This window comes from Oncorhynchus nerka, linkage group LG4 (genome assembly GCF_034236695.1).
Source record: "Oncorhynchus nerka isolate Pitt River linkage group LG4, Oner_Uvic_2.0, whole genome shotgun sequence".
In the NCBI taxonomy this organism is placed as follows: Eukaryota; Metazoa; Chordata; class Actinopteri; order Salmoniformes; family Salmonidae; genus Oncorhynchus; species Oncorhynchus nerka.
The window spans coordinates 16,501,394-16,785,708 of NC_088399.1; the positions used below are offsets into that span (position 1 = coordinate 16,501,394).

The following is a 284,315-nucleotide window of genomic DNA, read 5'->3' on the forward strand; positions in this document are numbered from 1 at the left end:
CAGGAACATGGGGAGACTCAATGAGGAGAAGCTGTATAGCCTCACTGTGATTTCATGAAACCTGCAGATTAACAGGAACAGTGCTGTGGGAATGGAGCAGCCGTGCAGTGCTCTAGCGTCCATGGGATCAGAGAGGAGTTGAGTGGGGATACCTAATTCAGGAACTAGGGTAGCGTCCATAAAACTCTCATCTGCCCCATAGTCAATGAGCACCGGAGAGATTTAGACTGGTATCACAAAAAAAGGAGTGCGGTTGATGGGATTTAGATGATTCCCAGTCTGGCTCACCAGAGTATGTGTACCTACTACAGAAATAGGTCTCAACTGGGCAGGTGGCTATATAATGTCCCGCAGCCCCACAGTACAGACAACTGTTGGAACTTAGGCTAAGTTGCATAGGTTCTGGAGTATCTAACTCACCCTTCGCCGATGACTCTCGGACTTCCAGATTCCTTCAAAGGTGAGCGAGCTACTGTGGATGAACGAGTGTAACCTAGGCCAGACCTCTCGCTCCTGCGTTCCCTTAGACGTCCATCAATTCTAAAGGTGAGGGCGATGATGGAATCGAGGTCCACCAGTAATTCCAGAACAGTTAGCTCATCTTTTACCACCTCAGATAATCCGTGAAGAAAAGTATCGAAATGTGCAAAAGTCAACAGCGTAGTCTGCCACACTACGGGAGTCTTGACGTAATTCAAGAAGTTTTCGGGCCGCCTCTCTCCCAGATACCAAAGAAACGAACACCTTCGGTGTTCACCATTTCACACCATTTCCCTCATTAAAATGCAAATCAATTTATAACATTTTTGACATGCGTTTTTCTGGATTTTTTTGTTGTTATTCTGTCTCTCACTGTTCAAATAAACCTACCATTAAAATTATAGACGGATCATTTCTTTGTCAGTGGGCAAACATACAAAATCAGTAGGGGATCAAATACTTTCTCCCCTCACTGTATATTGTTTGCAAACGTTAAACACAGTTTAATAAGTTATTAATTCAATCAAAAACAGTAAAAGGTTAAAACGTTTGATAAAACAGCTTTTAGAACATTAGAATAATAAGGAATGGATATAAATATGTTGTACTAACAGGGAGTGTCTGAATTTCCATAGAGAAGGTTTTATTTTGTTATTATGTTACATGGTGCACAGTGGCTGAATAACAGATCCAGCTTGATTATTTCACAGAAGACCAGCTTCACTGCACTGTCACTGGAGAATTCAGAAGAACAATCTCAAGATCTTGGGCTTGAAGACCTGCGTCTTGCTGCCGTCCATGTTCTCGACCAGCCCTCCAGGTCCTCCAGGTCCTCCAGGGCTCTATCCATCTTGTCCTTGGGGACTTCCACACCCATGATCTTTGGTATCAACAGCTGAAACACAAAGACAGCCTTTTGTCATGTACAACCCAAATGTGTTGGATTCAGAAACATGATATTATGTCATGAAAAATGAGAAGGCATGAGATCAGACAACCTCCTCTCTCAAAATTTAACATAACAAGTTACTTGGACACTGAGATACAAAACAGCTCTGTATCAAACGCTTATAACATGCTTGTTGCAATGCAGAAGAAGAGTGGGATGTCAATTTTCTAACCTGTGAAAATCGAAGAGCCACATTCAATCACACCTGCTTTGGCAATGTGTACGCTGCAGTCTAACCACTGCATTTATCTGTTTAAAATAATACCATTATAATTTAACTAGGCAAGTCAGTTAAGAACAAAGACTTTTTTTTACAATGAACGCAGCCAAATCCGGATGACGCTGGGCCAATTGTGCGCCGCCCTTCGGGACTCCCAAACCCAGCCGGATGTGATGCAGCCTGGATTTGAACTAGGGCCTGCAGTGACACCTCTTGCACTGAGATGCAGTGCCTTAGACCTCTGTGCCACTCGGGAGCTATTACCTGAATCAACTTGGTGCATGACTATTTGACCACAGGAAAAAGGTATGCTTAAGCTACTGAGTCAATATTGCTATCTGGGTTTACTGAATGAAGTCCAAAGTTCTTCAAAGTACAATGTGAAAACAACTCTACATTCGATCTTGTAGTAGCGTCACCTACCCTGAGACAATACATCTTGGAGCCATGCATACGTATTCCCATGTGCTGCCAGGACAGTTCTTCATTGACACGGGTGAGCTTCTGCAGGTCGGCTGGATTCCCGTGGTCTGCGGTCTTGTGCTTCTATGCCAGGTACTTCATAATGGCAATGCTGCAAAGGTAATTGAACTGATCAACTGTCACTGAAACTCTTGGCCTGGCCACTGTGTTGCAATTGTTACTAAAAATCAGAATGGGGATTTGTTTAGTTACTCTAGGCATCACAAAGGATTTGTTAAGTAGTCTTATTACATTGCCTCATCAAATAAGTAGAGATGATTGATCTCTCAACTGAACTCAATGTTTTCATTCCCACATTTCAGCCGAACAGAAGTCTCCATCTCGGATTGCAGGAGCTTTCCTCATCATGTTGATCTTTCTGAAATCTTCTCCATACTGCTCTCCTGCAATGTAGTGAATCACAATACCAACATTGTCCAGTTTTGCTCCCAATGGTTAGGCCTACATCTCTGAAAACACAACTGGGGTGCAAGTCAAGGGAGTGCCTACTGCTGCTCTACAGACTACCTGCATGCAGTGGAGAATAGTAGCCTACCCTACCTGACTTGAACGTCCACCTGATGTTGTCAGTTGGAAGTTCAAGGAATGACACCTACTTCTGTAAATAACTTTTGTATTCATTAAGCTTTAGATAACCTTTCATTATGTGCACCCATAGGATTAGGCTCACCAGTATGGTAGGCTAAAACAATACTTATAGCATCCAGGCGAATTAGGATGCCGTTTTAATGCATTGTAAGACTTACCCTTTATAATGTCTTTATAATCAATTTTATGCAAAGAACTAAATGTGTCCAGACTCCAAATAAAACATTTAAAAGTGGAAAGAATTGTGTAGCCTACGCCAAAAGAACAGCCTCTAAAAGAAAGGTTTAGTCTCTCAACGATCGCATTTTTTGTGTGCAAAATCAACAATTCCCAGTGTATTATGCAGGGGCTTGCAAATCTTACCAATCGCACTATTTCTGCATAAAACAGTCAATCCATCAAAATATTATCACATAAAACTGATCTATCACCGCAGTACAAAAAGAGGACTGTCAATTTCAACCATTCACCTCACATTAAACACATAATATGGTTCAATCAAGCCACACATCAACCAATTTTCTCCATCAACTTTATAAACAATACCTACCTTCCATAAGTGAAACAGTTTTGAAATCAAAAGGAATGTTGTTCTCCTTGAAAAGGTCTAAATACATTTCTAAAGCCATCTTTAATACAAAGCAATTAAGAAAATAGTCTTCATGGTCGCTCTCCCAACTGATTCCTTGAATTTGTTGACTGTTCTACCCATAAACCACATACCACGCCCGTCCCTGGTGTGTGAGAAGAATTCCCGACCCTTCTCCCTAGAACACTCCCTGAACTCGCATGCAAACCAATGATTCATATACCAGTCAAAGGTTTGGAGACACCTACTCATTCCCAGGTTTTTCTTTTTTTGTACTATTTTCTACATTTACATTACATTTAAGTCATTTAGCAGACGCTCTTATCCAGAGCGACTTACAAATTGGTGCTTTCACCTTATGACATCCAGTGGAACAGCCACTTTACAATAGTGCATCTAGGTCTTTTAAGGGGGGTGAGAAGGATTACTTTATCCTATCCTAGGTATTCCTTAAAGAGGTGGGGTTTCAGGTGTCTCCGGAAGGTGGTGATTGACTCCGCTGTCCTGGCGTCGTGAGGGAGTTTGTTCCACCATTGGGGGGCCAGAGCAGCGAACAGTTTTGACTGGGCTGAGCGGGAACTGTACTTCCTCAGTGGTAGGGAGGCGAGCAGGCCAGAGGTGGATGAACGCAGTGCCCTTGTTTGGGTGTAGGGCCTGATCAGAGCCTGGAGGTACTGAGGTGCCGTTCCCCTCACAGCTCCGTAGGCAAGCACCATGGTCTTGTAGCGGATGCGAGCTTCAACTGGAAGCCAGTGGAGAGAGCGGAGGAGCGGGGTGACGTGAGAGAACTTGGGAAGGTTGAACACCAGACGGGCTGCGGCGTTCTGGATGAGTTGTAGGGGTTTAATGGCACAGGCAGGGAGCCCAGCCAACAGCGAGTTGCAGTAATCCAGACGGGAGATGACAAGTGCCTGGATTAGGACCTGCGCCGCTTCCTGAGGCAGGGTCGTACTCTGCGGATGTTGTAGAGCATGAACCTACAGGAACGGGCCACCACCTTGATGTTATTTGAGAACGACAGGGTGTTGTCCAGGATCACGCCAAGGTTCTTAGCGCTCTGGGACGAGGACACAATGGAGTTGTCAACCGTGATGGCGAGATCATGGAACGGGCAGTCCTTCCCCGGGAGGAAGAGCAGCTCCGTCTTGCCGAGGTTCAGCTTGAGGTGATGATCCGTCATCCACACTGATATGTCTGCCAGACATGCAGAGATGCGATTCGCCACCTGGTCGTCAGAAGGGGGAAAGGAGAAGATTAATTGTGTGTCGTCTGCATAGCAATGATAGGAGAGACCATGTGAGGTTATGACAGAGCCAAGTGACTTGGTGTATAGCGAGAATAGGAGAGGGCCTAGAACAGAGCCCTGGGGACACCAGTGGTGAGAGCACGTGGTGAGGAGACGGATTCTCGCCACGCCACCTGGTAGGAGCGACCTGTCAGGTAGGACGCAATCAAGCGTGGGCCGCGCCGGAGATGCCCAACTCGGAGAGGGTGGAGAGGAGGATCTGATGGTTCACAGTATCGAAGGCAGCCGATAGGTCTAGAAGGATGAGAGCAGAGGAGAGAGAGTTAGCTTTAGCAGTGCGGAGCGCCTCCGTGATACAGAGAAGAGCAGTCTCAGTTGAATGACTAGTCTTGAAACCTGACTGATTTGGATCAAGAAGGTCATTCTGAGAGAGATAGCGGGAGAGCTGGCCAAGGACGGCACGTTCAAGAGTTTTGGAGAGAAAAGAAAGAAGGGATACTGGTCTGTAGTTGTTGACATCGGAGGGATCGAGTGTAGGTTTTTTCAGAAGGGGTGCAACTCTCGCTCTCTTGAAGACGGGAGGGACGTAGCCAGCGGTCAGGGATGAGTTGATGAGCGAGGTGAGGTAAGGGAGAAGGTCACCGGAGATGGTCTGGAGAAGAGAGGAGGGGATAGGGTCAAGCGGGCAGGTTGTTGGGCGGCCGGCCGTCACAAGACGCGAGATGTCATCTGGAGAGAGAGGGGAGAAAGAGGTCAGAGCACAGGGTAGGGCAGTGTGAGCAGAACCAGCTGTGTCGTTTGACTTAGCAAACGAGGATCGGATGTCGTCGACTTTCTTTTCAAAATGGTTGACGAAGTCATCTGCAGAGAGGGAGGAGGGGGAGGGGGAGGAGGATTCAAGAGGGAGGAGAAGGTGGCAAAGAGCTTCCTAGGGTTAGAGGCAGATGCTTGGAATTTAGAGTGGTAGAAAGTGGCTTTAGCAGCAGAGACAGAGGAGGAAAATGTAGAGAGGAGGGAGTGAAAGGATGCCAGGTCCGCAGGGAGGCGAGTTTTCCTCCATTTCCGCTCGGCTGCCCGGAGCCCTGTTCTGTGAGCTCGCAATGAGTCGTCGAGCCACGGAGCGGGAGGGGAGGACCGAGCCGGCCTGGAGGATAGGGGACATAGAGAGTCAAAGGATGCAGAAAGGGAGGAGAGGAGGGTTGAGGAGGCAATCTACTAATTGTAGAATAGTAGTGAAGACATCAAAACTATGAAATAACAGATATGGAATAATGTAGTAACCAAAAAAGTGTTAAACAAATCAAAATATATTTGAGATTCTTAAAAGTAGCCACCCTTTGCCTTGATGACAACTTTGTACACTCTTGGCATTCTCTCAACCAGCTTCATGAGGTAGTCACCTGGAATGCATTTCAATTAACAGGTGTGCCTTGATAAAAGTTCATTTGTGGAATTTCTTTCCTTCTTAATGTGTTTGAGCCAATCAGTTGTGTTGTGACAAGGTAGGGGTGGTGTACAGAAAATAGCACTATTTGGTAAAAGACGAAGTCCATATTATGGCAAGAACAGCTTAAGTAAGCAAAGAAAAACAACAGTCCATCATTACTTTAAGACATGAAGGTCAGTCAATGCGTAAAATTTCAAAACCATCAAGCGCTATGATGAAACTGGCTCTCATGATGACTGCCACAGGAAGGTTAAGACCTAGCGTTACCTCTGCTGCAGAGGATAAATTCATTTGAGTTACCAGCCTCAGAAATTGCAGCCCAAATAAATGCTTCACAGAGTTCAAGTAACAGACACATCTCAACATCAACTGTTCAGAGGAGATTGCGTGAATCAGGCCTTCATGGTCAAATTGCTGCAAATAAACCCCTACTAAAGGACACCAATAATAATAAGAGACTTGCTTGGGCCAAGAAACACAAGCAATGCACATTGGACAGGTGGCAATCTGTCCTTTTTTCTGATGAGTTCAAATTTGAGATTTTTGGTTCCCACCACTGTGTCTTTGTGAGACGCAGAGTTGGTGAACGGATGATCTCTGCATGTGTGTTTCCCACCGTGAAGCAAGGAAGAGGAGGTGTGATGGTGTGGAGGTGCTTTGCTGGTGACACTGTCAGTGATTTATTTAGAATTCAAGGCACACTTAACCAGCATGGCTACCACAGCATTCTGCCGCGATATGCCATCCCATCTGGTTTGCGCTTATTGGGAATTATCATTTGTTTTTCATGACCCAACACACTTCCAGGAAGTGTAAGCGCTACTTGACCAAGAAGGAGAGTGATGGAGTGCTGCATCAAATGACCTGGCCTCCACAATCAACCGACCTCAACCCAATTGAGCCACTGGTTTGGGATGAGTTGGACCGCAGAGTGAATGAAAAGCAGCCAACAAGTGCTCAGTATATGTGGGAACTCCTTCAAGACTGTTGGAAAAGCATTCCAGGTGAATGCTGAGTGTGCAAAGCTGTCATCAAGGCTAAGGTTGGCAATTTTGAAAAATGCTAAATCTAAAATATATTTTGATTTGTTTAACACTTTTTTGGTTACTACATGATTCCATGTGTTATATCATAGTTTTGATGTCTTCACTATTATTCTACAATGTAGAAAATAGTAAAAATAAAGAAAAACCTTTGTATGAGTAGGTGTGTCCAAACGTTTTACTTGTACTGTGTATACTAGATAAGTAGTTCTCAAATGGTTTTGCCTCGGGACCCATATTGAACCAGGTTGTCTCATTTGCGATCCAATATTTGCATCGCGAAAAACAATAAGCAAAATACAATCTTGAAAATAATCTATAACGCTAATTACATGACAAAGGAACAACATTCCCACCTCTTTCATAAGAAGTTTGGAACCACCAAGACTCTTCCTAGAGTTGGCCGCCTGGCCAAGAAGGGCCTTGGTCAGGGAGGTGACCAAGAACCCAATGGTCATTTTGACAGAGCTCCAGAGTTCCTCTGTGGAGACAGGAGAACCTTCCAGAAGGACAACCATCTCTGCAGCACCAATCAGGCCTTTATGGTAGAGTGGCCAGCCCGCTTGAAGTTTGCCAAAAAGGCACCTAAAGGACTCTGACCATGAGAAACAAGATTCTCTGGTCTGATTAAACCAAGATTCTCTGGCCTGAATGCCAAGTGTCATATCTGGAGGAAACCTGGCACCATCCCTACGTTGAAGCATGGTGGTGGTAGCATCATGCTGTGGGGATGTTTTTCAGCCGCAGGGACTGGGAGACTAGTTTTTATCGAGGGAAAGACGAACGGAGCAAAGTCTAGATCCTTGATGAAAACCTGATCCAGAGAGCTCAGGACCTCAGATTGGGGCAAAGGTTCACCTTCCAACAGGACAACGACCCTAAGCACATAGCCAAGAAAATGCAGGAGTGGCTTCAGGACAAGTTCTGAATGTCCTTGAGTGGCCCAGCCAGAGCCCAGACTTGAACCCAAACAAACATCCCTGGAGAGACCTGAAAATAGCTGTGCAGCGACACTCTCCATCCAACCTGACAGAGCTTGAGAGGATCTGCAGAGAACAATAGGAGAAACTCCCCAAATACAGGTGTGTCATGCTTGTTGAGTCATACCCAAGAAGACTCAAGCCTGTAATCGCTGCCAAGAGTGCTTAAACAAAGTACTGAGTAAAGGGTCTGAATACTTATGTAAATGTGATATTTCAGTTAAAAAAAAATTATACAGTTGTCAAAAATTCTAAACTTTGTATCTTTTTGTTTTGTCATTATGTGGTAGTGTAGATTTATGAGGGGGAGGACGAATCAATTTTAGAATAAGGCTGTAACAACAAAATGTGGAAAAAGTGAAGGGGTCTGAATACTTTCCGAATGCACTGTAGTTACAACAATGGTTAAAATAAATTACAACGATTTGGTTACCCATTTACTTGTGCTTGCCAATGTCATACAGTCTGGCTGCTTGTTGGCTACATCTGCTGGCCAAATAGGGGAGCAACAGCCTAACAGCCCACACACCTGAAAGCATATTATCGTCAGGCAAGCTTTATCAAGCTGGCTCTGCTACACTACAGCAAGTGATGTGACGATTGATACTGGAGCTCCGATTCAGATTTCAAAGCGCTATTGATCTAACACAATGTACCAATTTGAAGCTTTGTTTGATCACGTGGTTTTAACCAATCAGCTTCCAGGATTAGACCAACCCATTGTATAAATGGCAATTATAAACTGGGTGGTTCGAGCCCTGAATGCTGATTGGCTGACAGCCGTGGTATATCAGACCGTATACCATGGGTATGACAAATCAAGTATTTTTACTGCTCTAATTACGTTGGTAACTAGTTTATAATAGCAATAAGGCACATTGCGTCGTGCTTGAGAACAACCCTTAGCTGTGGTAAATTGGCCATGTACCACACCCCCTCAGGCCTTATTGCTAAATATACCAAGGCTAAGGGCTGTATCCAGGCACTCCGCATTGTGTCGTGCATAAGAACAAACCTTAGCTGTGGTATATTGGCCATATACTGTTGTGTATTAATGTGACATACATGACGTCACCACGTCATTAAAGGAATGGAGGGTTTGATACTCCGACAGTGATGGAGTAAAGACATCTTGAAGTTTACCTCTGAGTCTGGTTGATTCAATTCAGTATCACATCCAAACTTAGCACAATTCATAATTATAGGATTGAACATATACCATGATTCAAATAATCAAAGCTTGATAAGTTGGTTATTTGAATCAGTTGTGTAGGCCTAGGGCAAAAAACAAAATGTGCACCCAGTCTCAGGACTGAGTTTAGGAAACACTGTTCTAGAGTGTGGAGTATTTAAGTGATAATGCCCTCGAAGCCGGTGTTTGGAGGAAATATTGGCACAGGTGTTGTTAGGCCCGAGATGAAGTTGAGGTCAGACAAACTGTGCCGATATATCCTCCAAACACCGGCTTCGAGGGCATTATCAGTTTTATACAACGGGTTACCAACATATTCAAATAATGATTGACATATTTTCATGAAAAATATATTTTAATGAATTCATTCATAGTATTTCATCCTTCCACAAGATAAAGTCCCGGCACAAATCTAGGGTTGCTACTCAAACTGGCTGGTCGTTCGTTCTATCGGTTCAGTTGCTAGAGACGTGACATACTGGCTGGCAATGTTCGTATCCCTTACTTGCTAGCTACCCAACTATGGGTAATTTACAGTCACGTCAAACAGTGCAACCAGAATAACAGCAAATTAGCTGCATTTGCGTTTGTTTAAGCTGTTTTCTAGTGACATTTATTTTGACACATCCATAACAATGAGCTAATGATGCACGATTTCGCACGTAGAAAATGTGCTCTCTTGTCAGGACACTGTTGTTCAGAGGAGCTAACCAACAACACAGCTAACACAATGACTTCAAGCTGAAGCTGGAAAGACAGCAAACTAGCTGCACTTTGTTTCTTTGACCTGTTTTCTATTGATAGATCTTTGTATATATCAATTGAAATGATTCTGATTCATGATTTCGACTAGCTGAGAAAAGCTGCCTGCCTGTTTGCTCATCCCGACTACCGACATGTTCATTACTATGGGACAGCTGGAGATTAGATTTGAATATTGAAACAATGTTGCAAATGTCAGAGAGACAGACAGCAACGTTTATACATATTTCAGCTGTTGAAAACGTAATGATAGTCTAAAAGAAATGTGAGATAATGTCTAGATGCTTTTTATCATGGAGATCAAGTTCATGGCTGGCTGGGCTGATGAGACAGTGGATTGCGCAGTCAGATGGAACAGAGTAAATAGGCATTTTAACGTCATAGATTTAGCCAGTGACAACTTGCAGAATAGACACCGGGTGGAATGCATTTTTAACCAATCAGCATTCAAGATTAGACCCACTCGTTGTATAAAACCTGTTAGTTCATATGCCTTGCAACCGTGATACACAGGCCTAAAGGCAGAGACAATAAGAAGAAGGCACAGAATAAATTCAACCACACCTTTGTTTCATCACAAAACCATCACAAAAGTCAGAAGTTTACATTGTTAGGTTCTTATTTTTCAGAGGAAATAACCCACGGACACTAGAGAAGCTTTAACCAAGTTTAATCATTCCCAAAGGTTCTGTACAGCTGTAATCAGACAGCAAAACATTTCAGACATCACAGTTATATACATCCTACTTAAAAGACACTCCCTCTCTCCATCCTTAGTTTATGCCCAAGAGAAAGAAGGTAACCAGATACTAACCCTGATTACTCCCTTAAGGGGAACTGACCTCACCCCTCACCTCCTGACCTCAACCCCTCCTTCACCTAATCCACAGCTCTCCTCTCCTCCATCAAACACATTCCAAAGCCTTCTGGGTTGTTACAGACTCTTTCTATTCAAGGCTTCGTCTCTATCATTTATTTCATATGTCAATGTTCAAAGTTTAGCCGATTCCAACAAGGCCAACAGTCAGTGTCCAGAATTCAGTTACTTTATAGGCCTGCAGTCAGTGTCCAGATTTCAGTTACTTTATAGGCCAGCAGTCAGTGTCCAGATTTCAGTTACTTTATAGGCCTGCAGTCAGTGTCCAGATTTCAGTTACTTTATAGGCCAACAGTCAGTTTCCAGATTTCAGTTACTTTATAGGCCTGCAGCCAGTTTCCAGATTTCAGTTACTTTATAGGCCAGCAGTCAGTTTCCAGATTTCAGTTACTTTATAGGCCTGCAGCCAGTTTCCAGATTTCAGTTACTTTATAGGCCAGCAGTCAGTGTCCATGTGCTGCCATCCTGTTAAAAGGTAACAGATTATTTTATTACAATGGTTAAATTGGATTTTCATTGTGTTCAATGGTGTTATTTGCCCCCTAGTGGCGCTTTCTGGTACTTAGAAAGACAACGCAAACGGGAAGTTCAGAATTTGTTTTGCACGCATAGAAGCAGCTACAAACAACGCTACGGTGCAGGTCTTTCAATGTAGTTATTTCTTGTCACGCTTCAGCCTTGGAAAAATATTTGTTTGTAAATTCGATTCAAGCATTTAGCTAATGATAATAATCTTGTTATTGATAGAGTTTCTTACATATCAATGTTGGTTGCATTTACTCACAAATTGCAATGCCTTTTGTGTATGTCGTTAGCTGTATTACTTTGCTCATGCGTCATGCAAACGAATTGTAAAATATACAATACTGTAGTTTTGTTACTGTTTCTAGTGTAATATGCTTTGTTATTCTACATAGATGGTTATACATTATTAGAGTAATGAAAGGAGCAATTACCATATGGTTAACAATTAGCTATATGGTTTGGCATCATGCCAGATGCATGGTACCTTAGCGCGTGCTTTGTATTTATGCAACTTCAAATGTTTAATGTACAGCTACAGTATGTCGGTGTGAATTGAACACTAAAGTATATTCTTTTCTGTATTTTGCAGTTTCACAACATAAACGTTTTCAATATATTCATTCAAGAAAAGTCACGCCTTGGGAGTTTTATTGAAGACTTAGTTGTTAGCTATCTGTCTAGTTTTGCATGGGAACGCAACTCAAGGGCAGAATAGTCCAGATTTCAGTTACTTTATAGGCCAGCAGTCAGTGTCCAGATTTCAGTTACTTTATAGGCCAGCGGTCAGTTTCCAGATTCCAGTTACTTTATAGGCCAGCGGTCAGTTTCCAGATTTCAGTTACTTTATAGGCCAGCAGTCAGTTTCCAGATTTCAGTTACTTTATAGGCCAGCAGTCAGTGTCCAGAACTGTTACTATTCAATTTAACCCATATTAACTTAAATTAGGACTATTCTGTTTATTCATGGATACAGGGATACTCTTGAATGGGATATCAAAAGTGTATGTACAGGTTATCCCCAATAAGACCTTAAGTGGGATATGAGCTACTATCCGGAATACTGTGCACGTGTAAATGTGGTCAGTGTGAGTTGCTATGGCTGCGTTTACACAGGCAGCCCAAATCTGATCGAAAAAAAACGGAATTGGGCTGCCCATAGTAATGACCATCAAGAAGAGGTATATCATTGGTAAAGATATTTTTGTAGCTGTTAAGTTGTATGTTTTTTTTGTTCTCCAGGGGAAATGTGTTTAGACAGGCAGCCCAATTCTGATATTGTTTTCATTAATTGTTCTTTTGACCAATCAGATCAGCTCTGAAAAAGATTGATAAAATCATTTCACATCAGGTCAAAAGACCAATTAGTGGGCAAAAATATCAGAATTGGTCTGCCTGTGTAAATGCAGCCTAACATCCCCTCCCACCATGCCAGTGATAAAGCAAAAGGGAAGGGGACTCTTGTGTGGTCTACTAAATAACAGTTGTGGTCTACTACATATGGAAAAACAAAGCAAATTGTTAAAAACAAAAAGATTAAGGTAATCAACACAAAATACCTTGGGTTTACAATTATCGTAATGTATTTCTTTTTTTATTATTTTACATTAGGCTTATTCTCCAATCTTCATGTCATTAATTACAATTGAAATGCTTTATTAGCACCCTTAAGAGTTTGACATTTGACATGAGATGGTCCCAATACTAAGGCCATGTTGGTTGCTTCAGATAAATACCTTGTTATAAAGGGCCTTGATCTAGCCAATTCTTCAATCATAATCTCAGTACAGTTAACCAGATAATTATGCTACAGTTTGTGTACATCTGTGATGCAACATTTTGTATCAAATGTGAATAAAATCCAGTATTGGAAGAAGGCATGATCAACATGGCGGTAGATGCTAGCCATTGCAGCACATGTGACTGCGTGGTCTTATATCCTCACCATGTAGGCACAGGTTATATTACTACAATTTAATCTAATTCCCTCCGCACTTAAGCTACAGTAGCCTACTTTAAATAGTTTTTTTTCTCTCAATTTGTCCAGTTTTACCCATAACAGAATAGGTCCAACTATTACCCCCCACTGTTGGCCATAATAAAAAAAATTGCAGGAATAATGGTTAAAGATCACAGAAGGTAGGTTGCACTATAATTGGGGAGGATGGTCTTGTGGTAATGGCTGGTGCGGAATTAGTGGAATGGTATCAAATACATCAAACACATGGTTTCCATGTGTTTGACGCCATTACATTTGCTCCGTTCCAGACATTATTATGAGCTGTCCTCCCCTCAGCAGCCTCCTGTGCAACAGATCTAGGTTCAGATGGCTCTATCCCCAATTCTAGAGGGAGTCGGCCCCTTTAACAGTGGTGAGGCGCAACTTCTACCAAGCCTTGTCCCACACTATGTGCTGAAATCAACTCTTCTATTGTTGTAATGCCACACTTTAATCAGAGATTTGACTTGTACCTGAGCAACTAGTCGTGGCTAAATATTTAGAGTATGACACAAATATTAATTTTCACAATTTACATAAACTCCAGAATGTTATGAAGAGTGACCAGATGAATTGCAATTAATTGCAAAGTCCCTCTTTGCCATGCAAATGAACTGAATACCCAAAAAACATGTCCACTGGATTTCAGCCCTGCCACAAAAGGACCAGCTGACATGTCAGTGATTCTCTCGTTAACACAGGTGTGAGTGTTGACGAGGACAAGGCTGGAGATCACTCTGTCATACTGATTGAGTTCGAATAACAGACTGGAAGCTTCAAAAGGAGGGTGGTGCTTGGAATCATTGTTCTTCCTCTGTCAACAATGGTTACCTGCAAGGAAACACATGCCGTCATCCTTGCTTTGCACAAAAAGGGCTTCACAGGCAAGGATATTGCTACCAGTAAGATTGCACCTAAATCAACCATTTATCGGATCATCGAGAGCGGTTCAATTGTTGTGAAGAAGGCTTCAGGGCGCCCAAGAAAGTCCAGCAAGCGCCAGGACCATCTCCTAATGTTGATTCAGCTGCGGGATCGGGGCACCACCAGTACAGAGATTGCTCAGGAATGGCAGCAGGCAGGTGTGAGTGCATCTGCACACACAGTGAAGCGAAGACTTTGAGGATGGCCTGGTGTCAAGAAAAAAAAAGCTTGTCCGGAGAAGACAAGGTGAGCGCTACCATCAGTCCTGTGTCATGCCAACAGTAAAGCATCCTGAGACCCTTCATGTGTGGGGTTGCTTCTCAGCCAAGGGAGTGGGCTCACTCACAATTTTGCCTAAAAACACAGCCATGAATAAAGAATGGTACCAACACATCCTCCGAGAGCAACTTCTCCCAACCATCCAGGAACAGTTTGGTGACGAACAATGCCTTTTCCAGCATGATGGAGCACCTTGCCATAAGGCAAAAGTGATAACTAAGTGGCTCGGGGAACAAAACAACAATACTTTAGGTCCATGGCCAGGAAACTCCCCAGACTTTAATCCCATTTAGAACTTGTGGTCAATCCTCAAGAGGCAGGTGGACAAACAAACACCCAAATTCAGACAAACTCCAAGCATTGATTATGCAATGGGCTGCCAATGGGCTGGCCCAGAAGTTAATTGACAGCATGCCAGGGCAGATTGCAGAGGTCTTGAAAAAGAAGGGTCAACACTGCAAATATTGACTCTTTGCATCAACTTCATGTAATTGTCAATAAAAGCCTTTGACACTTATGAAATGCTTGTAACTATACTTCAGTATTCCATAGAAACATCTGACAAAAATATCTAAACACACTAAAGCAGAAAACTTGTGGAAATTAACATTTGTGTCATTCTCAAAACTTTTGGCCACGACTGTGTGTATAAAATATCTGGCCTATGACACAGCTTGACCAACGAAGTGCCAGGGTAATACAACACCAGCAAATAAAACGAGTGAAATTGCAGGTATGCATACGGATAAAATAATTAAACATGCTTAGTGGTCTACTTCGCAGATTCACAAAGAGTGAATAACAGTCTATTACTGCAATACATTAACTGTTAAATAGTCATATATTTACACACATTTATTTTAATACATACATAAAATGACTATTGAGCTACCTTTTCTCTGGGAAACTAAGACTGTATCCATAAAGATATTTGAAAGAGGCTTTGATTGTACAGAGAACATGAAACATGGTAGACTGTCCGTTCATTCACATATAAAACCGTCATGTTATGAAAGTGTGCTGACTGGTAGAGAACCTTTGCATCCAGATGTTCTATGTGCAGTGGTAGCCTGAATCAGCAACCTAGAACTCAGTTATGCCATGATAGTTCTGCAGTGGTTTTCTTCATAGGTTCCGACCACCTTGCTCCTTCACTTGTTTCTCTGTGGCCAGATACCACTTCTTCACCTTGGTGTTTTCCATCACATCGTAAAAGGCCTCCAGGTCCTCCATGGATCGGAGGACTCCATACACCGCCTTCAGAAAGAAAGTCATTATTTACACCGCTGATAACCTATCAAATAATTAAGTCAAGAGTTGGGTGTCTTGAAAAACTCTTAAAATAAAATGTATTTTTATTACTAAATTGAGGTCCCTTGTCAACATGTGTATTCAATTTAACATGTCAATGTAAATTGTACCCAACTGAAATGGAATTTCCTTTCAAACTGTCACAACAACCCAACAAATCTTACCAGATCAGCGAGGTTGGGTTTGTCACCACCCATGAATTTCCTCTTCCTCCCAATAGCTGTTATCCACTCATTCACAGCCATGTACAAATCTTCCCTTACATCGTCCTGTAACTTGTACCTATGTGGGGGCAGGAACAGAGGAGAAGACCAGGCACAAACTCACATTGACCAGCATACTGAAGAGAAAAATTGAAAACATTCCATATAAAATCTAGTAATTTGCAACGATTGACAGCAATCTGAAACTCACCAGATTTTCAGGACCTTGGAGGCCCAGAACATATAGAAGGCCCCTCCATACTTGGCAAAAGGAACAGAATCAAAGTTGCCCTCACGCACTATGTGGTCATAGGTGGCTAAGGCCTCAGCGGGAGTCCTGTACACATTAGGCTTTATCCGGTTCACTAGCCAGTCATCAGCCCACTGACGCCATCGTACCTCCTCCCTGGAAAAAAGAACAGAGATTTGCCCAGTCCAAAAACTACCTCTAGCTAGCCCATACCCCCTATGAAGTTATGTAGATCTGAAAGAACTGGAATCAATTTGGAGGGTAGCTCCACCCTGTGAAATGTGACATTTTTCAGCTATATTGCTTATACCCATCACTTTACAGATGTACTCTAGCACATGTAGAAAATATTGAACAAATCACAACAATCAAATTATTAGATCAATACAACATAGAGCTAACTTACTTTCTGGCATTTTTAGATGTGTACACCTCAGTGATCTTAATCTCATTCAACATCACCCAGTATTTGTTAGTGTACTCCAGAACTTCATTCCCCCAGGCATTGGTAGACGGGAGTCTCGGAAAGTACTTTACAACCTCTGACATCGTTCTTTCTCTGCAAAGTAAAAGAGAACAGAGGTATAGAAATAAGTGATATTGTAGGGTTGAAATGCAATAGGTCATTCTGCTTTTTATTTAATTACATTATTTACTTACTTGTCAATCATGCACGTCTTCATTGCACTGATAATGACAGATGAGTTGTTCAGTTGCTGTTTGACAAGCAATTAGAGAAAGATGGTTTTATTAAACAAAAGGTGAAAAAAAATTGTACTTGCTTGAAACACTTTTTCTTCAAGTTTGAGATCTACTCTGCTTACCACAATTTCTTTCCCCTCCACCATAAGAATGGGCACCGTTTGGTACTCCGATGACCATTTGATCTCCGTGTGCATGACAGGGTTGACTTCCACAACCTTATATGGAAAACCATAGTAGTCGAGGAATGCCCGCACTTTGCTGCAGTATGGACAGGTCTTGTACTGGTATAAGGTAAACGTTAAGTCTGTGGCAAACGTCAGGTCAGAGCCGTGGTTTGTGGGGATGCTATATTGGAGATTGGGGAGCTGTGGGTAAATATACGATTGCATACAGTGTTTATCCCAATATCATTATTTCTGATCCGTTGCAGCAAAACATGAGACATACTTTCAAAGGTACAGTGCAACTACATCAAGTTTTGTGGACATCCATGGAAAAGCTGTAGACCGTTAGAGAGAGAGAGCGACAGATACATCGTAATAAAGAATGCATGAGCCACAATGAATGAGGTTAAACAATGAATTACGTGACATTGAAGAGTTAAAAGTACGAAGCATAAATGGTTGAAATCCTTACATTGGGCAATTCATCCTCTGCAAAATGCTGTTGAAATGAGAATTGTATGGTTTGATACAAGCCGACTCCCCCTCCGAACAAAAAAGCGAACCCAAAGACGCGCCTGTTGGTTGCGCGCAGGGGAAGAGTGGAGATGAGTTTGGATCCAAACGTGGTGCCGCCTGTGCCATATGCCCTGGCACTGCACCTCGACGGGAAATTAGATAGTGCAACTGCTAGGCTGATTTTGGCTATCGGAACCCGCAAAACATCCCAGCCAGTGCGCCAAAAACTGTTGTAACTTGAGGCTGACATTTTGGTTTACACAACCTGCTCCCACAATGCATCTGGTCTGACCAAAAACAGCGAAAACTTCCGTGTTCGTACACACGTGGTTAGGATGTTATATCACCGGCCACATTTCATACCGCCTGCAATGTAGTCATGCTGCGCAACTTATTATGTGTTTCCTGCCATGTTAAACTCTACTTGCGTTTGAAGAAATCTGATACACATCTGATTGGTCCCAGACCACAAATGTAGGTGTAGTGTTTGACAGGGACGGCTAAATAAGATTTTACATTCTGCGCAAGGGGACTAGCCTACAATATAGGCAGTTTGGAACGCAACCACCATTATTGCGCTACAAATGTCAGAAGAACATTGTTTCAGATAATGCAACAACTTAAATTTGTCATCTACAAGTCATTAAAATGTTCTGGTAATGACAGCCATTTTTTTATTTTTTACATCAGATGAATAACCTTATCAAGAGACATTAGGGCAGCCTATTGGTTAGAGCGTTGTGCCAGTAACGGAAAGGTTGCGAGATCGAAACCCCGAGCTGACAAGGTAAAAATATGTCGTTCTGCCCCTGAACAAGGCAGTTAACCCACTGCTCCTAGGCCGTCACTGTAAATAATAATTTTCTTAACTGACTTGCCTAGTCAAAAACAACGTTTAAACAAGGTTAATACATCCACACACAGGGCCAGCACAAAAATGTGCATCAACCAAGGGGTACTTTTATATCATTGACATCTCAAACAGCCTGGTTTTCCTCCTCAATTGAATTGCACCCTATGGCCGGGATTCAATCCGATCAGCAGTAAATCTGCGTTAAAGCACGCTGGTCATGTAAAGGTAATTTCAGATTGAGCCAACATATGCAACGTTTACCTTGAATGCAGTCTCCCTGAATGTGGTAACATTACCTTTAAAAGTTTCATAGCCAACCATGCACAATCTGATTTAATCCAGGCCCAGTCTACTATAGACAAAGACAAAGGAGAAACACAATATAACCACTCCAACTTTATTTTTTATTAATCTGAGATGAAGGGAATAAAATCTAGAATTGATGGTGCTATTGAAAGAAAATCAAACTGTGTGAGAATTATGCACATTTTGACCGTAGGTTTCACTTGACACCTCTGTAATATATATTGTTATGGGCATGATATAACAGATATGAAGTCATAAAATCTGACTGTAGTTTATGAAAAATAAGTTGACAGTCATGATTAGCTGGGAATTGACTACCTTACCTATAGAGGAGTTTGTGTCAGATGACATGACTGTTAATGAGATATTTAGGCCTATATTTTATAGGCCTAATATTAATATCACTATTATTATGAAGAGGCATATCTCTTCTGGAGACTTAGAACAGAGATGTCAAATAAGTGTTACCTACATTTCTTCAGATGCTCTACAATTTACAACTGATTAGTGACATTTAAAAAAAAAACTTATGTAATATGTTCATTTAGTGCTAAAGAGCTGATGCTGCAGCCTAAAAGACCTACATAAATCAACCCATCCTCCCTTTGGTGCTATGTAACTCTGCCCATTGATTGAATATTAGAGATTCCAACATCAGTAAACTTACTACGAAGTGAGGTTTCTAACAGTATAATATATTTTCATTTTCTATAGGCCTTGCCCATTCTGGCCTCCCATTTGAAAATAAGCTCCCACCATAATTGTGAAAGAATAGTATAAATATAGTTGAACCAGGCATACAAATACAGAATCACATAAAAAAGGCTTTTAAGACAATGTACATGAAAAGGTGAATTCATTAATTTGATATCTAATGGTTCAGAAGGAAAAGTCCATGACTGAACATGTTGGGCCTTCATGTGAAATGTAATAATTATAATACCACTAGTCAGGGGCGCAACTTTGGTTTTCAAAGCACAATGTTTTCAAATAAAAAATCCAAAAGTTATCCAGTCAGTTAAACACTCTAAAAAGCCTACCCGACCGTTTGGAGGCGTCCGCATGGTCCTAAAGCACAGTTGCCTCGTTTGGTATCACATTCCAATGACAAAACTGGGGGTGTGAAAGTTGCGTCCCTGCCACTAGTGATCAATCAATGAACAGTCTGGTTTGGAAAGTTGTATTTTTTCTAATGACATTTAGATCGACTGACATCAAGTTTTGGACGGGGAAATGAGTGTACAGTTCTGACCAAACCAATGGATATTATCGCTTTTAAGATATATTCAAAAGGGAAGATTGTCAAAGTTGGACGTGTGAGGACAGATACTTGGTGCATGCTGTGTGTTTCCATATCATGGCATTGGTTTCTTGAATTAATGTTGCGCGAACATGCTAGTGTCTGGAGACCAAGTGTACCACTACATCACTTGACTACCTTTGTATCCAAACCATGTGCAAATGTTAGGCCAAATATGTTTTACATGGCAACTAACTCTATTGAAATAAGTAACAGGTTTTCCTAAATGTGTTAAATCAAAATATATGAAATTAGACTTTGTAGTTGAGGACATTGTATCCATATACTCCATACTGTTCAGAAATCAAATTCTAATGCAAATATGACCCATGAGATTAATTACAATTTACACATGACAGACAAAATCAAATCATGTTTTTTCAAATCCACCTTCAAACGTTCCTTAAAATGTAAGAACATGGGCATATTTTTAGATTCCAAAAACCCTAACAGTAGTCCTCCCTGGTTTGTTTCTCATTTGGCTTCTTCACAGGTTATATATAGGTCACTGCCAAAATAAAGGAAACACCAACATTTGTCTTAAAGGCCCAGTGCACTCTAAAACATGATTGACCTGTATTATACACATATTTCCACACTATGAGGTTGGAATAATACTGTGAAATTGTGAAAATAATGCCCATTAAGAGCTGTTTGAAAAGAACACCAGTTTTGGTGGGATGGAGTTTTGGCCTTCCATGGTAACATCACCATGCAGTAAATGAGTTAAAGAAATTAGAAATAGTTCAAGAAATGATTTTATATTCAAATAAAAACAGCTGCATTGGAGAAATCCCAAAATCTGGTGTTTTGTTGATTGTGGTGGAAAACTCAGTCTCAGGCGCCGCTCCAGAATCTCCCATAAGTGTTCAATTGGGTTGAGATCTGGTGACCGAGACAGCTATGGCATATGGCTTACATTGTTTTCATGCCCATCAAACCATTGTGACCACTCATGTGTGTGTGTGTGTGTGGCTGGGGGCATTGTCATCCTGGAAGAGTCCACTCCCATCAGGATATAAATTATTCACCATAGGTTGAAGGTGATCACTCAGAATGGCTGTGTATATATTTTTGCCGTTTACCTTTCCCTCTAAAGGGTTGAGAGGACCTAAGCCATGTCAGGAAAATGCACCCCACACCATAAGAGCCATCAAAACTCTAATTTACTCAAGTGCTTTCTTTATTTTGGCAGTTACCTGTATGTAAAGAATTGGGAACCAAGCCTAGATGTACAGATTAAATCATAGGAGTGTTTATAATCATATAGCATAAAAACAGACAGACCAAAAACAAAGATGGGACTGACAACTCCAAATATCTACAACGAAAAACTAAATAAAGTCCTTCACCATGCCACAGGATCTAGGAAGACTTCTGCCGGGGTCATCGTCATGGTTACAGTCCACGGTTACGCTCTCAATCAGTATGGGATGTAGAGGCCTCCACAGACATAGCAACTTCACTGCGCAATAACAACTGTCCACAGATCAGTGCTGCATGGGATAAAACTAACCACCTTCCACATCTCATGGCGTCATCCATTTAGAATTTCTGTGTCAGAAATCGCTGAGAGGACCAAGGAATCTTGGAAGGATCATGATGGGCATAATGGAGCTCTCTGATGACGCTGTGTTGGAAACTCAGCTTATATAATGGAGGGCCTCTCACTAGACCCAATAGAACAGACTAAGGGGAGAGAAAGACAATAATAACCTCCGTTTTGTTTACAAAGAGGCAAACATCTCCCCAGTGTTTTGAACCTTATTATAAACACATGCACGCACATACGTCCTTTCATACACACTCATACACACGCACTCTAGCATGCTCACACTCAGACAAGGACAAGCACGCACACAAAAAAGCAAAACAAACCAATAAGAGAACACAAATCCATTATACAAATGATGCTTATCATGTGCAACACAAATAAAACACACCAACTCCGTGCACCATATCTCAACCTCCTAATAGTGTCGCATAACAAGGTTCTGTCCAGAAAGGCTGGCCGAGAGGCAAAAAACTGTTGCTCTGCTCTACAGTAAATCGATGCACACAACTGACCCTTGTGGTGAGAAGATAGTAAACAATGGTTCCTATGAAGTTGCCTTTTTGTTTGTATAGCGGTGTTGCTCCCCTGACGTCGACCTCTGCTGATCGTTGTCTACCTCGCCGTTTCCATTGGGTCTTCTTTGAAATTCTCACACTGCTCCATCACTTTCCTGAAACAGAAGAAGGGAGGCATCAGAATGTATTTAATTCACCCGGTTTGGGCTCCATTCTAATTCAAGTCAATAGATAAATTAAGGGGAGGGGGATTAGGGCAGTCCTCAATTTATTAACTACATTTCAATTCATTGGACTTTGGGACTGAAGAAACTTCTGGTGGCATGTCTTGTGGTGTATCCATGGGTGTCTAAGCTGTGTGCTAGTCGCTTAGACAGCTCAGTGCATTCAACATGTCAATACCTCTCACAAATGCAAGTAGTGCTGAAGTCAATCTCTCCTCTACTTTGAGCCAGGAGAGATTAACATGCATATTATTAATGTTTGCTCTCTGTGTACATCCAAGGGCCAGCCGTGCTGCCCTGTTCTGAGCCAATTTTCCTAAGTCCCTCTGTGGCACCTGACCACAAGGCTGAACAGTAGTCCAGGTGCAACAAAACTAGGGCCCGTAGGACCTGCCTTGTTGATAGTGTTGTTAAGGCAGAGCAGCGCTTCATTAGGTTTTTACCATGGCAGTTTACAATCCAAGGTTACCCCAAGCAGTTCAGTCACCTCAATTTCCACATGATTTATTGCAAGATTTAGTTGATGTTCACGGTCTAGTAAATGATTTGTCCCACATACAATGCTTTTAGTTTTTGAAATATTTAGGACTAAATTATTCCTTGCCCCGCATACTGAAATGAACTACAGCTCTTTGTTAAGTGTTGCAGTCATTTCAGTTGCTGTAGTAGCTGACGTGTATAGTGCCGAGTCATCCACACACATAGACGCATGTGGTTAGTAAAGATTGAAAAAAGGGGCATAGACAGCTGCCCTGGGGATTCCTGATTCTACCTGGATTATGTTAGAGGCTTCCATTAAAGAACACCCTCTGTGTTCTGTTAGACAAGTAACTCTTTATCCACAATATAGCAGGGAGTGTAAAGTCCTAACACATACGTTTTTCCACCAGCAGACTACGATCGATAATGTCAAAAGCTGCACTTAAGTCTAACAAAACAGCCCCCAATCTTTTTATCATAAATTTCTCACAGCCAATCATCAGTCATTTGTGTAAGTGCTGTACTTGTTGAATGTCCTTCCCTATAAGCATGCCAAAAAAGTCTGTCAATTTGTTTACTGTAAAATAGCATTGTATCTGGTCAAACACAATTTCCCCCAAAACTTTACTAAGGGTTGGTAACAGGCTGATTGGTCATCTATTTGAGCCAATAAAGGGGGCTTTACTATTCTTATGTAGCGGAGTGACATTTGCTTCCCTCCAGGCCTGATAGCACATACTTTCCAGTAGGCTTAAATTGAAGCCATGGCAAATAGTGGCAATATCATCAGCTATTATCCTCAGAAATGTTCAATCCAAGTTATCAGACCACCCTTTCACCTCTTCCACACTCACTTTATGGAATTTAAAATGACAATTCTTGTCTTTCATAATTTGGTTACATATACTTGGATGTTTGTTGCTGGCATGTCATGCCTAAATTTGCTAATCTTGCCAATGAAAAAAAACATTAAAGTAGTTGGCAATATCAGTTGGTGTTGTAATGAATGAAGCATCTGAATCAATGAATGACAGAGCTGAGTATGCCTTTTTTCCCAAAATTGAATTGAAGGTGCTCCAAAGCTTTATTTACTATCATTCTTTTTCATTTATCTTTGTTTCATAGAGTAGTTTCTTCTTTTTATTCAGTTTAGTGACATGATTTCTCAATTTGCAGAACGTTTGTCAATCGGTTGTGCAGCCAGACTTATTTGCTATTCCCTTTGCCTCATCCCTCTCAACCATACATTTAAAAAGAAATCTACACCAATCCAAGGAATTTAACCGTTTTAACAGTCATCTTCTTAATGGGTGCGTGCTTATTAGTAACTGGGATAAGCAATTTCATAAATGTGTCAAGTGCAATGTCTGTTTGCTCCTCATTAAACACCACAGACCAACAAATATTCTTTCCATCAACAATATAGGAATCACTACAAAAATTATTGTATGACCTCTTATACACTATATTAGGCCCAGCCTTTGGAACTTCCTAGATATGGCCACTATATTGTGATCACTACATCCGATGGATCTGGATACTGCTTTCAAGCATATTTCTGCATCATTAGTAAAGAAGTGATCAATTACATGATGATTTCATTCCTATGCTGTTTGTAACTACCCTGGTAGGTTGACTGATAACCTTAACCAGGTTGCAGGCACTGGTTACAGTTTGAAGCTTTTTCTTGAGTGGGCAGCTTGATGAAAGCCAGTCAATATCTAAATCACATACCGCTCTGTTGACATCACATACATTCAAGCATTTCACAAGTTATCCAGAAACTGACTGTTAGCACTTGGTGGTCTATAGCAGCTTCCCACAAGAATGGGCTTTAGGTGAGGCAGATGAACCTGTAATCATATTACTTCAACAGTATTTAACATGAGATCCTCTATAATCTTTACAGGAATGTGGTTCTGAATATAAAACAGCAACACCTCCACCACTGGCATTTCTGTATTTTCTACAAATGTTATAACCTTGTATTGCTACCACTGTATTAAAGGTATTGTCTAAGTGAGTTTCAGATAGATAGTCAGAATATGAATGTCATCTGTTACTAGCAAAGTTATTAATTTCATGAACCTTGTTCCTTAAGCTGCATAAGTTAACGTGGGCTATTTTGAGCACTTTTTTGGGATGATTGCTTATTTTCATTGCTTTACTGATCAGTTCAAAGGTTGGGTGGGTTAATAGGTCAGGTCATACCGTGCCATGTCCTTGGTCTCTTCGTGTGATGTCTGGAGCTCCAGCACCTTCTCCAAGAGAACGATCCCTCCTTCCTTGACCAGCAGAGGGCAGTACTTACTCGCTGAGGGATGAGAGGAAGAAAATAAGTGAGAATCATTTTTTACTAGAAAGCAGAGAGCTTTCCCTGATGAGCAACAAAGTGTGGGTAGTGGGGAGTATTCCCTTGAAAAACGATTACTCCAAAAGTGAATCCACAATTATGCTATAAATAATGCAACAATAAACATAAAATAAGTAACTGACCTCGGAAGTCTCTCAAATTGATACAATGTGGCAAAGACTGATCCCAACTATGACATCAATAAGCGAGTTTACCTGGCAACTTGCTGGTGTCTAAAGTGGGATTTGTCTTTGTATTGATACTCACGGTAGACTGACACCAGGTTGAAGAGTGCCCACGTGGCCCAATGCTGACTGACTGGGGCGATGCTCTGGGGCAGCAGGCGCAGGATAGGCTCAAAGGATCTGAAAAGAAAAAGGGGAGGGAGTGTCAATTCAGAAAATATGAGTTAATTCAAGTGTTCATTCAGAAAACATATACATGAAAAGTTAAATGCATTTGCATGTCTAAAAGGTTGCTTTACAAGTTCAGCTATATTTAAATCTTTCCCTGACAATCTACTTAAATCATTTTGTGATGATATATCCAATTGTAGTTGGGATCATTTGTAACTGTCTCCAGAGACTCATCTCCATTGAGGTCTCTGTTTACCTGTAGTTGATATTCCGGCGGGAGGTGACATCCCAGCTCTGGATAGCAGCCATCATCTTGTCCATGACCGTGTCCCTCAGCGGCTCCTCCATTCCCCATGCCTCTGGCCCATCAAACACGATGTGGGACAGCACCCCACACGCGTTATAGGACACCTCGATCCCATCCGCCTTGCTGTCGAGCAGGTCACTGTCACCACAGAACAGTCAGGAAAGCAGAATCCAGCTTTATTTATCCAGGTTAGTCTCAATTAAATAAAATCTCTATTGCAAGAGAGATCTGGGACCGTATGTATCAAGCATCTCAGAGTAGGAGTGCTGATCTAGGATCAGGTTCCCCCCTGTCCATGTAATCGTATTCACTGTGATCCAAAAGGCAAAATAGATCCTAAAATCAGCACTCCTACTCTGAGACGCTTGATACAAAAGGCCCCTGGTCCAAGATGGCAGTAGGATCAGTCAATACTGCATTTAACCATTCAATACAGACAATGTACATTCTCTTGCCTGAAGACAGAGATGAACTGTGGGGTGAGGAGTTGTGGCCGCAGAGCCCTCACTTCTGCCACATTACCCAGCAGCCCCAGCATGTTACGGTGGAGCTCCTGCTTGTCTGGAAACTCCTGAGAGGCAGTGGAGGACAAAAGGTGATACACAAGCAAGGCACTGCATGATGGGAGAAGGAATTGTATTTATTTAATTTCAGATGGAGTACATTGATTGTATGTTTTAACAAATCACTTGGTGGTTATGAAAAGGTGAGATGCCCTAGCTAACCTTCAGGCAGTCCAGGAAGAGGCTCATGCCCCTACAGTTGAGGAACATCTGACAGTTGTCTGGAGTCTCGTCAGTGATGTTCCACAGTGCGCTCCAGGAGAACTCCATTACCTGGTCACACTGTAGAAAGAGAAACAAAATTAAGTTGGCATATGTTTTTATCCAAAGTGATCTCTAGGTAGACTCATCAGTCAGTGCCATTCCAGACAGTACACTTGAATTGGCTTAACACATGCAATGTTTTCTTAAGGTTTGTATGTCAAAATACTATTAGGTCTGGAATGAGCTAAGAGCTATGCCTCATGACAATATGATTGTGATGTGGCTCAATCCAGTTCAGGTTCTGCGAGGTCATTTCAGACGAGATGTAGGAAAGAGTCTGCACTTGTGGAATGGTAGGGGTGTTAAAGAAAGAAACAAAACATGACTCACCATCCTGTCCTGTAGCTTTTTCTGTATTAGATTCAACATTGTCTGAAGAAAAAAAAGAAATAACCCAAGAGATAACTTCACAAAACACATCAATGACCTGTGTGTGTGTGTGTGTGTACGAATGCGCCAGGGTTTCCGTTAGCCGGTAATAGTAAGCTTTTGGCAGATATATATATATTTTTTAAATCAATAAAAATTGCCACTGGCCAATTGTCCAGGAGAAGAAAAAATCGCATTGCGAAATGCTGCTTTTTGGCCTCTTCAATGATGGAAATACCAGTCAATGTAGTGGAATTAGATTGCCGTATGTGTGCAGTATACTCATTATGCATCCTATTTATCACACAGATACAGAGCCTTTGAGCAGAAAATCTGTCAAACAGCGCGAGAGCTGCTGCTACAGCATCTCAAACAGCAAACATAGGCAACGGAAAGTAGGCTTAATCTGCGCTTCACACACATCACTTTGCAATGAGCCAAAGGCACAAGCCTAGTCATATTAGCAACCCATGCTAGTGGTTGCATATTAGAGCTCTTCTCTTTCTAAATTTCAAACGGACATTTTCATCTTTGTCACATGAACCCGTGTTTCACCGCTAATTGCATCATGGAACAAACATTCGCACGTAGCCTACTGCCTTATGCACATTGCTGCGTTTAGAATGTGAAGAATTAATAGTTAATCAACATTTTAAGCTAAACATTCTGATCTGGTGCATCAGACTTTTATGTAGCCTAGGCCTACTGGTTGTATGAATTTGGGATCTATCTTCCCGTCCCAGACTTTGTTTGGAATAGGCTATTTCTTTCTCGGTAAACTAGCCAATAGAATAGGTCAACTTTTCTGCTATAGGGGATAGCAGAATGACATAGGCTAGTGATTTTTCTGTTCGTTACTCATCTTGTCGGCTGAGGAAAAGTACACGTGGACAGTTAATCTAACATACTCAAAGTGCATATCAGAATTCGGTAAGAAGGACCGCACATCGATGTATCCTCAACTTGCATGTTCTGTGAATATGAATTACCATAATATAAATGTGATTTCTGTCATTCTGAGCACTGTGGGTGGCCGACTTAATCAGGTTACACACCCAACGCATATGGGTCCGGTAAATTAAAATGCTGCCAGTCAATGTCCGGCGCCACATTTTCCTTACAGAAACCCTGGAATGTGTGTAAGTGACAAGTGTACCAATTTGTATATAAGGTTATGGCTATCAATGTGAGTCTTCCCCATCTTGACAAAGCCCATCTTGTGTGCAATGTACAAGTGTGTGTTCGTTCGATTGTTTACCTATATCAAACAAAATAGCAGTCTCTCCTACCTTGACGAAGCCCATCTTGCCCACAGCTTCCTTGTGATGGTTGTCCACTTGGCAGACCAGGGCATTGCAGAGGTGCACAGCGATGCGCTGGATGGACTCGTCCTGCCGGGCCGGCTCCAGGATCTTCAGCAGCAGCAGGTTGACCCGGCCGTACTGGAACTCCAGCTCCTCGGGGATGCTGAAGTTACACAGTGTCAGGCAGCAGTTCCTCTGAACCTGGGGGGAGAAAGGGGGAGGTGAGAGACGAGGGGGGAGAGGAAATGTGAGTGAGGAATATGGTTTAAACAAGGGAAGAGGAAAGGGAGAATGTGAGTGAGGAATATGGTTTAAACTAGGGGTGTGCCGATCTGGCCATAATCGTATTCGAAAATTGACAGTTGATAGATCAGATGATACACTTGATCTGAAAAAAGCTTGTAAAATGCCTAAATAGAGATGAGTAATGTTTTAAATGCCAAAATAGAAGTTACAAATGTAGCTTACAGTCTCCCTTCACTTATATAGATCAAGAAAGCTGCAGATCAGGAGCAGCAGATGTGCGCGTGTTCTCAACTTGCAGCGGCGAGACGAGTTGTCACCAAGAACGAGCATCATGTTTTTTTTCCTAAAGTCACTCTACTTGTAAGACATTATACATATTGATAGCTTGCTAGCAAAGGTCCTCACCATTTGATTTAGTAGCAGACTAGCAGCAGGCAATACTCACCTAAATGTTGCGGATACAATAAAAAAAATTCTCCCCAATTTTGTGGTATCCAATTGTTAGTTGCAGTCTTGTCCCATTGCTGCAACTACCGTACGGGACTCGGGAGAGGCGAAGGTCAAGAGCCGTGTGTCCTCTGAAACACAACCCAGCCAAGTCGCACTGCTTCTTGACACCATGCCCGACACCATAACCCGGAAGCCAGCCACACTAATGTGTCAGAGGAAACACTGTACACCTGGCGATCGTGTCAGCGTGCACTGCGCCCGGCCCGATAGAGATGGCAGCTTGGCCATCCTTAGGAAACTGTGCAGTATCTATTTTTTTTATGTATTATTTCTTACATTGTTAGCCCATTGTAAACCTTAAGTGTTATTACATACAGCCGGGAAGAACTATTGGATATCAGAGAGATGTCAACATACCAGCACAACCAGCACTACGACCAAGAATACGACTTTCCCAACGCGGATCCTTTGTCTGTACCTCCCAGGGCATTTGAACTGATTCCAGAAGCCGACCCAAAACAATGCCGTTGGAGGAGAGGGGGCCGGAGCGGTCTTCTAGTGAGGCTTCGGATGCAAGCACACCACCCACCTCTTCAGAGTATATTACTCACTAATGCCCAGTCCCTAGTTAACCATGTTGACGAAATTAGGGCATGAGTTGCTTTCCAAAGAGTAACATACTCAGTTTCACGGAACATGGCTAGCTGGGGACATGCTGTCAGCAAAACAAAATAGATGATCGTGGACTTCAGGAAACAGCAGAGGGAGCACCCCTTTCAACCACTCCACAAATGTCTTGTTAACCAAATGTAGTTTTGGCAAGTCAGTTAGGACATCTACTTTGTGCCTGACAAGTCATTTTTCCAAAAATTGTTTACAGACAGATTTTTGTTTTCACTTATAATTCACTAATTCATTGACATCATGGGAAATTCAAAAGAAATCAGCCAAGACCTCATAAAAAAATATTGTAGACCTCCACAAGTCTGGTTCATCTTTGGGAGCAAACAATAGTTTGTAGAGAGTATAAACACCATGGGACCACGCAGCCGTCATACCGCTCAGGAAGGAGACACATTCTGTCTCCTCGAGATGAACGTACTTTGGTGTGAAAAGTGCAAATCAATCCCAGAACAGCAGCAAAGGACCATGTGAAGATGCTGGAGGAAACAGATACAAAAGTATCTATATCCACAGTAAAACGAGTCCTATATTGACATAACCTGAAAGGCCGCTCAGCAAGGAAGAAGCCACTGCTCCAAAACCGCCATAAACATACTAGACTACGGGTTGCAAGTGCACATGGGGACAAAGATCATACTTTTTGGAGAAATGTTCTCTGGTCTGATGAAACAAAAATATAATTGTTTGGCCATAATGACTATTGTTATGTTTGGAGGAAAAAAGGGGGAGGCTTGCAAGCCGAAGAACACCATCCCAACCGTGAAGCACAGAGGTGGCAGTATCATGTTGTGGGGGTGCTTTGCTGCAGGAGGGAACGGTGCACTTCACAAAATAGATGGCATCATGAGGCAGGAAAACTATGTAGATATATTGAAGCAACATCTCAAGGCATCAGTCAGGAAATTAAAGCTTGGTCGCTAATGGGTCTTCCAAATGGACAATGACCCCAAGCATACTTCCAAAGTTGTGGCAAAATGGCTTAAAGACAACAAAGTCAAGGTATTGGAGTGACCATCACAAACCCTGACCTCAATCCTATAGAAAAATTGTGGGCAGAACTGAAAAAGCGTGTGCGAGCAAGGAGGCCTACAAACCTGACTCAGTTACAACAGCTCTGTCAGGAGGAATGGGACAAGATTCACCCAACTTTTTGTGGGCTACCCAAGACAAGACGTTGGACCCAAGTTAAACAATTTAAAGGCAATGCTACCAAATACTAATTAAGTGTATGTAAACTTCTGACCCACTGGGAATGTGATGAAAGAAATAAAAGCTGAAATAAATAATTCTCTGTACTATTATTCTGACATTTCACATTCTTAAAATAAAGTGGTGATCCTAACTGACCTAAAACAGGGATTTTTTTACTAGGATTAAATGTCAGGAATTGTACAAAACAGTTTAAATGTATTTGGATAAGGTATATGTAAACTTCCGACTTCAACTGTATATTTGTAAATAACAGCTAGTACACGATATCTAAGGAAGTCTCAAGGTTTTGCTCGCCTGAAGTAGAGTATCTCATGATAAGCTGTAGACTACACTATCTACCTAAAGAGTTTATCTGTATTTTTTGTAGCCGTCGACATACCACCACAGACTGATGCTGGCACTAAGACCGCACTCAATGAGCTGTATTCCACCATAAGCAAACAGGAAAACACTCACCCAGAAGCGGCGCTCCTAGTGGCCAGGAACTTTAATGCAGGGAAACTTAAATCCGTCTTTCCAAATTTCTATCAGCATGTTATATGTGCAACCAGAGGGGGAAAAAAACTCCTGACCACCTTTAAGCCCCACACAAAGATACATACAAAGCTCTCCATAGCCTTCCTTTTGGCAAATCTGACCATAATGCTATCCTCCTGATTCCTGCTTACAAGCAAAAATTAAAACAGGAAGCACTAGTGACTCGATCAATAAAAAAGTGGTCAGATGAAGCAGATGTAAGCTACAGGACTGTTTTGCTAACACAGACTGGAATATGTTCTGGGATTCCTCAGATGGTATTGAGGAGTACATCACATCAGTCATTGACTTCATCAATAAGTGCATCGATGACGTCGTCCCCACAGTGACCGTACGTACATACCCCAACCAGAAGCCATGGATTACAGGCAACATCTGCACTGAGCTAAAGGCTAGAGCTGCCGCTTTCAATGAGTGGGACTATAACCCGGATGCTTATAAGAAGTCCCACTATGCCCTCAGATGAACCATCAACAGGCAAACCGTCAATACAGGACTAAGATTGAATCGTACTACACCGGCTCTGATGCTCGTCGGATGTTGGAGGGCTTTCAAACTATTACCGACTACAAAGAGAAGCACAGCGGTGAGTGACGAGTCCCAGTGACACGAGTCTACCAGAATAGCTAAACTACTTCTATGCTCGCTTCGAGGCAAATAACACTGAAATATGCATGATCACTCTCTCCGCAGCCGATGTGAGTAAGACCTTTAAACAGGTCAACATTCACAAGGCCGCAGGGCCAGACGGATTACCAGGACATGTACTGTGAGCATGCGCTGACCAACTGGCAAGTGTCTTCACTGACATTTTCAACCTCTCCCTGTCCGAGTCCGTAATACCAACATGTTTAAAGCAGACCACCATAGTGCCTGTGCCCAAGAACACTATGGTAACCTGCCTAAATGACTACTGACCCGTAGCACTCACGTCTGTAGCCATGAAGTGCTGTGAAAGGCTGGTCATGGCTCACATCAACACCATTATCCCAGAAACCCTAGACCCACTCCAATTTGCATACCACTAACAGATCCATAGATGATGCAATCTCTATTGCACTCCACACTGCCCTTTCCCATCTGGACAAAAATGAATATCTATGTGAAAATGCTATTCATTGACTACAGCTCAGCGTTCCAAAACCATAGAGTTCTCAAAGCTCATTAATAAGCTAAGGACCCTAGGACTAAAACACATCCCTCTGCAACTGAATCCTGGACTTCCTGACGGGCCACCCCCAGGTGGTAAGGGTAGGCAACTACACATCCGCCACGCTGATCCTCAACACGGAGGCCCATCAGGGGTGTGTGCTCAGTCCCCTCCTGTACTGGCTGTTCACTCATGACTGCATGGCCAGGCACGACTCCAACACCATCATTAAGTTTTCCGATGACGCAACAGTGGTAGGCCTGATCACTGAAAATGACGAGACAGCCTATAGGGAGGAGGTCAGAGACCTGGCCAGGTGGTGCCAGAATAACAACCAATCTCTCAACGTAACCAAGACTAAGGAGATTATTGTGGACTACAGGAAAAAGACAGAGCACGCCCCCATTCTCATCGACGGGGCTGTAGTGGAGCAGGTTGAGAGCTTCAAGTTCCTTGGAGTCCACATCACCAGCAAACTATCATGGTCCAAGCACACCAAGACAGTCGTTTAGAGGGCACGACAAAACCTATTCCCTCTCAGGAGACTGGAAAGATTTCAGTCCTCAGATCCTCAAAAGGTTCTACAGCTGCACCATCGAGAACATCCTGGCTGGTTGCATCACTGCCTGGTATGGCAACTGCTCAGTCTCTAACCGCAAGGCAATACAGAGGGTAGTGCGTTCGACCAAGTACATCACTGGGGCCAAGCTTCCTGCCATCCAGGACCTCTATACCAGGCGGTGTCAGAGGAAGACCCTAAAAATTGTCAAAGACTCCAGCCACCCTAGTCCTAGACTATTCTCTCTGCAACCGCATGGCAAGCGGTACCGAAGCGCCAAGTCTAGGTCCAAGAGGCTTCTAAACAGCTTCTACCCCCAAGCCATAAGACTGAACATCAAATCAAATGGCTACCCAGACTATTTGCATTGTCGTCGTCCCCCCCCCCTCTACGCTGCTGCTACTCTCTGTTATTCTCAATGCATAGTCACTTTAATAACTCTACCTAGATGTACATATTACCTCAATTACCTCGACTAACCAGTGCCCCCCGCTCATCGACTCTGTACCGGTACTGCTGCTCTTTAATTACTTGCTACTTTTATTTATATTTCAAATATATTTTTAGCTGCATTGTTGGTTAGGGGCTCGTAAGTAAGCATTTCACTGTAAGGTCTTCCTTCACCTGTTGTATTTGGCTAATAAAATTTGTGACTAATAAAATTTGATTTGGTGGTGCAGTGCCTGAGACCACTGTGCCACGCGGGAGGCGCATGGCAGCTGAAAATAACGTATTTTCCAATCACAGATAACAAAAAAAATACTCTGATCATAACCGTATCCAGAAAATTCCCCAAATCCTTTTTACAATACTCCTTTTGCCCGAGTACTCTGCACACCCCTATGATTAAACTCCTTCAGACTAATTTATACCAATCCAGTCCTTTTAAATTTGGGAAGGGAATTAACTTTGCAGTTTCACTCAGGGGAGAGGCTCGACTTTACCGTGACCTCCTGGTACTGCTCCATGCCGTTGAGCACCACCTGGATGACCTGCCGGCGTAGCCTCATGCTCTGGTCGCTGCGGTACTCAGTGTTGGTCAGGTAGAAGAGGGCCGCGCTGCCCGTCACCTGGACGCTCTTTTCGTACTTATGACACTTCAGTGCAGCAATCACCAGCTGGGGGGGGGGTCACAACAAGACAGCCAGGGGATAAACTGATAATGAACCCCTGAGAGGTAACTCTGTCAAATAGATGAAAGTACAGCTAGATGTTTTTCAAACTTTATTGGTGTCAGAAGTGGGATCCTACAGTATTAAAATGAAAGTGACTTAACTAAAGTAACTTTCCACTTTGATGTCAATCACCCTTTCTAAAGCATTCAAGGTTACATTCTCGAACACTTTCATTTAAATCAAAAAGGTCCCTAACCTGCAGTGCCCGCAGTAGCTGGCTACAGTGCTGTATCCTGGCGATGTCAAACAGCTGGTTGATTGCACGGTGGGCCAACTCCGGGCGGAACTCTGTGTAGGCCTCGATGGCATTCAGGACCTGGTCTTCATTCTTGGAGCCTGTGACCTAAACAGGGACACAATAGAAGTGAAGCATTAAGCACCACGACAACCAACACATACACACAGACACACACACGAGAGACATGAAAGCTACTGGGCGTGCAGGTTTTTGGTCTAACCCTATAATAACACAAGCCCAAGGACTTAATTAGTTGATTCATTTGATGTTCGTGATGGGCTGGGGCAAAAGCCTGCATGGCCAGTAGCTCTCCAGGACGGGAGTTGGAAACCCCTGGTCTAATTTCACCTTGTACGCAGGGATGTGCGTCACATTACAAAGAGTGGTGTTATAGAGCCCCAGAAACTGCAGAGGTCTCTTCAGCTCCTGGAAAGGGTAGATGCTGCTCTTGCAGGGCTCAATGCTGAAAGAAAGACAGAGAGAGAAAGAGAACACATGAGTCTGTAATATTTACATAACATGGGATACGTACACATATTTTTAGAAAGAGAGATTACATCAACCAGTCCTACTATTTACATTGTTTAGCAAGCAAGTCAGAACGTATATCATACACAAAGGCTCACCTTGGACGTCCCATGGCCTCCTCGAGGTGTGGGACTGTGCAGTTGTCCAACATGATGTGGCCTGAGATGTCCAACGACACCAGATTGACCAGGCCCTGCACGATGGCCGTCAGGATCTTACGGGTCATTTTGAACTTGGAGGTGCGCTCTCGGGAGATATCCAGGTGCCTTGGGAACACAAAGAGAGAAGGGTACAGACCATTTTACAAGCCTACTGCACAAAGAGTGATGTTTATTTAATTTAGAGAATTCAAGTTGACAAGTTGAGTTATTAACTGAGTTATTAACAGATCAACAGTTCTTGATCAATTATTGCACAAAACGGTACATCTGTAATTATCACCTAGGCATGGTCTACTGGACTGAAAACAATTACACACACAGTATCGGGTAGCATATCTTTAACTCTCAAGTTCCTAAATAAAGCAAATTCTGATGGTTATTCCAGAAACAAGGGCCTCGAAAGAGAAACCAGTTTACTTTAACCAGTTACTGTACCAAGATTATACCCTGCACCTCACAGCTCACCTGAGGTGTCCCAGCTCCACCACTGTGTTGACCAGCTCCTCAGACAGGTCCACGTTGTAGAGCACCAGCGAGGCCAGCCTCTCCTTCCACTGGGCCAGGAAGGCAGCCCTGGGCAGCTGCACCCCGGACAGGTCCAGAGAGGTGAGGGCTGGCAGGGGCTTGAGCAGGGCCTCGGGGTCCACCTCCTCAGGCAGACCCCCCAGGTTGAGCAGCCGCAGCCGGTTGAAGCCCTGGAAGCTGAAGTCTGTGTCCAGCGCCTGTCTGGAGGCAGGCCGCTGCTGCTCCTCTTCCTCCTCGTCGTCCTCATTGCACGCCAGCGGGGCGCCACCCTTGCGGTAGAAGATGTGGCTGCAGCCGAACAGGCTGAGGGAGACTAGGGTCTGGCGGAAGCTGGCCAGAGTCTTTAGGCTGCGTGCTGATAGGCTGTTGCAGTAGGTGAGGTGAAGCTCTATCAAGTCCTGGGTGAATTGTCAGTTCAAATCAAACATGTTGAATGTCAGTTTCATTGTTTAGCCTATGTGGTACTGACCTTGTATTTAGCGGATATTCTTGTGTGTTTTTTTTATCTGACCTAGTATTGAGTCTGTGCTCTTAAGTGATGCTATTCTGGACTTTCTATTTCTTAACCTTTGATACTGAACATTGCTGAGGAAGAGCTTGCTAATCAGCATTTCACTGCACTGTTTACACCTGCTGTATGCTGTGCACGTGACAAATAAACTCTGATTTGTTTCCCCGAATTGGTCATGCAGAAAGGCAAGTGATCCGTTTGGTAACACTTTACCTAAAGGTATAATACTTTAACATATAATAACATATAATAACTGTATCTTGGTACAGATACCATGCCACTTATTGTAAGCATTTATGTGCCTTTATAATGCCATATAATTCAGCAATAAGGCCCAATGGGGTGTGGTATATGGCCAATATACCACAGCCAAGAGCTGTTCTTACAGATGACACCACGAGAAGTGATAGGACACAGGCCTTAGCAATGGTATATTGGCCATATATTACAAACACCGGAGGTGCATTATTGCTATTATAAACTGGATACCAACATAAAAATAAATGTTTTCTAATACAGATGATATATGGTCTGATATACTATGGCTTTCAGTCAATCAGCATTCAGGGCTCGAACCACCCAGTTTATAATAAGGCTTATAATGTTATCTATGTAGCAACATTAACTGACTCAAAATGGCTGTTTAGTCAGGATCATTCATATGAGATGAAATGAAAGCCTGTTTATGGGAGAGTATTAAAGGAGGAATGTAAGAGCCCTCTATCTCCTCCCCCAGGGCCAGTGTGCAGGACTAGATGGAACACATCCACAGACACACTGAACCGCTTCAATACTGGTGAAGGGCCAATTGACCTTTTAGAAGTACCTGTGAGTATGTGTGTGTGCAAGTGAGACACACACACAGCATTTAGCCTAGGCAGTGTGTGTGTGCCTGCCTTCTAAAAATGTTTTAAGTGAATAGCCCATATATGGCTTGAATACATGGCCATAACCCCTACTACTATATCCCCCTCCAAGATCTGAAAGCCGCGGTTTGGTTTCATAATAATAATTCTTATTGGCGGAAATACTACTATGCAGAAGAATGGGGGCAGTTTGAAATACTACTATGCAGAAGAATGGGGGCAGTTTGAAATACTACTATGCAGAAGAATGGGGGCAGTTTGAAATACTACTATGCAGAAGAATGGGGGTAGTTTGAAATACTACTATGCAGAAGAATGGGGGCAGTTTGAAATACTACTATGCCTATACAGAAGAATGGGGGCAGTTTGAAATACTACTATGCCTATACAGAAGACTGGGGGCAGTTTGAAATACTACTATGCCTATACAGAAGACTGGGGGTAGTTTGAAATACTACTATACCTATACAGAAGACTGGGGGCAGTTTGAAATACTACTATGCCTATATACAGAAGAATGGGGGCAGTTTGAAATACTACTATGCCTATACAGAAGAATGGGGGCAGTTTGAAATACTACTATGCCTATACAGAAGACTGGGGGCAGTTTGAAATACTACTATGCCTATACAGAAGAATGGGGGCAGTTTGAAAAATTTACAGTGCCTTCTGAAAGTATTCAGACCCCTTGACCTTTTCCACAGTTTGTTAAGTTACATCCTTATTCTAAAATGGGTTAAATAAATACAAATTCTCTCAGCAACCTACACACAATACCCCATAATGACAAAGCAAAAATAGGTTCAGAAATGTTGCCTAATTTATCAAAATATTATTAAAAACAGAAGTACCTTATTTACATAACTATTCAGACACTTTGCTATGAAACTCAAAATTGAGCTCAGGTGCATCCTGTTTCTATTGATCATCCTTAAGATGTTTCTACAACTTGATTGGAGTCCACCTGTGGTAAATTCAATTGATTGGACATGATTTGGAAAGGCACACACCTGTCTATATAAGGTCCCACAGTTGATAGCGCATGTTAAAGCTTGAACCAAGCCGTGAGGTCAAAGGAATTATCCGTAGAGCTCCCAGACAGGATTGTGTCGAGGCACAGATCTGGGGAAGGGTACCAAAATATTTCTGCAGCATTGAAGGTCCCCAAGAATACAGTGGCCTCCATCATTCTTAAATGGAATAAGTTTGGAACCACCAAAACTCTTCCTAAAGTTGTCCGCCCGGCCAAACTGAGCAATTGGGGGAGAAGGGCCTTGGTCAGGGACCAAGAACCCAATGGTAACTCTGATATAGGTCTAGAGATCCTCTGCGGAGATGGGAGAACCTTCCAGAAGGACACTCCATCTCTGCAGCACTCCACCAATCAGGCCTTTATGGTAGAGGGGCCAGACGGAAGCCACTCCTCAGTAAAAAGGCACACGACAGCTCGCTTGGAGTTTGCCAAAAGGCACCTAAAGAATCTCAGACCAGATTTTCTGGTCTGATGAAACCAAGATTGAACTCATTGGACTGAATGCCAAGCGTCACTTCTAGAGAAACTTGGCACCATCCCTATGGTGAAGCAGGGCAGCACCATGCTGTGGGGATGTTTTTCAGCAGCAGGGACTGGGAAACTAGTCAGGATTGAGAGAAAGTTGAACAGAGCAAAGTACAGAGAGATCCTTGATGAAAACCTGATCCAGAGCGCTCAGGACTTCAGACTGGGGCAAAGGTTCACCTTCCAACAGGACAATGACCCTAAGCACACAACCAAGACACTGCAGGAGAGGCTTCGGGACAAGTCTCTAAATGTCCTTGAGTGGCCCAGCCAGAGTCCGGACTTGACCCCGACCAAAAATCTCTGGAGAGACCTGAAAAGAGCTGTGCAGCGACACTCCCCATCCAACCTGACAGAGCTTGAGAGGATCTGCAGAGAAGAATGGGAGAAACTCCCCAAATACAGGTGTGCCAGGCTTGTACCATTATACCCACCTGCCAAAGGTGCTTCAAGTACTGAGTAAAGGGGTCTGAATACTTATGTAATGTGATATTTCCATTTTTTTATATTTAATGAATTAGCAAAAATGTCTAAAACTGTTTTTGCTTTGTCATTATGGGGTATTGTGTATAGATTGATGAAGAAAAAAACTATTTAATACATTTTAGAATAAGGCTTTAACTTAACAAAATGTGGAAAAAGTCAAGCAGTCTGAATACTTTCCTAAGGCACTGATTGGAGCTAAGTTATGTGATGCATTCCTCTGGTGGGGTATACGAGGCAGACACCTGTGGTATCAATGATTAATTCTGGCCATACAATAGTGACACGAACAAGCATGAGGCGGTTTGTGACCCAAGATCTTTCCCTTGCCCATCCCCTCATAGTTAACTTCTGCAGTGGAAACTCACTAGTCCATTAGTCTATGTTAACACCTATTGCTGAACTACCCAATAAAGTCCACATTGTCAAGGAATTAGCCTACAGGGTTGTTGTTGTCCTTTATCAAGGTCTTCCTGGCCATTACAGAGGATGAATAGGCCTTCACATCAAACTGTATTACTATGTATACTGAAGTTAAAAAAATAATTCAACATGTAAAGTGTTGGGCCCATGTTTCATGAGCTGAAATAAAAGATAGCATAAATGATCCATACGCACAAAAAGCTTATTTCTCTCAAATTGTGCACAAATTTGTTAACATCCCTGTTAATGAGGATTTATCCTTTGCCAAGATAATCCATCCACCTGACAGGTGTGGCATATGAAGAAGCTGATTAAACCACATGGTCATTACATAGGTGCACCTTGTGCCGGGGGGGGGGGGCAATAAAGGCCACTCTAAAATGTGCAGTTTTGTCACACAACACAATGGCACAGATGTCTCATGTTGCTGGAGAGTGCAATTCACATGCTGACTGCAGGAATGTCCACCAGAGCTGTTGCCAGAGAATTTAATGTTCACTTCTATACCATAAGCTGCCTTCAACGTAGTTGCAAAATGCATCCTACAGGTATGATTTCTGTATTTTGAAAGATATATACCTTAAACTTGATTTCTGACAAATACAACATTTTGGGACGGTCAACAATGGACTAATGAAACATACTAAAAAATAGTTTTCCTTTATTTACACTTTTTTGTGTCAGTGCATCTGGATGTGGTATTGGTCCTGATTTGAAAGGAGGTATTGTCCTGAATAGAGAGGAGGTATAATCATGGCTTATATCTATAGAGGTTAGCTTGGGCCTAAGGTGCTTGGAGAAACCATTCCAACGCCTTCCATGTTGTTTGTGGGACTTTATGTCCTCCAGAAGAAAAAACTGCCGGCCCACCTATTTCTTGCAGGAAAAACACAAGCAAGAAGGCAGCAGGGGCACTCATGAGACTTCAAGTGATGGTGAAAACATTAATAAATCCCATCAGTGCCCCAGCTGCCTTTTCTGCCTGTGTTTTTGCTGTATGGCATTTTAGGGCACTCAGTCTACCTATAGCTTGGTCTCGGATCTGTTTGTACTGTATAGCCAACTTATATGGTCCATGTGGGCTATACCATAGATATTGTATTAAATTACTAGAGGGGCTGGGTCATAAACCCTCAATGTTCCAGAAGGTTCAAGTCCATTTTAGTATTCTAATTCCTAATTCTATGGGCTATACAGCACAAAGAGATCTGGGATCAGACCATCTCCACTATGTCCCACCTGTTTCCCAATGGCCTCCAGGTCCCTGTCCCGCACAAGGTCCTCCCTCAGCTGCACCCTGGTGAGCCTGGTGCTGCGCGGGTCCGAGAACAGCTGGAAGAAGCCGTCCTGCGGCTCAAAGTTACTGTCCGAATGTACCAGCTCCATGTATCTGTGAAGATGGTAACATAAAAAAGCAGAGAAATCACCATTTAAGACATAAGATCAAATTGATCATTTGTCAGAACAAACTATGGTTGGCATTTTCATTTCAATTTGATTTTTTTGCAAGATCCAAATCCAAGCTCACAGCTAATAAAGTGATTGATCACAAAATCACCCCTCACACCTCATAAAACAATAGCAACATAATGTGAAACATGAGGTAAACCAACAAGAAAACCATTGTGTGAAAAATGGTGTTTAAACTACCCTGGTTACTTATTTACAAGCCACATGCTTAATTGACCATTAGGATTAGGACCTGTCCCAAATCCCAATTATACATACGTGTTGACCAGCTTGTCACAGATCTCACTGGGCAGGAAGACATCTGAGCGCAGGCAGAGCTTGTTCCCGTCTCCCAGGTAGCACATGGTCCTCCTCAGGTTCCTCAGGCAGAAGGCCGTGGACAGCGCCATGAGGCTGTCGGGGTTGTCCCCTGCTTTGGCCGCCATGTCGGATGCTGCTTCTCCCTTCCCCTCTGTTTGACAACAGGGCAAATCGGGTGGCCTCAGGAAGTGGGTGCTGGGATGCTCTCAAAGGGTAGGCATCGGGATACACGAGGTGGTCGCAGAAGAGGCAGAGTGCTCAAAACCTCCCTAATTTAGGGTTTAGGCATACAAGAAGCTGCTGGAGACAAAGTTATTATCATGAGTCATTAGTCTACTTGACATTGCTTTGATACACATCTACAATTATACTTCATATTTAGGGAAATGGCAATAGTATAATATGTCATAGCAGTTTGTCAGCTACGTGGCCAAACTAACTGCATTTAGGACTATAAGTCAAAATGGCAAAACATGTAATGACAGGTTTCACCTCCATGACATGAATTTGATGTCAATCAATTAGCAAAGAATGTTTGCGGAAGCAAGCTTAAATATTTATGTAACTAGTTTAGCGGCTTCTGAAACATTAGTTAGCTATTTGATTTAATGAATTAGTTAGCTAACTTGCTACTAACGTTAAACACAACGACACATTGATAAAGTACAAATGATTGTCAACTAGCCGCTAACTGTTGTTTTTGAGATAGCTAATTAGCTAGCCACGTTAGGTAGCTAGCTGAGTTATTACGAATTACAGATGCACTTTTTAGTGGTTAACTATAGGTAGCTAGATCAAAGGTGTAAAGTAGTAATGTATATTTACAGGGGAACTGTATGTATCATATATGTTAAGTGTAACCTGCAACCATGACAAATAGTTATTGTGCTAACTAACTACTGTAGCTACATCAAATCCATTGCTAGCTAGCTAAGCTAACGCTAGCACGTAGTTACTGTAGCTAGCCTGCTGGCGAATATATGTTTGGTGATCTAGCTAGCTATATACACGATTTGTCAACACTGCTCATTTGCACGGTTTATCGAACACTATCATACCTTAGCTTTGCACACGGATAGTTCATTGGTTGATTGAATTAATTTATATTTTTTGAATCATTTACGTTCTCTTCTGTTTTTCGTGTTGGCCCGTGTCAACAAAACAACCTCCCTTTCCGGTTCATGTGTTGCAATTAATTGCTTCATGGGAACGGGAAGGTAATGAGAAACACAATTCTCCTTGCATTTTATGAAAGTAGCTAGCTATATGTTGGTGCATGGTCATTGTTAGTAAAATCCTCTCAACATTTGGGATAGGGAGGGTATCTATCTAACTGGTGAGTATAATGAACTTGTAACCAGATCTGGCATTGAACACAAAATAAGTGCACGCACTGCACATAGGTAGTGCAAAACGCAATTCTAATTATTATTTACATAAAATAATGCAAAGTAGTAAAATGACATGAAAATTATTATGCATACATTTGTTGACGGGGCATAACTAAACAAATATATAGCAGAGATCATCCAACACTGGAAAGGTGATATGCTCGTGAAGTTTACAGTGTGAGTACAATCAGAAATAGCATTTAAGTCCAACTATGATTATTTTTACATATGTAATTGGAGCATATGAATAAGCCACATAGTAATTTGAGTAGTTTTTACTAAATGTTGTATGTTTCCCCATCGGACTATTTTTCTTGTGGCACACAGGTCTAGCTTTTGGATTCTTCCAACATGTCGAGCTCGTACCGAAGCAGGTGAGGTGTACATTTCATTTATGAATGGACAGTGGGCCATAATAACAAATTCGAGGAAATGTCATGTACGTTTTGTGTTTTTTGGCAATCTCTTGTGGTGCGTTCTCTGTAGCTAATTGTTCGTGTATTATGTGGTAGACTCCAAAAGCTCTGTAGGCTCACTTTAGCCAACTGGTTAGCTAACGTTAGCTAGCTACATAGCTAACGTTAGCCCGTTGTCTCGACGAAATGGGAAGACATCTGGTATCAATATCGATGAAAGTGCTCGCTTCTGTATTGTACTACATTGCAGACAATATTACCCCCCATACCCTGCTTGAATGAAATAATTGTTTCATATCTAGCTAACTATCTACTGTATGGGGATAAGATTATTTTTTGCTCAAGCGTAGACACAACTATCATGTTTGTCTATTTCAGTGACTGTAACTATTAATAGTTAGAATTCAATTTAAACTGAAGGAACCCAAAGGGGCCATTTATTTCGAGGTTTTCAATGAACTAGGTAGTGGCTAACGTTAAACTGTTGAGGAAGGACTGGGCTAAGAGAATGCAGAACTTGTACTACCTAATTCCTCAAATGCAATTATGCAACTTAGGTTACGAACATACCCACATTCTCCACTGATCAAGTTATCACGACAAACTGAGACCACTTTAGACTAGAGACAGTCAAACCTGTGTGTTGTATTCAACTTAATGTCAGCTATTGATAATCCACAAGACAAGGAGAAATACAGAATAGCCTAATCAAGGTACAATGTTGGTATGTTGCATTACATTTGACCTATACAATGCAAATGCTGACAGGACATCCCTTTCAACCCTTGTAAGACAGGGGCAGTTCAAGCAGGACACACTAATTTACTTGATTTAAATCTATTTAGGGGCCTGCTATTTGTGGCTAAATAAAACTGTTCATATGCCTACTATGGTAACCTATTTTCTGTGATGGCTGAAATGTTGTCAAACTTGGCTATTAATTATTAAAGCTTTCCTTGTTTTTAGGCTACTATTCACTTTTGCTTTTGGACTTTCTTGTTCCAGGAAAATAATGGATCCAATTTTATGATAATAGATCCAATGTTATGAAGGGTAGCCCACTTTAGGGTTTAATTGTAACAGCAAAGCAATTTTACCTAGTATTGAAGTTAGTGATCTGAGGTCAGGACTGGTGTCTCGTGAGGGCTGTTGCTTGATAATAAACAAATGAACTGTATTTCCCGTTGAATAGCGCCCAGCAACTTTGCTGATTGTCGCAGTTTTGGAGGGAGCCATGACAAACAGGATGTAGCTGTCCAGGAAAAAGATAAATAGCTATTACAGGAGAAAGGCATACTAGATTGATATCATAACTCTTGCTTTGGTTCTCTTCAGTAGGTTAGAACAAAATCAGAACATCACAGATATAGCTAACTCTCTGATGTTGTATAGCCAACTCTGTCAGTTCTGCATGCACCTCTTTCTAAAAGCTAACACTGAGCATTCAGCTTTAGCCAAAGCCCTGCTGTATAGCCTAAGCACTGCTGTATAGCCTAAGCACTGCTGTATAGCCAAAGCCCTGCTGTATAGCCAAAGCCCTGCTGTATAGCCTAAGCACTGCTGTATAGCCTAAGCACTGCTGTATAGCCTATGCACTGCTGTATAGCCTAAGCACTGCTGTATAGCCTAAGCCTTTAATACTTTTGGGATAAATCACAACAATCAATCAACCCCAATCTATTTTGATTTCCTCTGGGAAAATCAATGCTTATTTTCCTTTTAGTGATAATGTAGCCTAACCACCACACCAATGGGTACTGTGATTTGGCTCGATTGTCAGCTGATCATGACAGGAGGACACACGTATAAACTAGTGGTGGTACTGTATATTTAATGAGTACTTCAAGTGTTACAAACCATTAAAGTGGCATTCTGCCAAAGTCCCTCCATTTAATATGCTTTTTTGTACCATAAGAACAGTTGGAGCAGGTTGTGTTGGTAAATCTGCATTTCAAAGACTGTTACCTGAGCAGCTGTCTGAGGTGGAAGTTGGACAAATCAATTATGTTGTACTGGGGGTTTATGGCTATTGGTACCAAGTTAGTGGGGAGGGGCAATTGGTCAGAATCTCCTCCTTTTCTGGCCACATTAATGGCCACATGAACGACTCCCCAGGGAATGTATAAGGTAAACACATGAAACTGTGCAGCCCTATGTAGATTGCATCTATCCTTCTTCTCATAGATAAATAGTCATGAGTCTACCCACCTACAACATCCTCTCCTGTTTTCGGTCTGCTACATGTGCATAATCTGAACGAGGCATTATGGGACTGTGTCCCTCCTTATTCTTCATGGGAGGCATTAAGCCATGTCTGTATATTTTAAGATTTACATGAATGCAGCACACAGTATGCTTCTTACACCACAGCCTATATTGATGTTATTTTTCCCTTTCTTGTACAATTAAAGGATCCAGGAATTCAAGGTGGCCTTGATTGAAGAGAAGCTAGACTTGAATGCACTCCGGGAACTTTGCTTCAGCGGTGAGAAAAAACTTTACTTTCATTTCTAGAATGTAATTTTTTCACGTGTTTTTACTTAGTATGTTATTATGTCTCCTTATTTCACTTTATCTTGTCCTGTATTCATCTTTTTTTGTCATTCCCCCTTCTCTCCTCCACCCTCCTATCTCTCTCTCAGGTATCCCATTTGAAGGAGGCATCCGTGCACTTTGCTGGAAAGTGAGTTGCTCCACCCCTTTTAATAGACATCTACAGTATGTAGTATTAGTTTCAGCCTGTTTTTCTAATCTTATCTGTGAGTGATTGGGATTCTTATTTCGGGTGACTTGCTTCCATGTTTCCAGGTCCTTCTAAACTACCTGCCTCTGGACCAGACGATGTGGGATTCCTTTCTCAAAAAGCAGAGGTAAAATGTCTCCAGTACTGTTGGACATCAATTATTTATCAACAAGAGGAGATGTATTGAAATGGTCAGAGTAAGAAATGTGTGCACTTGCAACACCGGTTTGAAATAGGGCTGTGCGATATGGCCCAAAACTCATATTTCCATTTTTTTTTCAAACTTATGGAGGATTCACTAAATACAGTGTTCAGGCCCCTTCCCTTTTTCCACATTTTGTTACGTTACAGCCTTATTCTTAAATGGATTAAATAAATACAAATCCTCACCAGTCTATACAATATACCCCATAATGACAAAGCGAAAACCCTTTTTTTAAATGAAAAACTTTTTTGCCAATTTATAAAAAATTGAACAGAAATACATTATTTACATAAGTGTTCATACTCTTTGCTATGAGACTTGAAATTGAGCTCAGGTGCATCCTGTTTCCATTGATCATCCTTGAGATGTTTTTACAACTTGATTGGAGTCAACCTGTGGTAAATTCAATTGATTGGACATATTTTGGAAAGGCACACACCTGTCTATATAAGGTCCCACAGTTGACCGTGCATGTCAGAGCAAAAACCAAGCCATGAGATTGAAGGAAATGTCCGGAGATCTCTGAGACAGGATTGTATCCAGGCACAGATCTGGGTAAGGGTACCAAGAAGGTCCCTAAGAACACAGCATTAAAGCGAACTGAGTAATCGGGGGAGAAGGGCTTTGGTCAGGGAGATGACCAAGAACCCGATGGTCACTCTGACAGAGCATCAGAGTTCCTCTGTGAAGATGGGAGAACCTTCCAGAAAGACAACCATCTCTGCAGCACTACACCAATTAGGCCTTTATGGTAGAGTGGCCAGACGGAAGCCACTCCTCAGTTAAAAGTAAACCAAGATTGAACTCTTTGGCCTGAATGCAAAGTGTCACGTCTGGAGGAAACTTGGCACCATCGCTACGGTGAAGCATGGGGGTGGCAGCATCATGCTGTCTGGATGTTTTTCAGCGGCAGGGACTGGGAGACTAGTCGGGATCGAGGGAAAGATAAATAGAGCAAAGTACAGAGAGATCCTTGATGAAAACCTGCTCCAGAGCACTCAGGACCTCAAATTGGGGTCAAAGGTTCACCTTCCAACAGGACAACAACCCTAAGCACACTGCCAAGACAATGTAGGAGTGGCTTTGGGACACATCTCTGAATGTCCTTGAGTAGCCCAGAGCCCGGACTTGAACCCGATCGAACATCTCTGGAGAGACCGGAAAATACTTGTGCACCAACACTCCCCATCCAACCTGACAGAGCTTGAGAGGATCTGCAGAGAAGAATGGGACAAACTCCCCAAATACAGGTGTGCCAAGCTTTTGGTGTCGTACAAATCAAATCAAATTTTATTGGTCACATACACATGGTTAGCAGATGTTAATGCGAGTGTAGCGAAATGCTTGTGCTTCTAGTTCCGACCGTGCAGTAATATCTAACAAGTAATCTAACAATTTCATAACAACTACCTCATACACACAAGTGTAAAGGAATGAATAAGAATATCTACATATACATATATGGATGAGAGATTGCCGTGCGGCATAGGCAAGGTGCTGTAGATGGTATAGAGTACAGTATATACATATGAGATGTGTAGGGTATGTAAACATTATATAAAGTGACTAGTGATACATTTATTACATCCAATTTTTTATTATTAAAGTGGCTAGAGATTTGAGTAAGTATGTTGGCAGCAGCCGCTCTATGTTAGTGATGGCTGTTTAACAGTCTGATGGCCTTGAGATAGAAGCTGTTTTTCAGTCTCTCGGTCCCAGCTTTGATGCACCTGTACTGACCTTGCCTTCTGGATGATAGCGGGGTGAACAGGCAGTGGCTCGGGTGGTTGTTGTCCTTGATGATCTTTTTGGCCTTCCTGTGACATTGGGTGGTGTAGGTGTCCTGGAGGGCAGGTAGTTGGACCCCAGTGATGCTTTGTGCAGACCTCCCTACCCTCTGGAGAGCCTTACGGTTGTGGGCGGTGCAGTTGCCGTACCAGGCGGTGATACAGCCCGACAGGATGCTCTCGATTGTGCATCTGTAAAAGTTTTGTGTTTTCGCTGACAAGCCAGATTTCTTTACCCTCCTGAGGTTGAAGAGGCGCTGTTGTGCCTTCTTCATCACACTGTGTGTGGGTGGACCATTTCAGTTTGTCCGTGATGTGTATGCCGAGGAACTTAACTTTCCACCTTCTCCACTACTGTCCCGTCGATGTGGATAGGGGGCTGCTCCTCTGCTGTTTCCTGAAGTCCACGATCATCTCCTTTGTTTTGTTGACACTGATTGTGAGGTTATTTTCCTGACACCACACTCTGAGGGCCCTCACCTCCTTCCTATAGGCCTTCTCGTTGTTATTGGTAATCAAGCCTACCACTGTTGTGTTGTCTGCAAACTTGATGATTGAGTTGGAGGCGTGCATGGCCACACAGTCATGGGTGAACAGGGAGTACAGGAGAGGGCTGAGAACGCACCCTTGTGGGGCCCCAGCGTTCAGGATCAGCGGGGTGAAGATGTTGTGGCGGCGGCCCGTCAAAGTCCAGGACCCAGTTGCACCGGGCGGGGTCGAGACCCAGGGTCTCAAGCTTCATGATGAGTTTGGAGGGTACCCAAGAAGACTTGAGGCTGTAATCGCCGGCATAGGTGCTTCAACAAAGTACTGAGTAAATGGGTCTGAATACTTATGTAAATGTCATATTTCTGCTTTTTTAATTTGTTATAAATTTGCAACAATACTAAAAAACGGTGTTTGCTTTGTCATCATTGTATCGTGTGTAGATTTGAGGGGGGGGGGAAACAATTTAGTCCATTTTAGAATAAGGCTGTAATGTAACAAAATGTGGAAAAAGTCAAGGGGTCTGAATATTTTCTGAATGTATCTCAATTTACTTTTTTTCTCATAAGCTTTGTTGTACAATTTAAGGTCAAATACACTGCATTTAAAACAGTCAGAAATAATCTAATGAATTCAGAGCTTGGTAAATTATACCTACCATATTACTTCCACAAACATAAGACCCACTAATCATTACATTATTTTATCAAAATAGTTGTACTTGCTTTTTTTTTTTTTTTTTGCAATAATCACTGATTTGGGTTTCAGGTCTGTCTATAAAACTGCCCTTTTTGTTACAAATGTAACCAGAACTATCATGGTTCTGGTTACCATAATGAACAGTCGCTAATAATGCAGCAGGCGTTTTAGAAAATGAACACAGGTCTTATAAACTATCTCTCAAGCACAAGCCCACGTAATAGTGAGTAGCCAGCTAATACTTATATTTCAAATTTATTCAACTTGGATCTAGGTATAATTAAACAAGCTCTGAATTCCAGCTAACCAGGCAAAACAGTTGAATAGTTATTAACACAACCTTCTGTCCATCTCAATGTTAGCCTGTCCACTTTGTTCTGATGTTGAAATCAAGTGGCCTTCCTTAATTCTCAGAATGAGAACAAGTTGCCAATTCCTTGTAATTGTTTTATGCTTATTGCACATGTATAAAACACAGACTAAACAGCTAGTATAACAATCTTTATTTGACTAAAATGCTGCTAGCGACACATGGTACCGTAATGCGCACGCTCAACAAACTGAGCATACATTTTCTAGAATGAATGTTCAGTGGTACATCAATTTTAGTAGTTTCTGCTCAAAATTGGAGTAGTTGAAACATAAACGGGTGTGGTTCGAAAGGTAAAATGCTCTTCTATTATAGTAAAATAATGTCTCCATATGTTTCGGTGTCCATATGACCAATTTCTGTTGAACCAAACCTAAAATGCAAATAGCGTGTTGAAAAGGTTTGTCAGAGAGGTGATCTCTCACCTTTGTTGTTGTGAGTGGTAGGGGGAGGGGATGGATGGATGAAAGAGGCAACACGAGAGGTTTCACTCTCGCAAAAATCTATTGCCTGCCTTCCCGCCTTTGGAACGACGACTCCCATTGTTAGGGCGGAGACATGAGCATCCCGTCATTATATACAGATCTCTGGTGTAAATGGGTAGGTGCACAGCACAGAAGGAGCGAACGAGACGGGACCAAAAAGACAAAATGAAAACAAGCGGTCATAAACGCTCATAAAACGAAAAATACTAAACTTGATTCAGGCATTTGGAAAATCGAATTAATTCGATATATCGCCCAGCCCTAGTTTGAATGGTTAAAGGGAAAATGAAACCATCTCTAGATGTAGTGACTTTTGACTCAGTCCTTTGAGGCCTCTCTTATATAGAGCATGAAAACATGAACTGATCAAGACTGAGCCACTTTGTATATCCTTCCATCTCAGCATTTTAATCAATGACAGAATTATACCTTGGTAACTTAACCAATTCTTGGTCAAGTAAATCCCCCCCTGTCTCGCTGGAGTTTACTTTGGGAATCTTTTTTTTAGATTTTACCAAGCATCCCTAGACACCAGCTGATTCATAATGGAACATGGCCTATTAAAATATCACACTAGAACACAACACACCCGGCTCAGGACAGCTATATCGGGTCGGCTCTGGACAGGGGATACGGTGGTGGCGATTCTGCTCTTTCTATTGGCTCCCTCCTTACTCAATTATTGAAATCCTTTGACTGTTTGATTCAGCCTGCCTGGAATGCTTTGAATGGCCCCGTCCCGAAAGAACCCCTAGCCCCTAGTCAATTCAGAATTTGATTGGTATAAGAAATATGGCAGCATGTCCATGATGATGTCATTTTGCTGAGTCTAGTAAATTTCACTAAGTCCAATTGTCGGTCAAATTGAACTCCTGAAATGAAACAATTAGGATTAGCTGACCTCCGATAGTCCCTGACTCTTGCGTTAATCCACGGGCGTCGAGATGCAGTATTCTATTGTATTTAATTTTGTGCCCACAGGGAGGGTTATTCCCAGTTCCTGAAGGAGATGATTATCCAGCCCGGCATCGCTAAGGCCAACCTGGGCCTCTCCAGAGAGGACGTGACCATGGAGGACCACGTGAGTTCCTCCTCTCTCCCCCCCCCCCCCCAAAAAAATAGACCAATTTCCTACTCTGATACACACCGCTGAGTTGTCTCGGCTAATACGTAGGAACTTTCACCGAATTTTCCCACACATTAATTTTAATTCCGTCTTTCTAACTTTCTTTCAATCTCTCAGCCTCTCAACCCCAGCCCAGAGAGCAAGTGGAACAACTACTTCAGAGACAACGAGGTGCTGCTGCAGATTGATAAAGATGTCAGGTAGGTAGCTTGGCAACAAGCTAGGCACTTCTTTAGCTGACTGTGAAGTGAATATCTTCTTGTATTATAAGTAACTCGTCCTCCAGAGCCGGGGCGAGCATTAATGAATAGTCTATTAATGTATTCCAGTAGCCTGTCATGGAATACCATCTCTAAATAGGCAGAAGGTCAGCAGCAGTGGCTTTCTCTCATGGAAGGATGTCTTCTATTCCACAAAGGAACAAAGAGGATTATAACTATTAAGTGCTAACTAACTAATGTATATCTGTAATGGCAGGCGTCTGTACCCAGACATGGCCTTCTTCCAGTGGCCCACAGACTACCCATGCCAGCTGATCCTGGACCCCCAGAATGACTACGAGACCCTCAGGTGCCGTGTGGAACAGACCACCCTCAAGGCCCAGACTGTGGACCGCAACCGCAGCGGGGTCACCAACGTGAGTCTGACCAACAGAGAGGGAGAGAGTGTGTGTATGTGTCCGTTTCATTTGGCAGGTAGCCTAGCAGTTGAGCGTTGGGGCCACTAACCGAAAGGTTACTGGTTCTAATCACCGAGCCGACTAGTTGAAATATCTGTCGACGTGCCCTTGAGCAAGGCACTTTACCCTAGTCGCTCTGGAAAAGAGCGTCAGCTAAATGACTCGAATGCAAAATGTGACAAGGAATACCTGTGTAAGAATGCTGTTCATCGACGACAGCTCAGCCTTCAACACCATTGTGCCCTCTGAGCTCATCACTAAACTCAGGGCCCTGTGTCTGAAACCCGCCCTGTGCAACGGTATCCTAGATTTCCCGACGGGCCGACCCCAGGTGGTGAAGGTAAGCAACAACACCTCTGCTACACTGATCCTCAACACACTGATCCCCTCCTGTACTCACCCACGACTGCGTGACCACGCACGCCTCCAACTGACTCATCAAGTTTGCTGACGACACAACGGTGTTAGACCTGATTACCAACAACGACGAGACAGCCTACAGGGAAGAGGGGATTGCCCTGGCAGAGTGTTGCCAGGAAAATAACCTCCCTCACAGTCAACAAAACGAAGGAGCTGATCCTGGACTACAAGAGACAACAGAGAGAACACACCCCCATCCACATCGACACGCCCCCATCCACATCGGTGCCCCAGTGGAGAGAGTCAAAAGCTTCAAGTTCCTCGGTGTGCACATCACTGAGGACCTGAAATGGTCAGATCACACCGACAGTGAAGAAATTCGGCTTTGCTCCTAAGACCCTCAGGAATTTCTACAGATGCACAATTGAGAGCATCCTGTCAGGCTGTATCACCACCTGGTAGAGCAATTGCACCGTCCGCAACCGCAGGGCTCTCCAGACTGCTGCCCTATGTACATAGTCACTGAACACTGGTCACTTTAATAATGTTTACATACTATTTATACAGTATATCTACTGCTATTCAAAATATTTGATCATTTAAAAAAAATATATTGTGCTTGTTTGCATTGATTAATCGGAACTAGGAACATACGCATTACACTGCAACTGACATAACACCTGCTAAACTGTATATGCATCCAAGAATATTTGATTTGTCAATGTTTCACTCCCATAGGCGGCAGGGTGACCTTGTTTAGGTAACAATAGGGAAAACACTATTCAGTTGGCAGTAGTGCTGACTCTACTACCCTGTGTTATGTTCATTCCCCCACCCTACTCTTCTGCTTTAAGCAATGCGGTCACGATGCACAAGCTGTGGTGAGTATGCAAGGTCTCGGCAAGTTTGGCAAGGGGGATACTACAAAGCAGGATCAATGAGTTGTCCAGCTAACTTGCCTAAATATTCTGAAATATTCTAACTTAAAAAAAAACATTTTTAGAAAGTTGAGTTTGAAATGGGCATGGTGTAATTAACTCAAACAACACAAAACACATCTAAGTTTAGCTTTCTTAATGAATTAGAAAATCAATAGTTATTTCTGGTTGTTTATTGAAGTTGATTCTGCTTTGTAGTATACCCCTCCGATATTGGCTTGATAACCCTATTTGACTTATGGGTGTATTCGGCTTGTGTCCATTTCCATTCTATAACAATTAACTAGAATTTGAATTCCAATCTTTGTGGATTCCCCTTGCCAATGCGTTTCTTCCATGGCGAGAGCTGTCATGCTGCTTTGATAACTGTTGCTTGTGGATAAGCAATATGGTAGAAATGTTGTCCATATTGCTCATACCCATCTAATCTGTTCAGATCTACACAAGCGCCTGCCTCGGGGAGTAGTGGTTGTTTTTGGACTGGGCCTAACCCCCCCCCTCTCTCTCCTACCCATTCTCCCCTCTACACACCATTTCCCCTCTTTACCTCCCCCCTCTTCAGGTGAGCTCCCCGGGCAAGGCCCTCAACCTGTACCCTTCCAACGAGTATGAGGTGCTGCCCAATGGCTGTGAGGCCCACTGGGAGGTGGTGGAGCGCATCCTGTTCATCTACGCTAAGCTCAACCCGGGCATCGCCTACGTGCAGGGCATGAACGAGGTGGTGGGACCCCTCTACTACACCTTCGCTACCGACCCCAACGACAAGTGGAGAGGTGGGTGGAGGTTTCTTGGGAGCAGAGCAGAAGACGCCTCTGTAGTGTAGATGGACTAATAAAGTACTATTCTGTTGTATTAATGGTAAATATCAGCTCTATTTGCTGCTACTTCTCTCTGATAGTCCCATTGCAAATCAAATTTATTTATATAGCCCTTCGTACATCAGCTGATATCTCAAAGTGCTGTACAGAAACTTTGCTGTCCCCAGTCAAGTGGACTGCGGACAGCAAGGAGTCATCATGTCAGGTAGTCCTGAGGCATGGTCCTAGGGCTCAGGTCCTCCGAGAGAGAAAGAGAGAATTAGAGAGAGCATACTTAAATTCACACAGGACACCGGATAGGACAGGAGAAGTACTCCAGATATAACAAACTGACCCTAGCTCGCCGACACATAAACTACTGCAGCATAAATACTGGAGGCTGAGACAGGAGGGGTCAGGAGACACTGTGGCCCCATCCGATGACACCCCCAGACAGGGCCAAACAGGAAGGATATAACCCCACCCACTTTGCCAAAGCACAGCCCCCACACCACTAGAGGGATATCTTCAACCACCAACTTACCATCCTGAGACAAGGCTGAGTATAGCCCACAAAGATCTCTGCCATGGCACAACCCAAGGGTGGGCGCCAAACCAGACAGGAAGATCACATCAGTGACTCAACCCACTCAAGTGACGCACCCCTCCTAGGGACGGCATGAGAGAGCCCCAGTAAGCCAGTGACTCAGCCCCTGTAATAGGGTTAGAGGCAGAGAATCCCAGTGGAAAGAGGGGAACCGGCCAGGCAGAGACGGCAAGGGCGGTTCGTTGCTCCAGAGCCTTTCCGTTCACCTTCACACTCCTGGGCCAGACTACACTCAATCATATGACCCACTGAAGAGATGAGTCATCAGTAAAGACTTAAAAGTTGAGACCGAGTTTGCGTCTCTCACATGGGTAGGCAGACCATTCCATAAAAATGGAGCTCTATAGGAGAAAGCCCTGCCTCCAGCTGTTTGCTTAGAAATTCTAGGGACAATTAGGAGGCCTGCGTCTTGTGACCGTAGCGTACGTGTAGGTATGTACGGCAGGACCAAATCAGAGAGATAGGTAGGAGCAAGCCCATGGAATGCTTTGTAGGTTAGCAGTAAAACCTTGAAATCAGCCCTTGCCTTGACAGGAAGCCAGTGTAGGGAGGCTAGCACTGGAGTAATATGATGACATTTCTTGGTTCTAGTCAGGATTCTAGCAGCCGTATTTAGCACTAACTGAAGTTTATTTAGTGCTTTATCCGGGTAGCAGGAAAGTAGAGCATTGCAGTAGTCTAACCTAGAAGTGACAAAAACATGGATTCATTTTTCTGCATCATTTTTGGACAGAAAGTTTCTGATTTTTGCAATGTTACGTAGATGGAAAAAAGCTGTCCTTGAAACAGTCTTGATATGTTCTTCAAAAGAGAGATCAGGGTCCAGAGTAACGCCGAGGTCCTTCACAGTTTTATTTGAGACGACTGTACAACCATTAAGATTAATTGTCAGATTCAACAGAAGATCTCTTTGTTTCTTGGGACCTAGAACAAGCATCTCTGTTTTGTCCGAGTTTAAAAGTAGAAAGTTTGCAGCCATCCACTTCCTTATGTCTGAAACACATGCTTCTAGCAAGGGCAATTTTTTGGGCTTCACCATGTTTCATTGAAATGTACAGCTGTGTGTCATCCGCATAGCAGTGAAAGTTAACATTATTTTTCCGAATGACATCCCCAAGAGGTAAAATATATAGTGAAAACAATAGTGGTCCTAAAACGGAACCTTGAGGAACACCGAAATGTACAGTTGATTTGTCAGAGGACAAACCATTCACAGAGACAAAATGATATCTTTCCGACAGATAAGATCTAAACCAGGCCAGAACTTGTCTGTATAGACCAATTTGGGTTTCCAATCTCTCCAAAAGAATGTGCTGAAGCATTTCGTATACATTGTTTGTCTTCAGGAAGGCAGTGAGTTGCTGCGCAACAGGCTTTTCTAAAATCTTTTGAGAGGAATGGAAGATTCGATATAGGCCGATCATTTTTTATATTTTCTGGGTCAAGGTTTGGCTTTTTCAGGAGAGGCTTTATTTCTGCCACTTTTATTGAGTTTGGTACACATCCGGTGGATAGAGAGCCGTTTATTATGTTCAACATAGGAGGGCCAAGCACAGGAAGCAGCTCTTTCACTAGTTTAGTTGGAATAGGTTCCAGTATGCAGCTTGAAGTTTTAGAGGCCATGATTATTTTCATCATTGTGTCAAGAGATATAGTACTAAAACACTTGAGTGTCTCTCTTGATCCTAGGTCCTGGCAGAGTTGTGCAGACTCAGGACAACTTAGCTTTGAAGGAATATGCAGATTTACAGAGGAGTCCGTAATTTGCTTTCTAATAATCATGATATTTTCCTCAAAGAAGTTCATGAATTTATTACTGCTGAAGTGAAAGCAGTCCTCTCTTGGGAATGCTGCTTTTTAGTTAGCTTTGCGACAGTATCAACAAGGAATTTCGGATTGTTCTTATTTTCCTCAATTAAGTTGGAAAAATAGGATGATCGAGCAGCAGTAAGGGCTCTTCGGTACTCTCTTTCCAAGGTAGTCGGAAGACTTCCAGTTTGGTGTGGCGCCATTTCCGTTCCAATTTTCTGGAAGCTTGCTTCAGAGCTTGGGTATTTTCTGTATACCGGGGAGCTAGTTTCTTATGAGAAATGTTTTTAGTTTTTTTGGGGTGCAACTGCATCTAGGGTATTGCGCAAGGTTAAATTGAGTTCCTCAGTTAGGTGGTTAACTGATTTTTGTCCTCTGGCATCCTTGGGTAGACAGAGGGAGTCTGGAAGGACATCAAGGAATCTTTGTGTTGTCTGTGAATTTATAGCACGACTTTTGATGTTCCTTGGTTGGGGTCTGAGCAGATTATTTGTTGCAATTGCAAACGTAATAAAATGGTGGTCCGATAGTCCAGGATTATGAGGAAAAACATTAAGATCCACAACATTTATTCAATGGGACAAAACTAGGTCCAGAGTATGACTGTGACAGTGAGTAGGTCCAGAGACATGTTGGACAAAACCCACTGAGTCGATGATGGCTCCGAAAGCCTTTTGGAGTGGGTCTGTGGACTTTTCCATGTGAATATTAGTCACCAAAGATTAGAATATTATCTGCTATGACTACAAGGTCCGATAGGAATTCAGGGAACTCAATGAGGAATGCTGTATATGGCCCAGGAGGTCTGTAAACAGTAGCTATAAAAAGTGATTGAGTAGGCTGCATAGATTTCATGACTAGAAGCTCAAAAGACGAAAACTTCATTTTTTTTATTTTGTAAATTGAAATTTGCTATCGTAAATGTTAGCAACACCTCCGCCTTTGCGTGATGCGCGGGGGATATGGTCACTAGTGTAGCCAGGAGGTGAGGCCTCATTTAACACAGTAAATTCATCAGGCATAAGCCATGTTTCAGTCAGGCCAATCACATCAAGATTATGATCAGTGATTAGTTCATTGACTATAATTGCCTTTGGTATCATGATCTCTTTCAATTATGACAGGAATGGAGGAGGTCTTTATCCTAGTGAGATTGCTAAGGCAAACACCGCCATGTTTAGTTTTGCCCAACCTAGGTCGAGGCACAGACACGGTCTCAATGGGGATTGCACTAGTCTGCATCAGAGTGCTAATGTTCTGTGATGGAATGGGTGTTCTCTGATGGAATGGGTGTTCTGTGATGGAATGGATCAAGCTAACTGATTCAGGACTGCCAGCTAGAGGACAAATGAGGGACCCCCCCTTCTTCCCGATCACTTCTAATTCTCAGATATTTATTGCTTGACCTCTATTTAGAAGTATTTTATCGTCTGTCATATATAGACAGACAGACACAATTGAAACTAGATAGGGCACGATTGACTGATTGATTGACTGGTTTACTATTATTGACCGTCCAACCAATCAGAGCACGCTGAGGCGGACACCTTCTTTTGTTTCACCAACCTGATGTCGGAGAACCGGGACATGTTCATCAAGAGTCTGGACGACTCACAGTGCGGCATCACCTACAAGATGGAGAGCGTCTACTCCATGCTCAAGGAGAAGGACATGGAGCTCTACATTAAACTGGTGAGCGAGGGACTCCTGGGCCCAGTCCCAAAGCCATCCCTATGCCCTTTTCCTGGTCCCTTGTTGACTCGTCTTCACGGCTCTGAAAGGATACAAGTTCATAGGGGTATAGGGGGGGGGTTACACATTTGATCTGTTTACCTATTAATTTTCCCCATGCACCTCCTAATCAAAACCAACACTTGATTTGATGAATTCATTTAGTGGGATAATATTATGATGTTTGTAGTTATTATGGAGGCTAGTTCAATATTTCAACTCCCTTCTCTTTAACAGCAGGAGCAGAACATCAAGCCTCAGTACTTCACCTTCCGCTGGCTGACCCTGCTGCTGTCTCAGGAGTTCCTCCTGCCCGACGTCATCCGCATCTGGGACACGCTCTTTTCCGACCAGGACCGCTTCAACTTCCTCATCCTAGTCTGCTGCGCCATGCTCGTGTGAGTTCCCGTCTGTCCTCCCTAGCCACGAACCACAGCCCTCTGGGCTGGAACACCCCTACCCACAGAATGACCCCAGCCCCAATTCCCCAAGTCTGTTGAATTGAACATGGAGAAGAATGCAATGCAATTCTGGTATTCACTTGAATTTGGATGGAATTGGATAGGATTTGGGTGGACTTGGATACTAGTAAGATATGTGTCTGCATCTTACAATATGATATGCATTGTTTGTTATTTCTGTTCTGATTAGCATGCCTGTCCTGTGTGGTTTCAGACTGATTCGAGATCAGTTGCTGGCAGGCGACTTCACGATCAACATGAGACTGCTGCAGGTAAGACCATCTGAAAGGATCTTTTCAAATACAGTGTGGCCAATGTAGGTAATGTTTTAGGCGACTACGGTGGTTTTACTTGACGTTTTAGCTGATTGTCTCTGGTCTTCTTCAGGACTACCCCATCTCAGATGTCCACACCATCCTGGCCAAGGCCAAGGAGCTTCAGGACGGGTCATAGCCACCCCTACCTCCCTTCTCCCTTCCTTGGTTGGGGAGGGGAGGATGCAACATTAAACTGATAACCCTGGGCACAACAAAGGAGGGAGAGGAAGACACCTGGCGCCAGGTTTGGTACAAGGTTGGTCGGAGAAACCAAACTCGGTACTTAGGCTTGTCATCTCACTCTCACGGCCTGACAGTTTTTCCACTGGGAGGGTGTGTGGCCTCAAGCTATTTATTTTTGCACTGAACACTTGAAAAAAAGTGTACAAATCTGCATATATGAAGCAGAGAAACCACAGTAACGATTACAACAGAAGCATCATTATAAAGTCCGCCAGGGCTAATATCACACTCCCAGGTTTTTTTTTAGGGTGTTTCTTTTTAGTGGGTTGGGAATAACTTTTTTTTTTTACTTTCAAAGTGAAGTTTTTTTTTAATCATTAATATGAAATATAATACTACCATGTAAAGACTAACCATAAAAACAGCAAAAAAAATGTTGCCACAGGGTTTGCTTTAAAGTATAGATTGTTATGACATTGGGCCTCAACGCAAGCATCCTCTCTCTGTTTTCATGACCGTGCTCAGATATTTACTCTAACGCACATGAGATACACGTCTGGACAGTTTATAGCTGGATGTAACCTGATTCCGTGTCTATGGAGTCGCCAATATTAATGTATGTTTGCTGTCAAACCAATGGGATGTGAAACTTGTTTTATACATTTTTTTGGTGTGTCATGTAGCAGAAGCTCTTATCCAGAGCCACTTACAGGTGCAATTAGGGTTAAATGCCTTGCTCAAGGGCACATCGGCAGATTTATCACCTAGTCGGCTTCTGAATTCGAACCAGCGACCTTTCGGTTACTGTCCTAAAGCTCTTAACCACTAGGCTACTTGCTGTCTGACCCACTAACCTGAAATTGATACATTGATGACGATGAGAAGGTTGCTTTTGATGTGAGGGCATTACTAAGCAAACAAATCAATCCAATTAAATTGGGCATTCATTTTTTTATAATATATTTTGACCTATCTCTGGTCGCATTGAGTGGCCAGAATAAACCAGAATACATTAAACATGAATGACGTCTTGTAAATGAAGCATAACACATTTTGCATACTGTAAGATTATTACAGAGAACAAATGATTGATAATAGTAGCTGAATATTTATCATGGATAAATGACTGACATTGAAAGGCTATGATGATAGCATTTATGTATTCACATAATGGAGTTGACAGATAAGAGTTGAAAAATTACGGAGTTGATTACTTAAAATCACTATGATTGAATGTTATAGATTATTATTTTATTTTTTTAAATGCTAACACTTACCACAAAGCTAAGACACCCTTGAAATGTATTTACCTTTTCAAACAGTAGGACCTTCATAATAATGTGATACTAAAGTACACAGATAATGACTTGCTTTGTTTTCATCAATATTGTGAGAATGATACAACAGTTACCTTTTTACTGTTTGCATTTCAGTTTTATTAGCATTCCCTAGAAATTCCAAGTATCACCATCCCTTTCAGTGGCAAGATGGTATCAGTCTATATTCTTTTCTTTTTACATATTTTTCTCCCCAATTCCGTGGTCTCCAATTGTCTTATAGCTGCAACTCCCGTACAGTCTCCGGAGAGGCGAAGGTCGAGAGCCGTGCGTCCTCCGAAACACAACCCAACCAACTGCTTCTTGACACAATGCCCACTTAACCCAGAAGCCATCCACACCAATGTGTTGAAGGAAACACTGTACACCTGGCGACCGTGCACTGCGCTCAGACCGCCAAAGGAGGCGCTAGTGCGCGATGGGACAAGGACATCCCTGGCGGCCAAACCTTCCCCTAACCTGGACGACGCTGGGCCAATTGTGCGCCACCCCATGGGTCTCCCAGGCGACAGAGCCTGGACTCAAACCCAGAATCTCTAGTGGCATAGCTACTGTTGCACTGCGATGCAGTGTCTTAGATCACTGCGCCACTCAGGAGGCTTCAGTCTACATTCTAACACTATTTCAGTAACAAGATGGTATTAGTCTACATTCTAACACTATTTCAGTAGCAAGATGATATTAGTCTACATTCTAACACTATTTCAGTAACAAGATGGTATCTTCCTACTGAAAAATTGCCTAGACAGGAATTGGTACAAATTGACAGTCTGTGACTAGCGATGGTTCAATGTGGCTTTATTGTACTAAAGTGAGGTAGTAAGAGATACTGTGCTGAGTATTTTGACACTGAATGAAATGGGAACACTCCTAGTTCAAACAGCTTGGCTTGGTCGATCAGTGTGTCTATAATCATGTCTTGATCTTAAAGGCCCAGTGCAGTCAAAAACTTGATTTCCCTGCGTTTTATATATATTTCCACACCAAGGTTGGATTCATACTGACATTGTGAAAATTATGATAATGCCCTTTTAGTGTAAGAGCTGTTTGAAAATACTTCCTGAAATGTCAGCTTGTTTTGGTGGGAGGGAGTTTTGGCCTTCCATGGTGACATCACCATGTGGTGAATTGATTAATAAAGATTTCCAAACCTCTCTGCCAATAACAGCTAGTTTTCAGTTCCCCCTCCCTAGTCAGAACACTCCCTGACAGTCTTAGCCAAGTTCTTGCTTGCTTTTTTTGTGACCATTTTCATTTAAAAGAATCACAGTAAGGTACTTAATTGTTACCTAGACATTATTTGTTACTGGTGTGGGGGGAAAAACCCAGCTGCATTGAACCTTTTAATGAATGTATATAAACAGTGACAAATCCCCCATTGAAGGTTCAGTAATGACAAAGAAGGAAAGTCTTGTCTTCCTGTGATTCACAAACGTTTGTTGTCAATGATGAATGGTTTATGGTTCTCATTTTCTCGTTCTTGCTCTATCACAATTTTTTTCCTTTACTTTTTTTCCATTTTTCCATGACTCTTGCCTTTCTCCCACCTCTTCCTCCCCTCCTTGCCCTGTGATTTTGAGGGCTTGTCCAGGATAGGGCTAGCAGCAAGACAGTAGGCCCCGTGCCACAGTCCGCCTGCCAACCGCCATGCACTGCCATTCTCCCTCTTATCATATCGCTCTGTTTCTCATCCAGCAGACATTCAATTTGTGAACCACAAACTATCTGTTTTACAGCTATATTGAGACTTTTAGAAAGCAGCTCACTGCCTCTGGTCTCATCTCTGCCAACCGTTTGACGGTAGACAGCAAATCCTATGTGGCAAAAAGCTACTATAATTGTGGACTTGAGAATCGCAGGGCTAGATAGGGAGAATGCATACTCATCATGAAATATAATCATATATTTTGTAATCCTGCATGTCGATGGCTTTTTCTGTAACATTTATCCTTTATCCTGGCTGAACAGTCTTTTGTCCTTGTCTGTTTGTTATTCGCACCACATTGTCCTTGGTGTCAGATGAATGTTTGTCATGCCACTGCTACACAGGGCAACAATGTAAATTGTCCAGCGTATTGTGCTCTGATTTGACATATCCTCCATTGTCTTAAAAAATCCTTAACGTCTTTGACTATGTGGAAGGACAACATTGCATTGTTGCCAGTGGCGATTATATAAATCTGTATAGTGATTACATCAGGAATTTGACAATGCTTTGTGTAGCCATATTATTCTCTAAGGCTTCTTCTTTGTGTATTTTCAGGCCCTTTTATAATAAATGCCAAGTGTGCAACAAGTACAGTTTTTACTTTACACCCTTTCCCTGTGTTGCTTTCCCTCATTTCTCCCATTCTTCTCTCTCCCTCTTTCTGTCCATCTCTCTCCCTTCCTCCCTTCTGTCCAACTCTCTCTTTTCACTCTCACATTCTCCACCCCCTCAGTGCTGTGGTTTAATGTAGACCACAGAGCCCCAGCATTGTGGGGTTATTAGTAACACATGGGGGTGTTTCCTCCATCCATATTGGTTTTGTAAGGTGAGGTCACCAATGGCTCTGCATCTGAAAAGGGAGCAGAGCACGCTGGCAGAAGAAACATGTGGGGGCGTGACGCAGTGTAAGAGGGGAGAGAATGGGACACAGGCTCTTCGCTGCAGAGCTCTGAAGTCTGTCGACTAGGCCAGGAAGAAACATGTGGGGGCGTGAAGCAGTGTAAGAGGGGAGAGAATGGGACACAGGCTCTTCGCTGCAGAGCTCTGAAGTCTGTAGACTAGGCCAGGAAGAAACATGTGGGGGCGTGACGCAGTGTAAGAGGGGAGAAAATGGGACACAGGCTCTTCGCTGCAGAGCTCTGAAGTCTGTAGACTAGGCCAGGAAGAAACATGTGGGGGTGTGAAGCAGTGTAAGAGGGGAGAGAATGGGACACAGGCTCTTCGCTGCAGAGCTCTGAAGTCTGTCGACTAGGCCAGGAAGAAACATGTGGGGGTGTGAAGCAGTGTAAGAGGGGAGAGAATGGGACACAGGCTCTTCGCTGCAGAGCTCTGAAGTCTGTCGACTAGGCCAGGAAGAAACATGTGGGGGCGTGAAGCAGTGTAAGAGGGGAGAGAATGGGACACAGGCTCTTCGCTGCAGAGCTCTGAAGTCTGTAGACTAGGCCAGGAAGAAACATGTGGGGGTGTGAAGCAGTGTAAGAGGGGAGAGAATGGGACACAGGCTCTTCGCTGCAGAGCTCTGAAGTCTGTAGACTAGGCCAGGAAGAAACATGTGGGGGCGTGAAGCAGTGTAAGAGGGGAGAGAATGGGACACAGGCTCTTCGCTGCAGAGCTCTGAAGTCTGTAGACTAGGCCAGGAAGAAACATGTGGGGGTGTGAAGCAGTGTAAGAGGGGAGAGAATGGGACACAGGCTCTTCGCTGCAGAGCTCTGAAGTCTGTAGACTAGGCCAGGAAGAAACATGTGGGGGCGTGAAGCAGTGTAAGAGGGGAGAGAATGGGACACAGGCTCTTCGCTGCAGAGCTCTCAAGTCTGTAGACTAGGCCAGGAAGAAAAACAATATTTCGAAAAGGATTCAAATATTTATGAGGTTTATATTGGCTACACCCATCACAAAGATGGTGTCGTTGTTTAGCAGACAAGTGGGTTAAGTAAAGCAGAACAAGAGTAGTCCCACCATTTTCAAAGTTGATTTTGATTTCCTTTCGCAAAATAAAATAAAGGCGTGAACTTGGTCCATCTGGTTCTTGGTAATGGACATCATAGTGAATTTGTAGATGACTGACAGGTCAGAGAAAGTTCAGCTTCTCTCTAAAATCCTTTACATGAGAGACGTGCTACCAGTCAAACGGTTTCCGGTGGATAACTATAGAAACAGTATTTTTGTTTACAGTCATGATGATTCTGATTGCTTGACTGACTGGGGACAATATGGTTGCTCCTCTCATCCAACAACCATATTTATCACAGTGCATTGTGGGTAGTTGGTGACCGTGGTGAGTACAGCATGGGGTTGTAGCATGTGTCCACTTGCATGGCACAGCAATGTTTCTGATACAAACTGCTTCCTCTCACCCCTTCTGTTTAATAGCTTGTGAAATAGGAGGGAAAAGAGAAGTGTCATGTTTAGGTCAAGTTTAGATCGATTGTCTGTGCTTTAAGGGCTCTTAACCAAGGGGCCAACTGCATCTTCCCTGGTGAACTTGAGTGATTGGCTGAGTTCCAAAGCTTCTAAATCACTTCCTTTCAATGTAATGTCTCCTCCCTCTCCTTAAAGGAAAATTCCACCCCAAAACTATCTTTTGGTATTTGTTTCATTAGTCCATTTTTGAGAATGTTCCTAAAATGTTTTGCAGGTCAGCAATCAAGTTTTCAAGATGTATAACTTTCAATATACAGAAATACAGCTGGTATGATAAAAAAAAATGCATCACACCGGCTGTATTTTAAAAGTTATATATTTTGAAAACTTGATTGCTGACATGCAAAACGTGTTAGCGCCTTGCCCTAGCTCCGACCTCGTGTTCACAGAGCTGAAAGGACTAAACCATGAATTCCAATTTAATTCACTCAATTCACGTCATAAATTGACCTCAAAACCCTAGTAGGGAGTGCTCTACAAATCTGTAAAGGTGTAGCAGTACTTTTTGTTGTTGCTTTTTTTTCTACTCATCTCATGTGCCTGAACAACAAATGCAAGAAAGAATGATTTGTCTTTTTTGTTTACATTGTGCTGTATTTTTTTGGGGGGGGGGGTTGGGATCCCCATTCGCTTTTGCAGAGGCAGCAGCTATTCATCCTGGGTCCACAAACAAACATGACAAGTAACAAAACACTGATAGACAAGGACAGTCACACAAGGGTGGGATGGTGAGAAAGCGGGTCAGAATGAATGTCTAGCAGATAAATAACTTTTCTCCTAATTAATATATTTGTGTGGCGGAAAACACCCGTCTTTGGTTATTAACATCAATCTTTACTCTCTCTTTCTAATGGTTATCTTATTGCTACTATGTAACATTTGTATTGCTACCATGTTAAATATTAACCATGGGCAGCATTGGTCTAAGGGACGTTGTAAACTGAAGTAGCCTTTTCGAGCTGGGATATGAAGCGTCCACATCTGATAAGTTATTTTTCATGTGTACTCTGCTCTATGTATTTTCATCCTGAAACAGTTGAACTCTATATGAACCATGTGTGCTTGTTCGTATGCATAAGTGTATGCTGCGTGTGTATGCGTGTCTGTCTGTATGACACTCTTGTTTTTTTGCATGACTACATTTTTGTATGGGTATATACAGTATCTTAGTATTGGAGTTCTATACTGGTGTTTACAGTGTTTGCAACTGAACAATAAATATTTCAATGATGGTTTCAATTAAATAATTGTGAGATTCTGTCAATTGTATCGGACATTTTCACTATTGATGTTCTGCTTTTGACCTGTCTTGAAAAAGTATTACTTTAATTTAATTCAATCACGGCTACATTTGTAATGATGATTCAAATACTTAGGCTATTTTGTATAAATATCTGAACCTTGATGATGGGACTATGGTTGAATGATTGGTAAAAATATACAATGACTTCCAGAATTTAGAAATCCTGCCACATAGTGGTACAGCATCACTGGTTATTAAACTTGGTTTGGTACTGAGCTTTCAGCAGCTTGTTTCCATGGAAACCCCTCCCTTACTTGCACCATAGACCACTTGGTGCCCATGATTATTTTTCCTCTGTAACCGATGATAGGTTGTTGTCAACGTTTTATAGTAGGCCCATGTTGAATTTGTCAATCTTACAAAATATCAGTCTTGTGTTTGACTTGGGAAAGCCGAAATAGTAGCGGGTTACGAGGAGTCTTGTCGCATCTGCCAGACCAGGCAATCACGGGAATATTCTGTATATTCTACCTGTCTCTCACACGAGCTAAACACCAAGGGCTTTAAAGAGAGGAATATAACTATTTATAATTTCCGTAAAATAAATGTTAGTTATTTGACAAACATAGGGCCAGTGTGTGGCACAGTATTGTATTTGACTAAATAGACTACATTTTATATACGATACATTTGCACACCAGTCTAGCCTATCATATGATGTTACGAAGGCCCCATACTAGGCTATATGATCACATTAGTTTTTAATGCCGGCTTTGAGTTTTTGGTGACAGCTACACTAGACTACAGCAGGCACCCAATATAGATTATATTCATGTCTGTAATGTAGCTATTTCAGATTGAGGTCAAATCTGCCCTGGCTGGCTGCGCACGCAGAATTCAGCGCGAGTGGGTCGTGAGGTTTGTCCGTATTCCCTCTGTTCTTCATCTCATCGACAACCGGCTGGCGGGGAGCGCGACTGATTATTCTGCCCGACAGGGACTACACCAAGGAACAACACTGGGACAATTTTGAGAATTAATGATTTTATGCTTGCTTCGGGGCTCAGAAATGACAATCCGCTCCGGGGCAGGGTATGCTGCGAAATTGAGGTAAAGCCCAAGACACAGGCATCCCAGCCTCGTCAATAACAGCTCGTGGGTACAGAAGCATTCCAATTTCATTTGCTAACATCGTGCGTTGTGGATGCCAGTGATTTTTCGTTTACTTGTACATGTCGTTTACTTGTACATGTCCACCTTTCTCGTTCTGTATTTAAATGCGTCTGCTTGGCTAAGACAGGACTCGCTTCTCACCATGCTATTTATGGGGTTAGTATTTTTTTCTCAACGGAACAGCCAACACCTCAGAGGCATATGAAGGAGGGATATGACAACGATTCCACACATCCCGAAGGAGTCTGCTCAGAGAAGAATATGAAAAAGCAAGACATTGGAGAGACCATCCATTTTGTGTCAGGAGAATATTTTGATGAAGGAGACACTGGGATAATTATAGAAACGGGAGCCTCTGGATATACATATATCGACATGGGCACCCAGCTCTGAAAATACATGTTGGGCTTATTAATTGTATGATTATAATGACTATAGGCTAATGGTTGGATCATATCCAAAACAAAATCATAAAATGTGATGGCATCTTGTCGGGAAAAATGCAATAGGAAAAGATGACCCAGAAATCGGAATCGCCCTGTCATCCATCTGTGCCTTCAGCATCATGTTATGAGGTGGAGTGGCTGCGAGAGAATATCAATTGAATTGTACATTGATATCGCTGATTTATAGCCCTATGCCGTTTTTTAAATTCATATTTCATAATGTAACTGACTTTTACATATTTCTTTCAAGGCCAACATTGAATTATTGTGTCTATCGGGATCGTATCCATTCCACTTGGTCTCCAAGTGTCAAATGAAATTAATCTAATTGAGAATTTAAAGGGCGCAACCTCGATATAATCAAGAGTTATTTTTCGAACCAAGCAAACATCCCGTTTCACACAGATAGGGGGGCAGGTACCAGTAACAGAAAAGTCGCTGGTTCGAATCCCCGAGGCGACTAGGTGAAACATCTGTCGATGTGCCCTTGAGCAAGGCACGTAACCTTAATTGGTCCTGTAAGTGGCTCTAAATAATAGCGTCAGATACATTACTAAAATGTAAATATAGATACAGCATATAACTGTCATTTGAATATGTGGCCTATCCATGCATGAAGTGAAGGCCGTTTGTTTTTTATTCTAATATTGTCCCACTGTGATCTATTTTTCTATTTTTCTCAATGTTATTTGTCCAAGCTCCGCCACAAATTTCTGGATAAAAAATCGGACTGCGGGTTTATCACCCTGAATAGAAACCATATGTGGCCCACTTGATTTGAAACAAGTGTATTTTCCATTACTGAGGATATTTTTCTTACTCGGCCATTAGTCTAACTTTCAAGTGCGATAAGCTTTTTTAATGCTTACAGTCTGATTTTTAGTGAGTGCCATCAACAGAGGTGGAATTGATGACACATCTGTACACCGCTGTTGTATTCCGAGGATATTGCACTGTACAAGCCACGAGCACTAGGCTACTACAGTCACGGGGAATTCGACACGTTTCAAGTGCGCTGTCAGTGAGTTTTTGGCTGTTTCGCTCGAAATGTGGAGAGTTTTATTGTAGGAGTGCCTCACGACGCGTCGAGATTTGCCAGGAAAAGAAAAGGAAGGGGATATGAATCCAAGAAGAAGATGATGATGATGATGCTGGATACACAGGTAACAAAATACTTATAGTTTGCTTTAAGTTATTTTTGGCAAAGGTGAAGTAATCCGTTTTTTTCCATCTGTTGCTCTAGTTGAAGTTCTAGGCTACCCGGACAGACATTTAAAGAGACAAAGCCTGATCGCTATATATAAGCCCTATTTATTTACTTTCTCACGGTAAATGCAAAAACAGCATTCAGAATAAAAACTAAGATAAACAACCTGCTAGGACGCAGTTGCTAGAATGGTTTGGAATGAATTACCATAATAATGCACTATTCAAATAACTTCCCCAGGCAGGGGATCATCATTGTATGGTCTTTACAAAAGAGATTAGGGCCTGGCACAAGGCCATGTCTTTTGTACATCTGTCATGGCATGCAGAACGAGGGCAGTGCGGGGGACATGGGATGGTGTAGTACACAGCACTGCCCACCCCCCTTCCTCAACATGATGGGTCAGAAAAGCTTGTTATAAAATAGTCTAGAGTACTGTGTATGTGTGAGAGATAGAATGTGTGTGTTCCCCATACTAAATCCTGAAAAACATTTCATCCTGAGATGCTCTAAAATGTTGATGTGGCGTTTTTCTGTGCTTTAGCAGAAATGATCCTGTAAATGGCAGTCACACTATGTTAACAAAGCCAATGAGGGAGGTTATGAGGGTATTAAGGAAGTTATCCTCCACCACATTTCCTCTACACTAAAAAATACAAATCAAATCAAATGTTTTGTCACATACACCAGATATATGCAGTTTTACAGCCATAGTAGTATGACGCCCCTGGAACAAATTAGGGTCAAGTGCCTTTCTCGAGGTCACATCGACAGACTTTTCACCTTGTATTTGAACAAGCCAACTTTCGGTTACTGGCCCAATGCTCTAACCGCTATTTAACTTGGCAAGTCAGTTAAGAACAAATTCTTATTTACAATGATGGCCTACACCGGCCAAACCCGGACAATACTGGGCCAATTGTGTCCAGCCCTATGGGACTCCAAATCACATCCGGTTGTGATACAGCCTGGAATCGAACCAGGGTCTGTAGTGACACCTCTAGCACTGAGATACAGTGCCGTAGACCGGTGTACCACTCGGGAGCCCGTGATATGATGGAATGTCACAAAACATTTACAAGAAGGAATCAATCCAAAGGCAACACGTGTAGGAGACGAGGAGAGGAAGTCACATAAGCGCATTAGACCCAACCTCATCATCCTCTCACACTCCATCCATGTCATATGACCTGTTGGCCACAGAGTAATACTGTTCCATTTCACCTCCTAAGGCATTCAAAATCCATTGAGATTCCGGCCCTGGAGGCTCCATTTGTTGCACGTGTTTTGGGAAGGTCCGAAGTCGTGAGCACTGGGGGGCCGTGGGGGGCCGTCGTTGGTTTGTTTGTTGGTCCGATTCTGGGGGTCGCAGAAGGAGTAGGTTGTTGTGCTGTTCCCTTACTGCAGAGTTCTCCAACTCCAGGCCTGGAGCGGCACTACCACACCAGTTCCACGAGTTTGGTGATATGAAACTATTTACAACATGTACCTACGATGTAGTTGCACTACCAACCTATGTAATTACTTTATTATCAAGTAAATTCAAGGTTTTGGTCCATAATATAAAGTTGAATCCATCTTTTCATAAAATATTTTGTTTGACTGTGATTTTTGTCAGTATATCTGTTTTTTGTTTGTTACTGCTTACTGTTTGAACTCTCCCGGGTGTCTGTCTGTCTCTCTCTCTCTCTCTCTGTGTTTCACCTAGTTACAGTGTATTCCTCTATGACTTATTTATTCATCTTAATGCATTGTACATTGGTCCGATTACCTTGGAGCTCCTCAAATGCATTTTACCCAGATCTTCCTTTCACTATTACCTGGAGGACTTGTATTTAATGGCCACAAGACATTAGCGGGTGCAGCACTGCAACATTGGATAACCAGCCTGGTCTCATAGACTAGATGTAAATGTAAATCCTGTATGTTACGTTTGGTATGGTTACTAAGACAGATGGTTAATTAAGTAGGGTGGTTGTTTGGGTGGGCGTATAAAGCAAACTTCTAGCGATCATAAGGTTGCAAGTTTGAATGTCATCACGGACAACTTTAGCATTTTAGAAACTTTTCAACTACTTAGTGCTTTTTAGCTACTTTGAAACTACTTAACAAGTTAGCTAACCCTTCCCCTAACCCTTTAATCTAACTCCTAAACTTAACACTAAGCTTAACCCTGACCCCTAACCCTTAGCCTAGCTAACGTTAGAATTCATACCATATCGTACGTTTTGCATCAGAATAATACGTAATGCTCTGAGACCAGGCTGGATATTCCCACATCTTGAGGCCTCATTATGGTAAAGTACACCTTTAACTTGTGGTGCTAATGTTAGGCTAACTCAGTGTTGGAACTGGGAAGCAGTTTCAGTTTAGATCTCATTCTCTGGCAGTCTGAATGGGAACAAATGGGCTGGAGAGAGTTGTAGGTGTGAGATTGTGAAGTCTCGCTGGGCTTGAGCTAGAGCCAGGTCAATAAATAACAGATAAGAGGGTAGAGTGACAGATGCTGCGTTGGAATGTATCCGGGAGGGATCGATAGATAGACACTTTGTACATTTTCAGAAACTTCATGTCCTCGATTAGCTACACTTCCAATCTCTGTTTCTCTTTGTTCCTTTAGTCTTTAAAGCTACACTCTGCAAGCCTCCTATGACAACAAAAACATGAATGCAGTAGTAGGTCTTCATTTTTAAGCATGACTCAATAAGACAGCTGTACTAATCTGATTATGAAGCTATTTTGAAGTCATATTTTTCCAAATCAAGGGGTGTAGGCTATTTCATTAGTTAAAATTAGTAGAAATCTTACAGACTGTGGCTCTTTCTGCTTTCCTTCTCTTTCATACGATTTGTCAGCCAGATCAGTCTCATTGTGCGGCCAAGCACACACATTCACCCCAGCCAGATCAGTCTCATTGTGCGGCCAAGCACACCCATTCACCCCAGCCAGATCCGTCTCATTGTGCGGCCAAGCACACCCATTCACCCCAGCCAGATCAGTCTCATTGTGCGGCCAAGCACACCCATTCACCCCAGCCAGATCAGTCTCATTGTGCGGCCAAGCACACCCATTCACCCCAGCCAGATCAGTCTTATTGTGCGGCCAAGCACACCCATTCACCCCAGCCAGATCAGTCTGATTGTGCGGCCAAGCACACCCATTCACCCCAGCCAGATCAGTCTGATTGTGCGGCCAAGCACACCCATTCACCCCAGCCAGATCAGTCTTATTGTGCGGCCAAGCACACCCATTCACCCCAGCCAGATCAGTCTTATTGTGCGGCCAAGCACACCCATTCACCCCAGCCAGATCAGTCTGATTGTGCGGCCAAGCACACCCATTCACCCCAGCCAGATCAGTCTTATTGTGCGGCCAAGCACACCCATTCACCCCAGCCAGATCAGTCTTATTGTGCGGCCAAGCACACCCATTCACCCTAGCCAGATCAGTCTTATTGTGCGGCCAAGCACACCCATTCACCCCAGCCAGATCAGTCTCATTGTGCGGCCTTGCACACCCATTCACCCCAGCCAGATCAGTCTTATTGTGCGGCCAAGCACACCCATTCACCCCAGCCAGATCAGTCTCTCTCTGTGCAACCAAAGTATTGCTGTGTGTGTGCGTGCATGCGTGGATGCATGCTTGTGTGTGCACGCGTGCGTCTGTGTTACAGGAAGCACTGTAGGACCCCCCACTTATAATGTGTTTGTAATTTGACACAGGAACCGGAGATTGACACTGCTGTCTGTGACCCTTAGTAAACTTTTGGTTATGAGACTGAGTGTTCTCGAAAACAGATATATGTGTTTGTATTTGTGAGTGTGTGTGTGCACGCACGTTGCCTAGTACTAGTACGTCTGACTTCAGGAATGGCAGCCTATGTACAGTATAGTGTGAACATAAACTTTAGAGTAGCCCCTATAAAACAAATCACACACTCTGTGTCCTCTGCTGCCCCCTTTGCGAGAGCGTTGCTATGCCAACAGGTTAGACAGCCAAGCCTGTGGACCTAAGCCCCCGTTGGCAGACAGCCCAGCTCGGACCACTGGGGGAAACTGGGGAGTCCTCCAATTCACTGAGACAGAACTGTACTCACTGCCGTTGCACTGCCTTCAAAAATGAGTGCATTGTAGGAGACGACTTGAAAAGGATGGCTGTATGAAATTATTATGCATTCGTGGGGTTTCACAAATATAGTTTTTAGTTTGTAGGCTATGTGACCATCACAACTTAAATAGCTCCTAAGCATAATTTACACAAGTTAACTATCTACATATCTTCTATTGCTTGGGTTAACATGAGGAAGTAGGTGCTTCAGGTTTTGGTGTGAGTTGGACGATACATTGGAACCAGCTGAGATAGAGTTGTGTGACCTGGTATGTCCAGTAGGTGTCTCTGTCACTCCGGTGAATTGTTGCCCGACCCAACTGTTTACAGCTGTGGTTCTCAAACCTCTCCTCTGTGACCCCCAGACGTTTCATATCTTTGTTGTAGCCTTGAACTAGCTCACCCGATTCACATTCAGGGTTGATGATTAGTTGGTAAGTTGACTCAGTTGTGCTAACTCTGGAATAGATTAAATACATGGAACGACTGGGGTTCCCCGAGGAGAGGTTTGAGAACCACTGGTTTACAGTGTGAGCTGGTCTTTTCCAGAGGTTTCTGCTCGCTGTGCTGGTACTTGTATACAGGGACTTCTTTTGAAAGCTCAGGAGAAGAATGTTATAAAAAGGCTGAAAAAAGTTGCACGTGTCCACAAGACATGAAACCTCGGCTTTGTGAAATGAAAGCAGAGGTACATGAGCAATGGGAAAATAATCATCATGAATACGGTTAATGAACTTCACAGCTTTTCACAGTATCATGCTGATTTGGTGAACGTGATATTACGAATTGTCAGTGAGTTCATTCTATTTGTACATTGTGTACATTTATACATTCCTTGCAATGGCCACAGAGAACACATATCCAAACAAATTTCCGAATAAGGATGGGATAACTATCAATTAACCAAACAGTCCAAATAGTACACCCAATATGGCCACCAAACCACACATCACGGAACATAGATTTGAATTGTAAAGTATTTTATACCCATTGTAATTCTATGGCGTCAGCTCCTCTAGGAATAGGGCCTGACAGTCATCCGTGCTTTATGGGAAGTCACATGACACACTGCCCTCATCAATCATCATCAACAACTCCCCCAACCAACCACTACAGGGGATGATGTCACAAAGGGCCAGCCAGCCACCTTCCCATAATCCCCTTCCCCTCTCTCTCATTATAATGAACTCAAGGTCGACGATATGAATATGATCTAATTACCAGCAGTGTAGCTAATGAGCAACCACGAACCATGAGCGACACTTGCGGTTCATTGGCCAATGGCCGCACAAAAATGTTCTGTCCGTTACAATCAACCGTTAACATGGTTTCTCGTAGCTGCGCGTGGTCTACTTGTCGAGACCTTTGTTCATGTTTGAGTTTTTTTGCCTCCATTACGCTCATAGGCAGACAAAGGAGTGCAATCATGAAGAACGTGAGGGCGGGTAAACGCCACTTCCTTTGGCAAGGATACAATACGAGGAGTTGAATGGAGTCTGACCTCTGGTCACCAGCCTAAGGTCACGCTGTCACAATGTGAGGGGACACTAGTTGTTGTTTCTGCCTGGGTGTTAGTGTGTATGACCGCGAGGGGCCGAAGGTGTTGTCCCATCCTCATGTAGGCTAGTAGTGAGAGCTGCTTGAAGCTTAAATGTGTTGTCGTTTTGTAGCCGTCCGTGGAGTTATCGTTGAGAAGCCTGAAACTGCGGAAAGGAAATAATGTTAAAAGTCTAGTTTTAGCCTAGTCAATGTGTTTGATTGGTTTGGTGTGTTTTGATTGGGTGCGTTTGATTGGTTTGGTTTGGCTTGAATGTGTTATACAGAGTAGTTATGTCACTGGTGACATCTATACACTCACAAATACATATTATTATGCACACACCCCTCACTCTCACTGATTAACCTTCAATATCAATCACAGAACAAGCAAACATACACACTCTCTCTCTCTGTTTCTCTCTATCTCTGTCTCTCTATTTCGTCCTTTTTCCGTCTCTCTCTCTCTCTCTCTCTCTCTCTCTCTCTCTCTCTCTCTCGCTTTCTCTCACTCACTGACGAATAGCCCAGAGACACCGGAAGGATTGTAAAACGTTTGACTGCAGACAGTACTTAGTATAATCTCTTTTGTGTTCACACAGCAAAGAACTTGAAGTCGTCAGCCACTCAGCCTTGTTAAAATACTCCAAACCAGAAGGTGGCAGTAGCGTTGTTTGGCAATGCATGTCCTTCTGTGTTGCTTAGTTAACGGTCTAGAACCCAATGTTAGCTTGCTAGCTGCTCTAATGTTGCTATTTTGTGGAAATCCCTTGTTGATACTAACCAGATGGCCACAGCTAACTACCTAGCAAGATGACGAAGAAACAATTTAATTCACTCTCCATAATCCCATACTGCCAGTGCAAGTCCATAGCCAAATGTTTAGCTAGCTGTTCCCATAGGAGAACACTTTTGGGTTCCAGGTAGAGCCCTTTTGGGTTCTATGTAGAACCTTCTGTAGAAATTGTTCTACATGGAACCCAAAAGGGTTCTACTTTGAACTAAAAGGGTTCTACCTGCAACCAAAAATGTTTTTTCTCTAGCTGGAACAAAAATGGTACCCGCTGCGTGCCGACCCGCTAGCGACGAACCTGGCATTTGCAATTGTAGAATCGCAATGCTCGTCAGTGGCCAATAACTTCACTTTGAGCCAATCAGAGAGCAGAAACTCCCACGTGGGGAGGCCAACAGACAACAAAAATAAATGGGGCATTTTCTCTGTAAATACATGATTAAATGTCATGAGCCAGTCATATTTCAAATGAAATGTAGGCTATGGGATTGTAGCTAGCTAAGTGCACAGACACAATGCACACAACACTAAATACTACCTCCAAGCTAGCTAACCACTGTAGCTAATATTGACATTATAATTCAATCACAATGAATTAGTTTGCTGTGCTAGCTAGCGAATATGCTAAAGTTAGCTGGTCGAAGAACCCTTTTTTCTAAGTGTGTAGTCAGTTCTTCATTTGTTGTGACTATACCTGCAGTGCTCGATCCCACTGCTGACACCAACTGTTGTGTTATTAGCTGTATGCATGAGGCAAAGAGATGTGAGTTAAGATAACATGTTTACTGACAAGATAATGTAGCAACAACTATTTGCATTACTATCCAGGATAGTCTATTTTTTTAGTATTGGGATGCATCTCTCTGCACCTCATTCCATTTTCTCACTTCCTTCCTTCTGAAAAGGCCTTATGTAGTGCTGGGTGAGGCTTCTCCCCGCCTCTGTCCCTTGGTTGCTAATTGAATGATAGGCTGCACCTGGTTTACACCCCCCCTCACAGACGGTAGGCAATGCCCAACAGAACACAGGTCATTTGCCACTAACAATATTGTCACGACTGAGGCTCTGTTTGTGTGCCTGTCTGCAGTGCTGTCGCCTTGATTGGCTGTGCATGGTGTTCCCGGACGCCCCAGATGTACAGTGGGACAAAAAAGTATTTAGTCAGCCACCAATTGTGCAAGTTCTCCCACTTAAAAAGATGAGAGAGGCCTGTAATTTTCATCATGGGTACACAAACAGATGGATGACAGACAAAATGAGAACAAAAATCCAGAAGATCACATTGTAGGATTTTTAATGAATTTATTTGCAAATTATGGTGGAAAATAAGTATTTGGTCAATAACAAAAGTTTATCTCAATACTTTGTTATATACCCTTTGTTGGCAATGACAGAGGTCAAACGTTTTCTGTAAGTCTTCACAAGGTTTTCACACACTGTTGCTGGTATTTTGGCCCATTCCTCCATGCATACCTCCTCTAGAGCAGTGATGTTTTGGGGCTGTTGCTGGGCAACACGGACTTTCAACTCCCTCCAAAGATTTTCTATGGGGTTGAGATCTGGAGACTGGCTAGGCCACTCCAGGACCTTGAAATGCTTCTTACGAAGCCACTCCTTCGTTGCCCGGGCGGTGTGTTTGGGATCATTGTCATGCTGAAAGACCCAGCCACATTTCATCTTCAATGCCCTTGCTGATGGTAGGCTTTGTTACTTTGGTCCCAGCTCTCTGCAGGTCCTTCACTAGGTCCCCCCGTGTGGTTGTAGGATTTTTGCTCACCGTTCTTGTGATCATTTTGACCCCACAGGGTGAGATCTTGCGTGGAGCCCCAGATCGAGGGAGATTATCAGTGGTCTTGTATGTCTTCCATTTCCTAATAATTGCTCCCACAGTTGATTTATTCAAACCAAGCTGCTTACCTATTGCAGATTCAGTCTTCCCAGCCTGGTGCAGGTCTACAATTTTGTTTCTGGTGTCCTTTGACTGCTCTTTGGTCTTGGCCATAGTGGAGTTTGGAGTGTAACTGTTTGAGGTTGTGGACAGGTGTCTTTTATACTGATAACAAGTTCAAACAGGTGCCATTAATACAGGTAATGAGTGGAGGACAGAGGAGCCTCTTAAAGAAGAAGTTACAGGCCTGTGAGAGCCAGAAATCTTGCTTGTTTGTAGGTGACCAAATACTTATTTTCCACCATAATTTGCAAATAAATTCATTAAAAATCCTACAATGTGTTTTCTGGATTTTTTTCTTCTCATTTTGTCTGTCATAGTTGAAGTGTACCTATGATGAAAATTACAGGCCTCTCATCTTTTTAAGTGGGAGAACTTGCACTAAATACTTTTTTTGACCCACTGTACCTTGTCTTTATTAGAAAAAAACACATTTAATTCTCTGCTACATCAACAGCATCAGCTGCTGATGCTTTATTCTGGTCTGGTAGAAAGCAGATACTATTAATGCCTTGGAGTATTTATATCTGTGCCTTTCTTCAGTAACTTATAGCGGTGACATAATTTATTTTTCCCTCGTTGCTATAGAAGCGGTGGGCATGTTTTGCTTCAGTGTGATAATGGTGGTAGATCAGACTCTGGACCCCTCTGGTCATGGGGTTGATTGGTTATGCCTGGCTGCACCAATCAAACTGTACAATGCTATAATTGTATATAAAGTTTGTGTGTGTTTTCGACATTGATACATATATTATGTGCAAATTATAGCATTGTACATATGCTTGGATTTAAGGTTGGAGTAGTGAGTGTAACTGGACAAATAAAGACGGATGGAAAGTTTACATGCATTGTTCCCCTCAATAACCCCATAAATGACATCAACCACTATCGCCATGTTTCCCCTCTACCATGCTTCCCTTGCTGAGGCTCAAGGAAGCACAACCTTTATGTCTGTGTACAGCATGGACGGTGTGTGCTGTACAGTACAGGGATAGGGTGTGGAAGCATCCGTCCTGAATTAAGGGTGATGAGAGCCAAATGGAGGAACATTCATGGAGGGGTTGACCAGGTGGGATGACTTGCAGACTATGAAAGGCCAAGGGAGGATGATCATGACATCATACGTCATAAAGGATGTAAAGCACCAACCTCCAACCTCCCACTCAACCTTTTTTCAGAGCTAACATTTCAGCTTCTGGCGCCAGACCCTGTGACTTCTCCTCAATGCGCTTGTAATGAAACCCGACAATGGATCTGTCAGCGGTTAGCTGAGAAAAAGTAAACAGATGGGAGTAAAGGTTGGTGGAACAGGGAGGATATATGCTGTTGATGTCCAAAGCCCACCCTGTTTCACTATGGTACACGAAGTCTCAGAGACAAAGAGCATGTACATTGAGTTATGACACAATAATAGCCACAATTCATCGAAACACGTGTCGCTATAAAGAGAGAGTTTGGTCCTGATAGATGTATCATCTTGCACTGCAAATCAGTGAGACTGTGCCAGACCTGTCCAGAAGTCACTTAGGGCAAGTTCGAGTCAAGTCTTTGAGCACAAACCAGAGTCACGAACCATAGTCAACCAGAGTTGAACCGAGTGGCACAGTCGTCTAAGGCACTGCATCTCAGTGGTAGAGGCATTACTACAGACCCTGGTTTGATTCCAGCCTGTATTACAACCGGCCGTGATTGGGTGTCCCATAGGGCGGCATCACAATTGGCCCAGCTTCCTCCGGGTTAGTGTTTGGCTGGGGTAGGCCGTCATTGTAAATAAGAATTTGTTCTTAACTGACTTGCCTAGTTAAATAAAGGTTAAATAAATAAAGTCTCAAGTCTTTGAGCATGATTCAGAGTAAAGTCTCAAGCATTTGAGGATGAGTCAGACTCAAGTCTCTCAAGGCATCCTATGTCTCTCAAGTCATTGACCATGACTCTGGGACAAGTCTCAAGTCATTGAGCACGACTCTGAGTTGAGTCTCAAGTCATTGAGCCAGAAGTCAAGTCTCAAGTCTTTGAATAAGTCAGTCAAGTCTTGAATCTTAAAGGACGATCATAGTCTCATAATCTGTTGTTGCTGCAAGACACGTCTGTGGGTTGTTGCAGTTTTATGTGTGTCTGTTCTGCCTCTATAACGACCCCCGACCTGACTCCTGACCTTTGGCCTCCCCTGTGCTGGGGTGGCTTGTTAGACTGTTCTGGAGACAGTGGGGATCAGGACATCAGATGGCTGAGAAGCTTCTTGGCTGTGAGTCCATCTCCATCCCTCTGACAGACAGTTGTTTTCCACTCTACCAGTCAGACGCGCCGCTCGTTAATTGTTGAAAGCCTCTCAACGGGGATAAGCTTTTGTGATTCGGCGGCTGGGAGGACCCCCGAGGGGTCTTCCCTGAGACAAAACACATGAATGCGTGTCATATATGCCTAGTCAGACGTGGTAGTATTTATTACATGATGAAGAGTTGACATGAGACATGAAAATGCCTGTAGCTAGAAAGTCAACGTCCCCTTTCTAACAAAACAACTATGTGAATAGCAAAGCTGTAATTACGGGGGCTGCCAATGAGGCCTCAATAAATATCTCTCTGCCTATTGTGTCTTAAGGAGGGGGGGCAGGGAATGGTCACTTTGTTGCCATGGCAGCTGGCCAGTCGCTGCACCTGGCCAGTCAGGGACAGTATGTGAACAAAGGAGGTGGTGTGTGTAGCCTAGCGCTTGTTTTGCCACATCGTCGAATCCCGGTTTAGCTGCTCTTTGACACAGCAACCATTTTCTCCTTCCAGTTGAGTAGACGCAGGTCAAACACACACACCTCTCTGTCTCCTGTCGTCTGTCAGAGAGAGGAAGGAGGCTGCTCCATCCCTACATCTGGGCTTCCCTGGAGGAAGCTGCTATCTCACTGTGATGATGTACTTTTGGATTAAGTTGTGAAGCATATAGCATGCACTTAAATGTGATCCTCTGTGGAGTGTTGACATGATACATGTCTGTATGGATGGGGGAAGATGTGGCCAGCACACTCAGGAAGTGAAATGCAGATAGAAACATATGATGATGGAGATGTGCCTGACCACCATCATCACACCTCCGTAGGTGTAGGTGGAGCCATGTTCTTATTTTCTACCGAAGGGGTATCAGGCAAAGAGCTTGAGATAAATATGGGACCGAGCATATGACCCACAGGAAGTGGAGTTGACTTATCATCCAGTGAACAGACCCCAGATCCTTCACACTTCCTGTCACATGACATGGGATCCCAAAGACTTTGGTCTTCCTAGCCCTTGGTACTTATTTTTACTGTAGATTTCTGTAATATGCCATAATCTTACTTGGGCTTTAGGTTATAGAGGTTTAAAGAACATTCCCTAAACATTTGTTCCGGGTTCTCCTTGATGCTCCGGGATCATTTGCTTTTTGTCCAGTGAGCACTCCCTCCTTGTCAGGCTAAACATGTTCAAGACATGAGAGGTGGCTACCTGCCTGAAAGGTTTTGGAGAATTACCAACATTTTGTAAAGCAGGATGAGACATCTTGGAGGAGTGCCTTGGTGTCTTGGCCCGGCAGTCAGAACTCACACGGGCAAGGCTGGTAGTGCGCATGAGTGCTCGGCTGTCTCCATAACGACGGAAGCTCCGTGGCGTCGGCTGAGTTTGGCTTCTGCATCTTAATATGGGTTCTGCTGCTGCTTCCTAACATACCTGGTGCACAGATTCAGTCTTACCCCCAAGCTCTTGGTTTGTAATTAGTTTGTCTGCGTTCTCATCCATCCTTTGTTTGAGTGCACTTTATTTACTGTCAGTTTATGCATTTCCCCTCCATCTTCTCTCTTTAATCCACCCATTACTGTTTCTGTCCATAAACTCTCTATATATCCAATTAATTCTTTGACCTTTTCACCTCAGCTATCCGTTTAGTTTGCCCTCATCATCATAATTGCTATCTATCCCTTGATCCCCATGCTCCTTGGCACTGACTCTCTGAAGTCAAGCCTTGTTTGCCTTCATACTGCCACCTCACGCTCTGATGAAAGGTGAAATAACACAATCCTGACAACTGGCTTTGCGTCAGACTTGATAGCTATCATCCAGCGAGGGAATTTGACATTTCTTATGTGATAAGAAAGCGCGTCTGGTCTCTGTGTGATACCGCATTCATCTTAATGTCCACATTTCCCCCGAGGTGGGATATCACACTGATAATCATTAGAATTGTCTGGCAGAGGCACATTTTCAAAAGAGCAAAGCATTTAGATGGAGTAAGCCTCCTTTATTACAGTCATGTATCACGTTCCGGTCAGTGGTAAATCTGAGTCATAGCTGGAATAGCACTGTGGAGCTAGTTCCCATCCCGTACATATCCCACTCTGGACGTCCTGGATGCACATCCCAGATCAACCCCCATATTTCGTTCTACCCCGGATGATCCCCCCATATTTCATTCTACCCCGGTCTGTTGTTGTGTCCCAGTTATGCTTTTGTGTAGAATTAACATTCATCACAAACTTACAGAACATTTTTAAGAGCAGGTGAAGTGTACTTAGTGTTGAATTTGCGAGGCATCTTGTCCTGTGTAATTATACTTTAACAGTGACTTCCGAATTCGGTGGCTGATGTGGTGTTTTATGGTTCAGGCCATCAGGTAACCTTACACATGAGAGAGACGCATAGAACAGGAAAAACAGCCGTGTTAGAGTGCTCTTTTTGTGCTATGTGCAGTGGAAAGAGAATGCCGACTGTATATTCCATGCTCATGCATACATTTCCCAATGCAGTGCTCTTAAACTGGTCAGCCATGGCCCTCAGCACTGTAGGCACACACACACACCAACACACATACATGATTTGTCCATTGTGTCGTAGATGTTTATGTTAGATGATCACACACACACAAAGCATCATCACTGACCTTGGCAACAGAGGTCCCTTGGAAAAGAAAGCATGTAGAAGCTTGTTTTCTTCCCTCTCTGGTACTCAATCATTAATAGTCCTCTCTCTCTCTCTCGCCCCTGGCTCATACAAACACACACACACACACACACACACACACACACACACACACACACACACACTCCAGTAACACTCCATAGCCTTCTATCAGCAGCTGTTCAGAGAGGAGAGCGAGGGAGTGGTGAGTACCTGCTCGCTGATTCGCCTCCTACACCCCAGCACTCCTTTAAGGTTTACAATGTGTGAGTGTCTCAAAGTAGTGGACAGGCGTGCTCTAACGTGTAGCAGCATGTCATAAGGATCTTACAGCGACTTTAAGACCAAGGAAAAGACAAGGAGAGAGAGTGGCGGAGGAGAAGGAGACAAGGAGAGAGAGAGACGGAGAAGGAGACCAGGAGAGAGAGAGACGGGAAAGAGAAAGAGACAAGGGGAGAGAGAGAGACAGAGGAGACAAGGAGAGAGAGACGGAGAAGGAGACCAGGAGAGAGGGAGACGGGAAAGAGAAAGAGACAAGGGGAGAGAGAGAGACAGAGGAGACAAGGAGAGAGAGACGGAGAAGGAGACCAGGAGAGAAGGAGACGGGAAAGAGAAAGAGACAAGGAGAGAGAGAGACAGAGGAGACAAGGAGAGATAGAGACGGGAAGGAGAAAGAGACAAGGAGAGAGACGAAGAACGAGAAAAAGACAAGAAGAGAGAGAAAGACGAAGAAGGAGACAAGGAGAGAGAGACGGAGAAGGAGACCAGGAGAGAAGGAGACGGGAAAGAGAAAGAGACAAGGAGAGAGAGAGACAGAGGAGACAAGGAGAGAGAGACGGGAAGGAGAAAGAGACAAGGAGAGAAAAGGGAAAGAGAAAGAGACAAGGAGAGAGAGAAGGGAAGGAGAAAGATACAAGGAGAGAGAGAGAAGGGAAGGAGAAAGAGACAAGGAGAGAGAGACAGGAAAGAGAAAGTCTGAGTAGAAAGAAGAGGTGTCTACTTGGTCTACTTTTGACATTTTTCCCCTTCGTTCATTTTGGAAAACAACAAGTGAGAAAAATAGATAAAGGAAAGTGCAGCAGAAGACTCATAAGGAGAGATCTCTTTGGTTCAGCTTCAGCCTTTGGTTCAGCTTCGCTCTGAGAGCTGGAGGACCACAGCCCCAGCCAGGGGCGCCCTGCCACCCAAGCCCAAGCCAAGACTCTGTCCCTGGGGCCGCATGGGGTCCAAGTCCCCCTTCAGCCTCCACCGAGCCCTGGTCCAGCCCATGATGATGTGCATGCTGGATGTTCCTCTCATACTGGACCACCTGGTAGGTGTCTGGTGTGGAGACTGATAGGGGATCACTGACTGCAGATGTCTGGTGTGGAGACTGAGAGGGGATCACTGACTGTGGGTGTCTGGTGTGGAGACTGATAGGGGATCACTGACTGCAGGTGTCTGGTGTGGAGACTGAGAGGGGATCACTGACTGTAGGTGTCTGGTGTGGAGACTGAGAGGGGATCACTGACTGTAGGTGTCTGGTGTGGAGACTGAGAGGGGATCACTGACTGTGGGTGTCTGGTGTGGAGACTGAGAGGGGATCACTGACTGTAGGTGTCTGGTGTGGAGACTGAGAGGGGATCACTGACTGTAGGTGTCTGGTGTGGAGACTGAGAGGGGATCACTGACTGTAGGTGTCTGGTGTGGAGACTGAGAGGGGATCACTGACTGCAGGTGTCTGGTGTGGAGACTGAGAGGGGATCACTGACTGTAGGTGTCTGGTGTGGAGACTGAGAGGGGATCACTGACTGTAGGTGTCTGGTGTGGAGACTGAGAGGGGATCACTGACTGTGGGTGTCTGGTGTGGAGACTGAGAGGGGATCACTGACTGTAGGTGTCTGGTGTGGAGACTGAGAGCTAGGACAGTGGTAGTGTGGGAATCTGTTGTGACTGCTTACAATATGCTTGTGTAATATGCTACAGTTCACCTTTGAATTGAACGCATATGCAAACTGATATGCACTCTATAGTGTGCACATTATCTGGACAGTGGCGTGAGGATTTTTTACTTATGTACTATTTCTCTGATCCTAGGTCAGTTTCCTGTTATGTGGTAGAATCTGTAAGTTAACACCGGTTGGTGGGTAGGAGGTGGGGAGAGACAGCCTATCAGGTCAGGTCGCTCTTTTAGGCTTTGGTCAGCATGGTTTCGCCATGGGAACAGGTCAGGGTGCCCACTCAGGCAGGTCCTAAGTGAAGTACTTTATTCTTATTGGCCAGGAGAAAGAATGTAGCTGTACAGTTGAAGTCGGAAGTTTACATACACTTAGGTTGGAATCATTAAAACTAGTTTTTCAACCACTCCACAAATTTCTTGTTAACAAACTATAGTTTTGGAAAGTCGGTTAGGACATCTACTTTAAGTAATTGTTCCAACAATTGTTTACAGACAAGTTATTTCACTTATTATTCACGGTATCACAATTCCAGTGGGTCAGAAGTTTACATACACTAAGTTGACTGTGCCTTTAAACAGCTTGGAAAATTCCAGAAAATTATGTCATGGCTTTAGAAGCTTCTGATAGGCTAATTGACATCATTTGAGTCAATTGGAGGTGTACCTGTGGATGTATTTCAAGGCCTACCTTCAAACTCAGTGCCTCTTTGCTTGACATCATGGGAAAATCAAAAGAAATCAGCCAAGACCTCAGAAGAAAAATTGTAGACCTCCACAAGTCTGGTTCATCCTTGGGAGCAATTTCCAAACACCTGAAGGTACCACGTTCATCTGTACAAACAATAGTAGGCAAGTATATACACCATGGGACCACACAGCCGTCATACCGCTCAGGAAGGAGACGCGTTCCGTCTCCTAGAGATGAACGTACTTTGGTGCGAAAAGTGCAAATCAATCCCAGAACAACAGCAAAGGACCTTGTGAAGATGCTGGAGGAAACAGGTACAAAAGTATCTATATCCACAGTAAAACGAGTCCTATATTGACATAACCTGAAAGGCTGCTCAGCAAGGAAGAAACCACTGCTCCAAAACTGCCAAAAAAAAGCCAGACTACGGTTTGCAACTGCACATGGGGACAAAGATCGTACTTTTTAGAGAAATGTCCTCTGGTCTGATGAAACAGAAATAGAACTGTTTGGCCATAATGAACATCGTTATGTTTGGAGGAAAAAGGGGGAGGCTTGCAAGCCGGGGGAACACCATCCAAACCGTGATGTACGGGGGTGCAGCATCATGTTGTGGGGGTGCTTTGCTGCAGGAGGGACTGGTGCACTTCACAAAATGGATTGCATCATGAGGAGGGAAAATGATGTGGATATATTGAAGGAACATATCAAGACATCAGTGAGGAAGATAAAGCTTGGTCGCAAATGGGTCTTCCAAATGGATAATGACCCCATGCATACTTCCAAGTTGTGGCAAAATGGCTTAAGGACAACAAAGTCAAGGTACAAAGCCCTGACCTCAACCCATAGAAAATTTGTGGGCAGAACTGATAAAGCTTGTGTGAGCAAGGAGGCCTACAAACCTGACTCAGTTACACCAGCTCTGTTAGAAGGAATGGGCCACAATTCACCCAACTTATTGTGGGAAGCTTGGGGGAGGCTACCCGAAACGTTTGACCCAGGTCAAACAATTTAAAGGCAATGCTACCAAATACTAATTGAGTGTATGTAAAATTCTGACCCACTGGGAATGTGATGAAATAAATAAAAGCTGAAGTAAATCATTCTCTCTACTATTATTCTGACTTTTCACATTCTTAAAATAAAGTGGTGATCATAATTGACCTAAGACAGGGAATTGTTACTAGGATAAAATGTCAGGAATTGTGAAATACTGAGTTTAATTGTATTTTGCTAAAGTGTATGTAAACTTCAGACTTCAACTGTATTTATGTGTGCACTGACGCTATTATTAACATGGCACAGGGCAACAGCCTTTCATGGAGGCTCATTGATTCAGGATTGAGTAGCATTGTAGCAAGCAAGCAACACAATACAAAACATGATCTACTGTCATTTTGATATAATGATCTACAACCGAAAGTGGCCATTTTACTGTGTAAAACGTGTCACAGTGACAAGTTATTGTCGGAACGTTTGAAGTAGGTTCAGAGGTATCTGGCGTGCGTGTGAATCCATTGCGGTCAACTTCAGACATGTTCTGTGTGTGCTGGTTTGTGTGATGTGTGTTTGTTTTTATTGGTCAGGTCATGTATGATTGATGTAAGGTAGTTCTAGAAAGAGAAGGCACTATTAGTGAGTGACAAAACTAAGTAGCAAAATTAGGATAATTTCCCATCTTTCCACAGACACCAGCCAACCAGCTTTGACTGAATTAGTTTCTCCTTGCCCTGTAAGTGGACCCATCACATTATAAGTCTATGGGTCGTGCCATGTCATGACATGCTTGGACCACCTAATGAGATGTGCCTTTTGTTAAGTCAATCAGTTGTTAAATAAGGTGAAAAGGAGACTGGAGTGCCACTTTAATGGTTTCATGCCATTGTTATTTCTGTATTTTGAAAGTTGCATATCTTGAAAACTTGAGTGCTGTCAAAGTAAGCATTTTGGGACTGGTATTTCTATTTTGACACAAGTTTGGAAAGTCACCAGATCATTTCCCATCTTACTTGGCAAATTTTCCAGTGGTTACTTTTATTTCCTCAGACAACCAGGCTTTTGCCAAAACTCCTCTTCATTTCCCAATTCACAAGCCCACCCGGCCCGGCTATAGTATCAGCCAGGCTCTGTTCCTGGATGTGGTGTACCAGAGATAAGAGGTGGAAATTGGGAGTCTGTATTGTTGTCAGCCCCCTTGGAGTTCTTATCAGCTCCAGTGTCATTACTCTGTAGTCTCTATAATTTCCAGTATCTTCTCTGCTCCACCTTTCTAATGACAACTTATTTACACTTCTCAACCAGGAGGGGGAGAAGGAGAGGGGGAGAGGGGAAGAAGGAGAAGGAGAGGGGGAGAAGGGAGGGGGAGAAGGAGAGGGGGAGAGGGAGAGAGGGAGAAGGAGAGGGAGGAGGAGAGGGGGGGGGGGGGGGAGGAGGAGAGGGGAGGGGGAGGGGGGGAGAAGGAGAGGGGAGGAGGAGGGGGAGAAGGAGGGAGAGCGAAGGAGAGGGGCGAAGGAGAGGGGTAGAAGGAGAGGGGAGGAGGAGGGGAGAGGGGGAGAAGGAGGGAGGCGAAGGAGAGGGGGGCGAAGGAGAGGGGAGAGAGGGAGAAGGAGAAGGAGAGGGGGAGAGGGAGAAGGAGAGGGGGAGAAGGAGAGGGGAGAGGGGGAGAAGGAGGGAGGGCAAAGGAGAGGGGGAGCGAGGGAGAAGGAGAAGGAGAGCGGGAGAAGGGAGGGGGAAGGTCGACCACATCTGTAATGATGACCTCTGCTCTGCTGTACAGTAGGTTGGGGGAGAGAGAATAAGAGAGAGAGAAAAAGAGAGTTCCATGTTTTATCCCCAAGCATTACTTTGTGAGCGTCTTTAAAAGTGTTGCACTTATCATACTATTTTTATGACACTGAATATCCACAGTATCTCATTTTTAAGATGTGAAAGATATTGATGACCTCTGCTGTGTGAGTGAGAGTGAGAGAGTGAGAGAGAGGGTGGGTGGTTCGGTCACCTACAATAGTGGGTAAGGGAACGGTTTATTCCAGTGCATCCTGAATGCTTTGCAGTTCAGAGCTGGTGAACTATGGCTGGTTTCAAATATATTTACCAGTGTAGTAATTATAAAGACGAGGTGAGGTGACACTGGGAGAAATGCTCTTCCATTTCCATCTCCTCCATTACACTCTTAGAAAGAAAAGGTGCTATCTAGAACCTAAAAGGGTTCTTTGGCTGTCCTCATAGGAGAACCCTTTGAATAACCCTTTTTGGTTCCATGTAGAACTCTTCCCACAGATGGCTCTACGTGGAACCCCAACGGGTCCCACCTAGAACCAAAAAGGGTTCTCCTGTGGGGACATCGAAGAACCCTTTCAGAACCCTTTTTTTAAAGAGTTTATAGAAGTGTGCCTGTACTCTTTGGGACGGTTTCCCGGATGAAAATTAAGAATATTTTTAGTCCAGGAATTGGCTTATTCTGTGTAAGCATGCTATTTTCAAATTAATTTCTCTCATCTAGACAGCAAAACATGTTTGATGAGCAAAAAATAAGAGGAAATCTCTGCAGTGCTTCACCCATTGGTGATGACAGAGGTTGATAGCTCCCACACCATTATATAAAGTGCTTGAGAATCATAAAAACTACAGAACAAATGCACCGCAGTAGCACACAAGCTATTTCCGCTACAATAAAAATGTAATAATCTGGGATCACAAAAAAGCCAGTCCAACTAATAAAATGGCATCCTATAATTATTTTCTGAACCTCACCTGCAGGTTACCGTGGATACTGACAAAGCGTCTAATTATAGCCCATAGTAAGCCTCCACAAAGCAACAGGGAAGAGCCTCTATGCCCTGTCATTGGTGTTACATAACGACAAGGAGCCAGGACTGAGTACCACACCAGTGTTACACCATAATCATGACTACTATATCACCCCCCGTTGTTGTGCTACAGGGACTGTTCGCTAACAGTGTGTGAACGACCTTGGGGTCCCATCTCTTTCCCACCCAGTAAATGACAACCATGTCTTCTTTGGTTAGTAGTAGACTCTGTGGCCTACATCTGGGTTTATCTTCCCTTTGCATGTTTTCACTTTTTTTTTTTTTTGCCCAGTAATTCCTGTTGTGTTTGAGTGAAACTCTGCATATGTGGGAAAAGGGCTAGCCAATCGGAGTGCATGTTGTTTTAATTTGACCAGCCTTGTTTGACACACGGCCCGCTAAGGGATGGATGGGAAGTTAGTGATCAAATCACATTTTATTTGTCACATGCTTCGTAAAATATACAGTGGGGAGAACAAGTATTTGATACACTGCCGATTTTGCAGGTTTTCCTACTTACAAAGCATGTAGAGGTCTGTAATTTTTATCATAGGGACACTTCAACTGTGAGAGACGGAATCTAAAACAAACATTCAGAAAATCACATTGTATGATTTTGAAGTAATTCATTTGCATTTTATTGCATGACATAAGTATTCATTGTCATGCAATAAAATGCAAATTAATTACTTAAAAATCATACAATGTGATTTTCTGGATTTTTGTTTTAGATTCTGTCTCTCACAGTTGAAGTGTGAGTGTTTTTTATAGGGCAGGGCAGCTCTAACCAACATCTCCAATCTCATCTCAAGGATTATACTCCAGGTTAGCTGACTCCTGACTCCAATTAGATTTTGGAGAAGTCATTAGCCTAGGGGTTAACATGCTTTTTCCAACCTACACTGTGAATGTTTAAATGATGTATTCAATTTAGACAAGAAAAATACAATTAGTGTTTTATTAGGTTGAGCACAGTATGTGTGTCTATTGTTGTGAGTTAGATGAAGATCAGATCTAATTTTATGACCAATTTATGAAGAAATCCAGATAATTCTAAAGGGTTCATTTTCTTTTTCTTGCCATTGTTTAACTAGGAATTGAGTGACTAGGCAACAGGATAGATAATAAACCATAGCAGCCGCGTTTGTGATGAGTAAAAACAAGTTTGTTCAAGGAGGTTCAATGCAGATAGTTAAATAGTTAACCAAATAGCTACCTGGACTAACTACATATTTATCATCCTTATGGCTTGGGGGTAGAAGCTGTTCAGGGTCCTGCTGGTTCCAGACTTAGTGCATTGGTACTGCTTACCGTGCTTAACAGAGAGAACAGTTTATGACTTGGGTAGCTGGCGTCTTTGACAATTTGTAGGGCCTTCCTCTGACGTGCCTGGTATAGAGGTCCTGGATGGCAAGGAGCTCGGCCCCAGTGAAGTACTGGCCGTACGCTTTACCCTCTGTAGTGCCTTGTGGTCGGATGCCAAGCAGTTGCCATACCAAGCAGTGATGCAGCCAGTCAAGATGCTCTCAATGGTGCAGCTGTAGACATTTTTGAGGATCTGAGGGCCTGTAGTCGACAATCCGCTCCTTTGTCTGGCTGGCGTTGAGGGAGAGGTTGTCCTTGCACCACACTGCCAGGTCTTTGACCTCCTCCCTATAGGCTGATTTACCATTGTCGGTGATCAGGCCTAACACGTCATATCGTAAATTAACTTAATGATGGTGTTGGAATCGTGCGAGGCCATGCAGTCGTGAGTGAACAGGGAGTACAGGAGGGGACTAAGCACGCACCCTTGAGGGGCCCCCGTGTTGAGGGTAAGCATGGCGGATGTGTTGTAGCCTACCTTCACCACCTGGGGGAAGCCCCTCAGGAAGTCCAGGAAGTGTTCAGTCCCAGGGTCCTTAGCTTAGTGATGAGTTTGGATGGCACAATGGTGTTGAATGCTGAGCTGTAGCCGATAAACAGCATTCTCACATAGGTGTTCCTCTTGTCCTGGTGGGAGAGGGCAGTGTGGAGTGCAATTGCGATTGCACAATACTGTACATTTATTGGGGCAGTATGCGAATTGGAGTGGGTTCAGGGTGTCTGGGATGATAGTGGTGATGTGAGTAATGACCCGCCTTTCAAAGCATTCCATGGCTACAGACATGAGTGCTACAGGGCGATAGTAATTTAGACAAGTTACCTTTGCGTTCTTGGGCACAGGGACTATGGTAGTCTGCTTGAAACATGTAGGTATTACAGACTGGGTCAGAGAGAGGTTAAAAATGTCAGTGAAGACACTTTCCAGCTGGTTAGCGCATGCTCAGTTTATTTGTCCTGGTAATCCATGGGCAAATATTTACCTGTTTAAAGGTCTTACCCACATCGGCTACAGAGCGTGATCACATAGTCGTCAAGAACAGCTAGTGCTCTTGCATGGTTCAGTGTTGCTTGTCTCGAAGCGAGAGAAGGTATTTAGTGCATCTGGTAGGCTTGCGTCATTTACATCTGTCATTTAGCAGACACTCTTATCCTGAGTGACTTACAGTCATGAGTGCATACATGTTTTGTATGGGCCCCTGTGGGAATTGAACCCACAACCTTAGCATTGCAAGCGCCATGCTCTACCAACTAAACCACATGGGACGTTGTCACTGGGCAGCTTGCGGGTGGGTTTCCCTTTGTAATCCGTGATAGTTTGCAAGCATTTCCACATCCGACAAGCGTCAGAGTCGGCATGCTAGGATTCGATCTTAGTCATTTATTGATACGTTGGCTGTTTGATGGCTCGTCAGAAGTCGTAGCGGGATTTATTAGAGTCCTGTTACTTGAAAGCGGCAGCTCTAGCCTTTAGCTCGGATGTTGCCAGTAATCCATGGCCTCTGGTTGGGATATGTACGTATGGTCATGGTGGGGACAACGTCGATGCACTTATTAATGAAGCCAGTGACTGATGTGGTAAACACCTCAATGCCATTGGATGAATCCTGGAACATATTCCAGTCTGTGCTAGTGAAACAGTCCCATAGCTTAGCATCCTCTTCGTCAGACCACTTCCATATTGGGCACGTTACCGGTACTTCCTATTTGAGTTTTTGCGTGTAAGCAGAAGGATATGGTTTTATAAATACATTTGATATGGTCAGATTTGCAAAATGGAGGGAGATGGTTTATATGCATTTTTAACAAAGACGCTGAGAGTCGAGAAGCAGGTGGTACGTTTAATAAACCAATGAACATGGAACGAGACAACATCGTAGTGGCGTCTTAACATAGATACAGAAACAATACTAACTTGGGAGAAAAAAAAACCTAATGGAGTGCCAGATATAGGGTAATTGAGTCCAGGTGTGCCTCATGAAGTGCAGGTGTGCGTAATGATGGATGCCAGGACCGGTGGTTAGTATACCGGTGACGTTGAACGCCGGAGGGGAGGAGCGGGAGTAGATGTGACAGTAACCGGTACTTCCTTCCTTGCTTCACCGGTACTTCCTGTTTGAGTGTTTGCAAGCAGGAATCAGGAGGATAGAGTTATGGTTAGATTTGCAAAATAGAGGGCAATGGAGAGCTTTGTATGCATTTGTAACGAAGACGCTGAGAGTCGAGAAGCAGGTGCAGGTGATACGTTTAATAAACCAACAAACATGGAACGAGACAACATCGTAGTGGCGTCTTAACATAGACACAGAAGCAAGATTGTCTGGGACAAGAACCTAAGGGAGTGCCAGTGACCGGTGGCGGTATGCCTGCTCCTTCTGACGGTGGACGGAACACTGGAGTCTCACGTGAGCGTCGCTCCACACTTCTGAGCGCCTGAACCACTCATCAACCACAGGAGCTTCGGTCTGGTCCGGGGTCCACGGAGCCAGGGCCGGCTGAAAACCCAGAACACACTGGAAGGGGTCAGCCCAGTGGAGGAGTGACGTAGCGAATTCTGGGTGTACTCCGCCCATGGAAGGAATCGGGCCCACTCTCCCTGCCGGTCCTGACAGTGACTCCTCAGGAGCCTCCACAGCCTCTGGTTCATCCTCTCCACCTGACCGTGACCCCGAGTTTCTCCATAAAGGTTCTCCATACCCGTGATGTGAATTGGGGGCCACGGTCGGAGACGATGTCCTCCGGAAGGCCATAATGCCGGGAGACCTGCTGGAGTAGTACCGCAGTGACCTGGAGAGCAGTAGGGAGACCAGAGAGATGGATAAAACGACAGGATTTGGAAAATCGATCCACAACCACCAAAATGGCAGTGAAACCGGCAGAGGGGAGCTCAGTAAGAGCGTACGAAGTGCCGGCTCATTTCATCTGCTGGATGCTGCTACTGTCCGGAAGGTGAGTGCGTACTCGGCAGCCTTCAGGTCCTCCTGCCCTCCGATTGCTGATCGAAGCATTTAGATGGGGTGCCTTCATATTTATCCAGGAGGAGAAACGGGCATCACTGACCTGAGCTTGTTGCTGGGTCGACTGGTTGTAGAGTATCCTCTGCTAGTTTACTGAAACACCTCCCGGGTATGCTCAAGATGTTGCACACTGCGAAGAACCTCTTCCATAGCTGTCTCCAGTTGTGCTAGCTGGTCGTGGTGTTGACGAAGAAGGTATCCCTGCTCGTCGACTGTCTGGGAGATATTCTGTTTTCCTGCTGCTTCCATTGTTTGAGTCAGTATTCTGTAACAAATATGCTGAGAGTTGAGAAGCAGGTGATATGTTTAATAAACCAACAAACATGGAACGAGACACATTCATAGTGGTGTCTTGACACAGAAACAATACTGACTGGGGAAAGAACCTAAGGGAGTGCCACATATAGGGTAATAAGTGAGGTAATGGAGTCCAGGTGTGCCTCATGATGAAGTGCAGGTGCACGTAATGATTGGTGCCAGGTGTGTGTATTGAAGGATGCCAGGAACAGTGGTTAGTATACTGGCGACGTCGGAGGGGAGGAGCGGGAGTAGACGTCACAGCATTTCTGTGTGTGTAAGTGATCTAGAGTTTTTTGCCTCTAGTTGCACAGGTGACATGCTGGAAGAAATTAGGTGAAACGGATTGAAGTTTTCCTGCATAACAAAATCACTGGCAACTAGGAGCGCCGCCTATGAATGAGCATCTTCTTGTTTGAGTGTGGCACTATACAGCTCGTTGAGGTCAGTCTTAGTGCCAGCATCGGTTTATGGGGATAAATAGACAACTATGAAAAATATAGATGAAAACTCTCTTGGTAAATAATATGGTCTACAGCTTATTCTAACTCAGGGAAGCACAACCTCGAGACTTCCTTAATATTAGAGGTCACGGACCAGCTATTGTTAACAAAGCTTACCTGAAGTTGTCATTCTGTCCTGCCGATGTTTAGGAAAACCAGAGATGTACATTATATTGTCCTTGTTCAACCACAACTCAGAGGAACATAAGATATTACAGTTCTTCAGTCTCAAATTTTTTTCAACCAGCTATTTGAGGAACTGCCTCTCACTACGCAACAGGTGATACCCGGTTCCTGGGGAGCTACCCTTTTGAATGTTTTCACTTCAACCTCAGATGTTACTAACCTGATTCAGTTTATCAACCAGCTAATTATTAGCCTCACATCAAAGATGTGTCTCAGATAGCTGCTGTTGTGTTTGGCTTTGAGTTTGAAATAAGATCCACGGAGACCATGGAATGTTTTAAAATGTATTTTTGCATATCGGGTCTGGGTGGGAAATCCCCGGGTCCATTTCGGAACAGGACCTCTAACTTCCATCATCAATAATTTATTCTCATCGTTCAGATTATTCCAATTTAATCATAAAGTGTTTGATTTTAAATCAATTTGATTGAATGATTGATTGAGTACTAGGCCATTTGTGACTTGAGGGCTGTTAGCACCATTCATTTACAGAGCGCAGTTTTGTAGTGGTTACCGTGACTCAACAGTCACGTGGAATTTGACCCATGGTGCGGCGTTAATAGGGTTACCATTACATCCCCACACACACGCACACGCTCAAACACAAAATAAATACATACTATTACATGTTTTATTACAATAACACATTCACATTTCTGCAAAGATACACTTACATTTATATTTGAGTCATTTTAGTTATCCAGTCAGCTTAAGATAGCTAGGTGAAGCAACCTCATCTCACTTAAATATTATACTCACTTCAAAACCCACTAATGACCTTAGTTTTTCACTGAAAACAGCAGCACCCCAACATTGTCCCTAGCTAGTCAGCCCCAACCCCTAAACCCCAACCCCTCTCTGCTCTCCATTCTCCCTCTTCGCATTCCTCAGCCTCCCTGACTTTGTTTTCAGCCTGCGTTTACTGGCAGTGACTCGGGCGGCTCAGCCCACACATAACGCAAAACAGATGTAGAAAGTGGAGCAACCAAAAGGTTGCTGAGGATATGTGTGGGGGCAGCTCAGACTGCCCTGTTCTATACTCAACAAAACAAATGAGTTAGTTTCTGTCTCCTTCAAGTATTTCACATTCACAGCTTAATCTTTAAACTGTGAAAGACATATGGTTTTTCAAACATTGCCTTTAATAATAATAATAATAACAATAACTTTATTTGAATAGCGCTTTCCAATACAGGTAACAAAGTACTTATCATCGTAAAATAATCAAATACAAGTACTAACAAAGACTGGAGGAAGGAGAATGAAAAAATATGAAATATGCATCAATGCTTTAATGTAATACAATATATGTCAGTGTTTCTATCATGGAAGACAGTAAGGAGGCAGGTTATAATGTAGGTAGGCTTAATAGATTTAATAGAAATGATAATGAGCAGAAGGTTAGGCAACACATACATACAGGATAGCTATAGCTAGGCCTATATTCAAAATGTCAAAAAGGGTAACATAGCCTAATATTCCTCTCATGGTATGGATACAGATCATAGAAATACTTTGGACTCCCGAGTGGTGCAGCGGTCTAAGGTACTGCATTGCAGTGCTAGAAGCTTCACTACAGACCCTGGTTCGTTCCCAGGCTGTGTCACAACCGGCCGTGATCGGGAGTCCCATAGGGCGGTGCACAAGTGTCCCAGCGTCGTCCGGGTTAAATAAAAATACAAAAAAGCAAGTGCTATTTGCGAGTTAAAATTTAATGAGACATTTTTCACCGTTTACATTGCTGTTGGTGGCCCTCTCAAACGTATCTTTTTGAAGTGCAAGAATACAGCATAGGATGGATAACATAAGTGTGTGAATCGTTTTAAGAGCTGTACAGTTTACGACCTATGTCCTACAGAACGACTTTCTGCCCACATCACGTTGCTGCGAAAATGACATCACCTTCCCACGAGGGGGCAGGCGTTCCTGCGTCGGAGGAGGAGCCATGGACCCGGCTGAATGGGCCAGTTCGTTTTGCATGGCCCGGTGACCCGGTTAACGGAGTTTCATTTTTTTTTTAGATCATTCCATTGGTCCTTAAGTTAAATCGCCACTAACCCCGGACACCGGGCCATGCAAAACGAGCTGGCCCATTCTTTCCAAGCCAACCCAGCCAACCTCTGTCCCCGCTTCCCGGAGCAGAGCAGACATAAAAACAACAAACACAGAGAGCAGTTAGTAGTAGCCTACATACTCCTGGGTGTTCGGTTTGTCAAGGGCTTTTGTGAGAGAAAAAACAGGACACCGTTTTACCCGCAAGACATGGGGGAAGACTACCACGGTGTAGGCTTCATATGACATTGTTGCTGTTGTAGCGATACCGACGGACGACACCAATGGTTTATCTAACGGGAGCTCAGTGCGAGGGACGCAGTATCAAGCTGGGTTCCCCTGATGTGATGTTCGATGCCAGCACCTGGAGGATACGCAACATCTGGGACGGGGTGAAACTAGAGGTCGCCGGGGATGCGAGCCCTGTTGTCTTGCATAGCTTCACCCAACTGGACCCTGACCTTCCGCAGTTGGAGGTAACGAAATAACTTATTTACTGCGCACTGTAGCCTTGTGTGCGGTTTTCAATGCGTTTGTTAACAGGTCTGTTATCCAAGCTACCACAGATGATCGATGAAGGTTTAAAGCCTAGGGGTTTGAGAGGATACGATCTGTTGTGTTTTGTTGTTTACTTCTGCCTTGGTGTCAATGACACAGTTATTGAAGTCCAATACGTTTAAGTGCGCATCAACATTAGTAGGCTATAGTTGTAATCCTTTTGAAATGCATCAACATTAGTAGGCTATAGTTGTAATCCTTTTGAAATGCATCAACATTAGTAGGCTATAGTTGTAATCCTTTTGAAATGCATCAACATTAGTAGGCTATAGTTGTAATCCTTTTGAAATGCATCAACATTAGTAGGCTATAGTTGTAATCCTTTTGAAATGCATCAATATAGTTTGAGTAGCCCGTTTCTTTCCAGAAAAGTTCAACACACGTTTTGAAATCGATATGTTTTATTGATGAAGAACAAACATGTAACTGTTTATTATTTCATAATATAGCCTGTTTTTATTTTGTATTTATCCTTTATTTGTACAGGGATTGAACATTGAGACACATGTCTGTTTAGCAAGTGAGCCCTTCAAACAACATAAGTACCCTGATTTTAGTTTTTAGTACAACTAATTAGTTAACAATATATTGGTCCACAATGCATAGACACTGAACAAGAAAATCATTATAGTCACTGTTATAATTTTACAAAAGAAATTGCTCAACAAGTCTATGCTGCTTATTAAATGGAATGAATACCAGTCATAAATAATCATCCATGAACCCCCCCTTTTTTTAAAATGTTTTTTTAACCTTTATTTAACCAGGCAAGTCAGTTAAGAACAAATTCTTATTTTCAATGACAGCCTAGGAACAGTGGGTTAACTGCCTGTTCAGGGGCAGAACGACAGATTTGTGCCTTGTCAGCTCGGGGGTTTGAACTTGCAACGTCCTCCGAAACACGACCTTGCCAGACAGGTTGTGTCCCACATCTAAAATCCGTCCCTGATTCAAGGGGGAAAATGAAGAAATGCAGTGGAACTGGCTTCGAAGTCCAGAGTATCGTTTGAGGGACATAGCCTATTACTGACATCACCAGCGAGGCCGTGTGTTATTTGGAAAGTAGAAAACATACTGCTTGGACAGCAGTCAACACTGTGACGTATTGAAATCCAATTGAATCGATTATTGTGGCTGGTTCACTGGCTTCGTTTTAAAAGCTGTCTTGTACCATTTGGGGAGAAAACAACTAGTGACGGGTGTTGTGTCTGTTCCATACACTAATAGTGTTTTTAAAACATTAAAATCAAATTGATGATGGCTCCAACTCATATAACCTTGTCCTCCTCGGGGCGGCAGGGTAGCCTAGTGGTTAGAGCGTTGGACTAGTAGCCGCCCCGAGGAGGTTTCGGAGGACGTATGGCTCTCGACCTTCGCCTCTCCTGTCTCCATACGGGAGTTTCAGTGACGGGACAAGACTACCAATGGGACAAGACTACCAATGGGATATCACGAAATTGGGGAGAAAAAGTAAAAATTGGGGTAAAAGTAAAAAATATATTAATATTATATTTACAGTACTAGTCCAAAGTTTGGACACACTTACTCAATACAGGGTTTTTCTTTCTGTTTACTATTTTTTTGCATTGTAGACAGTGAAGACATCAACACTATGAAATAAACACATATGGAATCATGTAGTAACCAGAAAAGTGTTAAACAAATAAAAAATATATGTTTTATATTTGAGATTCTTCCAGGTAGCCACCCTTTGCCTTGATGACATTTTTTGCACACCTTGGAATTCTCTCAACAAGCTTCATGAGGTAGTCTTGTTAAAAGGTCATTTGTGGAGTTTCTTTCCTTCTTAATGCGTTTGAGACAATCAGTTGTGTTGTCACAAGGTAGGGGGGTATAAGAATATAGCCCTATTTGGTAAAATACCAAGTCCATATGTAACAATATAACTTTAGACCGTCCCCTCGCCCATACACGGGCGCGAACCAGGGACCCTCTGCACACATCAACAACAGTCACCCACGAAGCATCGTTACCCATCGTTACCCATCGCTCCACAAAAGCCGCGGCCCTTGCAGAGCAAGGGGAACTACTACTTCAAGGTCTCGGAGCAAGTGACGTCACCGATTGAAACGCTATTTATCGTGCACCACCGCTAACTAGCTAGCCGCTTCACATCCGTTACACATATTATGGCAAGAACAGCTCAAATAAGTAAAGAGCAACGACATTCCATCATTACTTTAAGTTATGAAGGTCAGTCAATCCGGATCATTTCAAGAACTTTGAACGTTTCTTCAAGTGCAGTCGCAAAAACCATCAAGCGCTATGATGAAATTGGCTCTCATGAGAACCGCCACAGGAAAGGTAGACCCAGAGTTCCCTCTGCGGTAGAGGAGAAATTTATTTGAGTTACCAGACTCAGAAATAAATAAAAACCCAAATGAGTTCAAGTAACAGACATCTTAACATCAACTGTTCAGAGGAGACTGTGTGAATTAGGCCTTCATGGTCGAATTGCTGCAAAGAAACCACTACTAAAGGACACCAATAATAATAAGAGACTTGCTTGGGCCAAGAAACACGAGCAATGAACATTAGACCGGTGGAAATCTGTCCTTTGGTCTGATGAGTCCAAATTTTGAGATCTTTGGTTCCAAACGCTGTGTCTTTGTGAGATGCAGAGTAGGTGAACAGATGATATCCGCATGTGTAGTTCCCACCGTGAAGCATGGAGGAGGAGTGACGGTGTGGGGGTGTTTTGCTGGTGAGACTGTCTGTGATTTATTTAGAAGTCTAGGCACACTTAACCAGCATGGCAACCACAGCATTCTGCAGCGTTTTGCCATCCCATCTGGTTTGCGCTGTTTTTCAACAGGGCAATGACCCAACACACCTCCAGGCTGTGTATGGGCTATTTGACCAAGAAGGAGAGTGACAGAGTGCTGCATCAGATGACCTGGCCTCCACAATCACCTGACCGCAACCCAACTGAGATGGTTTGGGATGAGTTGGACCGCAGAGTGATGGAAAAGCAGCCAACATGTACTCAGCATATTTAGGAAATCCTTCAAGACTGTTGTAATAGCCTTCCAGAGTGTGCAAAGCTGTCATCAAGGCAAACGGTGGCTACTTTGAAGAATCTTGAATATAAAATATCTTTTGATTTATTCAACATCATTCCATATGTTTTATTCCATAGTTTTGATGTCTTCACTATTATTTTACAATGTAAAAATAAAGAACCCTTGAATGAGGGTGTGTGTGCACTCTGCCGACAGCTGTGTGTGTGAGTCACTACAGCTTTCTAATTCTCTCTCCTGGCTCCAAGGCGGCAATAAGATCAGGGGTTTTCTAAAGCTCAGACAGGTCAGACTGCCTCCAACCCACAGCCTCTCTGGTGTCCAATCTCAGTGTACGGGGTTGAAATCCTTCAACTCCACACTCTTCCCCTATTATAACCAATTAACTAAAATAACCAGAGAAAAAACTGGATGGGTTTGGGAGAAGCAACATGTATTGAAGTAGTCTCATACTGAAATATATTTTATGTCTGTGGGGGAAATAATGCCTCTTAAATGACTGAAACGTTCCTATACAGTAATGACCTTTTGTGGGTAGTGTGTGACTGTGAAGCGTGTCGTCCATCCATGGATCTTCAAAATCTTTGTTAGAATAATTTTCTTTGTTCAAGTCTTCTCCCTCGTGTAGTTCTGGAGGGGGGTCGGGGAGAGTTGGCTAACTGAATAACTCCACTGCTGCTTGTCCTTTGGGAAAATAATGGCCTCAGCTGAATTTTACATCTGCTGTTTCATTGAGCAACAACTATACTTCCTCCACCCATACTGTACTGTACAAAATCAGAGGAAGCTTGAGCGAGAGCAACTGGAGAGCAACTGGCAAATTTCGTGCCAGGCTCTTAGTTCTAGTGTGCTGGCAGAAGGAAACGGGTGTATCGTGTTCACTGACACACTCTGTAGCCATATCTTATGGCCCTAAATCAACAGCAAAACTTGGTCAAAGAGGAGAATAGAAAGTGACCACACTGATTACTCTCTGCTTGAAGTCATCTGCGCATTAGGAATGGAGGTGTAGTAGTTTGGACTGAATATTACCTGAACGATAGGGAATTCAATTGAACCTTGAATACAGTATTTAGTCAGTAGTAGAGATGTAGGATCTTACCTGGACCTGTATTGGTGCAGCAAAATAATTCTGCAGCGTTAGGATTTGAACGTTTTGTCTATAATGTTGCTTGATCGGTGGTTAGGCTATTAGCAGGTCAAATTGAGGCTACCATAAAAAGTGGAATACATAACATTGTATTAGTGTAGGTTTTCAGTGAATTTATGTAAATCCTAAAGCTTGTGTATTTCCTGTGACCCAGGAAAATTCTCAGCAACAAAAGAGTGATCAAATTAGGACCCTACATCTGTAGATATGCAGCAGTTTGCAGTAAAAATGAGATGAAATGACATTTTATTGGTCACATACACATGGTTAGCAGATGTTAATGTGAGTATAGCGAAATGCTTGTGCTTCTAGTTCCGACAGTGCAGTAATATCTAACAATTCCACAACAACTACCTAATACACACACATCTAAAGGGATGGAATAAGAATATGTACCTAAAAATATATGGATGAGCGATGACCGAGCGGCATATGCAATATGCAATAGATGGTATAAAATACAGTATATGAGTAATGTAAGATATGTAAACATTATTAAAGTGACTAGTGATCCATTTATTAAAGTGGCCAAGGATTTTGAGTCTGTATGTAGGCAGCATCCTCTCTGTTAGTGATGGCTGTTTAACAGTCTGATAGCCTTGAGATAGAAGCTATTTTTCAGTCTCGGTCCCAGCTTTGATGCACCTGTACTGATCTCGCCTTCTGGATGGTAGCGGGGTAAACTTGGGTGGTTGTTGCCCTGGTTGTTCTTGTCCTGGAGGGCAGGTAGTTTGCCCCCGGTGATGCGTTGTGCAGACTGCACCACCCTCTGGAGAGCCTTGTGGTTGTGGGCGGTGCAGTTGCTGTACCAGGCGGTGATACAGCCCAACAGGGTGCTATCAATTGTGCATCTGAAAAAGGTTTGGGAGGGTTTTGGGTGACAATCTCAATTTCTTCAGCCTCCTGAGGTTGAAGTGCCACTGTTGCTGTTGCTCCTTCTTCACCACACTGTCTGTGTGGGTGGACCATTTCAGTTTGTCCTTGATGTGTATGCCGAGGAACATAGTTGTTTTCCAATAAACTAACAGAATGGTTTTGAGTAGGCTACTCTAGATTCCATATGGACTCCGCTCGCACGCATTTCAGAACTGTTCAAGAATAAGACAGGTGTGTGTGCCCTGCGGGTAGTCAAGAATAAGACAGGTGTGTGTGCCCTGCGGATAGTCAAGAATAAGACAGGTGTGTGTGCCCTGCGGGTAGTCAAGAATAAGACAGGTGTGTGTGCCCTGCGGGTAGTCAAGAATAAGACAGGTGTGTGTGCCCTGCGGGTAGTCAAGAATAAGACAGGTGTGTGTGCCCTGCGGGTAGTCAAGAATAAGACAGGTGTGTGCCCTGCGGGTAGTCAAGAATAAGACAGGTGTGTGTGCCCTGCGGGTAGTCAAGAATAAGACAGGTGTGTGTGCCCTGCGGGTAGTCAAGAATAAGACAGGTGTGTGTGCCCTGCGGGTAGTCAAGAATAAGACAGGTGTGTGTGCCCTGCGGGTAGTCAAGAATAAGACAGGTGTGTGTGCCCTGCGGGTAGTCAAGAATAAGACAGGTGTGTGTGTGCCCTGCGGGTAGTCAAGAATAAGACAGGTGTGTGTGCCCTGCGGGTAGTCAAGAATAAGACAGGTGTGTGTGCCCTGCGGGTAGTCAAGAATAAGACAGGTGTGTGTGTGCCCTGCGGGTAGTCAAGAATAAGACAGGTGTGTGTGTGCCCTGCGGGTAGTCAAGAATAAGACAGGTGTGTGTGCCCTGCGGGTAGTCAAGAATAAGACAGGTGTGTGTGTGCCCTGCGGGTAGTCAAGAATAAGACAGGTGTGTGTGCCCTGCGGGTAGTCAAGAATAAGACAGGTGTGTGTGCCCTGCGGGTAGTCAAGAATAAGACAGGTGTGTGTGCCCTGCGGGTAGTCAAGAATAAGACAGGTGTGTGTGCCCTGCGGGTAGTCAAGAATAAGACAGGTGTGTGTGCCCTGCGGGTAGTCAAGAATAAGACAGGTGTGTGTGCCCTGCGGGTAGTCAAGAATAAGACAGGTGTGTGCCCTGCGGGTAGTCAAGAATAAGACGGGTGTGTGTGTGCCCTGCGGGTAGTCAAGAATAAGACGGGTGTGTGTGTGCCCTGCGGGTAGTCAAGAATAAGACGGGTGTGTGTGTGCCCTGCGGGTAGTCAAGAATAAGACCGGTGTGCGTGCCCTGCGGGTAGTCAAGAATAAGACAGGTGTGTGCCCTGCGGGTAGTCAAGAATAAGACAGGTGTGTGTGCCCTGCGGGTAGTCAAGAATAAGACAGGTGTGTGTGCCCTGCGGGTAGTCAAGAATAAGACAGGTGTGTGCCCTGCGGGTAGTCAAGAATAAGACGGGTGTGTGTGTGCCCTGCGGGTAGTCAAGAATAAGACGGGTGTGTGTGTGCCCTGCGGGTAGTCAAGAATAAGACGGGTGTGTGTGTGCCCTGCGGGTAGTCAAGAATAAGACGGGTGTGTGTGTGCCCTGCGGGTAGTCAAGAATAAGACCGGTGTGTGTGCCCTGCGGGTAGTCAAGAATAAGACAGGTGTGTGTGCCCTGCGGGTAGTCAAGAATAAGACAGGTGTGTGTGCCCTGCGGGTAGTCAAGAATAAGACAGGTGTGTGCCCTGTAAACAAAGATACTGAATACACATTGCTTGAACAGATTAGATTTGATTGTAGTTTCCATTATACTATAATGATAATATTACAGACCATAGAGATCTTCACGGTAAAAACATTTTGTTCATCCAGCATTTCCCCCCGTAGACACAGTGGGACGTAGGTCTCAGCCGGCTGACACATTCTTTCCACAGCCAACTTTCCCTCCAATAAACATAAATAGACCAAATCGAGAAGGAAAACGAAGTGACCAGCCAGTCACTCTATTTGAGCAATTTATGTGTTTAACCTACTTTTCAGTACTTCTCAGTCTGCAAGAGATATAGTCCTAGACCATAGTGTGTTGAAATGGTTTTTGCCTTGGCCTGTCAAGTACATTTTAGTAGTTCATGGAAAGGGAAATATTAACACACATACAACAACATCCATGTCTCTCAGGTGCGTACTGTATACCATTATTTCGTAAACAGAAACAAACACTAAACTGTGTCAAACATAGCAGAGGTCTGTTTAGGTGTCTGCATGCTTCCTATCCGGAACAGTTAATGCATATATTATGACGACATTTTGTGATGTTTTGGTTTTTGGCAATGTTTCTTTCGACTGTACGTGCACACACAAACATTTCTCGAGGCAAGGCCAAGTTCGGAGCCGAAGTCTACGCCCCTACGTCGGTCATTGGTCAACAGTAGGGATTCTTCAGTGAAGTGTTTGTTTTTTATTCAGCGATAGACAACTCATTTTCATTCACACTTTTTCACTTGAGAAATACTGCACCAAACATCTTAGTTAGATGTAAAATTACACAACTAAGATCTCCTCTGCAAATTTTTTTAAAATTATTGACAGATTTCTTGAGTTATCTTAGATTCATTCTGACTATTTTGAGGAAGTGTATACTGGCTACGGCGTCTCAAGATGGACAAACAGCACTTTTGCCGCTTTTTCATATTTTTCAGGCGAAGGTCTTTTAAGGGAGTATGCGAGTACACTGAAGCATGCAGAAGCCTTTAGCCCTCTGTCTCGATAACCATCCGTAGTCAATAGATCTACATTATGTTTTGAAGAAATGAAATGATTTTAGCCTTGGCTGAGTCCCTGTTTCTGAAATCCCAAACTGACAATCTATAAATCTACTCTATATCTTCCTCTAAATGCAGAGGATGACACGAGGCTATCGAACAAGCATGGTGTTTGTCTCATGATTTCTGTTGATGAAGGTGGGGATCAATCCCCGAGCTGACAAGGTAAAAATCTGTCGTTCTGCCCCTGAACAAGGCAGTTAACCCACTGTTCCTAGGTTGTCATTGTAAATAAGAATTTGTTCTTAACTGACTTGCCTAGTTAAACAAAGGTAAAATATATATTTTTTTAAAGGCACGGAGTGGCACATTTTGGGAATCTGCATGCGTGTATCGCCAATGCTGGTCACGTGCCTGGAGAGTGGCGGTACTGTGCCTTCATCTAATCCCTCCAACTCTTAATCCTGTTAGTTGATTAAGGCTAATCAGTCTTCTCACTCCAGGGCACTCGCCGCATACACACACCACTGCAAACCAAACACACAAGCTCCTCTTTGGCCTTCAAGAACCATCGAGAGAGCCAGCTTCTGCTGGGTGGCTTTTTCATGTTAGTATTATATTTTGTTTTCGTCTGCAAATTGACTGTGAGTTTGAGGCAAGAATTTCAGGCCGTTTATCTCATTTCTGTAAAATAGAACAGACATTTTCAAAGAATGGTTTGTTTGACACATGCCCGTTTTATGTTTTCTTTGGTCCTCTAAAAAGCGGAGAATGTTACATTATGGCATTTCTGTCAAATTGAATGTCTCCCAACACTCACTTTATAGACCCTATTCTGCCTTTTCACTAGACATATAAATCCTCTCTGTGACCCTCAGTGAAAGCCCTCCCTTCCTACCACCCTCATTGTGATTAGCTAACTTCTATGTCAGGTCCCCTCTTCTCTTCGATTTTAAAAGACAGGCCTCTCATACCCAATTCGTCTTACACCACTTTCTCATTGGGTTTAGCTCAAGACATTCTGAAGATACATTTTAGCATTTTATCAGATGCTCTTAACTGCTCCTGTTAGTCGCTCTGGATAAGTGCCTTGCTCAAGGGCACATTGATGAGATTTTTCACCTAGTTGGCTTGAGGATTTGAATCAACAACCTTTTGGTTACTGGCCCATTGCTCTTAACCACTAAGCTACCTGCACACTCACTCTCCACGCCTGTCTTGAGGCCATAAAAGCAGATGGTGTTCAACTTCAGGCCCAGTTGTAGCTTTGATACCTCTGGAGATGTATTGATCCTCGACTGTCTGTATTCAGTGTTTTCCTGGAAACCCAATACCTGCCTTCTCCCATCTGATAGTGTGTGAATGGTTGTGTAATCATAGGATATTGAGCCAGTCTGGGTTTGAGAGAGGCTTCCCCAGAATCCTGTAAACACTCTGCCTCCACGTGTCAGTTTCCTTCTACCTACATTCTCCATCAGTCCCTCTCTTAATCTCTCCTCCCTCTCTTTTCATCCATTTTCCTCCCTCATTCTCCATGTCCCTCCCTCTTTCTGCCCTTCCTTTTAACCTTCCACTAGGAAATTCAATTAAGATGCTCCCAGCGAAGGCTATCAGATCGATTCCACTCATCTACAGTTGATGATGTCATGCATCCAGCACTACTACTTAATTCCTTGTTATCCTCTGGTCATAAACAATAACATGATGTTCTTCTAGGTCAAAGCACTAAAGCGAAACGTATTTACGTGATTAGACGCCAAAGAGTCCGGGTCGTTAAAACGGCTCAGGGAATGCAGGCCGAGCCGAACTTAACTGTTCACAACAAGACAATGGATGAGATTACTCTGCCCTCGGGTTAGAACTGTTGAAAAAGGTTTTGAATACCTCAAAAGTAATTCAGGATAAGGCTTTAGTTTCAGAAAGATTCAAAGCATTTTTGAATGGCTTTTCAAGGTTCTGCTTTCATTATAAATGCTACGTCATTCTTCTTATGGTCAGGTCAGCTTTTTGTCATTTCTGTATTGCTTTGATATTTTCAGTTTGAAACTCCTGTGTTAGCTCTTGCAGATTAGAAAAACAACACTGTTGTTAAGCCTGTTCTAGTATGTTCTATAGGTCATGCCTATAGATAAGGACCCAAACAGCTGAATGTAGTTGTTACCTTATCCTTAGGTCATAGGATCAGGGAGTTAATGGATTGCATATCACAACACATTGACAGCATTACATATTTTTCTAGGTCATATAAAGAAAAGGGAACATCTCTGGTTTTGGCTGGTCGTTTTGGTTTTGTGCCGTGGTGGAAAAAGTACCCAATTGTCATACTTGAGTAAAAGTATAGATACCTTTTAATAGAAAGCTCCTCAAGTAAAAGTGAAAGTCAACTGGTAAAATACTACTTGAGTAAAAGTCTAAAAGTATTTGGTTTTAAATATACTTTAGTATCAAAAGTAAATGTAATTGCTAAAGTATACCTAAATATCAGAAGTAAATGTATACATCTTTTAAAATTCCTTATATTAAGCAAAGCACAGTACTTTACACCACTGGTTTTGTGTGTATTCATTGTCGAGTTCTCTCCGATCAGAGGCCTATAGTTCAGACAAACCAAAGCAGAGTCTGCCCGGCACGGAGTCTGATAGAAACAGAGCTCCTTGTGTTGTCGTCACGTCATTGTTGTATTATCGATTGAGGAACACTGAACAGCATTGAATGACAAAAAGGGCTGGACAATAGAAGGGACAGTGATTTAGAGTTGAAAGCGAGAGAGGGGGGATTGATTTAGGGCAGTGAAAAGGAGTGAACGGGAGTGCTGCTATAGAGGATAGTAGATGTGAGAGCAGGGTTTGAAGAGGGCAGAATTGCAGAGGGATGTGAATGGAGGCCATATTGTGGTGACAGGGCTCTCTAAAGGGAGACTGAGGCTCAAGCAGTACAGTACTACAGCTGCACATCTGGACCCCATCAGGCCTAGTTCTTTATCTCCCTGTTTTCCCTTTAAACGTCCACCCCCGCAGAGCTCTGGCAGCCAGAGCTAGGTGTTGATTTACGGCCATTGAGAGAACATAATCATTTCAAAAACAAGTTTACGTTACGCTCGATCTGATTATCAGATGGAAAAAGATGACACTTAAGTCTGGGGGAATTTACGGAACAGGGACAAAATATTTGCTAGCAATGTGAAAATGTAAAATAAAGATTGGTCTTGAAATTCAACCCTGTGGTACCCCTTTTCCCCCTTAGTTGCTTCCAGTCCTCATTCCTCTCCTCCATATTGTCATAGTAAAGTACGACAGTGTTATTCTTACAGATTCCTGCACAGAGGAATGTGTGTGTGTGACCCAAAACAGAAGACGCAGGCTAGCAGCACACAGTGTTGTCTCCAATATTATCCTATTATCTTACACCTTCCCAGTCATAGCCACAGCAATGAAAGAACTTGACCTTCTTCACCGACACCAAACAAAGGAGGGTGAAACACAAAGACCCAACCTTGGGCTTGCTCCGGTTAGATATCCAATGTCTGTGCTGTTTTAAAGGGAGTTCACTTCTGGTGATAGCATTACTCCTCCATGCTAACACTGGTCTAATAAATTGTTTTTGCGTGGGTGTCTTGCAGACAGACTCGACCCTTTGGTCAGCTACAGATTGACAGTATCAATCCTTTCAAACCGAACTCCCACCGCTAAGAAGACTGATGGTGCCTTTTGGGTGAAATAAATACAGAGAGGATTTTCAGAGAGCCCAACTTTTCAGGTCTCTGTAAGCAAATGGGCACTAACACCCTCTTTTATTTATTCTACATTGCTGAAGTATTGATTTGGAATATTGCGTGCCAAATCATTTTAACTAGCCCAAGATACATAAATGAGGACAAAGCAAGAGTTGTCATAACAGACTGAATTAGATCAGTTTCTGCTTTGCTCAGTCCTCCCCCGGTTTGCTCAGTCCTCCCCCGGTTTGCTCAGTCCTCCCCCGGTTTGCTCAGTCCTCCCCCGGTTTGCGTAGGTGTCCACCTGATGTTTCATGTGCTGACTCTCACTGCTCTGTTAAAACCAACAGCAACGTGCCAGAACATACCAGGCCAGATATCCTGCTCCAACTTCGGACCAAAGCACACATTTATTTAATTGTAGGGTAATAATTTCCTTAGGAGATGAAGGGCTAGTGTGTGAGATGGAAAATGAAAAGAAAGTTCAACCCTGTGACCCTTTGTTACCGTCGTACAGGATACATGCGTTCAGTATGTTCCCTCACAAAATAACAGTTTATAATATATATATATATATATATATATATATATATATATATATATATATGCATCCAGCACTACTTCTTATATATATATTCGAGTTGAGAAGTCATTGAGGACATGATCAAAAGCTTCATATTATTGAAGGACCAAAGGATATGAGATTCAATATTCTTTAGTTTCAAAAGGATGTGTGTGTGTGTGTGTGTGTGTGTGTGTGTGTGTGTGTGTGTGTGTGTGTGTGTGTGTGTGTGTGTGTGTGTGTGTATGCATGCATTAGAAAGCTAAATCAACCCCTAACACTGCACGGTGAAAGTGATCCAGCTGAGGAAGGACAGGAAGGACAGGAGGGAGGGGGGGGGGGGGGGGGGGGTGTTAAAGCTATGAGCCTAGGGTCCTCACTGGACTTTAGAGATGTCACAGCAGACGCCACCGGCATTAGCCACCAGCATTAGCCACTTCCCCTCTCTATCGCTCTCCTTACTCTCTCTCTGGCCTTCTCCTCCACATATTCTCTGTAGCATTCTCTAAAACCAGGAATTGATTCCATTAATGATACTTTGCCCACCCATACTGTACATCCTACACGTACCTGGATGGATAGTAGGAGGAGTGTCCTTATTATAACCACATTAATACATTATAAACTGAGGGGGTTCGAGCCCTGAATGCTGATTGGCTGACAGCCGTGGTACATCAGACCGTATACCATGGGTATGAAAAATATGTATTTTTACTGCTCTAATTATGTTGGTAACCAGTTTTTAATAGCAGTAAGGTGTTTGTGTTATATTGCCAATACACCATAGCCTAGGGGTGTTGCGACGTACCTAAGAATAGCCCTTAGCCGTGGTATATTGGACATATACCACACCCCCTTGGACCGTAGCTTAATTATAGCAACCATAAAGTCATCCTGAGAGACGTGGCTGAATGAGAAAAGGAGAGAGGAGGGATTGAATGTGGCAGCCGTGGAGGGACTGAAGGCAAGATATAAACAATCGCCCGGGCCGATCAGAGATCTAAGTGGCACATGATATCATCGCTTCACTTCAAGGGCCATCAGGGTTCGCGAGAAGGGGGGTAGAGAGTGACTGTTGGCCACTGAGACATCAGTCTCTGGCAGGGTGGGCTGTTCTGTCCCCGACACACACCCCCTTGTTTGGTTTTTGGTTCAGTCCATTCGTAGGTTGGTGGTAAGTGTAGTAATGTTAGGGTGATGTTGGCAAGAGGCATCCCAAAATGTGTCCCAAAATGCAATCCCTAACCTTAAGTTAGGATGAAGTTAGCCAGCTAACTTAGATAAATGTTCAGATATAGCTCTTGATAGTTTTCTGGTTCATTAATAAAAGCACAACTTTCATATTGTTTTTTTGTTGGGAGTGTTGAGTCAGTTATAGCATTCCAAAATATGAAGTTATTTCACAATAGGAAAGTTAGGGCCAATAACTTGATTCTGTGTTGTGACATACCCCAAAGGACAGAGTATATGGCTCTAAAATAAATACATACAGTGCCTTCGGAAAGTATTCAGACCTCTTGACTTTTTCCACATTTTGTTAGGTTAGGTCAGAGCAAAAACCAAGTCATGAGTGAGAAGGAATTGTCTGTAGAGCTCAGAGACAGGATTGTGTCGAGGCACAGATCTGGTTAAGGCTACCAAAATATTTCTGGGGCATTTGAAGGTCCCCAAGAGCACAGTGACCTCCATCATTCTTAAATGGTAGAAGTTTGGAACCGCCAAGACTCTTCCTAGAGCTGGCCGCCCGGCCAAACTGAGCAATTGGGGGAGAAGGGCTTTGGTCAGGGAGGTGACCAAGAAACCATTGGTCACTCTGACAGAGCTCAAGAGTTCCTCTGTGGAGATGGGAGAACCTTTCAGAAGGACAACCATCTCTGCAGCACTCCACCAATCAGGCCTTTATGGTAGAGTGGCCAGATGGATGCCACTCCTCAGTAAAAGGCACATGACAGCCTGGAGTTTGCCAAAAGGCACCTATAGACTCTCAGACCATGAGAAACAAGATTCTCTGATAAAACCAAGATTGAATACTTTGACCTGAATGCCAAGCATCACTACTGGAGGAAACCTTAAAATCCAATAACATTTTATTGGTCACATACACATGGTTAGCAGATGTTATTGTGAGTGTAGCGAAATACTTGTAGACCTGGCACCATCCCTACGGTGAAGCATGGTGGTGGCAGTATCATGCTGTGGGGATGTTTTTCTGCGGCCGGGACTGGGAGACTAGCCAGGATCCAGGCAAAGATGAACAGAGCAATGTACTCGATTAAAAACCTGCTCCAGAGCGCTTAGGACCTCAGACTGAGGCAATGGTTCACCTTCCAACAGGACAATGACCCTAAGCACACAGCCAAGACAACGCAAGTGGCTTAGGGACAAGTCTCTGAATGTCCTTGTGTTGCCCAGCCAGAGCCCTGACTTGAACCAGATCAAACATCTCTGGAGAGACCTGAAAATAGCTGTGCAGCGACGCTCCCCATCCAACCTGACAGAGCTTGAGAGGATCTGCAGAGAAGAATGGGAGAAACTCCCCAAATACAGGTGTGCCAAGCTTGTAGCATCATACCCAAGAAGACTCTATGCTGTAATCGCTGCCAAAAGTACTTCAAACAAGGAACTGAGTAAAGGGTCTGAATCCTTATGTAAATGTGATATTTTATCATTTTGCAATCATTTCTTAATGTGTTTTTGCTTCATCGTTATGGGTTATTGTGTGTAGATTGATGAGGGGGAAAAAACGTTTTAGAATAAGGCTGTAACGTAACAAAATAGGGAAAAAGTCAAGGGGTCTGAATACATTCTGAAGGCTCCATATATAAACAAAATGTTTCTCAATAAACTAACTCTTTTGACAATGTTATGATAACATTCATATGGTCTTTTCCACAACCAGTGCAGTCACATTTGTTGCAAGCTGTTTTCTGTATAGTTTGGGAAGGTTTTTGTCCTGTTTTCTTTCCAGTGCTATTTGGTCTGCAAGTGCAGGAATTTGTGTGCCTGTGTGTAGGAAACTGGGTACTTGAGCTGATGAACACTCGTAAGAAACACACAAACATTTGCACACACACACACAAACAATTTTAGACTAATGGAGATTACACTCAGTGTGTGTGTGCATACTTGTGTGTTCTATGAGTGTTCGTGTTACGTGCACGAGCCCCATTGTGGTTATGCTTCCAGATTACATTGAGGGAAAGGAACCAGGTGAAGCTTGGAGTGAATAGGAACTTTAGAGGGAAGAGAAAGAAAGAGAGAGGTGGACAGAGAAGAGAGACTATTTCCAGATGTGTCTTACAGAGGGAGAGAGGAGATAATTAGGGAGTGGAAGAGAAGGAGAGGAGAAAAGAGGGAGTGAGAGAGAGGGAGTGAGGGAGTGAGTGGTCAAAACACAGCTGTCTGGCTTTCTAGACTTACAGGAACATTGCAACAACAAGGGAAATCCGTATAGCGTCCTTATCGAAACACTTCCTCACAGGAAGTTAATACTCTAACAGCATTTTGTTATTTACATTTGGTGGATTGCATCATGGGCTAAAACTCAACAAAACATACACTAGTGGTTTGTATTGGCACATAAACCAAGTTTGCTCAGTGTCAACAGGGATCCTTTCATGTGTCCATTACACCACCCTGTTGCATGTTGCTACCCATCCATTCACCATCCATCTGTCCCTTCGTATTTTTTCCTTTAAGTCCAGAGGAAGGATGTCATCCCTCTCTCTTGCCCTAGTACAGGACACACACACACCACTTGTCAGTGCTGATGAAGTAGACAAATGCAGACAGGCATAAGAGATTCTCATTACTAGAGCCATGAGTGTGTGTGCAGTGTGTGTGTGTGTGTGAGGTCCCGTCTTCCCATCTCACCCCCCTCTTTTAAGTCCCCGCAGAGCAGAGAGAAGTGCCTAAACTTCAAGCCTCCACTTGTAACCCCCCTGGGAAGTCTGTGTGTGTGAGAGAGAAAGAGAAACCTTCCTGGAATAGGCCACAATAACCCCCAGAATGGTCTCACATCAGCACAACTTTGTCTTAGTACCACACACACACACTGATTATACAGTACACATGCACAATGCACAAAGGTCCTTATTCCCTTTAGTTAACGTCCTGTCCCCCTTACTTCTCCCTCTCACTTTCTTTCTCTCTCCCTTTGTCTGCCCTCTTTCCTTTTCATCCTCTGTCTATTCCCCCCCCCCCCACCATCTCTCTCCCTCTCTCGATGGCGGCAGGCTGAGATGGCCTGTGGAGCGCCAGTGGAATGTCTATCTGTAAATAATAATAATGAGAGGAACCACACAAAAGAGACGGAGAGATTGAGAGATGGAGAGATAATGTCCAAGTAATCCAAACGCTTTCAGGGTTGTCAGTTTGTTGTAGTTACTAAGGAAAGTCATTTGGTCATTGTGAATAATGTTCTGTGTGTTTCTGTGGTGCTGTGTGTGAGTAAGCCAATTCCAAGCTAACTGTGGGGTCCTAGCGATCTGGTGTCTCACCCACTGGAGCCTGTTGATTGACAACCATTTCTTCATGTGCCTTTTCTTTGCCTGCAGTGGGTGTGTTTGTTTGTATGCAGGATCTCCCTTATGTTGTCATAGTGACGTCCTAAACAGACCATACATGTATGTGTAGGTAAGTGTAACCAGCTGTGGGTGTATCCTCACTGCATACATCCTATTCTGAAAGCAGTTGAAGCTCTTGACATACTCTCATATCCGGTACTCACACACAGTCAGGGGAAGATCTGACTGTAGGCACGTAAGGTACTTCACACACACACATACAGACCCCTGTCTCCTGAACTAGGAAAGTCCCCTGACGGTTACTGCTATGTGTGTTAGACAGGAGGTTGGGATTGAGGGGATAATAATACCATCCAATACGGAGCTCTGGGCAATAACTTCTAACAGCTAACCGACATGGTTATGGAGACCAGGGGTGTTTTATGACCCTACTGTCACCCCAAGGGTAGACACACTGACATTTGGAACTTAGGAACCGCCTTAAACATGCCAAAATGGAACGATCCATCTACTGTGGAGTGCGGACAGCCAGCAACAGATTAGAGGAAATACATTTAATAACAGGCATATAGCTGCTTTTCAGAACAACGTTCTCTCAGACACACACACACGCGTTTTGTTCTTCTGTCCTCGTGAGGACCTAAAATTGATTTCCATTCAAAATCCTATTTTCCCTAACATTAACATTAACCATAACCCTAAACCCAACCCCAATTCCTAAGCTTAAAATAGCCCTTGTCCTCATGGGGACATGGGGAAATGTACCCACGAGGGGGAATTTTCCTTGTTTTACTATCCTTGTCGGGACTTTGGGGGATTTTAGGTCACCACAGGGCTAGATGAACAAGACCACACACACACACTGGAGTTGACAACTCTAACTCTCTGTGGAGTCAAAGTTATCTGGTGTGTGTTAGGTGACATGCCAGAACAGCCAGACAGGCCGGGGCCGGGACCAGACTACAGGGCAGACAGCCAGATAGGCCGGGACCAGACTACAGGGCTGACAGACAGACAGACAGACAGACAGACAGACAGACAGACAGACAGACAGACAGACAGACAGACAGACAGGCCGGGACTAGACTACAGGGCTGATAGACAGACAGACAGGCCGGGACTAGACTACAGGGCTGATAGACAGACAGACAGACAGGCCGGGACTAGACTACAGGGCTGATAGATAGACAGGCCGGGGCCGGGAACAGACTACAGGGCAGACAGCCAGACAGGCCGGGACCAGACTACAGGGCAGACAGCCAGACAGGCCGGGACCAGACTACAGAGCAGACAGCCAGACAGGCCGGGACCAGACTACAGAGCAGACAGCCAGACAGGCCGGGACCAGACTACAGAGCAGACAGCCAGACAGGCCGGGACCAGACTACAGGGCAGACAGCTAGACTGGCCGGGACCAGACTACAGGGCAGACAGCCAGACAGGCCGGGACCAGACTACAGGGCTGATAGACAGACAGGCCGGGCCGGGACCAGACTACAGGGCTGATAGACAGACAGGCCGGGCCGGGACCAGACTACAGGGCAGACAGCCAGACAGGCCGGGACTAGACTACAGGGCTGATAGACAGACAGACAGACAGGCCAGGGAGGCAAGCAGGCAAAACGACAACAATGCAGCATCTGTGTCCACTCTCCTTGAGCGATTACATTCCCTCACCCTGGCACCCTCACCTTTTTTTCTTATCCCCCTCATGTGGAAGAGGCTCTCTCTCTCTCTCTCTCTCTCTCTTTGTTCTTGAAGTAATTTTACAATGGTACTGTGTATCATTATTTGAGTATAGTTTGTTTATCGACATGTCTGTAGACATTTGTCGTATGGACATCATGAAGATTCTATTGTCATCTGACATCAAAGTTGACGTTGTCGTTAGGAAGAAGTATAATCACAAAAGACAGCCTCTGCATGACATCAGCAACCCGATGCTCCAAACAGCAGACTTTATATATCTTAACACCAATAAAACCATCTGTTTAAAAATTAATTCGGTAATTGTCAACCAAGCAGCAAGCCAGGCGACTAAAAGCAATTTTCTAAACAATGTTTTTGTTCGTTGTTAGCTAACTGGCTAACCAGTTTAAATAATGACCAGCGTCTTCACTCTCTCTCTCCATCTAGCTGACAGCGTCTTCTCTCTCTCCATCTAGCTGACAGCGTCTTCTCTCTCTCCATCTAGCTGACAGCGTCTTCTCTCTCTCTCCATCTAGCTGACAGCGTCTTCACTCTCTCTCCCTCTAGCTGACAGCGTCTTCACTCTCTCTCTCCCTCAAGCAGACAGCGTCTTCACTCTCTCTCCCTCTAGCTGACAGCGTCTTCACTCTCTCTCTACCTCTAGCTGACGGCGTCTTCACTCTCTCTCTCCCTCTAGCTGACGGCATTTTCACTCTCTCTCTCCCTCTAGCAGACAGCGTCTTCTCTCCCTCAAGCTGACAGCGTCTTCACTCTCTCTCCCTCTAGCTGACAGCGTCTTCACTCTTTCTCTCCCTCTAGCTGACAGCGTCTTCACTCTCTCTCCCTCTAGCTGACAGCGTCTTCACTCTTTCTCTCCCTCTAGCTGACAGCGTCTTCACTCTCTCTCCCTCTAGCTGACGGCGTCTTCACTCTCTCTCCCTCTAGCTGACGGCGTCTTCACTCTCTCTCTCCCTCTAGCAGACAGCGTCTTCACTCTCTCTCCCTCTAGCAGACAGCGTCTTCACTCTCTCTCTCCCTCTAGCAGATGGCGTCTTCACTCTCTCTCTCCCTCTAGCTGACGGCGTCTTCACTCTCTCTCTCCCTCTAGCTGACGGCATCTTCACTCTCTCTTTCCCTCTAGCTGACGGCGTCTTCACTCTCTCTCTCCCTCTAGCTGACGGCGTCTTCACTCTCTCTCTCCCTCTAGCTGACGGCATCTTCACTCTCTCTCTCCCTCTAGCTGACGGCGTCTTCACTCTCTCTCTCCCTCTAGCTGACGGCATCTTCACTCTCTCTCTCCCTCTAGCTGACGGCGTCTTCACTCTCTCTCCCTCTAGCTGACGGCGTCTTCACTCTCTCTCTCCCTCTAGCTGACGGCATCTTCACTCTCTCTTTCCCTCTAGCTGACGGCGTCTTCACTCTCTCTCTCCCTCTAGCTGACGGCGTCTTCACTCTCTCTCTCCCTCTAGCTGACGGCGTCTTCACTCTCTCTCTCCCTCTAGCTGACGGCGTCTTCACTCTCTCTCTCCCTCTAGCTGACGGCGTCTTCACTCTCTCTCTCCCTCTAGCTGACGGCATCTTCACTCTCTCTCTCCACCTAGCTGACGGCGTCTTCACTCTCTCTCTCCCTCTAGCTGACGGCGTCTTCACTCTCTCTCTCCCTCTAGCTGACAGCATCTCACTTTAGCTACTTTTTTATTTATTATCACAGGAAAATAAACCCACAACCACATTATAGTTTGCAAGGTAATGGTGAGCTTACAGAAAATAACATTACTCCCACAGTGTGACCAAATAAAAGTAGGTCATTCTATCAGAGAATTTTAGAACTCCTGCATCATCTTGTCACAGGAAGATTTGGTCTGGTTGCTGTGGCAGTCCAGTAACCGCAACAACAGACGTTGAGACAGTCTCATAGACTTCAACTTTTTTCATGTCTGTGCATCAAGAAAACTGACAGTCGCAGCGACTTTTTACAGACATTCCACCGGAGTATAAATGAAATGTCGTTGTCACATTCTCATTGTCTACAGACATGTCTTTAGACCAAGTATAAACTGGCCTTAACATATCAAATTCTCCCAATCAAAGTCTTGAATAAAGACTATGGCTTGGCTAGAATAAAAGGATAAGATTGCCCATCTTCGCTTTAGCATGTGAGATAAGTTCTGACCCATATAATAGCTCAAGGAGCGTATCAGTCATGAGACTGACTGTTTATATAGTCATAGACACCACAGCAGGATAACATCTGTTCTAAGATCAGCCCCTTGGCTGACACTGATACTGCATGTGCAACACAGCACAAGCTCACGTTTGGGTAAATATTTATACAACATGTTTTATGATATCTAATATTTTCCAGACGAGTTTCAGTCCGGCTCAAAACTTCCTCAACACGACCCAGAAAAGGAACGCAGGCTGTTTGCCTTCAACTTCAGACTGTTGACCCATCCGATTGCGTGGGTGTCCCCTATCCGTGGTTTAATGAAATTGCATAGTTACATTTACATTTAAGTCATTTAGCAGACGCTCTTATCCAGAGCGACTTACAAATTGGATAGAGTGTCTTGGCAGTGGCTTTTGACATTGTGATCAAAAGTTTCCATTGTGAAAAGGGACAACGGCACAGTCAATCAGTGCAACCTCAGATAAATGCAATCATCAATTTATTTAAACCATTTTTGAAGTGCCGTGAAACAAGTGCTGTGCTGGAAAGCCTAAAGCACTAGCAGCTACTTTAACAACTGGACTATTTTTAAAATATCACCCAGTGTGTCAGCAGGCAGTCATAATGTCCATCCTCTACAGCACAGCTGTTCGGTCCTCACTCTGTTTACGTCTGTCCGTTTCTGCTATCAGGCCTTATCCACATCCTGTTTGCCCTCTGATAAGAAGGCTGTGCTCTGTGCTGTGCTCTGTGTTGTGCTCTGTGCTGTGCCCTGTGTTGTGCTCTGTGTTGTGCTCTGTGCTGTGCCCTGTGTTGTGCCCTGTGTTGTGCTCTGTGCTGTGCCCTGTGTTGTGCTCTGTGCTGTGCCCTGTGTTGTGCTCTGTGCTGTGGCCTGTGTTGTGCTCTGTGTTGTGCTCTGTGCTGTGCCCTGTGTTGTGCTCTGTGCTGTGCCCTGTGTTGTGCTCTGTGCTGTGCTCTGTGCTGTGCTCTGTGCTGTGCCCTGTGTTGTGCTCTGTGCTGTGCCCTGTGTTGTGTTGTGCTGTGCCCTGTGCTGTGCTCTGTGTTGTGCTCTGTGCTGTGCCCTGTGTTGTGCCCTGTGTTGTGCTCTGTGCTGTGCCCTGTGTTGTGCTCTGTGCTGTGCTCTGTGTTGTGCTCTGTGCTGTGCCCTGTGCTGTGCCCTGTGCTGTGCCCTGTGTTGTGCTCTGTCCTGTGTTGTGCTCTGTGCTGTGCTCTGTCCTGTGTTGTGCTCTGTGCTGTGCCCTGTGCTGTGCCCTGTGTTGTGCCCTGTGTTGTGCCCTGTGTTGTGCTCTGTGCTGTGCTCTGTGCTGTGCCCTGTGTTGTGCCCTGTGTTGTGTTGTGCTGGCGAGGCGAGCAGCTGGCCGAGGAACCAAAAACTACTGGGAACATGTCGTGGCATAACGTTGCGTGCCAGAATAGTTTTTGGCCTGAGACTAGTTCAATTTGGAGTGTTATTGCGTTGGACTCTGATCTAAAAATAACCCATATTGAACAAGTGGGTCACAGGATGATGGAGTGAGTATTGTTTGGCCAGACTGGTATGGGTGTTAGTGCAACAAATCAACAGAAGGAGAGGGACCAAAGGCGTTGTGGTGGTGTGTCACTGGGAAATGGAGTTGTTATAGCCTAGACCAGGGGCAAATAAAATCAATTCCTTCTAAAACTGTCACGCAATAATACCAATAACATGTGGCGGGGAATATTCCAATACTGTATTACACAGCAAAAGTCTATTAATCAACGGTTATGTACTGTATTACACAGCAAAAGTCTATTAATCAACGGTTATGTACTGTATTACACAGCAAAAGTCTATTAATCAACGGTTATGTACTGTATTACATAGCAAAAGTCTATTAATCAACGGTTATGTACTGTATTACACAGCAAAAGTCTATTAATCAACGGTTATGTACTGTATTACACAGCAAAAGTCTATTAATCAACGGTTATGTACTGTATTACACAGCAATAGTCTATTAATCAACGGTTATGTACTGTATTACATAGCAATAGTCTATTAATCAACGGTTATGTATTGTATTACACAGCAATAGTCTATTAATCAACGGTTATGTACTGTATTACACAGCAATAGTCTATTAATCAACGGTTATGTACTGTATTACACAGCAATAGTCTATTAATCAACGGTTATGTATTGTATTACACAGCAATAGTCTATTAATCAACGGTTATGTATTGTATTACACAGCAATAGTCTATTAATCAACGGTTATGTACTGTATTACACAGCAAAAGTCTATTAATCAATGGTTATGTACTGTATTACACAGCAATAGTCTATTAATCAACGGTTATGTACTGTATTACACAGCAATAGTCTATTAATCAATGGTTATGTACTGTATTACATAGCAATAGTCTATTAATCAATGGTTCTATGTATTGCATCGTTCAATGTGTAACTAAAGTAAAAGCCAGCTCCAATCTTTTAGAGAAAAAGCTAAATTAGTATGGACCAAGCTTCATTTGGTTTTCACGTGTGTCATAGCCCCTGGAAGTAAAAAAGATTGAGTATCTAACCCTCTCTCTCTCTCTCTCGTGCCCTCTGTCTTCCAGAATACGACCCAGGAGATCGGTGAGGAGGTGGAGGACGGGGCGGTGTACACCATCACCCTGCGGAAGGTTCAGATGCTCCACCACCACCACCATTCTGGCCATCACAGTGGCGGCAGCGGGGCTAGTAAGGGCCAGCGCTGGCTGGGTGTAGAGACTGATGCGGCCCTCAGCCTGTACGAGACGTGCAAGGTGCGCACCATCAAGGCAGGCACGCTGGAGAAGCTGGTGGAGTACATGGTTCGGGGCAACGATTCCACCTACGTCACCATCTTCCTCTGCACCTACCGCTCCTTCACCTCCACTAAGCAGGTCCTGGACCTACTGCTCAACAGGTGAGTAGAGGGAGGGCGGAGAGACAGAGGGCGGGATAAATGGATGAATTGACAGATGGATGGATAGGATGGGTGGGTGTGTGGGTGGGTGGGTGGGTGGAGGAGAGGATGGATGGATGGGTGTGTGGATGAGAGGATGGATAGGAGGGTGGATGAGAGGATGGATGGGAGGGTGGATGGGTGGAGGAGGGAATGGATGGATGGGAGGGTGGATGAGGGGATGGGTGGGTGTGTGGATGGAGGAGAGAATGGGTGGATGAGAGGATGGATGGGTCGTTGGAGGAGATACACATAAATGACTGGATGGGTGTTTGGAGGAGAGGATTAGTGGGTGGATGAGAGGATGGATGGGTGGATGGATGGATAAATGGGTGGGTGGGTGTATGGATGGATGGGTGGATGAGAGGATGGAAAATATGGGTGGATGGAGATACACATAAACGACTTGATGAATCGATGGGTGGATGAGTGGATGGGAGGATGGAGGACAGGATGGGTGGGTGGATGAGAGGATGGGTGGGTGGGTGTGTGGATGGGTAGAGGATGGGTGGATGGGTGGGTGGGTGGGTGTGTGGATGGGTGGAGGATGGATGGGTGGGTGGGTGGATGGATGGGTGGGGGCGTGGATGGGTGGAGGAGAGAATGGGTGGATGAGAGGATTGATGGATGAATAGATGGGTGGATGAGAGGATGGAAATCTGGGTGGATGGAAATACACATAAATGACTGGATGGGTGGATGATAGGATGGGTGGTTGGAGGAGAGGATTAATGGGTGGGTGGAGGAGAGGATGGATGGGTGGGTGGGTGGATGAGAGGATGGGTGGGTGGGTGGATGGATGGATGGAGGAGAGAATGGGTGGATGAGAGGATGGATGGGTGGATGGATGGATAGATTGGTGGGTGGGTGGGTGGATGAGAGGATGAAAAATATGGGTGGATGGAGATCCACCCAAGTCATTTATGTGTATGAGAGAATGGATGGATGGGTGGGTGGGTGGAGGAGAGGATGGATGGGTGGGTGGAGGAGAGGATGGGTGGGTGGATGAGAGGATGAATGGGTGGATGAGAGGATGGATGGATGAGAGGGTGGATGGATGGGTGGGTGGATGGATGACTAACAAACTGATTACTGTGTTCAGGTATGCCAAACTCCAGCTTGGATCAGAGGGCCACAGACTGACTCACGACGATCGTACAGAACTGAGGAAGTAAGTCTATCTGACTCTGACACACATTGTGGACAATACATCATACCCAAATAGCCTATTTTCAACACATGCTGTACAGAAGACCTTGTTAGACTGTTTGCTTAATTTTCACATTTTGTTGCCTGGAATTTGAATTGCTTGCCTTATACCTATGACATTCTTCTGAGACAGGAGGACACTTCACAAGTCGTGACATCCGCCCTACAAACGTGTACCTCTTTATCTCTCCATACCACCAGTACTATCCTGCTGGCATAAGCAGTTCTGCCATTGGGAACATTGGATATGTTTCTATTGTGTTCATATGGGTGTTGTATCGCGTTACAAAGTTCGTCATTGTCCTATATTTTGTGACCCATATCCTCAGGGAAAACATTTTTTATGTATCTCTTTCCTACCCTTCTCCGGTTTCATGGTAGCTAGTCCCTTTATCTACTGTATCTTTCCTACCTCTCCACTCTCTTTTTTTCTCATTTCCACCCTCTTTTTTAACATTATAAAAGGTCATATGTTTAACTCTCTCTTTCACTCTCCTTTTTTGTCTCTCTCTCTCTCTCTCTCTCTCTCTTCCTCAGCACAATATCCTCCATCTTGGGGGCGTGGCTGGACCAGTATTCTGAGGACTTCTGGAAGCCTCCGGAGTACAGCTGCCTGCGAAGGCTAATCTCCTACCTGCACCTCAACTTCCCAGGATCGGACCTGGAACGCCGCGCCTGCAACCTCCTGACACACTTCCACCGCCGACAGCTCCAGGAGCCCGAGCACGAGTGTAAGATGACCAGCCGACTCCCAGCTGAAATTTTGACCTTTGACCCTCAACATGTGCATGGAGAGTCCAAAGATGTTTCCGGTGGTACTCCAAATCAGATAACACTCAATCCCTTAGGGAAAGTGTTACAGACAACCAAGAGCTTGTGTGTGTGTGTGTGTTTTATTTTTTTAAATTGTACTTTTATTTAACTAGGCAAGTCAGTTAAGAACAAATTCTTATTTTCAATGACGGCCTAGGAACAGTGGGTTAACTGCCTGTTCAGGGGCAGAACGACAGATTTGTCAGCTCGGGGGTTTGAACTTGCAACCTTCCAGTTACTAGTCCAACATTCTAACCACTAGGCTAACCTGCCGCCCCAGCGTGTGTGTGTGTGAGAGAGAGAGAGAGATGTGGTCGTGGGTGTCAGGAAGCAAAGTCGAACCAACACAGTCAGATGCTCTAGTTTAGTCCAACACATACCTGTATTGTCTTACAATACTTTGATCCACATCTTCCACGAAAGGTATATCTGAGTCTGTGGGCCCTCACTTCCCTACATTAAGTAGTTTACTAAACCCAGCCGTGTGTTTCATGTTCTTTTGCTAATGAATGGTGATGTTATCCCTCAGTACTGGACCATGGTGGCTATCCGTTCACCCTACTGGAGGAGAATGGCTACGAGGATGAGCAGCTGGACTTCTTGAACTTTGACCCGGCGGTGGTGGCCGAGCAGTTCACCCTCATGGACGCGGTAGGATGCCAAAACATCTCGAAACTCAGAACACTTTAGTCCCAAATGCACATATTTGTGTACTAACAACATATAACAACATATCCTAAATAATAATTAACTCTGTCTTTGTTTGAGTTTTCTATGAAATTGTTGTCTATTATTTTCCATCATTTTCCATAGTGGTACTTCATAGTTTGAGTTGCTCTCTCATTGTTTTCACAAATTTCATGTGTATTTTTCCATGCCAGCAAGGCTCCTTGGATCTGATCGAAAATGAAAAATTAAACACTAACTGTGTCCTGTTGGAGCCTAGGGGCTTCCTTGACCGGTCTTCAGGGGCTGTTAAATAAGACAGGAAGTGAGGACAGAAGACAGATGGCTTTAGGCCCACACTGCTGTTGAGTTTCCGCTCATAAACAAATGTCACTCCAAAAGCTTTCTTACCGGCATTTATTAGGAGACTTGTGTACAACAGGCAATTTGATCAATTGTCCTCAAAGCCTTCTGAAGTATCTGCCTGTTTCTGATTTCTCCCTCGCTTCTGCATAGGAGTGAAAACATGTTAATCTCATCCAAAATACATCTCTGGTTGCAGCAAGAAACCAGGCCTCCATTTTGTTTGTCTTCCTCCAAACCCCCTCTACTTTACTCCCCTTTTTCCTCATAGGAGCTCTTTAAGAAGGTGGTTCCCTACCACTGTCTGGGGAGTATTTGGTCACAACGGGACAAGAAGGGCAAGGAACACCTGGCCCCCACCATCCGTGCCACCGTCACCCAGTTCAACTGCGTCACCAACTGTGTCATCGCCACATGCCTGAGCGAGCGCTCGCTCAAACCCACGCAGCGCGCCAAGCTGGTGGAGCGCTGGATCGAAGTGGCCAGGGTGAGACACTGTTGTTAGCAGGAGTTGGTGTGGGATTACATTTGAATTAATAGTCATTTAGCAGACACTCTTAGCCAGAGCAATTTAGTAGTGAGCTCATACATTTCCATACTTCTTTTTCATACTGATCCCCCATGGGAATCAAACCCACAACCCTGGCGTTGCAAGTGCCATGCTTTACCAACTGAGTCACACGGGTAGAGCATGGTGTCCTTCCCCTTCAGTCCTGCAGAGGTGCAGTTTGTGCTGTGTAGCATGATGATTACAGTACCCATAATGCTCTGTTCCAAAGAGTTGGTCTTATTTGAGTAAAACAATTCTGAAGCGTATCTAGTGGTGTTCTGTCACCTTACCAATACATTGGATTGATTTGCCCCTGGTGCTGAAATGAGTCCATTGATATTCATCTGAATATTTACTGTATTTTTTTCTCTTCAGGAGTGTCGAATCCTGAAGAACTTTTCTTCACTGCGGGCTATCCTCTCTGCTCTGCAGTGCAACCCGGTCCACCGGCTGAAAAGGACATGGGACGAGGTGTCCAGGGAGAACTTCCGCATCTTCCATGAGTTGTCAGAAATCTTCTCTGACGAGAATAATCATTCGCTCAGCAGAGAGCTGCTCATTAAGGTAGGCAGAGAGCTCCTCATTAAGGTAGGTTAATGAGTGTGTGTGTGTGTGTGTGTGTGTGTGTGTGTTAGTGAAGGAGTACTCCTAGAGGGGTGTGACCCAACACAAGGGAACCTATATCACTCCACTGCCTGAAATCAGAGGACTACTGTAGTCAGAGCAGTGTGTGTGTATATATTTTGTTTGCTAATGCTTTATTGATTCTGCGCCCCAAACACAAATGCGCTCTCACACACACACTCTGATTATAGTAGTGCTCTGATTTCAAGCAGTTAGAGTGATGGGGTTTCCCCTGTGTGAGGTCACACAACTCTAGTGGTACTCCTGCTCTCACACACACACTCTGATTATAGTAGTGCTCTGATTTCAGGCAGTTAGAGTGATGGGGTTTCCCCTGTGTGAGGTCACACAACTCTAGTGGTACTCCTGCTCTCACACACACACTCTGATTATAGTAGTGCTCTGATTTCAGGCAGTTAGAGTGATGGGGTTTCCCCTGTGTGAGGTCACACAACTCTAGTGGTACTCCTGCTCTCACACACACACTCTGATTATAGTAGTGCTCTGATTTCAGGCAGTTAGAGTGATGGGGTTTCCCCCGTGTGAGGTCACACAACTCTAGTGGTACTCCTGCTCTCACACAGACGGTGTCATCACCCAAGATGAGATGACAGTGTTACACTGCAGTAGATTCATGGTGTAACAGGGTGTGGTCACACACTACCCTGCAGTAGCATCATGGGGTGACGGGGCATGTGCATGCGAGTGTGACGCACTTGGAGACGGAATAAAAGGACACCCTGAAAGCCATTTCCAGCACATAAAAACACAAAGTGAAAAACAAAATATGGGATTTTGTCATCTGGAGTTTCCTATCTTAGTTGAATATCTTGGTGAGATATTTGGTCATCCTCCCAATGAGAAGAGTTCTTAGCTAACAATGTATTGCACTTTGGACACTTGGCAACATGATTCATATAGCCAATCCATTATCAACTGTTATGGAACAGCATAGAACACTACAGAACAGTATAGAACAGAACAGTATAGCAGTATAGAACAGAATAGTATAGCAGTATAGAACAGAACAGTATAGCAGTATAGAACAGAATAGTATAGCAGTATAGAACGGAATAGTATAGCAGTATAGAACAGAACAGTATAGCAGTATAGAACAGAATAGTATAGCAGTATAGAACGGAATAGTATAGCAGTATAGAACGGAATAGTATAGCAGTATAGAACGGAATAGTATAGCAGTATAGAACAGAATAGTATAGCAGTATAGAACAGAATAGTATAGCAGTGTAGAACAGAATAGTATAGCAGTATAGAACAGAACAGTATAGCAGTATAGCAGTATAGAACAGAACAGTATAGCAGTATAGAACAGATTAGTATAGCAGTATAGAACAGAATAGTATAGCAGTATAGAACAGAATAGTATAGCAGTATAGAACAGAACAGTATAGCAGTATAGAACAGAACAGTATAGCAGTATAGTAGTATAGAACAGAACAGTATAGCAGTATAGAACAGATTAGTATAGCAGTATAGAACAGATTAGTATAGCAGTATAGAACAGAATAGTATAGCAGTATAGCAGTATAGAACAGAACAGTATAGCAGTATAGAACAGAATAGTATAGCAGTATAGAACGGAATAGTATAGCAGTATAGAACAGAACAGTATAGCAGTATAGAACAGAATAGTATAGCAGTATAGAACGGAATAGTATAGCAGTATAGCAGTATAGAACAGAACAGTATAGCAGTATAGAACAGAATAGTATAGCAGTATAGAACGGAATAGTATAGCAGTATAGAACAGAACAGTATAGCAGTATAGAACAGAATAGTATAGCAGTATAGAACGGATTAGTATAGCAGTATAGAACGGAATAGTATAGCAGTATAGAACAGAATAGTATAGCAGTATAGAACAGAATAGTATAGCAGTATAGAACAGAACAGTATAGCAGTATAGCAGTATAGAACAGAACAGTATAGCAGTATAGAACAGATTAGTATAGCAGTATAGAACAGAATAGTATAGCAGTATAGAACAGAATAGTATAGCAGTATAGAACATAATAGTATAGCAGTATAGAACAGAACAGTATAGCAGTATAGTAGTATAGAACAGAACAGTATAGCAGTATAGAACAGATTAGTATAGCAGTATAGAACAGATTAGTATAGCAGTATAGAACAGAATAGTATAGCAGTATAGAACAGAACAGTATAGCAGTATAGCAGTATAGAACAGAACAGTATAGCAGTATAGAACAGATTAGTATAGAACAGAATAGTATAGCAGTATAGAACAGAATAGTATAGTAGTATAGAACAGAACAGTATAGCAGTATAGAACAGATTAGTATAGCAGTATAGAACAGAACAGTATAGCAGTATAGAACAGAACAGTATAGCAGTATAGAACAGAACAGTATAGCAGTATAGAACAGAACAGTATAGCAGTATAGAACAGAACAGTATAGAACAGAACAGTATAGCAGTATAGAACAGAACAGTATAGCAGTATAGAACAGATTAGTATAGCAGTATAGAACAGAATAGTATAGCAGTATAGAACAGAATAGTATAGCAGTATAGAACAGAACAGTATAGCAGTATAGAACAGAACAGTATAGCAGTATAGAACAGAATAGTATAGCAGTATAGAACAGAACAGTATAGCAGTACAGAACAGTATAGCAGTATAGAACAGAACAGTATAGCAGTATAGAAGAGAATAGTATAGCAGTATAGAACAGAATAGTATAGCAGTATAGAACAGAACAGTATAGCAGTATAGAACAGAATAGTATAGCAGTATAGAACAGAATAGTATAGCAGTATAGAACAGAATAGTATAGCAGTATAGAACGGAATAGTATAGCAGTATAGAACGGAATAGTAAAGCAGTATAGAACAGAACAGTATTATAGTATAGAACGGAATAGTATAGCAGTATAGAACAGAACAGAATAGTATAGCAGTATAGAACAGAATAGTATAGCAGTATAGAACAGAATAGTATAGCAGTATAGAACAGAATAGTATAGCAGTATAGAACAGAACAGTATAGCAGTATAGAACAGAATAGTATAGCAGTATAGAACAGAATAGTATAGCAGTATAGCAGTATAGAACAGAATAGTATAGCAGTATAGAGCAGTATAGAACAGTATAGCAGTATAGAACAGTATAGCAGTATAGAACAGTATAGCAGTACAGAACAGTATAGCAGTATAGAACAGAATAGTATAGCAGTATAGAACATAATAGTATAGCAGTATAGAACAGAATAGTATAGCAGTATAGAACAGAATAGTATAGCAGTATAGAACAGAATAGTATAGCAGTATAGAGCAGTACAGAATAGTATAGCAGTATAGAACAGAACAGTATAGCAGTATAGAACAGTATAGCAGTATAGAACAGAACAGTATAGCAGTATAGAACAGAATAGTATAGCAGTATAGAGCAGTACAGAACAGTATAGCAGTATAGAACAGAACATTATAGCAGTATAGAACAGTACAGAACAGTATAGCAGTATAGAACAGAACAGTATAGCAGTATAGAACAGAACAGAACAGTATAGAACAGAACAGTTTAGAACAGAACAGTATAGCAGTATAGAACAGTGTAGCAGTATAGAACAGTGTAGCAGTATAGAACAGAACAGTATAGCAGTATAGAACAGAACAGTATAGCAGTACAGAACAGTACAGCAGTATAGAACAGAACCGTATAAAGGTGGTTGTTCTGGTGGGTGGTCTTGACTTGGGCGTGGGGGTGTGAGACTGTGCAGGTGTTATGTAGGGGAGATAGCAACTAAGCCACTTACACACACATAGACATCAAACCCTGACATTCCCCAAATTCCAGAACAAACACACATATACATACGTCAGGGTATCTAGATGTTGGCCGCTATGTGTGTTTGGGGGGGCGCAACTTGGGAATATATCTCCCCTGCCTGATACTCTGCAGTAGAATGGGGGAGAGTGTATGTTCACCATTTGATAGCTTGATAAATGATAAGCTCGGTGCGCATTCCAGGTAAAAGTGGGTATTCTTTCATTTAATTGAACAGAAACTAGTGTTATCTGATTGCTGAAATAGGGGCTTAGGCTTTAGATCTCACTGTGAATGTTGTCCGTATTTTTTTCTGTTTAGGAAGGCACGTCCAAATTCGCCACCCTGGAAATAAACCCCAAACGAGCCCAGAAGAGACAGCAGCAACCCCGAGACCTGGTAAGGACATTAAGAGAGAGGCAATGTAAGAAAGGAGGGAGGGAGGGTAAGATGGAGTGGACTTAGAGAGAGACAAAATACTAGAAAGATTGAAGAGGAAGAAAAAAGTAGCTTTTACAAAAATGGAGGATGGCATGAAAAGCAGAGAGAGATGACATGGAGGATGGCATGAAAAGCAGAGAGAGATGACATGGAGGATGGCATGAAAAGCAGAGAGAGATGACATGGAGGATGGCATGAAAAGCAGAGAGAGATGACATGGAGGATGGCATGAAAAGCAGAGAGAGATGACATGGAGGATGGCATGAAAAGCAGAGAGAGATGACATGGAGGATGGCATGAAAAGCAGAGAGAGATGACATGGAGGATGGCATGAAAAGCAGAGAGAGATGACATGGAGGATGGCATGAAAAGCAGAGAGAGATGACATGGAGGATGGCATGAAAAGCAGAGAGAGATGACATGGAGGATGGCATGAAAAGCAGAGAGAGATGACATGGAGGATGGCATGAAAAGCAGAGAGAGATGACATGGAGGATGGCATGAAAAGCAGAGAGAGATGACATGGAGGATGGCATGAAAAGCAGAGAGAGATGACATGGAGGATGGCATGAAAAGCAGAGAGAGATGACATGGAGGATGGCATGAAAAGCAGAGAGAGATGACATGGAGGATGGCATGAAAAGCAGAGAGAGATGACATGGAGGATGGCATGAAAAGCAGAGAGAGATGACATGGAGGATGGCATGAAAAGCAGAGAGAGATGACATGGAGGATGGCATGAAAAGCAGAGAGAGATGACATGGAGGATGGCAGGAAAAGCAGAGAGAGATGGCATGGAGGATGGCAGGAAAAGCAGAGAGAGGGATGACATGAAAAGCAGGGAGAAGGCAGAGAGAGATGACATGAAAAGCAGAGAGAAAGCAGAGAGAGATGACATGAAAAGCAGAGAGAGATGACATGGAGGATGGCATGAAAAGCAGAGAGAGAGATGACATGAAAATCAGTGAGAAAGCAGAGAGATGATATGAAAAGCAGAGAGAGAGATGACATGAAAAGCAGAGAGAGATGACATGGAGAATGGCATGAAAAGCAGAGAGAGAAATGACATGAAAAGCAGGGAGAAAGCAGAGAGATGACATGAAAAGCAGAGAGAGAGATGACATGAAAAGCAGAGAGAAAGCAGAGAGAGATGACATGAAAAGCAGAGAGAGTTACATGAAAATCAGAGAGAAAGCAGAGAGAGAGATGACATGAAAAGCAGAGAGATAGATGACATGAAAAGCAGAGAGATAGATGACATGAAAAGCAGGGAGAAAGCAGAGAGATAGATGACATGAAAAGCAGAGAGATAGATGACATGAAAAGCAGGGAGAAAGCAGAGAGATAGATGACATGAAAAGCAGAGAGATAGATGACATGAAAAGCAGAGAGATAGATGACATGAAAAGCAGGGAGAAAGCAGAGAGAGATGACATGAAAAGCAGAGCGATAGATGACATGAAAAGCAGAGCGATAGATGACATGAAAAGCAGAGAGATAGATGACATGAAAAGCAGGGAGAAAGCAGAGAGAGATGACATGAAAAGCAGAGCGATAGATGACATGAAAAGCAGAGCGATAGATGACATGAAAAGCAGAGCGATAGATGACATGAAAAGCAGAGCGATAGATGACATGAAAAGCAGAGGGATAGATGACATGAAAAGCAGAGAGATAGATGACATGAAAAGCAGAGAGATAGATGACATGAAAAGCAGAGAGATGACATGGAGGATGGCAGGAAAAGCAGAGAGAGATGACATGGAGGATGGCATGAAAAGCAGAGAGAGATGACATGGAGGATGGCATGAAAAGCAGAGAGAGATGACATGGAGGATGGCATGAAAAGCAGAGAGAGATGACATGGAGGATGGCATGAAAAGCAGAGAGAGATGACATGGAGGATGGCATGAAAAGCAGAGAGAGATGACATGGAGGATGGCATGAAAAGCAGAGAGAGATGACATGGAGGATGGCATGAAAAGCAGAGAGAGATGACATGGAGGATGGCATGAAAAGCAGAGAGAGATGACATGGAGGATGGCATGAAAAGCAGAGAGAGATGACATGGAGATGGCAGGAAAAGCAGAGAGAGATGGCATGGAGGATGGCAGGAAAAGCAGAGAGAGGGATGACATGAAAAGCAGGGAGAAGGCAGAGAGAGATGACATGAAAAGCAGAGAGAAAGCAGAGAGAGATGACATGAAAAGCAGAGAGAGATGACATGGAGGATGGCATGAAAAGCAGAGAGAGAGATGACATGAAAATCAGTGAGAAAGCAGAGAGATGACATGAAAAGCAGAGAGAGAGATGACATGAAAAGCAGAGAGAGATGACATGGAGGATGGCATGAAAAGCAGAGAGAGAAATGACATGAAAAGCAGGGAGAAAGCAGAGAGATGACATGAAAAGCAGAGAGAGAGATGACATGAAAAGCAGAGAGAAAGCAGAGAGAGATGACATGAAAAGCAGAGAGAGTTACATGAAAATCAGAGAGAAAGCAGAGAGAGAGATGACATGAAAAGCAGAGAGATAGATGACATGAAAAGCAGAGAGATAGATGACATGAAAAGCAGGGAGAAAGCAGAGAGATAGATGACATGAAAAGCAGAGAGATAGATGACATGAAAAGCAGGGAGAAAGCAGAGAGATAGATGACATGAAAAGCAGAGAGATAGATGACATGAAAAGCAGAGAGATAGATGACATGAAAAGCAGGGAGAAAGCAGAGAGAGATGACATGAAAAGCAGAGCGATAGATGACATGAAAAGCAGAGCGATAGATGACATGAAAAGCAGAGAGATAGATGACATGAAAAGCAGGGAGAAAGCAGAGAGAGATGACATGAAAAGCAGAGCGATAGATGACATGAAAAGCAGAGCGATAGATGACATGAAAAGCAGAGCGATAGATGACATGAAAAGCAGAGCGATAGATGACATGAAAAGCAGAGGGATAGATGACATGAAAAGCAGAGAGATAGATGACATGAAAAGCAGAGAGATAGATGACATGAAAAGCAGAGAGAGATGACATGGAGGATGGCAGGAAAAGCAGAGAGAGATGACATGGAGGATGGCATGAAAAGCAGAGAGAGATGACATGGAGGATGGCATGAAAAGCAGAGAGAGATGACATGGAGGATGGCATGAAAAGCAGAGAGAGATGACATGGAGGATGGCATGAAAAGCAGAGAGAGATGACATGGAGGATGGCATGAAAAGCAGAGAGAGATGACATGGAGGATGGCATGAAAAGCAGAGAGAGATGACATGGAGGATGGCATGAAAAGCAGAGAGAGATGACATGGAGGATGGCATGAAAAGCAGAGAGAGATGACATGGAGGATGGCATGAAAAGCAGAGAGAGATGACATGGAGGATGGCAGGAAAAGCAGAGAGAGATGGCATGGAGGATGGCAGGAAAAGCAGAGAGAGGGATGACATGAAAAGCAGGGAGAAGGCAGAGAGAGATGACATGAAAAGCAGAGAGAAAGCAGAGAGAGATGACATGAAAAGCAGAGAGAGATGACATGGAGGATGGCATGAAAAGCAGAGAGAGAGATGACATGAAAATCAGTGAGAAAGCAGAGAGATGACATGAAAAGCAGAGAGAGATGACATGAAAAGCAGAGAGAGATGACATGGAGGATGGCATGAAAAGCAGAGAGAGAAATGACATGAAAAGCAGGGAGAAAGCAGAGAGATGACATGAAAAGCAGAGAGAGATGACATGAAAAGCAGAGAGAAAGCAGAGAGAGATGACATGAAAAGCAGAGAGAGTTACATGAAAATCAGAGAGAAAGCAGAGAGAGAGATGACATGAAAAGCAGAGAGATAGATGACATGAAAAGCAGAGAGATAGATGACATGAAAAGCAGGGAGAAAGCAGAGAGATAGATGACATGAAAAGCAGAGAGATAGATGACATGAAAAGCAGGGAGAAAGCAGAGAGATAGATGACATGAAAAGCAGAGAGATAGATGACATGAAAAGCAGAGAGATAGATGACATGAAAAGCAGGGAGAAAGCAGAGAGAGATGACATGAAAAGCAGAGCGATAGATGACATGAAAAGCAGAGCGATAGATGACATGAAAAGCAGAGAGATAGATGACATGAAAAGCAGGGAGAAAGCAGAGAGAGATGACATGAAAAGCAGAGCGATAGATGACATGAAAAGCAGAGCGATAGATGACATGAAAAGCAGAGCGATAGATGACATGAAAAGCAGAGGGATAGATGACATGAAAAGCAGAGAGATAGATGACATGAAAAGCAGAGAGATAGATGACATGAAAAGCAGAGAGATAGATGACATGAAAAGCAGAGAGATAGATGACCTGAAAAGCAGGGAGAAAGCAGAGAGAGATGACATGAAAAGCAGAGAGATAGATGACATGAAAAGCAGAGGGATAGATGACATGAAAAGCAGAGAGATAGATGACATGAAAAGCAGAGAGATAGATGACATGAAAAGCAGAGAGATAGATGACCTGAAAAGCAGGGAGAAAGCAGAGAGAGAGATGACATGAAAAGCAGAGAGATAGATGACATGAAAAGCAGAGAGATTGATGACATGAAAAGTAGGGAGAAAGCAGAGAGATAGATGACATGAAAAGCAGAGAGATAGATGACATGAAAAGCAGGGAGAAAGCAGAGAGAGATGACATGAAAAGCAGAGAGATCGATGACATGAAAAGCAGAGAGATAGATGACATGAAAAGCAGGGAGAAAGCAGAGAGATAGATGACATGAAAAGCAGAGAGATAGATGACATGAAAATCAGGGAGAAAGCAGAGAGATAGATGACATGAAAAGCAGGGAGAAAGCAGAGAGCGAGATGACATGAAAAGCAGAGAGATTGATGACATGAAAAGCAGAGAGATTGATGACATGAAAAGCAGAGAGATAGATGACATGAAAAGCAGGGAGAAAGCAGAGAGATAGATGACATGAAAAGCAGGGAGAAAGCAGAGAGATAGATGACATGAAAAGCAGGGAGATAGATGACATGAAAAGCAGGGAGAAAGCAGAGAGATAGATGACATGAAAAGCAGAGAGATCGATGACATGACAAGCAGAGAGATAGATGACATGAAAAGCAGGGAGAAAGCAGAGAGAGAGATGACATGAAAAGCAGAGAGAGATGACATGAAAAGCAGAGAGATAGATGACATGAAAAGCAGGGAGAAAGCAGAGAGATAGATGACATGAAAAGCAGGGAGAAAGCAGAGAGAGAGATGAAATGTTCTGACAGACAGAGGATGAGAGTATAGGGGAGGTCAAAAAATGAAGACCGAGTGAGAGCCAGAGAGCCTTACAAGAGCGAGAGATGACAGTGCATTCATCTTAAGATAGTTAGTTTGGTGAGGGATAGCTAGAGGGACAGAAGGAGGGACAGAGAGACAAAGAGGGAAAGATATATAAATGAAAGAGAGAGAGAGAGAGGTGACAGATGTAGTCCAAGCACCCCCATCTTGGCCCTGTAGATTAGACAGGCTGGAGTCATTGTTTTTTTTAAGCCGTGTCAGGAAGTGTTCCAGCGGGCAAGACGCCATAGAATAGAAAACAAGCGTCCCTCTGTCCTCACTGAACTCTGCTGACACGCTCACTCAGACACACACAGTCACACATGCTCCTATTGCCATGTTTTCTGGTTCGAATCCCTGAGCCGACCAGGCGAACAATCTGTCTGTGCCCTTCAGCAAGGCTCTTAACCCAAATTGCTGCTGTAAGTCGCTCTGGATAAGAGCGTCTGCTAAATGACTCGAATGTACATTTTATGGATCAATGCTCTCTCACCCTTTCACTCTCACTCATCTGCTCCACTTTAAAATCACTCCCTTTGAAATTGACCCGCTTTGTAGTAAATGGCTGTCATGGATGCCTCTAAAGAAAATAGCTTAGAGGTGCAGTATTTTGCTGTTCACAATAAGGGGATTCATGTCATTGTTCTCTCTGTGGTGTATAGAATTAGAATGAATAAGAAGGGACACACCGCCCTCTAGTGGTTGTTTGGGGAATCAATCTGACTCGCAAAATGCTCACAGCTCACTCTAGTGGTGATATGCAACTTTACAGCTTAATTTGACTTTAATTACAATGTAATCATATGACAATTGCGCATTTATTAAACTGGGAACAGCAGCCAGCTGTAGATAGCTCATTTATATAAGCAGTGTCCACAGAGGGAGATGCAGATATTCAATTATAGATTTCCATATACTTTTTTCCCCCTGATGAAAAATGTATGTTACTCATTATTTAATCACTAGCAAAGTCATGCGTGCACACGTACACACATACACACACACACACACACACATACATAACATCGACGAGCTAACCACCTCCGTCATCGGCTTAATTAGAAAATGCATCAGTGACGTTGTACCCACGGTGAGGGTTCGCTGCTTCCCCAACCAAAAGTCCTGGATTAAAACCAAGGTTGGCACTAAACTAAAGGACAAGGCTACCCCATACAGAGCTATCGTAGACAACCCTGAGGCTATGGCCGAGGACAGGAATAAGTACAAGAAGTACCACTATGACCTCCACAGAGTCCTCAAACGAGCAAAAAGACAATATAGGAATAAGGTGGATTCATACTACACAGGCTCCGACGCCACCCGCATGTGTCAGGGGCTACAGTCCATTACGGAACACAAAGGAAGACCCAACCGTGATCTGCCCAACGAGGTCTCTCTACCAGACCAACTCCATGCATTTTATGTACGCTTTGACATCGATCCGGGTGCGAGTGCTGTCACCGACCCGGGTGTGAGTGCTGTCACCGACCCAGAGGACTAATCTCGCTCTCCAAGGCCGACGTGAGAAGGGTCTTTAATCAGGTCAACAGCTGCAAGGCCGCGGGCCCCGTCGGTATTCCATGGCAACGTTCTCTGCATGTGCAGAACAGCTGGCAGGCATGTTCACGGTCATTTTCAACCTCTCCCTTGTCCCAGTATGTAATCCCCACGTTTTAAGATGACCACAATGATCCCTGTTACTGAGATCTCTTAAGGATTCATGCCACAATGATTACCACCCTGTTGCACTCACTTCTGTGAAGTGCTAATGAAGTGCTTTGAGAGGCTGGTTATGGCACACATTAACTCCACCATTCCAGCTACCCTAGACCCACTCCATTTTGCATACTGCCCCAACAGACCCTTAGACCCAATCTCAATTGCTCCCCACACTGCCATCACCCACCTAGATAAGAGGAATAACTACAGTGCATTCGGAAAGTATTCAGACCCTTGATTTTTTCCACATATCATCCTTATTCTAAAATGTATTTAAATATTTTTTTTCCCACTCATCAATCTACACACAATACCACATAATGACAAAGCAAAAACATTTTTTTAGAAATTACAAACAAAAAACGGAAATATCACATTTCCATAAGTATTCAAACCCCTTTACTCAGTACTTTGTTGAAGCACCTTTGGCAGCGATTACAGCCTCAAGTCTTCTTGGGTATGACACTACAAGCTTGGCACACCTGTATTTGGGAAGTTTCTCCTACTCTTCTCTGCAGATCCTCTCAAGCTCTGCCAAGTTGGATGGGGAGCATTGCTTGCACAGCTATTTTCCAGTCTCTCCAGAGATGTTCGATCGTGTTCTAGTCAGGGCTCTGGCTGGGCCACTCAAGGATGTTCAGAGACTTGTCCCGAAGCCACACCTGCGTTGTCTTGGCTGTGTGCTTAGGGTTTGTTGTCCTGTTGGAAAGTGAACCTTCGCCCCAGTCTGAGGTCCTGATCGCTCTGGAGCAGGTTTTCATCAAGCATCTCTCTGTACTTTTGCTCCATTCATATTTCCCTCGATTCTGACTAGTCTCCCAGTCCCTGCTGCTGAAAAATATCCCCACAGCATGATGCTGCCACCACCATGATTTACTGCAGGGATGGTACCAGGTTTCCTCCAGATGTGATGCTTGGCATTCAGGGCAAAGAGTTCAATCTTTCATCAGACCAGAGAATCTTGTTTCTCATGGTCTGAGAGTCCTTTAGGTGCCTTTTGGCAAACTCCAAGCGGGCTGTCATGTGCCTTTTACTCAGGAGAGGCTTCTGTCTGGCCACTCTACCATAAAGGCCTGATTGTTGGAGTGCTGCAGAGATGGTTGTCCTTCTGGAAGTTTCTCCCATCTCCACAGAGGAGCTCTGTCAGAGTAACCATCGGGTTCTTTGTCACCTCCCTGACCATGGCCCTTCACCCCAGATTGCTCAGTTTGGCCGGGCGGCCAGCTCTAGGAAGAGTCTTAGTGGTTCCAAACTTTTTCCATTTAAGAATGTTCTTGGGGACCTTCAATGCTGCAGACATTTTTTGGTACCCTTCCCCAGATCTGTGCCTCAACACAATCCTGTCTCGGAGATCTACAGACAATTCCTTCGACATCATGGCTTGGTTTTTGCTCTGACATGCACTGTCAACTGTGGACCTTATATAGATGCGTGTGTGCCCTTTTCAAATCATGTCCAATATATTGTATTTACCACAGGTGGACTCCAATCTAGTTGTAGAAACATCTCAAGGTTGATCAATGGAAACAGGATGCACCATAGCTCAATTTCGAGTCTCATAGCAAAGGGTCTGAATACTTATGTAAGTAAGGTATTTCTAAAAATCTGTTTTCACTTTGTCATTATGGGGTATTGTGTGTAGATTGATGAGGGGGAAAAATTATTTAATACATTTCAGAATAAAGCTGTAACCTAACAAAATGTGGAAAAAGTCAAGGTGTCTGAATACTTTCCGAATGCACTGTATGTGAGAATGTTGTTCATTGACTACAGCTCAGCGTTTAACACCATTATCCCCTCCAAGCCCGTCACCAAGCTTAGGACTCTGGGTCTGAACACATACCTCTGCAACTGGATCCTGGACTTGACGTGCCGACTCCAGGTGGTAAGGGTAGGCAACATCACCTCCACCACACTGACCCTTAACACAGGAGCCCCACAGGGGTGTGTGCTTAGTCCCCTCCTGTACTCCCTGTTCACCTACGACTGTGTACGACTTCAACGGATGACTTCAACGCCATTATCAAGTTCACTGATGACATGACGGTGGTAGGCCTGAGCACCGGCGACAATGAGTCAGCCTACAGGTGCCAGAGCAACAACCTCTCCCTCAACGTCAGCAAGACCAAGGAGCTGATCGTGGACTATAGGAAATGGGGGGGGGTGAGCACACCCCAATCCACATCGACGGGGCGGCAGTGGAGCAGGTCGACAGCTTCAAGTTCCTCGGTGTCCAAATCACTAAAGACTTAAAATGTCCAAACACACACGTAAAGTCATGTAGAAGGAGCTACTGCGCCTCTTCCACTCAGGAGGATGAAAAGGTTTGGCACGGACCCTCAAATCCTGAAAGTTCTACAGCTGTACCATTGAGAGCATATTGACTGACTGCATCACTGCTTGGTATGGCAATAGCACCGCCCTCGATCGCATGGCGCTACGTACATCACTGAGAACGAGCTTCCTGCCATTCAGGACCTCTATATCAGGCGGTGTGAAAAGAAGGCCCGGAAAATCGCCAAAGACCCCAACCACCCAGGCCGTAGACTATTTTCTCTGCTGCCTCACGGCATAAGGTGTGTCAGGTCTGACCCCAACAGGCTCTTGAACAGCTTCTATCCCCAAGCAATACAACTGATAAATAACAAACAAAATAACTACACAGACCGAGTTTACCTCGTATCTTTATTGACCTTTTTATTTCAGTCTCTCTGGACACACACAGGGCCCTACACACACACACACACACACACACACACACACACACACACACACACACACACACACACACATACTTTTCACTCCAACACACACACAAACACTCACTCCATCATCTGCTCTCACACATAATATGCACATACATTTATACTGACTCTACACACCCGCACACCCACTCACCTGCAAGCTGCTGCTAGTCTGTTTATCTTCTATTCAGTTGCCTAGTCACCCCTGTACATATCTACCTCCATCACCCCAGTATCCCTATCCCCTTACCCCTGTACATATCTACCTCCATCACTCCAGTATCCCTGTCCCCTTACCCTTATACATATCTACCTCCATCACCCCAGTATCCCTGTCCCCTTACCCCTATACATATCTAACTCCACCACTCCAGTATCCCTGTCCCCTTACCCCTATACATATCTACCTCCATCACTCCAGTATCCCTGTCCCCTTACCCCTATACATATCTACCTCCATCACCCCAGTATCCCTGTCCCCTTACCCCTATACATATCTACCTCCATCACTCCAGTATCCCTGTCCCCTTACCTCTATACATATCTACCTCCATCACCCCAGTATCCCTGTCCCCTTACCTCTATACATATCTACCTCCATCACTCCAGTATCTCTGTCCCCTTACCCCTATACATATCTACCTCCATCACTCCAGTATCCCTGTCCCCTTACCCCTATACATATCGACCTCCATCACCCCAGTATCCCTGTCCCCTTACCCCTATACGTATCCCTGTCACCTTACCCCTATACATATCTACCTCCATCACTCCAGTATCCCTGTCCCCTTACCCCTATACATATCTACCTCCATCACCCCAGTATCCCTGTCACCTTACCCCTATACATATCTACCTCCATCACTCCAGTATCCTGTCACCTTACCTCTATACATATCTACCTCCATCACCCCAGTATCCCTGTCCCCTTACCCCTATACATATCTACCTCCATCACTCCAGTATCCCTGTCCCCTTACCCCTATACATATCTACCTCCATCACTCCAGTATCCCTGTCCCCTTACCCCTATACATATCTACCTCCATCACCCCAGTATCCCTGTCCCCTTACCCCTATACATATCTACCTCCATCACTCCAGTATCCTGTCACCTTACCTCTATACATATCTACCTCCATCACTCCAGTATCTCTGTCCCCTTACCCCTATACATATCTACCTCCATCACTCCAGTATCCCTGTCCCCTTACCCCTATATATATCTACCTCCATCACCCCAGTATCCCTGTCCCCTTACCCCTATACGTATCCCTGTCACCTTACCCCTATACATATCTACCTCCATCACTCCAGTATCCCTGTCCCCTTACCCCTATACATATCTACCTCCACCACTCCAGTATCTCTGTCCCCTTACCCCTATACATATCTACCTCCATCACCCCAGTATCCCTGTCACCTTACCTCTATACATATCTACCTCCATCACTCCAGTATCCTGTCACCTTACCTCTATACATATCTACCTCCATCACCCCAGTATCCCTGTCACCTTACCCCTATACATATCTACCTCCATCACGCCAGTATCCCTGTCCCCTTACCCCTATACATATCTACCTCCACCACTCCAGTATCCCTGTCACCTTACCCCTATACATATCTATCTCCATCACTCCAGTATCCCTGTCACCTTACCCCTATACATATCTACCTCCATCACCCCAGTATCCCTGTCACCTTACCCCTATACATATCTACCTCCATCACTCCAGTATCCCTGTCCCCTTACCCCTATACATATCTACCTCCATCACCCCAGTATCCCTGTCCCCTTACCCCTGTACATATCTACCTCCATCACTCCAGTATCCCTGTCCCCTTACCCCTATACATATCTACCTCCATCACTCCAGTATCCCTGTCCCCTTACCCCTATACATATCTACCTCCATCACCCCACCAGTATCCCCGTCACCTTACCTCTATACATATCTACCTCCACCACTCCAGTATCTCTGTCCCCTTACCCCTATACATATCTACCTCCACCACTCCAGTATCCCTGTCCCCTTACCCCTATACATATCTACCTCCACCACTCCAGTATCCTGTCACCTTACCTCTATACATATCTACCTCCATCACTCCAGTATCCTGTCACCTTACCTCTATACATATCTACCTCCATCACCCCAGTATCCCTGTCCCCTTACCCCTATACATATCTACCTCCATCACTCCAGTATCCCTGTCCCCTTACCCCTATACATATCTACCTCCATCACCCCAGTATCCCTGTCCCCTTACCCCTATACGTATCCCTGTCACCTTACCCCTATACATATCTACCTCCATCACCCCAGTATCCCTGTCCCCTTACCCCTATACATATCTACCTCCATCACTCCAGTATCCCTGTCCCCTTACCCCTATACATATCTACCTCCACTACCCCAGTATCCCTGTCACCTTACCCCTATACATATCTACCTCCATCACTCCAGTATCCCTGTCCCCTTACCCCTATACATATCTACCTCCATCACCCCAGTATCCCTGTCACCTTACCCCTATACATATCTACCTCCATCACTCCAGTATCCCTGTCCCCTTACCCCTATACATATCTATCTCCACCACCCCAGTATCCCTGTCACCTTACCCCTATACATATCTACCTCCACCACTCCAGTATCCCTGTCCCCTTACCTCTATACATATCTACCTCCACCACTCCAGTATCTCTGTCCCCTTACCCCTATACATATCTACCTCCACCACTCCAGTATCCTGTCACCTTACCCCTATACATATCTAACTCCACCACTCCAGTATCCCTGTCCCCTTACCCCTATACATATCTACCTCCACCACTCCAGTATCCCTGTCACCTTACCCCTATACATATCTACCTCCATCACTCCAGTATCCCTGTCCCCTTACCCCTATACATATCTACCTCCATCACCCCAGTATCCCCGTCACCTTACCTCTATACATATCTACCTCCACCACTCCAGTATCTCTGTCCCCTTACCCCTATACATATCTACCTCCATCACTCCAGTATCCCTGTCCCCTTACCCCTATATATATCTACCTCCATCACCCCAGTATCCCTGTCCCCTTACCCCTATACGTATCCCTGTCACCTTACCCCTATACATATCTACCTCCATCACTCCAGTATCCCTGTCCCCTTACCCCTATACATATCTACCTCCACCACTCCAGTATCTCTGTCCCCTTACCCCTATACATATCTACCTCCACCACTCCAGTATCCCTGTCACCTTACCCCTATACATATCTACCTCCATCACTACAGTATCCCTGTCCCCTTACCCCTATACATATCTACCTCCATCACCCCAGTATCCCTGTCACCTTACCTCTATACATATCTACCTCCATCACTCCAGTATCCTGTCACCTTACCTCTATACATATCTACCTCCATCACCCCAGTATCCCTGTCACCTACCCCTATACATATCTACCTCCATCACGCCCAGTATCCCTGTCCCCTTACCCCTATACATATCTACCTCCACCACTCCAGTATCCCTGTCACCTTACCCCTATACATATCTACCTCCATCACTCCAGTATCCCTGTCACCTTACCCCTATACATATCTACCTCCATCACCCCAGTATCCCTGTCACCTTACCCCTATACATATCTACCTCCATCACTCCAGTATCCCTGTCCCCTTACCCCTATACATATCTACCTCCATCACCCCAGTATCCCTGTCCCCTTACCCTATACATATCTACCTCCATCACTCCAGTATCCCTGTCCCCTTACCCCTATACATATCTACCTCCATCACTCCAGTATCCCCGTCCCCTTACCCCTATACATATCTACCTCCATCACCCCAGTATACCCGTCACCTTACCTCTATACATATCTACCTCCACCACTCCAGTATCCCTGTCCCCTTACCCCTATACATATCTACCTCCACCACTCCAGTATCCTGTCACCTTACCTCTATACATATCTACCTCCATCACTCCAGTATCCTGTCACCTTACCTCTATACATATCTACCTCCATCACCCCAGTATCCCTGTCCCCTTACCCCTATACATATCTACCTCCATCACTCCAGTATCCCTGTCCCCTTACCCCTATACATATCTACCTCCATCACCCCAGTATCCCTGTCCCCTTACCCCCTATACGTATCCCTGTCACCTTACCCCTATACATATCTACCTCCATCACCCCAGTATCCCTGTCCCCTTACCCTATACATATCTACCTCCATCACTCCAGTATCCCTGTCCCCTTACCCCTATACATATCTACCTCCACCACCCCAGTATCCCTGTCACCTTACCCCTATACATATCTACCTCCATCACTCCAGTATCCCTGTCCCCTTACCCCTATACATATCTACCTCCATCACCCCAGTATCCCTGTCACCTTACCCCTATACATATCTACCTCCATCACTCCAGTATCCCTGTCCCCTTACCCCTATACATATCTATCTCCACCACCCCAGTATCCCTGTCACCTTACCCCTATACATATCTACCTCCATCACCCCAGTATCCCTGTCCCCTTACCCCTATACATATCTACCTCCATCACCCCAGTATCCCTGTCACCTTACCCCTATACATATCTACCTCCATCACTCCAGTATCCCTGTCCCCTTACCCCTATACATATCTACCTCCACCACTCCAGTTTCCCTGTCCCCTTACCTCTATACATATCTACCTCCACCACTCCAGTATCTCTGTCCCCTTACCCCTATACATATCTACCTCCACCACTCCAGTATCCCTGTCACCTTACCCCTATACATATCTAACTCCACCACTCCAGTATCCCTGTCCCCTTACCCCTATACATATCTACCTCCACCACTCCAGTATCCTGTCACCTTACCCCTATACATATCTAACTCCACCACTCCAGTATCCCTGTCCCCTTACCCCTATACATATCTACCTCCACCACTCCAGTATCCCTGTCACCTTACCCCTATACATATCTACCTCCATCACTCCAGTATCCCTGTCCCCTTACCCCTATACATATCTACCTCCATCACCCCAGTATCCCCTGTCACCTTACCTCTATACATATCTACCTCCACCACTCCAGTATCTCAGTCCCCTTACCCCTATACATATCTACCTCCACCACTCCAGTATCCTGTCACCTTACCTCTATACATATCTACCTCCATCACTCCAGTATCCTGTCACCTTACCTCTATACATATCTACCTCCATCACCCCAGTATCCCTGTCCCCTTACCCCTATACATATCTACCTCCATCACTCCAGTATCCCTGTCCCCTTACCCTATACATATCTACATCCATCACCCCAGTATCCCTGTCCCCTTACCCCTATACGTATCCCTGTCACCTTACCCCTATACATATCTACCTCCATCACCCCAGTATCCCTGTCCCCTTACCCTATACATATCTACCTCCATCACTCCAGTATCCCTGTCCCCTTACCCCTATACATATCTACCTCCATCACCCCAGTATCCCTGTCACCTTACCCCTATACATATCTACCTCCATCACTCCAGTATCCCTGTCCCTTTACCCCTATACATATCTACCTCCACCACTCCAGTATCCCTGTCCCTTTACTCCCTTACCCCTATACATATCTACCTCCATCACTCCAGTATCCCTGTCCCCTTACCCCTATACATATCTATCTCCACCACCCCAGTATCCCTGTCACCTTACCCCTATACATATCTACCTCCACCACTCCAGTATCCCTGTCACCTTACCCCTATACATATCTACCTCCATCACCCCAGTATCCCTGTCACCTTACCCCTATACATATCTACCTCCACCACTCCAGTATCCCTGTCCCTTACCCCTATACATATCTACCTCCACCACTCCAGTATCCCTGTCACCTTCCCCCTATACATATCTACCTCCACCACTCCAGTATCCCTGTCACCTTACCCCTATACATATCTACCTCCATCACTCCAGTATCCTGTCACCTTACCTCTATACATATCTACCTCCATCACCCCAGTATCCCTGTCCCCTTACCCCTATACATATCTACCTCCATCACCCAGTATCCCTGTCCCCTTACCCCTATACATATCTATCTCCACCACCCCAGTATCCCTGTCACCTTACCCCTATACATATCTACCTCCACCACTCCAGTATCCCTGTCACCTTACCCCTATACATATCTACCTCCATCACCCCAGTATCCCTGTCACCTTACCCCTATACATATCTACCTCCACCACTCCAGTATCCCTGTCCCTTTACCCCTATACATATCTACCTCCACCACTCCAGTATCCCTGTCACCTTCCCCCTATACATATCTACCTCCACCACTCCAGTATCCCTGTCACCTTACCCCTATACATATCTACCTCCATCACTCCAGTATCCCTGTCCCCTTACCCCTATACATATCTACCTCCACCACTCCAGTATCCCTGTCACCTTACCCCTATACATATCTACCTCCATCACTCCAGTATCCCTGTCCCCTTACCCCTATACATATCTACCTCCATCACCCCAGTATCCCTGTCACCTTACCTCTATACATATCTACCTCCATCACCCCAGTATCCCTGTCACCTTACCCCTATACATATCTACCTCCATCACGCCAGTATCCCTGTCACCTTACCTCTATACATATCTACCTCCACCACTCCAGTATCTCTGTCCCCTTACCCCTATACATATCTACCTCCACCACTCCAGTATCCTGTCACCTTACCCCTATACATATCTAACTCCACCACTCCAGTATCCCTGTCCCCTTACCCCTATACATATCTATCTCCACCACCCCAGTATCCCTGTCACCTTACCCCTATACATATCTACCTCCACCACTCCAGTATCCCTGTCACCTTACCCCTATACATATCTACCTCCACCACTCCAGTATCCTGTCACCTTACCCCTATACATATCTAACTCCACCACTCCAGTATCCCTGTCCCCTTACCCCTATACATATCTACCTCCACCACTCCAGTATCCTGTCACCTTACCCCTATACATATCTACCTCCATCACCCCAGTATCCCTGTCCCCTTACCCCTATACATATCTACCTCCATCACCCCAGTATCCCTGTCACCTTACCCCTATACATATCTACCTCCATCACTCCAGTATCCCTGTCCCCTTACCCCTATACATATCTACCTCCACCACTCCAGTTTCCCTGTCCCCTTACCTCTATACATATCTACCTCCACCACTCCAGTATCTCTGTCCCCTTACCCCTATACATATCTACCTCCACCACTCCAGTATCCTGTCACCTTACCCCTATACATATCTAACTCCACCACTCCAGTATCCCTGTCCCTTACCCCTATACATATCTACCTCCACCACTCCAGTATCCCTGTCACCTTACCCCTATACATATCTACCTCCATCACTCCAGTATCCCTGTCCCCTTACCCCTATACATATCTACCTCCATCACCCCAGTATCCCCGTCACCTTACCTCTATACATATCTACCTCCACCACTCCAGTATCTCAGTCCCCTTACCCCTATACATATCTACCTCCACCACTCCAGTATCCTGTCACCTTACCTCTATACATATCTACCTCCATCACTCCAGTATCCTGTCACCTTACCTCTATACATATCTACCTCCATCACCCCAGTATCCCTGTCCCCTTACCCCTATACGTATCCCTGTCACCTTACCCCTATACATATCTACCTCCATCACTCCAGTATCCCTGTCCCCTTACCCCTATACATATCTACCTCCATCACCCCAGTATCCCCGTCACCTTACCTCTATACATATCTACCTCCACCACTCCAGTATCTCAGTCCCCTTACCCCTATACATATCTACCTCCATCACTCCAGTATCCCTGTCCCCTTACCCCTATATATATCTACCTCCATCACCCCAGTATCCCTGTCCCCTTACCCCTATACGTATCCCTGTCACCTTACCCCTATACATATCTACCTCCATCACTCCAGTATCCCTGTCCCCTTACCCCTATACATATCTACCTCCATCACCCCAGTATCCCCGTCACCTTACCTCTATACATATCTACCTCCACCACTCCAGTATCTCAGTCCCCTTACCCCTATACATATCTACCTCCACCACTCCAGTATCCTGTCACCTTACCTCTATACATATCTACCTCCATCACTCCAGTATCCTGTCACCTTACCTCTATACATATCTACCTCCATCACCCCAGTATCCCTGTCCCCTTACCCCTATACATATCTACCTCCATCACTCCAGTATCCCTGTCCCCTTACCCCTATACATATCTACATCCATCACCCCAGTATCCCTGTCCCCTTACCCCTATACGTATCCCTGTCACCTTACCCCTATACATATCTACCTCCATCACCCAGTATCCCTGTCCCCTTACCCCTATACATATCTACCTCCATCACTCCAGTATCCCTGTCCCCTACCCCTATACATATCTACCTCCATCACCCCAGTATCCCTGTCACCTTACCCCTATAGATATCTACCTCCATCACTCCAGTATCCCTGTCCCCTTACCCCTATACATATCTACCTCCACCACTCCAGTATCCCTGTCCCCTTACCCCTATACATATCTACCTCCATCACTCCAGTATCCCTGTCCCCTTACCCCTATACATATCTATCTCCACCACCCCAGTATCCCTGTCACCTTACCCTATACATATCTACCTCCACCACTCCAGTATCCCTGTCACCTTACCCCTATACATATCTACCTCCATCACCCCAGTATCCCTGTCACCTTACCCCTATACATATCTACCTCCACCACTCCAGTATCCCTGTCCCTTACCCCTATACATATCTACCTCCACCACTCCAGTATCCCTGTCACCTTCCCCCTATACATATCTACCTCCACCACTCCAGTATCCCTGTCACCTTACCCCTATACATATCTACCTCCATCACTCCAGTATCCTGTCACCTTACCTCTATACATATCTACCTCCATCACCCCAGTATCCCTGTCCCCTTACCCCTATACATATCTACCTCCATCACTCCAGTATCCCTGTCCCCTTACCCCTATACATATCTATCTCCACCACCCCAGTATCCCTGTCACCTTACCCCTATACATATCTACCTCCACCACTCCAGTATCCCTGTCACCTTACCCCTATACATATCTACCTCCATCACCCCAGTATCCCTGTCACCTTACCCCTATACATATCTACCTCCACCACTCCAGTATCCCTGTCCCTTTACCCCTATACATATCTACCTCCACCACTCCAGTATCCCTGTCACCTTCCCCCTATACATATCTACCTCCACCACTCCAGTATCCCTGTCACCTTACCCCTATACATATCTACCTCCATCACTCCAGTATCCCTGTCCCCTTACCCCCTACATATCTACCTCCATCACTCCAGTATCCCTGTCCCCTTACCCCTATACATATCTACCTCCACCACTCCAGTATCCCTGTCACCTTACCCCTATACATATCTACCTCCATCACTCCAGTATCCCTGTCCCCTTACCCCTATACATATCTACCTCCATCACCCCAGTATCCCTGTCACCTTACCTCTATACATATCTACCTCCATCACCCCAGTATCCCTGTCACCTTACCCCTATACATATCTACCTCCATCACGCCAGTATCCCTGTCACCTTACCTCTATACATATCTACCTCCACCACTCCAGTATCTCTGTCCCCTTACCCCTATACATATCTACCTCCACCACTCCAGTATCCTGTCACCTTACCCCTATACATATCTAACTCCACCACTCCAGTATCCCTGTCCCTTACCCCTATACATATCTATCTCCACCACCCCAGTATCCCTGTCACCTTACCCCTATACATATCTACCTCCACCACTCCAGTATCCCTGTCACCTTACCCCTATACATATCTACCTCCACCACTCCAGTATCCTGTCACCTTACCCCTATACATATCTAACTCCACCACTCCAGTATCCCTGTCCCCTTACCCCTATACATATCTACCTCCACCACTCCAGTATCCTGTCACCTTACCCCTATACATATCTACCTCCATCACCCCAGTATCCCTGTCCCCTTACCCCTATACATATCTACCTCCATCACCCCAGTATCCCTGTCACCTTACCCCTATACATATCTACCTCCATCACTCCAGTATCCCTGTCCCCTTACCCCTATACATATCTACCTCCACCACTCCAGTTTCCCTGTCCCCTTACCTCTATACATATCTACCTCCACCACTCCAGTATCTCTGTCCCCTTACCCCTATACATATCTACCTCCACCACTCCAGTATCCTGTCACCTTACCCCTATACATATCTAACTCCACCACTCCAGTATCCCTGTCCCCTTACCCCTATACATATCTACCTCCACCACTCCAGTATCCCTGTCACCTTACCCCTATACATATCTACCTCCATCACTCCAGTATCCCTGTCCCCTTACCCCTATACATATCTACCTCCATCACCCCAGTATCCCCGTCACCTTACCTCTATACATATCTACCTCCACCACTCCAGTATCTCAGTCCCCTTACCCTATACATATCTACCTCCACCACTCCAGTATCCTGTCACCTTACCTCTATACATATCTACCTCCATCACTCCAGTATCCTGTCACCTTACCTCTATACATATCTACCTCCATCACCCCAGTATCCCTGTCCCCTTACCCCTATACATATCTACCTCCATCACTCCAGTATCCCTGTCCCCTTACCCCTATACATATCTACCTCCATTACCCCAGTATCCCTGTCCCCTTACCCCTATACGTATCCCTGTCACCTTACCCCTATACATATCTACCTCCATCACCCCAGTATCCCTGTCCCCTTATCCCTATACATATCTACCTCCATCACTCCAGTATCCCTGTCCCCTTACCCCCTATACATATCTACCTCCATCACCCCAGTATCCCTGTCACCTTACCCCTATACATATCTATCTCCACCACCCCAGTATCCCTGTCACCTTACCCCTATACATATCTACCTCCACCACTCCAGTATCCCTGTCACCTTACCCCTGTACATATCTACCTCCATCACCCCAGTATCCCTGTCCCCTACCCCTATACATATCTACCTCCATCACTCCAGTATCCCTGTCCCCTTACCCCTATACATATCTACCTCCATCACCCCAGTATCCCTGTCACCTTACCCCTATACATATCTACCTCCATCACTCCAGTATCCCTGTCCCCTTACCCCTATACATATCTACCTCCACCACTCCAGTATCCCTGTCACCTTACCCCTGTACATATCTACCTCCATCACTCCAGTATCCCTGTCCCCTTACCCCTATACATATCTACCTCCATCACTCCAGTATCCCTGTCCCCTTACCCCTATACATATCTACCTCCACCACTCCAGTATCCCTGTCACCTTACCCCTATACATATCTACCTCCATCACCCCAGTATCCCTGTCACCTTACCCCTATACATATCTACCTCCATCACGCCAGTATCCCTGTCACCTTACCTCTATACATATCTACCTCCACCACTCCAGTATCTCTGTCCCCTTACCCCTATACATATCTACCTCCACCACTCCAGTATCCTGTCACCTTACCCCTATACATATCTAACTCCACCACTCCAGTATCCCTGTCCCCTTACCCCTATACATATCTATCTCCACCACCCCAGTATCCCTGTCACCTACCCCTATACATATCTACCTCCACCACTCCAGTATCCCTGTCACCTTACCCCTATACATATCTACCTCCACCACTCCAGTATCCTGTCACCTTACCCCTATACATATCTAACTCCACCACTCCAGTATCCCTGTCCCCTTACCCCTATACATATCTACCTCCACCACTCCAGTATCCTGTCACCTTACCCCTATACATATCTACCTCCATCACCCCAGTATCCCTGTCCCCTTACCCCTATACATATCTACCTCCATCACCCCAGTATCCCTGTCACCTTACCCCTATACATATCTACCTCCATCACTCCAGTATCCCTGTCCCCTTACCCCTATACATATCTACCTCCACCACTCCAGTTTCCCTGTCCCCTTACCTCTATACATATCTACCTCCACCACTCCAGTATCTCTGTCCCCTTACCCCTATACATATCTACCTCCACCACTCCAGTATCCTGTCACCTTACCCCTATACATATCTAACTCCACCACTCCAGTATCCCTGTCCCCTTACCCCTATACATATATACCTCCACCACTCCAGTATCCCTGTCACCTTACCCCTATACATATCTACCTCCATCACTCCAGTATCCCTGTCCCCTTACCCCTATACATATCTACCTCCATCACCCCAGTATCCCTGTCCCCTTACCCCTATACATATCTACCTCCATCACTCCAGTATCCCTGTCCCCTTACCCCCTATACATATCTACCTCCATCACCCCAGTATCCCTGTCCCCTTACCCCTATATGTATCCCTGTCACCTTACCCCTATACATATCTACCTCCATCACCCCAGTATCCCTGTCCCCTTATCCCTATACATATCTACCTCCATCACTCCAGTATCCCTGTCCCCTTACCCCTATACATATCTACCTCCATCACCCCAGTATCCCTGTCACCTTACCCCTATACATATCTACCTCCATCACTCCAGTATCCCTGTCCCCTTACCCCTATACATATCTACCTCCATCACTCCAGTATCCTGTCACCTTACCTCTATACATATCTACCTCCATCTCCCCAGTATCCCTGTCCCCTTACCCCTATACATATCTACCTCCATCACTCCAGTATCCCTGTCCCCTTACCCCTATACATATCTATCTCCACCACCCCAGTATCCCTGTCACCTTACCCCTATACATATCTACCTCCACCACTCCAGTATCCCTGTCACCTTACCCCTATACATATCTACCTCCATCACCCCAGTATCCCTGTCACCTTACCCCTATACATATCTACCTCCACCACTCCAGTATCCCTGTCCCTTTACCCCTATACATATCTACCTCCATCACCCCAGTATCCCTGTCCCCTTACCCTATACATATCTACCTCCATCACCCCAGTATCCCTGTCACCTTACCCCTATACATATCTACCTCCATCACTCCAGTATCCCTGTCCCCTTACCCCTATACATATCTACCTCCACCACTCCAGTTTCCCTGTCCCCTTACCTCTATACATATCTACCTCCACCACTCCAGTATCTCTGTCCCCTTACCCCTATACATATCTACCTCCACCACTCCAGTATCCTGTCACCTTACCCCTATACATATCTAACTCCACCACTCCAGTATCCCTGTCCCCTTACCCCTATACATATATACCTCCACCACTCCAGTATCCCTGTCACCTTACCCCTATACATATCTACCTCCATCACTCCAGTATCCCTGTCCCCTTACCCCTATACATATCTACCTCCATCACCCCAGTATCCCCGTCACCTTACCTCTATACATATCTACCTCCACCACTCCAGTATCTCAGTCCCCTTACCCCTATACATATCTACCTCCACCACTCCAGTATCCTGTCACCTTACCTCTATACATATCTACCTCCATCACTCCAGTATCCTGTCACCTTACCTCTATACATATCTACCTCCATCACCCCAGTATCCCTGTCCCCTTACCCCTATACATATCTACCTCCATCACTCCAGTATCCCTGTCCCCTTACCCCTATACATATCTACCTCCATCACCCCAGTATCCCTGTCCCCTTACCCCTATATGTATCCCTGTCACCTTACCCCTATACATATCTACCTCCATCACCCCAGTATCCCTGTCCCCTTATCCCTATACATATCTACCTCCATCACTCCAGTATCCCTGTCCCCTTACCCCTATACATATCTACCTCCATCACCCCAGTATCCCTGTCACCTTACCCCTATACATATCTACCTCCATCACTCCAGTATCCCTGTCCCCTACCCCTATACATATCTACCTCCATCACTCCAGTATCCTGTCACCTTACCTCTATACATATCTACCTCCATCTCCCAGTATCCCTGTCCCCTTACCCCTATACATATCTACCTCCATCACTCCAGTATCCCTGTCCCCTTACCCCTATACATATCTATCTCCACCACCCCAGTATCCCTGTCACCTTACCCCTATACATATCTACCTCCACCACTCCAGTATCCCTGTCACCTTACCCCTATACATATCTACCTCCATCACCCCAGTATCCCTGTCACCTTACCCCTATACATATCTACCTCCACCACTCCAGTATCCCTGTCCCTTTACCCCTATACATATCTACCTCCACCACTCCAGTATCCCTGTCACCTTCCCCCCTATACATATCTACCTCCACCACTCCAGTACCCCTGTCACCTTACCCCTATACATATCTACCTCCATCACTCCAGTATCCCTGTCCCCTTACCCCTATACATATCTACCTCCATCACTCCAGTATCCCTGTCCCCTTACCCCTATACATATCTACCTCCACCACTCCAGTATCCCTGTCACCTTACCCCTATACATATCTACCTCCATCACTCCAGTATCCCTGTCCCCTTACCCCTATACATATCTACCTCCATCACCCCAGTATCCCTGTCACCTTACCTCTATACATATCTACCTCCATCACCCCAGTATCCCTGTCACCTTACCCCTATACATATCTACCTCCATCACGCCAGTATCCCTGTCCCCTTACCCCTATACATATCTACCTCCATCACGCCAGTATCCCTGTCCCCTTACCCCTATACATATCTACCTCCATCACTCCAGTATCCCTGTCACCTTACCCCTATACATATCTACCTCCATCACCCCAGTATCCCTGTCACCTTACCTCTATACATATCTACCTCCACCACTCCAGTATCTCTGTCCCCTTACCCCTATACATATCTACCTCCACCACTCCAGTATCCTGTCACCTTACCCCTATACATATCTAACTCCACCACTCCAGTATCCCTGTCCCCTTACCCCTATACATATCTACCTCCACCACTCCAGTATCCCTGTCCCCTTACCCCTATACATATCTACCTCCATCACTCCAGTATCCCTGTCCCCTTACCCTATACATATCTATCTCCACCACCCCAGTATCCCTGTCACCTTACCCCTATACATATCTACCTCCACCACTCCAGTATCCCTGTCACCTTACCCCTATACATATCTACCTCCATCACCCCAGTATCCCTGTCACCTTACCCCTATACATATCTACCTCCACCACTCCAGTATCCCTGTCCCCTTACCCCTATACATATCTACCTCCACCACTCCAGTATCCCTGTCACCTTCCCCTATACATATCTACCTCCACCACTCCAGTATCCCTGTCACCTTACCCCTATACATATCTACCTCCATCACTCCAGTATCCCTGTCCCCTTACCCCTATACATATCTACCTCCATCACTCCAGTATCCCTGTCCCCTTACCCCTATACATATCTACCTCCATCACCCCAGTATCCCTGTCACCTTACCTCTATACATATCTACCTCCATCACCCCAGTATCCCTGTCACCTTACCCCTATACATATCTACCTCCATCACGCCAGTATCCCTGTCCCCTTACCCCTATACATATCTACCTCCATCACGCCAGTATCCCTGTCCCCTTACCCCTATACATATCTACCTCCATCACTCCAGTATCCCTGTCACATTACCCCTATACATATCTACCTCCATCACCCCAGTATCCCTGTCACCTTACCTCTATACATATCTACTTCCACCACTCCAGTATCTCTGTCCCCTTACCCCTATACATATCTACCTCCACCACTCCAGTATCCTGTCACCTTACCCCTATACATATCTACCTCCATCACCCCAGTATCCCTGTCACCTTACCTCTATACATATCTACCTCCACCACTCCAGTATCTCTGTCCCCTTACCCCTATACATATCTACCTCCACCACTCCAGTATCCTGTCACCTTACCCCTATACATATCTAACTCCACCACTCCAGTATCCCTGTCCCCTTACCCCTATACATATCTACCTCCATCACTCCAGTATCCCTGTCCCCTTACCCCTATACATATCTACCTCCATCACTCCAGTATCCCTGTCCCCTTACCCCTATACATATCTATCTCCACCACCCCAGTATCCCTGTCACCTTACCCCTATACATATCTACCTCCACCACTCCAGTATCCCTGTCACCTTACCCCTATACATATCTACCTCCATCACCCCAGTATCCCTGTCACCTTACCCCTATACATATCTACCTCCACCACTCCAGTATCCCTGTCCCCTTACCCCTATACATATCTACCTCCACCACTCCAGTATCCCTGTCACCTTCCCCCTATACATATCTACCTCCACCACTCCAGTATCCCTGTCACCTTACCCCTATACATATCTACCTCCATCACTCCAGTATCCCTGTCCCCTTACCCCTATACATATCTACCTCCATCACTCCAGTATCCCTGTCCCCTTACCCCTATACATATCTACCTCCACCACTCCAGTATCCCTGTCACCTTACCCCTATACATATCTACCTCCATCACTCCAGTATCCCTGTCCCCTTACCCCTATACATATCTACCTCCATCACCCCAGTATCCCTGTCACCTTACCTCTATACATATCTACCTCCATCACCCCAGTATCCCTGTCACCTTACCCCTATACATATCTACCTCCATCACGCCAGTATCCCTGTCCCCTTACCCCTATACATATCTACCTCCATCACGCCAGTATCCCTGTCCCCTTACCCCTATACATATCTACCTCCATCACTCCAGTATCCCTGTCACCTTACCCCTATACATATCTACCTCCATCACCCCAGTATCCCTGTCACCTTACCTCTATACATATCTACCTCCACCACTCCAGTATCTCTGTCCCCTTACCCCTATACATATCTACCTCCACCACTCCAGTATCCTGTCACCTTACCTCTATACATATCTACCTCCATCACCCCAGTATCCCTGTCCCCTTACCCCTATACATATCTACCTCCATCACTCCAGTATCCCTGTCCCCTTACCCCTATACATATCTACCTCCATCACCCCAGTATCCCTGTCCCCTTACCCCTATACGTATCCCTGTCACCTTACCCCTATACATATCTACCTCCATCACCCCAGTATCCCTGTCCCCTTACCCTATACATATCTACCTCCATCACTCCAGTATCCCTGTCCCCTTACCCCTATACATATCTACCTCCACCACTCCAGTATCCCTGTCCCCTTACCTCTATACATATCTACCTCCACCACTCCAGTATCTCTGTCCCCTTACCCCTATACATATCTACCTCCACCACTCCAGTATCCTGTCACCTTACCCCTATACATATCTAACTCCACCACTCCAGTATCCCTGTCCCCTTACCCCTATACATATCTACCTCCATCACTCCAGTATCCCTGTCACCTTACCCCTATACATATCTACCTCCATCACCCCAGTATCCCTGTCACCTTACCCCTATACATATCTACCTCCATCACCCCAGTATCCCTGTCCCCTTACTCCTATACATATCTACCTCCATCACTCCAGTATCCCTGTCACCTTACCCCTATACATATCTACCTCCATCACTCCAGTATCCCTGTCCTCTTACCCCTATACATATCTACCTCCATCACCCCAGTATCCCCGTCACCTTACCTCTATACATATCTACCTCCACCACTCCAGTATCTCTGTCCCCTTACCCCTATACATATCTACCTCCACCACTCCAGTATCCTGTCACCTTACCTCTATACATATCTACCTCCATCACTCCAGTATCCTGTCACCTTACCTCTATACATATCTACCTCCATCACCCCAGTATCCCTGTCCCCTTACCCCTATACATATCTCTACCTCCATCACTCCAGTATCCCTGTCCCCTTACCCCTATACATATCTACCTCCATCACCCCAGTATCCCTGTCCCCTTACCCCTATACGTATCCCTGTCACCTTACCCCTATACATATCTACCTCCATCACCCCAGTATCCCTGTCCCCTTACCCCTATACATATCTACCTCCATCACTCCAGTATCCCTGTCCCCTTACCCCTATACATATCTACCTCCATCACCCCAGTATCCCTGTCACCTTACCCCTATACATATCTATCTCCACCACCCCAGTATCCCTGTCACCTTACCCCTATACATATCTACCTCCATCACCCCAGTATCCCTGTCCCCTACCCCTATACATATCTACCTCCATCACTCCAGTATCCTTGTCCCCTTACCCCTATACATATCTACCTCCATCACCCCAGTATCCCTGTCACCTTACCCCTATACATATCTATCTCCACCACCCCAGTATCCCTGTCACCTTACCCCTATACATATCTACCTCCACCACTCCAGTATCCCTGTCACCTTCCCCTATACATATCTACCTCCATCACCCCAGTATCCCTGTCCCCTTACCCCTATACATATCTACCTCCATCACTCCAGTATCCCTGTCCCCTTACCCCTATACATATCTACCTCCATCACCCCAGTATCCCTGTCACCTTACCCCTATACATATCTTCCTCCATCACTCCAGTATCCCTGTCCCCTTACCCCTATACATATCTACCTCCACCACTCCAGTATCCCTGTCCCCTTACCCCTATACATATCTACCTCCATCACTCCAGTATCCCTGTCCCCTTACCCCTATACATATCTATCTCCACCACCCCAGTATCCCTGTCACCTTACCCCTATACATATCTACCTCCACCAGTCCAGTATCCCTGTCACCTTACCCCTATACATATCTACCTCCATCACCCCAGTATCCCTGTCACCTTACCGCTATACATATCTACCTCCACCACTCCAGTATCCCTGTCTCCTTACCCCTATACATATCTACCTCCACCACTCCAGTATCCCTGTCACCTTCCCCCTATACATATCTACCTCCACCACTCCAGTATCCCTGTCACCTTACCCCTATACATATCTACCTCCACCACTCCAGTATCCCTGTCCCCTTACCCCTATACATATCTACCTCCATCACTCCAGTATCCCTGTCCCCTTACCCCTATACATATCTACCTCCATCACTCCAGTATCCCTGTCCCCTTACCCCTATACATATCTACCTCCATCACTCCAGTATCCCTGTCCCCTTACCCCTATACATATCTACCTCCATCACCCTAGTATCCCTGCACATGTAAATATGGTATTAGAACTGACTTTTTATAATATTTCCGGTATAATAGTATGTTTACTTACTTACCGGTACTTTATTGTGTATTTCAAATGTCTTTTTCTTATTTCTCGTGTGATTTTTTTTTTTTGTCCTAGTAATATATTGTTCTTGATTATTGCATTGTTGGGTTTTGATTTCACAGTACTTGTGCACGTGACATTAAAACTTGAAACACATGCTAACACCAGTCTCTGCCTGCCTGTTTGTTTATTTCAGAGTGTGATGCAGGGGACCATTCCCTACCTGGGCACTTTCCTTACAGACCTAGTCATGATGGACACAGCCATGAAGGACTACCTGGATGTGAGTGGCACACACACACACACACACTCACACAAACACATACTCACACATCCCCTCTTTCCTCAAAATTACACACAACCCCATTTCTGTTCTGAATAACATATTTTCTTGTTTACAGGGAGGGCTGATCAATTTTGAGAAGAGGAGGAAGGTGAGAAAAGCAATATGAATTTCAAGTGTGATGATGATTATGGTGATTACAATGATGATGAAGATGTGAGTGCATATTGATCATTTTCTTTCCTCTGGTTGTATAGGAGTTTGAGGTGATTGCCCAGATCAAGCTTCTGCAGCTGGCCTGCAACAACTATAACTTCACCCGAAACAAGCGTTTCCGAGAGTGGTTCTCCGGTGTGGACAAACTCACAGAAGCTGAGAGGTAAGAGAGAGAACAGATAGTATTCTGTTACAAATACATGAAAGAGTATTTTCACACTGCACCAGAAATAGATTGCTGTGGGTGTGAGGAACAGTAGGGGGGGGAAGAGAGGAGTAATGAAAGACCGGAACACACAAACACATGCTCTTCTTTGTGTGTTTTTTCCCACAGCTACAGCCAGTCATGTGAGATCGAGCCATTGTCAGAGTCCGCCTCCAACACTCTCAAGAAGAAGAACACAGGAATCATCAAACGCTGGAGCGAGTAAGTCAATAAATATTATTGCAGGAAGTTATTTCTGTTCAATAGGTGCTATATATGATTTACAGTCTATTTGTGTCAATGTGTTTTTAACTCATTATTCACACTCTTCTTTTCTCCCACTCTTGCTCTCAACCTGCATTTTCTCTTCCATCTCTCCCCTCTCTCTGTCTCTCTCCGTCCCTCTCTCCCTCCCATTTCTTCACTCCCTCTCTCTCAGTCGCCAGCCTGCCAGCTCGGAGCCAGGCTGCAGCAGTGCGGGCAGCTCCCACTCCAAGTCCTTTGACCAGCTGCGTTACGCCCCCTGCCTGGGGGGCTCGGGTGGAGGTGGAGGGGGTGATGGAGCGGACTCCCTGAGCGTCACCTCCGCTGGCTCCAGCAGCTCCGATGTGGAGGAGATCAATATCAGCTTCATCTCCGACTCACCCGATGTCCACGAGCGAAAGGTGTGAGAGAGAGGAGATCTTCTATATATATATTTATTTCATTTATACAGGAAAGTCGATTAAGAATATATTCTTATTTACAATGATGACCTGTCAGTGGACAGGGATGTATTACTACGAGTGTGTGTTGACATCTGTAAGCTGGAAGTTGCCCCACCATGTGTGATGGGGATGTCATATCTCTGAGTCTTGCTTTAAAGACCATGATACCTGTATGATCACTATAGCCATACTACTGTCTTAGCATAGTATAACTCTTCCATCCCACAAGAAACAGCTCATGTGAGGCCCACTGGTGACTGTAGCTCTTAATTCCTTTTCTGTAGACCTCCACGCCTTCCGTAAAACATTCCAATTCCACGTTAGGGAAGTGCGGCCCCTTGCCTGACCTGGCACCCACGGTACTATTTAATACTTCCTGTACCATTTCTCTGTTTCCCCTGTGCTAGCTTGTGGTGCAGCCATTTCACACTGCCATCAGAGGAGTGTGCTGCTTGCACTGTGTCTATCTGAGTGACGTCACCATCACATCACCCCTGTAGCCATTTTACGAATGGGCGAGAACGGTGTGTGTGTGTGTGTGTGTGTGTGTGTGTGTGTGTGTGTGTGTGAGTAGTTTCCGAATGTGTGCAGGTGTCGATGTATTCATGTGTCTGCTCCCTTTGATCACCGCTGCACCTTGACCTTTTTTGTTTTGACTGGTTTTATTTGTTGTGTCTTTGGTGAAGAGTTCATCTTGTATCCATACTACTCAGTAGAAGTAACAGTTCATCTTGTATCCATACTACTCAGTAGAAGTAACAGTTCATCTTGTATCCATACTACTCAGTAGAAGTAACAGTTCACCTTGTATCCATACTACTCAGTAGAAGTAATAGTTCACCTTGTATCTATACTACTCAGTAGAAGTAACAGTTCACATTGTATCCATACTACTCAGTAGAAGTAACAGTTCATCTTGTATCTATACTACTCAGTAGAAGTAACAGTTCACATTGTATCCATACTACTCAGTAGAAGTAACAGTTCATCTTGTATCCATACTACTCAGTAGAAGTAACAGTTCATCTTGTATCCATAGTAACAGTTCACCTTGTATCCATACTACTCAGTAGAAGTAACAGTTCACCTTGTATCCATACTACTCAGTAGAAGTAACAGTTCACCTTGTATCCATACTACTCAGTAGAAGTAACAGTTCACCTTGTATCCATACTATTCAGTAGAAGTAACAGTTCATCTTGTATCCATACTACTCAGTAGAAGTAACAGTTCATCTTGTATCCATACTACTCAGTAGAAGTAACAGTTCACCTTGTATCCATACTACTCAGTAGAAGTAACAGTTCACCTTGTATCCATACTACTCAGTAGAAGTAACAGTTCACCTTGTATCCATACTACTCAGTAGAAGTAACAGTTCACCTTGTATCCATACTACTCAGTAGAAGTAACAGTTCACCTTGTATCCATACTACTCAGTAGAAGTAACAGTTCACCTTGTATCCATACTACTCAGTAGAAGTAACAGTTCACCTTGTATCCATACTACTCAGTAGAAGTAACAGTTCACCTTGTATCCATACTACTCAGTAGAAGTAACAGTTCACCTTGTATCCATACTACTCAGTAGAAGTAACAGTTCACCTTGTATCCATACTACTCAGTAGAAGTAACAGTTCACCTTGTATCCATACTACTCAGTAGAAGTAACAGTTCACCTTGTATCCATACTACTCAGTAGAAGTAACAGTTCACCTTGTATCCATACTACTCAGTAGAAGTAACAGTTCACCTTGTATCCATACTACTCAGTAGAAGTAACAGTTCACCTTCTATCCATAGTAACACCTGGTTGCACATTATTCTGTCCACATATTTCATTGTGTTTTCTACATTTTATGTGCATGTCATATTAGTAGCAAGCACTCTTGGGGATCCCATTAGAGAAAAAAACACCAGCCTCAATTTCAGTGTTCCCAAATATTTGTCTTAATTCACTGGAATTCTTTCAATAGATCCCAGTCATGTTAAATGATCATGTTTAATATGCATTGCTTAACTTGATTGCATCTCAATATTCTTAAGTGGCACTGTGATCTAACCTGTGCTACCCCCTTTCTCTCTCTGTCTCTCTCCAGTTCTGGGAGTCTACGTCTCTGTCCTCCTTGGATGCCTCTGGTCTGGGCTCTGGCTCGGGCTCCAGTAGCGCCTCCTCCTCCTCCATGTCCTCCACGCCTGTGGCGGGTGCGGGCTCCCGCTCACACAAGCGCTCCGTGTCGGGCGTGTCCAGCTACTCGTCACTGTCACTGCCCCTCTACAACCAGCAGGTGGATGACTGCTGCATCATCCGGGTCAGCCTGGACGTAGACAACGGCAACATGTACAAGAGCATCCTGGTGAGCTGCTGCGTCCGTTTTGAATATGATAGATTAGACAAGAGAATTTCCCTGCCAATGTGTTTAGTGGTTGTGAGGTCTGGTTGAGTCAAATTTCTTGTGGTCATCACATGATCTCCAGGTGACCAGTCAGGACAAGACGCCGGCGGTGGTCAGGAAGGCCATGGTGAAACACAACCTGGACCGGGAGAGAGCGGAGGATTACGAACTGCTGCAGAAGATCTCTGAGGAGAAAGGTCAGTCAGCTGTTTGTCACGTTCATTCAGGACTTACAGTAGAACCTGAAAGATACAAACCTCAACGTTCATGCATTTTGAACTACATTTCACACTTACAAAAATTTCAGTTTTCCCCACACCCTCCATTCTGGACCTGTTCGTATCTCTGGTCACTGTCATTTTTAGAAATACCTGCACACGCCTTGTCTAACAATCTCTCCTTCCATCTTTTCTAACAGATTTTGACATTCTCTCTTGCCTGTTGTTTCAATGTGTCTTTAACCATACCAATGTTTCTTTTGCACCCCCCCCCCCCCCCACAGAGCTGAAGATTCCAGACAATGCCAATGTTTTCTATGCCATGAACTCTTCGGCCAACTACGACTTTGTCCTGAAGAAACGCGGCTTCCCCAAGGTGGGCCGGACCAAGCACGTGGCCAGCTCCACCCTGCCGCGAATGAAGCAAAAAGGCCTGAAAATCGCAAAGGGCATCTTCTGAGGGGCAATGCCATGTCACCAGAAACCCTCACCCACCTCCCTGCTTCCTGCTGGGTTTTCTGGGTGCCATCTTTGAGTGCCACCCCTGCTGTGCCATGGTAGTGGGGCCTGTTGCCAGCTTGGCCGTGTTCAGCATCTGAGCGTGAAAGGCTCAGAGGACTAATAAAGCTGAATGTAATGGAAATCCCTATTGGCTAATGAACTTGCACTCAACTCCATTTTGCGAGGCAGGTGACTGTCCTTGTGGAAGTAGTGACTCTGTGTGGATGCTATGTATGCTTACCCACATCTGACCCCTCTCCCAGGTGTTTCCTAACCAGGCTACAACCCATGTTCAGGTCACTTCCTGTGAGTCCACATCACTTCCTGTTAGCTTCACAGCTCTCTGTGGATGCCCTAATCGAGAGGGGAAAACCTGAGTAAAAATATAACTATGTCATCTAGGTGCGTAGGAAAATGAATTCCTCCCCTCTAAAGGAGTTACACTCCCTCTAGTTTCTACAGACCTCTTCCTCAGCAAAGGTTCAGGTACTATTTTTTTACACTCCTTTCTAGACTGCCATCAACTGCATCTGTTTCTTCGATGTTCCGTGACACGCGGACTGAGACAGATGGACAGATGCTCAGTACTGCCAGCTAGCGGAGGGAAACGCGTTCCAACGAACCACTAAAAGGATTTTGGGAGAGAGGCCCCTACTGGATAGATACATCGGGTTGTTAACCAATCATCAGAAACTTTACTCCTTTTAACTACTCACTGCTAATGGGAACATGTCCCGTTTGTTCAACTAACACTATTCACACAAATAGGGCATTATTATTACAACAAACATTCAATAATAGCTCATTTTGTCACTGCTTTGATGCGGCGGCACTCTGCATTTGTGCATTGCGTCTTATTTCTCCAAGTGGTGCTAACAGACAATGAAATGCTACAGCCAGCTCCCTCCCCTTTTGTTTCATGCCTGATGTCTTTCAGTTTCACACTAGAGTTTGAGAGAGAGGCTCTCTCCTGACATGAAGGAGTAGGCAGCCACGAGGGCTCAATGATGATGGTTCATGGAAATAGTGCAACTGAGGCATCCAGCATGCATTTTGGTTCAGTATTTGTTTTAATGGGTGCATTTCTGGGAAGCCAAAAAAAGCGATGTGGCCAGTTAGAGTACATTATGGTGACCTGAAATGCACAAAGTCGGGCGGCCATTGCGGCTCAAACACGATGGCACTAAATGGCTTCTCCTCGATTGGCAATGCCTTAGAGAGTAGAACTGCCTACATGTGAGCTGAATGGCACAAAATGGCTGTTGTTGGCATGGTGACCACTCCCTCAGATCATCAAGAAAGTTAGCTCCGAGCCATTTGATGGACCCCAATGTGTGCTAGACCCTCTTGTCAATGACTTGCAGGAGGAGAGAAATGTATGTACTGTGACACTGTGCTCCCTTTTAACTAGAAGTGCGTTTGTGGAAAGTACTCAAGCACTCGGAGAGAGATGTATGTTGTATTGTGAAATGAAGCGTGGTTTTTAAATGTCCAGTCTTTTTGTTCCCTATAGTGTAAAGAAGAAGAAACGAGAATGAAAGGACTGTCCCTTTTGTTTGCTCCCTTCCTTTCATCACAAGGCCGTTCATCCTTGTGTACCAGGGTTGGAGGTCAACTTCATTTCAATTCAGTTAAATCAGCAGATAAATGAAAAAGAGGAAGAGAAAGTACAACTCAACTAAAACATTGTCAACTCCACGTGTGCCAAAGACCGGTGGACTATGATGAAGTATGAGGTGGTTTTGGGAGCATTGAGATTTGAAGTGGAGGGAGTGAGTTTGCCTGCTGTTGAGAGGCTCAGAAGTCGTGTGATTCTTTGTGTATGAGATGAGTCCTTGGTTTGTAGTTCCCCATGTCTATCCATCTCCTACAGTATTGCAGCACTTTGGATCAAACCTAATATCCCTATTTAACAGCAGCCATGACAGTAGTGTTGTGGATTAGTGTTAAAACTCAAGCCTTTGCTCAAAGAGTTTTCTGCAACTAGTGACTTTTTGACTGTGACTGTGTCACACTGAGTACGGTTACATGCACACAATAATACAATTATTGTGAATAGTCAAATTAATATAATAGTTTGATTAAAACGTTTACATGCTTTGCAAGAATAAATGATTTCCCTCATAATTGTGTTTACGTGGAGCCATCTGAAATCAGACAACCTGGTGGGACTTTGATGAATGCAGAATATCAGCAATCAAAATAAACGTTCTACCACAGCGACCATGTTATCTTTGTAAAGCATAGTTGATTCTGAGTTCGGACATACAACGTTTATGTGAAAACGACTTCTAAGATGTGTACTTTAAGTTTTTCCTAACTCACTCGTGCAAAAGAAGGAAGCTCGCCCTGCTGGCACTAACACACACACACACACACAGATCAAACACATCGCTATAACTGATTAAAGCGTTTACATGTCCTAACATTTTTAAAGATGGCTCAGAAAATCAGGTGTTTTAATTGGTTTATGCTTACTTCGAATATGACCGTATGCCGATTAAGATAAGCAGAGTAAGGTGTTTACATGACTAATGCCATACATACTCAGCCTTCTGCCATAATCAGTTTAACATCAAATTATTCATGTGCATGTAACCGTACTCAATGTGTCATGTGCAAGACAGTAACTGTTCTAATAGGGACATGGGATTGCATCTCTATCAGAGGGCACATATAAACTGGCTATACTTTTATAGCCTTTTTACACTATTGTGCTAACCTGAACCGTAGTGTGCTGGCTCGATCTGATATTTTCTTTTGACATGGTACGTAACCAGGCCAACGCAGTACAGCTCGGCTCAGCTCAGTACAGTAAAAAGGGTATGTCAAATGCCACATAAATCCTATAACACGCCACAGCAGTCGTCAGACTACATTTCACAACAAAAGCTTGATGTGCCTAACAGTAAAGCCATGGAAATGGTTTCATGTGCTATGATGATCGTGTTTCACATGTCAGTTATCAGAAACATGGGTGGTCATATTTATCGCATGTTAGTACTGCATTATGAATGCATTACGGCAGTATAATATAAGTGATTTTCATGCTTTCAAGTGTGCTGGTTGGTGGTGGTGTTGAAAAGGATGCTGTATGTTTGTGGATGTTGGGGTCCGGTAGTCTACTGTGATTACATGTGATTTGCTGGACTTCATATTAGTGGTGTTGATGGAAGTTGCCCCTAAGCCCTGATTCAAGGTCAGCGTCTATTTCTACATCCTATTAACAAGATTAGGATTTGTGTTGGGAAAGCTGAATCTGGATCTGCAGTTAAATACTTTTTGTGGTTGATCAATGAGTGAGAGATGGATTCTTTAACTGGAGATCCTTAAACTTTTGTGAAAAATCATGCATTTGTGTCAGTGGGTTTCCAGTTAATGTCAGTAAGCGTTCATCCCGGAATGTGTGCTTATTTTTATTTTTTGCTAATGTCTTTGTGCCCTCCCCAGCTACCCAGCCTATCTACACCGAGTGTACACAACAGTAGGAACATTTTCCTAATACTGAGTTGCACCCCCCCCTTTTGCCCTCAGAACAGCCTCAATTCGTTGGGGCCTGGACTCTACGAGGTGTTGAAAGCGTTCTACAGGGATGCTGGCCCATGTTGACTACAATGTTTGTCACAGTTTCAAGTTGGCTGTATGTCCTTTTGGTGGTGGACCATTCTTTATACACACAGGAGACTGTTGAGCTTGAAAAACCCAACAGCGTTGCAGTTTTTTGACACACTCAAACCGATGCGCCTGGCATATACTACCATACCCTGTTCAAAGGCACTTAAATATGTTGTCTTGCCCATTCACCCTCTGACTGGCACATACTACCATACCCTGTTCAAAGGCACTTAAATATGTTGTCTTGCCCATTCACCCTCTGACTGGCACACATAAACAATACATGTCTCAATTGTGTCAATGTTTAAAAATGCTTCTTTAACCTGTCTCTCCCCCTTCATCTACACTGATTTGAAGTTGAGCTTTCAACTGGATTCACAAGGTCAGTCTGTCATGGAAAGAGCAGGTGTTCTTAATATTTTGTACACTCAGTGTATATATCAGAGGTTGGAGAGGGGGATCTGACAAAAAGATGTCAGCATTTCAGGTTTCACAAATGCTAGTCTGTGTGTACGTGACACACACACACACTCTTCTGTGTCTATTGTAAATGAAGGGCCAAAGACTGCACCTCTCCACCTATCCCTCTAAGTTAGTCCCTCTCAGAAACCCAGACTGATCAGGAATATGTCACCTTGCCTCAACCTCTCACAATGATCATCCTTAAAACCTTTGTGCCATCGCTCTCCGTCACTGTCAAAGGCTCTGAACTTTCTAATGATTACCTGTTCAATGTTTTTTCTATGTTCTTTTTGTATTTTTTGTATATTAAAAGACTCAATGTCCTTTGTACTTTAGATTATTTTCTTCATTTTCCTGTTTTGTGTTTGCTGGCTTTATTTATTAACTTGTAAATACTTTTTTGTAGCATTGTACATTGTTTCTTTTCCCATGCAATTACAAATTAATATATATGTAAATATAAATATATATGCGAAGTTTATACCACAGTATTTGTGGATCAACTTGTCTCCATATCCCGTTGACTTTGGTTGCTTTACGTCAATCCTCTGTCGTTTTTGTATAATGGTCAGTTTTGATATTGCTTTCCCCCTTATTGTGTTTAATGTTGGAGAAAAAACACCTAATAAAAACTTACTGTCAAAACATTTGCATATGTCTTCGCTGGCGGAGTAGAGGACCTTGTGCATTTCGGGTAAAATATCAACTCAATGTTTATATCCCAGGACAAATTAGCTAGCAACTCCAGTACAGCTCGCATTCCTCCAGTGCAGTGCCAGACACTTGTAGAATCTATGCAAAAGCACATTGAAGCTGTTCTGGCGGCTCTTGGTGGCCCAACGCCCTATTAAGACACTATGTTGGTGTTTCCTTTATTTTGGCAGTTACCTGTATCAATAAACAATCAATTTGACAACAAATCAAAAGCAAGCTCTGTGTACAGATACAAGACATCAGTACAAATGTCCTGTGTGTCTAGTACAGCTAATGAGCAGTGACTCCTGTTGCCAGAAACCCAGTAACTCTTCTCTGTTAGACATGTGGGCTTCTTGCTAGTTCAAAGACTAATTCAGTCAAATCATATTCAACCAAGAGCAGTGTACTGAGGGGTATCTCCTCTCACAAGTTGTTGTTGCTCTGTCTTCTGTCTGATGCCCATTAGCCACACAAGTCATTGACACTAAAGGCCGGGGTTCAATCCGATCACGCATTTGGAAAATGCCTTTAAATTATGCATTGCTGACACAAAATATTGCCTTTAAAAAATATGCATTGCTGATCTGATTGAATCCTGGCCTGACACGGAACCCAAACCGGCTGCGTGCGTGCGCCATCGTGCATAAATGTATTTTGTCCCCACACACCAAACGCGATCACGACACGCAGGTTAAAATATCAAAACAAACTCTGAACCAATTATATTAATTTGGGGACAGGTCGAAAAGCATTAAACATTTATGGCAATTTAGCTTGCACTTGCTAGCTAATTTGTCCTATTTAGCTAGCTTGCTGTTGCTAGCTAATTTGTCCTGGGATATAAACATTGAGTTGATATTTTACCCGAAATGCACAAGGTCCTCTACTCCGCCAATTAATCCACACACAAAACGGTCAACCGAATCGTTTGTAGTCATCTCTCCTCCTTCCAGGCTTTTTCTTCTCTTGACTTTATATTGCGATTGGCAACTTTCAGAAATGGGTATAACCAATGAGGAGATGGCTGCTTCTATAAACCAATGAGGAGATGGGAGAGGCAGGACTTGCAGCGCGATCAGCGTCAGAAATAGAACCGACTTCTATTTTAGCCCTTGGCAACGCAGACGCTCGCTGGCGTGGGTGAGCAGTGTGGGTGCAATAATTGAATAACATATATGTCTAAATTTATTTTGCAACGCTCGCAGTGTAGTCAGCCTGTTAGGCTATTCCCCCTGATTTGCTCCTTATAAATATAGTAGCACCTGTTGACAATTGTGTCTCTATCTTCGCTATTCCTTGTTTCATAGGATGACCTTGGTTATCCTATGGTGGTAATATGTTCAAAATTACAGTGTCTACACAATGTTACAATGTAATGAGTGCTTGAGTAGTTCTTTGACCAAATACTATTTTACACTCAAGTAGTTTTTAGAAAGGCTACTTTTACTTCTTCTTGGGTGACGGTGCCTTTGTAAGGACTCCTTCGTATTGAAGCATTTGCCCCAACCATGGCGCCTATAGAAATGTTCACTCGGTTTTCAGTGTGACTTTTTTTATGTGTACCTAATACACTTGATGAAATATAGCATTTTCTACATACAGGGCACACATAGGATTTATCCCCTGTGTGAGTCCTCATGTGAACTGTCAGAGAAGCACGAGCTGCAAAATTTATTTCACAAAAACTGCAATTAAGAGGTTTCTCCCCTGTGTGCCTCCTCATGTGCACTTTCATATCTGAACCATGGCGGAAACATTTACCACAAACACTTCAACTACGTGGTTTCTCACCTGTGTGAATCCTCACATGCAACTCCATGTTTGCTTTCTGAATTAATACTTTGCCACAGAAGCAACAGGGATAAGATTTCTCCCCTGTGTGGCTCTTGATGTGAACTTTTAGATTAGAGCTACTGCTGAAACCTTTGCCACAATGAGGACATTGAAAAGGTTTCTCCCCTGTGTGGCTCCTGATGTGTTTGCTCATATTAGAGCAGTTGCTGAAACATTTACCACAATTTGAGCATTTGAATGATTTGTCCCCTTCGTGAATCGCCATATGCATTATTAGTTCAGTACTCACAGTAAAACGTTTACTACAAACATAACAAGAAAACCTAGTATCAATATGAGTTTGGAGATGTTGTTGCACACTCTCTGTGGAATCAAAGTGTTTTCTACACACACCACAAAGATGATCTTCATCCGTCATATGCATTGTCATGTGAGTAAAGAAATCATGGAGATAAAATACTTCCCACACACTTTACAATAACAAAGAGGCAGAGCAGGACTTTGACTTACACTACTAGGTGATTTCAGATGGGACAACTCCATGGATATCCTACCCTCATTAGTACTGATGCAGGACCATTGTCCTTTTAGTCTGTATTCCCATTAATCCAAGTGACTGAGGTCCTCCTCTCTCCCTCTGATAAGCATCATTATTTTCAATCTGAGCTGCAGAACACTGTGGGTTCGCAGCAGAGAGGGGCCGGGAGTCACTGGTTGGGTCTGACACACTGTAGTTCTCTTCATCAGTTTCTGTGTTGATCTGTTCAGTTGAGGTGCAGGGAAGAGGGTCTCTCTGTCTGTTTTCTACACTTTGGGTTTGATGAAGATCTGAGGACTGACTTGGGTCCTGATCATTGTCAATTTTCACAAAGGCAGAAGAGAATATGAAGTCTTCCTCTTGCCGTTGAAGCTGCTCTTCCCCCTGATTGGTCCGGAGTTCCTCCTGTTCCTCTTTAACCCCCTGCCCCAGATTGGGAATCCATTCCTTCTCACAGTGTTGCTGCTCAGGGGGAACCTCCTCTTCAGAGACAGGGAGCTGCTGGAGGTCTCGAGAAGGAAATCAAAACGCTGACATGAGACAACTTGTTCCTGGTCACCAAACTGCTATTATAAAGCCTTCGTGTTCCCGTCTGTTCTATTATAAAGCCTTCGTGTTCCCGTCTGTTCTATTATAAAGCCTTCGTGTTCCCGTCTGTTCTATTATAAAGCCTTCGTGTTCCCGTCTGTTCTATTATAAAGCCTGTGTTCCCGTCTGTTCTATTATAAAGCCTTCGTGTTCCCGTCTGTTCTATTATAAAGCCTTCGTGTTCCCGTCTGTTCTATTATAAAGCCTTCGTGTTCCCGTCTGTTCTATTATAAAGCCTTCGTGTTCCCGTCTGTTCTATTATAAAGCCTTCGTGTTCCCGTCTGTTCTATTATAAAGCCTTCGTGTTTCCGTCTGTTCTATTATAAAGCCTTCGTGTTCCCGTCTGTTCTATTATAAAGCCTTCGTGTTCCCGTCTGTTCTATTATAAAGCCTTCGTGTTCCCGTCTGTTCTATTATAAAGCCTGTGTTCCCGTCTGTTCTATTATAATGCCTTCGTGTTCCCGTCTGTTCTATTATAAAGCCTTCGTGTTCCCGTCTGTTCTATTATAAAGCCTTCGTGTTCCCGTCTGTTCTATTATAAAGCCTGTGTTCCCGTCTGTTCTATTATAAAGCCTTCGTGTTCCCGTCTGTTCTATTATAAAGCCTTCGTGTTCCCGTCTGTTCTATTATAAAGCCTTCGTGTTCCCGTCTGTTCTATTATAAAGCCTTCGTGTTCCCGTCTGTTCTATTATAAAGCCTGTGTTCCCGTCTGTTCTATTATAAAGCCTTCGTGTTCCCGTCTGTTCTATTATAAAGCCTTCGTGTTCCCGTCTGTTCTATTATAAAGCCTTCGTGTTCCCGTCTGTTCTATTATAAAGCCTTCGTGTTCCCGTCTGTTCTATTATAAAGCCTTCGTGTTCCCGTCTGTTCTATTATAAAGCCTTCGTGTTTCCGTCTGTTCTATTATAAAGCCTTCGTGTTCCCGTCTGTTCTATTATAAAGCCTTCGTGTTCCCGTCTGTTCTATTATAAAGCCTTCGTGTTCCCGTCTGTTCTATTATAAAGCCTGTGTTCCCGTCTGTTCTATTATAATGCCTTCGTGTTCCCGTCTGTTCTATTATAAAGCCTTCGTGTTCCCGTCTGTTCTATTATAAAGCCTTCGTGTTCCCGTCTGTTCTATTATAAAGCCTGTGTTCCCGTCTGTTCTATTATAAAGCCTTCGTGTTCCCGTCTGTTCTATTATAAAGCCTTCGTGTTCCCGTCTGTTCTATTATAAAGCCTTCGTGTTCCCGTCTGTTCTATTATAAAGCCCGTGTTCCCGTCTGTTCTATTATAATGCCTTCGTGTTCCCGTCTGTTCTATTATAAAGCCTTCGTGTTCCCGTCTGTTCTATTATAAAGCCTTCGTGTTCCCGTCTGTTCTATTATAAAGCCTTTGTGTTTCCGTCTGTTCTATTATAAAGCCTTCGTGTTCCCGTCTGTTCTATTATAAAGCCTTCGTGTTCCCGTCTGTTCTATTATAAAGCCCGTGTTCCCGTCTGTTCTATTATAATGCCTTCGTGTTCCCGTCTGTTCTATTATAAAGCCTTCGTGTTCCCGTCTGTTCTATTATAAAGCCTGTGTTCCCATCTGTTCTATTATAATGCCTTCGTGTTCCCGTCTGTTCTATTATAAAGCCTTCGTGTTCCCATCTGTTCTATTATAAAGCCTTTGTGTTCCCATCTGTTCTATTATAAAACCTGTGTTCCATCTGTTCTATTATAAAGCCTTCGTGTTCCCGTCTGTTCTATTATAAAGCCTTCGTGTTCCCGTCTGTTCTATTATAAAGCCTTCGTGTTCCCGTCTGTTCTATTATAAAGCCTTCGTGTTCCCGTCTGTTCTATTATAAAGCCTTCGTGTTCCCGTCTGTTCTATTATAAAGCCTTCGTGTTCCCGTCTGTTCTATTATAAAGCCTTCGTGTTCCCGTCTGTTCTATTATAAAGCCTTCGTGTTCCCGTCTGTTCTATTATAAAGCCTTCGTGTTTCCGTCTGTTCTATTATAAAGCCTTCGTGTTCCCGTCTGTTCTATTATAAAGCCTTCGTGTTCCCGTCTGTTCTATTATAAAGCCTGTGTTCCCGTCTGTTCTATTATAAAGCCTTCGTGTTCCCGTCTGTTCTATTATAAAGCCTGTGTTCCCGTCTGTTCTATTATAATGCCTTCGTGTTCCCGTCTGTTCTATTATAAAGCCTTCGTGTTCCCGTCTGTTCTATTATAAAGCCTTCGTGTTCCCGTCAGTTCTATTATAAAGCCTGTGTTCCCGTCTGTTCTATTATAAAGCCTTCGTGTTCCCGTCTGTTCTATTATAAAGCCTGTGTTCCCGTCTGTTCTATTATAAAGCCTGTGTTCCCGTCTGTTCTATTATAATGCCTTCGTGTTCCCGTCTGTTCTATTATAAAGCCTTCGTGTTCCCATCTGTTCTATTATAAAGCCTTTGTGTTCCCATCTGTTCTATTATAAAACCTGTGTTCCATCTGTTCTATTATAAAGCCTTCGTGTTCCCGTCTGTTCTATTATAAAGCCTTCGTGTTCCCGTCTGTTCTATTATAAAGCCTTCGTGTTCCCGTCTGTTCTATTATAAAGCCTTCGTGTTCCCGTCTGTTCTATTATAAAGCCTTCGTGTTCCCGTCTGTTCTATTATAAAGCCTTCGTGTTCCCGTCTGTTCTATTATAAAGCCTTCGTGTTCCCGTCTGTTCTATTATAAAGCCTTTGTGTTTCCGTCTGTTCTATTATAAAGCCTTCGTGTTCCCGTCTGTTCTATTATAAAGCCTTCGTGTTCCCGTCTGTTCTATTATAAAGCCTGTGTTCCCGTCTGTTCTATTATAAAGCCTTCGTGTTCCCATCTGTTCTATTATAAAGCCTGTGTTCCCGTCTGTTCTATTATAAAGCCTTCGTGTTCCCGTCAGTTCTATTATAAAGCCTGTGTTCCCGTCTGTTCTATTATAAAGCCTTCGTGTTCCCGTCTGTTCTATTATAAAGCCTGTGTTCCCGTCTGTTCTATTATAAAGCCTTCGTGTTCCCGTCTGTTCTATTATAATGCCTTCGTGTTCCCGTCTGTTCTATTATAAAGCCTGTGTTCCCGTCTGTTCTATTATAAAGCCTTCGTGTTCCCGTCTGTTCTATTATAAAGCCTTTGTGTTCCCGTCTGTTCTATTATAAAGCCTTCGTGTTCCCGTCTGTTCTATTATAAAGCCTTCGTGTTCCCGTCTGTTCTATTATAAAGCCTTCGTGTTCCCGTCTGTTCTATTATAAAGCCTTCGTGTTCCCGTCTGTTCTATTATAAAGCCTTCGTGTTCCCGTCTGACCTATTATGAGTGCCGCGGTCGGCCAATGTGTCAGACTCAAAGCTCTCTGTGTTCATAATCCTTGCTGGTGAGACTGTGTTGGAAACCTTTGAAACCTCAACCTTCATATTATCGAGAAATAATTTTACAAATACAAAAGATATAAGCGTTTTTAACACTGAGTCCCAAGACACTTTTTGAGCTACAACAATTTTTGAGCTAATAGAAGCTGGGAAGGAAAAAAAAACTATCTTGGATCAAACCTGGGTTACACAAAATACCACATTGGGAATCTGTGTTAAAACAGTTTACAAGTGTACCTTTTGTAGGCTATTTGTACAATTCTCTCTTGATATTAAAATAGTTACAAAAGGTGTCTAAAACTGCATTCACAAACAAGGATTATTAATGTTTTCAGACAGAGTTTTGGGTCTGTTTACATATTGGCCGGCCCAGGCACACATAATTGTACCGACGGGAACCCAAACGCTGTGGGTCGTTATCGACTGCACGACCTGTTCAGGACACCTTTTCTCGTGCACTAATGCTGCATTCATGACATGTCGGAAACTCTGAACCTCCTAGTTAAAATGAAGGTAAATTATTTGTGTACAACTTCCTACTGATACATTCCAAGTGGGAAACTTGAGAATCATCTTTCTACAACGAGTCATGTATAGCCATAACAGATTTTCATGACCTTTTGTGTCTGCTTTTGAGACATAGTTCGAATCCCACCCTAGGACAATAGATGTTGAGTAATTACAATCACAATACATTAACTATTGGTCACTTTATTATGTATTATTTAAATATGTATTCATTATAGAATTTTGTCAGTTATTAATGATACACCTATAGCTTTTTTAACTGCACTGTAGAGAGTTGCACTGGAACTCTGCACCAATACCACAAGTATTTAACATTGGGGCGAGAGAGAGAGAGAGAGAGAGAGAGAGAGAGAGAGAGAGAGTTGTGTTTTATCTTTTCTTGTTAGCTACCCATCTCTGCTTTTCTGCTTCATAAAAAGCTGAGGCCAGGAACTTCCTCCAGGTCATCTTTCTTTCCATTCCTTGGCTTTGGTACATCGAAAATACTTTTGCAGGACAATAAACATATTTGCCTGTCACTCCTGGGAACGCTGTGTGTATGTGAGGGCTGTTGGGGCCCTGTTTCATCTGCAGATGACAAAACCTGCACATATACCTAGAGGGTTGCAGGTCTGCTGACTTCGTTTTGGTCTTCTTTTGTGCCACACGTTCTTTTGTGGCTTTAAGTTCACGCTGACAGAATTCAGGGGAAGCAGAGTCGTCAAAAGACATGTTGGGGTTTGTGAGGCTCTCTGCACCATAAGTCTGGAAGACCTTGGTGGAACAGTAAAAATACCTCTCCTGTCCACGCTGATAGAGAAAGTGGACAGACAAATCATTCTTGCGGTATTGGGACTTGGCCTGACCACAGGAAATACATGTTTTTCTCTGCTTCTGCTGCTGCCACTGTTCTTGTTGTGGCCCTGCTAGCTGCTGTTGCTGCTTCTCCGAGATGCCCAGGACAATCTTCTCATCTTTAGTCAGAGGAACGTCTTGGGTTGACAAGGATGGTGGATTGACAACAGCAGGTGGCAGGGCTGTGACTGGGACACTGACTGTGTCACTTCCCACAGTCAGCCACTGGCACAGTTGTGGTGTCTGGAGGAGCTTCTCAGGGCTGGTGTTCAGTGAGGAGCCAGTCTTAATAATCCTAGTACGTGCACTTCTGGAAGAGGCGGTCAGGGGCAGTGGTGGAGTGCAGGGCAGATCTAAAAGAGAGATGCACAAAGTGACAATGATTATACAGCTCAACAATGCGTTTGTGGTGAGTGAGAGAATGAGTGAGTACATGAGTATGTAATATCATTTTGAATTACCTGTATCCATTAGGGGCTCCTCAAAAGTTTCTATCTTCACGGCCAGTGTATCAGGAACTTGTGCAGCTGGTAAATTAAATACCACAGAGGACTGTTGTGACTGCAGCTGGTAAATTAAATACCACAGAGGACTGCTGTGACTGCTGCTGGTAAATTAAATACCACAGAGGACTGCTGTGACTGCTGCTGGTAAATTAAATACCACAGAGGACTGCTGTGACTGCTGCTGGTAAATTAAATACCACAGAGGACTGCTGTGACTGCTGCTGGTAAATTAAATACCACAGAGGACTGCTGTGACTGCTGCTGGTAAATTAAATACCACAGAGGACTGCTGTGACTGCTGCTGGTAAATTAAATACCACAGAGGACTGCTGTGACTGCAGCTGGTAAATTAAATACCACAGAGGACTGCTGTGACTGCTGCTGGTAAATTAAATACCACAGAGGACTGCTGTGACTGCTGCTGCTAAATTAAATACCACAGAGGACTGTTGTGACTGCAGCTGGTAAATTAAATACCACAGAGGACTGCTGTGACTGCTGCTGGTAAATTAAATACCACAGAGGACTGCTGTGACTGCTGCTGGTAAATTAAATACCACAGAGGACTGCTGTGACTGCTGCTGGTAAATTAAATACCACAGAAGACTGCTGTGACTGCTGCTGGTAAATTAAATACCACAGAGGACTGCTGTGACTGCTGCTGGTAAATTAAATACCACAGAGGACTGCTGTGACTGCTGCTGGTAAATTAAATACCACAGAGGACTGCTGTGACTGCTGCTGGTAAATTAAATACCACAGAGGACTGCTGTGACTGCTGCTGGTAAATTAAATACCACAGAGGACTGCTGTGACTGCAGCTGGTAAATTAAATACCACAGAGGACTGCTGTGACTGCTGCTGGTAAATTAAATACCACAGAGGACTGCTGTGACTGCTGCTGCTAAATTAAATACCACAGAGGACTGTTGTGACTGCAGCTGGTAAATTAAATACCACAGAGGACTGCTGTGACTGCTGCTGGTAAATTAAATACCACAGAGGACTGCTGTGACTGCTGCTGGTAAATTAAATACCACAGAGGACTGCTGTGACTGCTGCTGGTAAATTAAATACCACAGAAGACTGCTGTGACTGCTGCTGGTAAATTAAATACCACAGAGGACTGCTGTGACTGCTGCTGGTAAATTAAATACCACAGAGGACTGCTGTGACTGCTGCTGGTAAATTAAATACCACAGAAGACTGCTGTGACTGCTGCTGGTAAATTAAATACCACAGAGGACTGCTGTGACTGCTGCTGGTAAATTAAATACCACAGAGGACTGCTGTGACTGCTGCTGGTAAATTAAATACCACAGAGGACTGCTGTGACTGCTGCTGGTAAATTAAATACCACAGAGGACTGCTGTGACTGCTGCTGGTAAATTAAATACCACAGAGGACTGCTGTGACTGCTGCTGGTAAATTAAATACCACAGAGGACTGCTGTGACTGCTGCTGGTAAATTAAATACCACAGAGGACTGCTGTGACTGCTGCTGGTAAATTAAATACCACAGAGGACTGCTGTGACTGCAGCTGGTAAATTAAATACCACAGAGGACTGCTGTGACTGCAGCTGGTAAATTAAATACCACAGAGGACTGCTGTGACTGCTGCTGGTAAATTAAATACCACAGAGGACTGCTGTGACTGCTGCTGCTAAATTAAATACCACAGAGGACTGTTGTGACTGCAGCTGGTAAATTAAATACCACAGAGGACTGCTGTGACTGCAGCTGGTAAATTAAATACCACAGAGGACTGCTGTGACTGCTGCTGGTAAATTAAATACCACAGAGGACTGCTGTGACTGCTGCTGGTAAATTAAATACCACAGAGGACTGCTGTGACTGCTGCTGGTAAATTAAATACCACAGAAGACTGCTGTGACTGCTGCTGGTAAATTAAATACCACAGAGGACTGCTGTGACTGCTGCTGGTAAATTAAATACCACAGAGGACTGCTGTGACTGCTGCTGGTAAATTAAATACCACAGAGGACTGTTGTGACTGCTGCTGGTAAATTAAATACCACAGAGGACTGCTGTGACTGCAGCTGGTAAATTAAATACCACAGAGGACTGCTGTGACTGCTGCTGGTAAATTAAATACCACAGAGGACTGCTGTGACTTCTGCTGCTAAATTAAATACCACAGAGGACTGTTGTGACTGCAGCTGGTAAATTAAATACCACAGAGGACTGCTGTGACTGCAGCTGGTAAATTAAATACCACAGAGGACTGCTGTGACTGCTGCTGGTAAATTAAATACCACAGAGGACTGCTGTGACTGCTGCTGGTAAATTAAATACCACAGAGGACTGTTGTGACTGCAGCTGGTAAATTAAATACCACAGAGGACTGCTGTGACTGATGCTGGTAAATTAAATACCACAGAGGACTGCTGTGACTGCTGCTGGTAAATTAAATACCACAGAGGACTGCTGTGACTGCTGCTGGTAAATTAAATACCACAGAGGACTGCTGTGACTGCTGCTGGTAAATTAAATACCACAGAGGACTGCTGTGACTGCTGCTGGTAAATTAAATACCACAGAGGACTGCTGTGACTGCTGCTGGTAAATTAAATACCACAGAGGACTGCTGTGACTGCAGCTGGTAAATTAAATACCACAGAGGACTGCTGTGACTGCTGCTGGTAAATTAAATACCACAGAGGACTGCTGTGACTGCTGCTGGTAAATTAAATACCACAGAGGACTGCTGTGACTGCTACTGGTAAATTAAATACCACAGAGGACTGCTGTGACTGCTGCTGGTAAATTAAATACCACAGAGGACTGCTGTGACTGCTGCTGGTAAATTAAATACCACAGAGGACTGCTGTGACTGCAGCTGGTAAATTAAATACCAGGCTATGTGGGGTGGCCAGTCCTCTTCTGGCTGTGCCGGGTGGAGATTATAACAGAACATGGCCAAGATGTTCAAATGTTCATAAATGACCAGCATGGTCAAATAATAATAAGGCAGAACAGTTGAAACTGGAGCAGCAGCACGGTCAGGTGGACTGGGGACAGCAAGGAGTCATCATGTCAGGTAGTCCTGGGGCATGGTCCTAGGGCTCAGGTCCTCCGAGAGAGAGAAAGAAAGAGAGAATTAGAGAGAGCATATGTGGGGTGGCCAGTCCTCTTCTGGCTGTGCCGGGTGGAGATTATAACAGAACATGGCCAAGATGTTCAAATGTTCATAAATGACCAGTATGGTCGAATAATAATAAGGCTCAGGTCCTCCGAGAGAGAGAAAGAAAGAGAGAAGGAGAGAATTAGAGAACGTACACTTAGATTCACACAGGACACCAAATAGGACAGGAGAAGTACTCCAGATATAACAAACTGACCCCAGCCCCTCGACACATAAACTACTGCAGCATAAATACTGGAGGCTGAGACAGGAGGGGTCAGGAGACACTGTGGCCCCATCCGAGGACACCCCCGGACAGGGCCAAACAGGAAGGATATAACCCCACCCACTTTGCCAAAGCACAGCTCCCACACCACTAGAGGGATATCTTCAACCACCAATTTACCATCCTGAGACAAGGCTGAGTATAGCCCACAAAGATCTCCGCCATGGCACAACCCAAGGGGGGGCGCCAACCCAGACAGGATGACCACATCAGTGAATCAACCCACTCAGGTGACGCACCCCTTCCAGGGACGGCATGAGAGAGCCCCAGTAAGCCAGTGACTCAGCCCCTGTAATAGGGTTAGAGGCAGAGAATCCCAGTGGAAAGAGGGGAACCGGCCAGGCAGAGACAGCAAGGGCGGTTCGTTGCTCCAGAGCTTTTCCGTTCACCTTCTCACTCCTGGGCCAGACTACACTCAATCATATGACCCACTGAAGAGATGAGTCTTCAGTAAAGACTTAAAGGTTGAGACCGAGTTTGCGTCTCTGGCATGGGTAGGCAGACCGTTCCATAAAAATGGAGCTCTATAGGAGAAAGCCCTGCCTCCAGCTGTTTGCTTAGAAATTCTAGGGACAATTAGGAGGCCTGCGTCTTGTGACCGTAGCGTACGTGTAGGTATGTACGGCAGGACCAAATCAGAGAGATAGGTAGGAGCAAGCCCATGTAATGCTTTGTAGGTTAGCAGTAAAACCTTGAAATCAGCCCTTGCTTTGACAGGAAGCCAGTGTAGAGAGGCTAGCACTGGAGTAATATGATCAAATTTTTTGGTTCTAGTCAGGATTCTAGCAGCCGTATTTAGCACTAACTGAAGTTTATTTAGTGATTTACCCGGGTAGCCGGAAAGTAGAGCATTGCAGTAGTCTAACCTAGAAGTGACAAAAGCATGGATACATTTTTCTGCATCATTATTGGACAGAAAGTTTCTGATTTTTGCAATGTTACGTAGATGGAAAAAAAGCTGTCCTTGAAATGGTCTTGATATGTTCTTCAAAAGAGAGATCAGGGTCCAGAGTAACGCCGAGGTCCTTCACAGTTTTATTTGAGACGACTGTACAACCATTAAGATTAATTGTCATATTCAACAGAAGATCTCTTTGTTTCTTGGGACCTAGAACAAGCATCTCTGTTTTGTCCGAGTTTTAAAGTAGAAAGTTTGCAGCCATCCACTTCCTTATGTCTGAAACACATGCTTCTAGCAAGGGCAATTTTGGGGCTTCACCATGTTTCATTGAAATGTACAGCTGTGTGTCATCCGCATAGCAATGAAAGTTAACATTATGTTTTCGAATAACATCCCCAAGAGGTAAAATATATAGTGAAAACAATAGTGGTCCTAAAACGGAACCTTGAGGAACACCGAAATTTACAGTTGATTTGTCAGAGGACAAACCATTCACAGAGACAAACTGATATCTTTCCGACAGATAAGATCTAAACCAGGCCAGAACTTGTCCATGTAGACCAATTTGGGTTTCCAATCTCTCCAAAAGAATGTGGTGACCGATGGTATCAAAAGCAGCACTAAGGTCTAGGAGCACGAGGACAGATGCAGAGCCTCGGTCCGATGCCATTAAAATGTCATTTACCACGTTCACAAGTGCCGTCTCGGTGCTATGATGGGGTCTAAAACCAGACTGAAGCATTTCGTATACATTGTTTGTCTTCAGGAAGGCAGTGAGTTGCTGCGCAACAGCCTTTTCAAAAAAAATTGATGGAATATTCGATATAGGCTGATAGTTTTTAAAATATTTTCTGGGTCAAGGTTTGGCTTTTTCAAGAGAGGCTTTATTACTGCCACTTTTAGTGAGTTTGGTACACATCCGGTGAATAGAGAGCCATTTATTATGTTCAACATAGGAGGGCCAAGCACAGGAAGCAGCTCTTTCAGTAGTTTAGTTGGAATAGGGTCCAGTATGCAGCTTGAAGGTTTAGAGGCCATGATTATTTTCATCATTGTGTCAAGAGATATAGTACTAAAACACTTGAGCGTCTCTCTTGATCCTAGGTCCTGGCAGAGTTGTGTAGACTCAGGACAACTGAGCTTTGAAGGAATACGCAGATTTAAAGATTTGCTTTCTAATAATCATAATCTTTTCCTCAAAGAAGTTCATGAATTTATCACTGCTAAAGTGAAAGTCATCCTCTCTTGGGGAATGCTGTTTTTTAGTTAGCGTTGCGACAGTATCAAAAAGGAATTTCGGATTGTTCTTATTTTCCTCAATTAAGTTAGAAAAATAGGATGATCGAGCAGCAGTAAGGGCTCTTCGGTACTGCACGGTACTGTCTTTCCAAGCTAGTCGGAAGACTTCCAGTTTGGTGTGGCGCCATTTCCGTTCCAATTTTCTGGAAGCTTGCTCGGGTATTTTCTGTGTACCAGGGAGCTAGTTTCTTATGAGAAATGTTTTTAGTTTTTAGGGGTGCAACTGCATCTAGGGTATTGCGCAAGGTTAAATTGAGTTCCTCAGTTAGATGGTTAACTGATTTTTGTCCTCTGGCGTCACACCAAATTGATCAGAAATACAGCATAGACATTGTTAATGTTGTAAATGACTTTTGTAGCTGGAAACGGCTGATTTTTTTGTGGAATATCTATATAGGCGTACAGAGGCCCATTATCAGCAACCATCACTCCTGTGATCCAATGCCACGTTGTGTTAGCTAATCCAAGTTGATAATTTTAAAAGGCTAATTGATCATTAGAAAATCATTTTGCAATTATGTTAGCACAGCTGAAAAGTGTTGTGCTCATTAAAGAAGCAATAAAACAGGTATTTTTTTTTAGAAAAGTTGAGTATCTGGAGCATCAGCATTTGTGGGTTCGATTACAGGCTCAAAATGGCCAGAAACAAATAACTTTCTTCTGAAACTCGTCAATCTATTCTTGTTCTGAGAAATGAAGACTATTCCATGCAAGAAACTGAAGATCTGGCACAACGCTGTGTACTACTCCCTTCACAAAACAGCGCAAACTGGCTCTAACCATAATAGAAAGAGGAGTGGGAGGCCCCGGTGCACAACTGAGAAAGAGGACAAGTACATGAGTGTGTCTAATGACTTAAATGTAAATGTAAATGTCTAGTTTGAGAAACAGACGCCTCACAAGTCCTCAATTGGCAGCTTCATTAAATAGTACAGACAAAACACCAGTCTCAACGTCAACAGTGAAGAGCCGACTCCGGGATGCTGGCCTTCTAGGCAGAGTTCCTCTGTCCAGTGATTGTGTTCTTTAGCCCATCTTAATCTTTTTATTGGCCAATATGAGATATGGCTTTTTCTTTGCAACTCTGCCTAGAACTTGAGACTGGTGTTTTGCGGGTACTATTTAATGAAGCTGCCAGTTGAGGACTTGTGAGGCGTCTGTTTCTCAAACAAGGTAGGGGGGTGGATCGGAAAACCAGTCAGTATCTGTTGTGATCACCATTTGCATCATGCAGTGTGACATCTCCTTTGCATAGAGTTGATCAGGCTGTTGATTGTGGCCTGTGGAATGTTGTCCCATGGTATCTCTGTGTACTCAAATTCCTTATGCCTGCCTATACCATAACCCCACTGCCACCATGGGGCACACTGTTCACAACATTGACATCATCAAACCACTCGCCCACAAGACGCCATAAACGCTGTCTGCCATCTTCCCGGTCCAGTTGAAACCGGGAGTCATCTGTGAAGAGCACACTTCTCCAGCGTGCCAGTGGCCATCAAAGGTGAGCATTTTCCCACTGGAGTCAGTTACGATGCCGAACTGCAATTAGGTCCTTGTGGAGGACAACCTTGGGGAGGATAACGAGCACACAGATGAACTTCCCTGAGACGGTTTCCTGTGCAAACCCAGTTTCATCAGCTGTACGGGTGGCTGGTCTCAGACAATCCCGCTGATAAAAAGCTGGATGTGGAAGTCCTGGGCTGGTGTGGTTACACATGGTCTGCGGTTGTAAGGCCAGTTGGACGTACTTCTAAATTCTCTAAAACGATGTTGGATGCAGCTTATGGTAAAGAAATTAACATTAAATTCTCTGGCAACAGCTCTGGTGGACATTCCTGCTTGCCAATTACACGCTCCCTCAAAACTTGAGACATCTGTGGCATTGTGTGACAGAACTGCACATTTTAGAGTGGCCTTTTATTTACCCCAACACAAGGTGCACCTGTGTACTGATCATGCTGTTTAATCAGCTTCTTGACATGCCACATCTGTCAGGTGGTTGCATTATCTTGGCAAAGTAAAAATGCTCACTAACAGGGATGTAAACGAATTTGTGCACAAAATGAGAAAAATAACCTGTATGGAACATTTCTGGGATCTTTTTATTTCAGCTCATGAAATATGGGACAAACACTTTAACATGTTGCGTTCACATTTTTGTTCAGTGGAGATACAGACACATTACAGAAAAGGATCGGACCCTTTTTTCCAATTTTCACCTAAAATTACATACTGTACCCAAATCTAACTGCCTGTAGCTCAGGACCTGAAGCAAGGATATGCACATTTTTGATACAATTTGAAAGGAAACACTTTGAAGTTTGTGGAAATTTGAAATTAATGTAGGAGCATAACACATTAGATCTAGTAAAAGATAATGCCAATAAAAAAAACATGCGTTTTCTATTTCTTTTTCTTTCTCATCATCTTTGAAATGCAAGAGAAAGGCCAAACATTGATAGGATCCAAGGTGTAATTTAGATTTTATCCACAAGATGGCAGCAGTGTGTGTGCAACGTTTCAGACTGATCCAGTGAACAATTACCTCACTACACAATATTTTGTATCAGGTCTGCCAGGAGTTTGTCCAAAAGTGCCGAATTGGTCAATTCATACATTTTCAAGTACATAACTATATTTTTGGCCGATACCAATATCCGATAATAAACATTTTAGCGGCCTTTTAAGCATTCTAGTACAGTTAAATAGTTAACACACACGGACGCAGCGGTCTAAGGCACTGCATCTCAGAGGCGTCACTACAGTCCCTGGTTCAAATCCAGGCTGTATCACATCCGGCCGTGATTGGGAGTCCCATAGGGAGGCTCACAACTGGCCCAGCATCGTCCGGGCCGTCATTGTAAATAAGAATTAGTTCTTAACTGACTTGCCTAGTTAAATAAAGGTTAGACACACACACACACCAAAATGTTATTTTGTTGGCATTTACGTACAGTGGGGCAAAAAAGTATTTAGTCAGCCACCAATTGTGCAACTTCTCCCACTTAAAAAGATGAGAGGCCTGTAATTTTCATCATAGGTACACTTCAACTATGACAGACAAAATGAGGAAAAAAAATCCAGAAAATCACATTGTAGGATTTTTTATGAATTTATTTGCAAATTATGGTGGAAACGATGCAGAACTGCAGTCAGGTCAAGACCCTGGTGAGGATGACCAGCATGCAGATGAGCTTCCCTGAGACGGTTTGTGACAGTTTGTGCAGAACCTTTACAGGAAGCCAGTGTAGAGACCAGCACTGGAGTAATATGATCACATTTTTTGGTTCTAGTCAAGATTCTACCAGCCGTGTTTAGCACTAACTGAAGTTTATTTAGTGCTTTATCCGGGTCCCCAGAAAGTAGAGCATTGCAGTAGTCTAATCTATAATTGACAAAAGCATGGATGAACTTTTCTGCATCATTTTTGGACAAAAAAGTAAGATTTTTGCAATGTTACAAAGATGGAAAAAATGCTGTCCTTGAAATAGTCTTGATATGTTCATCAAAAGAGAGATCAGGGTCCAGAGTAACGTCGAGGTCCTTTACAGTTTTATTTGAGACGACTGTACAACCATCAAGATTAATTGTCAGATCCAACAGAAGATCTCTTTGTTTCTTGGGACATAGAACTGGCATCTCTGTTTTGTCCGAGTTTAAAAGTAAAACATTTCCACTTACATCCACTTATGTGTGAAACACAGGCTTCCAGGGAGGGCAATTTTGAGGCTTCACCATGTTTCATTGAAATGTACAGCTGTGTATTGTCTGAATAGCAGTGTACCCTAGAGTCAGGTGTGTTAGCTGAGGCTGGAGCAAAAGTATGTCAGCAATCAGGCCGCCGAGGACTGGAGTTTCCCATCCGTGAACCAGTGCATGGTGCTGTGGTTCTCAAACCTTTCATCTGTGACCTCCAGATATTTCACAACTTTGTTGTAGCCCTGAACTAGCTCATGTAAGGCTTGATGATTATACTGCGTTCATAACCAAGTGTGAATTTACCACACAACTGGGAAAAATCCAACTTGTAATTACTAGAAGGAAACTTGTCTATCGTCCTGAGCTCACACTTCTCCCACATCTAACGTCACCTACTAACAAAATGACATCGACAACAGCATATTCAGCAGTTAAATGTAACAAAACATTGTTTTTATAAATAATCTATACATTTATTGTTTGAACACTATAATTTGTTAACAAGCATGTTCGCTGTACTTTTAGTTGACGGTTTATACTGTTTATTCCTTCTCACAGTGTTGCTGCTCAGGGGGAACCGCTTCCTTAGAGACAATGAGCTGCTGGAGGTCTGGAGAGAAAAAAAAGAGGATGAAACCACAAACGCTGGATTTAGGCCTAGGCCTGTACTAGCCCAATAATGGACTACCCTACCCTTACTCCTTATAGTCGTATAATTATTTGGATCCCCATTAGCTTTTGCAGATACAATTTTACAAGGCCTCCTGAGTGGCGCAGCGGTCTAAGGCATTGCATCGCAGTGCTAGAGGCATCACTACAGATCCGGGTTCGATCCCGGGCTGTGTTGCAGCCGGCCGCGACCGTGAGACACAATTGGCCCAGCGGTGTCCGGGTTAGAAGAGGGTTTAGCCGGCTGAGATGTCCTCTGAGATGTCTCTCTCTAGAGACTCCGTGTGGCGGCCGGGCGCATGCACACTGACTTTGGTCGACACATTAGTGCTGTTGGATTCCGGGTTAAGCGTGCAGTGTGTCAAGAAGCAGTGCGGCTTGGCGGGGTTGTGTTTGGGAGGAAGCATGACTCTTGACCTTCGCTTCTCCCGAGTCCGTACGCAAGTTGTAGCGATGGGACAAGACTGTAACTACCGATTGGATATCACGAAAAAGATAACATTACAAAAAAGAAAAATGCACTTACTGTACACTGTTCAACAACATTTGTGGCGTCCTTCTTCCGTTTACACACAGATGTTCAGACACAGATAACAGGTTCTGCTAATTAGCTTTCCCTAAACAAGCATTGTCACATGGGAATATTTGGGAATCATTTAACTGTTTTTTTTATTTTTAATTCAAGCTGATATGAAATATACTGTACATTCCTTAGGTTTTCAAAACTGTACCGCAAGCAATGTGTGTTAATGTTTAGAGCAAGTGTCGAGGCTCTTAAATCTCCCCCGACCATAAGATACTATCACAGAGTTTCTAAACATACAGTGGTGCTTAGAGGATGTCACGCTGCTTGCTTAGCGGGTACCACTTCCTCCCTATTCGGCGCATACCTGGCTTGACCACTGGACCTCTGCTTTACAGAGTAACATTTACGCCCTCAAGCGTCTCTACCGGTCGTGCCACTCAAAAGCTAGCCATTGAGTACATTTCACACAGCGTCATTTCACTCTGGCGATGTAAAGGTTAACCCAGGCGCTGTAGCCCCCAGTTCCACTCCTATTCCCCAGGCGCTATCATTTGTTGACTTATGTAGCCGTAAAAGCCTTGGTTTCATGCACGTTAACATCAGAAGCCTCCTCCCTAAGTTTGTTTTATTCCCTGCTTTAGCACACTCCGCCAACCCTGATGTCCTAACCGTGTATGAATCTTTTCTTAGGAAGGCCACCAACAACTCTGAAATTTCCTTCCCCAACAACAACATTTTCCGCCAAGATCGAACTGCCAAAGGGGGCAGAGTTGCAATCTACTGCAGAGATAGTCTGCAGAGTTCTGCCATGCTATCCAGGTCTGTGCCCAAACAGTTCAAGCTTCTACTTTTAAAAATCTACCTTCCAGAAATAAGTCGCTCACTGTTGCCACCTGTTATAGACCCCTCTCAGCCCCCAGTTGTTCCCTGGACACCATATGTGAATTGATTGCCCCCCATTTATCTTCGTACTTAGGTGACCTAAACTGGGATATGCTTAACACCCTAGCCGTCCTACAATCTAAGATAGATGCTCTCAATCTCACACAAATGATCAAGGAACCTACCAGGTACAATCCTAAATCCGTAAACACGGGCACCCTCACAGATATCATCCTGACCAACCTGCCCTCTAAATACACATCTGCTGTCTTCAACCAGGATCTCAGCGATCACTGCCTCATTGCCTGCGTCCGTAATTGGTCCACGGTCAAAAAATGTTGAACTAAGAACAGACCCTTGGTTCACTCCAGACTTGACTGCCCTTGACCAGCACAAAAACATCCTGTGGTGTACTGCATTAGCATCGAATAGCCCCCGCGATATGCAACTTTTCAGGGAAGTTAGGAACCAATATACACAGTCAGTTAGGAAAGCAAAGGCTAGCTTTTTCAAACAGAAATTTGCATCCTGTAGCACAAACTCCAAAACGTTCTGGGACACTGTAAAGTCCATGGAGAATAAGAGCACCGCCTCCTAGCTGCCCACTGCACTGAGGCTAGGAAACACCGTCACCACAGATAAATCTATGATAATCGAGAATTTTAATAAGCATTTTTCTATGGCTGGCCATGCTTTCCACCTGGCTACCCCTATCCCGGCCAACAGCTATGCACCCCCCACAGCAACTTGCCCAAGCCCGCCCGCTTCTCCTTCACCCAAATCCAGTATCGTCTGAGATCCCTAAAGATTGGAAAACTGCCGCGGTCATCCCCCTCTTCAAAGGGGGAGACACTCTAGACCCAAACTGTTACAGACCTATATCTATCCTGCACTGTCTTTCTAAAGTCTTCAAAAGCCAAGCTAACAAACAGATCACCGACCATTTCGAACCCCACTGTGTGTGGACAACTACAAATACCTAGGTGTCTGGTTAGACTGTAAACTCTCCTTCCAGACTCACATTAAGCATCTCCAATCCAAAATTAAATCTAGAATCGGCTTCCTATGCCTCCGTCACTTATGCTACTAAACATACCCTCGCAAAACTGACTATCCTACCGATCCTTGACTTCGCCGATGTCATTTACAAAATAGCCTACAACACTCTACTCAGCATATTGGATGTAGTCTATCACAGTGCCAGCCGTTTCATCACCAAAGCCCCATACACTACCCACCCCTGCGACCTGTATGCTCTCGTTGGCTGGCCCTCGTTTCATATTCGTCACCAAACCCACTGGCTCCAAGTCATCTATAAGTCTTTGCTAGGTAAAGTCCCACCTTATCTCAGCTCACTGGTCAGCATAGCAACACCCACCCGTAGCACGCAATCCAGCAGGTATATTTCACTGGTCATCCCCCAAAGCCAACTCCTCTTTTGGCCACCTTTCCTTCCAGTTCTCTGCTGTCAATGACTAGAACGAATTGCAATTTTTTTTAATAAAAAAATAAATAAAAATCACTGAAGCTGGAGACATATCTCCCTCACTAACTTTAAGCATCAGCTGTCAGAGCAGCTTACCGATCATTGCACCTGTACACAGCCCATCTGTAAATAGCCCACCCAACTACTTCCTCCCCATATTGTTATTTATTTTTTCTCTTTTGCACCCCACTATCTCTACTTGCACATCATCATCTGCACATCTATCACTCCAGTGTTAATGCTAAATTTCATAAAAGCTTTATTTCATAATGTATTTAATATTTTTTTAAACACATTACATTTGGACATAGAAAAATGCATTATGTTAATTGTCTTTCATCTATACACCCACTTGGATACCATCACCTACTGTACCTGCCCAGTGTCCTCATCTGAAGCACTTAATTCCGAGGGTCATTTTAAGAGATGGATAACCACAGTATCGGACCATCCTTACTTTAAGTAAGTGAAAGACTAAACAGGCCTCCAGCAGAATGTAAACCAGCAGCTCTTTATTTCACAATATCATATACATTACCAAAATAATCAAACAGCACACATTTCCTTACATGTCAACAAACATAATTTTTCTTGTAATAGTGGAGAGTTAGTTGAATAGAGTTTATTTCATGACCGAGTGGCTCATCTGTCTACAGTAGGTATTTATCCGAACATGGTGTCTTGTTTTGACTCACAACATCCTTGCTCAAACCAGTGATGTCACACCTGAAGGAAAAACAACAAAAGACAAGGTCAATTCATTTGTAAAATAACAATCTGCAAATCAATCATATTCCAAAACAGTTAGGGCTCAGAAAAAGATAAATACTAAGTTGACTTAAAAATGAAATAAAACAAGCACATGCAAGACACTGAACAAAGAAAGCACATCCATGTCTTGTGTTGAAATACGCAAAGACAAGTCTTAACTTCTGATCTTCTAGATCTGACAAATACTGTATCTTATGGTTATACCCCAGAATTATACATCACTCCTTTGAGCAGAAATTGAGTAGACTTGCATGTTCTATTTATTAAGTAATTGGTTTAACCAAGTGTTCTGTGATACAATTGGGTGTTCATAATTCCTAGCTACCAATCATTAAGGAGAGCCTTACCGTGTGAGCCCTTGCACTGTTTGAGTGCCTCGTTGAAGCCCTCACACAAGCTGAGGTCAGCCTGAGTGGTGGCGCAGTCCAGGAACTGTCGCACCTCAAACATGCATGGGCCCGGCTGGGATGAGGCGGGTCGAGGGGCCTCCTGTAATGGCACAGACACACACACTTAATAAGTCACCTGTCAAAGGTACCGGTCAAAGGTACTGTATACATCTGCATTACCATTAACAAGCACTGATTTGACTACAGTGTGACAGACATTATCTAAATCTCCATGCCATCTCAGGTACATTACGCAAGATTTCCACCTGCCCTTTATATCTATGATACAGTAGTGATGAAGTGCAATTGTTTGATCGAATAATTAAAATATTAAACACTGTTGAAGCTATAAAAGTGCTTGTTTACTGAAGTGTGACTGGTTCCAAGCTATATTCTTTCATGTAAAATAATTTCTGCATAGTTTCACCTTTAAACTGATTCTGCATAGATTTCATAGGACAGTATTGACAATCTTAAAAATGTTGCTTGTGTATCTGGAGCCTTCCCATGGCTAGTCCTCCATGATAGTCAGCATCCAAAACCGCAAGGGCAGGTTGACATGATTGAATACTTAACGCAATCAAATTCATAAACTATAACATAGAATCAATACAACAACCACTATTTGGAGTCATGTCACTTTTCAAGACATCCCATGCTTCCTTTAAACAACAGGTCCTTCATTGTTTGCAACTTTTAGGCATAACACTGTCAGCGCCAGATGACACTCTGTTTTCGTCTAGACTCAACGTCTGACATCAAGGAGTCTAATGTGACTATTCTTGGGTGGCAGGCAGCCTGGAAGCTAAGAGCGTTAGGCCAGTAACTGAAAGGGTGCTGCTTCGAATCCTTGAACCGAATCTGTCTGTGCCCTTGTGCAAGGCACTTAACCCCAATTGCTCCTGTAAGTCGCTCTGGACAAGAGCGTCTGCTAAATTACTGAAATGTAAATGTAGCTAGCATGAGCTCACTTAGCTCAAACTCCTTTCTCCAGCTTTCTAGGACAGGTCTAGTTCTATTTTCAGAAATGCTATCAAGAAATCAAACTGCGACGTCACATTTTTAAATACCCAAGATCCCCCCCCATCTGTTTTTTGCACACTTAGAGTTCTTTTGGTTCTTCAACCACACAATACTGAATGTCCAACAACGTTGTTAGGTTAAATTTTAAAATGCAATTTGAAAGCTGAAGGGTCAAATCCCTTAGGGCAGTAGCTTATCTTCACCCTGGCTGCCAAAGTCAGTAATGCCTCTTAGAGACATCCTCTGCTGTCCAACGGCCACACCAAATGTAGTACTGTCAGAACAGACAGAAACAGTACATCTTATTTTGGGCTGTTGTTCTTTCCAGACAACATACCTACATTCAATTTGTTTGACAAAAATGTAGGAATTTGGGAAGACCTCACCAGTACAATATCCCAACCTGAATAGACCAAAACTTCCTTCTAGTCCATTGCTTTGGTGAAAGCAATAGCCTACGGTGAAAACTAATCTAGTTCTATCCCCGTCAATGTTTCTGAAGAATAGAAAGCCATTTAGGAGTATTGTAACACTGCCTATTTCCGTTCACAGTTTCTCAACAGCCCCCTGACCTGCTCACCTGGTATGTGCTGGCGGTGGGTCTGGCTGTCTCAGGGCTGCCACCACTGAAGGCGCCGGTGAGGGCACTGCCCATGACATGGCCCATGGCAGAGCCCACTGCCACCCCGGCCGCGGTGGTGGCCATCTGGGCCATTAGGCCGGGTCCTTGGGGTGCGGCAGGAACAGCCAGGGCTGATGGGGCTGGAGCGACTGGGGACGGGGAATTTTGGGACGGGGGATGATAGGTCGGAGCTGAGCTGAAAATAAATTTAAAAAACACAATAAAGCCAACATAGCCTCTAAAACGGAACAGCTACATAACTATAGGGGGGGGGGGGGGGGGGTCAGACTGATGCAACATCATCGCTCTGACATCACTTGCATGAATTACAATTGTTATTTTGTTGCATCAGGCATCCCTGCACATCACCTGATACATTAGTAAGCAGCTGAGCTCTAATCATATAAACCCAAATAGATTACCATAATCTAGGATGAATACAGGCAAAACATCTTCTGAATGACAATAAGAAACATTGATTGAAGTTGAATGGCATAACTTGGTATTTGGCTTGTGCAAACTTCACTAGGAAATGTTGACCTACCCAGTGCCCTTGGGGTCAATAACTGAAAAATGACAGGACCTCTGCTATTATTAGGAGAAGTGTAAATGTGATTTGGCAGTAGTTTTAGGCTATATTTCTAAAACAGTTGTGGGTCATCCAATTACAATAAGTATATACTACGATAACCAGTAAAATGCTACGCAAACAAGGATATAACTTTGTAATTAAACCGTCATCTGAATCGGTTGCATAATCGTTGGAAACACATTACCTGGCTGGTGCCGAAGAATGACTAGCACTGCGACTTCCTCTTGCCATGTTTGATGCAGATGTTCTTTACCACTTCAAGCTGTTTCTGCCAGGGTAAACTTGTCGTCGTTTATATAAAGAGTCGTCTTCCAAAGGCTGTTGTAACTTGGTTGGGTCTTGATGACAGCATGCACACGTGCCAGTGACCTTGTGTGGATTGTCTGGAGCGCATGCGCACGTATACGAGTATGTAAAAGTAAAAATAACATTAAAATGTGATTACCGATTTCCTGGAGTTCAGTACCAGGATGCATTTTTTTTTACAATCACGTTACAAACAAAATAGGTACTTTGTTAATTCTTAATTCTAAAACTCTGACAACAGTTGTAGAGAACAGGTAAACAGATTATGAAAACTTTCTAGACGTTTCTCTGACTGAATGCATAATAAGATTAGGCAAGCATGAGAAGCTTTCAGTGACGTTCCAGTGTCCCCAAATCTCTGTTGAACTAGCCAATCCCTTACAAAAAATGCAGTTTTGAAACTGCCGTAAAAGTGCAGTAACTGCAGTCGACTGTAGTATTTTGTACACAGTAACTAGTAACAAAAACTGTGTTCTTTTGGACGCAGTATACTGCAGTTATACTGCACTCTGACTGGTCAACAAAGTATCCAGCTACACATACATTTTCATCAGAACCACATGCACACCAATAATTTGATATTAAACTGATTATGGCAGTAGGCAAATTATACAATAGTCATGAAACCAATTTACTCTGCTCATTTTAATCGGTGTACAAGCAACATCAAAGTAAGCATACACCAATTAAACACATGGTTTTCTGAGCAATCTTTCTAATTATTAGGACATATAAACACCTTAATTGGCGTTCCAGCAGTGTATTTGATCTGCGCATGTGCTAGCACCAGCCGTGCGAGCCTCCCTCTTTAACAGGATCAGTGGGTCCCCCGCGGTACAGTTGAGCTAACATATGCTAATCGCATTTGCCTAAGGTTGTAAGCAACAAGAAGATTTCCAAGGACATAGACATATCTGATATTGGCAGAAAGCTTAAATTATTTTTAATCTAACTGCACTGTCCAATTTGCAGTAGCTATTACAGTGAAATAATAACATGCTATTGTTTGAGGAGAGTGCACAGTTATGAATTTAAAAAGTTATTCATAAACCAATTAGGCACATTTGGGCAGTCTTGATACAAAAATTATAACAGAAATGCAATGGTTCATTGGATCAGTCTAAAACGTTGCACATACACTGCTACCATCTAGTGGCTAGAATCTAAATTGTGCCTGGGCTGGAATAATACATTATGGCCTTTCTGGTACAACAAAAAATAATGTGTGCTTTTTTCTTTGTAATATCTTTTACCAGATCTAATGTGTTATATTATCCTACATTCATGTCACATTTCCACAAACTTCAAAATGTTTCCTTTCAAATGGTATCAAGAATATGCATCTCCTTGCTTCGGGTCCTGAGCTACAGGCAGTTAACATTTGGGTATGTCATTTTAGGCGAAAATTTAAAAAGGGGCGGATCCTTATTAACGCGAGTTCGGAACATTTGAGCTATAATAAGCTTCCTAACAAGTGGTTGTATGCGTTTTCGAAGTAGTTTTCACATATAAACGTTGTATGTCCGAAATCAGAATAAAATATGCTTCACAAAAATAACATGGTCGCTGTGGTAGAACGTCTATTTTGATTGGCGATTTTCTGCATTTATCAGCGTGGCATCAGGTTGCCTGATTTCAGATGTGTCCATGTAAACCTGATTATTAGGGAAATCGTTATTCTTGCAAAGCATGTACACGTTTTAATCGAGCTATTATATTAATCTGACTATCCACAGTAATCGCATTATTTTGTGCGCATGTAAACCGTACCCACTTTACTGTAGTCAAATAGGAAAATCTTCAATCGGTCATTCGCTGATGTATTTATTGCCTTTGATGGCCACTTGATGACGCTAAAAGTCTAGAGGAAAATAAGTCAACCCTCAGCAATTTATCAAACTGATTAAACGAAAGAATATGCCATTTCAAGGTTCTGTAATATAATAACAACTCCCAAGTTGTTAATTATCACTTATTTGTAATATGTGTATTCTGTAAAAACCCTTATTGAAGCATATCAAATTGTATTTGTCACATGACTCGTAAACAACAAGTGCAGACGGACAATGAAACGCTTACTTACCGCCCTTCCAAACAATGCAGAGAGAAAAAAAATAGAAAAAAAATAACACGAGGAATAAATATACAAAGAGCAACGATACATTCGCTATGTAGACAGGGTACCAGTACCGATTAGATGTGCAAGGGTAAGAAGTAATTGAGGTAGATATGTGCATATAGGTAGGGGTTAAGTGACTAGGCAGCAAGATATATTGTATAATACACAGTAGCAGCAGCATATGTGATGAGTCAAAAGAGTTTAATCCATCTCAATTAAGCACTTGTTTTGTTTATAGAAACCCATAATGAATGTGATGTTTATAGTGTGCTGTACTGCAATCTTGGCCAGACAGAAAAATAACTACAGTAAGCACATATTGTATTTGGAGGAGGTAGAAAGTATGGTTCAGTATAAACACAAAGAGTGATGAAAACAAAGCGTTCCATTAAGGCTTAATCTTAAGCATGGATAGCTTGTAAATATTTTTCCATACATTCTTGCAATTTAAGCCTCTGGGGTGAGAATGCCTGGAGAGAGTCGTCGCCATAGGAGACACATTAATTAAACATCAGTCGGGTATCGTAAGCAAATTGAACCTGTGGGCTGTCTGAAAAACGCAGACAGAACCATTGTTTGATGTGTTTTTGGTACAGAGCAAACCAGCTTGTTTGCCTCTCATCTATAATGATGGTGGGTAATTGGTGTCTCTGTGTGTGTCTCTGTTTATTTTCTTTGCGCTGTGGTTGATGTATTTACAGGGGCCCAATTCCATTGGGATTGCACTTGTCTGTAACCTTTGACCTCTTTATCCTTTTGCCCTATTAATTTGCCACTTGTGTCCTGTTTGTGATTTTGATGAGGAGCACCACTACAGTTACACAATACCCCCAAGGCTCTTAGAGATGTAATATTGATACTGATAGTAAACCAGGCACTTTTCTTAAATTCCAAGTCAATACACAGCACAAGGTCTGTGAAAACAAGGGCTGAAGACATGGCCTGTCTATTTCTGCATTAATTTAGAACTAGCAGCACAGATATATCCGTGCAGCATTTAATGTAAGCTCACGGGATCAGTCGGCTTTGCAAGGCTAATGGGATTGGTGATTCAGGGAATTTATTTGAGGCTGTTACATCTCTTATCAGGTAGATGTGCTTACTCATCTCAATGACCTGCAGCTGGGCTACAGCATTAAAGCTACAGTCTGTGATTCGAAAAACAACTAAATGGGGTCCCCACCATGCACTTGTTTTGGTACGCATCCCAAATCCCAGACTGTACAGATATAGGATCTTCATTTGTGCCAGTTTGCTACAGCAAGAAAATAATGCATCAGGATCAGAACATTTGAATTATTATGTGGATTATTTGTAGGGGTTGATACCTTTTCTCGTAAGGGAAAATCAAGTCTGAAATTTCAAAGTAGAAATGAGAAACTTCAGAGGCCTTTTTAAACCTCAAATATACCAGCCATTCTACATTTCCTGCATTACAAGAATGTTCTCCTGCAATAGGGTGATCAAATTAAGATCCTACATCTGTACACAGCACAAGGTCTTTATTTAGAATGAGTGTCCGAAGTTACTCTGTGGTTATGTAGCCTATAAATGGACTAGTTCATTTCTTCTCAGTGTGTGGTATTGCTTGGGGTGTTTAATCGAGGAGGAAATTAGTATGATTCACCCACATTTAGTTTTCTGAGGTTTGTGATGGGATTGGTGATCCAGAGCATTTATGTGAGACTGTTACATCTCTTATCAGGTAGACGTGCTTACTCATCTCAATGACTTGCAGCTGGGCTACAGCATTAAAGCTACAGTCTGTGATTAGAAAAACAACAAACTGGAGTCCCCACATCGCACTTGTTTTGGTATACATCGCAAATCCCAGACTGTAGCTTTAACCAAACGCCAAGATCACAAGTGTGTTGAACCAAGACCCGGTGGTGCTATATGGAGTGTGACCAAAAACATCCCCTTGTGTGCGATATCAAATGCTGATGTTGATAAGTTTGCTTAAACCAGCAACTATATCACAGGTGCTGAGTTTCACAAGTGATATGTTATCATTAGAGAATAATCCCATTCCCTTCACATGACCACAGTGCCTCCCCACAGAGAATGACTCACTAAGGCTTCCAGGCTAATAAAATAGTCAAAAGGCCCATAAGCCATCTCTTTCAGTTAGACCAGCCGGTGGTGACCAACTCCTGGCCATGAGACCACCTGGTACAAAAGAGAGAGAGCAATTCTGGTTATAAATAACTGAGGGACTTTTGATGTGTTGACTCTCCATATGAGTAAACCTCAAAGATTCCCTCATGAAGGGTAAATGGGGAAATACCAAAACATTGAGAGATGAAGACAACAGTTAGCCTACTGCAGCACGTGATTGATGAGCTTCAGTGGACCATAAAAGACTTCACTAAGCATATTGTATTCCTCAGTCCCTCCTTGGTGGACAGGAACGGCATTGTATTCACTAAACAACAAGAAGGTGCTTAAGGCCATACTGTGACATCCCTCCTGGAAAAGTATGTGTACTGTACTATATGTGCCACTGGGGCTGCTTGCCTGGGTAACATCTTTTCATGATCACAGTGTAATAAAATAATCATGCCAAATTCACAATCCTATTTTTTGCTATGGACCGCTACCTCTCCAGCTGCACCCCCAATCTGTACCCAGGCCCCACATCCCCTCCCCTCGTCTCAGCCCCCAGGTCCTTTCTTGTGGTCAGCGGCACACAGGCTGACTGGGGAAGGGGAGTGGGGCCAGGGGGGTGATTAGATCCTCAGGGGCGAACTTTCATGTTGGAGCCCATTCCCTGTTTTACTGAGCCTCTGGGGGCTGGTTGGAGCGGCGTCTGTGGCGGGACCACTCTCTTATGGTCTGGCTTGAATTTGAGAGAGCATGGAGACCCCATGTCATTAAAAAGGGCTGACATTGACACAAAGAAAAAAGACACTGGCTCTGTGCAAGGCAGCGAGAACAAACTCACTCTCAAAGCAACACCTCAATGAAACGTGTCCTGATTTGGCTTAATGGTAGTGGAAAACCTCTCCCTACTCATCTCAAAGCGACAGTGGAGGCTGCTGAGGGGAGGACGGCTCATAATAATATCTGGAACGGAGTAAATGGAAACCATGTGTTTTTTTAATGTATTTGATACCATTCCACTGATTCCGCTCCAGCCATTACCATGAGCCCATCCTCCCCAATTAAGGTGCCACCAACCTCCTGTGCAAAGTACAACACTTATGGGTGGATACCTGGTGGACACACACACACACTTACTGCAAAACAGAAACACCAACAAAAGAATGGGAAGAATGCATGGGTCCTTTGTTGACGTTTTATAAGCAGCATCACATTAACACAATAACCTAGAGGTTCTTGCTCCCGGTTGGATGTGGAAGTTACAGCCTTGTTATTTCTTCACAGGCTCCTGACGGATTAAAAAGCTTTATGTGAAATGACGGCTTCGGGTAGCTGTTTTGGTAGCATTTTGCCCAATGTCCTCCAGCACAGTTTTCATTGTAAAACTCCACCTTTTCTCTTGACCTGTTTACCTCCATTTATAATGACTTCAGAACAGGAACAATTTATAGGTCTGAAGTTATTTCTTTGCAAAGTCTTATGTTTGTGTTTTCTGCTCATTTCTTTGGCAGACAGTTACAGGCTCAATCTTCAGATAAAATAATAGAATTCCACCAACCAAGGCTAATCCCCATGTCAAGCAACAGGCTCCGAGGCCCGTATGACCCACCTAACCCCTTCAGATAAACAGTCTCTTCTGTAACTGAATCCCGTATTGCTGCACCAAAGTTGATATGACACATAGGCTTCCCTTGGATAAAGGTTGAATCAAGGTTGATAAATAGTTTAAAGGTGCTACTCTGAATTAAGACAGTATTAGGGAAAAGGACCAGAGGGTGTTGAATAAGGGAAATTCATGTCTTTGAAGACATGTCTGAAACATAATTACTTTATCATACCCTTGCCTCCATTATCTCAGCTTTTTTATGACTTAATTTGAGAATATTGACCCCAATGAAATACATAAACCGTCAAATGAATCAAATGCAGATGGCAAGCTGTGGCATTAGACCCGAGACTCATTCCTATTACAAACAGAGATTTGCAGGTTAGTTGTAAAGTGTCTGAAATACCATATTTGACTCATAGCCACTAAAGTCAGTTCATGAAAGGTCTCATTTGATGACAGTTAACACTGAATAGATAAACTTGAGGGTAACGTCTAAGATCACAGGTGCAATTTACAAGTGTACCACATGAATCCATAGTAATCAATAGGTCTCTTGAAAAATGTATTTTATTCCAGAGACTAATAAATGTTGAATAAACAGTGCAACATAATAACAAATATAAAACAAAGTTGTTTCTAAGATAGGGTATGGGAATTATACCACACTTGTCTCACTTCAACTGTGTAAAACAAAATGGATTCCACAGCGCCATGGGACCGATTTATAAGCTTTTATGTGTCTGTAGGATATGACATTTGTGAATCACTTGAACTGCTATTACATGCATTGGCACTTTTTCTGAACATTCCCTCTGGGATAGCCCAACAGAAATATGTCCAAAAGAGACCGGATGGAAAAGACTCTCAAATCCTCAGCTTTGGGTGTCAGATCAATCATTTTAAAAGCAAAAGCCTCATGTCTTATTGGATTTGGTGCAATTGGTCCCACTATCGTTCTAAAAGTTGTTTCCCCTCCTCTCTTCCTTCCTCTGTCTCTCTGTAATTGTGTAGGTAGAATTACAACTATGTTTACCTGCACAAAGGGAATTCACACAGGTGTCCTCCCTCTAATTCTTTGTCTCTCCCTCAGGACTACCTGGCATAATGACTCCTGGCTATCCCCAGTCCACCTGGTCGTGTTGCTGCTCTAGGGAACCCTGACCCGGACGTGCTACCTTGTCCCGGGCCTGCTGTTTTCTACCTTCTCCTCCTCTCTACCGCAACTGCTGTCTCGACCTCTGAATGCTCGGCTATGAAAAGCCAACTGACATTTACTCCTGAGGTACTGACCTGTTGCACCCCCTACAACCACTCTGTGATTATTATTTGACCCTGCTGGTGATCTATGAACGTTTGAACATCTTGACTAACAATCTGGCCTTAAATGGCCATGTACTCTTATAATCTCCACCCAGCACAGCCAGAAGAGGACTGGCCACCCCTCAAAGCCTGGTTCCTCTCTAGGTTTCTTCCTACGTTCCTGCCTTTCTAGGGAGTTTTTCCTAGCCCCTGTGCTTCTACATCTGCATTGCTTGCTATTTGGGGTTTTAGGCTGGGTTTCTGTATAGCACTTTGTGGCATCTGCTGATGTAAAAAGGGCTTCATAAATACATTTGATTGATTGATTTTATTACTTGCATGATCTGAATGAAAATAACTCTCAGATAACTGAAAACTGAAAAGTCGGTTGGTTTACATTTCAGAAAACCACTCATTTTTACATTTAACATTTAAGTCATTTAGCAGACGCTCTTATCCAGAGCGACTTACAAATTGGTGCGTTCACCTTAAGACATCCAGTGGAACAGCCACTTTACAATAGTGCATCTAAATATTTTAAGGGGGGTGAGAAGGATTACTTTATCCTATCCTAGGTATTCCTGAAAGAGGTGGGGTTCCAGGTGTCTCCGGAAGGTGGTGATTGACTCCGCTGTCCTGGCTCATCAAGTATACTCTCATCCAAAGGATTATTACTGTAATAATAACCACATATTTAAACAATATGTGCTCTGTTTGAAACAATTTTTCAACCAACACCATCAAGCTGGGCTGAAGAAACCCTTCAGAAGGCAACCTTTGGTTTTATGACCTTGTAACTTAACCCAGGCATTAGGAAACGTCATCCACAGCCTGTCTGTGGGGGACCATTATCGCAGTAAACTGTGCCTTTGGAACTGGATGGCAGCTATTAATAGTTTTTCACTGTTTGTCACGATTGAGACGTTCAGGGGAAACCCGTCCCTACAGGCTCTTTACCTACCTACCTATGTGATCTGGTGTGTGTGTGTGTGTGTCTGTGTGTGGTGCAACAAGATAGCAACAGCAGGAGGAAGACAATAGGAACATCTGTATCAGCGATAATACAGGTCTATTTTGCAATATCACGCCAAATGAGATTCAACGATATGATATGACATGACATGACATGAATAGGAAACCTTTACATCTTTTGGGAACCTTTTGGTGCTGTCTTTGTTTTGCCAATCCTCGTTGGGAAACACAAACACAGTTAATTGGCAGTAAAATGACATCCAGGTGTGAAGGTGGATGTCCAATCCACTGTTGATGATCAATGAACACTGAAGTGGACATAGGGCTGGCTTGGAGAGGTGTGATTAACATGTGGTCAGCTTTAAGATCCTCTGATGAACAACACCGAGCCCGCTGGAGGAAGTTTATGGATGTCTGACGACTATAGAAAGGCCATTGAGGTCAGTCCACTAGCCACCTTGACCTGGTTGCCCCCCCCCATTCTAACTCGTTAGCCTGTTCTTCACTGTTGAACTATCTCGGACGAGGCATTGCTTTGTGAGGTCTTGATTGGGCTTAATCGGTGCTTGAACATTGCACTAATGACCGGCTGGCTATTATTCGAGTCAAGCGCAGCCAAAGCCAGGTGCGGGTGAATCACACAATTGATTTAAAAATGAGTAGATGGCAGTTGAGCAGCATGACGGAGCACGGAATCTAATGTATATAACAATATGATTCTGTATCATGGTGATTTTTGATGGAACTACAATGACCTCACTATTTATCTATGGCTTTGCTTGAACTTTGCGACTGCATCAGTCAAAGGAGGATGGATTTCCTACTCTGCTCTCTTTAAGGCTTCTTTTAAGAGGATGAACTGAGCCTTTTCGTAGTTAAAGTGTCTATGGGACAAAACAAAACAAACTCCCAACTAAAGGTTTTATGGTGGATTGATGGCTTTTACACAGTTCTGACAGAGGAAGAGGAACCTTGAACCAAACTTACCACAATCTACTGTGAGGTTACCTATCCAAACATCCAAAGAGTTTGCGGGTCTGGTATTTACCAACCCCCTCCACCCCTGCTGGACACGCACCTGGTTCCCCAAGAAAATATAAAACACTTTTGTTTTTTCTCCTTTTAAACTGGTTATCGAGTCAACCGGTAATTTGAAATGACTCAACTTTAGTGTTGTTCTCTGAGAAAAAAAAAGGATGTATGTCTTTTTAGGAAAATCTGCCAGCGATTAAGCCGGACAGCATGCCTCTTTGCTCTACCATCCATTTGGGCCCATAATTGACCATAAGTGGGTCCTTATGGGTGAGGGGTGTTGCGGGGCAGCTTGCCTGTCCGTCTGGCTTTATTGTGGCTAGCAGCCCCAATACATTCCCAGGTCCAGCAGCCCGATCCAGGGGATTGGTGTCAGGGGAGAGAGTTGTGTGTGGGGGGGGGTTAAGAATGACAAACTGGCTTGGCTGATTAACCCAAATCTGCACCTGACAATAAAGGGCAAGAAAACCATTCATTAACCACAGGCCAGGGTGACTCAGGGGTGCGATTTCAACTGGGTCTCAGTTACTAGGGCATCCATTTCCAGAGGGGTGAGGGGGGATTTAAGAGGACAGACTCGTCTGAGTTGCCACTGGACCATCAGTTGCATTTACTCTGCAACCAAGAGGTGGTGCTGGCTTGCAATGATAACATATCAGTAGTGAGGTGATGGTGGAAGGAAAAGGCTTCTGGGGAGACTCAGACAAGGAGGAGCACAATAACCTATTCTTCTGAACAAGGTTCACTATACCGCCCTTCTAGCCTTTAGCCCCCTTGTTGCCACACCACTCTGAAGTGTGGATCCACTTCAAGGTTTTAACAAATCAAATCATAGTTTATTGGTCGAGTACACAGATTTGCAGATGTTATCGCAGGTGCAGCGAAATGCTTTGTTTGTAGCTCCAACAGTGCAGTAATTAATACCTAGCAATCCAAAATAAATACAAATAAAAACACAATACACACATAATACATTTAAAAAAGAAAGCAAGAAAGAAAGAAAGTATCATATATAGAAAAGGTGTGTACAGCAGTAGTTATACAGAATGAGCCTTGACTAGAATACAGTATATACATATGAAATGGTTGAAACAGTATGTAAACATGGTTAAAGTGACCAGTGTTCAATGACTATGTACATAGGGCAGCAGTTTCTAAAGTGCAGGGTAGAGTACCGGGTGGTAGCCGGGTAGTAACAGTGACTAATGTTCAGGGCAGGGTACTGGAGGCCGGATAGTGGTGACTGTTTAAAAAAAAAGTTGAGTGATGCACCGGTGTGTCAATCTAAAAAACATAATAAACAAATCCCCATCAACATCCGTCAGTTTAAGCTAGAGATATCTGAGATATCGTCTCAATCCACCACATCAGCCTATGTCGCACTTCCTCATCTGTGGTGAAAGGTGGCAGAGCTATAGCCGTGTTAGTCAGACCATGAGACATCCTGAAAATTGGTCTGTAGTGTCCGAACAAACTAATATGACCCCACTGTAGAAAGGGGAGATTCTCACGAACACAATGGTGTTCTCCGTTTTGATCTACGACCCCCACAAGTGTCCCACCCCCCAGCTTTGATGCACCTGTACTGTCTCCACCTTCTAGATGGCAGCGGGGTGAACAGGCTGTGGCTCGGGTGGCTGAGGTCCTTGATGATCTTCTTGGCCTTCCTGTGACACCGGGTGCTGTAGATTCCTGTGGGCTCCTGAGTGGCGCAGCCTGTCTAAGGCACTGCATCTCAGTGCAAGAGGTGTCACTACAGTACCTGGTTTGAATCCAGGCTGCATCACATTCGGCTGTGACTGGGAGTACTATAGGGTGGCGCGCAATTGGCCCAGTGTCGTCTGGGTTTGGCTTGGGTAGGCCGTCATTGTAAATAAGAGTTTATTCTTAACTGACTTGCCTAGTTAAATAAAGGTTAAATAAATAAAATCCATTTAAAAAATCCTGGAGGGCAGGAACTGTGCTGACCAAGCCACCCTCTGGAGAGCTGTGCGCACGGTGCAATTGCCGTACCAGGTGGTGATACAGCCCCACAGGATGCTCTCAATGGTGCATCTAAAGATGTTTGTGAGCCTCTCAGAGGCCAATCCAAATTTCTTCAGCCTCCTTAGGGACATGACGGATTGCTGCTAATAACTGAACCGGCCTCAAACCATAAAGACCAGGTAATAAACTCTTAACCCAGTGGCCTGTTTGTTAGAGAAAAAAAGAGTTGCCTTCTCCATTAGCGGACATCTCAAGTTCATACAATCACAGGGGGAAATTGATTGATGAGCTCGACGGGGAGGCCCATGTCTGGTTTGTGGTGTGACTGGTCTGTGGTCAGGGTTCACCAGCCAGACAGAGAGGGAGGTGGGTGGGTTAGGGTTAATCACTAAAGACCCTTGGTAAGCCAGAGTCCATACAAGACCAAGAGAAGAAGAGGACACAGCTGACCTAGTCTTGACATGAGCAGAAGAACATTGTAAACAATGTGTAGTCTTTTTGTAGTCTTATTGTTCCCCAGGGGTTTTGCTTGCTAGCTCACCTCCATTGGACAGGGCTTGGGCCCCTGGGGACGTTAGGAGGACTGTATTTAGCCTCTTTCTTACAGCACGGAGGGAATGTGGCAGTTACAATACAGTTCAGTTTCAATTAGCCTTTGTTTCCAGTAAAGATATCCTCTCAGCACAAGGATTCTATTGGATATTGAACATCGTCTTGAACAGTTTAGTGATACCCACTGCCAAGAGCAATATGAGATCAATTAGAAGTTTGTATCTTGGCTTGCCGCGAGTTGTAAATTTGGTCCCCCTCACCCCCTCCACTTTAAGTCTGCATCCAGACGCATGCTGCATAATTACACAAGATCCTTTGTTAAAATGATATACAAAGAAACAGCGTTTGATTAGTGATTTGGCTGGGGTTCTGAAGAGGGAAATTTATATAATTTGATTTATAGGGGGTTAATACCAAATTCTTGATTGTAACGCTAAACCTCATAGTATAATGGGGCAGATTGGATTGACATAAGTCTGACTGTCACTGGAAAACTTGATGCTGGTACCTTTAAAAATGTTATAGAAACGTTTCATGATACGGTAGTGACCCTCAGCGGGTAGGGTGTGCAAGCTGGAAGCATCAGTCATCAAAATGTTTTATGGGGTTGTCATGGTAATAGAAGAGTGCGTGTGTGGGGGGGAGGGTTCAAAATAGGTTTGTGGGGATATAACTATCTCTCTCTTGTGATTATCTCTCTGGGGAGATACCTCCCGCTGTACTGTGATTTATGGCTAGCTAGTTCAGGCTGGGTTTGTTGGCTTTGTGCACCTCCCCTTTACAGTGTAACATTAAAACACCTGTTGGCATTAACTGTATTTCCCTCTCTGTCCATTTGTTATTTCAGCTAGTAAAGGTCTACCTCAGATCGGGAAACCCATAAATGCCACAATACCTTGGTGGAAATCTTGGTGGATGGTTCAGTGGAATGCTATTTGGTGTTTTGTGGGGGTACATTTTGTTCAAGGGCAGATCTGACCTCTGGGCAGATCTGTGGATAACCCTTATTGAACCATTCACTAATGTTTCCAGTTCCACTAAAGTTTCCTGAAAAGTGTCAATACCTGCACCCATGGTTGGGCAAAGATAGTCTGCATCAACATTAATCTTGTTACAAAATACTTAATAGGCTACTGTAACGGATGTGGGCGAGGGGACGGTCTAAAGTTATACTGTTACACTACCACAAAAATAGAAAAAGGTCACTTTGCATGTAACCATCTTGAGTTATTCAAACAAATCTCAATCAAAGTTGCCTATAAATGAAGATTAATAAACATGTTATGAATTACATATGTGACCAACCTATCAACCCCTAATGATTTACTCTGCGCCTAAAGACCACATTAGCTGAGTTTATGTCTATACCCTAACACTAGGATCTTTCAGGTCAGAGTTCTGAAAGGGATTTACAAGGCAAGGCTTCTTGCACATGGGCATTGATGCAGCGGGAAACGGGTTAAATCACGTGAGCGCCTGTGTACTTGGCTTGCCACTGAGGCCCATAAAAAAGTGTAATTTGAAGAAAGAGAACAAAGAAATAAGCGAGTATAAAATCCCCCTATGAGACACATCTCCGTCATTCACTGACTCCACTTCATCCCGCTCACATCCTCCGCCCTCTCTATACCCAAGGTGTGCTCAAGCGCGGTCAAACTGCGAGTCCGCTCCGAATCAAAAGATGATGCCGTCTCTTTGGTTTTTCTGTAGCATCTTTGCGTTGCACCTCTTGCTCTGCATTCATTCTCTGCCAGTACCGGAGTGGAGAGCCAGCAACAGGTACAAAGCCGCGGCGGTGAGTGACGATATAAATGCAGATGATGTGGAATTATTTTACATTTTACAGAGCAAGAGCGTTTTATGAGTCGAAGTTATGGAGTATGTGGGTCCATACTCACTGTGTGTGTGTGTGCGTGTGTTATCCTTTTGAGAGAGAAAGCGAGAGAGAGAGATCAGAAGAAAGAGAGTAGCCTACCCACTGGGGGAAAAAAATGGTTGAATCAACGTTGTTTCCATGTAATTTCAACAACAAAAATGCTATGTGATGACGTTGATGTGGAAAACTTATTTGAATTTGCACAGGGTCATTTTTTGACCAAACTTTTAACTTCATAATGTAAATCAAAACTAGACGTTGACATTATGTATATGCACACAATGAGCGCCGTTTACTTGTGGAAGATTGTTGGTTCTAAATCAGTAACTTTGTTCCGCAACAATTTACAGGTAGAGTGCCAGCAGAAAGTATTCATACCCCTTGACTTGTTCCATATTTTGTAGTGTTACAGCCTGAGTTCGAAATGAAAAAGTGAAAACATGTTTTAGAAATGTTTGCACATTTATTGAGAATGAAATACAGAAATATCTAATTGACATAATTATTCACACCCCTGAGTCAATAATTTGTAGAAGCACCTTTGGCAGCGATTACAGCTGTGAGTTTTTAAGTTTCTAAGAGCTTTCCACATCTGGATTGTGCAATATTTGTGCATTATTATTTTCAAAATTATTTAAACTCTGTTAAATTGGTTGTTGATCATTGCTAGGCAACCATTTACAGGTCTTGCCATCAGTGGAGATTTTAGCGTGTAAATTGTCGTGGGGCAAACCAAAAAATGTGGGATGGATGCCAGCAAAGCCATAACACAACACTAAACAATAACACCAGTTACACTATAACGGTGACAAACGGTGCCCACAAACTGTTAGGGCCTACATAAAGCTGTCCCAACAGCAGAGTCCCAAAAGCAGAGTTCCCAACACCTTATCACTGCTACAGTTCATTCAGCCTCATTTACTGCCTTTAAAAAAACATAGCTGATATGGCTGACTTGCTTAATGTGGTTTCTAATGACAATTGAGATGTACACGCTATGGTATAAGAGGACGACAAGCGGATAAGAGGCCATCCGTAATTTCGATTATGACATTAATGAGCGAGAAACGACGGACGTAACAGTTAGTCAATATAACTATTTGTTCAGCACTTTTTAAACGTACAGCGACATAATTCAGAACATGGGTCGTTCTTACACATAAACAGACAATAAAATCTCTTAGAATATTCGATGATTACATTTCTCTAAAGCAATTTATAGGCAAACAAGCATACACCGGCCACGAACGATGTGTTTACAATACCGCGTTGGTGAAAATAGACCAAATTATTAGGGTGAGGCACATGGGCTATTAACAGTTTACTACACAACATACACTTATATATGTGTATACTGTAGTTTAAGAAAGTAATACTATCTGGCATCCTACATCATTTATGAAGCAGCATATCCATTTTTGGACTCACGCTGTTGTGATGTGCTTGAACAGGAAAGTTGCGAGGCGGTCCATCTTCGGAAAATGTTGTAATCAAAGAGAAAGATGCCGGATTTACAATTCTGAGTTGAGTGACCCGTTGAGTGACTTTTCCCAGTCTTAGCTCGTTTTCCCGAGTTCCCAGTTGTCGTGAACTCACAGTTAGCCACTGATTCCTTCCCAAACCACTCATTGTTGGATTTGTGATTTCCAACTTGTTGTGTAATGTTTATGTCCAATGGCCGATTAGCACCAATACGGTTTATCTCTAATTTCTCTTCATATGAAAAATATTTGATTGTCGACTTGATTCATGGTGAGGACTGCTAGCTTGCTAGCTAAGATGTTGAAAGGATGATGTTGACATGATCAGTCCAATCAAAGCTACTGTACATATAACGTGATTTGATGTCATTCTGTGGCCAATATGACCTTGAGCCTTCTTGGATGGGCACTTCTAATATAACTATGGCAGAACCCAAGGGGCAACATTTTTCGAGCTCTAACCTTAGAATTGGGAATGAGTACTGTCCTATGAGTGACAGAAAACTGAGCCAATCATTACAGAAAGCTGAGCCAAACAGGGGCAACACTCTGTATTGTCTGCTGGCTAGCCTCACCACAGAAATCACTGAGCTAGAGTGAGCTAAATCACTGAGCTAGCTGCCTTACTCAAGAAAGCAAACAAGAGACCATGTTTGTATGCGGCTTTATCAACTCAATAACGTTTTTATTTTTTTATTTTTTACATTGTTTGCAAACTGATATGTGATACATATTAAATGCTAAAATAACAAGCAAAACAGGGAAGCCCCCACCCCCCATTTTTGATTTTGCATTGAATTAAAAGTGTGGGGCTCAAATGACGGGTCACCACTGCTTGCCATAAGTTTTGAAGTAGATTTAAGTCAAACTGTAACTTGGCCAATCAGGAACATTCACTGTCTTGGCCTTGTGTTGTAGGTTATTGTCCTGCTGAAAGTTGAATTAATCTTCCAGTGTCTGGTGGAAAGCAGACTGAACTAGCTTTACCTCTAGGATTTTGCCTGTGCTTAGCTGCATTCTGTTTAAAAAATGTATCCTGAAAAACTCCCAGTCCTGAACGATAACAAGCATACCCATAACATGATGCAGCCACCACTATGCTTAAAAATATGGAGAGTGCTACTCAGTAATGTGTTGTATTGGATTTGACCCAAACATAACACTTTGTATTCAGGACAAAAAGGGAATTGCTTTGCCACATTTCTTTCCAGTATTACTTGCCTTGCTGCAAACAGGATGCATGTTTTGGAATATTTTTATTCTATACAGGCTTCCTTCTTTTCACTTTGTCAATTAGGTTAGTATTGTTGAGTAACTACCATGTTGTTGATCCATCCTCAGTTTTCTCCAATCACAGCCATTAAACTATGTAACTGTTTTAAAGTGTCACGTGTGCTCCCTCTCCGGCCTCTAGGTCACCAGGCTGCTCGTTATGGCGCACACCTGTCACCATCGTTATGTGAATCAGCACATTATGACACTCACCTGGACTCCATCACCGCCTTGATTACCTGCCCTATATGTGACTCCCTTTGGTTCCTTGCCCAGGCGTCATTGTTATGTCTGTGCGTTGTTTGTGTTTTCTTGTTCTGTATTATGTTACGTTTATTTATTAAAACACTCACTCCCTGAACTTGCTTCCCGACTCCCAGCGCACACGTTACATAAAGTCACCATTGGTGAATCGCGAGCGGTTTCCTTTCTCTCCGGCAACAGAGTTAGGAAAGACACCTTTATACACCATCCAAAGTGTAATTAATAACTTCACCATGCTCAAAGTGATATTCAATGTCTGTTTTTTTTTCCATTTTTTACCCATGTACCAATACGTGTCCTTCTTTGCGAGGCATTGGAATACCTCCCTGGTCTTTGTAATTGAATCTTTGTTGGAAATTCACTGCTCAACTGGGGGACCTTACAGATAATTGTATGTATGGGCTACATAGATGAGGCCGTCATTCAAAAATCATGTTAAACACTATTATAGCACAGAGTCCATGTAACTTATTATGTGACTTGTGAACTTATTTTGGCTTGCCATAACAAAGGGGTGGAATACTTTTACATTAAAAAAATATATATATTTAACTAGGCAAGTCGGTATAGAACAAATTCTTATTTACAATGACGGCCAAACCTTAACGACGCTGGGCCAATTGTGCGCTGCCCTATGGAAGTCCCAATCACGTCTGGTTGTGATACAGCACAGGATTGAACTAGGGTCTGTAATGACACCTCTAGCACTGATATGCAGTGCCTTAGACATCTGCACCACTTGTGCCCTGGCTCAAGACATTTCGGCTTTTCATTTTTAATTAATTTTTCCAATGTTTGAAAAACATCATTCAACTTTTACATTATGGGATATTGTGAGTAGGCCAGTGACAAAAAACATCTAAATAAATGTAATACATTTTAAATGTAGGCTTAACACAACAAAATGTGGAAAAAGTCAAGGGGTGTGAATACTTTCTGAAGGCACTGTGTGCATGATCAGTGGTTTTTACTATTTTTTATTATTGGCTGCATGTCAATCAACTGGTGTTGAAATAGCCTAATATGTTAAGCCCATGCTCTCTTGAAACATGGGTTTCAACTTAGGTTTTGTTTACATTTAAGTTATTTACAGGAGCAATTAGGATCAGATTAAGTGCCTTGCTCAAGGGCACATAGATTTTTCACCTTGTCGGTTCAGGGATTCAAACCAGTGACTTTTTAATTACTGGCCAATGCTCCTAACTGTTAGCCTAATTGCCACCCCATTACCGCTAGATTTAGATATTCAGGAGAACGTGTAGTTTCTCTAAAAGGTGTGTGTGCCTATGTCTGTGTGGGAGGCTGAAGGTGACCAGAGTGAAATGTTGACAGCGCTTGTATGCCATTGTTGTAACGAGTGCACTGAGAGTCGGGACGCAAGTTCAGGGAGTGAGTGTTGTAAGAAATAAACAATAACACCTGAGGAAAGAACCAAGGGGAGTGACAGATATAGGGAATATAATCAAGGAGGTGGTGGAGTCCAGGTGAGTGTCATGAGACGCAGGTGCGCGGGATAATCAGCAGCCTGATTACCTAGAGGCCGGAGAGGGAGTATACGTGACAATTGTATGAATACTTAGGATGCAACCTACATTCTCTATGATTTGTAAGACATTGACAGCCCTCAATCTTTCCAATTGGTGGACAGACATGACAAAGGAGAAACCCTACACACAACGCTTGCCTCTTGGATACACATTTCAGATTGGCGCTGGGCTCTGCACAGTTGGCGACAGCATCAAGTTGCTCTTTGCTGAGAGAAAGCTAACATAAGGACTTGGATTTGTTTATATTGAAAGGGTGTGGGAGTGGTTTGGAATGCTTCAGACCATTCAGGTGAAAAATACTTATGTACTAGGGTCCGAACTGAAGTAAAAGTATCCATACACTGGATAGGTGCCGTGAAATGTGTTGTTTTACAGGATCAGCCATAGTAGTATGGTGCCACTGGAGAAAATTAGGTTTAAGTGACTTGCTCAAGGACACATCAGCAAATTCTTCACATTGATAGCTCAGGTATTCAAACGAGTGACCTTTTGGTTACTTGCCTAATGCTCTAACCACTAGGCTACCTGCCGCCCTAGATAGTGTGTGTCAGTGGTGCATGCAGTCAATTTGTTCCCTGCTGTTGACAAAGCACGAGAGAGGGAGATTATGCAGGCTGAGGCAAGTCATCTGGCATCTGGTGCAGGATAACAAACCCCTATGTCTGCTGACACAGGGAAAAGGGAAAGAACAAGATAGCTGCTGCGCTGAGAGAGCCGGTTCACCTCCGTCGGGTCTTCCATTGTGCGTTCTTCTCTATCACAACTTCCCTTTGTGCTGCCAGAAAAGGCACCCCCAAAAGCATCTGAGAGTGCAGTTGGTTGGAATCAAAGTGTCTGTCAATAGTATAGTCGGTAGGGATACAGTTAAGTTGTTTTCATGCAAATATGACCACCAAATATAAAGCAACATTTGCGTTCAAGTTTTCCTTGCATACCATGCACATACACTATAAATACAAAAGTATGTGGACAGCCCTAGTGGATTTGGCTATGTAAGCCACACCAGTTGCTGACAGGTGTATAAAATAAAGCACACAGCCATGCAATCTCCATAGAAAAAAACACTACTAAATGACACCAATAAGAAGAGACTTGCTTGGGCCAAGAAACATGAACAATGGACATTAGATCGGTGGAAATCTGTCCTTTGGTCTGATGAGTCCAAATTTGGGATTTTTGGTTCCAACCCCGCCGTGTCTTTGTGAGATGTAGACTAGGTGAACGGATAATCTCTGCATGTGTGGTTCCCACCGTGAAGCAGGGAGGAGGAGGTGTGATGGTGTGGGGTTGCTTTGCTGGTGACACTGTCAGTGATTTATTTAGAACTCAAGACACACTTAACCAGCATGGCTACCACAGCATTCCGCAGCGATACGCCATCCCATCTGGTTTTTAGCTTAGTAGGACTATCATTTGTTTTTCAACAGGACAATGACCCAACACACCTCCAGGCTGTGTAAGGGCCATTTGATCAAGAAGGAGAGTGATGGAGTGCTGCATCAGATGACCTGGCCTCTACAATCACCCGACCTCAACCAAATTGAGATGTTTTGGGAATAGTTGGACCACAGAGTGAAGGAAAAGCAGCCAACAAGTGCTCAGCGTATGTGGGAACTCCTTCAAGACTGTTGTAAAACTATTCCAGGTGAAGCTAGTTGAGAGAATGCCAAGAGTGGGCAAAGCTGTCATCAAGGCAAAGGGTGGCTACTTTGAAGTATCTAAAATATAAATATATTTTGATTTGTTTAACTATTTTTTGGTTACTACATGATTCCATATGTGTTATTTCATAGTTTTGATGTCTTCACACTTATTCTACAATGTAGAAAATGGTGAAGATAAAGAAAAAACATTGAATGAGTAGGTGTGTCTAAACTTTTGATTGGAACTGAATATATTTTAATATTTTACTCCCTTTTTGATCTTGTCTTATTGCTGCAACTCCCCAATGGGCTCAGGAGAGGTGAATGTTGAGCCACGCGTCCTCCAAAACGTGACCCGGTTCTTTATGCCCACCCACATCAATGTGCTGGAGGAAACACTGTTCAACTGATGACCAAAGTCAGCCCGCAGGCACCTAGCCCTCCAGAGTGCGATGAGCCACGTAAAGCCCCCCCCCCCCCAGATGACACTGGGCCATTTGTGCACCACCCTACGGGACTCCCGGTCACAGCTGGTTGTGATACAGCCTGGGATCAAACCCAGGTCGGTAGTGAAACCTCAAGCACTGTGATGCAATGCCTTAGAACACTGTGCCACTTGGGAGGCCCTAGAACCAGAATTGTTTGTTGGGAGCTTCATGAAATGTGTTTCCATAGCCGAGCAGCCTCACACAAGCCTAAGATCAACATGCGCATTGCCAAGAGTCGGCTGGAGTGGTGTAAAGCTTGCCACCCCTGGACTCTGGAGCAGTGGAAATGGGTTCTCTGGAGTGATGAATTGCTTCACCATCTGGCAGTCCGACGGACAAATCTGGGTTTGGCGGATGCCAGGAGAACGCTACCCGCTCGAATGCATAGTGCCAACTGTAAAGTTTGGTGGAGGAGGAATAATGGTCTGGGGCTGTTTTTCATGGTTGGGCTAGGCCTCTTCGTTCCAGTGAAGGTAAATCTTAACACTACAGCATACAATGACATTCTAGACGATTCTGTGCTTCCAACTTTGTGGCAACAGTTTGGGAAAGGCCCTATCCTGTTTCAGCATACATAAATGGTTTGTTGAGATCAGTGTAAAAGAACATGACTGGCCTGTACAGAGCCCTGACCTCAACCCCATTGAACACCTTTGGGATGAATTGGAAAGCTGGCTGCGAGCCAGTCCTAATCGCCCAACATCGGGGCCCGACCTCACTAATGCTCTTGTGGCTGAATGGAAGCTTGTTCCCTCAGCAATGTTCCAACATCTTGTGGAAGCCTTCCCAGAAGAGTGTAAGCTGTTATAGCAGCAAAGGGGGGACCAACTCCATATTAATGCCCATGATTTTGGAATGAAATGTTTGACAAACAGGTGTCCACAAACTTTTGGTAATGTAGTGTATGTTATAGTCTACAAACAGAGTGGGTACTTTCTTTTCAAATAACTTTGCTGATTTCGACTGAATAATAAACAGACAAAGGTTACCATGGCAAAGCATAGATTAATGGTCAGAAGGCAGTCACAGACATATGACTAAAGGGGATTCATGCCGACGCTCCTTAAAAACCTGTCAATTGAGAAAGAAGTATGGTTGAAAGCAACGCTGGCAGCTCCGCTTTGAAAGAAATGCTACTGAGAATTATCTAGTGGTATCTGAACATGTAGATGCTTGTGTAGATACTGTAATTTAAGCTCAAGAGGTGCTATACTGGAACTTAGCAAGTCTACATTCGTATCCCATCATTTTTCAGAGACTGAACCGTAAAAGCTGGAGAGACTTTGTGAGATACTTACATGTAGTTTACAATTCAAGCCATTGAAAGCAGGATAAGTACTTAAGTCAAAGTTCCAAAATGGGTCTGTTGGAGTAGTCTGACGTAGTGAGGCAACATAGACAGAACTGTGAGTTCACCAGAGAGCTCTTCAAATATTCCCTAAAGTTGTTGGAACGTTCACTCATGAGATGAATCTACAATACAGAATTAGCTTTGAAACCTTTTTGTATTGAATTCTTTCATTGTTTCCTTTGAGAAACACAGACTAGTGAGCCAGAACCCAATGTCTAACATTGATTTGACGATTTGAGGAATCTCTTCACCCCAAGCGAGACCTGCCATCAAAATCATTTTCCTTAGCAGTGGTCTTTGGTGTTGCAACCAATTCATTCTTCTCTAACAAAGCAACTTAGATACACCACTGTCAATGCCTCTTTCTTTCTCTCATTTCCCATCATATTAAATCCTCATCCTCTTCCTGCTAAACCATTTCTTCACTCAGTGTAATCACTTAGTTTGTGTGTACAACCTCTCAAGGCGTGCAGAATGCAGGTCTCTGGGGCTCGTGTATAAATATTTATCCTCGATGGATTTCCTCCAGCGTGCACATTCTTTATGTTTATGGCCTACTTGTTATCTACCAAAGGGTGTCTGAGTTAGTGGGGATAGTGCTCATACAGTGCATTCGGAAAAGTATTCAGACTCCTTGACTTTTTCCACATTTTGTTACGTTACAGCCTTAATCTAAAATGTATAAAAATGTTCCCTCACCAATCTACTACACACAATTATACATAATGACAAAGCAAAAACAGGTTTTTAGAAATGTAGCAAATTTATTTAAAAACTGAAATATAACATTTACATAAGTATTCAGACCATTTACTCAATACTATGTTGAAGCATCTTTGGCAGTGATTACAGTCTCGAGTCTTCTTGCGTATGACGCTATAAGCTTGTCACACTGGTATGGTGTGGAGTTTCTCCCATTCTTCCTTGCAGATCCTCTCAAGCTCTGTCAGGTTGGATGGGGAGCATTGCTGCACAGCTATTTTTTATGTCTCTCCAGAGATATTTGATTGGGGTCAAGTCCATGCTGCTGAAAAACACTCCCACAGCATGATGCCACCACCATGCCTCACCGTAGGGATGGTGCCAGGTTTCCTCGAAACATGCCGCTTAGCATTCAGGCCACAGAGATCAATATTGGTTTCATCAGACCAGAGGATCTTGTTTCTCGTGGTTTGAGAGTATTTAGGTGCCTTTTGGCAAACTCAAATCGGGTTGTCATGTGCCTTTTATTGAGGAGTGGCTTCCTTCTGGCCACTCTACCATAAAGGCCTGATTGGTGGAGTGCTGCAGAGATGGAGGTCCTTCTGAAAGGTTCTCCCATCTCCACAGAGGAACTCTAGAGCTCTGTCAGAGTGACCATCGGGTTCTTGGTCACCTCCCTGACCGGAGCTCTACAGACAATTCCTTTGACCACATGGGTTGTTTTTTTCTCTGACATGCACAGTCAACTGTGGGACCTTATATAGACAAGTGTGTGCCTTTACAAATCATGTCCAATCAATTGAATTTACCACAGGTGGACTCCAATCAAGTTGTAGAAACATCTCAAGTATGATCAATGGAAACAGGATGCACCTGAGCTCAATTTCGAGTCACATAGCAAAGGGTCTGAATTCTTATGTAAATAAGGTATCTATGTGTTTTTTAAATTTTAATAAATTATCACAATTTTCTAAAAACCTGTTTCCACGTTGTCATTATGGGGTATTTTGTGTAGATTGCTGAGGATTTATTTGTATTTTTAATCCATTTTAGAATAAGGCTGTAATGTAACAAAATGTGGGAAAAGTCAAGGGGTCTGAATACTTTCCGAAGGCACTGTATATATACTGTGTGCAGTATGTGCTCAGTATGTAGAAGGAAAGTAAATGTTGCACCTTTTTCCTGTTTCAGTTGTAGATTTAGATGGATGTCACAAAGGGTGCATTGAAAATTCTGACTACCTAATCGTCTTGGTTGGATGAAGCTGTTTTTCCCTACACTTTCTTCTAAGAAAGAAAGGCTACCTTCTAATCAGGGGTGAAAGTAGAATAAATGTTTTCCCGGTACCCGACCTCCTAAATGTGCACACGCTTGCGCCAAACATTTTTATGGACCTAATCATAGAATTACATATATAATCGCTATTAATTCAATAGCATCTCTGTGGACCTAGTCGTAAAGATTTGTCATTTCACTTTTAAAATATATTGTGCCATAAACACAGGCAGTCATGATGTTTTCATCTGATTATCAAAGAATCACGTGAAAGGGCTCCTTTACTAGGCTACCTGCCCACGTTCATACACTCAACATATTACCAGCCTCCAAACAGTGGTGAATGGAAACAGACTGTTACTCAAAACACCAAAACGTGTCATAACATTTAGCAATTGTCATTAGGTTAGCATTTATGTGTCCACTGCTGTCCTCGCGGGTCTCAGTGTCGGCCACTCATCGCTGCCTTGGAAAATGTCTGTTTTTCTCAAAACCACGTCACATTTTGGATCGTAGGCTATACCGCCCGTTTTCAAGTCCATTTGCACATTTTTCATGCCTCTGACTGGTACGGCGTACTCCCATGATTTATTTTGCAGAGATGCCGTACCAGACCGTACCGCCTTACTTTCACCCCTTGGTTCTAATCTACAGTAAAGCAATCTTTAAATTTCAATGGGAGCCCGACCGATATATCATCCGATAATTCCAGCGATAGCCGATATTCAATAAATGGGATGAAAAAAGGGAATCTCATGCTGATCTGAACACTTGCAACCATTCTCATGATATGTCATTATTGTCTCAATGTAAGAAATCAACATAATGTTTTTTGTTGTATAACGGTATATCGGCAGATATATCGGTATCGGTAAAGTTTGTCCCCCATAAAATCATAATATGTATCGGACCCCAAAAAACTATCGGTCGGGCTCTAGTTTCAGTTGAAGACCAATTGTTTTCAGATTGGTATGGTAACAGCATCATAAGTCACATTCATGACTCCTTTGTTGTACACCAGACAGACATCCAGATGTTGTCTATGATCAGGGTGAGAGGGAATTTTCTAACACCTGTTCCCCTCACTACAGCTGTGTGTTCAGGGTATGAGGGAGGCATTGGGGCTGGGTAAGGTTTTTAGTGAATGAATGACATAGACAAAAGCCCCTTTTATAGCAACAGACGCCACCAGGGAGATTACCCCCCAGAGCCATGGTCTGTAGGCGGGCACATTTTGTTGTCATGTTTCACTGTTAGCTGGGGTTTGCCAAGGTGAGCAAGACACAGCTATCCAGAACTGTCCTGTAGGGACATGTCAGCTCTCTTTTACTGGGTTTTCCCCCAGTTTCCATCTGACAGACTGCGGTTCTGTGTTGTTCGACCTCATTGGATCTTTAAGCCCGTTGTTGAAATGCAACCTAACATCCACCGCCACATGCTTGACTAAAATCAGTCACTTAGTCAGTTCTATTGGACTACTGTTGATGCCAGTTCAGCTGATTTCATCAACCAATCTGATGTGGTGTCCCTGAATCTCCCTGAATATGTGAAATATTTTTCATTAAGAGGTTCAGAATTAACTAAGGCAGTGTTTTCCAAATGGAGGGTTGGGATCTATTGGTTGGTCACAGTAAAAGCCTTCTCGGCTGTGGATCAAAGTTGGGACTTGGCTACAAATGTGGTATTCTAAATGTTAAGTGAAGGAAAGTAAAGTAAGGATAGAAGTCAATAGGCTATAGTTGGGTGATGTCTCCAAAAAGTTATCATATCTCAGGCTATCATAGACCAAAGCATTGCTATCAGGTGATAAATACACCTGGTGTAAATCTGCCAGCGGTCCCTGCGGCATACAATGCTTCACACAGAATGGGGCAGTCATCAGTTTTATGGGGCAGACCTGGAGTTTGGCTTTCTCTCTTGCACAAGTACTATGTTGTTCTCTATTGTCTTAGTCAGTTGAGGCCTGTAAATGTAGCCTATTGTCTGCAAATCTGAACAATGATATATTGGGCCTTTCTTTGAAACTCACACCCAACTAAGAAAATCAAACCCATGCATCCCTCACATAAGGATGACATCTGGTCCAAGGTCACCTGTTTCTAATAAGCATGGAACTTGTAACTCCCATTGGACCAAAAATATTTCAACGCTCTTGATGGTCCTGAGTTATGAGTAATTAATTCATCTGCGTGTGGTTGTTATGAGCACACTGAATAGCTGACAACATGCTGGAGGGTTGTTTTCTTCTTATTATATTTGGCCAAGTCTCACAAAGATGCTATTTTGGCTCTGCTGGTGAGTGGTTGTTCTCACCGTAGTTAGCATTTTTTCATCATGAATCTTGTTCTGGAGGCAGCTCTGCAGAGTGGTCACTAGCTGGCACAGCCACAATATCATAAAATATGATTTTAAACCTAACCTTAACCACACTGCTAACCCTAATTCCTAACCAGAACCTTAAATTAAGACCAAAAAGCTAATTTTTGTTTTCATACATTTTTACAATATAGTCAATTTTGACTTTACACCTGGCCTATCGAAGGGGAATCACTCAGTTCTGCCACCAGGACAAGACTCGTGACAATAAACGTCAACCTGCGTTCTGCATAGAGACTTTTTTGGCTATGGTTCATTGCATCAGCTGAACCCCAAAAGATCTGAACTAACTGTCTTGTTACGTTGAGTGTCAAAGCAAAAGATATATAGGCGGTCTATTAAATAGGTATTATGCTGTTTATTTTTAAAATATTGGATGAAAAGTGAACACCTGCCCTTGAATATTTTTGACGTTGATTTCTCTTGCAGCATTCTTCAACACAGTATCTGCACTTTGATATTAGAGTAGGAGTGTCAGATGTTCAGGCTGCTGCACTGATAGTATGGAGGCTCTAGTCTACAGCGCCTGGTTAAATTGTGTTTGAGAGCTTATTTTTTCTCTCTAAATGGTTAAATGAGTGAGAAATATATGTCATTGCAAAAGTATATGTTGCCCACTCACAAACTATTATCTCAAATGAACATGTTGAATTATTTAGCCATATTGTGACGCACTCGGGCGTAGTGGGAGCGGAGTCAGGTGCAGGAGGCAGAAGGTACGGAATAGTGCTTTTATTTCTGCACAGGGAAAATCGTACACTCCAAATACCAGGCGCACATCCACGATTGGCCCAAAAACAGGACCTAACTAGTCTGGAGAAAAACCCAAAACGAAACACACTACCACACATAAACACAGTGGAAAAATAAGCCCGCACAAAGAGCAGGCGGGCCTTACCGACTTAAATAGCCCAACTAAAAACCTAAACAAGAAACAGGTGAAACCAATAAGACAAAACCAACAGAAAAGGGAAAAGGGATCAGTGGCAGCTAGTAGACTGGTGACGATGACCGCCGAGCGCCGCACGAACAGGAAGAGGAGCCACCTTCGGTAGGAGTCGTGACACATATTCAATTATTTTATATTGAGCAAATTTCCTTAATGTAGACAAGTTTGTGTTACTACCTTACACAAGTTAGCATTTTCACCCCATAAATGACACATCCTTTTTACCTCAGATTGGGGATGTTAGTATAAATGGTTATAGTCATCACGATGACATAAGATCAATTGCTTAAATCCCTTGGCTGAATACAGTGTGCAACATCCTAAGTGGTGGAAAACTGTATTTTATTTCCTAATTTTCCCCCCCAACTGCCCGCCATTAAAGCTAGATAAGGAGGGAAATGATGCCTTTGCAGCCTGAACGGTGGGTGCGTTATGTACGAGCCAGCCTACATGGGACACGAGTGTATTACCAGTTGGGCACATAAATCCTAGACAATAGCGTAAATTTAGCGCCCACTATTGGCTGCCTAAGCTACTTACTAACCAAATTGGGGTTTCATCCATACATCAAGGTCAGTGCCATTGTGATCTACATTTTTTTTAAAGATAGACATGACATAAAATTGAATGGTTTCAGAATTTACAGAATAACTTGAAGAGAGATAGGAGGGAAGGCTTCCTCATTCTAAGGCTGAAAAACAGAAGTGTACCTGGTTACTTATTATGTTAGATCGTACAACTGATAGACATAAATGGGATTCCTCTCTTAATGTCCATCTGCAAGGTTTGGAATGATGAATGTTAGCAAGGAAGGTAGTGTGTACTAGTCCCTGATCACAACATCCAAGTCTTTCAAGCCTTTGTGAAAATGCACCACTGCATCAAAGCCTCTCATGTTAGACTTTTAATGGCCATTTAAAAATAGCTTGTTCACAAATTACAGCTTTTAAAGGGTACCCTTGGGCTGTCGGACGCGGAAGCATTTTTAAGACCGTTAAAACAAGAAAGAAACTACAATTCACCCTATTTCACCTCTACAACTGTCATCCCCTCCCCCATAGAAAAAAGCCAGAGAAGGAAAAGTTTCCAAGCCTTCACAGCTGCTTTTTAGGAAACCAGTAAACTGTAATAAAGCGAAGCCAAAGATAGAGCAAGGATAAAGTGGTGAGAGGGTTCAGCCGTCCCCCTTCCTCCGACCCCTCCCTGTCCTCCACCCAATCATCTCTCCACCCATTCAATTGACCGACCAATTCCCTCTAAATTCTCTGGAGGAAATTGACTAATAATGCCTTGGAGATTTATCTGGGTCCCGGAAGCCCAGCTCCTCCTGAGGTTCTCTATTAGAATGTTACAGTAATGTACCATGCTGCAATTTACTGTGATGACCATGTCTTGCCATGCAGCTATCTAAAAACAGTCATTACATTTTCCATTTGATTTAGTTTAATGTAATTTTCTTTGTAGCCTAGATGTATGTGATTTTGTCAAAACAATAGCTTAATTTACATTCTTTGAATGGTACTTAGTTGCACATACCTCTTTTCACAGGGATGGCCTCAGAAGACTCACCCATATGGCCTGAAGAAGACGACAAGATTTGATCATACTCAGGACACTCTGAAGGAACAATTGCACCTGTCGGGAGGTGTCTATCCAGAGACTGTGTTGTCATGGAATGGCACAGAGTCAATCTGGAATCGGCCTCGCTGTGGTGTTCCAGACTATCCTACTCAGAAGCAAAGTGGCATCTCGGACTACCACATGCAGAAGGGGGGCACCTTCGGAGGAAAGCAGCGGCGGAAGCGCTTCGTTGTCTTTGGGGGGCGCTGGGACAAGACTGACCTCACCTACAAGTAAGGTTATTCTTCTTTGGTTGATCTAGACCAGGTATTCCCAAACTGGGGTACGCCAAATAAAAATGTGATTCACATAAAAAATTAATAATAATAATAATAGTATTTTAGAAGAAAAAAAATACAAAAAATATCTTCACATCTTCACAGTCCATTAATATTTTCCAACGGGGCTATACATTTGGGTGAGGTTTTTTTCTCGCCTGAGTAGCCTCGTTTCACTGCCAAAAATTTAATTAAACCATCTAGTGTTCAGCGAAATAACAACACAATGTCAAATACAGGTAGCCTAGGCAGCCTAGTCAAATAATTAACATCCAATCACATTAACTGTTACTCTCTCGCGGGAAACTTTCACTCTTGCGCAGACATTTAGAAGCGAAACATGACAATTTGAAAAATAAAGACGTCTTTTGAGTAGTAAGACATGTACAAAAGCAACAGATACCATTCATAAGAAGGGCCTAGAAGCGTCTTATATGGTGAGCTACCGAGTGGCTAGGACAAGCAAGCTCCATGCTATTGTGGAGGACTTAATTCTTCCTGCTGCCACGGATATGGCTGGGACAATGTTTGGGGAAAAGGCCCAAAAACTATACAGACAATGACTTCATCAACAACACTGTTTCACGGCGCATCAGTGACATGGCAGAAGATGTTTTGAAACAATTACTGCTTTGCATACAAGCCAGTGAGTTATATGCATTACAGCTGGATGAGTCAACTGACGTGGCGGGCCTGACACAGCTCCTGGTATATGTCTGTTACGTTTATTGGGGGTCAATTAAGGAAGACATCCTCTTCTGCAAACTACTGGAAACCAGGGCAACATGAGAGGATATTTTTAAAGTACTGGACAGCTTTGTGACATCAAATGGACTTTGGTGGTCAAGATGTGTTGGTGTCTGTACTGATGACGTAAAAGCTATGACAGGGAGACATAGTGGAGTGGTAACGTGCGTGCAAGCAGTTTCTCCCGACTCCACTTGTGTACACTGCAGCATCCACCGAGAGGCTCTTGCTGCCAAGGGAATGCCTGACAGCTTGAAAGACGTTTTGGACACTACAGTGAAAATGGTTAACTTTGTTAACTTAAAGCAAGGCCCCTGAACTCTCGTGTATTTTCTGCATTATACAATGATATTGGGCAGCGACCATGTAACGCTTTTATAACACTGGTTATAAAGGGGCAAATTATTGATATGATATTTTAAATTGAGAGACGAGCTTGAAGTTTTCTTTACTGACCATCATTTGCACTTGTCTGACCGCTTGCATGATAACGGGTTTCTCACACGACTGGCCTATCTGGGATATGTTTTTTCTCTCCTGAATGATCTAAATCTAGGATTACAGGGACTCTCTGCAACTATATTCAATGTGCGGCACAAAATTGAGGCTATGATTAAGAAGTTGGCGATCTTTTCTGTCTGCATTAACAAGGACAACACACAGGTCTTCTCTGTCTCCATTAACAAGGACAACACACAGGTCTTCTCTGTCTCCATTAACAAGGACAACACACAGATCTTCTCTGTCTGCATTAACAAGGACAACACACAGGTCTTCTCTGTCTCCATTAACAAGGACAACACACAGATCTTCTCTGTCTGCATTAACAAGGACAACACACAGGTCTTCTCTGTCTCCATTAACAAGGACAACACACAGGTCTTTCCATCATTGTATGATTGTTTGTGTGCAAATGAAATCAAGCTTACGGACAATGTATCACATAGTGTGTGTGGCAGGCTTACAATGATGGAAAAAACAACATTTGAGAGTGCGCAGCTGGAGGTTGAAGGGGTGCGGGACCATACATTTTTTAAATTTGTATTTTGTGTGTAAATTACATTTTTATTTGGCGTACCCCAGTTTGGGAACCACTGCTCTAGACATATCCATGCATTTAGCTTTTTCACTGGGATCTGCTTTTCCTGAGTTTGCTCTGGAATTTTTATACATTGCGTACAAATTCAAGAGGTTATCACTGATATCTGTAGTTTAGCCAGCAAGGACAGAGACACAAATGCAACCCCTGTCACGGTAGACTGGTTAACTTCTACAGTACACTGGCAGGCAAAGGCCACTATTGGCTGGCAAAGGCCACCACCGGCCTGCAAAGGTCGCTACTGGCTGGCAAAGGCCACCACCGGCCTGCAAAGGTCGCTACTGGCTGGCAAAAGCCACTACATTGTTCTGAATGAAAGGCGGGTAATGTGTACATCATATGTATCACTCTGGTCCCCAACCCAGCACCTCAGCTTATTTTATATGCTCAAAATCAAGAATCATTTGGGTTAGGCCACCCAGGTTACAGCTACTGAGAGGAGAGAGGAGCCTTTACACTGACGCCAAAACTTCTAAAGAGACACATTTCAGTGAAGGATAATTTACTTTGTTGTAAAGGATAGGCTGCCCAGCCTATGTAGATGTGTATTCAGTGTTTGGCTGAATTCATGTTTTTGATAGAATTTCAAACCAGACATGGCAGAAAACTAGGAGGCACTACTTCAATTTACTTTGGGATTTCTTTGCCTTTGAAGCACCTTTTGAGTGACACGGTGACCTCGTGCCCTCGGGGTCATCTGCACTCCTCCCTGTGTTTGGACTGCCTTGCCTCTTCCATTAAAGTCAAAAGACGGGCCACACCGGACATTTGCCACCCACCCCCTCTGTCATTTGGAGTCAGAGGGGGTCGCGACCTGAAAAAACATAGCCATTTACAAGACAGTGTCAGAGCACTCAAGCATGTTACAGCAGAGCAGACCGCATGCTTCCTGATGTCTCCACATACAGCTCAGCAGGAAGGGGGCTGGAGAGGGGAAAGGTCAAGCTAATAGTTACTTCCAGAGGAGTGTTATCAGAAGAGCAACACTGAGTCTTTGTTACAGAAAGCAATTTCTTTTTCAGCACAACAGTAAGTGTCACTCATATTTTTTTCATTAGTCCACTGTTAATAATGTCCCAAAACATTTCAAGATATAGGATTTTCAAGAAGCAAAGTGTCACTTGCCACATCATGATGATGCCTGTGGGAAGTGACACTTTGCTTCTTGAAAGTCCAATATCTTGAAAACTTGACTGCTGACATGCTAAACATTTTGGGACTGTATTAAAGAGATGCTCCGGCACTTTTGGATAATTTTTAGCCAGCAGTTCTGAAAGTAGCACTCATGAGCCAAAAAATAGCCTAAGTCACATATGTGCGCCATGTCATCTCTCTCTCTCTGCTGTGTCCACTGTGCCGTTGGGCCCGCCCTGCAACTTCATTGGATAACTTTGGGCAGGCCTTTTGCTAGCTGTCCCTCAAATGTGAGGGGCTGAAGCTCATTGGCTAAAACTCAAATTGCTAGGGTGCTGACCCATGTGGAGGTAAAAATGTAGGAAACATGGTGCGGCACATCTTCAAGAAAACAGTTGCTTTCAAACTAGGGATTTTGTGGCTAATTGAGGTAAAGCAGTAATTCTGCTAATAGATTATGTATGTATGAACTACACATTGACACATCCATCCCAAAGCAGGATGTTTTTAAAAAAAAACTATTTTAGTCGCCAAAGTACCGGAGCATGTCTTTAATAACAGTGGATTAATGAAAAATACAGAAATATAGTTTTTGAGTGGATTTTTCCTTTAATGGCGTAGAATTGTTATATTATATTGTATGAATAGTGAGCTTATGTTTTCATGTGAAAAATGCCATATGTATTGATCAAGCGTAAAAATGCTGTGTATGATTAACCACCCTTCCCCAAACAAACACCAATATATTGCATCATAAGTCATCATTACTCATGATCCCTTTGAGGTAGCCACTTACTCAGTGTCCCTAAGTATAGCTTCATTGTCATTTTGCTGATTGTCAACAGGCACTGAACCTCCCGTGCCCTGCACTCCCTCTCACAGAAAATAATTTCTGCACACACAGCTTTTCAAGAAAGGAACAAATAATTGTACGATTGTACAGTACTGTAGGGGTGTGTACTGTACTCTGCTGGCTCATCACATTTTTACCTCAGGAGACACACAACAGCACAGAGCTGGACCTGCCTCTTTTGGCCCGCGAGCCAGCAATCAGCACTGTTGTCCCCGCTCTGGTTCCACTGCTCCTGTCCCAGAGTGGCTATGGTGAGGGGGGTCATTACCAGGCCAGCGTTTTGCTGTCTCCTCTGTGATGACTAATAATAACGGGCCGTAGCATTAGCAACATAGTGACTGTTCCACATTCTGGAACTGAACTCCCAGGGCACAGGTTTAATGGGTGTCTGCTGCAGGCGTCGGGGGCTGTGGTTAGAACCGGGCTCCGGCATGCATCACCGTGGCAGGGTTAGGGAGGTTGTTGAAGTAGAGTAGGGTAATACAGCAACAGCACAAGGCTGGCCTCTCCTGTCTGGGCATGTATGTAGGGCCTCCACACAATGAGGCGCAATCCATTTTTGCAACCCCCGCCCATTCATTATGAAATCTAAAATTAAGAATAAAAGTGATAGCCGCCATGGCTGGTATCCAGGGAGGCACCAGGGGAAACGTCTGCAGGGCAGGGGGGTAACGGATTGCAACAGAAAGGGATTTTACTGGCGCCCACTGAGAAACCCATAATATGAAACATGAGACCGACATTGAGACTGAACATGTCACGGTTGTTTAAATGTCCTCCATGGGGTGTCGCCTGGTAATAACAAGCGCTGCCCTTCCTGTCTGTCAACGCCTGTCATAATAATGCAGGTCCTGGTTGGACGGACGCACACACAACCTCTGTCAACTCAGCGTTCAGCCTTGCTGCATGGTAATCCACAACAACTGTGAACAAGTTGAAGTTATGTTTCTATGTACTGCACATTACCTATGCCTTGAATAACTGAAGTATGAATCCAAATACAACAGGTGTAGCCTTTACCGTGAAATGCTTACTTACAAGCCCTTTCCCAACAATGCAGAGTTAAAAAGTACGAAAATGTGCAAATAGAAAATAGGAACACAATAGATAACAATAACGAGGCTATGTACAAGGAGTACCGAGTCAATGTGCAGGGGTACGAGATAGTTGAGCTAATATGTATATGTAGGGAGGAGTAAAACTGACAAGGCAATCAGGATAGATAATTAACAGAGTAGCATCATTGTACGCATGTGAAGAGTGTAAAAATGTGTGTGTGGCATCAATATGTGTGTGTGAGCATGTGTGTTTGTGTTGGAGTCTTAAGTTTAAAAAAAATGTAAATAAAAATGAACTTTTATTTAACTAGGCAAGTCAGTTAAGAACAAATTCTTAAGTATGCGTGAGTGTGTGGGTAGAGTCCAGTGAGTGTGTGGGTAGAGTCCAGTGAGTGTGTGGGTAGAGTCCAGTGAGTGTGTGGGCAGAGTCCAGTGAGTGTGTGGGCAGAGTCCAGTGAGTGTGTGGGTAGAGTCCAGTGAGTGTGTGGGCAGAGTCCAGTGAGTGTGTGGGTAGAGTCCAGTGAGTGTGTGGGTAGAGTCCAGTGAGTGTGTGGGTAGAGTCCAGTGAGTGTGTGGGTAGAGTCCAGTGAGTGTGTGGGTAGAGTCCAGTGAGTGTGTGGGCAGAGTCCAGTGAGCGTGTGGGTAGAGTCCAGTGAGTGTGTGGGTAGAGTCCAGTGAGTGTGTGGGTAGAGTCCAGTGAGTGTGTGGGTAGAGTCCAGTGAGTGTGTGGGTAGAGTCCAGTGAGTGTGTGGGTAGAGTCCAGTGAGTGTGTGGGCAGAGTCCAGTGAGTGTGTGGGTAGAGTCCAGTGAGTGTGTGGGTAGAGTCCAGTGAGTGTGTGGGTAGAGTCCAGTGAGTGTGTGGGTAGAGTCCAGTGAGTGTGTGGGTAGAGTCCAGTGAGTGTGTGGGTAGAGTCCAGTGAGTGTGTGGGTAGAGTCCAGTGAGTGTGTGCGTAGAGTCCAGTGAGTGTGTGCGTAGAGTCCAGTGAGTGTGTGCGTAGAGTCAAATAAAATCAAATCAAATCAAATTTATTTATATAGCCCTTCGTACATCAGCTGATATCTCAAAGTGCTGTACAGAAACCCAGCCTAAAACCCCAAACAGCAAGCAATGCAGGTGTAGAAGCACGGTGGCTAGGAAAAACTCCCTAGAAAGGCCAAAACCTAGGAAGAAACCTAGAGAGGAACCAGGCTATGTGGGGTGGCCAGTCCTCTTCTGGCTGTGCCGGGTGGAGATTATAACAGAACATGGCCAAGATGTTCAAATGTTCATAAATGACCAGCATGGTCGAATAATAATAAGGCAGAACAGTTGAAACTGGAGCAGCAGCATGGCCAGGTGGACTGGGGACAGCAAGGAGTCATCATGTCAGGTAGTCCTGGGGCATGGTCCTAGGGCTCAGGTCAGTTGAAACTGGAACATCAGCGTGGACTGGGGACAGCAAGGAGTCATCATGTCAGGTAGTCCTGGGGCATGGTCCTAGGGCTCAGGTCCTCCGAGAGAGAGAAAGAAAGAGAGAAGGAGAGAATTAGAGAACGCACACTTAGATTCACACAGGACACCGAATAGGACAGGAGAAGTACTCCAGATATAACAAACTGACCCCAGCCCCCCGACACATAAACTACTGCAGCATAAATACTGGAGGCTGAGACGGGAGGGGTCAGGAGACACTGTGGCCCCATCCGAGGACACCCCCGGACAGGGCCAAACAGGAAGGATATAACCCCACCCACTTTGCCAAAGCACAGCCCCCACACCACTAGTCCAGTGAGTGTGTGGGTAGAGTCCAGTGAGTGTGTGGGTAGAGTCCAGTGAGTGTGTGGGTAGAGTCCAGTGAGTGTGTGGGTAGAGTCCAGTGAGTGTGTGCATAGAGTCAGTGCAAGAGGGTCAGTGCAAAACTAGGTCAATGCAAATAGTCCTGTTCACAACTGTTCAGCTGTCTTATGGCTTGGGGATAGAAGCTGTTCAGGAGCCTTTTGGTCTCAGACTTGGTACTACGGTACCGCTTACCGTGCGGTAGCAGAATGAACGGGTCTATGGCTTGGGTGGCTGGGGTATAGAGGTTCTGGATACCGCCTGGTATAGAGGTTCTGGATGGCATGGAGCTCGGCCCCAGGGATGTACTGGGCTGTCCGCACCACCCTTTGCATCCGCCTTGCGGTCGGATGTCAAGCAGTTGCCATAACAGACGGTGATGCAGCAAGTCAAGATGGCAGCTGTCAGACTTTTTGAGGATAGGTATATTTTTTTATTTATTATTCTGCATAAAGAGTGTTGGTTGGTTAGTTGGGTCAGTATGCAAGCAAGCACCTATCATAGTCTTTGTTCATGTTGCTGTATACTTAAGTTGATCACTCTTTTGTCGCTGAGAATGTTCCTGCACTGCAGAAAATGCACCTTGTAGTGTATTTGACTTGTGGTTTCCACTTGAAAATTTAAGACTTGATTTGCCCTCACAAAAAATGTGTCAACCCCTACATAAATGTTCATAATTTAGAATTCACATAATAACTCACATTTCCTGTTGCTGTAGGATTATTTACCTTCTGTAGCAAACTGGTTCAAATGAAATCTGTATGATTGCACCATGCGATCATGGTGATCTGGCATTGTGCAGAAAGTTAATCCATACAACCCATTCAGCAACATATTATATCCTTTTGTTGATGTGGGACGTTTGACAGCTCCAACCCACCAGTCAAGCTGGGTGGCATCAGACTGGGCCTTGCACCCACTTTAGAGAGGCTTCTTTCTCACAACAACCAGATTATCCTAGACCAAGGTCACCCCGTGGCCCATGAAGCAACTAGAGAAGGGTGGCACTCACTCTGCCCCCCGCAAAAGAGGATTATGGGTAGAACACAGATGGCGATCATGCTGGTGGTTTCTGACGTGTGTGTGTGTGTTTGTGTCTCACAGGATCATGCGCTTCCCCTGGCAGTTGAGTAATGAGAAAGTCCGTCACATCTTGCAGGAGGCTCTGCGTGTGTGGAGTGAAGTCACACCCTTGAAGTTCACTGAGGTCAGCAGTGGGAGAGCTGACATCATCATCGACTTTACCAGGTAATCATCATTCTAGAGGTGTAGGATCTTCATTTGATCAGTATTGTCGTAACAAAATAGATCAACGATGGTAGACGAGAAGCAGGTACAGGAAGTGAACATTTCATTAACAATGGACATGAAACAAGGCATGACAGCGTCTGGACATGAACACATAATGACATTAATGCAGGCACAGGGAACAAATGAGTGAGCAGATAGTTATAGGCAGGGCAATCAACAAAGGGAAGGAGTCCAGGTGAGATCAATGAGCTCTGCTGCACGTAATGATGGTGACATGTGTGCGTAATGAAGGGCAGCCTGGCGCTCTCGAGCGCCAGAGAGGGAGAGCGGGAGCAGGCGTGACAATTTTAATGTTTAGTTTAGTCCATAATGTGGCTTGGTCGATGGTTAGAGTATTAGCTGGGCAAAATTAGGCTACATGAAAAGTACAATACTGTAAATATAACTGTGTGTTAGTGTGGGTTTTCAGTGAATTTATGTAAATCACAAAGCTCATCTGCATTTCCTGTGGCGCAGAACACTGAGAACCTGAGGCAAGCTTGGGATGAACTCTATTTCATCTCACCTATTTCAGAAAATCTATTGAAATTCCAGTCATGCACTGGAAAATGTGTTATTGATTTCTATTACAGTTTTTAAATGTACTTTCAGTATAACAGCATTACTGGTCATATGACTCAGTGTGCTGGTGCACATCATCAAAACTATTGGTATGTCTTGTGTCACTTTCCTGACTCACTCAATGTCTGTGTTTATCTGTGAAGCACTCAACCTTTACTATAAATATTACTAATGCTAACACCCAGGACAACCTATTTCATCTGTCTTGTGCTTCTTATCAGGTTCATCTTGTTGACTTAGAGAAGTGAAGTTCTCATCTTATCAGACAAAAACACAAGGACCTTTTCAAAAGAGAAGTTGAGGGATTAGCGTTGATGGTTGTACAGATAATCAGCTTTGCTGTTGGACATTCACACAGCTATGTTCATGACTTGTTATCTGTTAGGGAAAGAGGTAGGAAATAAGGGAGTGGTGTTACAGCTAGTACAGGTGTAGCATTTTTCACAGGCCAACACTAGTGTTCAGTTATCTCGGTACAATCACCAAACTTGAGGGCAAGTTTCATTTACTCAATCAAATCTAAAAATGTGCATGAATTTGTGAATGTCCATTTATCTTCAAAGAAATGTAATTCCTGAATTAAATGTTCTAAATAGGAACCTGAACTCACCAACTCAGTTAAATTGAGTTGAATTGACCCCAACCCTGCCCATCTCTCACCCATCTATAATAGGCCATGCTCATGGGCGAATCGTCCCCCCCCCCTCTCCATCCTGAATGCACTTGAATGTTACAAGACAGGACTTGTTTGCTACGGTTTATTTGAATGAAAAGCCTCAGGGCACATTTCTTCGACTCTCAATGGATTTGTTGTGTTGGCACGAGCACAACAGCATCACATTCCCTTGTTGTAAATTACTGCAGCTTTAGAGCATCCACCTACACACCAGACCTATATACATGTTTCTTCTCTCAGACGATACTGTATCCGCCCTCGAGACCTTTGCCTTTGTAAGTAGAGATTAACACTGACGTTCTGTCTCGTCCCGCTGCGGAGTTCATTTTTCCAAGATAATGTACAGAACAGAGGCGTTTATCCTGCTTATACCACAGTTGTAAAATAAAAAAATACTAAAGCACATATTTACCGGAAGAAATAACATGTTTTCGTAGATATTACAATTTTTTTGTCTTTTTTATAAGTGAATTCATACTTTCTCATCATTTGACCCAGTCGTTAGTTCCATCACTATGCAGGCTGGCAACATTAATTGGATTTAATCGCTGTGGTATGAGCCGTAACTCAATCCCCCACAGTGTGATGGGTCTGAGCAATGGCATAGTTTAGGACCTTGTACCTTACATCAAAGAGATGCCTCAGTAATGACATGATGTTCAGTTACTGTACTAGGTTGGATCTTGACATCGAGAGGGTTATGGAGCCCCAAGATTTGTTATAGACACAGATTTTTTACTGTCTGCAATGACAGCATTACTTTGATTATTTACTGTACAGAAGGTCCATGGAGCTTTCTTGAATATCTGAGCAGAAAGGAAAGGATCAAATGTCAATTTCTCCTTTGAATGTGTCTTCATTAATGTTGAAATGGATACATGGATACATCCCTTGTATATAAGCAACAATACAAACATAATAACAAACATATGGGAATCAGATTTGTAAGGAGCCCATAAAGCAGGGTTCCCAAACTGGCGGCCCGCGGTTGGTTTTACTTGGCCCCCCAAGTTTTCTGAGCAAAGAAAATGTACATATATATTTTTTTGTACTGAACAAAAATAGAAACGCAACATGCAACAATTTCAACTATTTTACTGACTTACATTTCAAATAAGGAAATCAGTCAATTGAAATAAATTCATTAGGCACGAATCTATAAATTTCATATGACTGGGCAGGAAGCCCAAACAGTTGGGAGCCAGGCCCACCCATTGGGGAGCCAGGTCCAGCCAATCAGACTGAGGTTTTCCCGATAAAAGGGCTTTATTACAGACAAATACTCCTCAGTTTCATCAGCTGTCCGGGAGGCTGGTCTCAGATGATCCTGCAGGGGAAGAAGCAGCATGTGGAGGTCCTGGGCTGGTGTGGTTGCATATGGTCTGTGGATGTGGAGGTCCTGGGCTGGTGTGGATACATATGGTCTGTGGATGTGGAGGTCCTGGGCTGGTGTGGATACATATGGTCTGTGGATGTGGAGGTCCTGGGCTGGTGTGGATACATATGGTCTGTGGATGTGGAGGTCCTGGGCTGGTGTGGATACATATGGTCTGTGGATGTGGAGGTCCTTTCTAAAACAACGTTGGAGGCGGCTTATGGTAGAGAAATTAACATTGAATTATCTGGCAACAACTCTGGTGGACATTCCTGCAGTCAGCATGCCAATTGCTCACTCCCTCAACACTTGAGACATCTGTGTGACAAAACTGCACATTTTGTGTAACAAAACTGAACATTTTAGTGTGGCCTTTTATTGTCCCTAGCACACGGTGTACCTGTGTAATGATCATGCTGTTTAATCAGCTTCTTGATATGCCACACCTTTCAGGTGGATGGGTTATCTTGGCAAAGGAGAAATGCTCACTAGCACAACATTTGAGAGAAATAAGATTTTTGTACATATGGAACATTTCTGGGATCTTTTATTTTAGCTCATGAAACATGGGACCAACACCAACATGTTGCGTTTATATTTTTGTTCAGTATAGAATTTTCATAGTTGGACATAAAAGACACCAGGAAATCAGCTCCAAGTTTTCTATTTCCAAGTATTCCCACGCATAATAGAGAGACGTGATCGTATACAAATCTAAACAAGGTTTGAAATGATCTGTTTGGGATTCTTGCAATCAAATTGCAGTCTACAAATTATTTGTAATTAAGTTCCGGGCCTTCCGACCATCCGCTTAAGAAGAAAATTTGCCCACAGCTGAATCTAATGCCCTAAAGTGACTAATGAAGTGGTGAACTTTGTCTAAAATAAAATGGCTGACCACCCTGCCTTGTGCCTCTGTGTTTGTTGTGTAGGTACTGGCATGGTGACAACCTGCCTTTCGATGGTCCTGGAGGCATTCTGGCCCATGCCTTTTTCCCCAGAACTCACCGGGCAGGCGATATCCACTTTGACTATGATGAGAGTTGGACAGTGGGAAACAGCATGGGTGAGTGAATAGCAGAAATAACCTATTTAATTTACCGGTCTATAGTAGTGGAGGCTCCTTGCAGGAGGAAGGGGAGGACCGTCCTCCAGAGTGAATTTCATAAAAATAAAAATAGTGAAACATTAAAAAAGATAAAACTATAGTTGACTCAGAGAGCGAGAAAGACAATAGTTTAACAGTTTTTAACAAATTTCTTCCAAAATTTAGAGAAGCAAGAGAGCGAGAGAGAGCTAGATATATTTGGTTGTATTTTTTAAAAAACTTTCACTTAGCTAGCAAATGCAGCTAGCTAGTTTAGCCTATTCAAACCCCCGGTCAAACAGAGAGGGATGCTATGTTTGCTAGCTGGCTATGGCTATCCAACACGGGAACTCTTCCAAGTCAAGGTAAGCTTTTGGTTTTATTAATTTATGATTGTAGCGGCTTTGTAGCGGCTTTCATCTTAAACGGCACTAACCGCCACTGTTCTCTAGGTAGTAGTTTATATGTGAAGATACTGAACAAACATTGCTAAAGATACTGCCTAAATCTTGCTCAGGCAAGTATGGTTGATGCCCTCTGTCTCAATGTCACTGACCATTGTCCCATGATGGTCCTGCAGGCACGGATCTCCTGCAGGTGGCGGCCCATGAGTTTGGCCACGTCCTCGGCCTCCAGCACTCCCTGGTCGAAGGAGCCGTCATGTCCCCCTTCTACAGCTTCTCCTATCCCCTGGAGCTGAGCGACGATGACAAGCAGGGCATCCAATACCTGTATGGTCCGCTGCAAAAAGCCCCGCCCGTCATCACAGAGACCAATGAGATCGAAACAACTGTGGTGAGGACTGAATATGACAAGAAATGAATAGAAGTCCAACTTATCAGTGAACACATTCATTGTTGGGAGCAAATAGCTAACAACTGGAATATTAGTAGATTAATACGCAATGCTCATTTCAGTGACTTAATTTGTTGAGATTGATGAAAGTTTCCAGGCTGAGTTGAGCTTCCGCAATTTTGATTTTGAATGACATAACCTGTGCTCACTCTGTCTCTTTCTTCATGACTTGGCCACAGCCAGATCCCTGCAGGACTAACTTTGATGCCGTGTCAATGATCAGAGGGGAGATGTTCTTCTTCAAGTCCCGCTACGTGTGGCGTATCCGTGATGGCCAACTGCAGGCGGGGTACCCGGCGCTAGCAACACGCCACTGGAGGGGGATCCCCGACAACATCGATGCAGCCTACGAAGACAAGACGGGAAACAGCTGGTTCTTCCAAGGTGAGTTAAACCATAGAAATAGAATACCTGCCTGTCTAGGGTTTTACCCATTCTAATGTGTATTTCTATGTGCTCCACTGCTCTGCTGGTAGCAGTTGATTTTGAGCTCTGATATTTGGCAGGCATGGTAATGAGTACAGAAGTAGCGCATCGTAGGGCAATGTGTCTAATTGTTTTTAAATGAGCTATTTTTATGACAGGACAGTTCAAAACAGACAGGAGAGGCCCAAGGTGAGAGTCAAACCCCTATCGCCAGAGCGTATGTGTGGTCCAGAGTCGGGACCTTAGAGCGCAGTACCAGACTCTGGCATGTTGGTAGCAGTTCCGAGTGGGACCATAAGTGTTTAGTTTTGAGACAGACATTTTTCTGAAAGTCAGACACAGTAGGCTTCTGAGGGGAAGACAGCTCATAATAATGGCCAGAACAGAGCAAATGGAATGGCATCATACACCTGAAAACCATGTGTTTGATATATTTGATACCATTCCACTGATTCCGCTCCAGTCATTAACACGAGCCCGTTCTCCCCAATTAAGGTGCCACCAACCGCCTGTGAAGTCAGGTTTGGTAAAACTTCTAAAAAGAAAGTATTTGACAGCAGATCACCAGAGGGGTAAATGTACATTGATATTAGTGGCTTCACACAAACAATCCACGGCTTAACGACTCTGCTCTGGTTTTGTTTATTTAAACAGCGTTGATCATAGTGATGACAGATGGCAGAAACATGGTCTAGTCTTGCAAGGGTGTATTGTGTGTGTGTGTGTGTGTGTGTGTGTGTGTGTGTGTGTGTGTGTGTGTGTGTGTGTGTGTTTAGATATACGATTGTCTGCGTGTGCCTGTGTGCAAAGGCGTGTGTCTGTGGATGTGTGTTGTTTTATTGGCGTCTAAACTCTCCACCTCCCACCAGGTCTCAGCCAGTGTTTGGGTGGGCCAATTAGGCCCAGCAGTTAGCAGAAGCTCCTATAAGCACAGCAGCAGCAGCAGTAGGGAGAGGAAACAGCAGCAGTAGAAGGGAGAGAAAACAGCAGCATTAGGGAGAGGAAACAGCAGCATTAGGGAGAGGAAACAGCAGCAGTAGGGAGAGAGAGGAAACAGCAGCAGTAGGGAGAGAGAGGAAACAGCAGCAGTAGGGAGAGAGAGGAAACAGCAGCATTAGGGAGAGGAAACAGCAGCAGTAGGGAGAGAGAGGAAACAGCAGCAGTAGGGAGAGGAAACAGCAGCAGTAGGGAGAGAGAGTGAACAGCTGTACATTTACATTACATTTAAGTCATTTAGCAGACGCTCTTATCCAGAGCGACTTACAAATTGGTGCGTTCACCTTAAGACATCCAGTGGAACAGCCACTTTACAATAGTGCATCTAAATCTTTTAAGGGGGGGTGAGAAGGATTACTTTATCCTATCCTAGGTATTCCTGAAAGAGGTGGGGTTTCAGGTGTCTCCGGAAGGTGGTGATTGACTCCGCTGTCCTGGCGTCGTGAGGGAGTTTGTTCCACCATTGGGGGGCCAGAGCAGCGAACAGTTTTGACTGGGCTGCGCGGGAACTGTACTTCCTCAGTGGTAGGGAGGCGAGCAGGCCAGAGGTGGATGAACGCAGTGCCCTTGTTTGGGTGTAGGGCCTGATCAGAGCCTGGAGGTACTGAGGTGCCGTTCCCCTCACAGCTCCGTAGGCAAGCACCATGGTCTTGTAGCGGATGCGAGCTTCAACTGGAAGCCAGTGGAGAGAGCGGAGGAGCGGGGTGACGTGAGAGAACTTGGGAAGGTTGAACACCAGACGGGCTGCGGCGTTCTGGATGAGTTGTAGGGGTTTAATGGCACAGGCAGGGAGCCCAGCCAACAGCGAGTTGCAGTAATCCAGACGGAGATGACAAGTGCCTGGATTAGGACCTGCGCTGCTTCCTGTGTGAGGCAGGGTCTTACTCTGCGGATGTTGTAGAGCATGAACCTACAAGAACGGGCCACCGCCTTGATGTTAGTTGAGAACGACAGGGTGTTGTCCAGGATCACGCCAAGGTTCTTAGCGCTCTGGGAGGAGGACACAATGGAGTTGTCAACCGTGATGGCAAGATCATGGAATGGGCAGTCCTTCCCGGGAGGAAGAGCAGCTCCGTCTTGCCGAGGTTCAGCTTGAGGTGGTGATCCGTCATCCACACTGATATGTCTGCCAGACATGCAGAGATGCGATTCGCCACCTGGTCATCAGAAGGGGAAAGGAGAAGATTAATTGTGTGTCGTCTGCATAGCAATGATAGGAGAGACCATGTGAGGTTATGACAGAGCCAAGTGACTTGGTGTATAGCGAGAATAGGAGAGGGCCTAGAACAGAGCCCTGGGGGACGCCAGTGGTGAGAGCGCGTGGTGAGGAGACAGATTCTCGCCACGCCACCTGGTAGGAGCGACCTGTCAGGTAGGACGCAATCCAAGCGTGGGCCGCGCCGGAGATGCCCAACTCGGAGAGGGTGGAGAGGAGGATCTGATGGTTCACAGTATCGAAGGCAGCCGATAGGTCTAGAAGGATGAGAGCAGAGGAGAGAGAGTTAGCTTTAGCAGTGCGGAGGGCCTCCGTGATACAGAGAAGAGCAGTCTCAGTTGAATGACTAGTCTTGAAACCTGACTGATTTGGATCAAGAAGGTCATTCTGAGAGAGATAGCGGGAGAGCTGGCCAAGGACGGCACGTTCGAGAGTTTTGGAGAGAAAAGAAAGAAGGGATACTGGTCTGTAGTTGTTGACATCGGAGGGATCGAGTGTAGGTTTTTTCAGAAGGGGTGCAACTCTCGCTCTCTTGAAGACAGAAGGGACGTAGCCAGCAGTCAGGGATGAGTTGATGAGCGAGGTGAGGTAAGGGAGAAGGTCTCCGGAAATGGTCTGGAGAAGAGAGGAGGGAATAGGGTCAAGCGGGCAGGTTGTTGGGCGGCCGGCCGTCACAAGACGCGAGATTTCATCTGGAGAGAGAGGGGAGAAAGAGGTCAGAGCACAGGGTAGGGCAGTGTGAGCAGAACCAGCGGTGTCGTTTGACTCTTAGCAAACGAGGATCGAATGTCGTCGACCTTCTTTTCAAAATGGTTGACGAAGTCATCTGCAGAGAGGGAGGAGGGGGGGGGGAGGAGGATTCAGGAGGGAGGAGAAGGTGGCAAAGAGCTTCCTAGGGTTAGAGGCAGATGCTTGGAATTTAGAGTGGTAGAAAGTGGCTTTAGCAGCAGAGACAGAAGAGGAAAATGTAGAGAGGAGGGAGTGAAAGGATGTCAGGTCCGCAGGGAGGCGAGTTTTCCTCCATTTCCGCTCGGCTGCCCGGAGCCCTGTTCTGTGAGCTCGCAATGAGTCGTCGAGCCACGGAGCAGGAGGGGAGGACCGAGCCGGCCTGGAGGATAGGGGACATAGAGAATCAAGGGATGCAGAAAGGGAGGAGAGGAGGGTTGAGGAGGCAGAATCAGGAGATAGGTTGGAGAAGGTTTGAGCAGAGGGAAGAGATGATAGGATGGAAGAGGAGAGAGTAGCGGGGGAGAGAGAGCGAAGATTGGGACGGCGCGATACCATCCGAGTAGGGGCAGTGTGGGAAGTGTTGGATGAGAGCAAGAGGGAAAAGGATACAAGGTAGTGGTCGGAGACTTGGAGGGGAGTTGCAGTGAGGTTAGTGGAAGAACAGCATCTAGTAAAGATGAGGTCGAGCGTATTGCCTGCCTTGTGAGTAGAGGGGGAAGGTGAGAGGGTGAGGTCAAAAGAGGAGAGGAGTGGAAAGAAGGAGGCAGAGAGGAATGAGTCAAAGGTAGACGTGGGGAGGTTAAAGTCGCCCAGAACTGTGAGAGGTGAGCCGTCCTCAGGAAATGAGCTTATCAAGGCATCAAGCTCATTGATGAACTCTCCGAGGGAACCTGGAGGGCGATAAATGATAAGGATGTTAAGCTTGAAAGGGCTGGTAACTGTGACAGCATGGAATTCAAAGGAGGCGATAGACAGATGGGTAAGGGGAGAAAGAGAGAATGACCACTTGGGAGAGATGAGGATCCCGGTGCCACCACCCCGCTGACCAGAAGCTCTCGGGGTGTGCGAGAACACGTGGGCGGACGAAGAGAGAGCAGTAGGAGTAGCAGTGTTATCTGTAGTGATCCATGTTTCCGTCAGTGCCAAGAAGTCAAGGGACTGGAGGGAGGAGAGGTAGGGAGAGGAAACAGCAGCAGTAGGGAGAGAGAGTGAACAGCTGTAGTAGGGAGAGGAAACAGCTGTAGTAGGGAGAGGAAACAGCAGCAGTAGGGAGAGGAAACAGCGCAGTAGGGAGAGGAAACAGCAGCAGTAGGGAGAGGAAACAGCTCTAGTAGGGAGAGGAAACAGCTCTAGTAGGGAGAGGAAACAGCTCTAGTAGGGAGAGGAAACAGCGCAGTAGGGAGAGGAAACAGCAGCAGTAGGGAGAGGAAACAGCTCTAGTAGGGAGAGGAAACAGCAGCATTCGGGAGAGGAAACAGCAGCAGTAGGGAGAGGAAACAGCAGCAGTAGGGAGAGGAAACAGCAGCAGTAGGGAGAGAGAGTGAACAGCTGTAGTAGGGAGAGGAAACAGCAGCAGTAGGGAGAGGAAACAGTGCAGTAGGGAGAGGAAACAGCAGCAGTAGGGAGAGGAAACAGCTCTAGTAGGGAGAGGAAACAGCTCTAGTAGGGAGAGGAAACAGCAGCATTAGGGAGAGGAAACAGCAGCAGTAGGGAGAGAGAGGAAACAGTAGTAGTAGGGAGAGAGAGGAAACAGCTCTAGTAGGGAGAGGAAACAGCAGCAGTAGGGAGAGGAAACAGCAGCAGTAGGGAGAGGAAACAGCAGCAGTAGGGAGAGGAAACAGCTCTAGTAGGGAGAGGAAACAGCAGCAGTAGGGAGAGGAAACAGCAGCATTACGGAGAGGAAACAGCAGCAGTAGGGAGAGAGAGGAAACAGTAGTAGTAGGGAGAGAGAGGAAACAGCAGCAGTAGGGAGAGAGAGGAAACAGCAGCAGTAGGGAGAGTGAACAGCTGTAGTAGGGAGAGGAAACAGCAGCAGTAGGGAGAGGAAACAGCAGCAGTAGGGAGAGGAAACAGCAGCAGTAGGGAGAGAGAGGAAACAGCAGCAGGAGTAGGGAGAAAGAGGAAACCGCAGTAGTAGGGAGAGGCAATTCTAGCAGTAGGGAGAGAGGAAACCGCAGTACTTGGTCCATTCACCAGGTACATGTTTCAGCCTGAGCATCTAGTTTATGTGACCCACTGTCTACCTAGCACAGATGTCATCCCTGACAGCTGAAACAGGCTCTGATTCAGAGGGGTTGGGTTAAATGCGGAAGCCACATTTCAGTTGAAGGCATTCAGTTGTACAACTGACTAGGTATCCTCCTTTCCCTTTCTTATATTATTTCATCCCCCTAATAGTTAACATTAGGACTGACTAGGGTAATCCCAGATCTGTGTCTAAAAAGAAGTGTGACGTCATCAACAGGTGACAGTTACTGGGTGTTTGACGCGGAGAGGAGGATCACGGGGCCGGACTCAGTGCGTCGGCTGGGCCTTCAAGTGTCGGACATCCAAGCAGCCCTCATGTGGGGTGAGGACAAGGCCCAGAAGACCTACCTCTTCAAGTCGGGCACCTACTGGCGCTTCAGCCCCCTGGAGAACCGGGTGGACACAGCACACCCTCGTAGCATGCAGGATTGGAGGGGCATCCCCAAGGACATTGACGCAGCCTTCCAGGACCGATATGGTGAGAGTCATAGATATACAAAAAGAGTCAAAGGCAAAATGTATTTGGACAGCATCCATTATGTCGTGTTGTGTTCCCAGTTTTATTGATAGCAAGCATGTGGATATCTCTGAGTATTGTGTGTTTCTGACAGTTTGTGTGTGTGCGTGCATGTAACCACATGGTAAACCCATTTAATTGCGTTGAGCTAATTATTGACCTCCTAACTTCCTAATAGGCTTTGCTCATTTCCTGAGTGGGAGACAGTATTGGAAGTTTGACCCCGTGGAGGTGAAGGTTCTGGAAGGATACCCCCGCTATATCGGCATGGACTTCTTTGGCTGCCCTGCTTCCTTTTATCGATAAAGCCAGGAAGAGTCCATATCGCCCCAAGAGGTGAATGGAATATCAGGGCCATCTTTATTTTTTTGCTCTTAAGACTAATGTTGTTCCACTGGGACTTTAGACTGATACAATTACATCATTGTGTAACATAAACAGGATGACTGTTGATTTTGGTCTAATGGAGGTCAGGACTTGATGCTATTGGTTGAAACCTTCATTATGACCCCAGTCTGAGGTGAGGGGCAGTCTGAAGACCAATAGAAATTAAGGTCATAATTCAAAGGGTGAATTGAGGACATTTAGTTTCATCATCATCCACAATATGATAATAGCTGGTTTGAAATCGATGCACACTGTTTGAGAGATACGTTAAAGAGCGAACGGCCAGCTAACAGAAAAACAATGTACCCAACTGGTATTTGTAAATGGACATTTTCATTCAAGATAAGTAACTTCAATACTTTTGTTCAGGATAATCATAACCCAATTTTAATCAATAGGCAGCTTTTTCTCAAGACGAATGCTTACCTTTGCATCAAATAATAAGTTTTAGTATGCTATATGTTTTTATTTTTTCAGAACAAAACCTTTTGTAACTGTCTTTAGCCTCTGGTACATACTTTTAAATGCCATGTTAAATAGTAACATTTTACATAGGCTCATCTTTTCAAATCCGTAGGAACAGTGTAGTTACAGTATTATTTCAATACTCTATGAGTACTTTTCTCTATGAAGGGAAATGTAAAAAAAATTCTACCTCATATTCATCATCTCCAGCACCAACCCAACATCAACATATGTGAAAATGGCGCATTTCTATGTTTTGTATAAAAAAATATAGAGGAAGCTTAAGTGTGTCACATGACATCATCGGTGTGCATCATGTGATTTTTAACCAATTATGAGTAGGCATTGCCTACTAATTGTCTACTAATTGGTTGATGATGTCATTGGAAACACTTATTTTCCTCTATATTTTTTAATACAAAACATAGAAAACCACCATTTTCACATACAGTATGTTGATGTTAGGATGGTGCTGGAGATGATGAATATGAAGTTGAACATTTTAGATATGTCCCTTTTAAAAACTACAACCGGTGCACTAGAAAAGTGAGGTGATAGTTCTATGTTTCTTATTGGTGCTCATCGCCCTTTCCATCGACAGCCAATGATACTATTCTCAGGAAAAAGTACATTTAACAAACTAGACCCTCTGAATTGTTTTTTTTTGCTTGATGTTTAGCCTCGATTCTTATTTATTGCTGTTTATGTGTTGTCAAAAATATTTTACCCACAGATGAGTCTCAAGTATTTATCTGTGCAGTCCTGCTTCCTTTTCTGCCATTGTTTAGACAAAACCCATCAGGTAGCAGTGTAAACCTATTTGAGAGGGACACACATTTTCTCTCCGGCCTCACTGAGCTTTATATTTCACACACAGCTGCTAAAACTGACTCAACAATGAAGGTAAAGATGTACCTCAAATAGAGGGCTTTATCTTTAACAGTTAAAGGGATATTTCACTCCAAAATCAATGTTTGATAGACTTTTTTATACCTCAAAAGTAGGCCATCTGTTTTGTAGATCCAGCCATATGCCACTATCCAAAATGAAAGGTGTTAATGCATATAGCTGGAGGAGTGTAGATTCATCTTGACATTAGACTTTTTTTTTTCTTCTTTTTTTGGTCTGAAAAGATCTGACAAAATTTGATTTGGGAGTATAACGTCCCTTTATTGATGTGATGATTTTACAGTGGTGAAAGCCAAGCATTGCATATCCAAAGTTGTCACGGTGATACCTCATCACGTAAAACGTCCTTCAGTTCTTTTACAAACTGCTCCTTCCAAGATGATGCTGTAAACCTTATTCATGTTGTAGCGTGGAACCATTTGTCATGCAGCAAGCCTCAATTGCTAGTCATTGATGCTTCCATGTATCAGTGCAGGCCACTGATACCATTTCCTCACTCTTTTTGATATATTGTGATGTCATTGACTGCAAGATAACTATTTCATAAAGCTTGCACTCGTAGTTTTGGTGTGAGAGCATTGTCTGTAGAATTATGTCTCGCGAACACTGTTTTTTTTACCATGTATCCAGCATAACAACCTGACCATTTATCTTTCCTAGAATAGTTTTTTTAACCGAAATATATATTTACTATGTAAATCATTTAGTATAAATTCTTTGGTCCCAATAAAAAGCCTCTTGGTTTAAATGAAATGAAATGTTGTTTTGTGAATGAAATGTTTCACTTGCATACACTTGCATACAGTAACATTCGGTGTTTTGTGAAAAACATCAATTCCGTGCCACAAAATGCTAACATTTCAGTCTCGTATAATGCTGGATCAGTATCAGTAATGTTATTAATCATTGCAACATAATACATGTGGATTGCATCAGCTGCATGATATTGAAGTACAGACAATGTAAGGATTGTTCTGGACTAACGCGGACTGCGCTCATGTTTTTGTTTATGAGCTGGGGGCTCAAAGGCTTCATCCTCTAAGTGCCAAAGCAGGTCTGGTACCAATCTATCCTCCACAGTGTTGAAATGGAACCCGGGTTCAACTGTGCTGGAAATGGAATCCGGCTGTTCCGTGCTCCTCCCCTGCGGACCACATTCCACAACCATGTCATCTCTGGCCCCCAACGCCACCAATTTGTTACGTGTCAACGGCTCTGTTTTGATTGGATAGTTCTGCTAATAATCAACTTTGAGAGATACAAGTATCTTTATTTCCCAAACACAATTCAACACAATAGTTTTTTTTGTCTTTTTAACAATTTAAACAGGCCATGTTGTTACCTCATATCCCAGTAATAATGCCTTGCTTTAGTACTGGGAAGAAAACACTCTAATTGGCTTAACCATTGGCTCAATTTAGCCCAAGGCAAACATTTTGACTATATTAGCCCACACAGCTACAAGGAGGCATTTTCATACTAGGTTTAGGACCCCAACTGATGTATAGAACACTCTTAAAATGATCTACTTTGGTTTAGATACATGCATCATGAAACCTCTAAAACACTCATTTTACTTTTTTTTGTTTTTACCTAACTTGCTTGCCACTTTTTCCATGTTTTTCCTTCACAGACTCCTTGAAATGATGACGTCTTCCTAAATATTTGATCAAATGGTTTTCCAAAAACAAGGGTGACTCAACTTAACCTTTTGGCTGAATTTACCCCACTCTCCCCTAAATCCCTATCATCTCTGTGTGGGATGATGTCACTTGGCATAGTGAAAGCTGCAGGAAGTCCAAAAAAAAGAGACTATTACTTCAACTTTGCGGCCATCGCAGAGCGAGATTGAGTTGAATAACTGTAAACCTGTATTCTGACAGTATTCTTCCCTATTAACTAAAACCTTCTGCCATGAACAAAACAGAGTGGGGGTTGAAAAGATGATAAACGGTAGTTGAAAGGATTAGCCTAACTCACACATACACACTATGGAAAAGTGGTGGACAGAACCTGACAGACACCAGAAATTAATTGAAGCGTCCTTTCTTTTATTATCCATATGTGCCTTACAGTAAATATCCCTCCTTTGATGTGGGCAGCAGGAGAACAAGCAGATGCTCTCAATACAAGCCATTCCTTCACTCTTTTCACTTTCCTTAAACTTCAATGTCTTTTCCTCAATACGTTTATAGTGGCTGAGCTCTCTCATTAGGCGGTGACTACAAGGGCTTACAAGGATTGCCAAAGGCCCCTTGTAAGATTTGGATATGAATACAATGCACTGAGGTGGATAACTGATGGGTCAGATGGGGAGGGAACGGGAGGAGGTTTGGTGCCTTGTGAGATAGTGTTGGTTTTGGACAATTCAAAAAAATCATTTGAGTCCACACTGTACAGTATATTGCATCACATTCTAAGGCAAAAAAATATAAAGCACAAAACTATGTTTCTACAGATTTCTGATGTACACTGTGTACAAAACATTAGGAGCACTTTCCTAATATTCAGTTGCACCCCCCCCTTTGGTCCAAACATACCAAGGCAGCAATGAAGAGGGCACGACAAAACCTTTTACCCCTCAGGAGACTGAAAGGATTTGGCACGGGTCCCCAGATCCTCAAAAGGTTCTACAGCTGCACCATCAAGAGCATTCTGACTGGTTGCATCACCGCCTGGTATGGCAACTGCTCGGCATCTGACTGGAAGGCACTACAGCGGGTAATGCGTATGGCCCAGTACATCACTGGGGCCAAGCTTCCTGACATCCATGACCAATATACTAGGCAGTGTCAGAGGAAGGCCCATAAAATTGTCAAAGACTCCAGTCACCAAAGTTGTAGTCTGTTTTCTCTGCTACCGCACGGCAAGCTTCTACCCCCAAGCCATAAGACTGCTAAAGAATTAATAAAATCGCCACCCGACAATTTACATTGACACCCCCTCCCTTTTGTACACTGCTGGTACTCGCTGTTAATTATCTATGCATAGTCACTTCACCCCCACCTACATGTACAAATTACCTCAACTAACCTGTACCCCCGCACACTGACTCGGTACCAGTGCCCCCTGTATATAGCCTCGTTATTGTTATTATTTTAGTCTACTTGGTAAATATTTTCTTAACTCTTCTTGAACTGCACTGTTGGTTAAGGGCTTGTCAGTAAGCATTTCACAGTAAAGTCTACACTTGTATTCAGCGCATGTGACAAATAAAGTTGGATTTGGCCCTCAGAACAGCCTCCATTCATCGGGGCATGGACTACAAGGTGTCAAAAGCATTCCACAAGGATGCTTACCACAGTTGTGTCAAGTTGGCTAGATGTCCTTTGTGTGGTGGAACATTTTTTATACACACGGGAAACTGTTGAATGTGAAAAACCCAGCAGCGTTGCAGTTCTTGACACACTCAAATCGGTGCGCCTGGTACCTACTGCTGTACCCCATTCAAAAGGCACTTAAATCTTTCGTTTTGCCCATTCACCCTCTGAATGGCACACATACACAATCCATGTCTCAATGCTTTAAAATCCTTCTTTAACCCGTCTCCTCCACACTGATTGAAGTGGATTTAACAGGTGACATCAATAAGGGATCATAGCGTTCACATGGATTCACATGCTCAGTCTATGTCATGGAAAGAGAAGGTGGTCCCAATGTTTTGTATACTCAGTGTAGATCAGTTTTTACAGAATTTCACAATGCAGTCCAGATTCTTTCATTAGTAATGTCTCCAGAAGGGAATATGGAAAGAAAAGGCACTGAAACAACATAAACCACAATACTTCACCTTCACAGTGTCCCCTTCACCCCTCATCACTCTCTGTGACAGTCACTGTGGAGCATCACAAGGAGATACTCCTTTAGAAGAGAACCCGAGTTATTGCTAGTATCCTGCACTTGTCCTTATGGTGACACTGAAGAGAGAATCATATCTGCATGTCGAGCAGGAGGAACGCAGCCCGAGGATGAAGCAAGCCTGTACTGGCTCAGACACATACACATGACCCCTAACCTCTGCTATTTTATACATGCATTATTCAGGCGGCAAGAGGACGTTGCCAAGTTCCTAAAAGTTCGGCAATGTGCAGTTACAGTAGATGGGGGGGATACTTTGGGGAATAACATTTATTTCAATGGATGTTGTTTTAATAATTCCAAAACATTAATTTCTTACAGTTCTCATGGTGCTCACTAAATTGTTATGCCATGTCCAACGTAGCTGCTTGTAGCTAAACGAGTGTCAATTTTCAATGTTTTGAGTGAAACAGATGGCTTTCGGAACTAGCGATGTAACCATTTTCCCCAAACCAGATTCAGATTACTTCCTATGAGTTTGATGGGGTTCTTTCTTTCTGTTTTGCTTAGGCAAGCATTAGTCATGGATCTGTCATCCTTTTGTGGTCTGCTTCAACCAATCAAGCATACAGTAGGAATCTGAGCCCCCAGATGCTGAATGATGGTTCCAATAAGAGCCATCCTGTCTGTGGGGTATGAAGTCAGTAGGGGAACTCCATGGCCTAGATTAGGAGGACCCATAGGGGATACAAGACACAGGAAAGACCCCACTTCCAACTACTCTGAGCAGAAATGTTTTTTTGCCCGTGTCACGAGGCTTTTAATGCCAGTTACAGAAAGACGCTTCTTCATTATTCATATTAATTCACATACCCGTTTGTTGCTAATGAAGAAAGTGGACAGGTATAATGCGTTATAAGCATGTAGAGTATGAGCATTTATGTCATATGGCTTATATTATGTAGCAATACTGCTTCAAAATGGCAGTTCTTTAGTCAGTACAAGACACTGAAAGGGGGGGTCATACATGTTTATGACAAGTATTACAATGCATTATACCCACAATGCATTATACCCATTAGCTTTAATGTTGTGTTACCAGCTGGTCTATTCTTTAACAAACACAGCTAGTAAAGTAGTTTTTCTCCACATTTATGTAAAGTTAATCTGGAGAGATACTCAAATGCATTTACAATGCCCTTGGAGGCATGTCAAGTGCATACTAGTGTGATTTCCTGTAGTTTAGCATGAAACTTACAATGTGATGAATGACACACAGGAACATCCAAATCTCTGAAACAGCCCTTACAGCTCATTTATCAGTGCCAACACTGCCACCAATGAAAGAAATGGGATCGGTTGCCAAAGGATTGTGGTTTTTCGTTAATCTCTTCAGTTTCATGTGAACGATCTCCAATTGCTGGACCGTATAAAAGATATGCCATCTTGAATTTCAAAGGGACACACTGGAAAATCTTACCCTGAGAACACAATATCTCAAATGTGAAGTGTGAGTGTAGAGATTAATCCCCATTTAAGCTGATTAAACTGAACCAGTTAAAAGTATGTTTAACCAAGAATCCATGCAGATTCAGCACTTCGGTATGGGAGATTAGGTCACAAGGAAGAGCTTGAGCGAACTGAAGAGAAACAGAATCGACTCGCTGGCCTTAAAGCCACACAGACTGAAGCAAATCTACTTTAAATACCTCACAGTGACAATGAATAATAGCCCACTGTTGACGATTGTAGAGCAACAAACTACATCTGTAATGAAGTCTATGGCATTTTATTAAAAAAGGAAACAAAACAAAAACGTTGACTAAAAGTATCAGCACCTTTACAAAAAGAAAGCACAATACATAAGTTTACATTATTTGCAAGAGTTGAGTCTGCTCGAGTGTAACATTAGTTTCTATTAAAACGGACAGGTCAGTCAGTCGTCCATCTGCATCGTCCATCAAGAGGGATATGAGTGCACCAAAGCAGTATTACAGTTTGAGCTCACTTAGATGGTGAGTCTGTAGAAACAACAAAGGCTACATTTCATACGGCTCCATACACTCTACCCATGGCACCTTTCATTTACCACCTCGTCTCATCAGAGATGAGTAGCGGCTTGAACCACTACAGGGGCTTGGATTGGGCAATTGAAATGGATAAGGCTCCTTCAACAAAAGTCCCTGTTCCTGGATCAAATGTAATTCTTGTAATTAATGGAGTTAGGTATGTGACAATGGTCCTGGATCAGTGTCCAGAGGACATGACAGCCAAGCATAGAGTTAGTTAACATTATGGGGGCTGTAAGGGACCAATGGAATGTCTATTGTTGAGTTTGTGTGTGTCTCTCAGAGGGCCCATTGGGGTTGACCATTTGTTGACCAGAGGCTCTGTAGTAGCTTACTGCTGCTTCTCTCTACCAGGCAGGGGCAGTGTTGGCAAGTCGTCTCATTCGTCTGAAAGGAAAACATATGGAATAGGTTATTATGTGGTCGATGGCAAATCGGCTGGATGAATAGAGAAGATTCTTAAATGGGGAATCTGATGACGTAGGACAGGGGCTGTCATAGATGCCCTATTACAAATTAGAAACTGACTGGTTTTGCCCAGATCAGTTTTCAAATAGGCTGACTGGTGCAGACCAAAAGCAATGTGTCTGATTTTGAGGCAAAACCATCTCGTGGTCTCTTCCTCAACCTTCCAGTTTACTGGTCTGTCTCTGTAACATTTGGGCAGCCCACTTTCTTTAATGATTTCTTCCTAGAGGACAGGGTGGGTTCTAATAAGTTCCACTACAATGCTCCTTCGCCCATTAAAAGGAATACTACACACTAAAAACATATTTGAGTGTTTTGTTCATTAATACAATCCCCCAAAAATGGTGCATGTCAGCAGTCAAGTTTTCAAGTTACAGAACAGTACAGAGCAAAAACTCATGATGATGCATGTTCTATCTTGAAAACCTCATTGATGACATACACAATTATTTGGACTAATGAACAAAAAAGGAAACTTGAGCATAGGATTCCTTTAAGCCATTCTATAGCAGTGGACATAGAGACGGGGAGAGGGCGCTAGTCATAGAGGAAGGCTCTATGTCAATGTCTTTCTGCGAGTCCTCCCATCTCCTCACCTCCTTCTCAACTGTAGAAGGTCCAAGGTCTCTCCCCTCGAACCTTCTTCTCCAAGGGGTTTTGAGAAGTAAGCAAGTAGAGAGGATGCGAGGAATCGAAAGGAAAGATGAATTGAGAAAGAACCCAGGTTTTGAATGGCAGGCCATCTCTCTCCCTCTCTCTCTCTCTATTAGCTGGCATTCCTGTCAGGTTTTGAATTGCAGGCCATCTCTCTCCCTCTCTATTAGCTGGCATTCCTGTCAGGTTTTGAATGGCAGGCCATTTCTCTCCCTCTCTATTAGCTGGCATTCCTGTCAGGTTTTGAATGGCAGGCCATCTCTCTCCCTCTCTATTAGCTGGCATTCCTGTCAGGTTTTGAATGGCAGGCCATTTCTCTCCCTCTCTATTAGCTGGCATTCCTGTCAGGTTTTGAATGGCAGGCCATCTCTCTCTATTAGCTGGCATTCCTGTCAGGTTTTGAATGGCAGGCCATCTCTCTCCCTCTCTATTAGCTGGCATTCCTGTCAGGTTTTGAATGGCAGGCCATCTCTCTCTCTCTATTAGCTGGCATTCCTGTCAGGTTTTGAATGGCAGGCCATCTCTCTATTACCTAGTGTTCCTGTCCTGGTCCCTGATCTTCTTCTCCATCTCTGCATCTGTCAGGGTCTCCAGCAGGGGGCACCATGTGTCAGCGTCGCCTGTGTTGCGGATGGCGATTTCCACTGTAGGCAAGGGATTCTCACTGCAGGAAATGACATCAGAGCGACAGGAAATCAAAGACAAACGAGGAAGAGAGCGCCCAGGCTGGGACATGCTGCAGTCATGGTGTGTTGAAGAAGTGGAAGAGCAAATAAGAGGCATCTTGGGGAGAAAAAAAAGAACCCCGTTGTCGCTCGTGGGTTAGTCCCATTTTGATGAGGAATAGACATACAAAGGGACAAAAATGTGACTTACTGGAACTTATTTCTACCATGTATTTTTTTCACACCCAAGATGCCATGTAAAAGTAGAAAAGTAAAGCACACTTAACCAAAGCATTGAAACAGTCATAAAGCAGCCATCAATCAAAAGCTGCTCGGACCACTACAGCATTTTACGTACCGCTAGTCAAAATGCCTACAAAACATTATTCCACCTGGTAAAAGGGATTCCAAAATAACACATTCAATTTGACAAATTAAGACCTAGGACAATAGATAGGAAGGCACCCGTGGAACCGTTTTGTCAGATACTTCCTGGATTTCTGAACCTCTCCCTATGTAGTGACAATAAGCCACACAGTACTTGACTATCCTTTCCATTCTATGTGCGGACTGCAGTTTGTAGACAAACCAACAGTGATAACTACAGTTTTCCCTGACTTGGTAGAAACAGAATACCTCATACAACTTCATAGGTTTTACTCTTCATAAACAATTCATTTAGTTTCCATACTTTGGGGGGGGCGTGTCCTGCAAAGTTAAGGAAACAGGCGAGAGAGAGAAAGAGATAAAAAGTGTAAATGTACTCAGCTTCCCAGGGCAGACCGTGTCAAGAGAACGTGGGTGGGTAGTAGAGGGTTAAGCTTGGGGAAGAGGGGGGGTAGTTCAAGTAATTCAAAAGCATATTGACCTGAAATCAGACCTATAAGGGACAGACAAGTGGGGGGAGAGAGTAGAAAAGAGAATTAATTTGCAATGCAAAACAAAAAAAGCCATGATGATGACGATGTTAGCTAAACTCCTCATTTCCCATTTACACACAATCAATGGCTTGAAATGACTTGAAAAGCATTGACATCAGGGTTGGGCTCAAAACCGAAACCAATCGAATGTAAATCGTTTACTAATACCAATAAAAAAAATCTGCCATTTCTCAATTTGTTAAATGTGCTTTTTCCAGTTCATTTCATGAAATCACCATTAGTGAAATGGAATTGAGTCCAACACTGATTGATAAGCAGGTCACAAATGATCCAAAAGTCCCAAATGAACTGAGCCAAGCTGATGGGATGAGACAAACCATGCAAGGCAGAGTGGGGGAGGAGCACATACACAAACAAAACGGCTGTATGTCTGTCACTGGCAGGGGGAAAACCTATACAACGTTAAGATATTTCAATTTGTAAAACGAATGCCATTATACGCTAAAAGGAACTGTTTCAGGGTTCAAATGGCTGAAGAGTACTACTTGAACAGATGGGGGGGTAGCAAGGTTTTTGTTTTGGTGGGAAAACACATGGTACTCATGCTTGTAAATAATGGATATGTGTGTGTTTGTGTACTCAGTGATGTAAACAGGACGCAGGCAGTCTGTGTGTTTGAAATCTAAATCCACTTTGTGAGTCACAGGTAAGCAGCCAACTGTTAAACCCTCCACACACAAACACCTTAAACTGACCCCAGTCCATGTCACTGTGAGATACAGTTCATCTTAAAGAGCACAGAACATAGTAACATGAGGTGAACTAAATGCGTTCTGGCCTTATTCCAGCAACGCTCCATGATGCAGGCGACCACTCATCTTGAGTATTTAAGACGTATTCTACAGGACAGAATGAGACTCTGGAAAATGCTGTGTTTAGGCTGAAAAATGTGTGTGGGTGTTGCGACAAAGACACTGCAAGCAGAATGTGGACAGGTATTTCTACCACTTCAACTTTCAATTCCATCAGTACTCCAGGCAACGCATAGGACATTAATATGTCTGAACGAGCATGAGTGTGTGAAGGTTCTGGTCTGGGAGGGTGTCCTGTGTGTGTGTGTGTATATGTGTGTGTGTGTGTGTGTGTGTGTATATGTGTTACCTGAAGGCGTACGTCCTCTGGTGCCAGCTGAGCTGGCCACGGATGCTGTAGGCGATGGTGGTGACAAACTCTCCTCCCAGGCCCAGCTCGGAGCACAGCTTGAGGGCAAACGTCTCCGGAGAGTTCTCCCTCTCCGACATGTCCCACTCAAACTGGTCCACCAAGGAGATGTTCCCAACGTGGATATTCAGCTGAGGCGCAAACACACACACAAACAGTTTTAAGAGATACAGTATGTATCCGAGTGATGTGCCGCCAGTTTGAGACCCCTCTTTGTCACGTGGGCCAGATGCAGACACTGGAAATTACTATTGAGATAGTCTTTGACCTTTGTAGCAGTGGTGTGTGTGTGTGTGTCCCTATAAAATCCATGTTGCGGAAAACGCGGACAGAGTCAAGGAAATTCAGACATTAAACCGGAACATTCAAAAATGTTTTTAACTAAATAGTCAACTTAGAAAAGTCATTAAATTTGCCAAAGTTAAATCATAAGACATGAACAAAATGAATAAGTTATTTGTATTTTCCTGTAACTTTCTGAAAGGGCACAGGAATGCCCATCTGTGTGTGTTTTGTGGTGCTTGTATGTCTGGTTATCACCCTGTGCAGCTGTTAGCGATAATGCTGGTAGATGGAAAGGCTTTCCCAAAAACCTTGTCAATCATTTTTTTCGCTACAAAGCAGCCTACCTTGCAGAATGATTAGAGCCCGACGGGTAAATCGATTAACGGACGATATTAGCCTTTCGCATAAATATTTGTATCGGCCTTTATTCCACAGATAAAATCGTTGATATTATATACATAGGATAAACAAAAACCTATAAGTCTACTCATTTGTGTTAAACATTTTTATATTTCAATGGTTGCCTGAAGAGGGCGCTCAACAAGCTGCTCATTGAACATTCAGTCCTAGGTCACAACGTGAAAGAGAGTAGTCATGGTGGTTTGACGGTGAGTAGCATGCCACAGCCAGCTTATTTGAATAAGTAAATAATCAAAAGTACACTTCAAGCAAGCAGCCCTATCCTCATCATATTTGCTTAGTTATAGGTCCTGAACAGTTATTTCTCTCTCATGGCGACCAGGAAGTTTGAAAAGAGGCTTAGTGGGCGGGAAGCTTATTTTGATAGAAATTAATGCCTTGACCGACAGCTCTTTGAAGCGTCTACAATGCATTTGGAAAGTATTCAGACGCCTTGACTTTTTACGTTACAGCCTGCCTTATTCTAAAATGGATTAAATACATTTTTTCCCCTCAATCTACACACAATACCCCATAATGACAAAGCAACAATGTTTTTTTTATTTTTTAGAAACGTACGCATTCATGATTTGGAAAGGTACACACCCGTCTATATAAAAAGGTACCACCGTTGACAGTGCATATCAGAGCAAAAAACAACCCACGAGGTCAAATGAATTGTCTGTAGATCTCAGAGACAGAATCGTGACGAGGCACAGATCTGGGGAAGGGTACCAAAAAATGTATGCAGCTTTGATGGTCCCCAAGAACACAGTGGCCTCCATCATTCTTAAATGGAATAAGTTAGGAATCACTAAGACTCTTCCTAGAGCTGGCTGCCCGGCCAAACTGAGCAATCGGGGGGAGGGCCTTGGTCAAGAAGGTGACCAAGAACACGATGGTGACTGACAGAGTCCCTATGTGGAGGAACTACCTAGCCAGCAAGGTAGTTAGCTTAGCTAGCAACCTGTGCGACTTTTTATTTTACCTTTATTTAACTAGGTAGGCTAGTTGAGAACAAGTTCTCATTTACAACTGCGACCTGGCCATGATAAAGCACAGCAGTTCGACACATACAACAACAGAGTTACACATGGAATAAACAAACAGTCAATAATACAGTAGACAAAAATAAAAAAGTATATATATACAGAGTGCAATTGAGGTAAGATAAGGGAGGTAATAAATAGGCCATGGTGGCGAAGTACCGTAATTGCTGGACTATTAAGCGCACCTGAATATAAACCGCACCCACTGAATTATTTAAAAAATATGTATTTTGTACATAAATAAGCCGCACATGTCTATAAGCCGCAGGTGCCTACCGGTACATTGAAACAAATGAACTTTACACAGCCTTTAAACGAAACACGGCTTGTAACAAAAATAAATAGGCTTTAACGAAACACGGCTTGTAACAAAAATAAAATGGCTTTAACGAAACACGGCTTGTAACAAAAATAAAATGGCTTTAACGAAACAAGGCTTGTAACAAAAATAAATAGGCTTTAACGAAACACGGCTTGTAACAAAAATAAATAGGCTTTAACGAAACACGGCTTGTAACAAAAATAAATAGGCTTTAACGAAACACGGCTTGTAACAAAAATAAAATGGCTTTAACGAAACACGGCTTGTAACAAAAATAAAATGGCTTTAACGAAACACGGCTTGTAACAAAAATAAAATGGCTTTAACGAAACACGGCTTGTAACAAAAATAAAATGGCTTTAACGAAACACGGCTTGTAACAAAAATAAAATGGCTTTAACGAAACACGGCTTGTAACAAAAATAAAATGGCTTTAACGAAACACGGCTTGTAACGAAGTTTGAGCGCGCTCGATTTACGTCACATTATGTGACGGTGCTCAGTTTTTTGGCGGCATGAATCTTGTGAAAGCGGGAAAAATCCATAAATTAGCCGCGTCATTGTATAAACCGCGAGGTTCAAAGTGTGGGAATAAAGTAGTGGCTTATAGTCCGGAAATTATGGTAATTACAATATAACAATTAAACACTAGAATGGTAGATGTGCAAGTAGAGATACTGGGGTGCCAAGGAGCAAGATAAATAAATACAGTATGAGGAAGTTGGAACAGCTATTTACAGATGCAATGATCTGTGTGCTGCTCAGACAGCAGGTGCTTAAAGCTAGTGAGGGAGAGTCTCCAGCTTCAGTGATTTTTGCAGTTCGTTCCAGTCATTAGCAGCAGAGAACAGGAAAGAAAGGAGGCCAAAGGAGGAATTGGCTTTGGGGGTGACCAATGAGATATACCTGCACGTGCTACAGGTGGGTGCTGCTATGGTGCTATGGTGACCAGTGAGCTGAGAACGCTATTAGAGAAGTAGTTGGTGAACCAGGCGTGTCAATCATTTGAGAAACCTAGGTGGTTTAGTCTGCAAATAAGAATGTGGTGATTGACAGAGTCGAAAGCCTTGGCCAGGTCGATGAATACAGCTTCACCGTAATGTCTCTTATCGATGGCGTTTATGATATCGTTTAGGACCTTGAGCGTAGCTGAGGTGTACCCATGACCAGCTCTGAAACCAGGCTGCATAGTGGAGAAGGTACGGTGGGATTCGAAATGGTTGCTATGTGCTATCTCCCTTATGTGCCAACACTGGACTGGCGCCAAAGTGAACAATTATCCTTGATACAAAAAGAACACTGTTCGCTGTACTGCAGCGCCAGCTGTGCCACCAGAGACTCTGGGTTCGCACCCAGGCTCTGTCGCAACCAGGAAGTCCGTGGGGCGACGCACAATTAGCCCAGCGTCGTCCGGGTTAGGGAGGGCTTGGCCGGTAGGGATATCCTTGACTCATCGCGCACCAGCAACTCCTGTGGCGGGCCGGGCGCAGTGCACGGTAACCAAGGTTGCCAGGTGCACGGTGTTTCCTCCAACACATTGGTGCGGCTGGCTTCCGGGTTGGATGTGCGCTGTGTTAAGAAGCAGTGCGGCTTGGTTGGGTTGTGTATTGGAGGACGCATGACTTTCAACCTTCATCTCTCCCGAGCCCGTTCGGGAGTTGTAGCGATGAAACAAGATAGTAGCTACTAAACAATTGGATACCACGAAATTGGGGAGGAAAAAGGGGTAAAATTAAAAAAGAACACTGTTACTGTCTGGGCCTATTACGTTAGCTGGTGGGATTATTTAGTTTGTTTTCACAAATACGCAAAAAGCAAGACAGTTGGTGCAGAGCTATCATTCAGGCTATGTGCTTGCATTCATGATTAGATAAGTTGCTAACATTAGTGAGCTAGCTAAATTAGAATGTGTGAGTAAATCAGTACGGCAAGTATTTGCCTGCATAAACATTTTCAGTCATCGGTGCATGACATTTGCAGTTTAACTCTATAGCCAATACCTTTTGCATTGAATTACGGTGTAATGTACACATGGTTTCTGTAAGGAAACACTGTCGTAATGAACAGCTAGCTTGCGCTTGATCTAACATACTCTCACTGCTAGGTTGCCATAAAGTGTGTTACTTTTGACCTTTGTAAACACTAGTAAATCTACTCAAGACAAATGCTGACACTTACGTTACGAACGGCATGTTACTGCATTTCAATGCTTATTTGTGAACAGTGCAGTTTCAGATTGACTTGAGACCAATTTAATTTGATTAATCCAGCCACCCCTTGTGGTGGTTTAGCACAAACACTTTTGCATACTTCTTATCCACTGCCATAGATGCACATCTTTTAAGTTGTACCTAAGGTAAACTAAACATGTTTAACTATCGTATTTAGAGGTGAATATCCTGTAAACCACAAATAAAATGTTCTTAAATCATTTGTAATTTAGTTAAGAAATCAGAGTATATGTTAATCCTTTGGGGCACAACGTGTAAAAAGAAAAATGATGCTTTTCTCCACCGCTTTCATAAAAAATAAAATACCTTTTTTTTTTTTTAAATGGCAGATATAGTCGCTAATCGTGACTTTTGCTTCCCTATCAGTATCAGCTTCACTAAAAACGGTTAAAAAATAAAATAATTAAAAATCACATCTTTCAGGCTCGAAGAGTGATATCATGATTATTTGAATAAATCCAGTGCAGATTTGTTTTCCTAAACTCTGCAATTTACATGAACGCTACAGAAACACCGCTAACCAAACAACGGTCTCTTGCTGGTGGCACTGGCATTAAAAGGGTAACTACACCCAAAATGTAATCTATATCATATTTTTCCTAGACATCAAAAGTGGTCTCGTGAAGTGGTTTAAGCATTGTTTTGGACTAAAACAAACTTGTGTGATTTTGAGAGTGAAAATCTGAAAAAAACTCAACAGAATCAGGCAAAAAAATATACAACTGATTTTATAAAGTCCCTAGTGTGTGTGTGTGTACCCACCTTGATGATGACCCTCTGGTCGGTCTGCTCGTCCAGGATGCTGTCTGTGGGGTAGGACTCTATCTGCTGGCGGATGGCTGAGGCAATGGCCGGGACGAAGGCCAGTGGGTTCAGGTCCAGGTCGTCACACAGGATCTCTGCAAACATCTCCGGGGTCATCAGCTTCTCTGGAGGAGCGGGAGAGGATGGTGGAAGAGTGAAGGGTTGAGTCTCAATAGTCTAAAGAGGCTTCCTCATCTACTTTCTTACATTTGGAGAGTTCAGGGGTGAATCTCAATACTCTATGAAGAGGCTTCCTATGTGTATGTTCATGCATCTTCAGATCAGTGTACATAAAACAAAGGGTTCACAAGGATAGGAAGGAAGCCCCAGCTTTAATATTTCAGCTTCCAACAATGTAATTGTCTCAACGTCAACAGTGAAGAGGAGACTCCGGGATGCTGGTGTTCTAGGCAGAGTTCCTCTGTCCAGTGTCTGTGTTCTTTTGCCCATCCTAATCTTTTTATTGGCCAGTCCGACATCTGGCTTTTTTTTGCAACTCTGCATAGAAGGCCAGCATCCCAGAGTCGCCTCTTCACTGTTGACGTTGAGACTGGTGTTTGCGGGTACTATTTAATGAAGCTGCCAGTTGAGGACTTGTGAGGCATCGGTTTCTCAAATTAGACACTAATGTACTTGTCCTCTTTCTTCTTTAAAATCAGCACAACCATTTTTAGCTGTGCTAAGATAATTGCAAAATGTTTTTCTAATGATCAATTAGCCTTTTAAAATTATCAACTTGGATTAGCTAACACAAAGTGCCATTGGAACACAGGAGTGACGGTTGCTGATAATGGGCCTCTGTACGCCTATGCAGATATTCCATTAAAAATCTGCCGTTTCCAGCTACAATAGTCATTTACAACATTAACAATGTCTACACTGTATTTCTGATCAATTTGATGTTATTTTAAATGGATAAAATGTACTTTTCTTTCAAAAACAAGGACATTTCTAAGTGTAAACTCTCCTTCCAGACTCATACCAAACATCTCCAATCCAAAATCAAATCTAGAAATCGGTTTCTATTTCGCAACAAAGCCTCCTTCACTCACGTCACCAAACTTATCCTCGTAAAACTGACTATCCTACCGATCCTCGACTTCGGCAATGTCATCTACAAAATAGCTTCCAATACTCTACTCAGCAAATTGGATGCAGTCATCACAGTGCCATCCGTTTTATTACCAAAGCGCCTTATACCACCCACCACTGCGACCTGTATGCTCTAGTCGGCTGGCCCTCGCTACATATTCGTCGCCAGACCCACTGGCTCCAGGTCATCTACAAGTCTATGCTAGGTAAAGCTCCGCCTTATCTCAGCACACTGGTCACGATAACAACACCCACCCGTAGCACGTGCTCCAGCAGGTATATCTCACTGGTCATCCCCAAAGCCAACACCTACCTCATTTGGCCACCTTTCCTTCCAGTTCTCTGCTGCCAGTGACTGGAACGAATTGCAAAAATCGCTGAAGCTGGAGACTTACATTTCCCTCACTAACTTTAAACATCAGCTATCTGAGCAGCTAACCGATCGCTGCACATAGTCCATCTGTAAATAGCCCACCCAATCTACCTACATCATACCCATTTTTTTTATTTTTTATTTACTTCGCTGCTCTTTTGTACACCAGTATCACTACGTACACACCATCATCTACTCATCATCATCTGCTCATCTATCACTCCAGTGTTAATCTGCTAAATTGTAATTACTTTGCTACTATGGCCTATTTATTGCCATACCTCCTCATTCCATTTGCAAACTGTATATAGAGACTCTTTTTTTCTATTGTGTTGACTGTATGCTTGTTTATTCCATGTAACTTTGTGTTGTTGTTTCTGTCGCACTGCTTTGCTTCATCTTGGCCAGGTCGCAGTTGTAAATGAGAACTTGTTCTCAACTAGCCGACCTGGTTAAACGAAGGTGAAATAAAAAATTAAAAAATTAATTAAACAAACTTTTGAACAGTAGTGTATTCAAAAATCTTGCATATCTTATTTTCCATCATTAACAATTAATATATGTGTAATAATATTGACAGTTCATTCAAAGTATTGTTACCTATAACTATTGCATTACATTTTTGTCAAGCAATTATTTTAGCAAACAATTATTGTAATTCATCCTATATTGTCCCTAACATCCTTACCCCGTAGCAACAGATGTGGGATACACACACACTCAACCCCTTTCCCCCACAATCAACCAGAAGCTCAGATGCTCAACATTTGTTACATCCCAGAGCCCAACTCAAGAAAGGACTTGATTTATGAATGCATATACAGTTACAGTAGTTTGAGAAAGCATGCAAGATTGAGCAAAATTGGCAAGAATGGGGAGATTTGATTAACCAATGTCATGTCCTAGTTGATGGAGATCAGATACACCCCCTTCACCTGACACACACACACGCCTGTTGTTTTCCCAAGCATCTCTGAGCAGTCAAACCTTTTGATTATTTTGTACCGCCAGGGCCACAATAATTTGCTCCCTCTCCGATTGTCCGAGTGTGACCCCCTCCCCATGGGTTACTGCAGCTAGTGTTGCCAGCACTGCCACTACCTGGGTGGAATACCCACCGACTAAGGACAAAGTCATCAAGGTTCTCATTAGCAGTTTGAGAATTTCCTTGTATAGTATGCTCGTCCATCAGGGGGCTCTGGCTTTGTAGGACCAACCCTGCCAGGCAGACACAGAATCTTGAGGGGGCTGTGCTACCTCTATTAGGTCTCTGTCCACATTCCTCTTTCTGTTTTGGCTGCATATAGGCAACTTACAGTAAGCCCATAAAACAGATAAAGACTTCTCTTTAGTGATGGGTCGCTCAGGTGGGTGTCTAGGGTATAGGCTTGGGGACCGTTCCATCATGATAGGAAAATAAATAATGTAGATGTATAATTTATTTAAAAATGTATATCCCTCATCTGCACAAAATTGTATGCTCTCTCTCGCAACCCCTGCTCACAGACGTACATTGGTTCTGGGATAAACAACCGTTTCCTTTCTTACTCACTTAATGCCACACTTTTCCCAAACACAAAAACACACCTTCCATCACAATACATCCACACATACTGTGCCTTATGTCTTTTGTTTGCTATGCTTATCTCTACCATGTTGAGTACCTGTGTTCAAATTCGTTATTTATCCTTTCTTCTAATAGCATCTTATCCATTTTTGAAATAATATAAAGTTCAATAATTATTTTACTACATTCCCTATCTTGAATGGTAGTGTAGTTGTAGTTTATTTAACAATTATTTAATTGTAATTGCTTTTCTATCCATTTTTTAAATTATTACAATCCCTACCATGGCTAGTATTTGGTGTTCCATTATTCGACTCCTCTATGAGAACGTTGTAATTTTTAGAATAGCCATGGAGTAGTCTTTGTATCTCGGAACATTTGGTTGTCAATAATTTGTATATTGACTACGAGAGCTACATGCTTCCCTTTTAATCTATTCTCAGGAACTTTTTCTCTTTCTTGAATACCAGTACGTACTAGATTCTCTCATAGATCTAGTCTGTAAGTCAAGTAACGCTTCTCTCAGAAAGATGTTTTCCTTTTTAAGTTCATTAACGTCCGTTTCTCCCACTTCTATCGTAAGCCACTAGATTAATGAGATGCATTCAGTGTGGCTTTCTTTTGAGGCCGGTTCTGTTACAGGCAACGATTCTACAGCCTTTTAGGTTGTTTTCAGAATAACACCCTTAACTAGACTTTGTTGCTCTAAAGCAGTCTTCCTCCCGGTGGATGGAGAGTGGAGCAGTACCGTTCATGTTCCAGGTGAACGCATCTCTGAGCTTCTGCCCATCAATCTCCATGTCCAGACGGATGGGAACCAGCACCTCGGCCTGAGACGCGTTCTCGTGGATCACCGCCGGGTCGTGGTCGTCAAAGCTTTGCAGAGGGAAGAAGACAAGGTGTTAGATTAAACTACAATCTACGAAACGTTAGTACGACATTTCTTGGCATTCCACAGTCATTGGAGACCCCATTAAAGACATTTATCGTGAATAGCAGGCTCTAAAATCTACCGCTAATTTAGCTTTTACTCACTTCCAGCAGGTCATTGCTAGCAAAAGATGAATCCAATCAGCGTCATTGTACACCGGTGGCCATATTTGATACACCATTGGGAATGATGAATTGATGCTTATCATATGGGAATTCTTTGTCTCTCTGTCAGCATTCTACTAGCCTGGTGGTCTCGTCTGTTTGTACATTAGCCAACTTCTTTCTGTGTTTGTTCATTTGTCATGCTAACCATATGTAATGGCTCGACAACAATAGAAGAGTTGGCGCCACACAAAGAATTGGCCAGGGTAGTAGTCTACGCATTCTAGTAAAGTCTTTTAAGTTCTGTGTTGGACCCCAGGAATATTAGCAGACTTCATCTAATGTGGATCCTAATAAAATTATAAATTATAAACTGGTTGATTCAATCCCTGAATTGTGTTTGGTTGACAGCCGTGGTATATCAGACCGTATACCACGAGTATGACAAAACATGTATTTTTACTGCTCTAATTACGTTGGTAACCAGATTATAATAGCAATAAGGCACGTCAGAGATTTGTGGTATATGGCCAATATACTCCGGCTAAGGGCTGTAATCCAGGCACTCCACTTTGCATCATGCGTAAGAACAGCCCTTAGCCGTGGTATATTGGTCATATACACCCTCGTGTCTTATTGCTTAATTCAACAATGGAACATTTGATTGTCCTGCCCAATTGGGTGGACTGTGAAAGATTCAGGGATCTGTCTGCTCTACTGATTTGTAGACTGTATTTCCCAGACTAGATGTCCATCAACACTAACATTCAGAGTGCAGCATGCACAACATGCCCTGTTCAACAGATCACATCTGTGCCAGAGAAAGGAGAGATGTTCACTAGAGAAGCCACAAGATGGGTCTCACCAAAACCACAGCAAAAGGAGCAATGCTTTGAGCCAGACATGCTTACGTTGTTTTCAAGGTCTTGAAAAAAAAAAGTGATTTCTAGCATTGTATAGGCCTTCTGGAGACTGTGTCAACTGTTGACAACCTAGCTGGGAAAGTGATACTAGGTCTACATTCTTTTAAAAAGGTTTCAAAACCCACAGAAGTGCTAGACCTCCGAAGTAAACAAGTGTTGTTTATTATCCCACCCGATTGCCTTAGCAACTTAGGCTATACAAGGTGAAAAGGCATCACTGTTTATTCATCCAGTTTGCATCACTCTTTGTTTGTTCAAATAATTTTGTTATTTAGGCCTACATTTCACAAGTTAAGGGTGTCCTATTACAAAACGAACTTTTCTACCATCAGATAAACAAGAGCCTAACATAATTGAGTATGTACTTCCCTATTTATTATCTAAACCATAGTTACAAATGCAAACAGCAACTAAACAAAGATGGCTGCCTTGCAATTCGGACATGAAAACAAGAACTACGGTCAGAGACCATGCCTGTTGAAAACATGGCAATGGCACTTAAAAGCCTCCATCTTTCAAGGTCAGCAAAAAGTGCCCCTGTATAAACAGATGTGTTTTGATAAGTTCCAGTCACACAATGAAATGCTTGTGTGATCTAGACAAGTGGGCTGTGGGACAGGGGAGAGAGGGAGGGATGTTTTCATAGACGGTCATGTCAGGACAGGAGATAGTGGTTGCTTTCTGGAAAACCATCGGAAAAGCAGCTGATGATGAACGAGCAACTCTACGGAATGTAAAAACCAGAGGAGTCCCAGTGACCCTGGAGGACCTCTGTCTCAGACTGCATCTCCTGAACCCCAAATAGCTTGAGAGCAGGAGGTTGATAGAGTGCGACTGACCCATCCCTTACATTTTCCCACACTCTGAAGGTTCCCCATAATGACTACGGCTATGCAGTCATCCATTCACTGATGAGAGCCGTTGAGCAAGCAGATCTGAGATTCATCATCTCGTGTGGACATATCGGGACTTTTCTGAAGGCTTATTTTCACAAGGGAAATGTAGAAATGACCTTGCAGTGGTCAATGAGAAAAAGAGTAGAAAGACAGTTCCGCAAGTGTCAGAGCCTAACCTGGCCTGAAAAATGCAGCAATGTTTCTCAATTTGGAAGACAAGATGCATTAAGACTATAAAACAACTTTTTGATCTAACTATTTTTTTTAACAAATCAAAAAAGTAACTAAAAATAAGAAATGGACACATCTTAAAATGATGTTACGTAATTATGAACTCAAATTTATTGATGTGAAAGTTGGACTGTATTTTTTTTATATATATATATATATATATATATAAAATACATTTAAAAAAAAAAAAATATATATATATATATATATATATATATATATATATGATTTTAAAATGTGAAAAATGTAAAGATTATCAAAAATAAAGGGCACGCCTATATAAATGGCACACAAGCAATCAAAGTTTATTTGTGGCTGTATTTAAATGAATACATCCACAAACACTGGCCAATGTGGGTGGGCTTTCCTCACCACAGGGGGAAGGTCCTCTTCTTGTCGCGGCCCATGCGGTTGCGGTTGATGGTGGTGGAGCAGGGAACAGCGTCCAGGTGGTGGGAGCTGTTGGGCAGTGTGGGGACCCACTGGCTGTTCCTCTTCCCCTTCTGCTCCCTGAGATGGACAGAGAAGTAGGGACTTTTGAAAATACAATACTGTGACCAATGAAACCCATTTCGGTTTGTTCACACGCCAAGGTGCCTGTAGGTAGCTTGAAAAGGCACATTTTGCATACATACTCCCAAAATTTGGTAGCCAATATTGTCATGCAGGACTCTTATGCAATTGGGGTGGCAGGTAGCCTAGTGGTTAGAGCTTTGGGCCAGTAGGTTGCTAGATCATATCCCGAGCTGACAAGGTAAAAATCTGTCATTCTGCCCCTGAACAAGGCAGTTAACCCACTGTACCTAGGCCATCATTGTAAATAAGAAGTTGTTCTTAACTGACTTGCCTAGTTAAATAATGGTTAAATAAATACAAAAAAATTCCTCCCATCCAGCTCAGTTGGTAGAGCATGGTGCTTGCAACACCAGGGTTGTGGATTCTATTCCAACAGGGGACCAGTATGAAAGGTATGAAAATGTATCCACTCACTAGTGTAAGTTGCTCTGGATAAGAGTGTCTGCTAAATGACTAAAATGTAAAATATGTAAATGCAGATAACAAGGAGGCATCACCTGAGGTAGGCCGGTGGTTCTGTGCTGATGGAAACAGCTTTGTACTTCTCATCGTTCCCCTCGAAAATCTCTTCACATTCGGAGGCCTTCAGCAGAGTCACACTTGTGGCTAAAAGTTATGTAACAATGTGTTGTGTTAATACTTTTTGCAACAACTCACTTTACCCCTACCTAGATGTACATAGCAACATCAATTACCGACTACCCCTGGACATCGACTCGGTACTGGTACTCCCTGTATATAGCCATGTTGTTTTTACTCTTTATTGTTATTTACCGTGTAATTATTCCTCGTGTCATTATTTCAACAAAAAAAATGTATCTTTAACTCTGCATTGTTAAAAAAAAAGAAGACAAATAAGTGAGCAGTTAGTCTACACCTGTGCGAATGACAATAAAATAGCTATTTCTGACAAGAGCGTATCACTCACCGTGCGATGATGCTACAATTTTCTTCCTCTCCTCTACTGAGGCTAACCTCCTCGAGAGTGATGGGTACCTTTTATACAGGGAGCCCCTGAACATACGCAGGTAGTTTCCAACCTGAGAGCAAGGAAGAGAGTCAGCTATTCTGTACCTTACACGTCATGTAGCCAAGTAGTGACTGAGCACGTAGCTAGTTAGCCGACGAAACTCAACGATTTACGATTGTACATCGTGGAGTTGAGTAGGCTTGTTAGTTGCTATGTATACAGTTGTCTACTTTAGTTAGCTAGATCTTGTTTCTGCCTATGATTCATATCTCCAATAGTGTTTGACTATAATATGGGCAGAGAGTAGCTGTTTGGAGTTTTTAAATTAACAATGTTGGGAGAGAACCACCCAGCGCACAACTCCAGACGGTCACAACAATACCTAACGTTAGCTTGATAGAAAGGAGTTTGTCGATTGAATGGGTCAATGGTGCGCTCAGTTGATTTTGTGCTTTCTACTACAATACACATCATTCTCATAGGCTACACTGTAACTGCATGCAGTATTGACCGTGGTAGTGAACTAACGTTAGCTAGCTAGACATAGTTAATTATGCAAAGCGGGATGTTAGCTAGTTTGTGCTCTGGCTAGCTAGCTGCTAACGTTAGCTTTCAGAACAGACACAACAATGCAATGGCACAGGCTGATGATGGCCAAAATGCTGGCTGCCAGTACGCTGTGTTGTCAGCTAAATATTCCCGTTATCATACATCTCATACATACCTCTGATCCAACCATGTAAAAGTCTCCATCTTGCTCTAACTGAAATTTTATCGGTTTCTGCCCAAAGGTTTTGCTTAACGCCATTTTTACAGTAGCTAGCTAGTAACAAAGCTCCACAGCGCATGCTCAAACTGCCGTGTTTAAAAGTGTCAGTTCGGCGCCAAGGTGCGATGTTTCGTGAAGACAAGATAAAACATATAAAAACTGTATTTCTATGGTCTATAACCTGGAATTTGACCGGTGATAAAATGTTTCTACCACCTTTGTGGAGAGTTGGTGGTCTAATGAAACTTGTGCATCTGTGACTGATTCTTTGTAGTGTCAGCCGTCTTTGGGTGATTGTCAATTTCGGACAGTAGACTAGCCTTCTTCCTCCAATAATAATAATAACAACGTATTTGAATAAATGTTCCTCATATTTACCCCTCATACACTACACCTGAACAAAATGATCATCAATCTAATGTGTAAAAGCACAGATCATGCCTTTATAAGGTAATTGACATTGTAATATCATGGTCTGCTGTAAAAAACGCTTGGATTGCGTCCTACCTGACAGGTCGCTCCTACCAGGTGGCGTGGCGAGAATCTGTCTCCTCACCACGCGCTCTCACCACTGGCGTCCCCCAGGGCTCTGTTCTAGGCCCTCTCCTATTCTCGCTATACACCAAGTCACTTGGCTCTGTCATAACCTCACATGGTCTCTCCTATCATTGCTATGCAGACGACACACAATTAATCTTCTCCTTTCCCCCTTCTGATGACCAGGTGGCGAATCGCATCTCTGCATGTCTGGCAGACATATCAGTGTGGATGACGGATCACCACCTCAAGCTGAACCTCGGCAAGACGGAGCTGCTCTTCCTCCCGGGGAAGGACTGCCCGTTCCATGATCTCGCCATCACGGTTGACAACTCCATTGTGTCCTCCTCCCAGAGCGCTAAGAACCTTGGCGTGATCCTGGACAACACCCTGTCGTTCTCAACTAACATCAAGGCGGTGGCCCGTTCCTGTAGGTTCATGCTCTACAACATCCGCAGAGTATGACCCTGCCTCACACAGGAAGCGGCGCAGGTCCTAATCCAGGCACTTGTCATCTCCCGTCTGGATTACTGCAACTCACTGTTGGCTGGGCTCCCTGCCTGTGCCATTAAACCCCTACAACTCATCCAGAACGCCGCAGCCCGTCTGGTGTTCAACCTTCCCAAGTTCTCTCACGTCACCCCGCTCCTCCGCTCCCTCCACTGGCTTCCAGTTGAAGCTCGCATCCGCTACAAGACCATGGTGCTTGCCTACGGAGCTGTGAGGGGAACGGCACCTCAGTACCTCCAGGCTCTGATCAGGCCCTACACCCAAACAAGGGCACTGCGTTCATCCACCTCTGGCCTGCTCGCCTCCCTACCACTGAGGAAGTACAGTTCCCGCTCAGCCCAGTCAAAACTGTTCGCTGCTCTGGCCCCCCAATGGTGGAACAAACTCCCTCACGACGCTAGGACAGCGGAGTCAATCACCACCTTCCGGAGACACCTGAAACCCCACCTCTTTAAGGAATACCTAGGATAGGATAAAGTAATCCTTCTCACATCCCCCCCCCCTTAAAAGATTTAGATGCACTATTGTAAAGTGGCTGTTCCACTGGATGTCATAAGGTGAACGCACCAATTTGTAAGTTGCTCTGGATAAGAGCGTCTGCTAAATGACTTAAATGTAAATGTAAATGACTTTAGTAGTACTTAGTACTTGTCCTATTACCAGGACAGCGGAGTCAATCACCACCTTCCGGAGACACCTGAAACCCCACCTCTTTAAGGAATACCTAGGATAGGATAAAGTAATCCTTCTCACCCCCCTTAAAAGATTTAGATGCACTATTGTAAAGTGGCTGCTCCACTGGATGTCATAAGGTGAATGCACCAATTTGTAAGTCGCTCTGGATAAGAGCGTCTGCTAAATGACTTAAATGTAAATGTAAATTACTTAAGTACTTTACACCACTGCACCTGAGCGAGTCTGACCACAAGTCAAAGACCACTATGATGACACACCAAATGTGTTTGCTGGTTCGCGGGAAAAGAGTAGGAATAGGCTTTTGTAAACTACAGTTCAAACTATGTCTTCCAATGGTGCGACTGCTGTCGGTATCCAAAGATTATACAATTTGAATAAATGCTTGGAGGTAAGGATGACACCAGTGGTGTAGTCTATGACGATGCTTATTATTGATATCTACATAGGCATTGATGTGAATCACACTGCTGCTCTTTCATTTAGCTATTTGCGCCTTACAGAATGTGGTTGTTGTGGATGGCTGTTCACAAATCTAAATGTGTATTTGAACCCAATAATGGTTGAATTAAAGAAGTTTAAACTGCCTATCAATCATTGTTTTTGAAACCAGTGGACAGCCAGTGAAAAATGCACTCTTGCAACAGCTGCATAGTGCGGATCAAAGTCTATGGAATAAAAGTGGGGCTTTTATTGCTCAATCTAATTCATGCTGATAAAAAAAACATCCATAGGCCTAATGGACACATGCTCAGACCTGCACACTTTTGATAGATTTAAAGGGGTAATCTGTAGTTGCTACATCCATTTTGGATTTATAAATTATATATATACACTAACGTTCAAAAGATTGGGGTCACTTAGAAATGTCCTTGTTTTTGAAAGAAAAGCATTTTTTGGTCCATTAAAATAACATCAAATTGATCAGAAAACAGTGTAGACATTGTTAATGTTGTAAATGACTATTGTAGCTGGAAACGGCAGATTATTTATGGAATATCTACATATGTGTATAGAGGCCCATTATCAAATCAAATTTATTTATATAGCCCTTCGTACATCAGCTGATATCTCAAAGTGCTGTACAGAAACCCAGCCTAAAACCCCAAACAGCAAGCAATGCAGGTGTAGAAGCACGGTGGCTAGGAAAAACTCCCTAGAAAGGCCAAAACCTAGGAAGAAACCTAGAGAGGAACCAGGCTATGTGGGGTGGCCAGTCCTCTTCTGGCTGTGCCGGGTGGAGATTATAACAGAACATGGCCAAGATGTTCAAATGTTCATAAATGACCAGCATGGTCGTATAATAATAGGGCAGAACAGTTGAAACTGGAGTAGCAGCACGGTCAGGTGGACTGGGGACAGCAAGGAGTCATCATGTCAGCAAACATCACTCCTGTGTTCCAATGCGACATTGTGTTAGCTAATCCAAGTTTATAATTTTAAAAAGGTACATTAGAGTGTCTAGTTTGAGAAACAGACCCCTCACAAGTCCTCAACTGGCAGTTTTACTAAATAGTATCCTAGAAATAGCATATGAACATGCCAATAAACCCTGGATTGCGCATGCAATGTACTGGCCAATGAGAGGCTTTGAAGCCACCGGTCGGCCATATTGGCACTCCCAAGAAGAAGCAGTCCTCCTTAGCAGTGGTTCCCAAACTGTGGGGCAGCGCGAGGGGTTGTCCCTTGTTGCAGTACACGACACATTGATCTCACACATAGATGCCCACACCCCTAGACGCAATAAGTAAGCCATCACCATCTGCACCCATTCAACATAGCCTAGATTTACGGTTTTATTACTTCTAAACAAAATAAAAATGTTTCGTTTTCACACGCTTACAATGATGTTTTGATTCTTGCTTTAACAGTCGTTAAGATTATATTTGGTTGGGATATTTGCTAAATGACTTTGGGATGCAGCAGTTGGTAGCTAGAATGCTAACACTCATTGATATAGGCTGTTGCAAAAGCTAGCCAAAGAGCAATTTTACTGGTTGAAGTTGGTGTTTTTTAAGTACAATGCAGTTGATTTGCGGTGATGACACAAACATTATATTAAGCACGACATTCATATGTCATTCAATTTTTATCTAAATGTAGTGTGAAATGCATTCATAAACAACCTGTAAATAGAGGCTTTTTTTGCTGGTGTTCTATAAGAACTCCCCCTTATTCTGCCACCAACTTTCGCGCATCGCCCAATGTTTGCAAACACAGAAAGTGATCTATAGTATAATGTGCAAGGTGCAATTTCAAAATTGTGCATCATCAGTTCCTCTTGTCACGTTAGTCATTGCATACCATAGAGAACTATTTATAACTTGTCAGAAATGTCCAGATCAACTAGCCCATGTCAGCTAACATCATTTTATGTCGTTTTTTTTTTACCATAGATATTGTTGTAATTTTTTTGTCACTCAAATATCACATGAATACACATTAGACATGGCAAAATATATAGAATTGCAAGAAAATTTGCTTTATAATGGCAAATTTGTCTTGGCAACCCATGGCAAAATTTGTAGAATTGCAGGAAATAAGCTTTAAACCTGCAAAATTCTCTCTACCAACAATAGGGGTGTGAACAGTTTGTGCTTGTGCCCATAGAATTAGATGTGGCGTGTGTGCAAAGGGGGGGGGGGTTCCCCAATGCTAGAAGGGGGACCCCAATTGAAAAAGTTTGGAATCCCCTGCTCCATAGGAATTAATGGAATTCTACAGTATTTAAATTCAATGTTTCAAGAACAGAATTACCTGTATTTAAGTATTTTTGTTGTTGTAGTTGGGGCAGTAACATTATAACTTTCAAAAATTATACTTTAAGGAAATGTTTTTATTATTTTGTATTTTTATGTTTAGCTCACATAATGTAATTTAAAAGTATGCATTAAGATGTCTGTAAAATAATAAACATGGCCAAAACAAATGTAGACATTAATACATGCATTTCTATAGCTTAAAAAAAAGTTTTTGCGTGGAGGAGTGCTAAGATGGAGGTGTTGTGACTTGAAAACAGCGCCCCCTTTTAGTCATCTAGTGTGTATATATATATATATATATATTGTAATGAACTGACTAGATCATAAAGGAACAATTGTTTGGCCGTAGCCCACGCCAAATAAATGAAAGATAACCCACAAGCTAATCGTGACCTTCTCTTGTGAAGCCCAGACGTAAGAGAGAGAACAAAGGCTAAACCTGGTCTTAACTTCCAATGTTCCATCCCCATGCCCAATCCCCCTCCACGCCACTCCGCCAACCGCCAGGATGCCCGGCATCAGAACATTCCAGGCATTCCCGTGATTGGCAGATTGATTGGCATTTTGGACCCCGCGAACACTGGGTACTGGTAAGTACAACACAACCACCTACTAGCCTAACACATAACACACAGCTGTCTGTGTGGGTCGCTACAATATATATATACATTTTCCTACATTTAACAAAGGAAGAATAAGAGCCCTCTCCCCTTTATCTGTGGTGATTTCTTTGTTAGGTAACAGCATTACAATGAGATAAACACAACACATGAAATCTGTGGGTGGTAGTTTTATTTAACCTTTATTTTATCAGGGAGTCATACTGAGACCAAGGTCTCTTTACAGATAAGCCATGAATTACACAAATTACAGAAAATACACACGGAACAAAAATATAAAGGCAACATGTAAAGTGTTTGTCACATGTTTCATGATCTGAAATAAAAAATCCCAGACATTTTACATACACACAAAAGCTTATTTCTCTCAAATTTTGTGCACAAATTTGTTTATAACCCTCCTTTGTTCATATTTCTCCTTTGCCAAGATAATCCATGCACCTGACAGGTGTGGACTATCAAGAAGCTAAACAGCATGATCATTACACAGATGCACTTTGTGCTGGGGCCAATAAAAGGCCACTTTAAAATGTGCAGATTTGTCACACAACACAATGCCACAGATGTCTCAAATTTTGAGGGAGCGTGCAATTAACATGCTGACTGCAGTAATGTCTACCAGAGCTGTTTCCAGATAATGTCATGTTTATTTCTCTATCATAAACTGCCTCAAATGTTGTTTTACAGAATTTGGCAGTACATCCAACCGGCCTCACAACCACAGACCACGTGTAACCACACGAGGCCAGGACCTCCCCATCTGGCTTTTTCACTGGGATCGTCTGAGGTGGGGGCAGGGGGGATTGAGGAGTATTTCTGTCTGTAATAAAGCCCTTTCATGGGGAAAAACTCATTATTGGCTATCCAGTGGGTGGGCATGCCTGCCAAGTGGGTGGGCCTATGCCCTATGCCCCACCCATTGCTGCACCCCTGCCCAGTCATGTGAAATCCATAGATTAGGGCATTTGAATGGACTGATTTCCTTATATTAACTGTAACTCAGTAAAATCGTTCACGTTGTTGCATGTTATATTTTTGTTCACTATAAATACAAAATGCGAGCAGAAAGAAAAACACGATCATAAAAAACGAAACATATTCATCAATAATAAGGTCCTCAATCAGCTTTCTGAATTGCCCTAGAGACACCAAAACATTGTTCCACAAATAAGGTGTAAGAAAATGTGATTTACCTAACTCAGTAGACTAGAGACCAAAGGAATTTCCAGAGTTCACCTCACTGAGCCCGGGTGTGGTAACTCGTATGTCTAAAGTTTGATGATGGTACAGTGAGACTTTTTGTAAAAGGGCTTTATGAATGAAAACATAGCAATCTATCAACCTATGTGACGTCAAAGCGAGCCAACCAACTTTCTGGTAGAGAATGCAGTGATGAGTACTAAAATTGTCGCCTAGGAACTTGATCAATATGGACACAAACCAAATCAGAGTTATTTTTATGCACTCCAGAGCGCAATAAACATATACTTAGTTTTACCTGCATTCTATACTAATTTCAGGTCAATAAAGTTTTTCTGTAATATAGGTTCAGATAGAGCCTGGTCAACTGTGGAGTCAATAGCATACACAACAGTATCCTCAGCATACAAGCAGGTTAAAACATTTTACAAACAAGTTGATATTGTTATTTTATTTATTTTATTTTATTTAACTAGGCAAGTCAGTTAAGAACAAATTCTTATTTACAATGATGGCCTACCGGGGAACAGTGGGTTAACTGCCTTGTTCTTGATTTGTTTTACCTTGTCAGCTCGGGGATTCGATCCAGCAACGCTCTAACCACTAGCCTATGTAGCCTAGCCTATGTAAACAGTAAAAAGTACAGGACCCAGAATCGACCCTTGCGGGACACCTTTCATAATATCCAGGAAACCTGATTTAATACCATCAGTAGATACACATTGAGTTCTATCTAGTGATTTTTAAACCAGTTACATGCAGCCTGATCTAAGACAATTGAGGAAAGCATCTGAATTATCAGTAAGTGTTACCACTCAGTTTTAGTTAAAAAATGTAATGTCACATGCACAAGATACAGCAGGTGTAACACCGTACAGTATGCTTAACTTATGAGCTCTTTCCCAACAATGCACAATAAACGTTAACATAGATTAGATATATAGATGTGAAATAAAACATGTGAACTGTGAGAGAAGAAAGAAAAGAAAAAGGAGAATATAGTTAAAGTATACTATATACAGGTAAGTGCAGTTAAGGTATACTGTATACAGGTGAGTGCAGTACCAATACCGTTGTTACAATGTGCAGGGGTACTGGAGTGATTGAGGTAGAAATGTACATGTAAACAAGTGGTAGCCCTTTCCTGCAGCCACATGATCTAGTGGCCTGATGGGTGGAATGTTATTCATCTTTTTCATAATTTCATATTTAATAGAACTTTATTTTGTTTTAACCGGAGAAGATCTGGTGTTTCTACATCAAACATTTTTGTTATATTTCAGACTTTTGCGATGTATATAAAGTGTAATATTGGGATGCAAACTCAAAATTGAATACATTTCAACTTCATATCTGACATGGTACAGATGTCTTCTTTTTTTAAGCCCATAACCATGTGTGAGGTGTATACTTTTGTTTCAAGGTAGATTTGTTGAAGACTGCCAATAAACACTTAGTGTGACCCTGATTTAGCCCACTGCAGTAAAAGGTTAAAGTGGCTGGTAGCAGGATAAATACTGAAGGATAATAATAATCGTGACAAACAATACAGCAGCATCGGATGGTAATATGAATCCCTATAATAAATCAATCAATTATGGCAGCAGCATATGTGGTGCGTGCATGGTAATGATTGAGTGTGAGTGTATGTGTGAGGTGTCAGTGGGGAGTGTGTGAGCATGGGTGCATGAGTGTGTGTGTATACGTGGATGTGAAGAGTGTCAGTGTAGGTGTATGTGGCTAAGTGGTAGAGACCTGAGGATGGGCATAGAGTCCGTGCAGGTAGTCTGTGGAAGAGAGAGAGGGCAGGGGTGGTCAGCTATTCAAGTTTTATGCTATTAAACAGTCTTATGGCCTGGGAAAATAAGCTCTTTTGGAGCCTGTTGGTCCTCAACCCGATGCTCCAGTACCACCTGCTGGACGGGAGCAGAACTTGAGATCTCTGAAATGTAATTACTTGTTTAATAATAATTTGATGGGTGCTTATATCTGTCCTATTTCACAAATGTAGAAGTGTGCATTACTATGCATGTGTGCCTAATTGATTAGCCTAATAAAGGATGCAAGACAGTGACGACTCATGAGGGATCAAAGTAGTCTCTCATGTGTGCCTCCATAAAAACATAATGTCATAAAGGTAGTCCATGATGTAGCACGTGGCCCTAAATTAACAGAGCCCGCAAATATTGTCCTCCAATCATCATCACACGATTTGGATTACGGGGGACCAGTGGGGGTAACAGACCCCCTGAATGCTACGAGTCACCTAAATGCAACATAGTAATACTTTGGGAGAGGGTCTTTCAATTATGCTAATTTAACAATTCTCCTATTTATTTAAAATGCAATAAAAATCCAATTGTATTTGTCACATGCGCTGAATACAACATGTGTAGACCTTAATGTGAAATGCAGTTAAGAAAATATTTACTAAATAACTAAAGTAAAAGAAAATGAATAAAGTAACACAATAAAATAACATTAATGAGGCTATATACAGGTGGTACCGGTACTGAGTGAACGTGTGGGGATACAGGTTAGTCGAGGTAATTTGTACGTGTAGGTAGGGGTAAAGTGACAATGCATAGATAATAAACAGCGAGTAGCAGCAGCGTAAAAACAAAGGGGGGGGGGGGGGGGTCAATGCAAACAGTCCGGGTGGTCATTTGATTAGTTGTTCAGCAGTCTTATGGCTTTGGGGTAGGAGCCTTTTGGACCCAGACTTGGCTAGCGCTTGCTGTGTGGTAGCAGAGAGAACAGCCTATGACGGGTGACTGGAGTCTTTTACATTTTTTGGGGTCTTCCTCTGACACCGCCTGGTATATAGGTCCTGGATGGCAGGAAGCTTGGCCCCAGTGATGTACTTGGCTGTACGCACTACCCTCTGTAACACCTTAAGGTCGGATGCCAAGCAGTTGCCAGACCAGGCGGTGATGTAACCAGTCAGGATGCTTTCGATAGTGCAGCTGTAGAACTTTTTGAGGATCTGAGGACCCATGCCAAATCTTTTCAGTCTCCTGAGGGGGAAAAGGTGTTGTCGTGCCCTTTTCACAACTTTCTTGGTGTGTTTGGACCATGATAGTTTGTTGTATTGCTACAGTGGTAAATATTAAAATAAAAGCTTATTCCAAATTAACCAAACATAATTATGACTTACTGTGTGTCTGGATTTGATTTGAGCTCTGATCAGCATGAAAATTCAAACCTGATGCTACCTGAGCCTGATGAGTCATATATTAAATACATTTTATGAGCCCTACATTAACAACATTTTTTTTTAAAAGCCCAAATTATTGTCCAATACATATATGATTCATAGGTTACTGCACATTACGCACAACAGAAAAACATAAAAGCCCATAAATGTAGCTAGCTATATGCTTTCTTGGGGAAATAAATTAAATGAGCTCCAGTCGGCAAATTTTTGGAGTTTAAACTGTATTACTATGCTGTATTGTATTATATGGACTGGAATTCGTTCAAACCATGATAAAACAGAAGAGAACATGTGATTCTGGTGCAGCACATGCGGCCTACTGTTAGGATCAACACTGGTAGAGATGAGAAGCAGGTACAGGGAGTGAACATTTAATAGCAACGAACATGGAACAGGACAGGACAGCATCTGGACATGAACAAATAACAACATTAATGCTGACACAGGGAATAAACAGTTATAAAGGGGGTAATCAACAAGGTAATGGAGTCCAGGTGAGTCCAATATTGCACCGCTGCGCGTAATGATGGTGACAGGTGTGCGTAATGAAGGGCAGCCTGGCACCCTTGAGCGGCAGAGAGGGAGAGCGGGAGCGGGCGTGACAGTACCCCCCCTCTAGGGGCACCACCCGGCATCCCACCTAGGCGAGTATGGTGGGCCGGCCGAGGCAAGGGCGCTGGATAAGCCGGCTGGGGGCGTAGAAGCCCGACAAGCCGGCTGAGGCGTGGGAGCCTGGCGAGCCGGCTGAGGTGTGGGAGTCTGACGAACCGGCACAGGTGTGAAAGCCTGACGATCCCGCTGAGGCGTGGGAGCCCCACGAACCGGCTGAGAAGTGGGAGCTTGATGGGCCGGCTGAAGCATGATGTGGGGTGGGAGCTTGACGAGCCCACCGAGGCAAGAAGACCTCTTGAGCCAGCTAAGGCGTGGAAGCCCGACGAGCTAGCTGAGGCACACCCGGACCCGACTTCACCAACCAAAAAAAAAAAAAACTCCCTGATGCTTCTTTTCATGCTGTCAGCATTCTGTAAGGATCGACGCTGGTAGAGACGATAAACAGGTACAGGGAGTGAACATTTAATGGGAACAGGACAGGACAGCATCTGGACATGAACACATAAAGACATTAATGCTGACACAGGGAACAAATGGGGGAGCAGACAGTTATATAGGGGGTATTAAACAAGGTAGGTGTCCAGGTGAGTCCAATATTGCGCAGCTGCTCGTAATGAAGGTGACAGGTGTGCATAATGAAGGGCAGCCTGGCGCCCTCGAACGCCAGAGAGGGAGAGCGGGAGCAGGCGTGACAGCCTACAAAGTAAAAAGTATAGGCTAGCGAATTTGATTTCAAAATATAGCGAATTTGATTTTGAAATATAGTAGGGCCTATTTGTATAATTAGTAGTTTGATGCATATACTATACAGTGCATTCGGAAAGTATTCAGACCCCTCGACTCTTTCCACATTTTGTTACGTTACAGCCTTGTTCTAAAATGGATTAAAAACCCAAATGGGTTTCATTGGTCACAGTCTTACATTCTCAAATGCCCCCATTTCTCTGTCCATCTCAGGGAGCAGAAGGGGAAGAGGAACAGCCAGTGGGTCCCCACACTGCCCAACAGCTCCCACCACCTGGACGCTGTTCCCTGCTCCACCACCATCAACCGCAACCGCATGGGCCGCGACAAGAAGAGGACCTTCCCCCTGTGGTGAGGAAAGCCCACCCACATTGGCCAGTGTTTGTGGATGTATTCATTTAAATACAGCCACAAATAAACTTTGATTGCTTGATTGCTTGTGTGCCATTTACAGTGCATTCGGAAAGTATTCAGACCCTTTCACTTATTCTACATTTTGTTAAGTTACAGCCTTATTGTAAAATTGATTATATTGGATAAATTAAAGGTTGCGTCCTCCGAAAAATGACCCACCTAACCACGCTTCTTAACACCCAGGATTGTGTCGAGGCACAGATCTGGGGAAGAGTACCAAAAAATGTCTGCAGCATTGAAGGTCCCCATGTACACAGTGGCCTCCATCATTCTTAAATGGAAGAAGTTTGGAACCACCAAGACCCTTCCTAGATCTGGCTGCCTGGCCAAACTGAGCAATCGGGGAGAAGGGCCTTGGTCAGGGAGGTGACCAAGAACCTGATGGTCACTTTGACAGAGCTTCAGAGTTCCTCTGTGGAGATAGGAGAACCTTCCAGAAGGACAACCATCTCTGTAGCACTCCACCAATCAGGCCCTTATGGTAGAGTGGCCAGACGGAAGCCGCTCCTCAGTAAAAGGCATGACAGCCTGCTTGGAGTTTGCCATAATGAACCTAAAGACTCTCAGATCATGAGGAAACAATAAGCCGTTCCTCAGTAAAAGGCATGACAGCACGCTTGGAGTTTGCCAAAATGAACCTAAAGACTCTCAGATCATGAGGAAACAAGATTCTCTGGTCTGATGAAATCAATATTTAACTCTTTGGCCTGAATGCCAAGTGTCACGTCTAGAGGAAACCTGGAATCATTCCTATAGTGAAGCATGGTGGTGGCGGCATCATGCGATGGGGATGATTTTCAGCAGCAGGGACTGCGAGACTAGTCAGGATCAAGGGAAAGATGAACAGAGCAAAGTACAGAGAGATCCTTGATGAAAACCTGCTCCAGAGAGCTCAGGACCTCAGACTAGGGTGAAGGTTCACCTTCCAACCGGACAACGACCCTAAGCACACAGCCAAGACAACGCAAGAGTGGCTTCGGGACAATTCTGTGAATGTCCTTGAGTGGCCCAGCCAGAGCCCGGACTTGAACCTGATCGAGCATCTCTGGAGAGACCTGAAAATAGCTGTGCAGCAACGCTCCCCATCCAACCTGACAGAGCTTGAGAGGATCTGCAGAGAGGAATGGGAGAAACTCCCCAAATACAGGTGTGCCAAGCTTGTAGCATCACACCCAAGAAGACTCGAGGCTGTAATCGCTGCCGAAGGTGCTTCAACAAGTACTGAGTAAAGGGTCTGAATACTTGTGTAAATGTGATATTTCAGTTTATTTTTAAAATAAATTTGCAAAAATGTAAAAAAAAACTGTTTTTGCTTTGTCACTATTGGTTATTGTGTGTAGATTAATGAGGGGAAAAAATGATTTAATACGTTTTAGAATAAAGCTGTAATGTTAAAAAAAATGTGGAACAAGTCAAGGGGTCTGAATACTTTCCGAATGCACTGTATATAGATATCCTAGCCTACCATTTTCAGGAAATACATTCAATTCAGTATTAGCCTTACATTTAGCTAGTTAATGATGGGTTATACATAATAAGCGTTTAACTTATATCCTCGGTCGCTTGCGCATTACGCAATCGTATTTTGGATGTAATTTCAAGGGAGTTGATGGAGAGAGAGAGAGAGAGAGAGAGACTGTGAAAGTGCTCACATATGCACTGATTTAAAGCAACAATATTTGACTGATAGGCGTTTTAAAACTTTGCAGCTGTAATTTAAAAAATTATTATCTTTAAATTAAAAAATACGTTGTCCCCCCCGAAAGCCAGATGGAGATGGGTAGATGAGACGCGCATTCGGTCTTTATATTACTGTAGCTTAGGCTATACTGCAGTAAATGTAGGCCTACGGTCTACATGCATTGTGAACTACACTCTATAATGCAATGGGCTGTCTGCCCCCACCCTTTGATTCATCATGCAGAGAAGCCAGATTTAGACATTGCATATCATTTAATAGTTCCAATTCATGCCATGCTGTTCACATAAATAATTTATTATAATTTACCTGTTTCTCGCAGTTATTTATTCCCGGGAAAAGGGAGAGGGTTCCCCCATTCAACCCTATTCTTGTTGCCTTCTTCTGTGGTCACAAGCACAGGAAGTGCAGCCACGAGCTGAAAAACCGGTGTCGTCTGCCTGTAATGTTTTGACTACTTATGCACTATACAAACAAGCAGTGGTGGAAAAAGTCCCCAACAGTCGTGTTTGAGTCATTTCTATGAAGATATACCTGTACTTTTACTCAAGTAAAAGTGAAAGTCACCCAGTAAAATACTACTTGAGTAAAAGTCTAAAAGTATTTGGTTTTAAATATACTCATCAAAAGTAAATGTAATTGCTAAAGTATACTTAAAATGCAAATCAATTTATAACATTTTTGACATGTGTTTTTCTGGATTTTGTTGTTGTTATTCTGTCGCTCACTGTTCAACAAAACCTACCGTTAAAATTATAGACTGATCATTTCTTTGTCAGTGGGCAAACGTACAAAATCAGCAGGGGATCAAATACTTTTTGGGCTTATTTTGGCGAGAGTGAAACCTCGGGGGAAATGGCGCAATGGAGTGTGGGATTGTAGTTAATTACCACGTTTCTGACCTGAACTCGGTTGAATATGTTTAATGAAAACTACAACTCCCTTCAGACATACATGAGAACACCCCATTTTTCTCCTCCTAGAAGAACTGTTAGGCTGTTTTCATGTTATCTAGAGCGTTAGTGACTGTATCTGTGCTGCTGGCAACAATTTAATTACGTTTTTTGCCGACTTTTACTGACACAGGTCATATGTGTGTTGCGCGTCTCGTAAATTAAATTGTTATTCTGCACTCTGGCACACTCAGACGAGAGCACTCTGAATATCGGAATAGATAGTCAGCGTGAATTTACGAACGCATCCCCGGAGAAACTGCACGTTGGGCTCACAAAAAATGTGATGTTTAATCGCTCAGCACTATTCTGCACAAATAATATTATATTTGAATAAAGTATTGAATAAAATCAAAGTTTATTTGTCAGGATCACAGGTAAATAGTACAATGTGTAAATAGTACAATGAAAGTATTACTTGCAGCTCTTCCTCAACTGCAGAATGAATGTAAAGTAGCAGAGTCAATCAATAGACAATAAGACAATACAAATAAAATTATCACAACAGTTGGTAAAAAAAAGACAAGGTAATAAAACATATAATAAAAAAACACAATCATTTAAAGATGCACTATGCAGAAATCGCTCCACCACTTTCTGGTTGCAAAAATTATGTTTATGTCACAAAACAAGCAAGTATATAGTACCGTATAAACAACTGTGAATATATATTTTCCATAACCATAAATATTGTGTTTTCAGCTGTTTGAAGCTGGTGTACAAAACCCAAAGTAAAAAAAGCAAAACCGAAACTTAAGAGGAAACATAGAAATAGAACACATAAAACATATCTACTGTTTCTTAAACTTGCATTCGATGAGAATGACAGATCTGTTAACACACATTTCTATGTAAATTTGGTTGGGTCGCTACATTTTGCAGCTTTAATGTAAAAATTGATAAAAGAGAACAAATGTCCACAATTGATTAGGATTTCATGCCATGGGTTGCTATCAAATATAACGTGAATAATGCATATGAACCTGGGTGGGAACGGACAAATCACAGCTCATGAGGCGTTTCTCTACCGACCAATGCGCAGAAGAGAAGTGCAATCGCTTTCTCAAACAAAGTGAACACTCGCAGTAAACTGACCCCTGTAGCCATCTCATCTGACAGAACGGTCTCTTTACGAAATCATCATGCCATTCATTGATTTGGAAAGTAACTTACCTGCTAGTAAGTTTTCTGAGGATTTCTTGAAAAAGCTAGGGTCCAAAACAGCTGCTGTTCTAGGCAAACCCGAAGAGGTGAGTAGGTAGCTTTGGTTCACCGCGTTACAGTCGATAGCGCGCCGGACCTCGGGCTCGAAGGTCGAGGTTTCGAGACCTGCTCCCTGCTGTTTCATTACACTATATTTAATAATGCTACTGAGTGAAGTTGCCTCACTGCAGCTAAATAGCAGAGGTTGCAAAATATCACCAATACAACATTCTCTATTGAGATTGCAGTTTACTGTAGCTTAGCTAGGTTGTGCTCGTGTGTGCATTTATGTTGTATTTTTTTTATGTAGAGAATGATGTTGGTGGTGAAGCCTGGACTGCCAATGCTCATGGGTGGAACTTGCGCTCCGTGCGTCATACTGTCCGTGTCCGCCATCGGTGTCACTGACACTGCGGAGAAGAACAAGGAACACAGTGCCAATATCTTCCCTTTTCTTATTGGAGAACTTGGTCTTACTGAAGACAGGTTAGTAGCTGATTATGTGTGTAATATGCTACAAATCATTAGTTTTCATATGCAGACGACAAGGAGCTTGCTGTGGATAAAGGACAAAGTCATGTGATACCTCCTCTGATATTGAAAGTGGGAGTGTCCAACACAACTCAGTTATGACCAGTTCCTGTATCCTGTAGCCTCTTTAGAGCACAATTCAACATTGACTTCTCTAGCAAGTTTCTTATCTGTTATGCCATGGTGTTTCTGGATTTATGGACAGTGCAGGCAGATGTGTAGTTTAGGGAAAGGCTACTAATACAATAAGTTGTTGATTATAGCCTACAGCTTGTAAGTAAGGTGCTCCACTGCCTTGCAACAGCGTCATTCAAAGGGAATATAAATATAAAATATGTATTTACTATATACTGGATTTCATTTGATATTGCATGAATATAATATTGCATTTAGTAGATTTTAATGATATAAACATGATGTTTGGGTATTTGATTTGCATTACATTAATCTAATTATAGGTTAACTTGTATTCTCCAGGATCGTGATCAGGTTCTATGCACTGGAGCCTCATCAGGTTGGAAAGAAAGGTACTGTTATGAGTTACCTGTAGGAGGCACTGTGGACGACAGAGTGACTTCAAGCATCTATTCCACAACAGTTGCCATTGGAGAGGACAAACCCTGTCAGTGTTTCCACCACTCAATTGGACATGAGTGCCACATGTCGTCAATAAGACTTTGTCGCCATGAAACTATGTCCTGGAACCAGGACTCATTCATTTATATTTCTGTACATGTCTGCCATAGTAAACAGAACCACACATTTGACAAGCTAGATGATAAAATACCCTGATTAGAGGAAATGTAAGTCAATTGACCTGTCTGTATTCAATGTTATTACTATGTCATTTCAACTATTAATTTCATATCACAAGAACATTGGATAATGTGGTTATTGATTTTTTTTTTTGTTGCTGTTTTTGGTGGTAAGAATCATAATGACTAACACACTACCGTCACTTAGAAATGTCCTTGTTTTTGAAAGAAAAACATGTTTTTTTTGTCCATTAAAAATAACATCAAATTGATAAATACAAAGTTTCTCTGTCCAGTGTCTGTGTTCTTTAAACCATATTTTATTTTTATTGGCCAGTCTGAGATAGGGCTTTTTCTTTGCAACTCTGCCTAGAAGGCCAGCATCCCGGAGATGCCTCCTCACTGTTGACGTTGAGACTGGTGTTTTGTGGGTACTATTTAATGAAGCTGCCAGTTGAGGACTTGTGAGGCGTCTGTTTCTCAAACTAGGCATCAATGTACTTGTCCTCTTGCTCAGTTGTGCACTGGGGCCTCCCACTCCTCTTTCTATTCTGGTTAGAGCCAGTTTGCGCTGTTCTGTGAAGGGAGTAGTACACAGCGTTGTGCCAGATCTTCAGTTTCTTGGCAATTTCTTGCATGGAATTTCTCAGAATCAAATCAAATGGATTTATACAGCCCTTCTTACATCAGCTGATATCTCAAAGTGCTGTACAGAAACCCAGCCTAAAACCCCAAAACAAGAACAAGAATAGACTGACGAGTTTCAGAAGAAAATGATTTGTTTCTGGCCATTTTGAGCCTGTAATTGAAGATTTTTGCAATTTGTTCCAGTCGTTGGCAGCAGAGCACTGGAAGGAAAGGCGGCCAAAGGAAGTGTTGGCTTTGGGGAAGACTAGTGCAATATACAGTGGGGCAAAAAAGTATTTAGTCAGCAACCAATTGTGCAAGTTCTCCCACTCAAAAAGATGAGAGAGAGGCCTGTGATTTTCATCATAGGTACACTTCAACTATGACAGACAAAATGAGGGGGAAAAATCCAGAAAATCACATTGTAGGATTTTTAATGAATTTGTTTGCAAATGATGGTGGAAAATAAGTATTTGGTCAATAACAAAAGTTTATCTCAGTACTTTGTTATATACCCTTTGTTGGCAATGACAGAGGTCAAACGTTTTCTGTAAGTCTTCACAAGGTTTTCACACACGGTTGCTGGTATTTTGGCCCATTCCTCCATGCAGATCTCCTCTAGAGCAGTGATGTTTTGGGGCTGTTGCTGGGCAACACAGACTTTCAACTCCCTCCAAAGATTTTCTATGGGGTTGAGATCTGTACCTGCTGGAGCGTGTGCTGCAGGTGGGTGTTGCTATGGTGACCAATGAGCTGAGATAAGGCAGAGCTTTACCTAGCAAAGACTTATAGATGACCTGGAGCCAGTGGGTTTGGCGACGGATATGTAGTGAGGGCCAGCCAACGAGAGCATACAGATGGCACTGTGATAAACTACATCCAATTTGATGAGAAGAGTGTTGGGGGCTATTGTGTAAATGACATCGCCTACATCAAGGATCGGTAGGATAGTCGGTTTTACAAGGGTATGTTTGGCGGCATGAGTGAAGGAGGCTTTGTTACGACATAGGAAGCTGAGGATGCGGGCAGCAATCGGTTGAAGAGCAGGCACTTATTTTTACTAGCATTTAAGAGCAGTTGGAGCCCACGAAAGGAGTGTTGTATGGCGTTGAACCCCGTTTGGAGGTTTGTTAACACAGTGTCCAAAGAAGGACCAGATCTGCCTTTTCCAGCTACAATAGTCATTTACAACATTAACAATGTCTACACTGTATTTCTGATAAATGTTATGTTATTTTAATGGATAAAAATGTGTATTTCTTTCAAAAACAAGGACATTTCTAAGTGACTCCATAATTAGGAACAGTGCACTGTAAACCAAGCTAATGTTAAAAAAGAAAAAAGGGCTATCTTTCCATGCAATACAGCCCACAACAGTCCAGTATTAGGCCTAATCTTGTCAAACAGCCATGTACATGTGAAGGCAAAAAAATAAATGTATATTTCGACTGTGTGCTTGCTGTCCATACATTACACAATTTTGTATTTATTAGGATCCCTAATTAGCTGCCAAGGCAGCAGCTACACTTCCTGGGGTCCAAACAATATTGTTAGTCTTAAGTTTGCCTTGTAACAATCCCTGCTGGATCAGCTTATTAGTATACAGTAATGTCATTTTGTTTGAAACAGCAAGGCAAATGAAGATGTTCTTGCTCATTCTCGTTTGGCTTGTGTTGAATTCAGAACAACACCCCTTTAATCTTGCTGTATGCATGACATCTTTCAGGATGTTGTCTGCTTCTCCAGGTCCTCTGACAGGGCCAGGTAGAATCTCCCCTTAGCTTTATTCTTATTTATCAGCTTGGTCAGCAGAGCCACTGAGCCTCTTCTCTCTAGCTGCTCATCGTTAAGGATGTGAAAAGACAACTAGGGATGCATTACTATTCTTAGATTGAGAATTACTGCACAGTGATTACTCCCCATATTAGTCAAAAGATAAGACTATGTTACATACCTATATGTATTTTTTAAACTTCTCAGCGAGACTATTCTGGTTCATCTTCTCCAGGATCTTCAAAGTGATTGTCACAGCACCGTCCAGTCTGTAGCTCTGCACCATCTTATCCACTGTGTCCATCCTGTCTCTATTCTCCAGCAAGCTCTTTGGGATGGGAGGATAGTCATTCAACACACCCTGAGTCAGGAACCACTGAAATCTCTTCAACCCGTCTGAGTCCAGATCCTCCATAATGTTAAGCAGCTGAGCCGAACTGATCACCATGGTTGCTCACTACACACACTACTTTAGAACAAGGTGAAAAACTGATCAAACTTTGACTGAAGCACCCTCTAATAATAGTTTTTTTAATACAGAAAAACAATACAACCTTTTAGTGTTTATTGAGACAAAACATCGTACCTTTTTGGTATCCAAAATAAGCTTTTCTCAGTGCCAACGTGTCACGATTGCAACACCCGGGGTTTACTTTCACTTTTGACACCAGGAAATATCTGTATATGAGTACACTCTGGCGGGAAACAACTCACAAACTCCTTCTTCCTTGGGTGTGTTTGTGAGAGAGAGACAGCGAGAGGCAGGTTTGACAGACTGAGGGTTCTGTAGGACTACCCTGTTTAGTTGTGAAAATGGTCCTGTTAAAACATGTAATTTCAGAAATGAAAATGAATATGAAGGACCAATAGACCTACAATAAGTGATTAGAATCAGGACCAGAACATGTGGATTAACATTGTGTTGGCCTGTTTGCATCTGTTATAAGTAGGATTTAAACCTGAGAATATTGTGCATACAAGTTTTGCTTTGTTTACAGTATGAATGCAGTACTGGACAGTGCCTTGCACAGATTGAAGAGTACACTCTTCCACTGATCCTTGGTTAGTATTGAAATGATCCCACAGTTCCTTCAATTCAATGATGGACACCACTGCTGACAAATTACTATAAGAACCCATAACTAACCTCACATCATGTGGACCAGGTGATAGGCTACACATCCCATAATGTTGTGTACGAGTAGGACAAGACATAAGTGGCAACCACAGAAGGTAGAGCTGACAACAATTAGAACATTGGTTTACATTGAGGGTCACCCTGAGCCTAATTTAATTTGATGGAACTGTCCCCTACCAACGAGACCTCAACATTGACAGGGTGACTGGGGGAAGTGGTACAAACTCCATCAGTAAAGAAAAAAACCTATAATGAATAATACATTTTAAAAAACATTGACATCTACAAGACAACATTGATGATCTGGAATTTTTATATAAACTGAAACAGTATTGGGTCTGGGAAACTCTGATATTGATCAGTTTTGCAGTCCTTCTAGCTTCATCACATAACTATA

General features: G+C 43.5%; 9 protein-coding genes and 2 long non-coding RNA genes across 18 annotated transcripts; 5 read left to right on the top strand and 6 right to left on the bottom strand.

Annotated features, from left to right (window-relative positions):
* Positions 1-620: 620 nt before the first annotated feature.
* On the bottom strand, positions 621-3,350 carry gstt1b (glutathione S-transferase theta 1b). The gene is given in 4 exon segments (XM_065017262.1): positions 621-1,375; positions 2,073-2,223; positions 2,428-2,515; positions 3,271-3,350. Coding segments are annotated over 4 exon segments (456 nt in total). The 5' UTR covers position 3,350; the 3' UTR covers positions 621-1,237.
* A 7,291-nt stretch (positions 3,351-10,641) lies between these two features.
* Positions 10,642-12,009, top strand: LOC135571374 (uncharacterized). The gene is made up of 2 exons (XR_010463749.1): positions 10,642-11,552; positions 11,971-12,009. It is a non-coding gene; the product is annotated as an uncharacterized LOC135571374 (long non-coding RNA).
* A 934-nt stretch (positions 12,010-12,943) lies between these two features.
* On the bottom strand, positions 12,944-18,029 carry LOC115119082 (prostaglandin E synthase 2-like). The gene is made up of 7 exons (XM_029647825.2): positions 17,686-18,029; positions 17,169-17,414; positions 17,005-17,060; positions 16,751-16,903; positions 16,306-16,500; positions 16,056-16,173; positions 12,944-15,837 (listed from the first exon to the last, which is right to left on the bottom strand). The coding sequence occupies exons 1-7, from the start codon at positions 17,977-17,979 to the stop codon at positions 15,706-15,708; spliced, it is 1,194 nt and encodes a 397-aa protein (XP_029503685.2). The 5' UTR covers positions 17,980-18,029; the 3' UTR covers positions 12,944-15,705.
* A 936-nt stretch (positions 18,030-18,965) lies between these two features.
* zer1 (zyg-11 related, cell cycle regulator) lies at positions 18,966-42,731 on the bottom strand. 2 transcript variants are annotated; one of them, XM_029647846.2, is made up of 16 exons: positions 42,613-42,731; positions 41,513-41,851; positions 41,024-41,174; positions 35,884-36,341; positions 35,356-35,523; positions 35,078-35,192; positions 34,688-34,834; positions 34,261-34,434; positions 28,464-28,679; positions 27,136-27,177; positions 26,704-26,823; positions 26,434-26,549; positions 25,928-26,116; positions 25,583-25,680; positions 25,174-25,276; positions 18,966-22,413 (listed from the first exon to the last, which is right to left on the bottom strand). In XM_029647846.2, exons 2-16 carry the CDS (start codon positions 41,677-41,679, stop codon positions 22,356-22,358), a joined length of 2,322 nt encoding a protein of 773 aa, XP_029503706.1. In that variant the 5' UTR covers positions 41,680-41,851; positions 42,613-42,731; the 3' UTR covers positions 18,966-22,355. The 2 variants fall into 2 exon arrangements, with proteins under 2 accessions (XP_029503706.1, XP_029503712.1); XM_029647852.2 differs by having other exon boundaries at positions 41,513-41,854.
* A 48-nt stretch (positions 42,732-42,779) lies between these two features.
* On the top strand, positions 42,780-62,794 carry LOC115119116 (TBC1 domain family member 13-like). Of its 3 annotated transcripts, XM_065017264.1 has the most exons (14): positions 42,780-42,890; positions 43,074-43,122; positions 43,273-43,319; positions 45,773-45,846; positions 46,004-46,044; positions 46,170-46,231; positions 51,118-51,217; positions 51,380-51,462; positions 51,740-51,899; positions 53,802-54,012; positions 57,981-58,144; positions 58,421-58,581; positions 58,835-58,916; positions 59,032-62,794. In XM_065017264.1, the coding sequence occupies exons 3-14, from the start codon at positions 43,297-43,299 to the stop codon at positions 59,095-59,097; spliced, it is 1,227 nt and encodes a 408-aa protein (XP_064873336.1). In that variant the 5' UTR covers positions 42,780-42,890; positions 43,074-43,122; positions 43,273-43,296; the 3' UTR covers positions 59,098-62,794. The 3 variants fall into 3 exon arrangements, with proteins under 3 accessions (XP_064873336.1, XP_064873337.1, XP_064873335.1); XM_065017265.1 differs by lacking the exon at positions 43,074-43,122; XM_065017263.1 differs by lacking the exon at positions 42,780-42,890 and having other exon boundaries at positions 42,928-43,122.
* A 3,988-nt stretch (positions 62,795-66,782) lies between these two features.
* Positions 66,783-166,613, top strand: LOC115119137 (ral guanine nucleotide dissociation stimulator-like). 3 transcript variants are annotated; one of them, XM_029647903.2, is made up of 17 exons: positions 66,783-68,635; positions 119,468-119,799; positions 120,941-121,009; positions 121,585-121,778; positions 122,390-122,511; positions 123,161-123,376; positions 123,815-124,003; positions 128,192-128,269; positions 157,560-157,646; positions 157,765-157,797; positions 157,904-158,025; positions 158,197-158,289; positions 158,507-158,732; positions 159,059-159,133; positions 160,874-161,131; positions 161,253-161,367; positions 161,673-166,613. In XM_029647903.2, the coding sequence occupies exons 1-17, from the start codon at positions 68,609-68,611 to the stop codon at positions 161,846-161,848; spliced, it is 2,412 nt and encodes an 803-aa protein (XP_029503763.1). In that variant the 5' UTR covers positions 66,783-68,608; the 3' UTR covers positions 161,849-166,613. The 3 variants fall into 3 exon arrangements, with proteins under 3 accessions (XP_029503763.1, XP_029503756.1, XP_029503750.1); XM_029647890.2 differs by lacking the exon at positions 66,783-68,635 and adding an exon at positions 95,823-96,311; XM_029647896.2 differs by lacking the exons at positions 66,783-68,635; positions 159,059-159,133 and adding an exon at positions 95,821-96,311.
* A 21,568-nt stretch (positions 166,614-188,181) lies between these two features.
* On the bottom strand, positions 188,182-191,472 carry chchd10 (coiled-coil-helix-coiled-coil-helix domain containing 10). Its single transcript, XM_029658974.2, has 4 exons — positions 191,273-191,472; positions 190,455-190,692; positions 188,810-188,951; positions 188,182-188,417 (listed from the first exon to the last, which is right to left on the bottom strand). The coding sequence occupies exons 1-4, from the start codon at positions 191,317-191,319 to the stop codon at positions 188,398-188,400; spliced, it is 447 nt and encodes a 148-aa protein (XP_029514834.1). The 5' UTR covers positions 191,320-191,472; the 3' UTR covers positions 188,182-188,397.
* Positions 191,473-204,594: 13,122 nt separating this feature from the next.
* On the top strand, positions 204,595-241,404 carry mmp11b (matrix metallopeptidase 11b). Its single transcript, XM_029647914.2, has 8 exons — positions 204,595-204,861; positions 219,839-220,143; positions 228,000-228,143; positions 231,751-231,884; positions 232,486-232,700; positions 232,940-233,144; positions 238,592-238,852; positions 239,070-241,404. The coding sequence occupies exons 1-8, from the start codon at positions 204,748-204,750 to the stop codon at positions 239,195-239,197; spliced, it is 1,506 nt and encodes a 501-aa protein (XP_029503774.1). The 5' UTR covers positions 204,595-204,747; the 3' UTR covers positions 239,198-241,404.
* Positions 241,405-246,223: 4,819 nt separating this feature from the next.
* On the bottom strand, positions 246,224-264,014 carry smarcb1b (SWI/SNF related, matrix associated, actin dependent regulator of chromatin, subfamily b, member 1b). 2 transcript variants are annotated; one of them, XM_029647934.2, is made up of 9 exons: positions 263,886-264,012; positions 263,120-263,231; positions 262,689-262,797; positions 261,988-262,125; positions 259,279-259,406; positions 255,457-255,623; positions 250,349-250,539; positions 248,174-248,305; positions 246,224-246,906 (listed from the first exon to the last, which is right to left on the bottom strand). In XM_029647934.2, exons 1-9 carry the CDS (start codon positions 263,967-263,969, stop codon positions 246,867-246,869), a joined length of 1,101 nt encoding a protein of 366 aa, XP_029503794.1. In that variant the 5' UTR covers positions 263,970-264,012; the 3' UTR covers positions 246,224-246,866. The 2 variants fall into 2 exon arrangements, with proteins under 2 accessions (XP_029503794.1, XP_064873338.1); XM_065017266.1 differs by lacking the exon at positions 246,224-246,906 and having other exon boundaries at positions 248,284-249,186; positions 263,886-264,014.
* A 5,201-nt stretch (positions 264,015-269,215) lies between these two features.
* On the bottom strand, positions 269,216-278,826 carry LOC135571375 (uncharacterized). Of its 2 annotated transcripts, XR_010463751.1 has the most exons (3): positions 277,248-278,826; positions 275,004-275,171; positions 269,216-274,777 (listed from the first exon to the last, which is right to left on the bottom strand). It is a non-coding gene; the product is annotated as an uncharacterized LOC135571375 (long non-coding RNA). The 2 variants fall into 2 exon arrangements; XR_010463750.1 differs by having other exon boundaries at positions 269,216-275,171.
* A 107-nt stretch (positions 278,827-278,933) lies between these two features.
* ddt (D-dopachrome tautomerase) lies at positions 278,934-280,665 on the top strand. Its single transcript, XM_029647943.2, has 3 exons — positions 278,934-279,141; positions 279,405-279,580; positions 280,103-280,665. The coding sequence occupies exons 1-3, from the start codon at positions 279,034-279,036 to the stop codon at positions 280,173-280,175; spliced, it is 357 nt and encodes a 118-aa protein (XP_029503803.1). The 5' UTR covers positions 278,934-279,033; the 3' UTR covers positions 280,176-280,665.
* Positions 280,666-284,315: the final 3,650 nt, after the last annotated feature.

Bases quoted from the DNA above. Each gene is read 5' to 3' on its own strand.
- LOC115119082 (XM_029647825.2), bottom strand. From the start codon at position 17,979: ATGTCAGCCTCAAGTTACAACAGTTTTTGGCGCACTGGCTGGGATGTT. The intron at 17,415-17,685 runs GTAAGGATTTCA...ATTTACCCACAG, and splicing joins CAGAGGATGAATTGCCCAAT to CTCCCCAATCTCCAATATAG. The intron at 16,174-16,305 runs GTGAGTTTCAGA...GCCCCCACATAG, and splicing joins TCCAAGGTCCTGAAAATCTG to GTACAAGTTACAGGACGATG.
- zer1 (XM_029647846.2), bottom strand. From the start codon at position 41,679: ATGGCGGCCAAAGCAGGGGACAACCCCGACAGCCTCATGGCGCTGTCC. The intron at 35,524-35,883 runs GTGAGCTGTGAG...TGTGTTCCCAAG, and splicing joins GTGGAGCTGGGACACCTCAG to GCACCTGGATATCTCCCGAG. The intron at 26,117-26,433 runs GCAAGAGAATGT...CTGTGGTGACAG, and splicing joins CAGTTCATCTCTGTCTTCAG to TGACCTGCTCGACAGCAAGG.
- LOC115119116 (XM_065017264.1), top strand. From the start codon at position 43,297: ATGTCGAGCTCGTACCGAAGCAG. The intron at 46,232-51,117 runs GTAAAATGTCTC...TTGTGCCCACAG, and splicing joins TCCTTTCTCAAAAAGCAGAG to GGAGGGTTATTCCCAGTTCC. The intron at 58,582-58,834 runs GTGAGTTCCCGT...TGTTCTGATTAG, and splicing joins GTCTGCTGCGCCATGCTCGT to CATGCCTGTCCTGTGTGGTT.
- LOC115119137 (XM_029647890.2), top strand. From the start codon at position 96,120: ATGGTTTATCTAACGGGAGCTCAGTGCGAGGGACGCAGTATCAAGCTG. The intron at 122,512-123,160 runs GTAGGATGCCAA...TTTTCCTCATAG, and splicing joins AGTTCACCCTCATGGACGCG to GAGCTCTTTAAGAAGGTGGT. The intron at 158,733-159,058 runs GTGTGAGAGAGA...CCTTTTCTGTAG, and splicing joins CCGATGTCCACGAGCGAAAG to ACCTCCACGCCTTCCGTAAA.
- chchd10 (XM_029658974.2), bottom strand. From the start codon at position 191,319: ATGGCAAGAGGAAGTCGCAGTGCTAGTCATTCTTCGGCACCAGCCAG. The intron at 190,693-191,272 runs GTAATGTGTTTC...ATTTATTTTCAG, and splicing joins CATTCTTCGGCACCAGCCAG to CTCAGCTCCGACCTATCATC. The intron at 188,952-190,454 runs GTGAGCAGGTCA...GTGCCATTACAG, and splicing joins CCACCGCCAGCACATACCAG to GAGGCCCCTCGACCCGCCTC.
- mmp11b (XM_029647914.2), top strand. From the start codon at position 204,748: ATGATGCCGTCTCTTTGGTTTTTCTGTAGCATCTTTGCGTTGCACCTC. The intron at 220,144-227,999 runs GTAAGGTTATTC...TGTGTCTCACAG, and splicing joins AAGACTGACCTCACCTACAA to GATCATGCGCTTCCCCTGGC. The intron at 238,853-239,069 runs GTGAGAGTCATA...ACTTCCTAATAG, and splicing joins AGCCTTCCAGGACCGATATG to GCTTTGCTCATTTCCTGAGT.
- smarcb1b (XM_029647934.2), bottom strand. From the start codon at position 263,969: ATGGCGTTAAGCAAAACCTTTGGGCAGAAACCGATAAAATTTCAGTTA. The intron at 259,407-261,987 runs GTGAGGAAAGCC...CCCTCTGCAAAG, and splicing joins AAGAGGACCTTCCCCCTGTG to CTTTGACGACCACGACCCGG. The intron at 248,306-250,348 runs GTAACACATATA...CATTTCCTGCAG, and splicing joins CAGAGGACGTACGCCTTCAG to TGAGAATCCCTTGCCTACAG.
- ddt (XM_029647943.2), top strand. From the start codon at position 279,034: ATGCCATTCATTGATTTGGAAAGTAACTTACCTGCTAGTAAGTTTTCT. The intron at 279,142-279,404 runs GTGAGTAGGTAG...TTTTTTATGTAG, and splicing joins TTCTAGGCAAACCCGAAGAG to AGAATGATGTTGGTGGTGAA. The intron at 279,581-280,102 runs GTTAGTAGCTGA...TGTATTCTCCAG, and splicing joins CTTGGTCTTACTGAAGACAG to GATCGTGATCAGGTTCTATG.